Source organism: Dunckerocampus dactyliophorus, chromosome 3 (genome assembly GCF_027744805.1).
Source record: "Dunckerocampus dactyliophorus isolate RoL2022-P2 chromosome 3, RoL_Ddac_1.1, whole genome shotgun sequence".
Lineage (NCBI taxonomy): Eukaryota > Metazoa > Chordata > Actinopteri > Syngnathiformes > Syngnathidae > Dunckerocampus > Dunckerocampus dactyliophorus.
This window is the reverse complement of record NC_072821.1, coordinates 22,771,897-23,002,787: the sequence shown is the minus strand read 5'-3', so window position 1 is coordinate 23,002,787 and position 230,891 is coordinate 22,771,897. Positions and strand designations below refer to the sequence as shown.

The following is a 230,891-nucleotide window of genomic DNA, read 5'->3' as shown; positions in this document are numbered from 1 at the left end:
GATTGTTCTTGAGGCACTTCCTCCCTTTTTCTACGGTCTACGGATGAAGACTGGTTTTAGTGATAAAAAGTGGAAAAAATAGTAAATAAGTCAATATTTGAGCACACATCTAACAAAGACAATGGTAACACTTTACAATAAGGTAAAATGGCAAATCACAAAATGACAGTAGTTAATGAGGAACGAACCTACCTAACGCTAACCCTAACCACTACTCATTAGTTCCTCATTAGTTCTTCATTAGTTCCGCAGTAACTAGTCTAAATGTATGTGCCTTAGTCATTAGTTCCTCATTAGTTCTTCATTAGTTCCTCAGTAACTAGCCTAAATGTATGTGCCTTAGTCATTAGTTCCTCATTAGTTCTTCATTAGTTCCCCAGTAACTAGTCTAAATTTATGTGCCTTTGTCATTAGTTCCTCATTAGTTCTTCATTAGTTCCTCAGTAACTACTCTAAATTTATGTGCCTTAGTCATTAGTTCCTCATCAGTTCTTCATTAGCTCCTCAGTAACTAGTCTAAATTTATGTGCCTTATTCATTAGTTCCTCATTAGTTCTGCATTAGTTCCTCGGAAACTACTGTATTTTTGTGTACCTTATTGTAAAGTATGACGCAGAAAATATGCCTTTCAGTGTTATTTTCCACAGCGAAAATAACAAGATTAACATTTGGTGTAATGAGCTCTTGAAATGGATTGTATTCTCAGCTGCCTGCTTCAGCATCTTTCTATCAATGTTTAGTCTATAATTTTCTTTCAACAGTAATTTTTTAAATGCATTGCAAATGGAGCTGAAAAACCATGATTGGACAACTTCATATGCCACTTTTGATTTTCCACAACTGTGTTTGGGTTACTTTGTGTTATTTCTTCCAGAGAATCTTTCAAATGGAGACAATTATTTTAATACTAGAGCATACAATTACACGTAATTGGTTTCTATAAATAAAATCAATGTCAATGGAGTAGCAACTATTTCTGCTTAACATTGTGCGTGTGCGTGTACGCGTGTGTCTGTGTTTGCGTTGGACAGGAGGGAAGTGAGCCACACTAATGATAACCACTCTTATGTAAAGTGCCGCAAAGTATTTATAGAGTCAGCTGGGCTTCTGAGGGATGTGTATACGGAAAGTTCAGAAACCACCTTTCAGATGACACACGCACACACGCACATGAACAGCTGCTTCACTGAAATCTTCCAAAGCCAAACAGTTATTTAGAAAACCTATCAGCGTTTCAACTTTTCCTCTTAAAGTTTTTTGTCTTCTCTGTAAATCAGATGAAAATGATTGCATTGAGCAGTAAAACCTTAAAGTATACTAACGATAATACTGGTAATATAAACACCGGTCACAAAGCTGAACTAAATAGAACCCATCCGTGGCCCAAATAGAAAGATAGACATGTATAGAATTACAGATTGTTATAGTATTATTGTTATATAGTCTTGTTATGTACTTCAACACTTCAATAAATGCATACATGTGTTAAAAGTGTGTTGGCACAGAGTACAGCACATGCAGCCACTATAATTCATGAGGGTGTTTGACCCAAAAGTGACTTCAAAGTTCAGCAACGTTACATCTGTGTTTGCAGGACGCCCAGAGCAACTACACACACAGATACAAAACATTAGTTTTGAAGCTTCTGTATGTGTTATACACAACCTGCAGGGGTGACAAGACAGTGTAGAAGTTGGGGTTACGAACGAGTTCCATTCCTTGATCGTGAGTAATTTGAGTTTTATTGTACATTGGAACGTATACCTAAAGTCACTCACACGGTACACAGAACACACGAAGGACAAATAAAATACTGTAAGATTAAATACAGGAATTCTTTTATACCAAACAACTCCTTACTTTTATACCTGTGGTTGCCCTGTCTTCTTAAAATATTGTCCCAGGCTGGTCTGGAAGGATAATCTCCTTTTCTCCTCCTCGATCTTGTAACAGCGCACAGAATCCATGACCCCTCTAGCATTCACTGTCATTCAATAAGCTTTATCCTTACCGATGGTTGCGTCAGTCGAGCGACGGGTGGCTGATATTGGTAGGTGTGTCTTGCTGAGCTTTTTATGATGTTCATTTTCACTTCCATGGTAATGTCTTTGGTGCACTGCCACTTGGGAGACATAGTGAAGTCCACAAAGTTCATTCATAAGCAATGTTATTCTTCCTCAGTGTGGCTGCGCAGGCATACACTGTATTCTTCCGCCGGCATATACTGCAACTAGTTCTCCAGCAAGTCTCATGTTTATACACCAAAATTACGTTTTTTATGAATTTAACCAAATGTCGTAACCAAGGTCCAGCTGTATTTGGAAGGTTTTCAACCCCGTCCAGAGGCCATGTTGATGCTGTCAGCTTGGACTACGCAGAGACGTCCTGCTGGAAGGTGTAGCATCACACTACTATGTTTGACAGCTGGCATTTCAGGTTAAGAGTTTGACCTTGCAGTGTGCCATCTTCATGTGAACTATTTGTGCAAAAAAACAAACAATGCTGTAAAATTGGTGCCGATACACTTGGCTATTCCAAGCTATACAGCGGATCAATAACAAATCAGCCACGTTTGAGTTGTGGCCAGTTGCTATAAAAAAAAGCTTCCTAATTAGAGTGTGCTTGCTGTGTGGTTGCAGATTTCTGCAAAAGTGCACATGAAAATTGCTAACTGTACATGTATAATTTTGTGGTTGTTGTCCTCTCTCTGCTCAAAATCATATTTATTGCTCAATCAGGTGTTCTCCCAGAAGCTGTTATTAGAATGTATCTGTATTTTATATACAGTGGTGTGAAAAAGTGTTTACCCCCTTCCTGATTTCTTATTATTTTTTGTATGTTTGTCACACTTAAATGTTTCAGATCATCAAAAAAATGTAAATATTAGTCATTAGTGACAACACAATGTTTTAAATGAAACTTTTTATTATTAAGGGAGAAAAACAATCCAAACCAACATGGCCCTGTGTGAAAAAGTGATTGCCCCCCTGTTAAAACATAACTTAACATATGAGAGCTATTATCCACAAATGGCAAAAACATGGAACAGTGGTGAACCTTTCCAGGATTAGTTGGCCAACCAAAATGACCCCAAGAGTACAGCAACAACTCATCCAAGAGGTCACAAAAGACCCCACAACAACATCCAAAGAACTGCAGGCCTCACTTGCCTCAGTTAAGGACAGTGTTCATGACTCCACCATAAGAAAGGTACTGGGCAAAAACGGCCTACATTGCAAGACGAAAACCACTGCTGAACAAAAAGAACATTAAAGCTTGTCTCAATTTTGCCAGAAAACATCTCGATGCTCTCCAAGACCCTTGGGAAAATACTCTGTGGTCTGATGAGACAAAAGTTGAACTTTTTAGGTGTGTGTTTTATTACATCTGGCGTAAAACTAACACTGCATTTCAGAAAAAGAACATCATACCAACAGTAAAATATGGTGATGGTAGTGTGATGGTCTGGGGCTGTTTTGCTTCTTCAGGACCTGGGAAACTTGCTGTGATAAAAGGAACCATGAATTCTGCTGTCTACCAAAAAATCCTGAAGGAGAATGTCCGGCCATCTGTTCGTGACCTCAAGCTGAAACCAACTTGGGTTCTGCAGCAGGATAATGATCCAAAACACACCAGCAAGTCCACCTTTGAATGGCTGAAGAAAAACAAAATGAGGACTTTGGAGTGGCCTAGTCAAAGTCCTGACCTGAATCCTATTGAGATGCTGTGGTATGACCTTAAAAAGGCGGTTCATGCTGGAACACCTTCCAATGTGGCTGAATTACAACAATTCCGCAAAGATGAGTGGGCCAACCAGTTATTCGGTTCACTTTTTCACACAGGGCCATGTGGGTTTGGATTTTTTTCCATTTTAATAATAAAAAGTTTCATTTAAAAACTGCATTTTGTGTTCAGTTGTGTTGTCATTGACTAATATTAATATAAATTTATTTGATGATCTCAAATATTTAAGTGTGGCACACATACAAAAAAAAAATAGAAATCAGAACGGGGGCAAACACTTTTTCACACCACTGTGCATTATATGGTTTATCTGTTACACATTTGTTCCTTCAAGTATATTGCAGTTAATGACTGCAATTAATTCTAGTCAAATTTTAAACACAACCACATAGATTACATTTCCCTTCCAGCTGCCAGTGTTGCCAAGACAACATCCTCCGCAAGCTACAGAGATACCACAAACAAAAAATAAACATTCATTACACTTCAAAAGATGGAAATGGGAAAGGGACAAATCCTGTCTGAGCATATTTATGACATTCTTAAACTAGAAGGTTTCCAACAATTTCAGTTTTTAAGTGTGCTCACACAAAATACACTGAAGCTGTTTTGGGATTGTCTCCCTGGCTACCCCTCACTCTTTGGCTTAATTTCTTTTGTAGTTTATAAATCTTCTTTCAATGTGCGTCACTCAGCACAGCATGTGTAGAGCTGCAGCGGCTGCAGGACATGGATGGGTCGCTTTGTCCTGGAGACCCACACCTGGGAGGCAGACAGACTCACGCTGCTGGATGTTCAAAGACATTGACACACACACTGACACCCTGAATCACCAGGGCGAACACAAAGATGTTGCAAAGACAGCCTGCCTTTCTCTTTTCCTCTGCCTGTCTGCAGAGTTTAAAGGCAAAACTGCATCAGGTTATCATGCGAGGTTAGCCTTTTGGCCTAAGAAAAACAAAATGATAAAATGGAGTCAGTTCCCACGTCTTTAGCTGACTAACAGATAGTTGGAGAGCTTCAGGCTTTATTTTTAGATGTGTAGCGAAGCCTTTTGTTTGTTTGTTTGTTTGTTTGTTTGTTTTAAACAAGAAACTTCAAAAAGTGACCTCTTGAGCGTCTGTTCTCTCAAAATTGCTGTACACAAGTGAGGGAGATGATTTTTCTCATGTCACACGTGCTCTCTGGACACTTATAATATCACAATGAATTTAACATACGTAAAAAGTCACATTTGCATTCAAGGGGACTTTGAAGCAACCTATCATGTGTTGTGTTTGTGTTGTTTGCAACTGAATCCCTTATCTTTACCTTTTAGGTAAACCCTCACTCGCACATCAGTGCAGTTCCAGCCTATCAGCTCCACTTCAGAGGACACTTAGTAAGGGTACTAAGGACTTATTTTATGCACACGTAGTCTCCGAGGAACTCACACTCTCAGTTATTTGTGTGTGTGAGACACAAAAATGGAGCACCCTGTCAAAACAGTGTGTAGACTGTGGCTTGTTGACATTATCTTAGCGGCCCATTTGGGACAACGTCGCAGTCACTGCTGGCTGACTTGACCACCTCCTGTATCCTATTTCCAAAAGTCTGTGCAGTAGCAGCAGCATGCAAGCCTCCCTAGTGTCTAGTTGGCATCCTCAATAATTCTGCTCTGAGTGTAGGTTGATGATAGCGGAGGTAGCGTACAACCTGTGACTTACAGTGAGAGTTCTCCTCACTCCTTTGGAAGTGTGGTTTTATGTATTCATTCATTTCTGCATTTATTTTGTTCCAGTAAGAAGAAAACCATTCTGATATTTACCTGCCCCCTACTGGAGCAAACAAACAAACAAACAAACAAAAGACAAGATGGTCCGACATCACATACAGTTGAATTTCAATGGCATAAACCATCAACACTGTGATTATAACAAAAACAATAAAAATAATAATAGTAAAATTAGTAATAACCCGTAACCCATACAAATAAACGTTTTCAAGCTCAACAATTGATCATTAATATCCAATTTAAGTTTCAAGTATGCATTGAGCTTCTTTTTTAAGTTAATACAGTTTGCTCATTAAGACGATAAAAAAAAGAAGGGGATAATTCATTTTCATAAAAAAATGTTTTCAAATACCTCTTACTCACATTTATTTATATTCTTTTATTAAATATTTTTTATAAAACTATAAAAATATGAAAATAAAATACCTTTTATTTGTACTGTCTATGAAGTACCCTATCCTTCTCTCCAAAAAGCTGCGTTACTTTCTTGTAAAATTCTGATCACCGGAAGTCCAGTTTGGAGAAGCTTTTGAGCTTGGATATATGATCCTTGGTAGTCAAATTCATTCATTGATTTAGCAGAGCATAAAAATATTTTTATTTCATTTGACTTGTTGCTGACTCTACATTTCTCTGTATTTTATTGCCCAATTAGCAAGAATAATGATGACCGACATTCTGACAAACAGAAATTGCCATGCAACCCAGTGCACTCAGCGTTGCACACTTAGACGGTAGGCTAGGCTCGCACACTAAGCCGAGAGTCGAGACTCGCCGCAGCCTCATCTCAGGTGTCTGCCCTGTATTTGATCAGGAAATGTGCAAATTCAGTGATCTTTACTTAAAAGGTGCTGTCGCTCTGCGGCTCCAAACTACACTTTTTTCAACCGAAAAATGTAAGAACATCACCACTGGCTGGCGATAGCGGTTTAAAGAACAGATCTAAGAAATAAATGTCGATACTTTTCACAATTTGAAGTTGAACTTTGTGAAAATCTTGTTCAACCAGAATAAGAGGCTCAATGGCTCACTGCTCTCATTGACGTAAATGTCCATGCTGTGTGCACATTAACAGCAGCAGGCTCAGTGAAGTGACCGACAATTTGGAGTCATTGTGTGGTTATGATAGGCGCTAGGGTGACCGCATTTTCATTACCGAAAGCGAGATTCAAATGACCTGCTGACCCTGGGTTCGAAGAAACTGCTCTGTATAAAGGTTGCTTGGTGTCTCCAATGTAGCGGCCATTACACTCCTCGCTACACTGCACTGCATAAACAACATTGCTGAGTTTGCTTCTTCGGAGTTTGTCTTTGGGGTGAACCAGCTTGGATCTAAGGATGTTGTGGGGTTTGAAATGCATCGATATGTTATATTTGGAGAAAATCCTTTTGAGTTTCTCTGACAAACCAGCCACGTAAGGGACCACCACATGTTTGTGTCCTCTAGCTGAGGTATGAGTGGCCCTTCTTCTCCTGGCAGACTAGACAAAGGCCAGCTAGGATACCCACAGCCTTCCTGTGTGTCTGTGTTGTCCCGAAATAAGTCTTTTGGATTAAAGAAGAGACGTCTTCAACAAACAAGAATAGTCCAGTTGCCTTGATTGTCGGATGCCTGAGAAGACTGAGGAAATTTGGCATCTAAGATCTACTAAAATCCTGAGTTGCTTCTATGTGTGCACTATCGAAAGTGTCCTTACCGCCTCCATCACTGTTTGGTACGGTAACTGTACAACACGTGATAGGAAGGCACTCCAGCGGGTGATCAAGACCTCACAGAACATTGTTGGGGCAGCCCTCCCCTCACTGCAAGACATTTATAAAAGTAGAGTCCTACGAAGGACACACAACCTCATCAAGGACAGCACACATCCACAACACTCATTATTCACACTCCTGTTGTTGCTTAATTGGTTGGTATTTATGTTTCTGATGTTCTTATTCATTTCCTTGTGTTTTTCTTTCTTTTTTTGGGAGAATGAACAGAACAAGAATTTCACTGCATAGCAGAACTACCTGTTTTAATGTGCATATGACAATAAAACTCTTGAATCTTCAATCTTGAATCTTGATTCATGTGTGCAGATTACCTGGATGTCTGAGAATCTGCATATTTTTCATATTTTTTTTGCTGAACACAATTTCCCAACACATTTTCTGGTGCTGATATCAAACACTTCTACACTGTAGTGTCACACTTGCCATATACAAATGTGTAATCATTTCTTTTACTGTCGTCTTGTCTGGAAGGGAATGTGATATTTTTGATGAATAATTACATACAACGTTTGTATGAGTATGTGAGCGGGTGTGCCTTGATGATGACTGTCTAGTCATAATGTGCAAATGGTGTCATTCAGCGCATAACATGGACGGTACCCCCCCCCCCAGCACAATTTGTCCTTAATAGCTTATTCCCACAACACCATCCATCCCATAATACTTGTCGCCTTTAGTCCCTGTCACACCACGCTGTCTGCGACCGTCCAGCTTCTCATTGTGATGTTGCTGCAGCAGATGGAAGCCCTTTCAGGGGTATCAGCTGAGGCTTTATCCCCTCACCCCCCAACTCACGAAGACATTAGTCATGCCTCTGGGCAACACGAACACAAGAAGGCTAATTGGAAACAGATCACACACACTGGCACTTATGATCGAATTTACATGCACAATCACACACAGGCTGGCGAAACTGCATGCAGGCCATTCCACACACACACACAAACACAATATTGTGCACTTAATTAATCAGACACTCACACTAACACACTCTCACACAATGTCTTGCAAACACTTGTTCTCTGTCTTTCAGAGGCCCTCTCGTCTCTCCAAAGGAATTACCTCAGGGTGAAGGAAAGGGGGTCAGTTTATTGTTTCTTATCAAGGGCGTGAAACAAATGATGGACTCAACAGACGGGTAATGAGAGCGGGACAGAAGGACCAAAGAATCAGTGCTGCTTTTCCTCATGGCAAGTAGCGGACATCCATGTTCACATCGTGCGAGTCTTGCATGAACCCTATAAGGTAGGGTTAACATTCCTGATTACTTTTGTATGTATCATTTGAAGACAAAACAGCTCAACAGCAGTGGTTTATGGGGAATGTTAACCATATTTAAGTATTTTCGTGCCATCTGGAACCCTCTCAGTGGTTTAACAGTGCAGGGTGTTCTAAGTAATTACTGATAAATATACCAGAGCAAATACCAGTTATTGGGGAGGAGAGTCGGGTATTTTTAAAAACCAATACTGATGTGCCAAATTAAATATTTTTCAGCTTTAAATGTTGAAGTCAAACACATGCATGACAAATTTAACATAAAAGATGGAAATGTTAGCAAAATAGTTATAATCAGTGATGGCCTTGGTCGTGACAACATGAACTACTTGTCTGTTTACTTTCATAATCTACATAACGTTGGCATTGTGTGTGCTGACCTTGACTTTCTATTTGTGTGAAATTGAAGGCGGGGAAGACACATCAATCACCTGAACCGTAGCATAGCATCGTAGTACACAGTGTGACACTATACTACACTCTCCAAAAATATAAATGCAACATTTTTGTGTTTGCTCTCATCTTTCATGAGCTGAACTCAACGATCTAAAGTGTTTTCTTTGGACCCAAAATATCAAATAAAATTTAAAAAATAAAATATTTCTGTCAAATATTGTTCACAAATCTGTCTTAAATTTGTGCTAATGAGCATTTTTCTGCCGCTTAATCCTCATTAGGGTCGTGGGAGTATGCTGGAACCTATCCCAGCTGACTTTGGTAGCCAGCCAATTGCAGGGCACATACAACCATTCACACTCACATTCATACCTGTGGACAATTTAGAGTCACCAATTAACCTAACATGCATGTTTTGGAATGTGGGAGGAAGCCGGAGTACCCAGGAAAAACCCACGCACACACGGGGGGAACATGCAAACTCCACACAGAGATTCAAACTCAGATCTCCTGACTGCGTAGCCAACATGCTAGCCACTTGGCCACCGTGTGGCCCACATTTTTTTCGTTTGCCAAGATAAAACCCCAACATTTTAAATCGGTCCCATAACGCATTTCGGTTGAGAAAATTTCATTGCATGAGAGCATAGAAAGCATACTTGCCAAAAGACAGGGAAAAGGTGACGTCATTGCCCAATGAATGCGTTGCTCACACGCAATGCATTATGAGAAACCTTGAAAAAGTTGGCTTTTTCTTTATTTTAAAGTCACATTAGGACATGTTTTGATATTTGTATATACATCTTTTCAGTATAAAGTTGCTGTGCGCTGAAGTTAGTGCAGTTAGTCAAATGTTTGTAAAAGATGGCACCGTGAGTCAGACTGTTATGTTCTTGTATTGGCTATACTGTATATACGTATTTACCTCCACTGTCAACCAATGGGTTGACAAGCTTGTTATGAATGTACCGATAACTCACACTTGCTACTTGCAAGCAGAACAGTTGCAGTAATTGCAAAGTAAAGGAGATGTCACAAGATTAGAATTTAGCCGTAAATTACCCGCACCGCTGTATAACCCACAGGGTTCAAAGTTTAAGAAAAAAGTAGCGACTTATACACCGAAACTTATGGTATACTACCTCTTTTTAAAACTAACTTCGTCAAAGCTTACACACCTAGAAAACTCAATGACCAACAAGCCATAAAACATATCATATCATATCATATCATATCATATCATATCATATCATATCATATCATATCATACATTTCCATATTAAATTTGAATGCAACAAATGCAAATACAGCACTGTAAAATGATTGGGTAATTCGGTTGACGTGAAGAGTATTGTTTGTATGATTTGTTTTTTTCTTTTTTTGCAAAAATGTTGCCCCGGTTTTTGCACACTGTCATTGAAATATCATTTAAAAGCAAAAGTTCCAATTCTTTGTTTCACCAGAAAATGTGCTGTGGTGAAAAAAGTATTCTTACACAGTGATTCTTTCACAGTTGCTCATATGCCATAATCCTTATAATAATGTTTCTGGAGTAATTTCCTTCGTGGCCTTATGAACATAATTCTGTTGAACTGCATTGCTGCATCTGAGAGGTAGCTAAAATTGTATTTCAATCAGTTGTGGTTCTACTGTAGCTACAGGCCACAGGCAGGGGGCGCCGCGAGGATGTGGGGAGAAAAAAAGATTCATTTTTATTTGTGGTCAATACTTATTTGTACATCAGGTCGGTTTGTGTCTGTCGGATGGGCGCCCTCTACCTCTACTGATACCGTTCACATGAAGTGGATAAAACCAAACCGAATAGGGGGCTTCAGGTTAATTAGAAGGTAAAAAAAGTAAATTACAACAGAAGTTGCTTTAAAATAAAACAAATTTCATTTTGATTATTGTATAAAATGGAATATATAGCAGACCAAGAGTCTCTCTCAGGGCGCCACTGATGCTAGAACCATCAGATTCCAACAGTCAATCTACTATGTCATTGAAATATCATTTAAAAGCAAAAGTTACAATCCTTGGTATGTAGTTCACTTCCCAAGTGGATTTTTTACATGACCAAATTTTTTTTTTGATAGAAAAAAAGCCACTGAGTTGGTTTTAGTCAAGTGCAGCGCATGATCGAGAAACAACTCTGCCAAGGTTAGTCTGTTTCCACATTCTGTTTCACCTCCCTCTCTCTTGCTGTCAGATGACACAGAAAGGAAGCTATGGATGTAAGTTTGTGCCAATTAAGTGATGCCCCGGAGCGCGCCTGACTAACACAGCTAATTTGTGTACACTGACATGTGCAGTGTGGTACTTGCACCAGCGCAGTTGGAGGCGGGTGAAGCTACCTATTCTCTGGATGAGTCGAGTCAGCAGTAGAGCCGAATTGATGGACAGCAGCTGATTAGGAGAAGGCTAGGGCAGCTTGAGTTAGCTCACTTGCCCCAAGGCTTTGTCAAGGTATAACACTGCCCTCCCCCCACCACCATTACTTATTTATTCATTCTTGCTGGGTGATGTGTTGACAGCCCGGGGCTCCACATAGCAGTGATGAACAGGATATTGTTCTTGAGAGCTGTTACACCAACGAAATGCTCCACGGTCGACTGGCTCAACCCTTCATGCTGAAGATTGGCCGACAAATGATATTTGTAATGGTAAAGGATGTGATGGAGGAGGTTCATAGACTCTTCTATAGTGACTGTTCACCTGGACAGTTCATGGCCTCTTGGCATTCCAAAAAAGTCGGCTCAAACTACAGATACTTCTCCAAAACCTTAGACAAAGTGAATGTCTTTTAACTTGGCAAGGCAAAGTCCCATTAATTTCACATTATTGGTCACGATTGACTGCATCTGATATTGTCTCTTCGGCAGGGTAAAAAGACTTTTTTAACAGCACTCATTGGAGACAAAGGAAAATTCCAAACATCCAAAAATCCAAGAAGGAAAACTGTAGATTTGAGAAAGTTTGGAAAGTTTTTGGAGCCAATTCTAAACACCAGTGATGTGAAGATCAAAACTTAAATATTGATTCCTTTGATACCAGGTCTTTATGGGATAAAATTCTCAAATTAAAATATCAGTACTTTGATACTTAAGTCATTTGAGGTAATGTCTATCATTAAGAGGAACACAGTGGAAAGTAACTAAATGACTGAGCTACTGTATTATCTAAATCAGGAGTCTCAGACTCAATTTCACTGGGGGCCACTACAGGTAGAGTCTAGGTGAGGCTGGACCGCATCAAATCTTGGGAGTAGGACGGGAATGTTACTTGTGGCCCTAATAAGGACAAGCCGTACAGACAATGGGTGGAATCTTTACAGCATATTTCAACCAGAATACAAGCGGCAATGCTGCAGAAAGAATGACACTGTTTTAGTGCAACATAAGTATAACAGGATTTTACTTTAGGTGTCAAACGGCGACAACTCATGCAGAAAACACAACATCTCATGTCTCTGAAGTAGCTCAACACGATAAAGTAAAAGCAGAACAAAGATGAATATTTAGTATAGTATGGCAGTAGTGATGTATTCACCGGAAAGAGAGCGGATAAGATTGAGCAGCATGACAATTTTGACAATAAACAACGTAAACTAAACACACGTCTCTTCATTGAATAACACAACATTTACAGAACAGAGAGTATCGATAATCCATAGTAGGGTTTAATATTACAGTAGTCTGAGATAAAGATGTTTTGTCACACCCCTACTTGGGCGTGATGCTGGCTCCCAGCATGCATTGTGGTACTTGCTTTGTAAAAAGTTGCTGAAGTTATGCGTTTAGAGTCAACATAGTTGTTTATTATTCCCCATAGTAGTAGTTGCCCAATGTTTGTTTACCCACCTGTTACATGTTGTTACTGTCATTTTGTGTTAGCGCCGTGCTTGTAGGTAGTGTTCTTTCTAGGGACCCCCCCTGTCTCCATATGATAACACAACTGTTGTTTACTTGCCCCTGCAACTAACACTTAACTTACCCGGAAGTCGAAGGCTGCAATTACTCTACCCTTTGATGTCAAGTTGCGGGCCACAAAATATGATTCAGTCTAAATGTGGTCGAAATGATACGCAGTGGTGGGAACTACTTTCTCTTCCGCCTGGGTAAGTGTGTAATTTGTAAGCATGGTGTGATGTTTGCGTGTTGCACAACTGGATTCCAAGATAGCAAAGGCAACAACAGGTGAGTTTAAGTCCTGTGGTGTACAGGAACAAAAATCTACAGTGCCAAGAAAGCAAAAGGCACTGCGAGAACACAGGGGTGTGTGCTGAGTCCGCTCCTCTTCACGCTCCTCTTCACGCTCTTCACCTATGATTGCGTAGCCTCCCAGAACAACACCAGCATCATTAAATTTGCGGATGACACTACAGTCATCGGCCTGATCACTGGAGGTGTTGAAACATCATACAGAAGAGAGGTGGCGGACCTCATAGCTTGGTGTCATGATAACAATCTCCTTCTCAATACAGATAAACCTAAAGAGATGATCATCGACCCAAGAACAAGGGAAAAGGAGCCGCATAGACCCCTGTTTATTGATGAGACTGAGGTGGAGAGGGTGAAAACCTTCAAGTTCCTTGGCACACACATCAGCGAGGACCTCACTTGGTCTCACAACACCCAACAAATTATGAAGAAGTCCCAAAAGAGACTGTACTTCCTGAGAAGACTGAGGAAATTTGGCATGTCCACCAAAATCCTTAGTTGCTTCTATAGAACAGATCGGAAGTGTCCTTACCGCCTCCATCACTGTTTGGTACGGTAACTGTACAACACGTGATAGGAAGGCACTCCAGCGGGTGATCAAGACCTCACAGAACATTGTTGGGGCAGCCCTCCCCTCACTGCAAGACATTTATAAATCTAGAGTCCTACGCAGAACACACAACCTCATCAAGGACAGCACACATCCACAACACTCATTATTCACACTCCTACCGTCAGGCAGACGCCACAGGAGTTTGAAGTCCAGGACCACAAGGCTGGCAAACAGCTTTTACCCACAGGCCATCAGGCTTCTCAACGAAGCACTCACACACGCAACACACGCACACACTCATAACACTATACATTTATTTATTTATTTATTTGTATTAGTGTCTCTTCTGTTGTTGCTTAATTTATTGTTATTAATGTTTCTTTTATTGGTATTAATGTTTCTTCTGTTTTTATTCATTTTCTTGTGTTTTCTTTCTTTTTTGGGAGAATGAACAGAATAACAATTTCATTGCATAGTATAACTAACTACCTGTCTTACTGTGCATATGACAGTAAAACTCTTGAATCTTGAATCTTGAATCTTGAAAAGGGAGCAAAAAGGCAAAATTAAAAATAATACACACCGCACTAGCGGAGTTACCTAACTTTCTGCAGATGGACACGGCTGGACTGGATGGCACGGAGAACGACCAACAGCAGATTAACAAGTATGCAGGAATGGTGGCAGCACGTTGTTGAGAGGATCGAGTTCGGAGTGAGGAGGCTGTGCCATCCAGTTTCTACAGGTGATCTTAAAAGGATAATGAAGATGGGAACGTCCAGTAACTCCGCCCACCTCACGGCGCACGGAGGACTGAACAAGAAACACACAGGTACTCTCTCCAGGTACTCTGTCTTCCTCCCCCATTCCAAAAATGCATGTTAGGTAAGGTTAGGACGCTAAAGGTCCATGGTCCAGGTATGAATCTGAGTGTGATGATTATTGGATTGCACTCGGCACCAATAGCAAACTTCATTTGGCCCAAGTCTTGGATCGGCTCCTCCGGCTCAGGGCTGGTGACATTTTTTTGGGTCTACCACTTTAATTTTTGTTCCATAACCCTCAGGATCTTTTAAGAAGTTTAAAATGACTGTCTTACTGCATCCAACCTCAGCAGAAATGGTGCACTGCAAGAGATGTTTTCGATTTGGTATTTCGTAGCTCCAAAGTGCGCATCATAAAGCGAAACCCATCATTCTCGACAACACTGTACGGCCGCAGATCCTTGCAAATATACACAGATATGCCCTGAGTGATCGACTTTGACCAGGGGGAGTTGAAAGGGAGTTTTGCTTGAAGTAGAGCCCCCACGGTGGTCTGGCCAGGCCCAGGAGGCAGGCTAACAGCTACGGCTTTTTGGCTTACTAGCTCTGGGTGACGGCGCTGCAAGTGGCTGTGCATATTTGTTGTGTTTCCCTTATACGTAACTTTTGTGAAACAGTTCTTGCATGTAGCAAAGTCCTCCAGCTTTGTTCCAACATCAGTACTGTAAAACCTGAAATGCATCCACACTTTTGACTTGTAGGCTGCCGGTGCATCTTTCAACTTCTGTTTTCCGCTCGTGTCCGCCATGTTCTCTCCTGTTGTGTGTTTACTTTGCTTGCCGACTTCATGGGGTGGCCCCAGGCGGGCCGGGCTCCGTTCCCTGGGAGTGAGGGGTGGCCAGGTTGTTATTATGTTGTTGGTTTTATTACAGCAACGGTGGTGTCGGCAATATGATTATAGTTTTTACAATGGTGTACATTACAATTATTGTCATTCTGATCAGTATCATAGTTAATAATTTCATTACTACTATTATGTGTGACTGTGTAAATGCAGCAATGTCATTGTGGTTGTTGATTTTATTTTGCCCCTTCAGTCAGGGTCTTTACAGCCATCACAGACATTTGTTGACGTAGTCCTGTTTGTTTTTGTTGTTCTTTTATTGTTGTCACAATTGTTGTTGCTGTTGTTGTCCTTGTCGCTGTCTTTTTTGTCCCCCTCTTATCCCCGCACCCCCGCCCCTTTTTTTTCTCTTCTTCTCTGTCCCCTCCTGCTCCAGTCCGGCTGCTCCAAATTTGCATAATAACAAAGCACCCACGTCAAATAAATTCTGTATAACAGGGGAAGTGTATCTCACACTTTTCCCTGGCAGAGTAAATCTGCTGAGCACGTGAGGGCATTTAGATCTACAATTCTATCTGCCCTAAAGGCTGGACAGGACAGGGGGGAAAAAAAAACATGTTAAGCACTGATTGAGTCGCATATGAATTTTACATGAGGATTAAATGATGAAGTGTCCCATACATTTATATAAGTTTAGCATCACTTGACGTTTATGTTAACGAGTAAACAGTGTTATGGTAGAGAGATTTAGTAAAGCATTGTAATGATCAATAAAAGCTACCAAAGATTTTGTATATTTGAGTAGGTCAATAACACTAAGCTCGATAGATGGGAATCTTGTCGTGCAGTCAGCTGACATTTGCTTGGCTAGACTCTTGGTGGTCAATGTTGATGCATTGTTGCTATTATTTTGTCTTGCCACAAACATCTCCCATCCTCAACTAGGTTTTATATTTCTGACCACAGAACAATCCATTAATTTATTTGTATGAGTTTGTCTGTTGCCCACAGTTACGGCTGCACAGGATTGATTTTTGCACAGGGTCACATAAGTTTGCCTTTGGACTGTCTCTGAAGCAGATAACCCCTATTTTCCTCTAATTACCCAATCAGACTGCTTCCTGTAGGGCCTGGAAGAATCGTATAATGATAGACACGGGGAGAAGACGAGAGAGAGGCAAGTAAGAGAGAATGAAAGCCTCATAGATGGTGGCATATACTGTACATGGTCACTTGTTCCCATTGTCACTGTATACTGGAGATGAAAAAGCTTTATAAAACAGGACAAAGAATGCATAGCCTTGGGTAACAAAACACGAAACTAGGTCAAATACTGTATCTTCCCGATAGAGATGGGCTGTACTGAGCCAGAATACAGTAAATGGCAATCCAATATTAAGCAGAACAGCATGAAGCCGCCTCAAACATGGAAGAAGGGTAAGAACATAGAGACTGAATTGTTATGGCAGTGGAGGAGAGAGCTGTGAAACAGACTATTTCCCGCTGCCAAACCACTGACTCCTCACATACTAAGTGCTGGCAGATTGCAGTTCACGGTGGATTTTTGACTGGAAGTATTTTGATTACAATGAAGCACACATATAAATGTTGTCAGCCCTGTTAATAATGAGCACAGTGAGTAGAACGGCATGTTTCTATCAATACACATATGATGTACAACTTGGCACTCAGCAGAGTTCAGACCTCCACTAATGTAGAAAAATTGTTTGCATGTCAACACAATCGATTCCTGGAAAATGAGTTTATTTTTATATTTACATGGATACCTTTTTACAAGTGTGAGTATATTCATTACAAGAATCTGCCCATAGGCACACTGCACTGCATATCCACTTCAGCACGTTGGCACCAAGTGTATTCCTGCAACTTTCCTGTACTGTTCATTTCTGTTGTGCAAACAACATTACCAACATTAATGTACCTTACCTGGCCACGGTGCTGTACACTCTGGTTCTCCCGGTCACGATAGCCGTAGGAAGCCAGTACGCCCATTTTACAATCAAAGTGAGTGGGCTTCACGAGCCTCGTACGATGCCACACACGGTACATCCCCAGTGAGTGACACGTACGACAGTCTTACATGAAGCACACCTAGCACGCGCGAGTCGCACGGCGCACCCAGGATCTACAAGCGACCAACGGAGGGCGAACGGCAAGCTTGTGGGTGTCACAAATAACTAGCTCCACAAGTACAACACACTTGCAACCCCTCTGATACCCTAATTCCGCTACGTGCTGGCTACGGCCAACAAATTTCCCCAAAATTGCGTGTAGTAACACGTACATCGGGATGTAAGGCCCCGCTTTAATTAAGACAAAAACATATTTTACTTACTTCTTCAAGAGAACGTACTGTATATCACTAGTGAAACCGACAAACGATGAGACGACTTCTTTAAGGAGACTTTGTGAGAGTGTGAGAGTACTTGGGTTGAGCTTTAGCAGGACTTCCAGAAGAAGGCAGCAAGGCTCCAAGTGAGAGAGCAGTCAGCAAACCTGGTGTCTTCCACCGCTAAGAAAGGCTGCTCATGTAGTCCTGTTAATTCAATTATTTTTAAGGTTGTTTGCTTAGCCTTCTGACTGTCATTCGCATATAGGCGTACAGTATGTCCATTAGCTGCCATTTGACTGATGCTGCACCATGAGCCTCGAAAATTCACCATACTCCGTCAAGTGTTTGTTGTTCAAATGCCATATAAATTAAAGCTTTTTAATGTTCTACCTCCGCAAGATATTTTTTGTTTTTCATTTTATATCACTCCCACAAATGGCAGGTATGTTTGTTTTAGCTTTGGCACACCTGGGCAGTTTGAAAGGAAGTGGGTGGGTGACGACGTTAGAGCAAGACGATGTTGCACACATGGGGTGGCCCGAGGCCACCCCACTGCACACAGGCATCGCGAAAGGCTGCAGTAGTACTAGCCAGAGGTGATTGGTTGGTCACATGCTTTTCCACGGAAATCGGCCGTTATCGATCGGTGGCCAATCGATGGGATAGTGTGTACAATGCACTTAATGTGCTGCTCCAGTCCTGCCTCGCCCACTCCCACTATTCGCATTAGCATTGCCATAGTTCACAGTGATTGGCTTCTGGCTGCCCTGTTCTCATTAGACAGCTTTTATCTTAAACAAGAAATATCATCACGTTTTAATCTCCCCTACTTATTTCTATAGTATTTGTAAAACATTGATCGTAAATTACATGCTACTGCTGTTTGTGCAATTTAACATGGGTTTGATTGACGTGGGCATCGGGCGTTAAAACTAAACCAAACAAATCATGCAAGTGACTTGCTGTGGCCACCCCTGATTAAAATATTACTTATTAAATAATAGTCTACGCTTTGATGTTTCAAAATGCGATTAAAAAAAGACCAAAACGAAGAATCCTGCCTTTGTGTGTGTATGGGAAATTTCATATGAGTCCGGCATACCGTACTCCACTGCTTTTGCAGTAACCGTGTTACCACAGCAACTAATACAAAAACAGACGCATCGGGGCTTGTTCTTGCCCTTGCACGCAGTTCCTACCGCTTTACACAAACACACACACAAGTGCACAGAAGGGATGAATGACAGAGTGCTGTTGACCTTGCCCACATTTGGAGCTGCTCCAAGTGAGGCTGCGGACGGTGTTGAAACCTACGTATAAGCCCAGCAGCAAGTTAAAGGACGGGCGGCTGTTCTGTCACCACCGTGCTGCTCTACTATGCATTCCTTATTTCCCTCCACCAGCAGTGCCTCTCACCATACTACAGTATGCCGGCAGGCCCATACGGACATATTTGTTGCTGCTGCCACTCTAATACTTAACAAAGCGATTGTGTCCATGCCGCCATACTGGCCTCTAAAACAAACACTCACAGTATGTGAGAGAAAGTGCCAACCATAGCTCTTTTATTAAAGAACACACTTTACCTACTGAGTCCCAATTAAAATTCCTGTCATACTCAATGCCCTCTTTTGTGATAACAATGTAAGAGGGGGAGGAAGGGCCCATTATTTATCCAATAATAAAGAAGCAAAGCTGCAATAAATTTGGAAGTGCTAAATATTTAGGACATGGTTTAGCCTTGGAGGGGAAATAACATTTGACAGTACTGAAAGCAAAACACACCAGTGATTTATATGAAGGTGTATAGGTTCCACATGTACTATTGAAAGACTCCTCTAATGAACAGTAACTTACAAGTGCTTTCCATTTTACATGCCTTGAATTTTCCCTCAGGGATTAATAAATTGTTAATGGATCTTACCTCCATGTCAAACAGTAAAAACGTTTACAATCCCTCATCCATAGCAAAATACTGTTCACTGAGGCTGGAACGAAATTGAAGTAGATTGTGAAAGCACTTAATTTGTCCTCCATTTCTGTTTACTAGTGTCATGAAGTTTGCAGTGAACTTTTGAGTATGACTTTGCGCTTTCCTCCTTGCCGTGTTGCTCTTTGTCAGCATGTCAGAATAATGAGGGCAAGAGTGCTGCAGAGTTTGGGCCATAGCAGGGACAGCCTGCTCAGTGACTATGAATATTCAGTCCTGCATATGGCGCTGTGCATTAGGATCTGCTTGCACGCTAATTAAGATGGCAGTTTGGAAAAGTAACTGTCTTCTGCTTAGTTAGTGGGTGGAGTGAGGGCAGGTTATATTTAAATGTAGAATGACCTATAGGAAAACATTGACAAACTGTTTTATTAGCAATAATGTCATCGTGTCACATAATTTCATGGGCCATTGAGTTTTGAGCACCGTTTGAAAGTTGACACTCGAACATTAGAAGTCAATGAAAAGAATCTGAACCTTTACATGTTCATGACCTCAACCGAGCAAAAGAAGTGTTGTTTAGACTGACATTTGGTTGGTTTGTTAAATAGCAGGATTCCACAAAAGCGACACCACCAACTTCTATAACATTTTTAGATGGGTGATTCTTGTGAAAAACTATTAAATGTTGATCTAAATACAGACAAAAGATTCATTATCATCTTCTGACTTACTTTTGTAAGGGTGCACGCTGTTGTTGCACTGTTGTTGCATTTATGCTTGTTGAATAGTTCAACCTGTTCAACGTTCAGCCAAACTGTCTGATCACAAAAAGCTACAGTAACTTTATGTGGTCTCAAATTGCTGTTTGTACTAATTACTATTAATGAATTACTCCCAATTACCAATTAAAGGGATGTTTGCAACAATTAGGTGGCTGCCTATACGGTGCTAATTTTCAAACGTACTGCAATCATTCCATCTGCTTCAAGCATATAAACTACGCCCCATGCACACACGCATTAGTTTTGGTAGGTGACAGCTAATGATAGTCATTTGGCATTGAGTGCATAGCCACAGTGGCGGTTCCGGCTTGAATGATGCCCTGGGCGGACCGACGCTACCTTACTTGCTGTCAACCATAAACATTCTAATTCTGAAGGCCATTTTGTCGCGTCAGTGGATATTGGTTTATTCTCTGGATGTCCTGCTTATTTCTGATAAGAGAAAACCAAAAAAATGATTAGATCCCTGTAGACATGAAATAACACCCCTATAGTCACCTTTACACTTTTATTATTCTTTGTTTACAGCACATTGCTCAGGCCATGGGATGATCACTGCAGGGACACGAGAGACGGCTGCCGCTAGCATAGCAAGCTACTGAGCTAATTAGTTAGCTTCCCCAATTAAATTATTGTAAACTTGAGAAGGTGTTGCCGAAAATTGGAGAACATTTTTTCATTCTATCATGTCGGACATGCCACGGCACCATGCAGTGTGAAGGTAATCTAATGCATCATGTCTCATCAATGTAACATTACTGACGCCTAGTGATCAGAATACTACATATAACTTGTCTTTCAGTATTTTTTGACTAGTAATAGTCTATAGTTAAAACACAAAACATTTAATAATTCATTGATGTAAAAAAAACTCAAGAGCGTGAGAAAGCGATGTTCTAACCACCATGTAGCGAGGACGAATGTACATAAAGTGTTGCTATAGCGCCATACCTTTATCTTTGGCCCATTTCTCCTCTTTCTAAATTGCGCACCCAATGGATTCCGCTTTCTCTTTTCCATGTTTTGTTGACAAAAATGAATGCCACTTAATGGTCGTCCCCCACTGTCTTTGCCTAAACTAGCAGTCGAGGCTCAACCAACTCATATTGACTCACAATTACTCCGTTTTTATTTAACATTCTCTTAGTGAAACAACATTTGTTTCAGACTGCGATTTATTCAATATTATAAAATATTAACAATGAAATATGTTTTATTTTTGAGCAATTACTGTAATAATTTACTTTTTTATGTTGTATTAACCTGAGGGCTGAGGCCCAACGATAAACTCTCACTACTTGTGTTAGTTTGAGCCACTACTACGTATCATAACATCAGTATCGCTTTTCTGGGACTGCATTTGTGTACGACAGCCGCGCGTGACAGCCATGAACGCCAGTCGTTATTGAGGTTGAACATATAATTTGCAATTGTGAAAAATACTGACTTTTTTTTCCATCTGTTCTTTTAACCACTATTTCGGGGTGTCCCAATCCGATATTGATATTGGTCCGATATCAGCAAAAATCGAACAATGCATTATACTGGCCTGCATCTAAAATCTTCGCTATTAAGCACTCCAATACAAGCAGTCCATTCCAGACTCCACACCAGCACTTCTATCCAGTAGCACCCGGAGAGAGCCCACGTGATCACAACAACAGGATCTGCTAATGTGCTAACAACGTTAGCAAGAGGCATCGAAGCCGCATCCCAAACCCACCATGCACGAGTCCCCCACAGTGGCACAGAATCGGGGAGGTTCAACGTAACCACCCTCATCACACATCAAAAGCAGCACTGCAAAAAATAGCAGGAGGATCCTCGAAAAGACCACGGAGAAACAAACCTCCGCCCCCCCCCAAACAACCAATGCTGTCCTAAACATCCACAAACCACGAGAAAGTGAGTTTTTCCTCATACTTACTGTTGCTGACTATTGTTAAGTATTGTCTGAGTAATATCACTTGATGAAGCCTATTCCAACACTCCACACTACAAAAGAAGTCATGAACGTATGTAAAATCTGTGCTGATATCGACTCGAATTGTATTGTATCGGACGATACTCAAGGCGGCAATATTGGTATCATATCGGGAGTGAAAAAGTTGTATCGGGACCCCCAAACACAATTGATAACATATGCTAGACGTTGGTGTACTTATTATAATTTGGGTTAAAAAAAAATAATTTGGAGCGAGCTGCAAACTGTCCCTTTAATTTAGGGACAGTTTCAAAGAAATCAAAGAATGTGGTGGTCACGTTACGTTGTGCCTTTTTGCTCTAGTTTTCCCATTTTTCAGTTTTTTTGTTTAATTTTGTTTCTACAAAGTGCCGCAAGCCACTTTGAACACCCCTTTACTTACTGTCTCCAGTAATTACTGTTCTAAGTAAGGACTGAAAAAAATATCCAAACTGTAAAGGCATACATTTATATTTTTTTTCATCAGTAAGTCCTGTTTTGCCTGAGAGCTGAAAATCGACCCGTTGTTCACAATTCTTCAGAAGGCAGCATCATCCAAAATCAAAGTGTTTGTACCGAAGAGAATTGTGCAGAAATCGGTTTCAGTGGCGTGCCACACTGACAGTGTTTACAGCAAACACTGTGCGGCTTATTGAAAAAAAAAAAAAACAACACCCACACAGTCCTGAAGGGTGATAATAGAGTGTTTGACTGGAGAGGGAGTCACGATTCAATCTTTGTTTGTCTTCCTATCACATTTTCAACATCAGATCATGTATTTTTTTTTATCCCTTTTCCAAACCTCTGTTTCTTCTCTCATCTGATGCTTGTCTTTGTTTGTTCCTCAGAGGAAGAAAGTGACACCAGTGGATGACAAAATAAAGATGCAATTTTTGTGTGGCAGAGGAAAAAGGAAGGGCTATTCAGCTGTTAAATATTTATAGAGGTATTGATTTTGCTTAATGGATACTTCAGATGAAGTAGTCTATAATGGTGTTTAGGATGCATATGGCATTACGCAGAAATTACCTTCAATTATGCAGCTACGCTTAATTCAGGTGGATGAACGGCATGTTCATAGTGTATAGGTTACAATATGTTATGTAGTATTGAGAGGTAGATATCTATCCTTGGATGTTCCCCTGCCTCCTGGTACATTTTAGAGCTGCAACAATGAAGATACAACAAATAAGATAATCAACAAGAACAATTCTGGTATTCAATTAATGATTTTTGATTTAAAATGTAAATATCCTCTGATTTCAGCTTCTCCAATGTGAATATGTTTAAACTTCTTTAGTCATTGATGAAAGCAGACCTGTTATCTTTGTATCAGGCCAGGGCTGAACTACGCAGTCAGACAAGCGTTTGTCACCTAGTCACTGAGCATGAACTGATGAAGCCTGCTTGAATTAGGCGCCAACTATCTTCTAAGACAACCTGAACAGTCCAGTTGCGTACGATTCAATGCCCTGAGAACAAAAAGACGTGGATGAATGAGAATGTTCACAGGTATGATATCTTTGTGTTTTAGGCAAAACAAAATATTCACACATATCAGCTTTGACTTTGGAAAACAATGATCAACGTTTTTGCTTCTTTTCTGATACCTTGTGGACCAAACCACTAACTCTTTGTGTTTGGTTTATGTGGATTTGGTCCATCTAGGCCATTAATCGAAACAACACGCTTCAGATTAATCGACTCAGAAAATAATGGTTAACTGCAGCCCTTGTATATTTGCAAACATATTCACACACACCTTCTTCCTTGTTTGATAACACTGACTGTTACCTTTTAGCCTGCATCGTGGATTATTACTCATGAAGCTCAATGTCTCCATTTGGTCATGGCGCGTTTGATGTGGGCATGCTCTTTTCAAGGCCATGTTTACTTCATTAGTTGATTACCATCCTCCTGGCACCACTTGCCACACACATCTAAGGCTGTACTTGTTTTTGTTTTTGTCGAGCCTGCTAATTAAAAGATTAGTCAAATGTTGAACTTGCAAACCTGAAGAGACTCATGAAGAAGTTGGAGCTGTCAGAAAATGTGTTCATTTCAACAGAACGTCTTTGGATTGAAACAGCTGCATCATTGATTACTTTGTATTATAGGTTTTCATGCTTTGATTGAAAGGTGATCTGTTGAGTCCTGTGTTTTTTTTCCCCCCCTTCATTCACAAATAACCATTTCTGTTGAGAACTTAATACGCACGTATTCTGTTAGCTTTTGACACAGTATCAAGCTCTCTTCTCAGGGACATCCCCAAAACCCCAACCTCTCTCCATCTTTTTCCAGTATAGCATGCCTTCAGTAGCCCCCACACCTGCCTCTACTTTGCTCAATGACACTTGCATTCTTTGCTCACATGCTTTTCTTTAATGATGTGTTGTGTGTTAAGGTGAACAGGTCTCTGCATAGAGATGCATGTGTAGGTAAGACTGACTCCTCCCATCTTGGACGTAATTAGCCCAGGACAAAGATATTATGTAACAAGGACATTTCCTCCCCTCATTTCATTATTGCCAAATACAAATATAAATACCGGTAAATGAACTGACATGAACCATCTTCTTCTCCCATATATCCACCATGATGTACAGGCAGTCCTCGATCTGCATACAAGTTCCAGTCCTATGACAGTGATGTTGAGTTTGTAAAATTGAGTTTTAGTGCAAGTCAGAACTTAAATGCCTAAATTAACACATTTGTCACTCATCCTGAACACAGTAAAAGTGAAATACAGTAATAAAAAGATGAAATACAATGATTAAATGAAAAATTTGTATAAAAGAGAGGATAACCCCTTTGCTTTTATATATTAGTCATCACTGTCCATGTCATAGGAGCAGATCGCTTGACATGTCCAAGGATACACTTAATGATGGTCACGACAGTCAAGCAGTTTTGACCAAAGTTTCTCCACTTTCTGAGCATTTTACAATGTATAATTTCACTTCACTTTTTACTTTCCTTTTGTTTGACACAAAGCATTCAGAGAAGTCCGCCTGGCGCTTGGGAGACATAATGGAGGTTAAAGTTAGCAAGTCAATTAAAAAGAACAAAAGTGAAAATGCCCTTCCCTGTGTGCAGCGGCGCTCAACGGTGTATTTTTCCGCCTACCTATGCTTCCACCGCGCACTGAACTGGTTCTCTTTTTCTATTTTCTTTTATTAATAACTGATGGTAGTGTGTCATGAGCACGAAACAACGTAACACAAGGACTGCCTGTCTTCACAATCCTGTATGGAAAACAAAGTCCCTTGACTATATGAGCACATTTTTTGTGAGCCACATAAAATTAGGCCTGCGGGCCTTGAATTTGACACCTGTAGCGTAGCTCATAACAGTCCACTATGTGAACTTTTATGGTCTAATTTATAATCCACAATTCATAAACCGACAATCTGTATGTTGTCAATATAAGGTTACCTTCATGGCACAATCAATAAAGACACTAAAGATCATAAATTTAATTATACTGTTTCCCACAACTATGACAACTTGCATTAAATTCACTTGCATCAATAAATTGCATTTTATACTTTAATGCTGCTCTGAGGCACTCCTTTGTCCTTCAGGTCAGGGATAATATGTTTTGTTTTTTCACAAACCACTATCATCCCCATTAGCAATGTGTCATCATGTTTACATTCAATTGTCTAAGCTAAACAAATAACTGAGCACCAAGTGGCTTTTTTTAACTGAAGGTCACCCTGACAAATAACGTCAGCCTCTATTTGTTTGACTTTGAGTCATACACACTTCTTCCTTCAATTGGCAGTGGATCTGAGTAGGTGGTCTACGTCTTGATCATTTTATTTTAAAAAAGGGTGGTAAACAAGCATTGAGATTTTACATTATGTAGTCTCTTTCCCCACATAAATACATTGCTAAAATTGGAAGTCAAGATTAAATACTGTAACTGAAACAAAGATATACAGTTATCACGTTATTTCATTTATCATGGTTAATTGGTTCCAGACCTGACCGTGATAAGTGAATTTCCATGAAGTAGGATTCCTTATATCAGGGGTGCCCATTACATCTGAGGTAGTTTGGGTCGGTCGCATAAACGTCACTTCATAGGTGTCACATGACATCAGTCAGCTGTCATTAAGCTCCCCTCCTGATTTGCTCTTCCTCCAACGCGGCAATGGTGAACATCATGTCTGAAACTACACACACCGAGATGCAACATTTGTCTTTATGATTCTGATTATGGATGAACTAACTCAGCGGTAAGATGTCTACAGTATATCTATAACAAAAGTTATCTGTTCACCTGTAGCGACTAGTTATGTAGAAAATAGTGAAATCTTTGAGGGCTTTGCTTTGCGTCATGAACTCCACTTCGGTTTTCTACACTTCCGTTTCTTAAACTATTATTTCATGATGAATTGGAATATCATTTCTTGCATATCGGTAATATTTGATAGCAAATGCTAACTGGATGTAACACATGAACTGTGAGTCTAATGAACGCTAAGTAGCTATTTTGATGGACATATTACCGGTACTCAGGTTCTGTACACAACTATTGAGGAATTATGTGTACTGTAATTATCATATTGAATTGAATTGTGAGTTATTTGTGAATGATACCAGCTACTTTTATTACCTGTAAACTTTGAAACTGTGAATGTGAAATACTGATCCTTAGTATTTAGTATAGTAGTTTAAAAGTGTACCGGATAGATTTATAGATATATTATTATTGTTTATATTATTTTTATATTTAATATTTTATATATTATGTTTATATATATTTATATATGTTTTACAGTAAGAGATACTCATATTTATCAAGGCACACTCACATCCATATCTGTGGACAATTTAGAGTCTCCAATTAACCTAACATGCATATATTTGGAATGTGGGAGGAAACTGGAGTACCCTGAGAAAACCCACGCACGGGGAGAACATGCAAACTCCTCATCTCCTGACTGTGTGCCTCCTGACATGCTAACCAATAGGCCACCACGCGGCCCCGATCCAGATACTAATTTTATAAATATAGTTCATAATAATTGTCCCGGAAATTGATGCCTTTAATTAAATCTACATATCGCCATAGAAACTTAACAACAGTCAAAACTACCAACTCGGCAGTGCAGCAATGTTTAATAATTAAATGTGGACTTCTAAACATCAGATCACTTTCAAACAAAGTTCTCTTAGTGAAGGAATGGATTTCAGACCATAACATTGACCTATTTTGTCTAACAGAGGCCTGGTTAGATGACACACAACTGTACTTATCAATGAAACCTAACCAAACTGGTCAGCTGTCCATACTCTAGTCGTGTATTAACGACTTAAAGAGCCGGATGACCTCAAACTTTTTACTATTAACCTCATACAGTATTACTGCACTAGACGGTCTTGCAAGCCACCACAATACAGTCAGATACCTTGGTGTCATCTTCGATCAGGACCTTTCCTTTCGTTCCCAAATACAGCAAATGTCAAGAACAGCATTTTTCCATTTACGATACGTAAAGAAAATCAGAACATTCCTGCCACTACCAGATGCAGAAGAACTTGTTCATGCTTTTGTGACCTCCAGGTTGGACTATTGTAAATCTATGTTAATAGGTTGCCCTAAGAAATCTTTAAAGACCCTTCAGTTAGTCCAAAATACTGTCTTAACCGGAAGCAGAATCTCACCCGTATTAGCCTCACTGCACTGGTTACCTGTAAAATTTTGAATTGAGTTAAAAATGATCCCTCTTACATATAAAGCATTACACAGCCAGGCGCCATTATATCTTAAAGAGCTCCTTGTACACTATCAACCTAGAAGAACACTGCGCTCCCAGAATTTACAATTACTTTGAATGGCAGGTAGAGCCTTTAGTTATCAGGCTCCTCTGTTATGGAATCATCATCCCTACTCAATCTGGGTAGCAGACACCCTCCCTCTATTTAAAAGTCAACTTAAAACCCACCTTTTTGCTAAAGCATATAGTTAGAACTGACCCCTGATATGCTGATATGTACAGGGTGTCCCAAAAATGTATACATGGAACAGGAAGGGAGTACGTCAGCGTCACTGACACGGTTGCACAAGGTGTAAGATTGTGGCCCTCACACCACATACACCACGCCAAAATGTAAATTCTTGCAATTTTTCAAATCGTCTAAAAATTTTGATGTATTGCATTTTAGTTCATGAACCATTTTATGCGTGAAAATGCTTAACTTAGGTGGAAAATAACAAAAAATTGCTTCTGTATCCATATTTATTGTCTAGTATTTAACCACAAAATAGCATGATTTCTTAATTAATATATTTTTGGAAAACTGTAATAGAGTGAAATTGGAACCGCAACGTGGCGAGAGACGACTGTAGTACTTCAAATAAACAAAATAATCTGCCAATAGAACAAGAAAAGTTGACCAAAGACCACTTTAGAACTCTGCTTGTTTCCTGCAATCGTAGTACACAAAACAGTTGTGGTTTGTCTGAAAAGTGTGAAATGCAATTTATACCAACTGATAACCGTGATTAAATGAGAGACACAACCTGGATGCTTTGTATACCTTGCGAAAGTGAATTCTTTCACCTGAATGTATTCCTTGTTGTTTAGAAACTTGACAGCTGCATTATATTGGCCTCTGCAGAGCCCAACAATCATTTTTAAAACAACCCCCACATCTATATTCAAGTTTCTGTGCCATCTCCAGCATTATGTCAAGCTGACAAGAATAGTAAGTAAGTCAATCCACATTTTTTTCTATAGGAGCCAGCCTATATTGCTGGGCTAATGAACTGTTGATTCGTAACTGGCTAAGTTATGACGTGCTAGGCGGCTAATCTGTTGTAGCGTGCAACAGTAAATCAAAGGGTTGTCTTTGACTGCAGCATCACTGCAAATCTTAGAATAATAATATGGGTTTTCATGCCAAATTGCTAGCTAAGCAACAATCACAGTTACTCGTCCTCAGCTCTGTGCAGTGTGCATACAGTAGAGCTATCAGTGACTGTCACTGCCAGTAAATCATATCATACTCATCACAACACAGTCAATCAAAAAAAACATACTTGTGGCCAATTTAGTGTGTGTTTTATATCACAGTTATCACAACACAATATCAGTGAATGCTATTGTTTTGAATATGTCACTTTCTCAGCTTTGCTGTGAGCTTTGCTGGTTCCTGGAACATGTTCTTGTCTTGATGTCACAGCCAAGATGGCGGCGGTTCAGAAAACTCACTGGACGGGCGTGTTAAAATCACAACTTCATTTCACGGGTATTTTATAGTTGTTTATTTGTCTGTTTTATCAAGTGAGTATTCATTGTTTTTATCTTTTTTTGTTGTTTTGGTGTCATGAGCATTAAAAAGACAAAGCTGGTAAAAAGACTAAATCATATACTATGTTCATCAATGAGTGGGAATTGAACCAACACTACCACCACGGAAGTCAGGCAAGTGAACCACTATGAATGAGTCCATCAGCAACGTTTCATGGAAATAGGCTGTGCATTTTTTTGTGAACAAACAACCAATATGTCTGACTTGAAGAATGAAATTAGTCCATATTAAAAGAAAAATACATGGAATATTTTCGATCCCTCCAATCGCTATCTTTGAAAAGCTGTTCATATTCCAGGGAGAAGAAACCATTTTTATACGTACAAACAAAACATATTTTATTTTTTATGTTGAGAACTTTTCACCTACTCAAAGTTTCAGTTGGATGAATCCTCACATACAGCAGCATACAATATGGTCTTTCTAAATGTCATATGAAAACTACCGAGGTCATTTTCAATACTCGGCGCCAAAGCAGCACTGAGTTATGGTCCACAGGTGCTCCACATGTGTCCTTCTATCTTGTCACTATTTAAATATACATGTATGTACAGTACACACAAAGTTGATGGAGCTATAGTGAGTAGGTCTGTGATGAAAGAAAAAAATAGTGAGCATGGCCCAAAGATTGCGTTGAAGTAAGTACGAGTAATAAAATAATAAACAAAGGCACACTTGAATGAAAGAGAGGGACACATGTGGCCACCAGATTTGGACCAGCTCTGGACCATAATTCATTGCTGTATTTATGCTGACTTTAAGTGGACTGTGTGGCCTGTCACTCGGCCAAACCCATCTTGCTTTGTGGGGAAATAACTGTGGTGTTTGTTTCTCATTTTTATTTATTTATTTTTGATTCAACAATTGATTTTGCAAATGTGATAACTACACATTTGCCATACAAGACCAATTTGCTCAGCAACGACTGAGATGATACAGGCTGCATTGGAATAGTTCATGTTACAATTCACAATTCCACATGTCCGATAAGGAGTAGGAAGAAGCAGAGCTTCTTTAATCCTACCCTCTCTCCGTTTCACAACAATTGCTAATACATTTCCTGTATTCAACATGTACTATTTACATTAGTATTCCATAACATAAAAGCAGTTGTTTGTAAAAAAAAAAAAAAGAAAAACTATTTCTTTTGTTGTTTGTTGTTGATCTATACCATTTTCCAATCAAAACATTTGATGGTCTGGATAGCTAAAGGTTTCCACTTCCAGGTCTTCCTGTCCTACCGTCTTTCGTGTTGTACTGTGAATGTCATTGAATGTTCCTAATGCCAGTACTTCTTGTTAAGCAGGTCCTTGCAACGTGGAAGTGATGTCAAATGTTAGAATCTTCCAACTGCATCATTCTTTGTTTGTGGGTTGTATCCTCCAATTTGCTTGTTGTCATGGTGATGTGATCTTGAATATTTATCCAGACCATTGATATCTTTGACAACAAGCACTCTTGCCTGTTCTCGCCCTCCATTTACCTTAATGCTTAATACTTAATACTTAATACTGTATTTGCCATTTGCACGCCAAGTACCTTCAATCTTTCCCTGCTTCCTCAAGTTGCGTGCTTTCTTGGCGATGTCAGCATTGCATTTTGTCAGATGCTCATTCATGTAGAGGTTTATACCTTTCAGCTTCTTTTCCTGTTTCAGAAGTGCTGTTTTGAATTCCCTATTGGTGAACTTAACGACGATGACGGGTGTGGTGTTGTTTCCGCCGTGCAGTGGGATGCACGTATCAATGGTGTCGATATCTACATCCACCTAATTTGCTTGTAGAAAATTGGTAATTTGTTGCTTCGTTGAATCAGCATCCATTTCATCTTGTTCTCCTCTGTTCTGGACTGCCCTGTCATTTGACCTTGGTATAATTCAGAGCCCCATGAGGATCACATCATTGATTTGTGCATTCTGATCCATCTCATCAATTGTCTTTTTCATTTACTCAATGACTTTTTCCTTTGCTTCTTTCTCTTCCTCGAGTGACACGCAAAGCAGCATTATCATCCAGTAGTACCTTGATGTCATCATGTAGTACCTTGATATCATTGCGTAGTGCTCTATTTTTCTCCATAGGGTTTTTAACCACCTTAAGAGCAACGCGCAAGGCAGAATTATCATCCTGTAGTACCTTGATAGCATCTCGTAGTGCCTTGGTATCATTGCGCAGTGCTCTATTTTCATGAGGAGGTTTATAACCTCATCATGGATCTGCAAGAAGCTCTTCTTCAGGCTCTTGCATCTCCTCTTTCAAGGCTCAATAGAACATCGAAATTTCTTGTTTCTACATCCAATTGTGGACCCGGTTTTACATTCTTCGAGGCGCCGTATAATATCAAATCCTTCTCATTCACCAGCCAGTATGGCACTGTTTCTCATTGTGGACCCGGATTTCCAGGACTGGTATCATTTTGCTTTTTGTTGGCATTGTTGCGAGGCAACCACTTTAAACTTCAGCAATTAGCCGGTTAGCTTGGCTTGCTAGCAGCTGTCAGCACTTATAACTCGTTTATTTCAAATAATCTGTACCTCTTGCCTGTCCGAGTTGAGGTTGTCAGCAAGCTGTTCTGACCTTGTGTTCCCAAAGTGTAGTCACGAATGCACCAAAATAGTTCAAAACTCTAGTAGCGACAGTAAACCTTTTGCTATATACTGTAGATCCTTTCCAGTTAATTCCAGTTAATCGGGGGGGTTTTGTACCAAAAGTGAAGGTGAAATACTGAAAAATTGTTGGAGCTAATATGTGTTGACTTGTACAGTAGATCCCTGCTTTTTGCGGGGGGTTACGTTCCAGGGTCACGAGCGAATGGTGTAAAACTCTGAGTGATTGATACATCTATAATAAGGCGACATGTCCTGTTTTGACGTCCTGTTTTGACCTCAGGTTCCTGTGTCATTCTGTCATTTTCGTTCGTTTTTTAACATTCCTCCTTTGGAATTTGTGTCTTTGATCATAGATAGTATTTTGTAATATAACAATTTTCTGTCCATACAGAGACAGCATACTTTAAATGTATTGAAATTACAAGGCATCTTTAAATAAACTCTGAGTATCTCATTGGCAGGAAAAAACTTGTCCAGAGTGGAGGCAGTGACCAACATGACACGAGTCGTTTTTAACTCTGTCAAATGCACTGTGTACGTAATGAAACAAGTCTACCAACTAACTTTAAATATCATACATCCCGAAAAGGAGCATGTGAGAATGTGAGCATAGAGAATGTGAGCTGGAGTTGAGCCAAGCAAGCAGAGAGTCACTGTGTGTTATTGTGTCTGTGTGTGAAAGAGTGAGAGGCATGGCTCCTCTCTCTGGCTGTAGCGAGTCTGTCAAGTGAGGGGCGGTCGCTTTGTGTGACTGGCCAATCACAGAGCGTGAAGAGTGAATACATAATTAGTTACTCAATGAAGATTTTCCTTCATCACGATTACGGATAATGAGCAATACTCCTTTCATGCTCTTAGTCGGCAAAAATAAATTATCCATAACGGATACTCATTGTAGACGAGTATCTGGCTCATCCGTAGTAAAAATTGTATTTAGAAGTCATAAACAGGTTTTCTATCAATATTGAATCCTACTTCGTGAAAATTCACTTATCGCTGCCGGGTCTGGAACCAATTAACCGCGATAAACGAGGGATGTATATACGTTTCACTTTTGTGTCTCATAGCAACTAAGGTGCGTTGAAGGACTGCCAAACAAAATGCGAAATCTCAATGACTGATGAAAAATCATTATCAGTGAAGCATAAAGACATAAACATGTACAAATTGTAGACTTTTTTCATAGTGGTACATGTATGCTGCATATTTTACCTGTATTATCATGTATTTATGAATTATTACCAACTCATGGTGAATGATGTGTTTTCTGTGGGAAAAACAGCCTATTTTCAGAGAAAACAATTTTATTATATTATTATTGTAATTTATTACACTTACCAAAAATCTGTGAATTTGCAGGGCTGTGAATGCTGAATCACGAGTATGCAGGGATCCCAGTACATAGTCCTAACATAGAATCCAGCCAGTAATAATAAACACAAACATCCACAAAAGTTCTTTTGTGTGTGACTTTGAAGATGATGTTGACATGTGGAATGTCAGGCACAACACATGACTTATGAGGGACAATCCATGAGCTCATGAGTCAGTGTCATTAAAATATCTCATAAAAATGACTGTATTGTTTCCAAGTCCTTGGTGGTTTGTAATAAAAATGTGTGAAAATGAGCATGAAATGTAATGCAGTAAACTTTTCCATTCCAAATCATAGCCTCTTCCCACTCAACTCGCACTCTCTCATTAGTCACAAAGCTGAAATCCTCTTGAAGTGCTCTGCAGCTTAAGTTTATCACTCTCCTGTTATTCAATCCTTCAGTCCTCACGTCCCCCCCACCACTTTGGGGTTAAGGCTTGAAGCTGTAATAAGGCTTGATGGAATTACAGTAACAATATAGATCTGTGGCTGCCTGAAACGTTGAACAGATCCCCTGCTTGGATGCCAGCTTTTCTCAGGTTTCAGTGACTGTTTTTCTTCGTGGAGAGCAGAAGAAGGTGAAAAACCACGTGTAAAGATCTTAGAATAGAGTGACCAAAAAATGTATTATCCAGGTAATAGCATATTTCAGGTACTAGTATATCTTTAAAATAACATTTGGTGCATGTAATTACTTTTTCCCCGTCTTCTTCCTTTCACTATCCTATTTTCCTACTCAGTGGTTCCTGAAACATGCTCAACAGCCACAGCATTATGACCATTTGCAATCTCTAGCCTACCTGAGAGGTGCATAGACACTGCAAGATGGATTTTAATTCAATAACAATTGTATTATTAACTGTGATTGTAGTAATGTAGAAATGCACCACTGCATAAATGATGTAATGTACAGGTCCTCAAAATAAAAGTTTCAGCCTGGAATCAGGTGACTTTTTAATGGTAATGAACAAAGGCGGCCTTAGAAATGTTCAAGCATCTTCTATAAAAAGTGTACTTAGTGAGGCTGTGATAGGATCTGCATTTCAACAGTCCCACGAACACAGATAGCAGAAAGTCAGTAGAGCAGGGATGTCCATTACGTAGATTGCTGCAAACCTCTAGCAAGCTACTGAGTTTCTGCAATGTATTTCTTCTAAACTTAAGAATATATAAAGTTTATACAAATAAAAGGGGTGGTTAGACAATATAAGAAGCCAAAAACCTACCACTTCAATACGGAACACGAGGAAGACTTTTTTTTTTTTTTTTTTACAATGTCAAGTTCCAAAGTTCTGATAAGTTACCCAACATGTGGACATGTGCTCCTTTCTTGACTGCATTCTTCAGCTCCACTTATTTACGTGAGTCAGCCTTTTCCCACATGAAGATTATTATATAAGTCCAAATACCTTTCCACCATGACTGATGATCATTTCAAAGTCTGCTCGGGCCTGGCTATCAGCAGCTACTGCGTGGACAGTGTGTCTCTGGCTGATTCCATTCAGTGCAAGTCATCAGAGTAAAGGCTGGGTTATACTTTCTGCTCGAACGAGCCACGTGATAAATAGCCGTGCGGATATCCGAATTTATACTCCGTGCAGCGTCTGCTCCCAAACTGCAGGTGACAGTGTGTCAAAAACACGCGTCTACCGCAGTACTAAACGAGAGCGGAAGAAGTTTGCCATTGTTTACTTGACTTCCAACATGAGGAATGACACTTGCGCATCTACTTCTTGAAGAAGAGGAATTGTGTTGGATTTATTTGCTCCTGCGACAGAAAAGGAAGAGAAGGTGGTCCACTCGTCCTTTGAATAGGAGTGCTGCAATAGCAGGTCCTCATTCTTCCCAACACAGCGACTTATACCGCGGCAGGAGAAGGCATGCTGAACGCAGCAAAAGAAAATTAAAAAAACAAACAACTTGACTTAAAACACAACTTTTTTCAGTGTTTCTTTATGCTTAAACTACTGCGCGTCAGGGTAGGCTGCCTCATATAAATGCCGGTATTTCTCTACTTCAGCTGCGAGGATCTCCTGCTCCTCTGCCGTTTCTCCATCTGCGTAGTTAGAAAAATGTGGGGGCGCGAAGACCGTGAATTTTCCGCATGAAAAGGGCCGTTCGAGCAGGCGTGGGTGCGAAAATGATGTCATTTGTCCGCACGGAGCCGCACGGACCTTGCGGATGCGGAAAGCATAAAACAGGCTTAAGGCAGTGGGGCGGGCTCCCCTTGAGGGGGCGTGGTGAGATGTCGTTCAATATGGGTTCATGAAGTAATGCGAGGTACACCAACATATACTGTACATAGAAAAAATACTTAATATACAGGGTGTCCTAAAAAATATGACGTCATTTTAAAAGCAATTATCTTGAAAACTACTAAATCTAGCTCAATGAAATTGAACAGTTTAGGTGTCGAACATCATGAGTTTATTATGAGAGCAATTTCATAAGTGTTGAATGCGTGCACCACCTGTGACACGGCTGCACAGTCTTAGGTAGCAAAATAATTGGCCTGCAAAATGATATGTATATTTTAAAAGATATGTCTATTTTAATAAAATATAAAGTATATTTTATATAGTCTTGGAAAGAATTATTAGACCGCCTTGTTTCTTCAGTTTCAAAACAACTATGAAATAGGAGTGAAATAAAGTGGTGACTTTGACACCAAGTTTTCTTGGCTATGACATCACGACCGGAACATGTTCCAGGAACCAGATTCAATCATAGGCAGCCGTGAACTCACAGCAAAGCCAAGAAAATGACATATTCCCAACAATAACGCAATAATAACATCCATTGATATCGTGTTGTGATAACTACTGTATGATATAACACATACAAAAAATGGCCACAAGTATGTTTTTTTGACGGCCAGTAAGGGGCACTGACAGCTCTATGCACACTTCAAAATAAAAGACAAGTGAGTGGTGATCGCTGCTTATTTAGCCATGGAAGGAGTCCCCCATGCTATTGTTCTAAGATACCTAGAATAGATCTAGTGAAAGACAAGTGACAGCAAGCCATGTTTTGCTAACAATTCAGGTCGAGAACACTTATGGGTGACACCTGCAACCAGGTACAAACAAGCACAGCGATGAATGCACATGAAGAAAGTGACATATTCACGACGATAATAACATTCACTAATATTTTGTTGTGAGGAGTATGATATGTTTCACTGGAACAGACAGCCGCTGACAGCTAGCAGCTTGCTCTTTGCACCCTGCACAACAATGTTGTTTAGCAAGCAGTTTGGCATGAAAACCCATATTATTATCCTAAAATTCATAGTGATGCTGCAGTCAAAGACAACCATTTGGTTGGCCGTTTATTTGGTGACAAATACGTCAATACTCAAGAGAGCAAAATTTGTTATTACTTATTACGATTGTGAACAATTATACCTTGACCATTATATTACCACATTGTTACATTACCTTATGACTTTTCTATGTCTTAAAGTGACCACATATGAAACACAGGAAATGAATAAATGTACAGCAACAGATGTGAAATGGATGGGGGGTAGGATTAAATAAGCTTTGCTTTTTCCTACTCCTTTTGGACATGTGGATCTACGAATTTTACGATGTGATGTATTCCACTGTAACTTGTACACATGTTCAAATCAAATTAAACCATTACCATTACCATATTGTTGCACGCTACAACAGATACCACATTAGCCGCCTAGCTAGAGCGTAGATAGAAATTAGCACTGCATTAGCCACTAGGGTGGCTACTATGGAGAATATTAGCAAGAGAAATGTAGATTTACTTACTGCCACTTACTGCTCGGGGGGCCTTTTCCAAGGTGAAATGTCTTGTGGGTTTTTGACTTTTTATTTCCATCTACGAGGCAGAAACATTTGACCCACAAAGTTTGCCAACGTATCTGACGAGGCAAATGGTGTCCTTTAGAAATGTGAACAATCTTACGCCGTCTCCTTGAGTGTTCCAGCAAAAGCCTTCAACACAACGAGTGGGCAAAATACAAACAAAATTCACAGAGAAGTGTGTTGTAGTGGAGCAGAAGCTCCGGGTGGGACTCCGGATCTGACGTCACTCGCTCCCCCTCCTCCCAACACGTAATAAGTGATGGAAATTATAAAAAAAATAAATATTTAAACATTTGAGCACACATCTAACACAGGAAACATGCCTTTCAGTGTTATTGTTCATGGCGCAAATAACATGACTAATGTGTTTTGGTGTCATGAGCACTTTAAGTTCTTACATCAATAGCTATGGCTTTGTACTGCCAAAAAAAATTAACTCTCATGAGCTATTTTTGTTGTCTTCATTATATGTGTCCAAACAAATGTACCTCTAGTTGCACCAGGCATTAAAATGAACAAGAAACTGAAGAAACAAGGACTGTATACAGTAATAATAATTTTTTCCATGACTGTATACAGGTATATATGGTACATGTTTGGTGTCAGGGTTCTGTGGCCAAACGTCCGTGCGGGCAGTTTGGTATCAGTTCCGTCATTGACAGAAATGCAAATGCAAGTGTGAATGTTTTTCTCTACTGTACATTTTGTATGTGCCTGTGATTGACTGGTGACCAGTCCTGGGTGTAGTCTGCCAGAAGTCAGCTGGGATAGGCCCAAGATACTTGCAGCCCTTAACACCTCATAAGCAGTTGAATGGATGGATGACGGTATAGTCTATTTCTGTATGGGGCATTCAGGCTCCCCTCAAAAAACAAAAAACAGCGAGGGCTTCCAACCTCCCCTCTTGATATCACACATTCATATTTTGAAATTTGCTTCTATTGTTATGATACTACGTACATCACATTAATATTATTATACGATTTTATTATTTATCAGGACTGGAATTTGTATTCCAGATTTTTAAATGGGTATCAGAAAACTGTGCATGTGTGTAATGTTGTGACCGCTGAGTGTTTAGGAATTGGAACAGTGGAATGCATGACCTGTTATGTTGGTTGAAGGTGTTTTCTTCTCAGCATGTTCTTTTGGATACATACAGTAGTAACGGAGATACAGACTAAATAAAGGTCAAAAAAGGGAAATGTTCTGTCAGTTCAGCTACATTCTACACATTCATTTGTTGTGCATAAGTGTGCATATTTGTGGTGTCAGTGTGTTGCACCAGGAGCTTCTCTGATCACGTTAGCAGTGACCTGACATCTATCTCTCACCTCAGCTCAGACACGGCGATGATACGCTTGATCCTTCGCTCCTCTCTGCTAAAACACACCAGAGAGAAACATGATCTCCTGCTGCAGCACTGGGGATGAAATACTAGAGTTCATGATTATAAGCTTGCAAACAAACACAGAGAAGCAGGAGGGGAAAGTAAACCAGTAAAAGCTTTATTGAATCCATAAACACTCTGGGCTGCATGACAGAGGAAATCACAGGAACATTTCCTCAGGCACAAGCAAGGCACGAACCATTGAGGCTTTCTGTGCCAAAACACAGACTGGCCCTCAGCACACGTATGTCATAAATTCCTGTCCACAACTTTGACACAAGCTTTCCGCTTTGCTTACATATCACACTTCCTGGGTAGGCTGAGATGTCTGCACTGGAGTCAAAGGCATTCAAATGTTCATCCAAGGAGCCTCTTCACATCTCAGCTTTAGGATTTTTGGATCGAGAAAAGCAAGCCCTAAATCACTGGGAAGAGGAAGGCAATCATCTTCACTGGAGTCTGTTGTTCTTCAAAGGCCGCTCTCCATTTTTAGCGCTATGTTGTTTTTGGATTTCATGATGTCATTCTGGTGTAGGCTTTCAGGCTGCTCCTTTCAATCCATGGTTCCATTTTTAAAACCTGCTATTAGCCAAGAGGGAAGTAGTGGTCTTCCTCTCTTTTCTCTTCTCCCTCATACAAACACATGCATTTACGTTCTGCTGCTTGCAGAGAGATAATACTTCCGAAAGCTCAACTGTGTGTGTTTACAAGGAAGGGGATGGGGGGGACATATACTGGAACTGTTGGAGATGTGGAAATAGGATAAGATCATTCTGTGAGGGGGAAAGGTAGCAAATGACAGCATTAGATCTTCTCTTGCAATAAAAAATCAAACACCCTTTAGAATCTTTTCTATTTATGATTATATATAATATGATAATGATTCCTTCATTAAATTAGGAAAAACCCAAAATACATGTATAGTATACTGCTTAAATTACTGAAATATAGCCAAACAATAGTAAAAATTTCCAATCATGTTTTTCCATAAGTCAGTTATTCACCAATGTAAATCACACAAAACCAGTGGCAGGCAAGGCCTTCTCTGCTGGCCTAAACATTGTCAGAAGCACTGATCTACATTGTCAACCTCAATTCTAGTATTGCATCCATGAAATTGTATTAATGTATTCCCAACAGTGTACCGTATTATCTTCATTTCGTAAAGTGTCTCTTGGCTGCATTGCTTCCAGACAGATTTCAGCTTCTGTGTGTTGCCATGAAAATGTAAGCATTAGGAGCTGTGGCCCGATGTCACTGTTAGCGATGGAGTTGTTTTTTAACCAATCAGATTCCAGATTTGCCTCACAGGGCCAGAGTAACGGCAGCACTTTTCCGTCCCGTGATTGGTTGATCAGAGTAAAACAATAAGGTGGCAGTAATGTTGCTTGCAAACCATCAGTAAAAGACATTTTAAATATCTATCACAATTTGCACACAATAACACCCACTATGACTGACGGCGAAGAAGATATTGACTTGGTGTCGGATATTCTTAAAAATCCTTTTTCAAGGCGTATTTTTCTGGAAAATCTAGACATTGTAAGGAGAGGTCAGTCAACCCATAAGCTAGCTAACTTGTCTATGCCTGAGAAAGGGTTTGGTCACTTCCACATGAAAGTCTTTCAGAGCCGTGCTTATGAGTATTGATTCTGAAATGCTTCAGATTATGTAGTGTAGAGGTTAATAGTTTTGAGTTGTTTAGAGACTATGTATTCAAAGATGAAGGGTTAACTGGGTTTGTTGCATTAGTAATAATGCCATTCATCCCTAACTCTGTAAGGCCATGCATTGTTATGTTGCGTTTTTGTAGTATTGATGGTTCGTATAATTGTGACATGATAGTGGTGCTATTAAGAGGTCGACTAGGTTGCTTAAAGCCCAGGCACGAATCAAACAACAACCAGCTATTTTCTCACTATCTTTGAACCGGGCTAGTCATTTTTTGGAACAACTACTGCCTCACAGTCAGGAGATCTGGGTTCAAATCTCTGTTGAACATCTCCTTTTGGAGTTTGCATGTTTTCCTCCTGCTTGTGTGGATTTTCTCCAGGTATTGCAAATTCCTCCCACATCCCAAAAACATGCAAGACAGGCCAATTGGACATTGTCCATAGGTGTGAATATGAATGTGAATGGTTGTTTGTCTATATTTGTCCTGCGATTGGCTGGCGACCAGTCCAGGGTGTACCCCGCCTGTCTCCCGAAGTTAGCTGGGATAGGCTCCAGCATGCCCCTGTGACCCCAATGAGGATGAAGCGGCATAGAAGATGGATGGATGGATGGATGGATGGATGGATGGATGGATGGATGGATGGATGGATGGATGGATGGTTGTTTGGTTGGTTCGTTGGTTGGTTGGTTGTCTATATGTGTCCTGTGATTGACCGGACTGACCATGTACCCCACTTCTTGCCAAAGTCATCTGGAATAAGCTCCACAATATGCTGATGTGTTGCATGACGTAAGGTATTACAATGGTTCACCCAAATTTGTGTATGACTTGAAAGGCATCTGTTTCCTAAGGCAGAAAAAATAAACATCCAACGAAAGACAAGGGTCCACCAACAGGCTGAAAGCATGTTGCAGAGTAAACAGCTGGCTTAGAGACTAACTGCGGAGAGTGGCAAAGGTGTGATGGAAGGAAATGGCAGGCAGGTGTGGTCAAGATGAGGATAGACGGGGCAGAGATCAGTCCATGACAGCTCAAGCCTACCGAACCAGAAAACAACACAAACGTATCTTGTTAAAAGTGTCTGCAGTGTCAAGACACTCCATATTGGTTTTGTTTTTCATCGACCAAGCAAACAGATAAAACAAGACAGCAAATTCAATCAGCATGGAAGGAAATGACTTTTTAAAAAGCATTATGTTTTTAATTTTGTTAACTTTTGTTTCCTTCAACCCGCCATCTCTGACATCGCCATCTGGTTTAATAACATCTAATTAATTCATGAGTACCGCTTCTTTTTTTTTCTGGCCTGCTCAGCAGCTTAGTCATGCAGTATGAGTGAACTGTATGATTGTTTTGCCAGAACAGCTTCGCTTAACAACAGGAAAGTCTAGTTATTGTCACGTCTTGTTCTTGGCATAGTGGCGATGACCCCAGTATGCAGAAAGCAGGCACTCGTTGCAGGAAAAACTTATCTTTAATGATGGCTGCAGCGCAGCGGCAGGAACTCGATACAGAACGCTTTGCAGTAGCGTGTCAGGCTTACACAGACACCGACACCAAGGAACGAACGAACGAAGGAACGAAATGAACGAAATGCAACAACCCAGAAGGATCCACGCTGTTAGGAACGGAGTGAGCCGCAGGAGGGGATTCCAAGACGCGTGAGTCGACGTGAGGGTTGGAAATGGTTTACTCCAAGCCAAAAAAGGGATAACAAAGGCAGCAAAATACAAACAAGGATGCGGCAACAAAAGGTGACCCGAGTGCAGACGGGAAAAGGCTGAATAACTAAGAGAGCTACCAAAAGGTGTAGAGCAGGAACAAAAAGCGCTGCTGAGTGGTCAAGCAGGATAGTACTACACAATGCTTACGCTGCTGAATAATCCAAGCAGGGAAAAGAAACTAGCAAGGTCACTAGCACAGAGACAAATAGCATCAGAAGGTAGCAGGGAGCGCCTGGGTCGTGGATAGTGGATCAACGATCTGGCAACGGTGTCTGGAGGTCTCGTGTCTTAAGACTGGTCTCGTTAATTATCTCCAGGTGTTGCCAATCCGCTCCTCATGATGGTGTGGCGAGTGCACTGCGAACATGAGCACAGGAGAGGGCAGCAACGCAGCACACAACACACCACAGTATCCCCCCCTCTTATAAAACGCCACCTGGCGGTATACCTGGCTTGGTAGGATGAGACGAGTGGAAGTCCACGAGAAGTTGAGGGTCCAGGACACAGGAGCGGGCGACCCAAGAGCGTTCCTCAGGCCCATAACCCTCCCAGTCAACCAAATACTGCACCCCCCTCCCCCTCTTTCTCGCGTCCAATATGGCTCTCACTGAGTATGCTGGCTGGCCATCGATGATGCGGGGCGGAGGTGGGGCCTTAGCCGGAGGGCACAGGGGGCTGGAGTTGACCGGCTTGAGACGGGAAACATGGAAGACTGGGTGTATCCTCAGTGTGGGGGGTAGCTTTAGTTTGACTGCTGACCTGTTAATTATGGAGTCTACCACGTAGGGGCCCACGAACCTTGGTCTCAACTTCCTGCGCGTGCCTGTGAGTGGCAAGTCCCGAGATGATAACCACACCTCTTGTCCTGGAATAAACGTGGGTGCCGGGATACGGTGCCGGTCCGCCAGTTGCTTGTTCCGAGCCGCTGTTCGACCCAAAGCTGTGCGGGTGTCCCGCCAAACGCGCCGGGCTCGCCTGAGGTGGGACTCCACTGTAGGAATGGCAATCTCCTTCTCCTGTGAGGGAAACAGGGGGGGTTGGTAGCCGTAGACAGTCTTAAAAGGGGACAACCCTGTGGCAGTGCTGGTGAGGGAGTTATGCGCATATTCCACCCATGGAAGGTGTGCGGCCCAGGAGGTGGGATGTAGGTGGCAAACGCAGCGAAGGGCTGCTTCCAGGTCTTGATTGGCCCGCTCTGTCTGGCCGTTGCTCTGGGGGTGATAACCCGACGACAGACTGACCTTGGCGCCCAGGGCTCGACAGAAGGCTCTCCACACCCGTGATGTGAATTGGGGACCCCGGTCCGACACGATATCCATGGGGATCCCATGGATGCGGAAGACATGTTTGACAAGTAAACGTGCCGTTTCAAGAGCTGATGGTAACCTTTGTAATGCGACGAAATGGGTCATCTTTGAGAAACGGTCTACAATGTTCAATATCACAGTATTACCCCGGGATGAAGGTAGTCCCGTGACAAAGTCCAGGGCGATGTGGGACCAGGGTCTGGGTGGGATCGGTAGCGGCTGGAGTAAGCCTGCGGGTGGGCGATGGGATGCCTTGCTCCTGGCGCAGACAGAGCAGGCTGCCACGTACTCCCTGGTGTTGGTAGCCATGGACGGCCACCAAAATCGCTGGGACACCAGGAATAGGGTGCGTCGAACGCCCGGATGACACGAGATCTTGGCTGTGTGGGCCCACTGCAGGACCTCGGACCTGAGGTTGGGAGGAACAAACAGCTTACCCCTGGGGCACCCCTTCGGCGCGTCGACTCCCTTCAATGCTTCGGACACTTGTTTCTCCACCTCCCATATGACCGCCCCCAGCACCTTGGCCCCCGGCACAATGTGCTCCGGACTCCTGGCCTCCTCCACTGTGCTGTGAATCCGGGAGAGTGCATCGGGTTTCGCGCTCCGGGAACCAGGTCTGTAAGTGATGGAAAATTCGAAACGAGTCAGAAACAGAGCCCAACGTGCCTGGCGAGAGTTCAATCTCTGAGCAGAGCGTATGTAGGAGAGGTTCTTGTGGTCCGTCATGACGAGGAACGGCTGGGTGGCGCCCTCCAGCCAGTGCCTCCACTCCCGCAGGGCAAGCACGATGGCCAGCAGCTCCCGATTCCCCACGTCATAATTCCTCTCAGGTGGTGTGAGGCGGCGCGAGAAGAATGCACACGGGTGCAGCCTCTGGTCGACTGGGGACCTCTGGGAGAGAACTGCGCCCACTCCTGTGTCCGAGGCATCAACCTCCACTAAGAACTGTAAAGACGGGTTAGGGTGCGTAAGAACCGGTGCTGAGGTAAACAATGTCTTAAGCTTGCTAAATGCTCTCTCCGCCTCCGGGGTCCATATAAAAGGTAGTTTAGTAGATGTCAGCCTCGTCAGAGGTTCCGCTTTAACACTAAAATCGCGAATGAACCTGCGGTAGAAGTTGGCGAAGCCCAAGAACCTCTGCAAGTGCTTCCTTGATCTAGGAGAGGGCCACTCGACCACCGCCTGTACTTTGGCGGGGTCGGCACGTAGCTTTCCCTTCTCCACTATGTACCCCAGGAAGGTGGTGGAGGCGGAGTGAAACTCGCACTTCTCGGACTTCACAAAAAGCTTATTCTCTAAGAGCCGCTGGAGGACCTCCCTTACATGCCGCACGTGCTCCTGTGGAGAGTTAGAAAAAATTAAAATGTCATCCAAATATACAAAGCAGCTCTGTCCGATCAAGTCACGTAAAACATCATTTATGAGAGATTGAAATACGGCGGGTGCGTTGGTAAGCCCGAACGGCATAACTAGATACTCGTAATGACCCATAGGAGTATTAAAAGCCGTCTTCCACTCGTCTCCCTCCCGAATGCGGACCAGGTGGTAGGCGGAGCGTAAGTCTAATTTAGTGAATATGCTCGCGGTGTGAAGGGAAGAGAACGCCGAGTCCATGAGAGGAAGAGGGTACTTATTCTTAATAGTAATATTGTTCAGACCTCTGTAGTCGATACAGGGGCGAAGGGAGCCGTCCTTCTTAGACACAAAAAAAAACCCGGCCCCCATAGGCGAGGAAGAAGGACGAATGAGCCCTGCGGCGAGAGATGACGAAATGTATTCCCTCAACGCTTGCTGTTCAGGTTGGGACACATGGTATAACCTAGAGCTGGGATAAGGGGCATCAGGAACTAGTGTTATGGCGCAGTCATATGGGCGATGAGGCGGTAAACTCAGTACTGCATCCTTACCGCCTCCATCACTGTTTGGTACGGTAACTGTACAACACGTGATAGGAAGGCACTCCAGCGGGTGATCAAGACCTCACAGAACATTGTTGGGGCAGCCCTCCCCACACTGCAAGACATTTATAAATCTAGAGTCCTACGAAGAACACACAACCTCATCAAGGACAGCACACATCCACAACACTCACTATTCACACTCCTACCGTCAGGCAGACGCTACAGGAGTTTGAAGTCCAGGACCACAAGGCTGGCAAACAGTTTTTACCCACAGGCCATCAGGCTCCTCAACGAAGCACTCGCACACGCCGCACGCAACACACGCACACACTCATAGCACTTTATTTATTTATTTATTTGTATTATTTACTTGTATTAATGTCTCGTCTGTTGTTGTTGCTTAATTTATTGGTATATATGTTTATGTGTTTATGTTTCTTATGTTCTTATTCTTTCATTTGTTTTCTTTCTTTTCTTGGGAGAATGAACAGAATAAGATTTTCATTGCATGGTATAACTGCTGTTTTACCATGCACATGACAATAAAACTCTCTTGAAAACTCTCTTACTGAACACGGCTCTCAGATCATGATAAATAGGGGGAACTCCGACAAGTTTAATCCTTTCAGTGGGCTTCCTGGGTGGCGAATTCTTAGGGAACGCGGAGCATAAACACCGCGCGTAACAATTCCCTCCCCAGTTAATAATTCTACCTGACTCCCAGTTGAAGATAGGGTTGTGAAGTCGCAGCCAAGGGAGGCCCAGGACGACAGGAGCCGACTGAGAAGGCATGATATAAAATCTAATGTTCTCATGGTGATTACCGGAGAGCTGTAAGGATAGAGATTCGGTTTGGTGAGTTATGATTGCTAGTAACCTCCCGTCCAGGGAATGTACCTCCTTGGGGTTAGGCAGCCTAATCTTAACCAACCCGTGCTTCTTAACCAAGTTAGCATCTAAAAAGTTATCGTCGGCACCCGAGTCGACAAGCGCGACTACGGCTATGTGTATGCCCTGTCCTGTTAAAGTCCCAGCCAATTGGAGCCGTCGTTGGCCCGGGGGAGCTGTCCTATTGGACGACTCCCTCGCCGCATACTCACAAGCCGAAGGGTGAGAACGATCCCCTCCGGGGGGTCGATCCTGAAGTGATACCGGTTTCTCGGAAGTCTCTGAACTGGTTGGAGACCTGGGACGTCGTCTGGGCCGGTTGGGACATCTCGACAGCTGATGGCCGGAACCAGCACAGTACAGGCAAAGATGAAGACGCCGCCGGCGAGAGCGTTCCGTGGACGAGAGCCGTCCTCCTCCTAGTTGCATGGGTTCGTCGAGGGATGACGAATCCCAGCCCGAGTCCGCGTTGCTCCGGGTGTGCCCCTCGGAGAGGGACGTCTGGTTCCGACGTGGAGTCTCCCTAGTTGCCCCGCCATGGTTGGCTCGCTCCCGGTGAACGCGATCTCTTTCCCTCAGTCGATCATCCAGGCGGATAGCGAGGTCGATAAGTTGGTCGAGTGTGGTGGTATCGTCACGGACGGTAACCTCATCCATGACACGAACCTGAAGCCCCTTGCGGAAAACGGCTCGGAGGGCGGGTTCGTTGAAACCGCTCGCTGCCGCTAGTACACGGAATTCGACAGAAAAGGTGGCGACGGACTGGTTGCCCTGCCTGAGGTCCAATAGTCGGCTTCCAGCCTCGCGATCCCCCACGGGATGCTCAAAAACCTTGCGTAATTCGGTCAAAAAAAGTGGCAAGGAGGTGCGAATGGCCGGGTTGGATTTACTTAAGGCGATGGCCCAGGCAGCTGCTTTATCGACCAGTAGGCTCATGACAAACGCCACTTTGGCTGAGTCCGAGTCGTACGTGTGGGGCTGCTGGTCAAACACCAACGAGCACTGATGAATAAACTGTTCGCATGAGCTCTCGCTACCCGAGAAGCGGGGTGGAGGCGGTATGCTGGGCTCACGGCGTGTGGTGGGGGGTGAGTGAGAGGCTTGCGACTCACCGGTGGGGCTTCGGTCGGAGGGGGGGTTGGCGCCGGTGGCGCCGCTGGCGGCGAGCACCTGCTCCATCCTTGAGTCCAATGATTGAAAGTTTGTGGACATGGAGGACAGCGCTTCCATGATCTCCCGTAGAGTACGGGAATGTTCGCCAACAAGTGCGCCCTGGTGTGCTAGGGCGGAGCGAACCCGGTCGAACTCCGCGGAATCCATGTCTTTTGGCCAGATCGTTCTGTTAGGAACGGAGTGAGCCGCAGGAGGGGATTCCAAGACGCGTGAGTCGACGTGAGGGTTGGAAATGGTTTACTCCAAGCCAAAAAAGGGATAACAAAGGCAGCAAAATACAAACAAGGATGCGGCAACAAAAGGTGACCCGAGTGCAGACGGGAAAAGGCTGAATAACTAAGAGAGCTACCAAAAGGTGTAGAGCAGGAACAAAAAGCGCTGCTGAGTGGTCAAGCAGGATAGTACTACACAATGCTTACGCTGCTGAATAATCCAAGCAGGGAAAAGAAACTAGCAAGGTCACTAGCACAGAGACAAATAGCATCAGAAGGTAGCAGGGAGCGCCTGGGTCGTGGATAGTGGATCAACGATCTGGCAACGGTGTCTGGAGGTCTCGTGTCTTAAGACTGGTCTCGTTAATTATCTCCAGGTGTTGCCAATCCGCTCCTCATGATGGTGTGGCGAGTGCACTGCGAACATGAGCACAGGAGAGGGCAGCAACGCAGCACACAACACACCACACACGCACCTGAACTAAATAGGAACTCAAATTAGCAACAGGTGCAAGACATAAAGAAGAAAGCAAAGCAGGCGGACACAAACCAGGCAAAACAGGAAGTACTACCAAAATAAGAGCATAGAACAGGAACTAAGGCATAAAAGTGTAAACACACTAAACTGTCACGCAGGCTAACACATAGATCGTGACAGTACCCCCTCCTCAAGGACGGATCCTAGACGTCCGAAAAGTCCAAAGTCACAACAAAAGAAAAAAGGAGGGATGGGTGGTGGGAGGACCGGTGGTGGGTCAGCGGCACGACCCCTCCGGCGGACGGCCAGGATGGTGAGCCTGGCAGAGGAGTTGGGACCCATCCGGTGGTCGGCTGGAACGGCAGGTCCGGCGGAGTGAGTGGCGGAACCTCTCCGGAGGACGGCCAGGATGGTGAGCCTGGCAAAGGAGCTGGCAGGAGAGCTGAGCAGTGGCAGGGACTTCAGCAGAGGACACCTGGCACGTGGGAGATGCCAGAATAGGAACGAGAGTTGGGGCACGGTGGCGTGTTGGAGACACCAGGACAGGAACTCCAGGCGAAGCCGGCTGACGTGTGGGAAACGCCAGGACAGGAACTGAAGGCGGAACATATGCAGGAGTCTCGTCCTCTGGAACTGAAGAAGGAGGAATCGGCGAAGCGGGCTGCTGTTCTTGGCTTGCTGCCACGAGCCCTGCAGCTTGACTTCCAGGTAGAGGACTAAGCAGTGTGTCTTGGCTTGCGGACGGAGGAGCAGCTAGCTGTGCGTCCTGGCTTGCGGACGGAGGAGCAGCTAGCTGTGCGTCCTGGCTTGCGGACGGAGGAGCAGCTAGCTGTGCGTCCTGGCTTGCGGACGGAGGAGCAGCTAGCTGTGCGTCCTGGCTTGCGGACGGAGGAGCAGCTAGCTGTGCGTCCTGGCTTGCGGGCGGAGGAGCAGCTAGCTGTGCGTCCTGGCTTGCGGACGGAGGAGCAGCTAGCTGTGCGTCCTGGCTTGCGGACGGAGGAGCAGCTAGCTGTGCGTCCTGGCTTGCGGACGGAGGAGCAGCTAGCAGCTAGCTGTGCGTCCTGGCTTGCGGGCGGAGGAGCAGCTAGCTGTGCGTCCTGGCTTGCGGACGGAGGAGCAGCTAGCTGTGCGTCCTGGCTTGCGGACGGAGGAGCAGCTAGCTGTGCGTCCTGGCTTGCGGACGGAGGAGCAGCTAGCTGTGCGTCCTGGCTTGCGGACGGAGGAGCAGCTAGCTGTGCGTCCTGGCTTGCGGACGGAGGAGCAGCTAGCTGTGCGTCCTGGCTTGCAGACGGAGGAGCAGCTAGCTGTGCGTCTTGGCTTGCAGACGGAGGAGCAGCTAGCTGTGCATCTTGGCTTGCAGACGGAGGAGCAGCTAGCTGTGCGTCTTGGCTTGCAGACGGAGGAGCAGCTAGCTGTGCGTCTTGGCTTGCAGACGGAGGAGCAGCTAGCTGTGCGTCTTGGCTTGCCGACGGAGGAGCAGCTAGCTGTGCGTCTTGGCTTGCCGACGGAGGAGCAGCTAGCTGTGCGTCTTGGCTTGCCGACGGAGGAGCAGCTAGCTGTGCGTCTTGGCTTGCCGACGGAGGAGCAGCTAGCTGTGCGTCTTGGCTTGCCGACGGAGGAGCAGCTCGCTGTGCGTCTTGGCTTGCAGACGGAGGAGCTAGCTGTGCGTCCAACTCACAGCTGCTAGTACTAGCCCCCCCTTCCGAAGGCGGATCCCAGACGCCGTTCACTGCCATCGGCGGAACCAGGGAAGGGAGGAGGGGGGCTTGGAGGTGGGTCAGGAGTTCCACCTGCTCTGACCTCCCGAACGGAACTGCAGGTGGCCTCAGGCGTGGTCTTGGAATGGGCTTGAAATGCCGCGGGGTGGGCACAGGGGGGTTATGAGGTTTGAGGCAGCCAGGTGTGGCTTCTGGGGAAGTCTGTGACTTCAAGCAACTCGGCACGGACACCGGGAGGGACTGAAGCTTGAAGCTGTGTGGTGTGGGCTCCAGCAGCGTCTGTGACTTCACACCGCGTGGAGTGGGCACAGGGTGAGTCTGACACTTTTTGAGCCGAGGTGCAGGGGTGGGAGGAGAACTGACCTCTTGACGTTGCCTGGGAAGCAACTTGGAAACAACGGAGGGCAGTTGGAGCTCGGAGCTTCGGGACGCGGGAATCTGAGGGAGACTGACCTCCTCTTGGCGTTGCGTGGGAAGCGGAGAAACGGAGGAGGGGGGCAGCCAGAGCTCGTCGTGCTGACGCTGAGCGGGAACCGTAATGGGCTGAGCAATCAGCCGGCACTCAGAAACATTGCAAGGAGGGAATTGCACCTCTGCTTGGCGTGGTGAGGAGGAGTTGCGTGGCTTCACCCTTTTACGCCGTGAACCTCTCGCTGGAGCCGGTCCACACATGCCTTGGCGTCGCGGATGGTCAGACGTGCCTTTGGCGGGTCCCGGGTACACCCACGCCATAGGAACAAGCGTACCGTCCGGCCCCCACACCATGTCCTCCAGCTCCTCTGGAGAGAACATCATGCACTCCTCTTCCATAGCCTTTAGAATCTGCCAGGTCCAGAAATCGCTCTCTGCGAGGTCATCTTCTTCTGGTTGTTGCATTCTGTCACGTCTTGTTCTTGGCATAGTGGCGATGACCCCAGTATGCAGAAAGCAGGCACTCGTTGCAGGAAAAACTTATCTTTAATGATGGCTGCAGCGCAGCGGCAGGAACTCGATACAGAACGCTTTGCAGTAGCGTGTCAGGCTTACACAGACACCGACACCAAGGAACGAACGAACGAAGGAACGAAATGAACGAAATGCAACAACCCAGAAGGATCCACGCACCTGAACTAAATAGGAACTCAAATTAGCAACAGGTGCAAGACATAAAGAAGAAAGCAAAGCAGGCGGACACAAACCAGGCAAAACAGGAAGTACTACCAAAATAAGAGCATAGAACAGGAACTAAGGCATAAAAGTGTAAACACACTAAACTGTCACGCAGGCTAACACATAGATCGTGACAGTTATACTCCTCCTGTTCCAGTTGCAATACGAATTTATTCTTCACACCACCTAACAGAACATGGTTAGAAGGACAACAGACAAAGAAGAAAGAAAAGACAGCATTAGGTCACATCACTGGCTATATGAAAGTGCAGTTGTGAGAACTGATTTGGAAACCCTTGGACTAGATATGGAGCCTAGTTGGACAATATGGGGATGGACAATGAGAGAGAAGAGATGGCAAGACATACAGTAACAGCAAAGACAATAATAACTATTGTAAAAGCATCTTTCTTTACGGTTATTATTACCGCTACAATTACTGTTATTACTATAATAATGATATAATAGTGAAAAAGTGAAAGTTCAGTTTGTGTACAAGTGAGAGTTTGTGAGGCTTTCTATAAGAAGCTAACAATACTAACTTGTAAAGTGCAGTAGCTGACTGGGCAGCAAAAGGTTGATCACCAGTGGAGGTGTGAGAAACGACAGGCGGAAGGAAGAAGGCGACACAGGTGACGAGGGTATGTAAACACAGGAGGAAATCCAGTCTGTTTACCCAAGTGATATTTAGCAGTTCCCTCATTTTTTCCCTCTGCATCCTTTCAGTAGGCCTTTTTTCACCTCCTGAAATAGGGCTAGAGACGTAAGGACAACATTGACTTTGGCTCATGGGCAGCGCCTGGGAAATGAAGGGCTTTCCAAGATGTCTCTTCCCTCCCACACGCTCTAATCAACTCCATGTCACACTTCACACCCACAAGAAATAGACAGGTCTGCTTGTGTCTACTGACGACCTCATGCCACGCCACTGAGGTCACTGATATCGGATCAGTATTGGTATTGGCCAATATTCAAGACAGCTTTATCAGCATCATATTGGAAGTGAAAAAGCTGTATCAAGACAGCCCTACTTTTAACCACGTTATGGTGTGAAAATGATGATGAAAGGTAAAATGATCATACCTCACTCCCTGATGCTTTAAGAGCTGCGCTGGGCAGTGGGTTGACAGCCCGGGGCCTTTGGCTCTCTGGGTAGCGCTGCTCAACTTAACTGTCTGGAACCCAGGTCTCACTTAGTTACGGTTCAAGGCTGGTGAGGCACTTACTCCTTCTGAGTTTTTTTTAATGTTAATACAGGTTGCTCATTATGAAGATAACCCAAAAAAGAGGAAAATAATCCACTTTGGTTAAAACAAATGTTTTCAGATTCTTCTTAGACGAAATTGTTTATTTTTATAAACTGAAAAATATTTGTATTCTTATGGATAGGCTCCAGCATGCCCCCACAACCCTAAAGAGGAGAAGCGGTATAGAAAACGGATGGCTGGATGTTTTACCTGTATATGAAGAACATGCAGCCGTTCCTTCTCCAGGAACATTTTTGATACTTTTTTGTAAAATTCTGACCATTTGACTTTATATAATCTTCCATATTAGCGGTCAAATTCATTTATTCATTCAGCAGAGCACAAAAACATATTGAATGCATTTGATTTTCTGCTCGCTAGTGCGAGCAGAAAGAAAAAAACAAACCAAACAAGAAAACAAACAAACCTCTGTGGAAGGGCGTCAATGACCAGAACCTACCAAGTCATCACATCAAAGTGACCTTTCCTTGTTGTAACAATAAATTTAAATAAAATATATCCACGAAAGTCAAATAAAGCTTCTCCAAATAAAATATCAACTCTCATTTGTATGTTCTCAATATTCCCCTCACTTTTCAAAATGATCTTAGTGTCACTTAAACAAAACAACACCTTTATCAAAAAAAAAATAAATAAATACACAAAATAAAAAATTTGGTGCGGTGTGGCCTTCAAATAAAACATGCGCACAGTAAGGAACAGCAAGGACCCCTTTGGAATAAGCAGTCACTCTCAGATGTTAGCACACTTAGCATGTCTGCATCGCAGCAGACAGCAAGGCAAGGCAATTCAGCAGCTAACACAGAAACAGCAGGGCCCATCCATCAGGAAAGCATCATCTCCTTTAAGCACATAAACTCCTCTGAGTTAGTATACAAGCACTATAATGTTGAATTAGTGTTAGCTATAGGTGGGTACACATCACAATATTACATTATATTATGAACGCCTAATCACACGTGCCATGCAACGCTAACAGCATTACATTTACATCATTTGCAGCAAGTAATTAGAGGTCTTCATGCAAGGCACACGCTTTTTTTCACTTTTCACATATTCACATTTTGCAGTTGACAAGGAGTTAATATCAGGACCAGGTGTAGTCGACCTTCGATGAAGTAAAATATGAAATAAAAAATAAATATGACTACACATGATGCTTCATTGTACACTTTCCAGACATTAGTGTCTCTCTGCTTCCCTCTCAGTCTGTCTAGACGCAAAGCTCTTTCTCTGGCACCCCAAACACTCTGGTTTGGCTGTCATGTTTACAGAGCCCCAATGACAATACAGAAATGAACTGACTGACATTAAACCACTTCTCAAATAGTGGGGTGGGCCCCCCTGGGCGGGGGGTGCTGTGAACTGTCAGGGGAGGACGTGAGAGGCAGGGAGGACTTTCAATATTACTGCAGACCTGCATGTATGGACGTGTATGAATTTGTCGTACTCAGCATGCAATTTGACTCTTGAATACGCTTGAATGCTTCACCAGGGGCGGACCCACCATTAGGCAAACACAGGCAATTGCCTGGGGCCCCTGGATTTCCAGTGGTCCACAAATGAGTCACAAAAACTGATTATTTTTTTTCTTCAATTTAAAGTACATAGTACTGTTTTCGTTGGAATTCACGTGCTGAAAACTACAGCGGAAGACGGGAACGAAGCAAGCAAACTTGTTGTGTTACCCCAGTGGAGCGGAGAAGAGGCGAAATCAAAACTACTGAAGGTGTCAACCTTTTTGACAGTCACAACAAAAATAGACACGAGTCAAGCAGCACCGGTACTGTCAGTGTCAGCCGAGGAGAATGCATAGCGATGAAGCTGAGAGTGGGGCTTTTTGTCACAAAGATGTGAGTATTAAAGCGGTAAACTATGTTAAATGTCGCTTTATGTTCTTGTCAATTGTAGTGAAAGTGTTGAGATGATTGACTTGTTAGGTAATACTAATCTTCTGGGAGGATTTTAAGGACTTTTCTCAGGAAACATTCGAATTTTCTCATATTGATGAGAAATGACTAGATTTCAATGACTAGGTTTGCCTTGGGCCCCCAAGGCCCCTGTGCTTCACTGCTCTCCAGTGTGTTGCATTTCGTTGGTTTTAATTTCAAGTTCAATCTGTACAGTACAGATATATAAATATATATTAGACTGCTACTAAGAAATTTGATTGACACCGAATACATGTTTCACATCAACCACACTTTCAATTAACAAATGTAAATTACCTTCATTTTTTATTTATACCTTTTAACCAATTTTAATATTATGAACTCTCTTTAATCACATTAAGCGAGTGCTTTTATGCACCGTATTCTCAGGTGAACATTTTAAATCTAACCTGTTCATCATGTGCACTACGCCGGGCAGGTTTCTTCAACAACAGAGGAACAAACTCATCATTGACCATTCATTTTACTCCCCCACCGTATTAACAAACTAATACCAGCTCAAGCTCAAATCAACAAGCTTGAAGATCTTCGGACAAGTTTGCTGACCAGACTACAGGAAAGAAAGGGTGAGGCATGGAAATGTGACTTGTTATTGCTGAATTCCTCACTGATGTGACAAATAGAAGGGAGCAGACGCAGGAGGAAAACGGCATTTTCAAAGCTGCCGTCCACTTCAAGTGAATACATGTAAACCTCTAAAATGAAAAAAAAAAACAACCAAAAAGATTGCAATCATTGTGTCAAAGTCCTTTATTAAGTCAAGTACTGTTAAGGTGAGAATTTTTTAAATCAACCTTTATTACAAGTACAGTGGTACAGAATACCTTTGGTATTCTGCAAAAATTATAAATACAGTAAGTAGTACAGTTATAACACAAGTCTCTGCTTTTTCTTTTTGTATTGATTACGGCTACATAATAACCCACCTTGGGGCCAAATAAAGTTGCAAGTACCAGCACATTGATAAGGAAATTGAGAAACACTATTGAATTCAAGCCATAACTCATAGCAAAACAAGAAGGTGGTGTCCGTGTGGCTCTCCCTTCCTCTCCGCCTTCTCTGCTTATCACCATCTTTGCCAACAAGTCTTCTTTCGTTTTTTGTCTCTTACATGTATTTTGCATTGTTTTCATCTATGTATGTTTGCATGTAAAACTATAATTATTCTCGAAATGTGTTTTGTGTTAATATCTGGGTTGATTGGATAAATTGGATTTACATGATTTCTCGCAGGAAAATTTCTTTTTCGACAGACCAGATTAATGGGTGGAATAGATTAATAATGAAAACCGAGGCCCCACTGTATTTGGATTCAAAACCTCTTGTGGTGATATGTGTATAAAAACAGCAGAGGTTTGTGTTAAGTGGCATTATACAGCAATTTGAAGAAGGAAAAGAACATGAAGGCCAATCTGCGATATGTAAACCTCAACCTACATTATGTAGTAAAATTTGTACACTCGGTCCCCAACTAACGAACACAATTGGTTCCAGACGACCGTTCTTAAGTCGAATTGTTCTTAAGTCAGTGAAAAGGTAATATTACCAATGATATAGGTACTACATGTACGTGTATACATATACAGTATATGTGTATGTATGTAAATATGAGTTTGGATGCAGTAGTAATATTAAACGAGGATAATTAATGAAAAAAACAATAATAATAATAAAAATGATATAATAATACGTAATGATAAATGTTATTTACCTTTGAAGAGGAGTGGTCGAGCATGGTGGTAGTTGTGGAGGAGGAGTTATTGAAAAAGGACAAATCGTCGTCGTCGTTAGACTCTTCTAAAAGAGGTAGTGTTCTGTTGGTGGTGTAGAATTGAGCAGGCCTATTAACTCTTCATAAACTTTAATCACACGCTCTGTCCGGGTTGTATCACACAGCTACAACTTAGCTTTCCATTTAGCTTTCTCTGCCCAGCGTCTGTTGGTCCCATTAGCAGTGTCACAGTGCCCCCTACTGGTCAAGCATTAGCAGTATACAGGTAAACACTGATGGAGCGACTTGAAGGCAAAATAAAATGAAATATAGACCACTCGGCTTGTGTTTGTATCCGCAAATGTTCGCAAGTCGGATGTTCGTAAGTTGGGGACCTAGTGTATATTATAAATTTGAAAGAAAAGCAATGTCGTTTTGTCACTTGGGCCTGAGACACAATCATATTGATTCTACTGCCTTATCCAAATGTATGAGAAAAACATAAACCAATTGATGCAGGTGAAAACGTTAAGCTGTGGGGCTGTTATATGACTTTAACTGAACACATTCTGTTGGAATTTATGCTTACAGTAGTTCAATTAATGTTGCCGTTTGTTTAGCTGTTCTTATCTTTTGTGATTATGTGCTTATGTTTATGGATCTGTGTCTGTGCACAGCTCACGTTCTGTCAATAATTTCTCATTCTTCATCTTACCTGTTGTCTTTCATTCATTCATTACCTTGCTTGCCATTGATTTTTCCTCATTTCCTGCTCATGTGTGTATTGTCTTGTCATCAGTACTTTCGTAGTTTTGATCAGAGTTTTCGTGTGTACACTTGCCTCCGCAGTTTCTACCATCAGTGGATTCATCACAGGATGTGGTCAAGTAAACAAAGAGAAAGAGTGTGTATACAGTATAATGTCTAGACCACTTGGAACCTCCCAAAAACAATCAGGCAGGTTTCGAATGTCAGTGTACAGTAAATGATCATTGAATTAAATTAAATCAGTGAAATCGTTTTTTCATAGCCAGTAGAGCATCTCATGTAGTTGCTTTGGATTTTTACTTGCACCATTAAAATAAAGCGACATTATGCAGTACCAGCTGTGGAAATCTGCTGAATGCAAGTTAGCATTCAATGTAATTTGTCCCAGCTGGAAACATACAGGGTAAAATTGAAAAACTATCGTCTTAAAATTCAGATGATGTGGAGGTTTAGCACACATTTACAAACTCAAAACTCATTTGTGGCTTATTTCATATGAAATAGTGAAAACAATTTGAGCACATTACAAGCCATTTTTGTTTGTAAGATAATAATATGCAATTTAAAAACACACTTCAGTGTTTCTCCTATACTAATATCGTCAATATCTGTTATCATGTAAATAACAGTCAATATTATATAGAAGAAGACAGGTCATGTCTTTCTTTACATGGTTGCATTTACAATTCTCCTCTGCTCTCTGTATCGCAGAGCAATTGCATTAATGATATGACATGTCTTTATTTCATGCATGAATACTGTACACTCACGAGTGAGTCTTCTCGTCTAGCCTCAGTGGCGAAGCAACGGTGCACCCGTGGCCACCCGTAGTCACTCTCTGGCCACCCTAGTTGCCACCCCCACGGCTGGGGGACAACTTTGACAAACGCGGCTCTGTGGTGCAGAACATTAGTTCAGCCTAACCACAGTTTCCACTTGGACGCATTTCGCTGCAGCACACAACTTACCGTGGAAGAGCTGTCAATAAAGTGTAGAGCACATAAATCTGTTAATAATGGACGCTCTCTGTAGCAGCATGAGTGGGCATGTAAACCAAGGAGTCTAGAATTAAAATGTATTAGCCCCCCTCCTCCCCATGACGGTGAGCAGAATCCAGAAACTATGCATTGAAAACATGTCGTCAGCTATTAATTGCTCTAATAGACGGTCCAAGAGCAGTGGCGGAGCTACGGGGTTGTCACCTGGTTACTCTCCGGCCACCCCACTGGCCATCTAGACAATTCAGGCATCAACGCCTATGTGAGTAATGGTCTCACCTTGGCCACCCCCCTGTCTAGCCTCCATTAATTTATGCTATGAAATATGGCAGTTATCAACTTGTGAGGAGAGATTAAATTACTGTAATTTTTGTCATTATTATCCATTTCCATTAACACCTTTTAAATGTAAAAAAAAAAGTCCTGGGGGATCTCCTCCCAAATCTGGACCAGGGCATCACTGCGGTACCTGGACGCATGGAGGAGATTCCAGGAGACAGGTAGTTACTCCAGGAGAGCTGGACAGGGCCGTAGAAGGTCCTTCAACCCTCAGCAGGATCGGTATCGGCTCCTTTGTGCAAGGAGGAACAGGATGAGCACTGCCAGAGCCCTACAAAATGACCTCCAGCAGGCCACTGGTGTGAATGTTTCTGACCAAACAATCAGAAACAGGCTCCATGAGGGTGGCCTGAGGGCCCGACGTCCTGTAGTGGGCCCTGTGCTCACTGCCCAGCACCGTAGAGCTCAATTGGCATTTGCCATAGACCACCAGAATTGGCAACTACACCACTGGTGCCCTGTGCTCTTCCCTGATGAGAGCAAGTTCAACCTGAGCACATGCGACAGACGTGAAAGGGTCTGGAGATGCCGTGGAGAACGTTATGCTGCCTGCAACATCATTCAGCATGACCGGTTTGGTGGTGGGTCAGTGATGGTCTGGGGAGGCATATCCCTGGAAGGATGCACAGACCTCTACAGGTTAGATAACGGCACCCTGACTGCTATTAGGTATCAGGATGAAATCCTCGGACCCATTGTCCGAACCTACGCTGGTGCAGTGGGACCTGGGTTCCTCCTGGTCCACGACAATGCCCGACCTCATATGGCTAGTGTATGCAGGTAATTCCTGGAGGATGAAAGAATTGATACCATTGACTGGCCCCCACGTTCACCTGACCTAAACCTAATAGAACACCTCTGGGACATTATGTTTAGGTCCATCCGACGCCGCCAGGTTGCTCCTCAGACTGTCCAGGAGCTCATTGATGCCGATCTGGGAGGAGATCCCCCAGGACACCATCCGTAGTCTCATTAGGAGCATGCCCCGACGTTGTCAGGCATGCGTACAAGCACGTGGGGGCCACACAAACTACTGAGAATCATTTTGAGTTGCGACAATGACATTTTAGCTAAATGGACCAGTGTGCTGCATCATTTTTGGGGTGTCTTTGATTTCCCCCCTCTATAGGGTGATCATTTTCATTTCTATCAAATGATGTGGCATCATTTTGTTACTAATACATCACCCACTTATTATCAGGAAAGATATTCAAGATCATTTTTCCCCCAGTTTAGATCTGATGTGTTTTTGAAGTGTTCCTCTAATTTTTTTGAGCAGTATATTTTCCAGAAAGGTGTCATTTTTTAGTAAACACTTTTGGGAGTAGTGTGTTTGTGTGCTGCCGTCTAGGTCTTATATAGAAGACAAGCTGATGAAACTCTGCTTATTTGTGCTAATCATCTATTTTCAATTTAGAGTGAACTTTATTTAGGTTATTTGTGATAGTGCATGATGAAACAGCCTGCAGCCTGCATTCATCATGAGAGCAGAACATTAATGTTTACACTCTTCAGTTGCTTGCTCGTATCTGGGGATGCTTCTTTGATGGGTGTTGCAACTGTTCCTATTTGCCAACAGCAGCTACTCCTACTATCCCCGCTTTTTGGGAAATGAATGAGGATTTTCTCATGATTTTAAGTTATATTTCCATTCGAACTATTCAAATAACCAGGCTGTCATGTTCATTTTCATGGTCAAGTACCAATTTTAAAGTAAAGTCATCCTTTTAAGCAGCTAAAAACATATTTTTGAACCAACTCAGGCTTCTTCCAATGACCCCAAAACATGCTTGTTAGGTTAATAGCATACTTAAAATTTTCCATCGGGGTGAATGTGAGTGTGAATAGTTGTTTGTACATACAGGTGTCCCTTGTTAATCATTGTTAATTGGTTCCAGACCCAGCCACGATAAGTGAATTTCCGCAAAGTAGGATTCAATATTAATAAATGGAATATTTTCGTAGTTACTGTAGAGCACAGAAAACCCTTTTATGACTTTCTCAATGTGATTTTTACCATTATTAGAGCCCTTTAGACATAACACCCCTATAGTCACCTTTACACCCATAATACACAATATATTATATATAATCAGAGATAATAAGCCATTTGAGACATAAATAAGACATGTGCTGGTGTGTGTTTCAATAAATGTCTTCCGGACGTGTGGACAGGAAGTAATGTCAGGGATTGAGACTTTAGTTTTAGTTGGAGTACAGCCACAACAGTAACCCACGTTATGGTAATGATGATAATGAGTATTATTATTATTATGTTATTGTTATATTGTGAGATAAATAATTATGAAATCATACAAGCCGGGCTGCACGGTGGTCTAGTGGTTGGCATGTTAGCATGTTAGCACACAGTCACAGTCAGGAGATCGGGAAGAACTGGGTTTGAATCTCCGTTGGGCATTTCTGTGTGGAGTTTGCATGTTCTCCCCGTGCATGCGTGGGTTTCCTCCCACATTCCAAAAACATGCATGTTCGGTTAATTGGCGACTCTAAATTGTCCATAGGTGTGAATGTGAGTGGGAATGGTTGTTTGTCTATATGTGCCCTGCGACACCCTGGACTGGCGACCAGTCCAGGGTGTACCCCGCCTGTCGCCCGAAGTCAGCTGGGATAGGCTCCAGCATACCCCTGCGACCCTAATGAGGAGAAGTGGCATAGAAAATGAATGAATGGATAATACAAGCCTGTCCTTGACAATCAAGTCTGGTGCGTGGCTATATAGTGGCTCGTGTAGACCACAGTTCATAAACGTCTTGCATTGCCTTAAACTGTATTTGTATTTTAGTTCATTTAGTACATCTTTATGCTTGAAAATGCTTAATTTAGGCCAAGAATAGTTGCTTAAATGTGTACTTTTTTGACTGATAATACACCACAGTGAACCACGAAACAGCGATCAATTACTAATTAATTATTTTTTGAAATGACAGAGTGAGGGACCGACGTTCGAACCACAATGGAGTGAGGGACAACTGTACAGCAATACCCCCCTACTTTGCACTTTGAATTTCGCATCTTCACTACATCAATGGCAGGGGTGGGGAGTTTTCCCGGTAGGCCAACCAGGAATGGGCCAATAGATGGCCGTTTATTTATTTATTTATTGTTGCATCTTACTGTTACGCTACATATATTGATACATGTCAGGCACTAGAACCAGGTGGAAAGCAGCTACTCAAGTTGAAGCAAAGACCAACTTGAAGCCTGTTTCCCTCTAGACTGTTAACAAGCTCATCAATGGGCTCTTTCTCGCTAACATGTGATTGGCTGTCCCCGCTGACACTCCATGAGCACTTGGACTTGCTCACCGGTGTTTTGCTAGTCGGCCAGGAGTTTGTGTTGAACTCACTCTAACTTGTTAACATGTTGGCCGTTTGTTCTGTCTGGGTCACGTCAACTAAGCTGATTTTCAGAGGTTTTATTTACATTAATATTTGAGTGTGCGTATGTTATTTGGTGCGGAAAACCGAGGTGCCACTCTAAATTGAGTGCTTGTTTAACTGTTTATGAACTTTACTTGACATAATATGTGGCAAACATGGTGTGGTGTGTAAATCTAGTTATCTAAAGTATTGGAGTATGGTTGCGTTGAACGGTTGTTTTTCTCCAGTGTTCCCTGTGTCGGACTGGCGACCAATCCTTGGTGTAGTCTGACTTTCAACCACAGTTAGGGATCGGCTCCAGCTTTGTGAATGGATGGACGCGCAGTTGATTTAACAGTTCTGCTACTGAGCAGACACACTGATCACATTTTAGGCCGGTGAGTGTATACCAATTTTGTTGTTAATGTCAAAATCCCTAGGTTCATATGATTGACAGTGAGGTCTATCTAAATTGGCTCTATTAGATATCGGGGTTTGTGGTGTATTGCAGGATTCTTCTTATCCAGGGTAGCTCATAATGACTCTGTGTCTAAGCCAGGGAGGCCCAGCAAAGGTAGCGTCTGCCATACCCGCAGTCCTCATCAAATCTATGTTTCCATTTTTTGCCTTTATAAATCCCTAAAGCAGTGCCACAGTGGATCCATTTCACACCTGGAAATAGTTTCTCAGCATGAGGGTTCAGGATGGGCTTACGGGCAGGCAGCCAAAAGAGGCAAGGGATGTTTCAACCTCCATCAAACATTCACAGCAAATGTCTGCGTTGAGCCAATCTTCGCCTCTGGCCTTCCCTAATTTCATCTCCTTGCCTGTCCGCTCTCTCTCCTTGTCACCCTGCCTGTTTCTCCCCACAGACATGGTGTCCTTTATTTAAACCTCTGTCAGCTATACATTCTATTAGCTGTGATTGGTTACAGCTCACAGCCATGAAATAATCTACTGGAAACACACACAGAACGGAACAATTCACATTAGCTGCAATGTAAAGCCCACAAATCTGTAATGTAAGCATAGAGTTGAATAAAACAATTTAAACACACATTCAGAAATAATACGCAAGCAATTTGATTTCAAGTAATATCTGCACAATCTCAAAGCTGTCCGTCCAACTGGAAATAATACCCTTCGTTGTGGGATATTTTTAAAGATATTGTTTTTTAAATTTTTTTTAATTCTGTGTGGTGTGGTTGAACAACCTGTGGTTTGTTTTGAGTTTTTTTTTACTATAAGACAAATGCAGTCTGCAGATCATATTCACTCACATTGTTTTGACAGGCTGAAACTCAGAGGAGGCAATCAGACGATCCTGCCAAATTTTCAGAGATGAAGAAGTATTTTTATAAGATTATGATTAAATATTCCATCAAAGTGAATCAATTGATTTGACTAGTTAGTCTTTGTTTTTGTGTGTTATGTGATATTTGTGTGAATATGACAGCCACAAAATATTCAGCAAACTAAAGAAACAGAAAAAAAATATGACAAATAAAAATAAGTTGACCAAAATATTGAGCCTGTGTAAGAAGGAACACTATAGTCAATTATTAGATAAGAATAAAAATAACATTAGAGCAACTATTAATTTTAAATAGCATTATAAGGAACAGCACTAAGAAAGCAGACTACCCTCATTATTTTATGGTTGGAAACACAAATAAGGATGATACAAATGAGGTAGTTGAAATAGTTGACATAATAAGAGGAAACATCAATTTACAAATTACCAACCAGTTTCCTTATTACCCCAATTTTCTAAAATTATCTAGCTATTGGATAGCAGGTTGGACAAATGTATTAATAAGAATGAATTACTAGCAGGTAGTCAATACGGATACAGAGCTAACACTTCAACTTCTATGGCACTGATTGAAATCACGGAGGAAATTACTAATGCTCTCGACCACAGAAAGTGCGGAGCTGCAGTATTTATGGATCTTACAAAAGCCTTCAATACAATTAATCACGCCATCCTAACAGAATTAGAAAGGTACGGACTCAAAGGATTAATTTACATCTACAAGTTTAAATATTATATGTGGACCCAGGCGTCAATACTGGGACCAAAACTGTTCAAGTTGTATATCAGTGACATCTGTAAAGTGACAAAAGACTTAAAGTTGGTATTATTTGCGGATGATACTACTGCATTTGTTTCGTGCCTCCATTGCCGACGCAGCCGATTGCAGCTGCCGCCTCAAGGTAGTTGTGCCAGTCGCAGCGGCAAGCCCCATTCCCGATGGTGGACACCAGAGGTCAGGGCTGCCGTCAAGCTGATGAAGGAGTCCTATCGAGTATGGATGACTTGTGGGACTCCTGAAGCAACTGACAGGTACCGGCAGGCTTCGGTGGTGGTCGAGGCAAAAACTTGGGTGTGGGAGGAGTTCGGTGAGTCCATGAAGCACGCCTTTCGGTCGGCCTCGAAGACGCCGTAGAAAAAGGAAGCAGTGCCCGGTCCAGACTGTTTACAGTGGGGACAGGGGCCTGCTGACCTCAACTGATAATACAGATGGATGGTGTAAGGAATATTTTGAGGGCTTTCTCAATCCCACTGACATAGAGTCATGACACATGACATACATACATCCATAGAGGTAACAGGACACGAGAGGAGGACAAGAGGACACAAACGCGGACAGTTCCATCACCGTGGCAGAGGTATCTGGGGTACTCAAAACGCTCCCCAGTGGCAAAGCTCCAAGGGTGGACAAGTTTCGCCCTGAATTGCTCAAGGCTTTGGGTGTTGAGGGACTGTTGGGGCTGACACGTCTCTTTAACATTGCGTGGAAGTCGGGCACAGTACCTCTGGATTGGCAGACCAAGGTGGTGGTGGTCCCCATTTTCAAGAAGGATGACCGGAGGGTGTGTTCCAACTCTAAGGGGGTTCACACTCCTCAGCCTCCCTAGGAAAGTCTCTTCCAGGGTGCTGGAGAGAAGGGTAAGACCGTTAGTTGAACCTCGGCTACACGAGGTGCAATGTGGTTTTCGTCTTGGTCGCGGAACACTGGACCAGCTCTACACCCTTGCGAGGATATTGGAAGGGTAAATGGGAGTTTGCCCAACTGGTCTACATGTGCTTTGTGGACTTGGAAAAGGCATTCGACTGTGTCCCTCACGGTGTCCTGGGGCGGGTGCTCCAGGAGTACGGGATTGGTGGCGTGCTACTACGTGCCATTTGGTCCTTGTACGACAGGAGCACTTCACACACTTGTACTACACTTGTACTACACTTGTACTACACTTGTACTACACTTCACTTCTGGTGAACGTTGGCCTACGCAAAGGCTGCCCTCACAGATCCTGTTGATAATTTTTCATAATTTTCATGGACAGAATTTCTAGTTGCAGCCAAGGCGTCGATGGAGTCCAGTCCAGGGGCCTTAGGATCTCGTCTCTGCGATTTGCAGATGATGTAGTCCTGATGGCCTCATCGGGCTGTGAACTTCAGCGTTTACTGGACCGGTTTGCATTTGAGTGTGAAGCTTCTGGGATGAGATTCAGCACCTCCAAATCCGAGGCCATGGTTCTCAGTCGGAAAAGGGTGGATTGCTCCCTCCGGGTTGGGAGTGAGGTCCTGCCCCAGGTGGAGGAGTTCAAGTATCTTAGGGTCTTGTTCACGAGTGAGGAAAGGTTGGAGCATGAGGTCGCTAGGCGGATCGGCGTAGCATCTGCAGTACCAGACCGTCGTGGTGAAGAGAGAGCTGAGTCAGAAGGCAAAGCTCTCAATTTACCGGTCGATCTATGTTCCCACGCTCAGCTATGGTCATGAGCTTTGGGTTGTGACCGAAAGAGCGAGATTGCGGATACAAGCGGTTGAAATGAGTTTCCTCTGTAGGGTGGCTGGACTCAACCTAAGAGATAGGGTGAGGAGCTCAGTCATCCGGGAGGGGGCTCAAAGTAGAGCCGCTGCTCCTTTACATCGAGAGGAGCCAGTTGAGGTGGCTCGGGCATCTAGTCCCGATGACTCCCAGATGCCCCCCTGGTGAGGTGTTCCGGGCATGCCCAGCCGGGAGAAGGCCCCCGGGCAGACCTAGGACACGCTGGCGGGATTATGTCTCACAGCTAGCCTGGGAATGCCTTGGTGTCCTCCAGGTGGAGCTGGAGGAGGTGGTCGGGGACTGGGAAGTCTGGGATTCCCTACTGAGACCGCTGCCCACAAGACCCGGGCCCGAATAGGCGGAGGAAAATGGATGGATGGATGGACATATAAATGATATGAATGTAGTGGCGGGCGGTCAGGGCCAGCAAGGCCTTCTCTGCTGACTTAAACACTACCAGAAACACTGACCCACATTTACAACTTACATTCTGGTATTTGTTCCATGAAATTGGATTAATTTATTCCCAGCAGTGTATCATCTTCATTTAGTAGCGTGTCTCTCGACTGCACTGCTTCCAGTATGTACTGTATATGTGTATGTTACATTTTTCCGTTCAATCTGATTTTTTCTTTCTATATACTTTGCCATGTCAAAGTAATGGCCAGAGCCAGAGCCATCAGAATCAGGAGTGCTGGCCCATGTCACTTAAACACTAGTAGCAATGGGGTTGTTTCTTTAATCAATCAGATTTCAGATTCACTTCACACGGCCCACAGTGGCATCGGCATTTTTCTATGCTCTGATTGGTTGATGTCTGAAAGCCTATTTCCTAAAACGTAAAGTTGCCAATGTGTTTGAATGCATCATCACATGAACAGAGCAGCACTTTAAAAGAAAGGAGACAGACACAGTGTTGAACAAATACGTGAGTTTATATATTATGTATATCAGTCTGGGAAAGGGTTTGTTCGCCACTTACACTGGAAGTCTTCCAGACCAGTGCTTTTGAGTGAGCGGTCAGTGTGATGTGTTTTTTATTATCTTTTATGTTCTTGTCATGTTATAGGAAAAAATATTGAGCCGACCGCTCTTTTTTTTATAAAGTTAAGCCAAACTTTTTAGCTGCTTCTTCTTCGCTGGTGCTCGCCGGCTTCTTCATTGGTTTTTGCTGCTAATTCATCTGGTCGTCAAAGTGGGCATCGAAATTAGGAATCAAAATAAAAACATTTGAACAATCCTGAGAGAATTGGAATGTTCCCAGTTCCTCAATGCTCAAGACTTGATGATGCCTAACCCTAGTTGTTATTGTAACGAGCTTACAAAGACGGCAGAAGCATAACAAACAAACGATTGAAAACCAACCCATTGAGTACATAATAAAATAATACAAATCCAAATGAATACATCTATCAACATGTGTTTACCGTTCTTGATGTATAAATTCTGTTCTGTGGTTATCATTATACTTTTCTCTCATTTTAGATGATCTCCATATTGGAAGTTCCATTGTAAAAGATACATTTCAAAGACATTATAATCAATGCTCCCTCTAAGCTGCACGCGTGCACAATCGTGCACTGCTCTCGAGTTTTCTGCATCCCGCAAATCTATGCAGCGCAAAAAATACAATGCAACCAGAACTGTAAATGAAATAAACACATAATTTAATTATGCATTTTGCATTTTGCAATGCAACTCAGTGGGTGACAGAGTAGAAAAAGCAGTAACATATTTGTGGCGTCGCTGGTAACACTTCCCAGCGTGCTTTGTGGCACTGTTGTGTAAATAGCTATTAAGTTGCATGTTTGGAGTTACATAGTTTTTTATTATTGTTCGGCACAAATAGTGGTAGTGTCTTGTTTGTTCTCATCTATCTGTTGCATCGCTGTGTGATGCTTTTAGCTTTTTGTTTTGTGACACCATGACTGAGACTGTTTTGTTGCATGATGACCTTCTGCAATTTCCAATGGGTTTGACAATTTGAATGTGAGCTGTGGCTTTTACTTGGCGTACAAAAATAAATACTTCCTCTTCCTCACTGACTTGTGAGCACCACATTGGTGTCAGAAGTGGGATTGCAGGCAACCACAATTAAAGAGATTGAGGAATTCATCTTGCGCTTGCAGATGGAGGAGGAAGGCTCAGGCAGAGGAAGGAGCTAAAGAGGCTAGATGACCCCAATGGGGCAAGTGAGCTCAGCCCTCAAGATCGAGAGGCAGAGGCGACAACCAACCCTCACCGCCAAGCACACTGTGGGCAAGCAGCCCACAGCATTACCCTTTGCTGCCACCGGGGGTGCCTTAAAGCGGCAACAAGCAACACCCACTGCCAAGAACACTGGGGGAAGCAGCCCACAGAATGACCCCACCGGGGGCGCCTTGATTAGGCAAAACAATCAAACCATGCCGCCAAGAGCGCTGTGTGGAGGTGACCCGCAGCATGACCCACTCCTTCCACCAGGGGCACCCTGAAGAAGCGCCAAGCAGCTTGATTGAGAACACAGTATGGAGAGCACAACTATGCTGATGACACAAGAGACAAGTTGTCCAATCGCCAACGAAGGGTGAACAAGAGTTTGGGCCTATGCAGCAGACCTCTAGCATCATGCACGACAAGGCTACAGCACCTTCAACCCCATGGCACAGGAAGAACTGGCCCTGCAAGCCTTCACATCACCACTGTCACGTGAGAACGAGCCAAGATGCCGTAACCGTGGCTGGCCAGCAGGTGGACCACAAGTTCTGGTTGGCTGAAATCCAAGAACCCTGCATCACTGGCTTGCAAGGCAGTGGTGGACATACCACATTGCATCTGGGCTCTGTGGTGGTCCCCCAGCAAACAGTGTGCACTGCTCTCGAGTTCTCTGCATCCCGCGAATCTATGCGGGATGCAAAAAATGTTTGCTGGGTGGTCCATGCTACCGTCAACCAAAGTTTGCGCTACACTGAAGACCACCACACATCAACCACAGCCACCATCCGGCCTTAGATGCAAGCCTGACCCACAGCCACCGTCCACTGAGGCTAGACAAGCCAGCGCAGCAGAGAGGGTTTGGACACAAACCAGAGAAAGTTGGGAGAGTTGCTTGACCTCTTTGCTGACATCTGTTCCAGTATGAGATCGACACTGGAAGCACAGCCCCCATCCGCCTCTGTCCTCGTCGCCTCCCCTTCGCCAAGCGTGCCACCGCAGAGAAGCAAATCCAAGAGCTGCAGGAAGCAGGAGCAGGCAGCTCCGGTGGTCCCGGTCAAGAAAAAAGACAACACCTGGCGGTTCTGTGTGGACTACTGTCGCCTCAATGAGGTCACTCGTAAGGACTCCTACCCCCTGCCACGTATAAACGACGCCCTCAACTACATTGCTGGGTCCTGCTGGTTCAGCTCCCTCAACATGAAAAGTGGATATTGGCAGGTGGAGCTATCCACAGAGGCGCAACCAAAGACGCATTCTCCCTGGGCCAAGGGTTGTGGTAGTTTAAAGTAATGCCATTCAGACTTTGCAATGCTCCAGCCACCTGTGAATGCTTGCTGGAGAGAGTCCTTGCTGCCATCCCACAAAACCGCTGCGTGGTCTACCTGGACGACCTCCTGGTCCATGCGGCAAGCTTCCAGAACGTGCTGGGCCACCTGCAGGAGGTGTTCAACGTCATCCGACAAGCTGGCCTTCATCTCCATCCCACGAAGTGCCACTTGTTCAAGCGAGAGACGCCATTCTTGGGGTATGTCATCAATGCAGCAGGAGTGGGCACCGACCCAGCAAAGACAACAGCCGTGAGGGACTGGTTGATGCACGGCACCATCAGCGAGCTGCGTAGCTTCTTGGGTCTGGCATCCTACTGCCGCCGATTCATCCGGGACTTTGCCATGCCAGCCCCCTGTACAGACTGACGCAAAAAGGACAGGGGTTTCATTGGAGCGAGGACTGTGGTCGTGCCTTTTCCTAATTCAAGTCAGCGTTAATTGAAGCTCCAGTGTTGCCCTACCCTGACCTCAAACGGCCATTTATAGTGGACACCAACACTAGTGATGTGGGCTTGGTAACGGTGTTGCCCCAAGAAGCAAGTCTTTGTTTAGAATAAAGAAAGCTAAATTGTGGAATTCTCCATGCCGTCTGTTTGAAACCATTCATATACAAAATATGACAGAGTGGAAGTTCTCAGTGTGCACGTCTGATGCCGCTCACAGAGGTCCAAGAAATGCTCAGGCCGTTTTTGTGTATGCTCAGATACTTGAAAAATTAGGGGGGACATTGATTATAATTTATGTGGAAGGCTCTCAGTCTACTAGTTCCATCAGTATCTGGGGAAGAAAATAGACAAACAGAGGAAACATTTAATGAGTGCGGTGCAAAGATGAAGAAGGAACACTTGTGTATGCACACAATGTGTTTCCAACATTTAAAACTACAGTTGTGTAAACCACAATATCATTCACGCACTAAATTGTACACACACTTCAGAGTGCATTTGAGTGCACTTGTTCCTCAAGCCTCATCAAATATAATTTAAAAAATAATAGAAGCACAGTGAAGAGCTGATGCAAACAACCACAGGTTGAGGATGCTCAAGACAAAGTGCATTGCAGCCTCTCACTTTGCATGCAATTATTATTAAACACTAATAGGTACATCGAGCAATCTAAACATAAAGCTCAAAGACAGCACCTATCTTTATCTTTCTGATGCTAATTTAAGACAGGACACACAGACAGTGGAGATTGGCTTGAGACCGCCAGACTGCTTGTTTGAAAGCAGAGCTGACATGCATGGTCTCGCCTCACCATCAACTTGCAGGCGTTCATTTCCTCCAATATGTCAGAGAGGACAGTGGAAGTGTGGGAGTAGAGGTTAAGTAGTGAATGAGACAGGGGGAACGGAGAGGGGAAATTAGCCCGAATGAGACTCTTGGGATTTAGAGGCCACAGAGTGAGTAACGCTGCGTCCAGCATTACAGCGCTGTGTTCCATGAGTCTACTTCTGCTGTTTCCTAAAATCAGGCTAAAATAGAGATGATATCAGCAACAAAAACAAAGCAATCGATTTGTCTTCTTCTCTCTCCGTTTGCATCATGGACCGAGTTTTTGTGTAGCAGACTTGTTTCCTTGATGTGTGGTGCATTCGGGTCCTCAATTGTCTAGTTCCTTGTTTTAGCCTTATTGCTTATGCATCACTGCTGCAAATCATCAGCCCATTTTAATAACAACACATGTTTTCTAAAGATTGCAATGACTTGTTTTATGTTTTCTTTTATACTGTGGCCGTCGATCTTTAATTTAGAATGTGTGTGTTGTGTTATACTGACTTTGTGGTTTCAATAATGACATGTTTAGTACGATGATGGTGCCAGACCCTCTTTTGTTTGAGTTGAAAAACATAATTGTTTGGTCAGACATTTTCAGCACAAAGCAGCCATATGAAAGGATAATAAATGCTTTGTATCCAGAATTCAGCTGAATAATTTCAATATGTTTTTAAGCTCTTCCTTGTGAGAGGTTGCCACAGCAAGTCAACTGCACAAATGATTATGCTTTAGTTTTTATGCCAGATACCCTCCCTGACACAACCCTGGCCAAGAATCGAACCCATGTCATTTGCTGTGAAAGGCAGAAGAATGTACCATTACACTACCAGGGATTTAGTGTGGGTATTGTGTAATATTTTAAAATTTATGTCTATGGAAATACAGACTGAGACAATGCAGAAGTAGACATAATTCATCAACATGATGATATTCACCAAGGATGAAAATGACAACATACAAAATAATCTTTTGTAATGTAAGAAGTGTTCATTGGTTCTCTCAAGACCCTCACCGACTAGCATGACAATCCCTGGTGTCATTATGCACATGTATGTACCGCAAGGCTAAATAGGATGAGACAATCGAGGAGTTGAGGTCATCCTCATCCCTCAATAGCTGAATACTGGAATGGACTTTACATAGCTATAATCATTAGGGATGAGAGAGTGCACGACTATCTGTATCTGTATGTGTTCACCCATCTATATTATCTGTATCTGTACTTGGAATGGGCGGGGCATAAACCGGAAGTGGGTGTGGTTTAGATATAGGTGGGGCTTAAATATGTCCATTATTTGAAGTCTGAAATTGACATGGGTTGATCAGAAGTTGCTGTATTTGTTGTTTATTATTCACCTATATGTGTACTGTGTATGTGTGTAAGTGATCTGTAAGAGTTATTAGTTTTACAACTTTCTACAACTTACTTTTTTTTTTTAGTTACTTTATGCTTTTTTGTTTTATTTTTGCCGGTTTTATTTTATATTTTGTTTCTGCCATGTGCCGTTCACAGGCCCATAAAAAATGCTGTCCACAAATGGCCTGCGGGCCGCACTTTGGATATTTCTGGTTTACATATTTCACGGGGGGGGGAGTGTTAACAAATCATTGTGTCCATGCTGTGTTTTCATAGCACTATCATTAAATGACCCCTGCTAGAGGCAAAGGCTGGATGCATGCTTCCACAGCGGTGCACACACACCAGGTTGAGGAGGCGTGCTCCAGCAGCAAGCTCTTGTGAGCGCTTGTTGATTACACAGTAAATGCATGACGAAAGAAACACTTCATCGCTTTCTCTTTTAATGCGCGGCGCGCGGGAATTCAGAGCGCAGTTACGATGCGTACAAATGAAAGAAAAGTATTTTTAGCACATGAGTGGGACATCACTTACATCACAAAGAGCAGTCATCTTTCCTGCAGTGTTCCAGTATACATCTGATAACATACTGTTCGCTACGTCAGTTGTACAGCTGAGACGTCATCGCGCGTCAACGCGAGAGTTGCCGATGTGAACAAAGAAAAGTTGTAGGAGATGTGTAGATTTATATACAGATATGTGAAAATTTTACTGTAGTTTGATTCACTTTGTATGGACTTATTTCAGGACCAAAAGTGCGAATGAAAGGGTTGAAAAACATACTTGCACGAGTGCTCCCTTTTCATTTTCTCTACTCTCACACATGTGAGTCAAATGCTTGCACTGTGAAGCCCAGGCACACAGACACAATACAGACAGTGACGCTGGCTAGCGTGCCAGCCAGTCTTTTTAGGGAGGGGCGGTCGCTGTGTGTGACTGACCTATCACAGAGGATTTTCCGTCATCACGATTACGGATAATGATGAGCTGTACTTGTTTCATGCTCGTACTCGGCAAAAATGCATTATATGTAATGGAGACTCGTCTAATCGTCAGACTTTGCTTTATAGCAAAAAGGTGGTACTTTTTATTGATAGGTTGAATTCTGCTTGGCGATACAGTACAGTATTTGCATAGCTCTCACACCTGACTATAAATACAAGAGATCCTCTGTTTACGGTGTACCATGTAACGATGATTTGTGGTTATGAACGTGCTCCTATTAATAAATAAAAAAATGTATTTACGTCTGTAAACATGAGACTTGGTTAAAAACAAGTTAGATCGCACAATAACAATTACTGTTCTCTTTACTTGTCTTGCTTGCTTGCTGCTGTAACAAGTAAATTTCCCCGCTGTGGGATCAATAAAGTACATACACTACAATACAATGCTAAATATTGGCAGCACTTGTCTCAATCGTGTGACTGTTGCGACCATCGTTACGGATAAGGGTGATTCTCCTGAATGCGGTGCCGGAGAGGGTGCCATCACTTCAAGGAGCATAACACACACACACTACAGTGATTTGCAGCTATAACCAAATATAAATATACTGCTAACACATTGAATAAATGGGGAAACAGTGTCAAATATTTTCTTTGGGTCTGTTGTGTTTAAAACACAATCTGATGCCAAATTGAGCCCGTTTGTGCATTGCAATTTTGTGACAGGCAAAAGTGTGTCACAAACACGTTAAAATAAATAAGTGATAAGTGAATTTCCACAAAATAGGATTCGATACTAATAAATGGAATATTTTCATAGTTAGAGTAACCTGTTTATGACTTTCTAAATACATGGTTTAACATTATTAGAGCCCCGTAGACATTAAATCACACCGCAATAGAGCTTTTACACTCCTCTTGCTCTTTGTTTACATCACATTGCGCAGGCTACTGCAGGGACAAAAGAGGGCTGCTGCTAGCATAGCAAGCTACGGAGCTAACTAGTTAGCCTCTCCAATTTACTTATTCTAAACTTAAGAAAGTGTTTCAAACGAGTGGGGAAGAAGACAAAGAAGCCAAAAACGTACCACTTCCACACAGAATGAGAGGAGAACCTTTTTTTACTCAATCTTAGCCATGGCATGTCAGCTCGGCTCTGCTGGCTCAGTAGCCAGTCTCCATGCAGTGTGAAATGTAATCTAATCTAATGTCATGTCTTATAACATGTCTGATTCCTAGTGACCAGAATACTACATCTTTTACTACAACTTGTCTTTCAGTATTTTTGACTAAAATTATGCCATAGTCAACCACAAAACAGTAATCATTCATTAATTAACTATTTAAAAAAAAAAACGCCATGCAGTGAGAGAGCGATATTCAAACCACGAAACAGCGAGGGACCACTGTATAACACCTCAATGTGCACCAAACACATTTTGCTGCATCCAAAACATGTACTTTGAACAAACTCCGACAAAACGTGTACGAGTCGCAAATGTAACCAGTGGGGGCCACCCACAATTTAAATAAAATTGAACCATATAAGACTATATGCAAAAGGGGCTGACCTCTGCATTGACACCCAATGTAAACTTCAGAGTATTTGCATGTTATGTCTCTGTTTTTTCATCAAAATTCAGACAATAATGAAGGAGCCTGATTCAAAATCTAAAATGTGGCATGGTGTCCATGATACGTGTTACATTCATGATTTCTACTGATTTGTTTTTTCTAATCACACTTTGGGGAACTATTTTTTTACATCATGCTTCTGCAGAAGGTGAAAGTGTGTGCTAACTAAAAATGCTTTGAAGAACACGATGTTGAGTCTTGCAGGGTCCATCCACTAGGTCTATATCAGGGGTCACCAACGTTTTTCCTTGTGAGAGCTACTTTTACAAAATGAAAATGGCCAAGAGCTACTCATTTTTGTAACATTTATTTTCAGAGCTTATTTTAAACCCAAACAAAGCAAATATGCTTGTTTTACCAGAACATTAACAAAAGGCTGGTGTCCACAACTCACATTTTGTATTTCAGAATGCATTTCTTTCTACTGTTCTTTCATTATTAACTGAAAACCTGAATGAAAAGCAGACTTGCGGGCACCTCATGTGGTCGTGCGGGGCTACCTGGTGCCCGCGGGCACCACGTTGGTGACCCCTGGTCTATGTTATATTCAAGATACGTCGCTATTTTGTACCGGTAAGTTTAAAACATTTATAGTGATACATATAGATGGTATAGTGATATATAGTGGTTTGAAAAAGTGTTTGCCCCTTTCTGATTTCCTTGGGGGGGCGTTTGTACGTTTGTCACACTTACATGTTTCAGATCATCAATATATTGTTTAATTACAACGCAATTGAACACAAAATGCAGTCCTTAAATGAAACTTTGTATTATTAAGGGAGAAAAAAAATCCAAACCTACATGGCCCTGTGTGAAAAAGTGATTGCCCCCCTGTTAAAACAACTTAAGTGAGATTAATTGAGTTCTATCAGTCTTGAAACGGTTATAAAGCCATTTCTAAAGCTTTGGGACTCCAACAAACTACAGTGAGAGCTATTATCCGGAAATGGCGAAAACATGGAGCAGTGGTGAACCTTCCAATGAGTGTCTGGCCTGCTGTCATAGAATATAGAAAAATGTGATATTTTCTTGCAAAAATTTCTTCATAAACTGAAACAGAACAAGTGGTGCTTTGTTTTTATATGCACATTGGTTGGAAAATAACAACTTTAAATTTTTAATTTTTGCTTGCTATGTCATACTTTTGGTACTCCTCTCAGAAAAATGACCCATAAATATCTTATTGTAATGCCTACCTGGATGTTGTAAGGATAACAAGGAGGTGGTCAATCAACAATCTCTTTATTGCAAAAATAAAACAGGCTACTGTCAGCCGAACCGTGGCAAAACAACATCAGCAAACTCAACTGCACAGGGCTGTCCTACTCGGCCCGCATCCACACGCACACAGGCAGGACTCATGTCACGTTCACGGCTTCACTGTGTGTCAGAAATCACAAAACTCTTGTCGCTCCAGTATCCGTGAGCATGTTTAACGATCTGCTCCTATGAAAGCGACAGTAATAACTATTTACAATTGTAATGTTTTAAAACTAAATCCATCTATCCCTTTGTGATACTACTTGTTCTGTTTAAGGTCACTAGGAAATGCTGAAGCCTACCACATCTGATTGGGCAGTTTAAATGAATCAGTTAACACAGTTTATGGGATTGTGGGAGGAAACCAGATCACCTGGAGAAAACCAGTACAGGGAGACATGCACATACACACACAGAAAGGCCAGAAAATTCAAATTCAGGGTTTGCATCCCAGCCCTAATCTCCTTGTGGTGAGGCACACCATAAGCACCACTTTGTTGCCACCATGATCGTGATTGATCGTTTGAATCTTGGCTCAGATCTCTCTATTTGCTTGTTTTTGCCATGCTTGTGTTGGTTTACACTAGAAACTCCACTTTCCTCCCACAGTCCAAAACCATTAATTGAAGACTGCCCTAGGTGTGAGTGGTATGCAGGGTGTATCCTGCCTCTTGCCCGAAGTAAGGTGTGTTTGGCTCCAGTTGACCTCTGATGCAGAACAGGAAGTCTTACATTTGACACTGCGGATGTGTCAATGTGTTGCCAGCATGTTAGAGGTAAGAAAGTTCACCAGGTCCTTTTTCGTAACAGGTGCTGCTGTCATTCAACAGGTACACAAACGCACACAACTGTCACCCACAAGCACAGGTGTATGATTTTTACAAAGAAAAAAGTGTAAACAGCCGGGCCTTATAGCCAGATGGCCAACATAAAAGGGAGTTTGCAGGATTTTGAGGGTGCTTTAGGTTTGCTTGGTAGCCTATTGACACAGCTGCAGGCCCCAACTTACGCCCATATTGCTTGGAGAAAAAAAGCTTCCATAGAAACTTGCAAACACCACAGTCTGTTATTTTGAACGTTAAAAGAAAGCAGGCAAAAACATTCAGAAGACAAAAATTCAAAAATACTTTATAAGCCATGGGAGCCTGTGTACACATACCTGTCTGCATATACGCCATATAATGAAAGGAGGATTTTTAAGGGTTTGATGTCGACTGCCACCCTCCTGCCTTAAAAAGATGTAATGCAAACTTACTGTACAACTTGATAGCAGCATATAGTTTGATAGGATAGATTTATCCAATATGTGGGGGGAGAGCTAATACACCATGTTACCTTTAAGCACACACTTTCTAAAACATTGGTTACATCAACACAAAAACAATTTAATTATATAATGGCTGACCAGCAGGTACAACACTGAACCTTTCATCATGTTTTGGACTGGGAGAAAGCCAGAGTACCTGTAGAGAACCCACACAAGCACAGGGTAGAGATGTTTACATTGTAACGCAGTTATTTATTTTACATTGTAAGCTATTCACAGTAAGGTCAGCGCTGATATTTTAACCTATAAAGTTGGTGCTGTGAGGCCGCAGTGCTTGCGCTCTCCTGTCCAAAACTTTGAACTGTATAAACAAATTACATTTTTTTTTAAACTGTGGAACTGTAGAACAGACTTTAGAACATTTACAACTACACCTGTGGACTTAAAGGGAAATTTGAATGTAAGGATATTCATTTAGTTGCAGTTGGCTCCAGGCCACTACATCTGAACACACAAAGTGATCCAACAATGTGAACATGTTGGCACAGGTACAGTTGAGAAAGCAAAACAAGATCCAAGTCGTCCAGCATTAGAGATTCAAGTGTTTGACAGAAAACAGTGCAAGTTATTTTCCAACTGTTGTTTTTGCATGTAGCCTTGTTTGACCCACAATCTAGTTATTCAGTAAGGGGACAGACTGCTTTGTTTGTGTTTACATTTTTTGTGCTAATGTTATATTTAGAAAATAAATGGAAGCTACAGGATGAACTATGTGGCTTGCATGAGCAATGTGTTCAGTGATAATCAGAACAGCATTAGTCTGAAAAGAATCTGATCTTTTCACCACATGTGTTTGTATGTATTAAAGGGTGTCACAAGGTCTTGTGTCAAGGTTTCTCGTTTGGAGAACAACTGTCTCAGGGCACAGCAAGGCAGCCAGAAGCCAATCAGACTGTGAACTATGGCATTGTTACTATGTATGATAATACACGTGATATGGAAGTTGTTATTGTATTATTGGAACTGCACATGAAGTGCTTTATGCACACTTTGCAATTCAGCGTACCTCGGTGTTCCCAGCATCAGCAAGAGACGCGTGGCTGTTTTGTCCATCAGAGCTGAATACCTCCATCCGCGTTTAATGTCCAAACAGAAGCTGAAGTAATCCTACATTTGATCAAACTTACCTCAGATTTGTCAGTTCAAAACATGTACAGTAGATGTTTGGACTTGTCTGCACATTCTACATATTTACGCTGGTTACGTTTGGCTGAGCGCCAACTTCATAACACAGCTCATATGTAGAAGAGATCCATGTTGACAATTTAGCGATATGGTCGCTATATTTAGCGAATAGTGGTGCGCATTAAAAATGACAGACAGGAAGTGTTTCTTGCGTCATGCATTTTATTCACTACTTAAACACAAGCGGTCAACAAAGTTGAAGTATTTGGAGTGGAGCGCCACCTTCGTACCGCCGTCCAATGCGGGTCTGAAAGCTGCATAAACCCCTCAACAATGCAATCCAACCCCTGACCAGCGACATAGCCAAGAAGGCAGAGCTTGGACACACTCCTTCGTTGCCTGGCAACACGTGGCTCTCCTGGCAAAACACGCAAGTGTGGCGTAGGGGCCATCTGTAGGATAATAAACAAAAACCCAAAACGGCATAATTTAACTAGAAAAGTTCAAATGTTGATACTAATAACTAATAAAAACACAAAGATTGTTTTTTGAAATATATGTACGTTTTTTTTATTATATATATATTTTTTTATTATAAATATCAAAGGACAGCTGAACAGCCTGGATGTACAAAGACAAAGGCAAGTAGATAAGCCAAAAACAATGAATTGGCATTCTTCAACTACAAGCTGGAACTATTAATGCTGACACCTAAACGTTTGACAGACAGGACAAATTGTCTGTGAGGAAATATGTCACAAATGCCCAATTCCACAACTTTACAGATTAAAAGATGACTTATTAAAGGTAATTGTGCATTATTATGATATATTATTATGTATTATTATTATTATTATTACATATTATCATAGCAGTGGTTTATTTGGTCCCATAAAATATTAAAAATAGCATTATTTAGTGCCAATTTGTTTGGTTTGGTTTAGTTTGGTTTAGTTTATTTGAACATGAAGGTTACAATGGAATACATCTCATGAATCATTTTTTCACAGTTCCACATGTCCAAAAGGAGTAGGAAGAAGCAAAGCTTATTTAATCCTACCCCCCTTCCAATCTACATCTTGTACAGTACATGTTGTTCACTTCCTGCATTCCATGTCATGTTTTCAGTGATAGTCAGGATAACACATAATAGATAACGGTGAGATAGCCCTCCCCCCCAAAAAAAGAAAGAAGAAAAAAAATTATATATATATATATATATATATATATATATATATATATATATATATATATATATATATATATATATACACATACATACACATACATTAATAATAATAATAATAATGATGACAATACTAAATAAATAAATAAATAGAACAAAGCTTTTTTTTAAACACAACAAAGAAAATTATAAAAAAAAAAATAAAATAAAAATTAAAAAATAAAATAAAATAAAATAAAAAAAAAATAAAATAACAAACCTGACAGAACAATCAGGACTCTTCTGCCTTGTATTTAGCAAACATCAACTGCTTGTATTGTTTTTTGAATTTGCTCATCTCTGTACATTGTTTGAGTTCTTTACTCAATCCGTTCCATAATTTAATTCCACACACGGAAATGCTGTGGGTTTTCAGCGTTGTTCTCGCATATAAATGTTTTAGGTTTAATTTTCCTCTAAGATCATATTTCTCCTCTCTGATTGAGAAATACTTAATTCGATTTTTGGGTAACGAGTTATTATTAACTTTATACATTATTCTAGCGGTTTGAAAGTGTACTAAATCTGCGAATTTTAATATCTGTGATTTTAAAAATAAAGGGTTTGTATGTTCTCTATACTTGGCATTATGAATTATCCTCACAGATCTTTTTGCAGTACAGTGAGTGAGTGAAGATTGCTTTTGTAATTATTTCCCCATATCTCCACACAATACGTTAGATATGGTAATACTAGGGAACAGTACAGAGTGTGGAGTGATTTTTGATCAAGAACATATTTTGCTTTATTCAATATAGAGATATTTCTCGCCACCTTTTGCTGTATATATTTAATATGAGATTTCCAACTCATTTTTTCATCTATTACAACCCCAAGGAATTTATATTCTTCCACTTTTTCAATATCCACTCCATTAATTTGTATTTGGTCGTACGTATCCTTTCTACTATTACCAAATAGCATTATTTTAGTTTTACTTAAATTCAGAGATAATCTATTCTTGTCAAACCATGATTTTGATATGACCATTTCATCCTTGACCTTTTTAATGAGTTCTTGTGTGCTTTCACCAGAACAGAAAGCGGTGGTATCATCAGCGAATAAGACCAATTTTAAGTTGTTTGTTACTTTACAAATGTCGTTAATGTACAAGTTAAACAGTTTTGGTCCCAGTATGGACCCCTGGGGTACTCCACTCGTGGTATGTAAACTCCCAGATGTATATTCTCCTAGCTTTACAAATTGTTTCCTCTTTGCTAGGTAGCTTTTAACCCAATTTAAGACTGAACCTCTAATTCCGTACCTTTCTAATTTTGAAATTAAAATAGTGTGATTAATTGTATCGAAAGCTTTTGTCAGATCCATGAATACTGCTGCTGCGCATCTTCTGTTGTCTATGGCAGTAGTGATTTCCTCCGTGATTTCCATCAGTGCCATAGAAGTTGAAATGTTGGCTCTGTAACCATATTGACTGCTTGCCAATAATTCATTCTTATTAATAAATTTGTCCAACCTATTATTAAATAGCTTCTCCACAATTTTCGAGAATTGGTCGATAATTTGTAAATTGGTGTTTGTCTCCTTTTTTGAAAATTGGAACCACCTTGGCTGTTTTCATTTTGCTTGGAAATATTCCAGTCTGAAATGATAAGTTACTAATATATGTTAACGGGTTTGCGATCTCATTGATGACCCTTTTAATTGTTTCCATTTCGATTCCATGACAATCAGTTGATGTTTTTGCCTTAAAATGGTTAACAATGTCAGTGATCTCCTTTTTGGTTACAGCAGTGAGAAACATAGAATTAAGATTCCTATCAATAATATCATTCCCTTCATCAATTGGGTCTTGTTTTGGAATTTCTTCTTCCAGTTTTTGTCCAATATTTACAAAAATAATCATTAAACATTTCAGCTACCGCATTCATGTCATTCCTGTAAGTGTTTCCAACCATGAAATAGGGAGGATAGTCTGCTTTCTTAACGTTGTTCTTTATAATACTATTTAAGATGCCCCAAGTTGCTCTCATGTTATTTGTATTCTTATCTAGTAAATGACTATAATATTCCCTCTTGCACACTCTCAAGATAGTTGTCAACTTGTTTTTGTAAGTCTTATACTTTTGTTCTGCTTCTTTAGTCTGTTGAATGATAAATGTCCTGTATAATGTGTTCTTCTTCTTACAGGCGTTTTTTAGTCCTTTTGTCATCCATGGCTGCTGGTTTTTCTTTTGCGTCTCCATATAAGTACCAAGGAAGCTGTCATATGCCTCGTCCACATCTGTTGCACTGTAGACACTCTCCCAACTTTGTTCTTCTAGTCCTATCTTGAAGGCACGGATGTTATCCTCTGTACGCAATCTTTGAAAAGTCTTTTTTGCCTCCGCCTGTTTTTTCTTATAATGTTCATTGTAAATTAGGAACACTGGAAGATGATCACTGATGTCACTAATTAGCAGGCCACTGATGGTGTTGTTATCAAAGTCATTGGTGAATATATTATCGATGAGGGTGGCACAGTGGTCTGTTATTCTACTTGGTCTAATGATTTTAGGATATAAACTCAAACTGTACATTGTATCTGTGAAGTCGTCTATTTCCTTGCACTTGTGTGAGTTCAAGAGGTCAATATTGAAGTCTCCACATACGTATGAAAATAGTTTTTTGACCTATGTCTGTAAACGTTGTCTTAATCCAATCCTCAAACATTCCAATCTTTGACTTTGGAGTTCTGTACACACAACTTATTAACACATTTTTGCTTTTTTCTTTACAGATTTTGATTGTTATACATTCTAAAATGTTATCAATGACAAATGACATATTCTTTACCATTTTGTAGTTCAGATGTTTGTCCACGTATACGGCCACACCTCCTCCATTTGCATTGTTCCTGTTTGCACACGTCATTTCATATCCTTCCAGCTCGAAGTCCATTCCTTTGTTAGCATTAATCCAAGTTTCTGAGATTACTATAACTTTGAAAGGTTCTTTGAATTGATTCAAATATTGTTTAATATTAGTAAAGTTTGCGTTCAAGCTTCTGCTGTTTATGTGTATGATGGATAACTTGTCGTCGTTGATGAAACTGTTGTTGTATTGCTACTCCGTATAATAACGGCAGTCGTTTGTAATGTGAGAGAAAAAATTTGAGTCTGGATCAATGTCTTTTTCCATATCCAATTGTTTGTGATCTGTAAAGTGAAAAGTGTCCAATTGTAGATCTTCTTGTAGCATATTAAAGCTATTTTCCTCCATGTGGAACAATAAAAATGAACAAAGTGCACCTGCATTGTTTTGTGACATGGTTAAATAAAGATTGTTTGTCCAGTTATATTTTTTATTGTACTTTTTTTTAAAATTAATGTTAAAATTGTGTCTCATCTCGTTCTCGTGGAATCAATCTTGTGCATCGTCTCATCATGTGAGTTCGGTGTCTCGTGACACCCCAGTATGTAACCATGCCTAAAGTGTTTCTTGTCATAACCAACAGTTGTGTGTACGTCTTGCAGCATGCTGAACTAATGGAATTCTTTCAAACAGACAAAATGCATGCGTTGTGCATATATTGTTATGTATATATATATATATATATATATATATATATATATATATATATATATATACAGTCAAGCTTGTCAATAGCGGCCACTAGAGGGAGTCTGCAAAAGTGGCCGCTATAGACAGGTGGCCTCTATAGACAGGTTGGCGTCCAGTTTGAATGTTGACCAGTAGAGGAAAAAAAAAGAAAAAAAAAGAGGAAATAATAATAATAATAATAATAATGTTGACCAGTAGAGGGCACTGTGGGACTGCGGATAAAAGTTGTACAGCACTACTAGGCTTGTTATTATCCATGACCCACAGAACAAAGCTGTGCTAGTAATGTCTTACGCTTGTTTTTAATATTTTACTTTTTATACGGCAGTGTCATTACAGCTTTAGTTCATCAGGAAGTGACGGAAAGTGACGGCAGGCGTCCCGAGCAGGAGAGCTATGCTCAGTGCTAGCTGTGAGTGTTGAGAGAGTTGGGAAGTGTGTTTATGTTGGCGTGGATGTAAAGTCCTGCAGTGTTCTCCTCTGTTAATAAAGCGATTAAAGCGCATCGGCGACGTGAGTCTCTCCTTCCCCACAACAGGCAGCATTACAGTATTGACCAGTGCACATTGTCTCACACCAGGAAATAAATGGTGTCACTTGTTACAGGCATTGCCTGGACAGCTATGTAGTGGGGCTTGTTTAACCTTTGCCTTGTGGGCAAACAGGAAGGAGAGACGATGCTGAGAGATGTGTGTGTTCTGAACTGCTGAAGCAAAAGGAGAAAGTTTCCTTCTTTGCTTCGGAGCTGAATAACAATGACAAGTTAACAGACTAGTAGCGAACGGAAAAGAAGACTGCTTTTTTTGTGTCGAATACAGAAGATGAGGACTTTGATGGATTTGTGGATGAGGATTGATGAAAAATAACGTGAGTACATTCTAAAATACTTCAATTAAGTACAACCAAACTCAGTTTTGTTTCCGCTGCCGCATGCATGCTAGCGTTTTTTTTTTTTTTTATTGTAGCGTCGCTGGGAGCACGTCCTGTTCCCAGCCTACTTTGCGGTAATGTTTTGATGCAAATGCTCTTAAATTTACATGTTTGACCAGGAAATAGCAAGCTCAAAAGAAGATGGCTTTTTTGTGTGGAACAACTGACACTTTGTGTGGATCTTGTGAATGATTGTGACTGAGCTAGGACTCAGTAATTAAAGTCTACACACGACGGCTTCACTGATTGAAAAACAAAACTTTTTTGTGCATGAAGCTTCTACTTGAGTTGGTAATTTGGCCGCTATATGCGGTCAGATATTGACCAAGGGAGACAAAATGGGTGGCCGCTGGCCGCGTTGGACAGGTGACTGCTATACACAGGGTGTATAACATTTAAATTTTCTGCGGGGGATTTGTCAATGGCCGCTATAGGCAGGTGGCCGTTCTATAAAGGTGGCCGCTAAGACAGGTTTGACTGTATGTGTATATATATATATATATATATATATATATATATATATATATATATATATATGTATATATATATATATAGAAAGAGATATATATATATATATATATATATATATATATATATATATATATATATATATATATACTGTATATATAAAGTCAAGCTGTTGGGTTTATTTGGGTGTTGGGTTTATTTTGAGCATGGAAACATTTTTCTTGAGAATTGGCTTGGTTTGGTTTGACCATACTAAGAAGATGAACTATGTATGACGCAGCAGGCAGACCCCCATAGATGCAAGCCCTCTGGGAGTAAACCACTAAACGATTCACAGTGAATATGATGTAGCAGTTCTGGTTTTTAGACCGTGATGTCAATATTTGTTACTAGTTCTTGCGGCTCAACTGCATTCTGGCAGAGTGAAATTTGTGCTTTAGTACACACTGCTGTGCCAGCAGCGAACAAACAAGCTGTTCTTCATTGAGCAAATGTTCAATAAAATTAGAAATACACAATACAAATGGTTTATTGCCCTCAACTACAAGGTTATGATAAACACTATTGTATTAGACCTCACTGGGGGCAGAAAGAGTTTATACAATGAAGGAATGGGTTTTTAAATTGAAACTCTCTCTTCAATTTATTGTATCTTGCATTTGTTTTTATCTTGTAAAAACGGACTCCTTGAAAATAGCCAACGCAGTTGACTAAAAAAGGGAGACGAACCATCTGTTACTTATCTGCTTATCCCAGTAGTGATGGGTCATTCGCGAACAAAGCAGCTCTTGGAGCCGGCTCTTTGAAGTGATGACTGGAGCCGTTCTTTGAAGTGAACGTCTTTTTTTCTGTTAAACTGGTCAAAATGTGTGGTGCTGTATGTGCCGACACTAAGCAGAAGAGGGAGTAAGGGATTACACATACAAGCAAGCTGGAAAGGTGAGGAAAACAAACACTGAGACATTTTATTTTTCCAAATGCCAATCTTTGCTAAAGACGAGCAAAAACTGTTAACCTGGATACTGCTTTTTCTTTTAGTTTTCCACGTATATTTGATTGTAAATAGTTGGAAATGTACATAAAAGTAATACACACAATTAGATCTAGACCTTTTTGTCTATTTGAGATGGGCCTTGGCTTTTGTGTTGTACAATTATTTTTGGTTGGAATCTATTCAGTTTTGAGCATATAAATGAATGTTTAATGTATTTTTGTGTTATTATTATGTATTTTACTAAGAAATCAATTTCAGCAACAAAAAATCTCAGGATTTGGGAGACGAGCCAAAAGAACTCTTCTCTATGATGACTATATCCCAGTGGTTCGCAATTATTTTCTGTCATGCCCCTCCCAAGGCACAGAAATTAATACATAATAGTAGTAATTAGTCAGTTGCAGATGGAAGTAATCAATGCATTACAACAGTCATTCATTAATTTTGTCTGCTGCTTGTCCTCACTAGGATCGTGGGGGTATGCTGGACTTTGGGCGAGAGGCGGGGTACACCCTGGATTTGTCGCCAGCCAATCGCAGAACAAGTCGCAGGCAACATTGTAAAAGTACCTTGATAATTGAAAGTTAGTTTTTTTAAATAAATACGGTCCAATTTATCATTTTCCTCTTTCATCTCTTGCCTTGAGTTTGGTCTTTCCAAAACTGAGTGGCAACACTCAATTTTGGCTTTTGACATGGTAAGTCCGAAAATAATACTAATAATGCTGTATACAATCAAAACCTTAACTTAGTGCAGAGGTGTCTATGCATAGAAAGTGTGCATTGCACCACTGTGTCCAAGTTAGCGTGATGATTATCAGCACTGAAATGCTACTTCAAAACCTAATCTTGCCCAAAGAGATACTGCCCACCAAATCTTATGCAAAGAGTTTCCATTTCAGCAGCCTTAATGGCGGTCTTAACAGTCCTTTGCCCCACCTAGAGCCTCCAGAGTTCCTTCTACTTCAGCTCAAGCCAGACCTCAATAGGTTGCTTGAAGTCACTGAGCCTCAAAGGTTGGGATTCTTTTATATTACCGGCGCCCATGGCACTGTGGGTTATGAGAGATCAGATGGCTACCTAATGAGGTTTTAAGATCTGATGCCAAAGGACCAGGTTGAACCTATACAGATGGTATTTGTAAAGCATGCACGATACGCTGTGTTGAAATGCACAGCTGTTTGCTCACATGTGAGTGCATTCACATTAAGTACATTGGCAGGATCAGGTGTGTGTTTGCTTTTTGTAGGTGTTGAGTATGTACATTTGTGTCTAAATCTTTTGTGCATGCTGTTACTTTTAATGTTGGATCACACATGTTGACAGGTAGCACTCCTTTATTTGCTCTTTTCTTTTTTATCATGAGCCAACCACATGCACAGTGATAAGTGATCAAAAGATGAAAGTGGAAGTGCACAGAAATCAGGCTTTCAAGTTACTCTTATATTGCTTTATCTTTATTCAATTACAAAAGGAATCACTGTAGAAAAATCCAGAACTAAGCAATAGATACGTTTAAAATGAGTCCAAAATACAAGCGCAAACACGGAGAGACGCGTATCCACAAAATAAATATTACACAGAAAAGCCTTGTAGTTAAACAGACCACAGAACAGGGCATACAGATCCAAACCAATTGAGGTGAACCCTGCTCTGACGTCGCTGAACACAGCTGCAAACTGTGGCTGGAAATTAAGAGCAAAGAATAAAACTGGAAACAGAAAGTGGGACAAAATAAGCAATGGATTTGAACATACAGGTATAGTGTAGATGTATTCTCTGGACATTGTGTCTTAGAACATTGGTATGGTCATTTAAGACAGAATTCTAATCCTGGTATACAAAATGCAATACAGACCTGATCAAAATCTTAGACCAGTTGAAAAATTGCTATAATTTCCATTTTGCACATTTGGAACTTAATGAGGTTTTAAGTAGAGCTACAATATGCAAAAGCAAGAAGGTAAAAACAAAAAAACATTTGGAACTTATAATTAAAAAAAAAAAAAACTGAAATAGGATCAAAAGTTTAAGACCACAGGCTATAAAAGCCTAACTCTGCTCAAAATGTTCATTTTCTGTCAGGCATTCACACTGTCATGCCCTTCTGATGGCTAAAGCTAAGAAGCTTTCTCTTTTTGAACACGGTCGGATTGTCGAGCTGCATAAGCAAGGCCTCTCGCAGCGTGCCATTGCTGCTGAAGTTGGCCGCAGTCAGACAGTCATTCTACATTTTTTGAAAGATCCTGAGCATTATGGAACAAAAAAGTCAAGTGGTAGACCCAAAAAAATCACACCTGCGCTGAGCCGGAGCATCCAATTGGCTGTCCATCAAGACACAGGGCGGTCTTCGACCCAAATTAAGGCCCTTACTGGTGCCGACTGCAGCGCAATAACCATCAGACGGCATCTGTGGGAAAAGGGTTTAAAAAACAAAAAACAAATTCAAAGACCTTGTCTCCTTCAATGCCACAAAACTGCCCGTTTAGACATTTCCAGGGTGCATCAAACATGGGACATTGAAAGGTGGAAAAAAGTTTTATTCTCTGATGAAAAAAATGTAACCTTGACGGTCCAGATGGCTTCCAACGTTACTGGCATGACAAGGAGATCCCACTTGAAATGTTTTCTACCCGGCACAGTGGAGGGGCGTCCATCATGATCTGGGGTGCTTTTTCATTTAGTGGAACACTGGAGCTTCAGGTGGTGCAGGGTCGTCAAACGCCGGCTGCTTACGTGCAGATGTTGCAGCGGGCATCCCTCATAACTGACGGTCCCTTCTGTGTGGTAACAGCTGGGTTTTTCAACAGGACAACGCTGCAGTTCACAATGCTCGCTTGACCAAGGACTTCTTCAGGGAGAATAACATCACTCTTTTGGACCATCCTGCATGTTCTCCTCATTTAAATCCAATAGAGAACATTCGGGGATGGATGGCAAGCGAAGTTTATAAAAATGGCCATCAGTTCCAGACAGTTGATGCCCTTTGTGAAGCCATCTTCACCACTTGGAGCAATGTTCCCACTAGCCTCCTGGAAACACTCGCATCAAGCATGCCCAAAACAATTTTTGAAGTGATTAACAAAAACGGTGGAGCTACTCATTGCTGAGTCCTACTGAGAAATTTTTTTTGTTCTGGTTTGGAGAGTTGTTTGTTATTTTTTGAGCGATGGTGTTAAACTTTTGATCATCTGATAAACAGCCTATTTCAGCCTATTGTTGTTTTCAATAAATTACTTTTTCAAAGTGCTTTTTGTCTCACTCCCCCTTCTTGCTTTTGCATATTTGTCTTTGTATTTGTATTTGTACTTTATTTATCCCATGGCGGGGAAATTCACTTGTTACAGCAGCAAGCAAGATACGCAAGAATGCATATTGACTACAACATGGTTCAGGTGGTGCAGGTGTTGTAGAGCCTGACAGTCGGTATGAAGGACCTGCGGAACCTTTCCTTCTTACACCGTGGGTGTAACAGTCTGCTGCTGAAGGAGCTTGTTGACGGACCAGTCCAGTTTGTTTTTAAGGTGAACACCCAGGAATATTGTAGCTCTACTTAAAACCTCATTAAGATCCAAATGTGCAAAATGCAAATTCTAGACATTTTTCAACTGGTCTTAAGATTTTGATCAGGAGTGTATATACAAGTAAGTACTGTAATGCCTGATGTCTGCAATTGTCCCTCCAGCACACCCATTCACTGCCACTGGAGGGTGCCAAATTTGTCATCCAAAAATGCCATACATCCATCTTCTATGTCGGTTTTTCACACTGGGGTCCCAGGTATGCTGAAGCCTATCCCAGCTGACTTTGGGCGAGAGGCCGGGTACACCCTTGACTGGTCATTCGGTAAATTATGTATTATTATTTTATTATGTTTATGTATTAAATGATAGGTGTATGACTTGACTTGATGAATTAACTTAAAAGCAATCTTAAAATATGTGAACCTTCAAATATTGAAAATTATTTCCTTGAGGGTAAAATATCTCACAAGATGGTTGGTATGGTATGGTTTATTTGTTTCAGACATGTAAGTTACATTAAGGAACAGCACAATTTGCAGTTACATTTGCACAATTCAACATGTCTCAAAGGAAGAAGGAAGAAGTGGCGCTTATTTAACCCTTTGTACAAGCCTAATGCTAATGGGTAAATTTATTTGAACATGCATACAAGTTACATTGGAATACATCACCTATTACAATTCACAGTTCCACATGTCCAAAAGGAGTAGGAAGAAGCAAAGTTTATTTAATCCTACCCACCATCCGTTTTACATCAATTGCAATACATTTGTCCACTTCCTGTATTCCAAATGCACTAATGTGGTAAAATAGTAGTCAAAGGTCTTGTCACCGTAACTACTTCATATGACAATCATAATAAATAATATGTGTAAGATAGACATAACAGAACATAGTTGGATACTGGGTGAGTACTGACAATGAACTCACAAGAATGAAGAGTTACCATAAGTGTAGTAGTGATTAGGCATAGCATTGACAAATAAAATAGAACAGAACATAATTATCACGTTAACATAAGTTTCCTTTAAGGCACCTTTTATTTTGACGCACGACTAACATGCGCACGTCCTTTTTGACCCTCGGCCGACGTCTTTGTCACTGTGTAGCTGCAAGCTGTAGCAAATATTGAGCAGAAATGGAGTAAGAAACGGGTATTTTGATGGTTAAATTTAGCTTTAAAGCCGTTGCAGATGGCTCTCTCAACAAGACCAAAGTTATTTATACCTATACTGTTGCTCTGTTTGAAATTGTCACGGACTACATCATCTTCGACTTGCCAGAGAGAAGTGGGAAGGTACTTAAGCACTGTCGGTGTTTTTTTAATTGATACTTGGATACAGTGGTACGGCATACAAGTGTTTTTTTTTCCTTCCTTTTTTTACTTCGAAGACCTCCCCAATGCCACCGACACGTCTTCCTATGAGGAAGTAGAGCCTGGGGTCTCCACTGTGGGCTCTCCTATCTCTGGGGATGAGGTTGCTGAGGTTATCAAAAAGCTCCTTGGTGGCAGGGCCCCAGGGGTGGAAGAGATCTGCCCGGAGCTCCTTAAGGCCATGCATGCTGTGGGCGTGTCTTGGTTGACTTGACTCTGCAGCATCACGTGGACATCGGGGGCAGTACCTCTGGATTGACAGACCGGGGTGGTGGTCCCCCTTTTTAACAAGGGAGACCAGAAGGTGTTTCTATCGTGGGATCACACTCCTCAGCCTCCCTGGTTAGGTCTATTCAGGGGTTCTGGATAGGAGGAGCCACCGGATAGTTGAAGCTCGGATTCAGAAGGAGTAGTGTGGTTTTCGTCCTGGTTGTGGAACTGTGGACTAGCAGGGTCCTTGAGAGTGCATGGGAGTTTGCCCAGTCTACATGTAATTTGTGGACTTGGAGGAGGCATTCAACCATGTTCTTCGAGGAATTCTGTGGAGAGTACTCTGGGAGTACAGGGTATCGGACCAGCTAATTCAGGCTGTTCGTTCCCTGTATGGCCGGTGTCAGAGTTTGGTTCTCATTGCCGGAAATAAGTCGGACCCGTTTCCAGTGAGGGTTGAACTCCGCCAGGGCTGCCCTTTGTCACAGATTCTGTTTTCTAGGCACAGCCAGGACGTTGAGGGGTTCCGGTTTGGTGGCTGCAGGATTGAGTCTCTGCTTTTTGCAGATAATGTGGTCCTGCTGGCTTCATGGAGTCACGACCTTCAACTCTTACCCGATCGGTTTGCAGCTGTGCACTGTGTCCATGTCCATGGTTCTCGCCCGGAAAAGGGTGGAGTGCCATCTCCAGGCACTGCCCCAAGTGGAGGAGTTTAGGTACCTCGGGTTCTTGTTCACGAGTGAGGGAAGGATGGAACGGATTGACAAGCGAATTGGTGCAGCGTCTGCAGTGATGCAGACTCTACATCGGTCCGTTGTGGTGAAGAGAGCGCTGAGCCTAAAGGCAAAGCTCTGAATTTACCGCTTGGTCTACGTTCCTACCCTCATCTATGTTCATGTGCTTTGGGTAGTGACCGAAAGGACAAGATCGCGGGTACAAGCGGCCGAAATGAGTTTTGTTCGTAGGGTGGCTAAGCTCTCCCTTAGAGATAAGTTGAGAAGCACTATCATCCAGGTTACTCGCAGTAGAACCGATAGCTTTCCACATTGAGAGGGGCTTGGGCATTTGGTCAGGATGCTTCTCGAACGCGTCCCTGAGGAGGTGTTCAGGGCAAGTCCAACCGGTAGAAGACCCTGGACACGTTGGGCCTTCCTGTTTAGGCTGCTGCCCCCGTGACCCGATCTCGGATGAATGGTAGAAAGTGGATGGATGGTTTGGTTTGGATTAATTTTATTTGAACATGCATGCAGGTTACAATGGAATACATCTCATGAATCATTTCACAGTTCCACATGTCCAAAAGGAGTAGGAGGAAGCAAAGCTTATTTAATCCTACCCCCCATCCGTTCCACATTTTGTGCAGTACATATTATTCACTTCCTGCATTCCATGTAATATTATTCCATGTAATTGTCAGTGTAATAATAAATAAATAATAAAAAATGAAAACCAGCATGACAGAACAATAAATACAATAATCAAGACTCTTCTGCCTTATATTTAGCAAACATCAAGTGCATGTATTGTTTTTTGAATTTGAGTTCCTTACTCAATCTGTTCCATAATTTAATTCCACATACTGAAATGCTGTGGGTTTTCAGCGTTGCTCTCGCATATAAGTGTTTTAAGTTTAATTTTCCTCTAAGATCATATTTCTCTCTCTTATAGAGAAATACTGTATGACCTTTTTGGGCAACAAGTTATTATTAACTTCATGCATTATTTTAGCAGTTAGAAAATTTACTAAATCAGCAAATTTTAATATCTGTGATTTTAAAAATAAAGTGTTTGTATGTTCTCTATACGTGGCATTATGAATTATCCTCACAGATCTTTTTTGCAATACATTAAGTGAGTGAAGATTACTTTTATAATTAAAAAAATAAAAAAAATTGCCCCATATCTCCACACAATAAGTTAGATATGGTAATACCAAAGAACAGTAAAGAGTGTAGAGTGATTTTTGATCAAGAACAAATTTTGCTTTATTCAATATTGAAGTATTTCTCACCACCTTCTGCTGTGTATTTTTGATTTGAGATTTCCAACTCATTTTTTCGTCTTATGATCCCCAGAAATTTATTTTCTTTCACTCTTTCAATATCCACTCTGTCTATTTGTATTTGATCATACGTATCAATGCATATGACATATCTCTATAATTTCACATTTAAACATAAATCACACTTAAACATTAAAGGCATTACACGGACTGTAGAAAGTCACAATGTACAATAAATATTCCTGCAACATTATACTATTGACGTCATGCTAACAAAAAGAAACTGGCAGGCGCCATGGTCCAACTCACTGTGCACTCAGATGGTAAGCCGGGCTTGCGCGCTAAGCCAAGAAGAGAGGCTCACAGCAGCTCCGTCTTGGGTTTTTACCATGTATTTGATCAGGAATGTGCAAATTCAGCCATTTTTACATAATAATACAGAAAATACATTTATAATACAATTCAATGGGCAAATCTTAAAATGTATTTTATGTTATCATTATTTGTTTTTTTTATTTTTCATCATGACAGTTGAGGCTCTGCCTCCCCTCACTGCACGTCATTGCTTTTTATGCAGATAAGTACAGTACTATAAGCAGAACTAGATATGCTCTTGTGGGAGTGTGAGGGGGAGCATGCCGGAAATAAATTAGATCCTGTGTTAATCTCTGGGAAGAATGCAGGAGAGAAAATGTCATACCAACATCTCACCTTACATACTATTTATATAATATGCAGTATGAACAGAATAAATTAGGAATGTCCCATAATATTGGCCCACCAATATTATCGGCCTTATATTGGCATTAAAATGTAATATCGGTCAATATCAGTATTGGGATTTTTCCCTATAATGAAAGCCAATAATAAACATAATACTGTATCATAGGCCTGTCAGTACGCAATAAGTACCAGAAACACAATCGGTTCTACACGTGCAGAAAGCGTCTACATCCGGTTGACTTATCTTTTGGCAGTAACACGCTAGGCATGTGTAGTCTACACCATCCAGCGATCAATTTTACGGCAGCAATACACGTCACCCCCCCCACTTCCAAACTAACTTACTTAAGATTTGAGAAATTACAACACAATCAATCTTTTTTTTGCCACACACAAACACACATACATACACACAAAAGCATTTTCTAGGAAGATATGTTTGGAAGAATGGTATTTCCCCATTTAGAAAAAAAACCCTCCAGCTGAATCCTCTCGATTAATCCATCATTGCACTCTGCTTATGGTTACATACACTAAAATATAACTGCATTGTATGTGTTTTATTGTATTTATTTACGTATGTTACACGTAACTGGATATGATGTTTACGTCTGCCACACGTGCCTGCATAAGTTTTTTTTACGTAGCTGTCGTGGATGTCGTAAGACAATAGAAACATCCGCATGCTTATGAAGTCTTTTAATAAGAGTCATTAATAAAATAACCCCCCAATATATTACATATAGGAAGTATGATTATTGACCATTTATGTTTATACATTTAAAAAATAATAACTACCACAGCATGTGACGTCTAAAGGAGGAAGGGACGTAAGTCCCGTGCATGCGCAGAACCATCTGCGTTTACGGTATTCATTGCGTAGTGACTAGGCCTATGGGCTATTTTCCGGCTCACATGTGATGACCTCATCAAACCGCCTCTCAAGCGTGTAAGCAACCGTGGGTGGCTAGTAGCAAACTAGCTCGCTCCTTCCATTCCATCCATCCATTGTTTATGCCGCTTATCCTCAATACTAGGAATGTTACAATTCCCGGGAGTAAGCAATGGTAAAATCTGACACTGTCTGTGCGCGCTCGATTAGGAGAGTCTGTGGGGATGTCTGTGAAAATGCTGCTTTTTCATATAATATCGGGTGTATTTTCATTTGTATACTGTACATGTCTGTTAGGTAGATTACTTCTTTCTCTTCAATTTTGTATACAGTGTTGGACAACGTCGACTCATACCACTAAGTCCAACTTCAAGCCTTTCAAATTAATGGTCCGGAGCTTCAGGACAAGATAAAAGGTATGTAGGATATAAATTCATTTTCATATCTATCTGCAGATGAAATTTCATTAAAATCTGATGGTGCCGAATATGTTAATTTTGGCCCGGAATTACTGTGTACATGCAATTTAGTAGTGTGGCGTGGAAACCAATACAGTGCGCTGCTGCACTAAGAGTGCTAGGCCTTACATGAAAATTATGACACTTGATTTTCTTCCCTGGACTTTTTGATGATCAAAAAAATGTAAATGGCTACTCTGTTGACTTTTAAAACAAATGTCACAGCCTGAGTCAAATCGCAAGTATTTCTCAGATGTTTTACAATGTTGTACAATGTTGTTTAGAGCCATGTCAAGAAGCTAACTGCTACAACATATAACAAATACGTGTTCATTCTACGACAGGAGATATGGGATGTGGCACATATCGGTATCGGCTGATATCGGTATCGGAAATTGAGAGTTGGACAATATCGGCATATCGGATATTGGCAAAAAAGCCATTATCAGACATCCCTAGACTAAATACATGTGGTTTCCTAAAATAAGAGAAAATCAGCAAACCATCGGTGTGAGTTTTTGGAGCTTTAATGTTTTTTCTACATGTGCATGCAAATTCATTGTTTGTCTGAAAGTTGGACAGAAGCCCTTGGTGCCAACTACTTGGCAGGCTGTGGACACATTAATCACAGGTGTTAATGAAACATCTCCATCTCTTCTCTCAGTGACAGGAGGGAAGTATGAAAGAAGCTTGCATGGTAATCTGCAGGTTGGCTGCTTAGGATCCCAACTAGTCCAGGTTGGGATCCATAATCACTTCTCCTAGACACTAAAACCAACAAGGTATCTCACTGAGAAGAAGTGTATTAACCTCATCTGGATTTAACAAATAAACATATAACTTACTAGGGGTGTTGGAAGATCTTGGTGTCAGAAGATCTCGCAAGTTTAAAACGTGACAAAATTTCTTGTTCTACAAAAAAAGTCTTGTAGTCTTGTAGGCACTAGGACTGGGACGATAATCAATATATTATTTTATTATTTTGGTCATACAGTCTCTTTGTTTTGGTGGGTGGAGACGGGGAGACTTTAACATTCACACAAAGTGCACTTTTCTTAAAAGTAATGTTAAAATCTCATCTTGCGTCGTTCTCGTCGACCCAAATACTGTGTATCGTTTCGTCAAATGAAATGAGTGTCTCGTGACATCCTCATAAGTTACTCATAAGTAACAGTCATGTACTTTACTGTTTGTATTTCCCTGTGACACCCTAAAAGTTGCAATCATTGAGTGTAAAAAATTATAAACACTCAACATACGGTTTTAAAATGATAGGGCTGTCATTAAAATGATGCTGTACCAAATCATGAATAGGTGATAGCGCATACCAGTTTAACTGGGAAGAGATGTAAAACTGTAATGGATTCTACGGAGAGGAAGTGTGTGCTGAATGAAGATATTCTCTTTAAGAATATGGCAGCGCACACATTCTGAGTACAGCTGCTGCAAAACTAGTACATTGTCTAAAGGCTTCTTTCCAGAGAAGGACAATGAATATGTATTAGCTGATCATTCAGTCATTTAATAAGGACATTGAAGACGAATAAAGTTAGAATCATAATAAGACTGCAATAATGCAGTATAATAGTCCTCTAAGAGAACAGACCTCTGTTTTGCTAATTAAATTACACTCACCGAATATAATATAATTGTAAACACTTTAAAAACGTTTTGCTCCCATTTTGCAGTGGCCTTTTTAATGGGGCCAATTTAGGTAACCTGTGCAACAATCATGCTGTCTAATCAGCATCTTGATATGCCACACCTGTGAGGTGGCTGAATTATGAATGCTAGCTAACACAGATACTGAACAACATTTGAGAGTAATAGGCCTTTTGTGTTCGTAGAAAATGTTTTATATCTTTGAGTTCAGCTCATGAATAATCGGAGCAAAAACAAAAGTGTTGCATTTATTTTTGTTGACTGTGCATACCAAACATGTACTGTATATGTATATTGAGGCATTAGGTGTCTTCTGAATGCAAAAACTGTAAACTTTTTCAATTGAGAACAGTTTTACCTTGTGATTGAATGCATGCATGCTCTCCCTAAAGGTTTTCTTAGACTAAATGGATACTTTAAATTGCCCAGGTGTGAATGTTGTGAATGGTTGTTTGTCTATATGTGCCCTGTGATTGACCTGAGACCAGCCCAGGGTGTACTCCACCTCTGGCCAGCTGGGATAGGCTCCAGCTCATCCATGGACAAGCGGTAATGAACATGGATGGGTGGATATAATTTAATGGATATCATTTAAACCACTGAGCCACAGTCATCCTTGCCACTAAAAGGGAGTTCAAGACGGATTCCAGATGACTAAGACTCTGCAAAAAATTAAAAGGAAAAGATGGCCATTGGAGCCTTTAGAAATGCCTCCATTTGTAGTGGGAAAGCTGCTACCATGGTGACCTGTCTTTGTGACAGTCACATCCACCTCTTCTTTCTCTTCAGGTGCAACTATTCATACAGTATGTGCGCTTCTTGTCCGTATGAGTGGATGGTGCAATAGTGGTTTCATCCACTCCTAAGCTTATGGATACTGTTTGTTATATATACAGCTGTATATATACATATAAATATGTATTTACATTTATACATGTACTGGTAAATATATAGTGTATATACAGAGTTTTGCATTATGTAGTTCATATTGTAACAACAGCAAATTTTCTAAATCAACTATGTGGTGTATTGGTGTCATTATAATGATAACTAACATTTGAATATAGGCAAACTTTATCTAATTAATGGTTATCATTTGACCACTTGCTTCCTCTGAGAGGAATAGACATTTTTTTTGTATATCATAAATATACAGTTAAGATAAGTCCTGAAAGTGTGGTAACTTTATAAATTTAGATATAATTAACAACTTCCACATGGGTACTCATTTTTTTTGCTTCTCACAAGCACCTTTTATTTTTAATATTGTTATAGGGGCTATAAGGATCTCAAATGGGGGTATTTTATCCTGTATTTGAGTCTGATTATAATATACGATCAACAAATTAAAGGGAAAAATACAAAATTATTAAAGGCTTTTAAAAAAAAGTTTAAACGTATCTCAGAGTAAGTATTTTACCTCTATTTACTTGGTATCGTGTACTTAGTATACCAAAATTTGTCAACCAGAGCAGAGACTGAGGAGCAGTCCACTTCCTGTCGGATAGGGGAGTAAGTGGAGACACGGGAAAGTAAAGGCGACTCAAATAAGAAAATAACAACATTTTCTCTCCTATTCTTTTTTATTTATGAGTGTAGATAAATGTTTGTCTGAATTACATGTATTCGAAGGGTCGAATTTTAATAGAACGCGGAAAACTCTTCCAGTGTCCCCTCCGCTTGCTTTTGGTACAGTCCACAGCGCCTTTTGCTAACTCCTGCGAACGCGAGTGGACCACAACATGCTGGAGACCCTGGCTCAGCTGTCCGTGTCTAAGTTAACTTTTTAATCCCGCTTTAATCCTGTCTTTTTGAGGAGGCGGCGGAGGGTGGGTGAGAAAAAAGGGGCGACAAAAATCAGTCATGGTTTTAAATTAACGTGAATGCCGGAGCGTCTTCTGTACTACCAGCCCGCTGATATTGAAGACAGAAGAGGCGCAAGGGGAAGGAGAAGAGACAGCCAAGCGGCGTCCAAGATGCTGTGGGGTGTACTGATAAGTTTGCTGGTCAGCCTAAGTGCAGGTAGGAAAACGCTTGTGCTAAAGTGCTGCAAAAATGAATGTGCTTGCGAGCGTTTGTAAGACAAGGTGAGGTATTTTTGTTGCGCCAATATTAGTCTGTAATGCAGTATGCTTAAACTGCATGCTGGAGTGAGTTAAAGAGATGACCCGGGGCGCACCTTTTCATCGCTTCCACACCACTCAATTTCACTGTGTGACTTATTGAGACTTAGAGACTTTTGTTTTGGACTTAATGATTTATGTGCCATGATTGGCATGTGCAGTGTAATGATGTACTGTTTTGTTTGAAAATACTTTTTAATTCATTTTAAGCTTATCAGTGGTGCTAGTGGTTATGAGTGGACTAGTTGTTGTGAGACTATAACACTGAATCTTAATTATTGTGCTGCACAGTTGTTTAGAAATTGGATTTAACTTGGTTATCTGCAATTGAAAGTACAGCCTTTAGTTTCAGATACAGATAAAAAAAAAGTGTTTCTACTGATTGCAGGTGAACTGGCTTGTTTATCCATGATAGCCTACATCCTGTCCCCTTCCCCTCCCTCAGCCGGTCGTCTTGTAATAGTGATTTCCACCACCCCCTTCCTATGTTTTCTCTAACACCTTGTATTTACAACATGTCAGAACAGCCGCTGGAATGCACGGACCCTACTGAAGCTGTTTCTAAGCGCACACAACAGGCTTAGCGTGATGCATTGACACATGAACGCGCACACACACATGCCTGCCCTCTGACATGACCTTAAAAATATACCAGACGGGAAGGCAAAAATTACACCTGTAATTGGCTACTTGGACTTCAAATAGAGGTTCCTGTGATTGTTTCTGTTGCTAAATGTCACCACAAGACAGTCTTCAAAATGTCAACCAGATAGATCCAACATCCAATTGAAAATAAAAGGTCCCTTGGATGATCCTCATTCTCTGTGTTGGTGCGTTCGTCATCCCCTCAGATGTAGTTATCCATGTTTCCCTGCCTCTGTGCCCTTTTTATCAGCCGCATGTCTTTATTACAGGGTTGTTCTGTCATAAAGCAATTAAGAGTGCTGAACCTTTTTATCTTTTATTCTGTTGTTGTCTGTCGCACATAAATGCAATTTTCTCCTATCATGTATTTTCCTTTGTCAGATGACGTAGTTTAAATGCAGTGGGTTTTAAATAGTCTGTTTCTGGATGGTGCTGCATTGTACTTTCCAGTTTGGGATCCTTACACCAGCAATTCCGAATGTATCCTTTCCCTCCTCCAAAGTTATATTTTTGTTAAGATGCAAGCTGGGAAAATACTCTACGGCACACCGGTAACATGATAAAAACGAATTGACATCAAAGGTCAAATGAAAGCAGTACAAGACTTGTAACCTTTATTCATATTGCCTAGAAATACTGATCGCTGGTACTGCGTATTGATCCCTGACGTTCCTTCTGTTCATTGTCTTCAGTCTTCACTGAAAATCTAGCTATCGATTCTCTAAAACGAGAGACTGTTCCAGTTTGTGATGTGTGCACTGCAGTTGACAGCATAAAGGCTGCCAGTTCCATCTTACTGGTGATGATCCAACAATGTATTATTCTGTGTGTGTGTGTTTGTGTATCTCATAATCCATGTGAGGTCATAATGCCTTCCTTGATGCATCTAGTGGCCTTACAGTAATTGGCGGAGTTTGACTAATGGCATTTTGGAGAGTCGAGTATACACTTTAATGAGGCTCTCTGGGACAAGGTGATCATCTCAACCTCTGCTTCCGCCCCCAAAGTCTCTTTTGCTTATCAAGTGTTAATTGGACTCACAGGTTGACTCAGAATATGTGTTCCTATTCCTCTGAAGGCATATTTGCGCTGAATCATAGAATGTAAAGTAAATTAGAATTGACAAACACTTGATTGGGAAAAGGGAGCAGATTTCAACAAAGAGAGTGCTTCAGTACCAATCTGACAACCAGGCAGTGTTCCAAAATGTCTCTGCTTGGGTGGATTTTGTTTGGTTTTAATCAGCCAAGCAACGAGGAAGAAAGTACATCGTGTGGTGGCAGAAGAATACAAAGACTATTTTCCCTTATTTTCTGGAAAATGCCCCTTATTTTCAAATGCAAATGGTGACCACTGGTTTTGTCATTATGTTGCTTGTCTTCTTGGTATGATATATGTTCTTCATTTTCACCTTATGCGATCCAATTTGTTAATTTGTTTTGTTTATTGTTTTAATTTATTCAAGCTTCTTGATGACTGTTAAGGATGAAAGCACTACCTGTTGAATGGAAATGTATGTGGTAAATTTATTTAATTTCCATTATGCAAATGTCATTTTAGATAGAAAGAGGAGGTTAGCGATGACTAGGTGGGATTAATGTCTGCTCTCCAGTTCTGCTTAGCCCTTCTCTGCTGGCTAAATCCTATAATCACATTGATCAGTTTCTTCGCCCTCTCATCAGGACCAGACACTGCCACCACTGTCTCACTCGTGGTTTAAAAAAAAACAAAAAAACTTGCAGATGTAGATTTGCCTACCCAGCAGTCCTTAAAATGTAAATTTATAACTTTGTTTTGCAAAATAGCTCCAGCACCCCATTAGATTAAGTGCCCCAGTTATTTAATTGGCATTAATGGCCTTGCAATGTTGATGTCTACTTATAAAAGACAGACAGATTTATTACTCGCCACAAGTTGATTTTGGTCCAGATTCCACTCTGCAAGTCATATTTTCTTTAAGAAGGAAAAGGTTGTTTTGGAGGATGTGGCCCTCACTCATGTCTATGCATCACGGTTCCTTTTTCATCTGGCAGCATTTGCATATGACTTTCTTGTTGATGCTTAACCTCTTCAGGGCCTTGAGGATCCCGAGGTGGGTAAATTCTTCATTAGCTATTTCTGCAGTGTTGCAATTATGAAGACTTCAATTTTACACCACTGAGCTAATAAACAGTGTGCTAAATGAAGACAAGGAAATGACACCCATGTGTAGTATTTTACAAAGTGTGCTGCCCGTCTGCAATCCCAGGCTCGGATGTGCAATGCAACCATGTTTGTCTTTGTTGGATTTTTCTGAAAATGTAGTTTTAGCTCTGTGACCTTCTTCGGCTTTTTACTCATGGGTAATTGCAATGGCACCTTGAACAAGTTGTGCAAAAGTGTAAAATAGACATGTGATCTTTCTTGTGATTTATTTTCATTTTAGCCTGAGGTTTGGTTAGGTTTGTGTCAGGCAGGCTTTTGCATTCACACAGGGAGACAGACTTAGCCACCTGATACCCCCACGGTGGTATGTTTGTCCCAGCATTGGAGGTAACCTGTGATTACTGAATTCACCCCCAATATTCTCTTATGCACAAATGTCATGTTTCAAACAGTATCCCCCATCCACATTCCTCTGCTCATGTTCCTTTATTTTCCTATAAATCACAAAGCTCACTCCTGCTAGTAGGCCGGCGTCCTCTGCAGAAGACCTTTGGGCTATCTTTTTGGGGCCGTTTCTGATTTCAGAACATGATGCTATGGCTGTAGGGCCAATTTCAATTATGTTCACTGGGATGATATATGTCACAGATGTCAGGTTTAAGAGCATGCGAGCAAAAATCAAAGTAAACCCCTGGCAACCCTCTGGTAAGTCGCTGTGTAACAGCAGAACACATCATGTCTTTGTCCAGGTTTTAAATTTGGTGCTTTGAAGAATTTTGATTACAATTGAATCAACTGCTTTCTTTGGCGTCACTCAACAGTCTTTTTTCCTGCCCAAATAATTATATGTCGTAGGGGTGCTCATACTTTTTCAGCCTGTGGGCTACTTTTAATATGACCACGTCCCCGACATCTGCAAAGTGACGATTATGATGTGGGTGACACGCCACCAACACTACCTTCGCGATCGCCGTAATGGGCACCGCTGATATCGCCTATGTATGTCCATTCATACAATATTATTTAACATTGTTTTCATGTAAAAAAAACCAACTAATTTCCAAGGTGAGTGCTATTGACCAGGGGCGCCCCATTGGCAGGAAAAGTTAGGACAATTCCAAGGGCCTTAGACTATCAGGGGTCCCGGAAAATAGGTACTTATTAAAAAATGAAAAGAGTGGCACCATGATTTTTTAGTATTTTTTTTCATCGGGCCCAGAATTCCTGGCTGAATCCCTGCTATATGATCTGGAAAAAAAGCACCATAAAGTCACCTTTTTACAAGGTGCTGTTTTTGTTTTATATGTTGATATGTAATTTCTACGTATGCACAGCAGAAAATGAGGCAGGTATAGCTGCACCAGATACTTTTCATTGAAAAACTGCTTTTGAGTTGAAGCAAATGTTGGTACAGTCGTACCTCGCATAACGTAAACGTCCTTTTAAGTAAATTCCACTGAATGTAAAGAATTTATGTTAAGTTTTTGCATCGTATTACGCAAGAAATTCCATATAACGGAAAGCGTCTTTTTCTTTTTTTTTCAATCAACTTTATTAATGCCTTACAAATTACACTAACAGTGCATCAAACCATGGGCATTGAAAAATAACAGTTGGATAACAAAAACACATAAAATAAATCACACAGAAATCGAGATTAAAGCAATAAAAACGTAACAGAAAAGTGATAAATAAATAAATACAAAATAAATAAATAAAGATAATAATAATAATTAAAGTAAGTTACACCAGGGGACATGAGCAATGGAAATTAAATTGAATGAAGGATATTGAAGTGGGAGCACAGATTTATAGTCTTGATAGCTTTCTTGTTATTAGCAGAGGATATTGATTTGAAGTACAGCTTCAGTTCTTTCATGAAAACATAAAAAAGGGGCTTCACTTTGGCAAATTTAAAGTCGGTGCAAGTTTTTTTTTTGTCGGTGCAAGTTCAGACTAACAGTACTGTACACTTGGTGACGCCTTTCAGTTTTATTCATTTACAGTAATCTTATTTATTACCTTATTTTATATTGGAATGTTACTCTACTATGTTTATGCTAACGTTTTCTTATATTTTCCCACCATATTTGGTGGACTTGGGCCAAAGGGGTGAGTTTGGGCATGAAAAGGTCTTTTTTTTTTGTATTGAAAAAATTATCAAACAGAATGGTGACTTTTCTGAATCGTTACACCTCTATTATGTAGGTACAAAAGCTTGGGTTGCTAGTGTGTTTCATTGTGTTGCTTGTTGACTACTTGAAACAGCGAGCTACAGTACCAACTTACTCATTCAGCTTGAATGTAAGCAGGATTGCAGCTATGATCCCTGATTCTTATGCAAGACAGTGAAACCCAAATTGCCTTATCTTTGGCTGTGTTGTGTTTATAATTTATTTATTTTTTTATCGTCCCAGACTTCCTGTCTGAACCCCTGCTATTGGCTATATGATCTGAAAAAAGGAACCATAAAGTCAACTTAATTTAGACTAAAAACAATTTCACATACTTTTTCAAGAGAACCTATTTCACTGACAAAGCCTACAGAGGATGAGATACCTTGACTGGAGGAGCTCTGGCAGGGCTGCGTCTGTGAAATATCTCCTTCCAGGTAGCAGTAGCTGTATGCTGTATCGAATTAAAGTTTTTTAACATGTTACACCCGCAAGATGTTTTTCGAGGCATGTGTTGCAGGATGCAAAATTTACATCACTCTCACAAATCACATATAAGTTCCACATGGCAGACATGTTGGGTCTGCAGCCACACGCCTGCCCGGTGTGAAAGGAAGGGGGAGGGGTACACTACCCAAGACATAAGAGCAGTACACTACACTGCACACACGGGTCTTTGCAGGCTGCAGACCGCAATAGTACGAGCCAAAGGTGATGCTTTGTGATCGGCACTGAAGGCTTTGATCGGCATTTGCCGATCACGTACTTTCCCACAGGAGTCAGCTGATATTGATTGGTGGCCAATCGGTCGAAGCACCCCAAATGTAATTATCTTTATTGCTATATTGAAGTGAATTGTGAATTTTCCATATATTTTATTGTTTTTACAAGGTGCTGTTTTTGTTTTATATGTTTATATGTAATTTCTACGTATGCACAGCATAAAATGAGGCAGGTATAGCTGCACCAGGTACAGTACATTTCATTGAAAAACTGTGCTCTTGAGTTGAAGCAAATGTTGGTAATTTCAATAAAATACAAGTTAAAATGGCATGAAAATTTCGGTTCAGTTTCTTGAAGTGCTGGGTTCGGTTAACTTTCGGTACAAAAGAGGAAGGAAAAAATGACTTAAAATGGGTTTATTTTTAAAAATGCAAACTGAACTTTGTTTTAAATAAATAAAGGTGACCCATTTGCATGATATTTCAAATAAATTAGACTGACTTTTTTTTTTTTTATTCAAATATAATAATAAAATAAACCCTTGTATGTGTTTCTGCTTTTGGTCTGGTCAGATTTGCTTGCTAGCGGTTGTTTGTATACTGAAGTTGTCGGTGTTCACATTAAGCTGGTTTTCTTTCTTAGATGTAACATTCACTGCCTGAACATGCAGTTCTAAGTGCGCCAACATGTTAGATAGATCAGGTATGCTGAAGGAAACACATCTATCTGTGGAACAATGTCGACACACAACTTTGGATTCATCCACTTGCCTTTGTCCATCCGTAATTTGAACAGGGAAGCAATAGTGTTCTCAAACAGGAGACCGTAGTGAGATGGGAGGGTTTTCCATCTCAGGCTTTTCGCTTGCATTTGCCGTGATGCCATTTGTCACGTCTGCGAGCTACTAGCGCTCTTCCCCCTCAGTCAGTAGTGTCCGACACTCAGAGGCGTCCGTGCGGAAACTCGCCAAGGACTTAATTTCCACATGAAGATCTTAGCTCACTATAGTCATAAATTTAATGAGAAAAATAGCATAACATATAACCAAAACGGTACGCAAGTGGACCGAACTGAACACGCAGAACCGAAACGGTTCAATACATCCATGTGAACCATTACACCCCTAGTAGGTACAAAAGCTTGGGTTGCCAGTGTGCTTCATCGTTTTGCTTGTTGGCTACTTGAAACAGCGAGCTACGGTACCAACTTACTCATTCAGCTTTAATGTAAGCAGGATTGCAGCTAGGATCCCTGATTCTTATGCAAAACGGTGAAACCCAAATTGCTTTAGTTTTGGCTGTGTTATGTTTATAATGAATTGTGACATTGCACAAGCGAATGGAATTGTTTGTATACAACCATCATATCCAAAATTATAAGAAATTATAGTTTACGCTTTTGATTGGATTTGTGAAATGAGGTCCAGTGGACACAGCAGACATTGTGCTTGGATGCAGGTACAACAGGCATACTGTAATATTATGTTTCTTTAAATATGTTTGGATGGTATGCTTTAGGACCAACAACAGTGTTGTTTTGCTATCAAAAGGGGCATTTGTAATGTGTTGGCCATGTAATGTGTGGTTGACTTCCTAGGGGGTGGCAGATTATTACAGGCTGTAATAAACTCTGCTTTTCTGTCTCTGCGGGGGGCTGCTGTAGAGGACAGAATGATAAGCAGTGCTGGAGACTCACTGTCTGAGTACAACCAGGGAATGGGGGCAGGGACGCAAAGACATTTTGAAGGGCGCACGTGTACAGATCCATTGTAACTTAATTCTTAATTCTTCAGTTTTGCTCTTGCTTGGAAAAACATCTGTGGGGACTTGAGAAGAAAATTTTGAAGACTTGTTAAGAAAAAAAAGTGAAACACTTTGTCCCCTGTGTATGTTCAGCCATGCATTATAAATAAGCCACTTATGTGGTGTGTCTCCGGGATCACTAACACACCGTGGGAGCCTCTGCTGATAAGTAGAGGACAGTTTTTTAATGCCGTTGTAGTTTTTAGTCACTATGATTGTGACATTCAGCAGCCATATTTTCAACATTTCTAAAGAATGAAATGATACAGTTGACCACACACATATACATATAAATACATGTGGTTTGAAAATGTCTTTTGTTTCCGGGCAAACGATCAATTCCTTCAGTGCAGAATAGTTTGTTTTTTTAAGGTGGTGAGTCAAAATGAATGGCTGGTTGAAAGTTTATTTGAATTGGTGACATTTAATAACATTACTTAGTTTATAAAGAGTCTCGCCTTCTGACAATTGGAAGGCAGCCTGTTTCAGCTCAGTATTTTTATTCAGTGACTTTTCATGAGTGACATGAACGAGAAAAAACAAGTTTATGGTTAGTAATAAAAATATTTATACCTAATTTCTCATTCTGAAGCTCCTCATTCTGTTGCCAACATTAAGGGTGGTTTATAATACATTTTTATTTTATACAATGGAACCTTGTGGTGGTACAGTTTTGACTTTTGCTTGTGTGTTTTTGGTTTTTCTTGTTATTAGTGTTTTCTTATATTAAGTGTCAACAAGTTGCTAAGGGAAGGAGAAAAACAAGAATAAACATCATGGGGCCTCATTGAAAGCACTAACAGTCCAGCGTCACTGTATGTGTCATCACTTGTTTTATTGTTAATTATTACTATTAACATTGGTTAACTTATTTTTACCCTTGTATGACAAGAAGTGCAAGGATCAACATGATATAAAAAATATTGACAAGTTTATGATGGCTACACTTTGACCCCTGGAGCACATTAGTTCATTTTCCTATGTTCAATGTTATTTCCAAATAGGTGAAAGTCTGAATCCGCTCTATAATATTATGATTTAACATAGTGTCATTACATTTAAAACAAAACTACGGAAACAGTATTTGGTAAAATGTTAATGTTATTGAAAGATCTGTTATTGTTGTCAGGAGTTTTATCAGATGTTTTTTTTTTTTAATTCTTGTAATGAAGCTTTTTTAATGACCACCCACTCTCATGAGGTTGTCAACAGTTCTCATGAAAACTCTCAAACTTACAAATAGACTTATCTGTGAACCCAGAGCAGCTTGATAGAGCAACATGAGTCATTTAGTGTGAGAAAATACCACAGACACCTTTCTGTTGCTGTAAATGCTCAACAAATGTGTTTGAGGTTCAAAATAGTCCCCACGAAGTGTGCAAGTTGTCCTGTTGTCTGCTGGCCAGCTGTTTGAGCTTATTAGTTCTCTCTTTTTGTAATGGATATATTTACATTTCCCCTCAGAACAAATGGGGTTGTGGCACAGGGAGGGTATGTCGCTCGGAGCCACACGAGGCCAGTTGCTTACTGGCTTGTGTCTATTGATGGGATTTGCAGACAATAGCAAAGTAAGCTGTATTCTTTTTAAAGAAGCCAAAATTCCAACCTAAATACGTGATGTTAGCTCAGTTAGCTTTGTCCTTCTCCCTCACAGTAGACAAAAATGGATTGGGTGAGAGTGCAGTGTATAAATAAACACAGAGAAAGAAGGCTCCTTTACTAACTGGACAAAGCCTCTATAGCCTCTATATAAAAACAGCCACAAGTTTGTTATTAATTGGCATCAGTTTAAGCATGCTTGCATTTTTTGAAAGTATTCCAAGTAGCTAGACTGTTACTTGGCAGAGCACAGACCTGAAGCTGAACAATACCGATTTAAACCAAAGTGTACATGTTTGTCTGTACTCACCTCCTTTATATCCCCAATTTGTCATTCTAATGAATGCATCATTTACTGCAAAATTAAGGAAAAAATGGTAACAAAGGTGCAAAAAAATTCTGGATCTCAATATTTTTTCTTCGCCATGCTGCACCCCTGAAATCACAACCTCCTTGGTGGTAAGAAATAAAATTTGTTTGATTGTATGTTGGTTGTTTTTACTTGTATTTCACCTGCACCAATTACAATTTTCTGGCTGATCACTGATATTTAAAAAGCCTGACCTGCCGATTCTGATTTAATTTTTTTTTTTAAGAACTTTTTTAATAACGGCATACACCATCAATGTTCCAATTTTATTTTGTTGAAAAACATTGAAAAAGACCCGTGACACAATACAAACCTGTTGTTTTAATTGTACATTAACTGTTCTCTCAAATATAAATGAAAGTAAAAAAAAAAATTGCATTCCAAACTACTAAATTATATATTTTGTTTTTTATTTTTCACAATTTTAAAGTAAAAATGCACAACAGGTTACACTGCAGAGCTGATTTGAGCCTCTTACCAACATTAAAGTGCACAGCGGGCAAAAATGGCTGGTTGTCCAAAGCCATGAAGTCCATTTTCCTTGTAGTAGCTTTGCCCTTTTCACTGCTCATAAGCGGCAACAGCGGGCCGCTGCCTGGCTCTTTGCTCTGGCTAGCTTTGGCTTTAGTCTTAGCTTGAATGCAAGCTGTCGGTCTGGCAGAGCAAAAGTGGACAGTAGCTGACCTTTGTGGTGGTGGATAAGATCGGTTTCATATGTAAGGATTGACGGATCACCCAAAGTTAAGGAAATTTTATTCAAATTTGTACAGTTGCCATTTATTTATTTTTACAAATCCTATAGTATTATAGTATAGTATATCCTATAGTACTTATTTTTTTGCTTCCCACTGTAAGTTTTCTTTTTAGCACATGGTCACCACCTTCAACCATTTAGCCTACCCGCTCTGTTAAGCAGTAGGGGTTTTAGAGATGGGGGGCCCGCAGCTGCGTGATCACTTCCAACAGCCCTTGCATGAAGGCTTCCAATCGCCCTCAATGCCTGCATGCGCATACAGCGTGTTTGAGCATATGTTCCGGAAGTCACACTTCCATTTCAAGCCTCAGATTAGACCTGAGTGTGATATGATTTTCACTGATAGAAACCCATGGAGTTCATGCTGTAAGAATGCAGTGGAAAGTCATCTATAAATGGCATTAGGAGGCCCATTTTTACATACCTACTTCTTATTTTAACAGTATAAATTCAGCATTTTTAAATGCACAAGTGAACAAAGACTGCTTTGTAAATGTGTAGCATTTAATAAAGTAGGCTAGATGGCATCAGATCATCAGATGACTGGACCGGAGGATTTAAAAAAAATCATGCTGCTTACAGTATGTAAGCTTACAGTATGTAAGCAGCAGTAGCATGTGGCATTGTAGTGTCACTTTCCCTTCCCATACCTTCCTGAGACAACTGTAGGGAAGCACCTGCTAAGTATCTGGTGTCCTTCTAGCTGTGGAAACCAGTAGGAGGAATGCTGAGCCATTTGTGTAATCAGAAACGTGTTCAATAAAACACAAGTGCCTGTCCATAAATCGGATTTGTCTTAACAGCTCTTAATAGCTATACAGTCATTTTAAAGTAATGCAATATTTAAACAGAACATTCATTTGTAGCGGAATTGTGGACTGCATTGTGGAATTGGCCAATAAAAACGGAATCTACTGTTAAACGCAGAATCCTGTGGAAATTGATATAATGTGAATGAAATGCTGTCATCGTGAGGAGAAGAGACATTTGTGGAAGTATTTCTCCGGTGGACTGCCCAATCCTGGCAGAATCTCATCACAAACACTAGCCCGCCCCCTCCCGAACTAAACATGATGAAACAGCAACCTGAAACACTGGAAAAAGTTGGCGAAAAAACTTAAATTCCTGTCTTATGGCGCGTGAAGGGAAGTTATCTGGGTTAGCATGCTAATGTGGCTGTGTGTTTGCGGCTCATGCTGTAATTTAAAACATGAAAACGGAAAAAAATGAATTTGGGAAAAAAAATAAAACAAATTTCCAACATTTTATCGGGAAATAATCTTTTAGACAATCAAATATCATACATATTATTGAATATATTAAGTTTAATATCTAATATTAGTTATAGATAACTTAGTATTGACGTAGTCTACAATACCAAGTTCATGTTTTTAGCTTTGCAAAATCTCGTTCGCGCACAACAAAAAAACAAAAACATTTAACAGACAATTTAAAGTACAGGAGTTCCTCAATCTGTGTATGAGTTTTGTTCCTGCAAGGGCGTAAATCGGAATTATATCCTAATTATAAATAAATTAACACCGCAGTCAGTCATGCTGTACATAAAAACCCAGGAAATACAGTAAGAAGAAAATAGAGTGTCTGTACACTTTTTCATAGATTAAATACAATAAATAAATGAAACAGTTAACATAGTTAACATAAAAAAGGAAAGAACAACTCCTTACTTTTATCCGTGTGGTTGACTTGTACACTGGAATGGGCGTTGCAAAGGAGGGAGAGACAGTCTTATTGACAGTAGGAAGTGTCTATAATGAGATCACTATGCTGCTTAGACTGTTGATGTCATGTGAGCAGATCCTTTCACATATTCAAGGACACCATTTTTATCCTTGATGATATGGTCACAACTGTCAAATAGCTTAGATCAGTGGTCGACAACCTCCGGCTCAGGAGCCCCCTTGTTGCGGATCCCACGTTGAACTCTGTGATTTTTTTTTTTTAACACCAAAGCAGAGGAAATGTGCATTTTTTTTTTTTTTTTAAAGAGTATGAAATATCAGACTCACCGCATTTCACACAAACACGTGAACAAGTATTTGTTCAGTGTTTAAATTATTTCAAAGTAGGCCTACACATGCACTCTGTTAGTTGAATTCTGTTGTTGTAACAGGTCAAATTTAAAAAAGATTACAACTTTTAAAAGTTTATAAATTGTGTCATATTTTGCGGCTGCACATCGTTTTTCTTTACTGGAAGAGGAGGCAAAATGGCTCTTTTGATGCCAAAGGTTGCCGACCCCTAGCTTGTTTCTACACTTTCTGAGCATTTTACATCTAATTTCACTTCCATGGTGATAGCATTGCTTTTATTCCGTCAGAAGAGTAAACGTTATGCATGGGAGACATAATGAACAACAAAAAGTTAACTAAAAAAAGAACAAAGTGACGTCCTTCCCAAGGGTAACGATGCACGACTACGTATTATTCCATCTCTGCTATCTTCCACCGTGCACATGTAACTTGTTTCTTTTTCTTTGTGTACAGTATTCGTAATGTATGGGAGTGCGTCTTAACATGAAACGTCGTAAACGGAGGACCGCCTGTACCACATTATGATATTGGTTCCAGGATTTTATGTGGGGACCACTGAGACTGTGCTTCATTATGGCTGAGGATGCCAGAGGAAATCAGTGGCAAGCTAGTTTAATTTGGGGTATCGGTCATTTCACTTTCCTCGAGGAAGTTCATGTGCACATTGAGACATGCACTTGCACAGAAACAGCGGAAACATCCGCAGGGTGAGTATGTTCTCAAAATGCCTTTGACCTTCTAAAGTGACATCTTTCACTTTTGTTCCCTCGATACTGGTGTGGAGTGATGTCATCAAAATGTGTGAGAGCAGAAACCTGAGACTGGACACAACAAACAGACAACACACACACGCATCCACAAAAACAATGCTTGACACGAAAGAGTGTAGTTATCTCACAGCTAGCAGGTGATGGGTGATGTAACTGTGTTGTTTTGGTGTATATTGGTGTGTTCTTGTTCAGTTGTTATCCTGTTGCAAATAGTTCAGCCAAGCCTGTGATGAGGGAAATAGAGGTGCTTGTTGTGAAGGTGGTGGAGGACTTCATTAAACAAACAGTGAAGGGCTCTGGAGGCCCCATTGAAGCCTGGAACTGGAATGGGGACACAAGTGAAAGCGCTGCACTCCCTAATGAACTCGAGTGGCCCTTAGAAGTGGGGCTTTTTTACAGAAGCTAAGGAGGACAAAGTGTCAAAACAAGCCCAGCCCCTTGCTGTTCACAGGGGCTAAACACCACCTTTTGACTCTTAGGAGTGTGGGCATCTGAAGGGGAGGCCACAAGGGGAAAGGAAAGGGAGGTAGAAAGTACTTGCTAAAACAATGGCCTCTTAAATCAAGCACCCCTCCTTGCCTCTTTCTCCCTACTTTGCTCCTGTGCTGGTGCCTCCCAAAGCCCCTCCTTGTATCACTGCAACATCCAATTAGTCTACTCTTGCACAAGCAGTTGGAAGCCCCATATATTGGAGGGGCCTCAGAGGAGGAGGCTTAAAAGTTGTGGCTGTGTAGCTGTTCCTCAATGAAAGATCTTAGTAGTCACAGGAGAGTCTTGGACTCCTCAAAGCCCTCAACTCTGCTACTGAGGGGACATGCGTATCATCATGTCCTCTGCCAACAGTACCCTATTTTCCCCTTTGTCCTCTTCCTCTCATGTGCCAAAATTTCACCAGTTTGCAACCCCTTCATTGCTCCGTCACACTTGGCTGCTCCAAGTGCTTGGGCAAGGCCCTGTGCTCTTGTTGCCTCCCCACTTCAGTAATTTACCATAGTTGAAGACCAGAAAGAGGTTTGTCTGTGATTCAAAGTCTGTTCCAGCAATTACTATGAATGATTAGAGAGTTGGTCTGCACAGCAAGTCATGTACAATAATGCAACTCCTTCTCAGTTTCATAATAGCACCTTCTGGACATGACTGAGCTCAGCTGTGCATAAGCACACAAGATAGGTTGCGCAAACTGTTGCCAAAAATGCTTTGGAAAGACCTAATTGTAGTCCTGGCAAAATGAAGAAATCTTTTTTTTTTTTTTACTTTCTTAGCAATTATCAACCAGTCCTCTTCACATTCTCATGAATTGTTTCACAATGTACAATTCAAGAGGCATAATCATTTTAAGGGGTAGTTCACGCTAAATAGTATTTTAGGTTCATCTTCAAATGTGTTGCACACAATCGTCAAAGCTATTGATAGAATCAAGCTGGCCCTGTACACAAAGGTGTTTGGGGAACACAATTTGCTAACTTTTCAAATGATGTGGAACGTTTGCATTGTCACTCTCATCTAAGCATGAGAAAAACATGTAGTGTGCAAAAGAACATCACATTCCAAACTACAGTGGGGTGTTGTTGCACATGTGATGGTCTGAACTTGATAACATAAAGTATATGTATGTTATCAACGGAGATATATCGTTCCCATAACTAATATTCTCAACTCAAATATATATACTAAAATACCATCATTTTCAAGTGTTTTTGCAAATCTGTGTGAATAGGGATTGTTTTGACAACACTGTCATCTCCACTTCAAACTTTCGAATAAACAATTTATGAAATCATTCTTGTGTCAATGTGCTCTAAATGATTTAGAATGTAACCCATATCCAGATGGCCAATGGCTCTGATAAAACGATAGATGAATGTTTCTTTTCACCATTGCTGCTCACCATTTTTTTTTCTTTTTTTTGTCCAGCCATTAGGGCAGATAGTATTGTTGACCTAAATATCTTTACGTGCTCAACAGATTTGCTCTGCCAGGGAAAAGTGTGAGATACACTTCCCCTGTTATACAGAATTTATTTGACTTTGATGTTTTGTTGTTATGCAAATTTGGAGCGGCCGGGCCGGAGCAGGAGGGGATGGAGAAGAAGAGAAAAGTAAACAGAGGGGGGAATGCGGGGATAAGAGGGGGACAAAAAAGAGAGAGACAAGGACAACAACAGCAACAACAAATGCGACAAGAATAACAAAACAACAGAAACTAACAGGACTACATCAGCATATAAAGACCACGGCGAAAGGACAAAATAATATCAACAACCACAATGATAATACTGCATTGAAACAGTCATACATATTAGTAGTTATTAACTATGATAGTGATCAGAATGAAAATAACTGTAATGCACACAATTGTAAAAACTATAAAAACTATACAAACTATTGCTGACATCACCGTCACTGTAATAAAACCAGCAACATAATAACACCCTGGTTAACTCAGTGAGTAATGTGGGGAAGTACGTATGTACTGCGAGTGTGTGTATATATACGTGTGTACAGGTATCTCTGTACGTGTGCAAGTCTTCATGTATATAAAGGTACACAAATTTGTGAATGTGTAATTGTCACTGAAAATGCATGAAAGGAGAGGGACTGCCTCCCACCACCAGAAAACCACAGGGCTCACAGGGGCGGGCAGCACAAAGACCAGGCCCACGGCCCACACGAGCCAGGACCAAGCCTCACCCCACCAGACAGCCCGACCCCAAACCACCACTGCGGCATGCAGACCACCAGTAGCACAGGCACCGCCCTCCGGAGACTGCCAAATCCCCCCCAAGCGCGCAGAAGTGCCCAGGTCAGTCCAAGGGAAGCACCGCAAGCTGTCCCCGTCATCAATGGGCCACCCCAGGGAAGGGCAGGCGAACCAGTCAAAAACACCCCACAAGCCAAGTCAAGCCACCCCGGGCGAGCCACTGCACCACGATGGACAGCGGACAAGTCCACAGCCACATCCCCGACCCCGCCTGGTGGACAGGTGCCGCGGAATAGGCAGGAGGTACCCCAATCCAGCCTGGTCCACCCGTGTATGTGATAAAATGGGATTATGTGTATTATGAAATGAAAATATAAATAAATAAAAGAGGACAGCTCTGAAGTGCTGGTCTATGTGTGTGCATGTATATGATAGGGGTGTACCTGTATGTGGATGACAGCTAACGATGCAATTAAAATTGGGGGACAGCTGAATTCCGGTGGGCTCCTCACCTAACCCGGCCACCCCAAACCCTAAGTGTCTGCTGCTCACAATTTTAAAAATGTCTTCTTCAGACTTCTAGATATTATCACACCATCAGAGTTAACACACTGTTTAGAAATACAACAGCAAAGTGGATTCACAGGTCATATCACTACCTTACCATACCTTATCACTACCCTATCAGTGATAAATAATTAATCTCTGTGTTGAATTAAATAATTACATTACTTGTTTCTTGGTCCACAAGAGCTGTTTGTATTCAACAAGTTATATGTTGTTTGATGTTTTATATATGCAGGTTTTCTAGTATGATGTGCTGTTTACTGGATTGTCCAAGCTGAAGTGAATATATGCTTCGGAATTTGCACAATGGAAATGCAGATGCAGAAATGATTTATTGTGCTATTTTGTAGTACCTAAATCAGTAATATAGGATGTGCTAATGTAATTTCTGCCTTTCCCCGCTTTCTTCCCTTCACCTTGGCATTTTTTTGATATATCAAGCCAAAAAAAATTCCTATCATGATGAATGATTTGTAAAACAAAGGTGCTGAGCTCATGAAGGTAAGGTAACAACATTTCTGAAAGTCTTACATGACTAAAAGGCAGTAAATGTGCTGATTAGCAGAAAGTAGTTTTTTTTTTTTTTAATTTATGATGAGTGCTGTTGGCCTGGTGTGCCGTATAAAGGGGAAAAGTCAGGACAATCCCAAGGGGGAAACATTATTTTTTTCATGGGACCCAGAATTCCTGGCTGCACCCCTGCTATATGATATGAAAAAAGGAACCATAACTCACTTTAATTTAGACAAAAACATATTTTACTTACTTTTTCAAGAGAACATATGTCACTCGTGAAACGTACAGAAGATGAGAGGCCTTCTTGAAGGAGAATTTAGATATGGGAGTACATTGGTGGAGCTCCAGGAAAGTGAGAGCACTCGGCGAACCCGGTGTCTCCCACCACTTAGAAAGGCTGGTCGTTTCGTCCAAAGAATTCAGTTATTTTTCAGGTTATTTGCTTAGCCTTTTGACTGTACGTTAGCTGCCGTTTGATGATCACACCGTGAGCCTTGAAAACTCACCATACTCAAGTGTTTGTTCTTCAAATGCCGTGTTAAATTAAAGCTTTTTAATGTGCTACGCCCGCAAGATAGTTTTCATGGCATGTTTTGGCAGTAAACAGCACACAGCAGACATGATTGTTTTTGTTTTGGCACGCTTGCGCAATGTGAAGGAAAGTGGGTGGAGGACGCTGCCCAAGACTTCAGTTAGGGCAAGACACTAAACTGCACGCATGGATCGCTACGAGTTGCAATAGTACCAGCCACAGGTGACTGGCGTTGAAAGGCATTTATTGGCATATGTTGATCACATGATTTTTTTTTTTTACGGAAATCAGACGATACTGATTGATGGACGATCAATCGGAGCATCCCTACTGAAAAATTACATAATTGCCCTTCCATAAATTAATTTTTGCTTTGATACAAATTTCGGTAAAGATAATAAGTGTAAACAAAAATGGCTCCAACAGAACCAGGGGAGTCATCTCAATTTGAATTAAACTTGGAGGCCTTCAACAATACTCTGATGTCTCAGTGGTTGCTAATTACAGCTGCCTTTGGTGTCGTTTTCGCCCCCAAAAGAAAAACACATCTTTGTTTAGTAGTCTCATGGTCTTCATTTTCATATAGCTTACAATGTAAGAACTCCATTGATGTTTTTATTTTTTTATTTTTTATGTTTGTATAATGAAATAACCTGTAAGACTGTCATACGGTATCAGGCTAGAGGCTCTGTGCTGTCCCTGAATTTGTAGAGAATGTCTGTATAGGAGAAAAGTTGTGGTTTGAGTTGATGTGATCCTGAACTTAAAACTGCCATATTTGATACTCGAGGTCAGTACATCTCCTGTTTGGATCTTAAAGACTCTCACTTAGCTGTGCATTGCTAACTTTTGAGGTCACATCTACTGCCATAGTCATGAGCATGGCAAAGCATTGTAAAGAATATTTCCGCTGTGAGGCAAGTGCATGCAGGACCGGCAATTCACATGCTGGCTTCTGAGCATTCGTCTGGGAGAAATGTTCTTTTAATTTCACTCTCTAAATTTAATTTTCACCTTCAAAACCGAAAAATCTGATTATGAATACATGTGCTGTTACATTGCTAGAGTGTACAATGCTTCTTTTGTAAAAATGTCAAACAGTGTGAAGGGCTGACATGTGAGTGGTTAGTTGGCAATTTTTAACCAGTCTTGACCTTACAAATCCTGCACAGGTGTAGTTTGGGAGGTAAAGGAAATGTTTCTGACACTTTGATGGCTTCATTAAGAACAAACAGAATGTGAATATAACAGAACCTTTCAAAATCTCGTCCAGAGTATGATATCTTTGATATTGACTGGCACAAATGAGGTCAAAGCTTCATTAAACCTATGAGATTTACCTTAGCCTTTGTGTTACCCTTATTCCCTTGTAGATTGGTAAGGGTGTAGATAGTACTTTATGCCCACCATGTGAGAACAGTTTGTATTGACCGAGTAAAACTGATCACCAAAGCCACTTGTTGTCCTGTACACACTGTTCATAGTACTGCATTTAGGGGACACATATGCCGCCTGACAATGAGAGGCAGTGGCCTTTCTGATTATCTCTCGTACTGTAAGCAACTTGAGATGCCGGTGATTTGACGTAACCTTGGCAGGAAGAAGGCGGTGTTGCTCATAAGACACTTATTTCTGACTTTGCGTATGCTCCTGCTTACTTGAGAGGGCAGTAAACAGTCTCTATAAGCACACTACTGAAGCCTTGTCCCTACTGTCCATTAAAGATACATGGTATCCAAGTACCTTTTAGAATGCTGCCTCATTCAAGCATTTATGACTAAGCATCAGGAACAGTGGGGGAGAGGGCTAAAGAGTGTATACAGTATGGTCAATGCTAGTTAGTTAGCTAGTTTCTAGAACCCTGAGTCATAATTCAAGCCGTGCTGTGAAAGAAATAGAGAACATGTCTCGACGTGGATACTTCCCTCCTCTAATTTTACAGTCACCCAAACCCTTGACAGGTGCAGGGGCTTGCAATGCATCATCCACATTACACACATTTATCTCTGCTGTGTTTTTATGTTGCGATTGTGTGCTTGTATATTAGACAGGTGCAAGGCACAGTCAAGTTGCGGTGTGCTGTTGCAGCAGCCGTCTGAAATTAAAAGGTTTAACTGCCACTCGTAGTGCCCCACTCAGTTATGTGCTTCTGGCTGCTTGCCACCGCACACACACGCGAGCACACACATTCACTTTCTTCCTCTCTGCTGCCATGGCTAAAGCTGGCACCCTCAGCTTTATGTCACCCAGGAGGCTCAGGTAGACATTGTCATCAGACTGAGTGTTGCTAGCCTGTGTTATAATTGGATTTAGTGTTGGCACGTTTCCTTCCCACCCTCAGCCAGATAGTATTGCTTTATGAGCGAGGCCTTGGAGACTGTGACCAAGTCCATGCATTGCGCCACACTGCATTCTTTGTTTCTACTGTTAGTGTCTCTGCTGGAGGTTCTGTGAATGTCTGGAAATACAAGTACAAACAATATAATGAATTGTGGGTGGGCCAGTGATAAGGTATTTACAAGTTGGTTATATTTGGTTTAATGAATGAAAGCAGGATGAATCTAGCATCAAACCCACTGTCAACTCCTTATCCACATGGAATGAACAAAATAATAGGGACAGTCTTAATCATTGTAGAATGTGGGAGGAAGCCAGAGTGTCCGGAGAAAACGCAGCACGGTGAGAGCATGCAAACTCCATAGAGAGACGTTCCAACGGAGCTACGAACTCACAATCTCCTGACTGTGAGGCCAACATGCTAACCACTAGGCCACTGTGCAAAAAATCCTATGGGTAACCCTGTATTATTATGATGATGATTATTATTATTATCATTAGTAGTAATATTAACAGTGGTTTGTTTACAATAATATTTGTTTGCGTAAATTTGTGGAAAATAAACATTTAAAAACATTTGTGACTTGGGTAAAAAGTGTATTTGTCGAGTCGTCATATTTTTGCATTTGACTTCAAATTAATGTTAAAATCTAGTCTCATCCTGTTCTTGTGGTCTCGTGCATCGGACAGTCACATGAGTTGGGGCTGTCATGACACCCCTACTACTTACACACTCTTCTATAGCCATGTCGTAACGACGGGAGCCCAACGCTTGTCACCATTCCAGTACAATTGCAAGTTGAAGATGGGGTGTCAGAAGAGACAACAGTTCTCCTCAAAGTTTTTGATGACGGCTATTCATAGAGTAGGCGTGTGCTCGTTCACTTTCAGGAACCCTCGGCATCCTAACTCCTTCCCCCTGCATCAGATGACGTTTTGCCCTTAAGGGGAGGACCAGAAGGCGATATGCCCCCAGAACTCTCAAACAGTGACCTCTTAAGCAGCATTAAAGCAACATGGAATGCAAACAAACGATCCCCTTACCCTTGAACTGCCATTGGCCTTCCTTTTTCTCTTCAGAGAGCCAAAGACTGTTCAGGAAGATGCCCCAGTCCTCCATCTTCTACAGCAAACATGGTGTGAACTATCTTTTCATTGCAGTCATTGCAGTTTGTTACATTTTACTTTTAACTGCTGACATTTACATAAAGTTATTATACAGTATTTGGAACTTGTAAAGGTGACCGTGGTTAACATGCGTAGCCTTGTATTAGATTCAGTTTACCCAGCAGCTTTAGACAATATTTTACATTCATAATAACTTTTTATCAAAATTGAACAGTCCCTGAGCAAAAGGGATTGAGAGTTTCACGCTGGCAAGTCACAAGACTATGCTTCGTGTTTTATCACTTCAGATAAGTGTTTTTTAAACGAATGACCCCAGCACGACACTTGCCCTTGCACGTGCAGTGGCGATTCTCATGGTGGGAAGAAACTGGGAAATAAAACAATGTTCAGGCAAGTGCTGACCTCGTGTACTTGATCAGGCATCTCAAGGCTTGATATTTTGCAACAAAGCCACTATTCACTGCAGCAACACACAGCAACTAAATCATCACAAACTCATGATTATACTCTCAACCATCCTAATGTATTTAGTTCCACTAAAAAAGTGTGCTACCACGCATTAGGGTCCTCAGGAGTTCCAGATATTTTCTCTTTTCTTTTCCTGTATTTTGAATTGCAATTATTATAGTAAACTGACATTTACTCTTCACTTTCTGCACTCAAATTCTTGTTACATTTAGGCATAATTTATGTGTTGCTATTGAGAAGCAGTAGTTGAAGATATTCACTGATGTTTCCATTGCTCTGTGAGTGAGAAAGAAATTCAGGAAGGCGGGGATGGAGAACATCAAAAGCAAAGGATGCTAAATATACTCATCCCACATTTGGCTCTGCGTGTTCTCACTGTGTGGGCTGCACAAGAAACTGAATTGTAGCTCATTCACTGTGCTGTCATAGAGATGGCCCCTCTGTGTGAGGCCTTTGTCCTAGAATTGATTCATAATTCTGGGTGAGAATAAACCCATTGATGACATCAGTGACACATTGTATGAACTTAAGCAGGCCTGGTTGTACTAGTCCCTTTGGTTAATTTTCCTCCATATTATATTAGAAAAGTCACTAAGGATACATTGCTGATGAAGGTCTTCTTTGAGAATACTTTATCTGTCAAAGATATAATATTCACTGATTATAAAGTGGCACAAATCCGTCCTTTGTTTGTTTTGTGGCATCATGACATCTCTGGAAACAATTATGTATACCAAAATAGCGTATCATCACATAACATGTAATGATCCTAATACCAGCATGTCCGGTTACTTTCTTGAAAACAGAGAAGTGTATATTTTTTCATATAGACACTTGTATATAATATTATTGCCTTTTGTGGCTGTGGAAGCTTGTCTGCTCCCTCCCTCCTCAGAATTTAAGGCTGGATATGCTGCTTGCTGTGGGGATCTCAACCCTAAAGGGTTTGACCTTTCCAAATCACTGGGCTGGACTTGGACACAGTTGTGATCATTGTGTTGGTAGTTAATAATTCTGCCCCTTCATTTTTGCCCTCAGCCTCCTTCAGTTCCGCTGTCTTCTTTATAGAGTGAGGAAATTGCTGCCCCGAATGCACTTAACTTTCAGGTCAGTGGACATGGGATGAGAGGGTCACAGTTGGGTTTTAGAGACCAGCAAGTTGGATAACCGGATAACTTTCAGTTTTTGAGGAACCTTTGGGGGCTTATTACCACACGGAGATAAGAAAACTTATTTTTTTTATTGATCCTTCAAGGTTTTTGGTCCTCTACCATCCTCTCATCCATGTGTTCTTTCGCATTTCTTTCATCACTTTCTGTCCCTCTGTTTGCATCAATGCTAAGCAACAATGGCAGCCGTGACAGATCTGCACTTCGGCTCAAACAACTGACTTTAGCCAACCCCCTCCTGCATAAACTGACACACACACACACACACACACACACACGCACGCACGCACACACACACACACACACACACACACACATATGTGTGTGTGTGTATATATATATACACACACATATACACAAATATACGTGTGTGTGTGTGTGTGTACATAAACACACACACGCGATGCAACGGATTACCCTTATGGCTTGTAGTTTATGATACTATAGTCCCTCCCCCAAAATAAGTGCTCTCTGGTCAGGACCCCTCCCTGAGGTGACAAGAGGGAAGTGTCCAGCTGGATGAAGCTGTTGTGTTTCTCTCCTATGGGCCTTGAGCCTTTGCCCCTTCATCTCCCAGATCATTCCCTTTTCAACTAACCTGGAGAGGGGGTTCGATTGTTCTTTGATTTAGATGCCTCTGCTGAAGCGAATGGAGACAGAAGTGAGAATGAGATGGATGATGTGTACTTGTGTGAGATCGTATGACAGCTGGGGCAAGGTGGAGCCCCCCCCCGTGCCCCAACAGTCTTCTACTGGTTGTAACTTACCCCTAGCCAGCATTGACACTTAGCTTTCCTCAACTCCACAGCCCAGCTTTTTTGTGTGTAAGCCCCTGCTTGTCCTTTGGGAGAAGAGGGAGAAGGCATGAGGCACCCTCCCTCTCCTGTCCCTCAGAACCCCCTGATCCCGGCCCCATTTTTTAAAGCTTTAAGACTGACCTGTCAGCCTCGCTCTCTTCCCTAGAGTCAATGTGGGACAGCCCCCTCAAAGACCAGTCTGCATCAGCCTTCTGTTAGAACAGGCCCCACCAAAAGCCCCCTTGTGCTGCCCTTTGTGTGCTCACACATAAGATCAGAGTTAAAGTCCCTTTGCACTTGGGTCCGTAGATGGGCCTCGTGGGCCGAGGGACCAATGGCACTTGACAGGCCTATTGATCATGTAGCTCCTCCCAGAACGTTGATCATCTTTGCAAACGCCCCAATGCTGCTTTGCTATTTTGGGCTTAAATATTTGCACTTTCTGCACCTGAAGATTGGGGATTTAATTTTGTTAGCTAGGACATTTTTTATTTAATTTAACATGTTGGTGCATCAAGTCTTCATTGCATTGGTAAGTTGGCAAGAAAGCCCAATATATTATTAGTAATCACTTGGCCCTTGCCTACAGTACAATACTAGACTAATTGCCTTATTTTCTCATCTGTTTCCTCATCTAAAATTAAAATCCAAGCATCAGTGAACTGTAACTTGGAATCTAAATAAACACAGATTTGTTAAGTGTTAAACAGTGTTAAAAGTGAAGTTCTGCTTGAACAATTCTCTGCATTTATATTTAACCTCCTAAACTCTGGGATGCATATCAAAAACAAATGTTTTTCTTTGCATTTACAAGGTCTACAAGGTTGATCTTGGTATCAAAACAAAGATGAGACAAAACAATACTGTTACTGTCGCTGTGAAAATGTGTACAGTAGTGTAAATGAAGCTGCTCGCTCAGTCGTTTTAGCAGGGGGAATGACACTTGTACTGTTGAGTGCTATTGCTAGCTTTCAAATGATGCCACGTTTGTGTCATTAGTTTTTTGTTTAATGAAATTAGTCATGACATATGCTAGTTGTGGACTGCTTACTTGTCTTCGACATTTGCCTACCTAAGGGTTGGTTTGAATTGTCTTGTTTTTAGCTGATGTTCTTCTGGTTATAAGGATGTATAGGATGTGTATATTGATAAAGGAGTCGTCAAGCAATTATCCTGCACCAAACACAGACTGAACCCACCTACCGCCAGGACTGGGGCCCAGCGGTTTTTAAAAGCTAAGAAGCAGATAAAAATGACACTATCTTCTACCCTTGTGCCTAGACCACATATACTCCTGATTAAAAATTTTAAGAGCAGTTGAAAAGTTACAAGAATATACATTTCGCACTGTTGGATCTTAAGGAGGTTCTAAGTAGAGCTTCAAAGTGCAATTTATTTATTTTTTGAATAAGCAAGCGACTATTAAACTGAAATTGGCTGTACATCAGCTGATCAAAAGTGATCAAAACACCATAACTCATAAAAATAAATGAAATGAAACGAAATGAAAAATAGAAATAAAATGTTCAAAAAAGGACTCTGTAATGAGTAATGAATTCTTGTTAATCACCTCAAAAATTTGTTTAGGCATGCTTGATGCCAATGTTTCCAGGAGGTTTGTGCTGAAGATGGTTTCATGGAGGGCATTTACTGTCTGGAACTGATTTACATATTTGTAACGTTTTCTTTTTGCCATCCATCCCCAAATGTTCTCAATTGGATTTAGATCAGGAGAACGCGCAGGTTTGTACAAAAGAAGAAATCCTTTGTCAGGCGAGCGTTGTGAACAGCAGCGTTGTCCTGCTAAAAAAGCCATTACCACACAGATGAGGGCCTTCAGTCATGAGCGATGCCCCCTGCAACATCTCCACATAGCCATCTTCCGTTTGACGACCCTGCACATTCTGAAGCTCCATTGTTTTGTTGAAGAAAAAAGCATCTCAGGTCATGATGGCGCCCCTCCACTATGCCATGTGGAATACATCTCAGGTGGGATCTCCTTGTCATGCCAGTAATGTTGGAAGCCATCAGGCCTGTCAAGGTTGCATTTTTTTCTCATCGGAGAATGAAACTTTTTTCTCATCGGAGAATGAAACTTTTTTTTTCCCCACCGTTCAGTTTCCCATGTTTGGTGCTCTCATGCAAATTCCAAATGGTCAGTTTTGTGGCGTTGAAGGAGACGACGCCTTTGAATATGTTTTTTGTTATTAAAACCATTCTCTCGCAGATGTCGTCTGATGGTTATTAACAACTTTAATTTGGGTCGAGGGTTGTCCCGTGTCTTGACAGACAGCCGAGCAGATGCTCCAGCTCAGGGACTGTGAAATTTTTTTGGGGGCTACTACTTGACTTTCTTGTTTCATAATCTTTAGGATCTTTTAAGAAGTTTAAAAAGCGACTGTCTTATTACGCTCTGCGCGCTGCGAGAGGCCTTTCTTATGCAGCTCAGCAATCCAACGGCATTCAAAGACAGTACACTTTTTTTGTCTTTGCCATCAAGAGATCATGACAGTGTGAATACCAGACAGAAAACAACATTGAATCAACAAGAATTGGGTTTTTAAAGGCTGTGGTCTGAAACTTTTGATCGCTGATTTTCGCAAACTTAATTTTTAATTTTTTTTCCCCCACTCCCTTTTTGCATTTTCAAGCTGTACTTCCTTAAAGGAAAACTGCACTTTTTTGGAATTTTGTGAGACATGAACACACATCTTTCTCTTTTCTGTGCTTTCTGAAGATATAAAAACAGATAAAAAGAGACAGCTCATCAATGCACGTAATGGGACAGACCTATTCCTCCTAGAAAGCCTGCTATTAAACACCTCCAAAAAACTCCAAAAACGTTTTATAATTTTATAGCCATGCTGTAGCTATGTAGCAACAGGCACATTCAAGATAACAAGTAATACTTCCTTCCTGGGTGCATTGATTTCACATAGCAACATATAAACGAACGCTACACCTAGCGTTAACTTTTCCAAACGCAAAAACAAAAGCACAGCAGCAGTGGCTGTGTTTATGAGGCATTAAAACAAGAAACTGAAGAAACAAGGGTGGTGTAATAATTTTTTCCATGACTGTAGATAGTGTATTCCTTTTTACTTTCCAGAGGTCAAAAAGGCAAATAATTTAAAAGCTATGAGGCAAAAATCACACGGAGACAATCTGTTACTTATGTTCATGCACATGTACAGAACGAGATCAATTTCCCAAGGGTATGGAACTGTATCTCCTTTATCCATATCCTTCTGTTATGATGATCCACAGGTCCGCCTGCTGTAATTTCTTCATCATCGAAGTAAGAGTGGCTTACCCTTGGTGTGTAGCAAGTGGATCTCGGGGACCGTCAGTCTTCTGCATTATAAACTTGCAACATCACACATAAGTTTCACCTTCTGTTCCAACTTGCCATTGCTTTATTACAATAGGAGCAATGATTCTCTGTGAATGTCTGCCACAAAACAAAACAATAAAACCCATTTCAAAACAAGGTAATCTAAAGTGTACACATAAAAACATATGACAAAAAACAAGACTGAGGTTTGTTGCAGCAAATTGCTATATTTAGTTCATAAAGTAATAAGCAATTGGGTAATAATTTGGGAAAACCCGGTATTGTTTCCATATATATTGCAGTAGTAGAAATTGTTTATAACACTCTATTTTTGGAATTGTCTTGCAGGTGTCAAGTTGGCTAGATTTATTCTTCTCTATGGAGCTCAGACAACACTTGTTTCACTCTCACAGAGTGCCTTTAAGTGCAGGATTCAGTCTATTTCTATTTGTGTGTGGGGCGAGCGCCTTTGGAAACTGGTCTTTAATGACTGTGAATAGAGTCATCTGTAACTGCTTCAGTGTTTCATGTGAGACGCCACCATTTTTCCCCTCTTGCCTCTAATCAATCACTGTGCCTCACACTGACTGCATTTGCTGTTTTTCTTCTCTATTTTCTCTTGAATAGGAGTCTCTTCTCCCCCTTCAGAGGAAGATGGTGGCGGAGGGAAGTGAGTCAGAGAAAATGGGGTTTAAAATCCAAAGAGAAAGGGTTCCTCCAGTGTTTCTTTGACATGTGTTACTTTGGTATCCAACCAAGCATTGAGTGAACAGCTCATGGCTGCAAAGGATTCTGGGAAAATCAATGGACTAGATAGTGATTCATGGAACAGATGTAAAGCCTCATTCTTACCATCCATTGCTTTTAACCTGTGAAAATTATTCCGAAAACTGAGATTTATGTTTTTACAACCTTTGCAATGAGGAAAATACATTTTATATTTTTGGCAATTGTAATTAGCTAAGATTGTGTGTGAAAGATGGATGCAGTGCTGGCAGACAGAAATTCTTCATTACGCCACTGCATTGAAAAACATTTTTTGACACAACAAATACTAATACCTTGGTTTATTTTATTTTTTTTTATAATACAGCTAAAATATAATACAGGTTTGAGTGCTAATCCTTGGTTTGTATTGCTATCATGTATGCTCATTGTTTAAGCTATCAGTAGATGCAGAATGTTGTTTAAGCACATATAGTGAATAATGTAGGTCATCCGTTGCAGCAAAACAAACCAAGTAACAAACATTTTTTGACTGAAAACCAACTAATCAGAAGAAACTGACTCACTAACAGTTAGGTAAAGCCTAGGTCACAACAGGTCGCACGGGCTCCTACGGCTGGTCTACGTGCAAAAAAAGGCAAGAAACGCACGTAGTGACTTGGTGATTTCCGAGTCGTAGACTGGCTGCAGACAGGCCGCAGAGTTTCTTTGTCTTGTCAAAGAAACTGTACGGGCACTTACGTTTTTTTCAGGTTGCAAGACAAACTTACGCACTTTGCACGTCTTTGTGCGTTGTCTGTACGGCCAATGTGTGTCGTTTCTACGTTTTGCTAGTGTCAGGTTTGGGCAAAATGTCAATTTTTTTGTTCATCGCACTTGCGGACTCCAAGTGTGTCGTGTGCCACACGTGCACCCCGCATACATAATTAGTGCAGTCAACACACGTTCAGATATTTTGTACGTCCTCCATGCGTGTCATGATCACCACAACTACATTGTCCATGGAAAAAAAAACAGCGTGGCCAAAAAATTGTACGTGTGGTTGTGATTTAGGCTTTAGGTGGGTTGTATTGTCCCCAGTAAATCCACTCATTGTTTTAGAGCCGGAGGAAATGTGACATCAAGTGCAAAAATAACTTTGTGTCAGTTTTACTGCAGGTGTGCCACAGGTGAGTTTATCAGATAGGATATTGTTGGTTTCGCCGCAGTTCACTGCTGCATGTTGGCCTCCTGTGAGTTTGTAACGCTTTGATAGGAGGCGAAAAAGGAGTAGGGGTGAAATGGGGGGATGGGTGTTTGGCTAAGTGATCTATTTCTTCCTCACTCTTTGCCTATATATCTCTGTCACACGCACATGCACACACACGCACACACATTCTGTGCAGTTAGCTCAAGTTCATTGCAGCTGAGTTCCGGGAGGCGGTTTTGTGAGGAGGGTGGTGGGGGAAGAGGAGGAGCAGTAATTAAAGAGCTTTGAAAGGGGGCCCCTGCTCTCTGTTAGATGCATTTCATTCCTCCTCCTCCTCCTCATAATCCCCACAGGAGTAAACAAATTGGGGTTTTCAGCCCTCAATCTGGACCTGGGGGCTCCTGTAATAGGATAGACAGGAGGTGCATGCGCGTGTGTCCATCAGACAGACTGTTTGCGTGTTTGGATGTGAATGGGAGGTTTGAGAGCGATTTGGGAGCATTTCTTATTTGTATGTGTTTCCACATGTGCAGTAAGTAGCTAATTGCTCCTACAAGTAGTTCTGTGCTGATGGACTGAGGCCACAGCTTTGTTTGCTTAATTCATGGGTTTGATATCAAAACCAGATTATACTTAACACCTCGACATCTTGTGTTTTGTGAAGAACAGAACTCTACTTCATTAATTTTTCCATTATCTTACTGCATCTGTGCTATGGTAACTTCGAGGGTCGCCCCCCTTGTGAATCTTTTAATTTTTAATTATGGAGTATTGGGACACCTGGCTATCAGATCCCACTTTATCTCAGATAGAATTTCTACAAGATTTTGTAGCAAATCTGTATTAACTTTCTCCATTCATCCCAGCAAAGCATTTTTATTAAGTTATTGACGTTTGAGACTTGTTTATAATTGATCCCAAAAGTGTTTTGATGGAAATGCTGTGAAGGGTTTTAAGTTCTTCAGTACTAAACTATTCAAACTCTTTGGGCCTATACACAAATTGTCCTCAGAATGAAGAATAGAGTTGGTTCCAGACCCGACTGTGCTAAGTGAATTTCCACAAAGTAGGATTTCATATTAATAAATTGAATATTTTTGTAGTTAGAACATAGAAAACTATTCTAAAAACGGGGTTTACCATTATTAGAGCCCTGTAGACATGAAATAACACCCCAATAGTCACTTTTACACGCATATTATTTGCGCATATTATCACATTGCGCAGGCTACGGGATCACTGCAGGTACAGACCTGATCAAAATCTTAAGACCTGTTGAAAAATTGCTAGAATTTTCATTTTGGGTGGGAACATTGCTCCAAGTGGAGAAGATGGCTTCACGAAGGGCATCAACTGTCTGGAACCATTTTTATAAACTTCCCTTGCCATCCATCCCCAAATGTTCTCTATGGGATTTAAATGAGGGAACATGCAGGATGGTCCAAAAGAGTGATGTTATTCTCCCTGAAGAAGTCCTTGGTCAAGTGAGCATTGTGAACTGCAGCGTTGTCCTGTTGAAAATGCCGGTCATTACCACACAGAGGGGGCCCTCAGTCATGAGGGATGCCCGCTGCAACATCTGCACGTAAGCATCTACCGTTTGATGACCCTGCACCACCTGAAGCTCCAATGTTCCACTGAATGAAAAAGCACCCCAGATTATGATGGATATGGATGATTGAGCAGATTTTGGCTTTTATAGCCTGTGGTCTTAAACTTTTGATCAGGTGATAAACAACGTATTTCAATTTTTTTTTGTTTTTTTTTTAATTCCATGTTCCAAATGTTTTTTGTCTCAGGCCCCCTTCTTGCTTTTGCTTATTGTAGCTCGGCTTAAAACCTCATTAAGATCCAAATGTGCAAAATGAAAATTCTAGCAATTTTTCAACTGGTCTTCAGATTTTGATCAGCAGTTTATATTACAGATGGCTGCCATTAGCGTAGAAAGCTGCTGAACTAACTAGTTGGCCTCTCCAAGTATTTATTCTAAACTTCCCCACAAATGTAGTGGGGAAGAACAAAGAAGCCAAAAACCTACCAATTCTACATGGAATGAGAGGAGAACCGTTTTTTTCACTCTATCTCAGCCATGGCATGTCCGTCTCAGCTATGGCATGTTGACTTGGCTCTGCCGGCTCAGTAGCTCGTCTCCATGCAATGTGAAAAGTAATGTAATACGTCATGTCTCATAACATTACTGATGCCTAGTGACCAGAATACGACATAACTTCTCTTTCAATTTTTCTTGACTAATAATAGGCCATAGTCAACCACGAAGCAGCAATCATTTATTAATTATTTTTTGTAATATAGTGAGGGAGCGATATTCGAACTGTGATATAGCGAAGCACGACTGTCGTGTGTATGTCTCTGACTCTTAATGAATTTTCACAACATTCAGCCTAACCAAACTGTCACATCAGTGTCCAGCTCCATTTTTTTCATAAAGCAGTCAAATGAAAGCGGAAGATAAATTTGTCTGAAACCTGAGGTAAACATACTGTAGCTCACACACCTGCCTGAGTTAGAATAACGTGCAGATTTGGCGTATTTGTTCTGTGTTGCCTGTGTTCAGAAGGAAGTTCAATCACCTCAGTCCTCATCCTATTCGTAAGTCTTAAAAATGTCTCATTTCACTCACTGTTGCACTTGGAAAAGACCTCCTCCCATGCACTGCTACAAGAGTACACAAGAGTGCACATGCTCATCTCCTGGTCTATTAACTGAATGAAAAGTAGTCAATGATTTACTAAAAAGTCTTTTAATCATTACAAGTTTTAATCCCGCATTCTGTCTGGAGGTCAGTCGTCGTTTTACTTCCCTTAACACACAAAGAGCTCTGTTTTTCATCTTGCTGTTGACATCCTAAAGAGGAGGGTGTTGGGAAGTTTCAGGTTGTCTTTCTCTTGCAGGTTTGATGTGGGTCATCAGGTTTTTCATTAAACATGTCTTGAAATCTTAGCCCTTTAGCATGTTCCTCTCTATCAAACATAATGATGCGGATTTTAGTCCCAGAAAAAGAAAACAAGGTAAAGGCCGCAATAACACATGCGTCATGAGGAAGAAAGCATGAAGAAAGCTATCTCCTCTTAAATATTTCTGGAAAGCAATAATGGACAACAAGTTACTTTTCTCTGCTTCCTCCTTCCCCTCCTCTCTTTATCAACATCATTCTCCATCTGGGTGCCCACAGATTCTGTAACACAATTTAAATCTCATGTCTGCTCTCATCAGTGAGTAAGAAACATACAGTAGCTTGCTTTGGCACCTGATACAGGCACTTATCTGTTGTACAAGACAAAAAGTAGAGAAAGAGGTGGATGGGTCTCAAACCAAACATAAACAGAAGACCAACTACCCCCACGTATGTTAAAGTTGATTGCGACTGGCTTTGTTTAATTTGGGTATGTCTCAGTGCTCACACTAAGGCCTGTGCTGTGTTGGCATCATTACAGATGTCACGTTTACCCATTTATAATGAGACGTTTGGTAGTGAAGTTGTGAGGATAATTAGGTGTTTCTAAAAAGTGTTACAGCTTGCCTTTCCTGAGGAACACAACACTGATATTGTTTGATTTTTGTTCATCAGCCACAGTTCTTTGCGAATTGGATGCAGTTGCTGGAAAATAACCTGCATGCTGATTTTATTTCAATTATCATCTGCAATTACAACATTGGAAACATTTCAGTGGACAGATAACATCCTCTCCAACAGATACAACACAGCGAGCTTGATCGTGGCATTTAACGTAATACACTAATCTCAAGTTGATTTAAAGCTGAGTATTTTCATTCCACGCAGTTGAGTTAAGTTGAGAGCATATTATTTTAACATTCATTACAAACTCGGACAGTTTTTCCAGTAAGTCCTAAAATATGCTGTTTTGTACTAATTGAGGTGCTTTACTATTTTAGGATAAACTAATTGAGGAATATAGATTCATAGTCACTCGTCTGTGTCTGCCGTAGAATTTTTTTGTGTGGAAAGAACACAGGTCGCAGTTTCATTTCATTGCATTCAACCAAGGCAATATTGTGTGGTTACTTCATTTTGACGCTTGAGATGAAAAAATATTGGAAACAACTCTGAGTATGACCCAGTGCAGTTGTACACCACCGCAAACTATAACCGCAATAATAAACTATGTTAAATCAATGCCTTTCTGATAGTGTCAGTCAAAACTAGGCATCGTTATTATTATTATTATTATTATTATTATTATTATTATTGTAAAGACAGAAGCTTTGATGATGTTTATGTTGTGCAGGTTAAGAAAGCCCATTTGCTGGCCTCAGATAATTTTTGTTAGCCCACAGCAAATTTTAAAAATAAAATTAAACACCGCTTCGCTTCAAAACAATGCAAAGGAAGTTTAGGGTCATCCAAAAATATAATATAAAATATAAAAATACAATATTATATAGACATAGAAACGTTTATGATAAGAAAAATGTTTAAAATTGATTGGATAAGAAGCTATCATACTAATTAAAATAACAGCTTTTATATATCTGCAATTTAACTATTTAGCATGTTTTGTGAAGTCTTTTTGTTTTGTGGCCTGTCAGTGTATATGTAAGAAGAAAGAAAATCTATTGATGAACAACTATTACTATACATGTGTTTTTCATTTAGTACTAGGACAGTAACAATTGGAGGATGCCCAGTGGGATACAGTGTGCTCATCGGTCACCATGAATTTCTAGTTATCCAGCATCCTGCTCACTTGAGGGGGAGACTCACGTGAGGACAGGCTTGTGTGGATTTCGAATGTTTTATTTATTATTTATTTCAACACAATCGTCACAATGACTTTTTGACTCGCAACTCATCTGAGAAAAGGGCAGCCATACATGGTGCCGTCATCCAATAATAACAGTCATCACTCGCTTATTCTCAAATTAATGTGGTGCCACACTTATATGACTGATGGAGGTTAAACTGCTGTTTGTCTTTGTCTACAATTGTGTGTTTTAACAGTTGTCCACAGGCCTACAGGCGTCTGAGCCAGCAGGCAAGCCTGAGCAGGCCTGATGCTTAGACGTCAGACGGCACGTCCAGTGTCTTCTCTCAGTCTGAGCCATATCACGCTGCCCTCATGGTTTTTGTGTTGAAATTCCCTGTAGAGGTACACAGATGGATGATCTTAGCATCAGTTGTGCCAAGGGAAGACCGGTGAATTTGGTCTAGCAAGCACAGCCAACAAAGAGGGTGTAGGTGAAAATAGGACTGGAGGGCATATGGGATGCAAGATTAGAGAGAAGAGCAGCATGGACAGTGGAGGTGTGTGTTAAAGTAGTAATCAGCATTACCCAGTAACAACTGTCATTACCTTTTGTTTTAAGGCAGATGTCCCCTCAGGCGCCGGATTTTAATAGATGAACCCGTAATACAATTATCTGAAGGAACAGTGCACTCACATTGCGAGACACTCTTGTATTGTTGATATCTGATCAACAAATCAACTGTTTCATGCTCTAAGTGACACAAAAGAGTACAGACCTCCTCCAAGTCTAAACTGCTTCTGATATGGACCACCTTTTTATTTATACACAACTGTATGTGCTCTTCATTGTCCCATACCATGCCCCTGTACAGTGGTGTTGAAAACTGTAAATAGGTTTTACCCTTAGAGAAAGACTGCTAATATTGCACTACCCCCATTTTTCATTTGCTCTCTCCAGCTATTTCTTTCCTTAATAATATTGACACTTTTGGTGTGCAATCATTTGCTCGTCTCCTGTGTTGCCACTCAATGATTTATTACTATATATCCCAAAATGCTTTGGGGCATATTAAACCTCTCAAATGTCTTTTTATGAAAACCAAATAGGTACTAGATACAGTATAATGACTTGGGATTAAAAAATTCACACACTTTGTTTAATTGGTGATTAAGCTCAACCCGAATAATTGGAAGACCTAATCGTTATGTTATTGCTGAATGTTATGAAACTATGTTCCCACTTTTATATGACTGAGTAATTCATTAACTGTTGTCACAACACTGAAGTATAATATCTCTGGTCCAAGGGGAGCCACATAAATCAAATGTAATATGACTGGTGCAATGTGATGGGTAACAGAATGACAAAGCAAACTGTTTGTTCAAAGCAATTTGTACACCAGGGAGGTCTATTAGGGCAGCAGACTGTGAAGACTATCCTATATGGTGTTCTCAGTTTTCTTCTTGTGTCAATGTAAGCTGCAGTTTAGAGCAACATAAAGCCAAGCTTGTATACTGGTGATTAGAATTTTAATACTCATTGAAAAATTGCCAGAGTTTACCTTTTGCACTGTTGGATCTTAAGGAATGCAAAAGTACGAAATGGGAGTGAGACAAAAAAAGTTGAGTAAGTAATTTATTGCAAACAACCATTAAACTGACATAGGCTGTTCATCAGCTGATCAAAAGTTTAAGACGGAAGCGTTTAAAAGCCCAAATCTTGGCAAAAATGTAGATTGAATGTCATTTTCTGTCAGGTTCACACTGTCATGATCTCTTGATGCCAAACACAAAGACAAAAACGGCTCTCTTTGAACGCGGCCGGATTGTTGATCTGCCAAAGCAAGGGCTCTTGCAGTGTGCCATTGCTACTGAGGTTGCACGCAGTAAGACAGTCATTTTACGCTTCTTAGAAGATCCTTAGGGTTATAGAACAAAAAGGTCAAGTGGTACACCCCAAAAAAATGTCATCGGCCCTGAGCCAGAGAATCCGATTGACTGTCTGTCAAAACACGGGATAATCCTCGACACAAGTGAAGGTTGCTACTGTTGACGAGTGCAGTCCAAAAACCATCAGACGGCATCTGCCAAAGAAGGGTAACCTTGATGGTCCTCATGGCTTCCAACATTACTAGCATGACAAGAAGATCCCACCTGAGATGTTTCCACACGGCACAGTAGAGGAGCGCCATCATGATCTGGGGTGCTTTTTCCTTCAATGGAACAAAGGAGCTTCAGATTGTGCAGGGGCGTCAAACAAAAGCTGGCTCTGTGGAGATTTTGCAGGGGACATCCCTCATGACTGAAGACCCTCGTCTGTGTGGTAATGACTGGCTTTTTCAACACTGCATTTCACAATGTCTGCCTGACAAAGGATGTCTCCAAAGGAAAAATGTCACTCTTTTGGACCATCCTGTGTGTTCCCCTGATGTAAATGCAGTTGAGAACATTTGTGGGTGGATGGCAAGGTAGGTTTACAAAAATGGACATCAGTTCCAGACTGTGGATGGCCTTCTGTGAAGCCATCTTCACCACGTGGAACAACATTCCCACTAGCCTCCTGGAAACACTTTAATCAAACATGCCCAAACCAATTTTTGAGGTGATTAACAAGAATAGTGCAGCCACTCATTACTGAGTCTTTTTTTATTTATTTATTTATTTATTTTTACAATTTTTTGGGGGGTGGGCGTTTAGGTATGGTTCTAAATTTTTGATCAGCTGATGAACAGCTTATTTCAGTTAATGGTTGTTTACAATAAATTGGTTACTCAAAAGTTTTTTGTTTCACTCCGATTTCTTCTTTTAGTATTTTGAAGCTCTACTTTGAACCTTCTTAAAATTCAATAGTGCAAAATGTAAATTGTTGCAATTTTTCAACTGATTTTAAAATTTTGATCAGGAGTGTAAAGCGTGTGTGGTGTTTGCAGAAATTTGTTGTAGTAGCTCAGATGAAAAATCCACAGCATCTTTTCAGCTATTTTTAAATTTTTACATCTCCAGTAAAGGGAATGACTGAAAAATGATTATGTGCACCATGGCAACACAAGTAGTTGGTGAGGACTTATTATTAGGCCAAGTGAAACTGTGCCTCTCCATCCTACGCACAGTATTTCACTGAAAAACGTAGTGGGAGTATCATGGCCTGTTTAAATGAAATCTGCAGCAACTTTTAAAAGAAGGGAGCGAGTAACGAATCACTTAGTATTTTTTAGAATATTAGACCTGTTGATTACTTTAATGACAGAGAACCAAGACCAAGTGGAAATTTTGCACAGAACTATTGCATTTCTGACATTTGACATTTTTTCCAAAAAATAAAACCTACCTAGAGATTTGTAGAAAGCTTAATTTGATTAAGTAATCTACAGAACGTACTGTATGTACTGTATTATAGTTAGTGTGAATCAAATAAAACGTAAACCCTTACATCCACTACTAAGGGACTTTTCTCTCTCATACATCATGAAAAGATATTTGACAATGCTATATCAGAACATCACTGGTCTACAGACTTGATCAAGTCAGAATTATAGAACAAATGGTCGAGTCAATGTCCTGGGAAGTTGCTCTTTCTGTCTTGCGCTCGATTTTGACAATCTATGTGGGACCTTGACATCTCTGGAGTTTACTCAGATGATCGATCCATCAGACAAGGTTCTGACTTTGCAGGTGCCTCCTAATTTTCTACAGCAACTGATTTCCTGCTGTGCCCTTTCTTTGCTTTTTCTCTCATCTCCTTCCTCAAACAGACAATTGGTTTTTATTGATTTCCTGTGCATCATTCTGAGATGACTCATCTCTTGGTTCTTGGAGACTGGTTCCAAGAGGAATAGCTGTCTTCAGTTTTCTTGCTCATTTTTAGGTGGGGTTTGTTTAGGTGTAAGGTCTTTTTTGGCCCTTGCAGCGCCGAACAGTTGAATCTCAAGATAGTAGGTGGGAAGATTTATAGTGTAGTCTTTCTTCAAGAGGAATAATGTATTTAGTGGGGCTGAGGCTGGCAAGAGGTGTGCTGTGGCACCCCTTAGGAGCATTTGGCCCTCCCTGGGTGTTTTGTAAGCATTTGACAGGTGAAATAGTGTGGGAACTGTGGGGGGTGTTGCTTTAAAATGCTTTTTGTTGCGCTTGTCTGCCATGTGGAGGTGCCTGGTGAATGCTCAATAGCTCTGTAGGAGACGATGGTGAATGGTTGTGTACTGCGAGCAAAAATGGCTTCCCGCAAGAGCTGTGCCGATTGTCAGCGGCTCCTTCTGTAGGGAAACATCCCCTCCTCCCCGACTCTAGTCACCTACAGATAAGTGCAAGAATCATGTCTTTGTTTTTGATTGATCAGACTTTTGACATAATTGTCTCAGTTGGAGGGCTGCCACATGAACTGATGAACCTCATGTTCTGCACCAACATGCTCATACGGCTAAAGAAGCACGAGGGCTGTTGTAATGGCACAAAGCAATCTTTCTGTCTACTTTAATATTCATTGCCATGATTATGTTCCATGTGCTGTGGAGATCTTCCACTGGGCATGATAAATGAAGCTCAGATGTTATTTCATCCCTGACAAATATGCTATTAATTGTACAAAAAGCAGCTTTGTTCACTCATTTCTCTGAGCTTGGTCCAAACGCCTATAGGCAGTGCAGATCCAATAGGGCTTCCTCTAAGATGGAAAAGATAGTGGTTTCGACATGCCGATTGGGGGTCAAATAAAAGTAAGTAATAAGAGGGTCAAATGGGGTCTTGCCAAATAAGCTTCAGCTCTTTCAGTTTTAGCCCAGAAATATAGAAAAGGAAAATAACACGTTAAGAGGACAATGTGACGACGACACACAAGTCAAGAGTTTAACCTAAAAAAATGCATGAATGTAAAACAAATGAGAGAAACCAGTTTCAGAAATGGCTTCTGATGAATGATGTTGAACAGTTGAAGGAATGTGGGTTTTTTAGTAATATCTTGTGTTTCAGTGATGGATAAAGTTAGGCCGAGAGAAAAGCTGTGAGGTTGATTGTTTCGAGCCAGTGCCTGGCGAGGATCATTGTTCATCCTTCTCTTTTGAGCTGAACTAGACAGGAGAGTTTCACACGCCACTTGCAGGCATCCTGCTGGGCAGCCCCGGAAGGGGGCTATTGCAGCCGGCAAACAAGGCTTGGCCATAGGGATAAATTACTCTGAATGGAGGGGTCTGTGTTTGCCTCTTATTCTAAAAGGAGGCAGAAAGGGAAAGAATTCAACCCTAACCACAGGTTGTCCGCTTCAATTCTGGAAAAGCTCTGCCTTCCAAGTCACCAATTTAACATCCCTCCACCCCTGACGCCCTGCAAACTCTCCACACCCACCTCTGCTGGAATGCTCTGGAGTTTTGTTGTCCTGCCGAGACTTGGTGGTTTCATAACCTTAAAATGTTTCTGCATTGATGGAGAGAAGTACAACAAGAACGTTACATACCTATATTTTCAAGAATATATACTTGTATATAGAATGTGTGACTGATAATATAGAACTGATCAAAATCTTAAGACCAGTTGAAAATTGCTAGAATTTTCATTTTGCACATTTGGATCTTAATGAGGTTTTAAGTAGAGCTACAATATGCAAAAGCAAGAAGGGGGAGTGAGACAAAAAACATCTGGAACAACAAATAGGTTGTTTATCACCTGATCAGAAGTTTAAGGCCACAGGCTATAAAAGCCAAAATCTGTTAAAATTTTTCATTTTCTGTCAGGCATTCACAATGTCATGCCCTCCTGATGGCTAAAGCTAAGTTCTCTTTTTGAACGCGGTCGGATTGTCGAGCTGCATAAGCAAGGCCTCTCGCAGTGTGCCATTGCTGCTGAGGTTGGGCGCAGTAAGACAGTCATTCTACATTTTTTGAAAGATCCTGAGCATTATGGAACAAAAAAGTCAAGTGGTAGACCCAAAAAAATCACACCTGCGCTGAGCCGGAGGATCCGATTGGCTGTCCATCAAGACACAGGGCGGTCTTCCACCCAAATTAAGGCCCTTACTGGTGCCGATTGCAGCGCAATAACCATCAGACGGCATCTGCAGGAAAAGGGTTTAAAAAAACAGAAAACTAATTCAGAGACCTTGTCTCCTTCAACGCCACAAAACTGCCCGTTTAGACTTTTCCAGGGAGCATCAAACATAGGACATTGAAAGGCGGAAAAAGTTTTATTCTCTGATGAGAAAAAATGTAAACTTGACGGTCCAGATGGCTTCCAACGTTACTGGTATGACAAGGAGATCCCACCTGAGATGTTTTCTACCCGGCACAGTGGAGGGGGGGGGGTCCATCATGATCTGGGGTGCTTTTTCATTTAGTGGAACACTGGAGCTTCAGGTGGTGCAGGGTCGTCAAACGGCGGTGCTTATGTGCAGCGGGGCCCTCATGAGGGCCCTCGTCTGTGTAGTAACAGCTGGGTTTTTCAACGCTTGACCATATTCTTCTTCAGGGAGAATAACATCACTCTTTTGGATCAACCTGCATGTTCCCCTGATTTACTGTAAATCCCATAGAGAACATTTGGGGCTGGATGGAAAGGGAAGTTTATAAAAAAAAGTAAAAAAAAAATGTTCCCACAAGCCCCGTGGAAACACTCGCATCAAGCATGCCCAAACGTATTTTTGAGGTGATTAAGAACGATGGATATACTAATTACTTCTCAGTCCTACTGAGAAGTTTTTTTTGTTCTGGTTTGGAGAGGTTTTGGTTATTTTTTGAGCGATGGTCTTAAAATTTTGATCAGCTGATAAACAGCCTATTTCAGTTTAATTGTGGTTGTCAATAAATTCCTTTTCAAAGTGCTTTTTGTCTCACTCCCCCTTCTTGCTTTTGCATATTGTAGCTCTACTTAAAACCTCATAAGATCCAAATGTGCAAAATGCAAATTCTAGCAATTTTTCAACTGGCCTTAAGATTCTGATCAGGTCTGCATTGTCAGCAATATCCGCCTTGGGTGCATATTTCTGATTACGCACTGATATTTCTGAGCCACATACGGTCTACATTCTTTAAATGCAACATGATTGGTTAGTTCATTTTATACACATGATGCCTTTTCTAATCCAATTTAGTTAGTACCCGATGCCAGTACCCAGACTGGATAGACCGAGTGGTTTGGTTTTTTTGGGCGTGGCCGGGAATCGAACCCGCCCCAGCTCCACCTTCATACTTGACACTTGCACAAATTTTGTTCCTGCAGTGGTAAATTTGCCAAATAGGTGTGAAGTATGTGTATGTCGCATTTTGTGCCAATGCGCACCATTTTTGGTCACAAATTGTGTGCCTTATGCACAACTTATGCACAAACGGAACACAAAACTTACGCCAACAAGTCTTCATGCTTTTCAGGCATTGCATCTAAATGACACGTATTGCCGTGGCGAATTGCGTGACATTGCAGAGGGAAATTCGTGGAGGTTTCAATGTGGCATAGCACTTCTAGAGGTTGTCTCGAAGTCTGTTTCACTTATTCTTATTAGTTGATATTGATTAGCAAAGTGCCATGTCTATGACCCAGTCAAACTTCTTGACAGATTTACTTGGAAAAAGGTACACATTCGTTGTTAGCTTTGCTTATAATCCTATCACTATTGGCTTATTTTAAGGAGGGTTACACAAAACATATTCAACTGGACCACTAAACTTTGTGGAGGAATGGGGATTGGGTAACCCATTTAGTGGCCTCTTCAGGAACAAAGTGGTGGATTTTTACAATTTGGTGCTGTTCCAAAATTGGAATATTCTGCCTTGGTGGAAGTCTGCACCATTCTCATTTGTGTCTGTGCCTTGAAGCCAAAATGATTGTTATGGCCAACTATTGGACTAATGTGGAAAACAGTGGCCTCCTTATACTGACACTGGCAGCTCCTACTCAAATTTAATAGTTCAGTTTTTGCCCCAAAACCCACATTTTAACATCCTGAAGAAGCTCGTGCCAACATGGTAGAGGTTACAATTGCCTAGTGAATCCTGTCATACTGTGTCATTTTATAACTGAATATTGATTGCAGAGCTGGCCCTGCTCTCCTTATCCAACTAAAGCCTGTAAAGTGAGTTACAGATTGCCCTTATGGAATAATCTCTTCATATTGCAGTTTTACCCCCATATTGGGTTCACATTCACAGACGTGGACCAAAAGGAGACACCAATACTTATCTGTCTTTTGCAGCTCTCCCAGTGTCTTTTAAAAGAACAAAATTGCTCATGTGCAAAATCCATCCTTGCTTTGTAGGCGGCAAAAAAGACAAGCAATTTAGGTATTTTATTTAGTGACCCCCTTTTTAGGCAATGGTGCATAAGTGAGGAACATTTTTTTTTAGATTTTATAACGACAGGACCAAATATGGAATCTTAATTTATCCTAGGCCAGTGCCATCATTTGTACTTTGGATGTGAATTAAACGGGAATATGTCTCTGTCAAAGCTGAATACATTTTTGGGGAGCACACAGCAATGCAAAAACTCATAGATACAAAATAGACTCAAAGTGAATAAAAATGATGCTTCCCTCCTAATTAATCCATATAAAAGAGGAACGTTATGTTTTTAGAGGTCTGCATCCATCAAGGCTGGTTTTCTGTTCTTTTGTTGTGTAGGTCTCATAAGTAGTTGATATCTTCACCAGATGGACTTCAGTCTTTCAGCATCCGGCCACAGAGCAAGCGATCAAATAAATCCCAAGGAGAAGAGGGGAAGGTGGATGTTTTGACATGGACGGGTGACTCGTGTAGCGCTTACCGTCTGACTCAACTGTTCTGCATCTGAGCCATCCAAACATCCAACAGAAACACACAAAGCATAAAAACCCATCAATCAGCAGACTGTGTTCACTGTGGAGAAGTACTACTGGAAACGGTGACTTGTCCCACTGACAGAGGTTTAAAATTCCATCAGACAACCTCTATTCAACCTGGACTCCGGGCTAAGCAGCCTGGTGTTGATATTTGTGTTGGTTCAGCTAACATTTAAACCAGGGATGTCACCCACATTTACAAGCCTGAAACATGGAGTTTGTTTGCAAACATCACAAAAAAAAGACTTGTTTCTTTGGTGGACTAGTAACTTGGTGTGCATTAACGGGCTATTTTTGTGGTTGCAATCCCAAGTTTTTGACGCTTAGTTTAGACTAGCTTTATATTGTCCATTCCACTAATGGTGACACTTTAAAAACAAAATTCTTTTATTTGATGACATGGTTTATTTAAATTAAGTGTCAAGTGCGGATAATACAAAAGGTTTGATTTAAAAAACAAAACAAAACAAAAAACAAAAAAACAGTTTGACACGTTAGACTGTTGGATTGCAATTATTATCTGACAGTCTTTATTATTCTGTGGCTGCTTTATTCCTTCATGCTTTCATTACAAAACTGACGATTGTGTGGAGATACAAAGGACGTGGAAAAACATGAGAACAACTTTGAGTAAGGTATGCAATGTGCTATGCCTCCTCAAATTTCAGCTATTGGACAGCCTTTTGAGTGTGTGTTCTCCCAAACTAGTATGATGGCTCCTTTGGAGGGATTGCGACACTGGTGAACATTGATGTCCTGGGCCTAGTTGTAGCTCTGACACTTGTGTGGCTAAGAGAGGCCCCCGTTTGGGGGTGATGTAGGTGTGTTTTGGGGGATTTCTGTTTGGTGGGATGAGGGTGACTGGTCACATGGCTAAAAAGACAATCTATGGATTAGGGTGAGCGTGAACACCAAGTGCTCTCTCAGCACATTACCCATGAAGTATGGTGTTTACAGTCAGAGGCAAAGCTCAGAGCCCTGCTGTGTTTAGACTGCCAGGCCTCACAAATGTACATCATACATCCATTTAACAATGTACTTAATACAGAAGTAACAGTTGTTCAGTATTTTTCTGCTTCTTCCTACAATCAGTCTCCCTAAAAAGTTATTAAAAAACACATTCAGTCTTCAATTTGAAAAAAGATGGATAAAGATACATGAAAATTTATTGGTTGGCATACACAAACTATACAATTTCAAACTGTTGTTTGAGTTTATAACTCACCCGTCTTCCAGGCATTACGCTGTGTATGGTCCCGGCTTTCACCTACAGCTTTACGTTGTCCGTTGCTACTATTGTTTTACAAGTTAGAGTTGCGTCACACAATATGTCACAAATATCCAGTTACATTGTGACTTTTATCTAAATGCGTTTTTCCTGGGCAATCTGTGTACGATGATGACAATGCCAGTGTGAATGTTCAGTGCACCAGGACCAAATGTATGACAAAAAAATATTTTCTTTTAGACAAGAGTATAAAATTAAAAATGTGAAGTGGTTCCAAGGGATGGTAGCTGCTATGAAACTGCTTTGAAACATTTCTCCAACTTATGTTATGTTGTTTTATCTGAGCGATGACAGTCGGCCTTTCAGCAGCCCTTGAAAAAATACACAACTTTCACTCTCTTTTTCAGTCTTTATCCTGCTCTATGGTTCCATGCTTGGTTTTTCACCCACATCTCATAAAAACACCACAAGAGTCTCTGCAGTTCTTGATCTGTATATTTTAGTGTTTTTCCCTAATGTATGCTTCTATCATTTCTTAGGGCCAATGTAGCATCCGTATATTCATTGCCCCGCAGTGTCCCCTTAACATGTTTGCTGCCACAGCAGCTTCCCATCAGGTCATTAACTCATTACAGTTGTGATGTAGCTTTCATGTGTTTTTGCCTTTGATGTAAATACAGGCTTTCCTCCACAAGTGCACACACACATTAATGCACAGGCAGTCACACACATTGAGTCACAAAGCCACATAAGTGCCGTGTGAGAAGGCCAGAGTCATCACAAAAGGCTGACAGTGGTGGAAAATGAAATGTAGTATGACAGGCTCGCCCCTCTCCCTCTTTAACCCGTTCATCGCCCTGTGACCTGGCCCAGCACACACACAGTACAACACACCCAGGAGGAGGCAGCCATCACAACACTGACTTCATCCGCCACATATTTTTGATATCACAAAGTGACAGGATGAGTGAAAGATGAGCCAAACTTTTCGTATGACGTATGCACGTATCATGTCATATTTACAGTATTTAGAACAGACTTGTTGCTGCATGTATGCCGTTCAAGTTAATGTGATTAATAATACTTCTTCAGCAAAGCGTACATTTACCGGCAGCGGTAAGTCAAATTGTTGCGTACAGTTGTCCCTCGCCACATCGCTCCCTTACTCTGTTTTAAAAAATTAATTGATTAATAAATGATCACTATTTTGTGGGTGACTATGGCCTGTTATTAGTAAAAAAATATCGAAAGATAAGTCATATGAAGTATTCTGGTCACAAGGCGTCACTAATGCTACATAGATGAGACATGACATATAGGTATGTCTGATAATATCGGTCCGATATTGGTATAAAAATGTGATATCGCGAGATATCGGTATAGGGATTTTTCCCGATAATGAAAACCGATTTTTACAAAATGCTATATAGATGGACATTTTAATGTTCACATGGCCAGGATGACACCACAGTTTGTTCACTTACAGTGCGAGCCAACCTCTTTTGTTCCTGTCTTCTTTGACTGCCCTGAATTCTGCTAGCTCCACGTTAGCATCTGGGATGCTAGCTGTTAGCCATTCAGTGAAGGCTTGACTCTCCACTTCCTCGCTACTGCTTGACTGCTTGGCTCTGCCGCCTCAATATCAATGGGTACACAGGGAATCACACCGATGAGGGACGGCGCTCTCATGGCGCGTAAAAATGTGTTTGAATAAACAAACAGACCTGCTTGAAAGGCAGCCACTCGTGGCAGCGGTGTTAATTCCGCAACAGGTGATATGTGATGTCATGTTACACATATTTGTAAGTGAGAGTTGACGATATCAACAAAAAACTAGACAGACCTATAGATAGATACTTTATTAATCTCCAACAGAAATTCACAGTTCCAGCAGCACTGCAGACATGTCATAATTGACTTCATCACGTAATCACAAAATAAAACAACCAAGGCAATACATGAGAGAGAAAAAAAAATAAGAAAATATAGTAAGAATAAATAAATACGGAACAGATCATGTCAAATTTGTAGTGAAATAATACATCATAAATAATAATACATAACAATAATAAATAATAAGGTAATAAGTTCAGTCCAGTCCTTTCATGACAGGGGATGTTACACATATCGGTATCGGTTGATATCGGAATCGGAAATTGAGATTTGGACAATATTGGCATGTCCGTTATCGGCAAAAAAGCGAATAACGGACATCCCTAATGATGTTACATTACATTACCTTCACACTCCATGGAGTCAACCATGGCATGAACGACATGACATGACAAGTTCTCCACCTATTCCGTTTGGAAGTGGTACATTTTTGGCTTCTTACTTTGTCCTTCTTCCCCACTCTGTTTGAAACCCTTTCTTAAGTTTAAAATAAATCATTTGGAGGTAGCATGCTTGGTAGCATGCTATGCTTAATGCAGCGTCCGTCTCTTGTGTCTCTGCAGTGATCTTGTAGCTTGCGCATAAGAGTTGTGCAATGTGGTGTAAACAAAGAATAATAACAGTGTAAAGGTGACTATAGGGGTGTTATGTCATGTCTACAGGGCTCTAGTAATGGTAAAAACAATATTTAGAAAGTCATAAACTTTATCTATGCTGTAATGATTAATATATTCCATTTGTTAATTTGAATTCTCCTGTGCGAAATTCACTTATTGCGGTTGAGTCTGCAACCAATTAACTGCAATAAATGAGGGATGACTGCATAACATTAAAAAACACTTTTATATAAGACTATGAGGACAAGCAGTTGGTGTGCAGAAGTGATACAGTGCTTGCATGATTTACAAATTACAATATTTTCAGACGTTTTTGCATCTCATTGTGAATGGGAATTGTGTATTTGATCATTATTGTGTAAACATGCCCTAATGGACAATTTTGAACTATATTTTTATTTAGACCAGCCTTGCCGGGCTACATACTATACTTATAACTCATATAGTCAAAGATTGATCAATTAAGCTCTATGACTGCGCCTGGTAAATCAGGACATCGTTCTTAGAAGATGCACTTGGCTCTAAAAGCCTTTTCTAATGACTGGTCACTGTGTCAGTTCCAGGTCATTACAGTACATATGATGAGTATGACATTAATTATCAAATGCATTGCAAGGGGGCTACAAAACAGATACCCTTTTGTCATTTTTTATTCACATATATTTGTTGGTAATTTCATCCTTGAGTAAGAACACTATCTAGTCCGTTGTTCACAGTTTAGTCATCGTTGTTCTTATTTGCCGTCAGGACCTGGACAACTTTCCCATAAATGTTTTGAGTATTTTATTATTGACAGTATATATGTTCTGGCTTTTTCTTTTCTGTATCTGTCTCATTCTGTATTGCTCTCCCCTCCCCCATACAGTGCCAGCCAGAATGACTAGTCCGGCAGCCGTTCACTCATCCCTGGCCAAGTCAGTGTTATCTTTGAACTGAATTCAGAGACGGCTGGCGAGATATGGATGATGTGTGTGTGCGTGTGTATGTGTGCAGTTACAGTTGTACACAATTCCAGAGCATCACTATCATTTCATTGCACTCCTTGTTTCACACCAAAAGGTTTATTGCACCAGGGCAATATATCACCGAGCTTCTAATTATGATGCTCTCACTTCTTTCAAGGGGAAAAAAAGGAGGTACCCACCTACATACTTCTCAGTTGCACTTAGTTAATTGGCAATATGTTTGCTCTGTGTTTGTCTATGTACCATCTATTATGTGCTTGAATGACTCACTGCCCATGAGTAACATGTGGCAGTGAGTCTCTGCATTAAAGTCAGACAGTAGATGCAGTGGCATACAAGTAAAAGGCCGGCCAGCAACAGTCCCAAAAAACACACCCTCTTGCTCAGCTATAAGAAAGTTATTGAATGCTGCTGGGTGATACGACTTCATGATAAAGACTTTAATGAAAACCGTGATGAGCAGGCGTGAAATGAAACCTGTGTTCTGTGTGCGAGTGAGCAAGCCAGGGAGATGAGCTTGTGATGATGAGCCTGTCCAGAAAGATTTTTAGTTATGCTTTTGAAGATTTGGCATCAACTCAGCGCTTATTTGTCAAACCAAATATTTTGGAGGGTTTTTTTTTTTTTTTTTTTTTTTTTGAAAAACTTCTGCATCTCTTCCACACACTTTATCCAGCCAGGCTCAGCGTGTTCTGTTGTGGTTAGCAGTTGGCTGCACCAAGACAGTCTGACCTATGATGGGCAAATTAGTAGGTGCAGATGAGCCAGTGGAGCAGAAGAACCGGCCAGTAGGATGAGCTGTTTGGCATCTTGAAGTCATGTCAGCGTGGCAGAGCCCACAGAACCACAGGGAATTTGGTCAATGTGTTCTTTGTGGGTTGGAGAAACTTAAAAGTACCCATATGTTGTCATGGAGTGTAATATGGAGTTAAAATAGGACCAAGGCCCATGGGAAATGGAATGTTCAGTCATTTTAGTTGAATTGAATTCAGATTTTCCTTCTATCACTGTGTCTCATGATGTGTAAAGTGAATTAGTTCTGTCTTGGTGGTTTCCCATACAATTATCATCATTAACTGTACAACTGAAACTGTCAGCCCTTCTTTGTGATTTGTGTTTTCACTGTATGAGGCATTTACCCTGCAAATCAGATTAGCTCACATTTGACCTTCAACTACAAAATTGGCAACATGGTAGTTTATTTAAACAGCTGCTACTTTAGCGTCCAGTTCGATAGTTTTGTTTCCTTTTGTATTGCATGTGACATAGTTCGTAATCAGTGTTTTTTTTATGCCCCATTCATCGAAGTCGTATTAAATGGAGTAATTTATGGGGCACGTTAACGGCGGTAACCAATTTATTTTGCTAAATACGTTCAAAGTTGTAGTATAATTAACGCATGTGCGTCTTGTCAAGCCACACCTCTCTGTTATGACGGCAGATGAAGGCACAATAGTGTCCCCACACAGTCACAAAGATGCTCTTTTATAACTTTATTCTGATCTGAACACATCAACAGCAGTGTAATTCCAACACTGTACAGTATATCTATCTTTAGTCCGCTCGTCGGAAAGACACTTCCTCATTGTAACTATAGACGACACGAGGTGCATTCATGGACACTCCGAACATCACAACATCTTTATTATGCATGTATGTGTGGTCTAAATAAACAGAAAGACAAAGAAAAACAGTAAGTGGATATTCTCATCACTCACTAACATAACTCTTATTGCGGAAGTACAATTTGCTGCATTTAAGTGTGCTTGGAAATCCCAGAAAACACATCAACACTCATAATTAAAGAGGCTATTTTTAGGCAAATGCATTTTCAGGTATGTGTGGTATCTTTTAGTTTGATTTAGATTTTCAGTTCATTTGGAGCTGTTAATATGTTCTGTCATTTATCCTTCTGTTCCTAAAATACACTAAAAATGGGCATATTTCACACACAGTTGCAAATGGTGATTAATCATGAATAATTAATCTGAAAACTGTGATTGATTAATTTAAAATGTTTAATCATTTGACAGCCCTAATAATTTAATGAACTCTCTAAATGGCAGCAGGCAAAAAATAGGTTAGGTATCTTTTAATGCCGACTGTTATACAAATGTTTACCCTTTAAGGATGGTAATTAATTAGTCCTATTGCCGCAAAGCAATAAATAATTTGGTTGAATATGTATTATGTAAAGGTTAGACCACATTCCATATTGTTTTAACCTTACTGTCAAACAGGGTTCGCAATCTTGTCTGTTCCCCTCTGAATCTCGGTATGTTATTATATACAGTAGTTGTTTAGTTCAGTCGGGGTCATCGCCTCTTGCTGTGTCAGCAGTTTAGCAAAGTGAAAAGTGACAAAGCATGAACACCGTTGGCTGACACCGAGGTGGGACACCAGTTGGATCCATTGTCATGGTGCAACACTGCTGGACGCCGTGTGGTGCAGTTGAATGCAAGCTGCTCTGGAATGGTTTAGGCTCAACTGTTGCTTGGATGCAGCTGGCCTTCTGCAGCTACGCCATTACAGCTGACTACCAGCAGCAGAAAGGTGGCAGGAAGACGGGACAGAAAAAAAGGCTTTACTCATTCACTCAGCATTCCTATCTTGTCTATCACCTTGACAGATGGCTCAATCACCCCCATGTGTATTTCTTCCTTATCATTTTTTAAAGCACGACACTAGAAACGCTGCTGTTGCGACCCACCAGGTAGTCTCCTAGGCGGTCTGTGGCTAATTAACTGGCAACCTTTTCACGTTGCTAAAAAGCCTGTGGCCACCCGCTCTCTAGGCTGGGTTACTATTGTGTGTCTTCGCTCTGTTATTCTCTTGTCCGTTCTACACACTTGTCAATTATAACAACTGCAAATTACAAAATGGAGGTTAAATGCCACCTGGTTAGATCTAAGACTCCATGCTACAGCTACCTCTGGCTCACTATAGTTAGTACATCTAGATTTTGATGGCCAGCAAGTCGGCTAAAGGAGTGTTCATTCAGTTTGTGGGCTCGTTTGTGTTTACTTGGGACCTGAGACCACCTGTGCTGTTCCACAGCAGGCCTGTTTTGACAGTTTGTAGTTGTAGCGGTGGTGGATCTTTGGTGGTCTTTGTTTTCTTTTTCTTCTCTGGCAGTTCCCTGTTACAACACACACACACAGCAGCTTCTGGCAGCAGCAGGTGAAACGAGAGTTGATTCTTGTGTCTGCCACACTGTTGCCTGAGGACCTAGTTCAACAATTCATCTTAGAAATGTGTTATGGGATTGAAAGAAGCATCTTTTTTTTCTCTGCATGTGTGATTTCTGCCAATCTTGTCAAAAAAAACAATATTGTTTTTAATATTGAGTTGATATTTATGTGCCGAAATCAAGCACAAAGAAGTCGGTGTATGCCAACTGCACCATAACTCTTGAGATCCACAGCAGATTTTAATCGAGGTGCGTGGCTAATGATGAGGCATATTAAAAAAATAATACTGTAAACTGCTTCATTGTCTTTGTCTACTTGATTGGCAGGACGATGTAGACTTTGGCTGTGTCTGAGAGGTCTTTTGTTAGCACTGTACATGTTGTAATTCTTGGCCTGCTTTAAACTTTCAGGAATTTGTAAATGTTGAATCAGGATGTTTTGACGTTGAAGGCCAAACATTGGACATCTTTATTATTGCTGAATTCAAACAAGTACAAGTTACCAGTCACCTGCCAGTCGCAGTTTTTAGCCCCCCTTAGTTAGAATGCAAAGGAAAAAACACTTGCACACGTGTGTGCATGAGCCTTATAACATGCGCGGGTGACTAAAAAAACATTTGTGATGGTTCCTGGGCTCTGTGTAAGCAAGTGATTTTAAAGCTCATGTTCATCTATTACAGTGGTGCCTTGGTTAATGTCATTAATCCTTTTCAGAAGGTCCAGCTCAAACCAAAACGGACTCTAACCAAAGCAAATTTTCCCATAGAAACTAACTTCGACACCCAAAAATGTTAACACAAACACATTTTATAGACAATAATTATAGTCTTACATGCTGGAAATTATGCAAAAATAATAAAAAATGCCAACTGAACATTTAACATAACTTTTACCTAGTATTGTTGGAAAAAACACGCTAAACAAGTGGGCGAACGTAAGCCAAGGCCAAATGTTTGCAATTTTTTTTTGTTGCCCAAAAAATGCTTTAACCGGGAGGAACGTTAACCAAGGTACCACTGTATCTCACTCCATTGATGAACAGAGGCAGAATAATTTGCGACCAAGTAAGCTTTGCTTTTTCAGGCTTATGATTGGCCAAAATGCGCATAACAGCTGGTGAATTTTTATTATGTAGACAGATATTTTTTAAGAACTCCACCATGTGGATAAATTTTTTAAAAACATTTTTTTAGTGGGAAATGTGCATTTTTGAATTGAAGTGGGGACATAGCCTTAAACCGAATGACGAATGAATTACAACACACTTATAACTCTGATTGTCTCTTCAAAACATGCCAGCATGTGATCTGCTATCTGTGCAGTGCATCAAAAGTTAGTCACGCTGGTACCCTTCAAAGCGCCAGACTGCCGTGCCTGGCAGCTGCATGTTCAGTCTGATACCCTTCCAAATATGTGCCTTCAATCAAGGAACCCACTGGTGGGTTGTGGGTCTTTGCCTTGGCAAAAAAATAATGTAATGATTGGATGTCCGTGAATGGTGCAGCCTTGGCAGCCGTGTAACCATTACAAACAGCCCCTTTGAATATAAGATACTGTATTTGAGAAGTTTCAGTCGAAATATTTTCACAGTTTGCGGGGATATGGCATCCAAAGCCGTTGAGCACCACTGCCTTAAATAAATGCTCACATTACACAAACACCTATTTTCTGGACAGTTGAGTGTCTATTTTAATCAATTTTAAGCCACACTGGAAAATAAATACTTTTGTGTGAACTAAATTATATTTTATAACAACATAATTTCTAGATCATAAAATCAGGATTCCGTGTTTAGTAAGATTTGTTATTTAAGATTCTGTCTTAATATGTGAGTTAATCATATAAAATAAAGAATTGTATAGTAACTGTAACAACTACTACAATTGTACTATTAATTAGTTTTTTTCCATATGGTATCCCAAAAATGTGAGTACATTTTATTCCAAAAAAGTCAAAAAATATAAAGCTTGCTTCCCAGCATGTTTTGCTGGACTGCTCTGAAAACTGACTTCGGGTGGAGGTGGGGTACACCCTGCACTGGTCGCCAGTCAATTGCAGGGCACATATAGACAAATAATCATTCACACTCACATTCTTCCCTATGGTCTATATATGGTAATGGTTTAATTTTATTTGAACATGCATACAAGTTACAATGGAATACATCACATAGTTCAACATTTTGAGTCGGCAATTAACCAAACATGCAGATTTTGGGAATGTGGGAGGAAACGGGAGTAGCCGGTTGTTTTGTTGTTGTTTTATCGTTAAAATAAAATGAAACGTAGTGTGTATCAATTCGATATGATAAAGAGTAGATGCACATAAGAGTTAATCAGTATTTCGAATCACTAAAATTCAATATTGCAAAAAATTAAACCTTACTTCATTTTTTTTTTTTTTTTTTTTACATAAAACACATTTGTAATATAACTTTTAATTACCAATCCTGTTTAGCTTTTAGAGATTACTTGATTTACAGTGGTAAAGTTTATTTAGAATTAGGGATGTCCCGATCCAATCTTCAGGATTGGTATCAGCTGCAGATCGGATAATATCAGCTTCCGCCACAAGATCAGGCCAATCCGGTTGCCGTATAGAGTTGGGCCACACTCCGACATGGTAGGTGCAGTAATGCGCCTCAAAGCTGGTTGCCACTCGACTTCCGCCACCCGCATGAAGAAGAAAATGTGACACCACCACGCAGACATGTCCGCGGTGTGCCGTGGTGAAGTTAGTTTCACATTGGATGTTGAATGTCCGGCTTCGCAGTTACAGCGGTAGTTCCCCCTTACTGTGCCCGGCCTGCTGTGTCATTGTACGGACGGGAAGTGCTGCTCTAACCGCTGGTTGTTTATACTCGGGACAAAAATAAAAAATGATAAATAAATTATTATTGTGATGAAAAGAGTTTGTAAAAAAAAAAAAAACAAAAAAACACAAATTGATCTATAATCATGTCAAGTGATTAGTCCTACCTTAAAAGTATTTTGCACGCCCATTTTTTTTTTTCCAATTTCATCTTTTATTGGATCTTTTACAGTATTGGATTAGGGACCTGACTCACAGAGGTTTGTTACAAAAGCCAAACAATATTGTTGGTCATGCTGTGTAATAAAGTAAAAAACAGCAATAGTTAGGTTGCATTATTTTTAATGCTTTCAAGAGCTATTTTCAAAATTCAAGATTCAAGAGTTTTATTGTCATATGCACAGTAAAACAGGTAGTTATACTACGCAATGGAATTCTTGTTCTGTTCATTCTCCCAAAAAAGAAAGAAAACACAAGAACACGAATAAGAACAAAAGAAACATTAATACCAATAAATTAAGCAACAAGAACAGAAGAGACATTAATACCAATAGATAAATAAATAAATAAATATCATAACCATATTCACTTGCACATATTCATGTTTGTAATAAAGGATTGGATTGGCAAAAGTATTTAAAAAAAAATCGGATCAGAAGCCAAAAAATGTGGATCGGGACATCTCTAATTCAAATATCATTATACAAACAGTTACGAGGATTTTTCTAAGTGGATGCTAATAGGTTTTTGTTCAGTGCAAGGTGGTACATACGAGTCCGAAGCTATAAAGCGAACAGATTTCAGAAAGTAAAAGGGGAAGGCCAGTAAACGTACTGCTCAATGCAAACAATATTAATTTGTGTTGTAATATAATTTCTCGAAATAATTCATTGATATTATTTAATTAATACATTTATTTTAGCATATGCAACAGTAATGTCGGTGGCAACCAACGCGAGAAGTGTCCAGTCTACTAAAGATAGGTGGAAAAGGAGCAAAAACCAAAAACTGCACACTATGCATGTGTGTTGTGTGTGTGTGTGTGTGTGTGCGTGTGTGCGTTTGTCGCTTAAGTGTTTTTTTTGCACTGGTCATAGCCACTAGTCTCTGCTTTTTAAAGCATGTTTGACAAATACGCAGCCTGTGATGTGGCTTCCCCTGACACTGTTTCTGCCGCAGCTGAAAGACTAATTTAGCCCGCCACACACACTAGAAGGAAGTGAAAAGTGAAGTACAACTTGTCTTAGTATTCCAACTTAATGATGGCTCAGGAATCTGTCTATTGTGAATGTTTTGCTCTGCCTGATTATGACCCATCACCAAGGTAAAAAAAAACAAAAACAAGTGCACAGTGTCCAAGAACGGCAAAATTATAGATAAGTTTAATCAAGAGGGAATAGGTGACTAAAGAAGATCTAGATTGGTGTACTTTTGCCCTCAAGAAGAGAGGTTTGCAAATAAGGTGAGGAGAGGAAAAAGGTGGGCAAGGGCTGAAAATAAGAGGGACAGCTTTAGGGGAAGTGTGATGAAGGGATGTTGAAAAGAAAGGAATGGGGGGAAAGAATAGGGGGGACTAAAAAAGAAAGAAGCCATTAATTTAGTGCGGTGGGAGGGATCTGAAGGTTACTGAGCTCTCTCTGCCAGGCCCTCCTGGGTTGACTGATGCCTTTGTGAAGGGGCCAGAAACCACACACGCACGCACAGGCACACACACACACACACACACACACACACACACACACACACACCCACATAAGCGTTCCAAGGAGGTTGTTGCAGTAGGCTAGTTTCATCAAACAAGGTGGTCATTAATGTGCTTTAAAGTAAAAACAGCTTTATTTATACCTTTTCCTGAATAAGTGTATTTGGCAATCTGTTGTGGTGTGAAATTTTATTTTACTGCTTTTCTCTGTGCATCTTGTGTGTGAAAATGGAGAGAAGTGTGACGAACACAATGCAATCACAAGAAATGGTGTGTTATGGACAAAGTGGAAATACAACAGGACTGTATTTAAGTTGGATTTCATTTTACCGTTAACAGTGCAGTTGTTCACTTTCTATGTTTCGGTTTAGTATTATTTCTGGTCTTTCCAAACAGAGAAAAATATGTTTTGTGTCACCATTATACAGTATGTTAAGTCTGATTATCAGTTGAGTTTTCTATGAAATAAATCATTTGATAATAGTAGTAACAGTAGTAACAAAACATATGTTAATGGAAACCGTATATTTTCACCTTTTTGGTATTAGGGTATAACTTCATTCTTAACATCCAATGACGGGAGCTACATACAGTGTAGTACAAAGATCCCCAACCACCGGGCCACGGCCTGATACCGGTCCATGGGTGAGGTGGAATCGGGCCGCGGGAAGCTTTCAGGTGCAATGATTTAAAAAAAAACCAACAAAAAACACTTGTAAATAACTACATTGACTTTCATGTAAATGCATATCCATTTTGGAATTATGGACCATTATTTTATTTTAAAATAATATACATTTTCAAATCCCATAGTTTTTACATGTACAGTATATGTTATTTGTTCTGAGCGGTGACCCGTCCAACTTTGTTCAACGCTCCTTGAACGCACCATTGTGTGTGTGTGCTAACGTTCTCCCACGCTGCACAGATAGACTACTATACTGTATTTTTCCCGTTTTTCCTTTCACCTCATATTTGGTCCCAAATGCTGATATATGTAGGAATGCATAAAGATGAAGTTTTGATGATGTTATTGAGTACTAATGTGCAGGCTGAACCTGATGTGCGCAGGGTTCTAAACAAAACAAACCCACGAAAAGCAGCAGGGCCAGACAACATCTCAGGACGTGCACTTCGGGTTTGCTCATCAGAGCTAGCTGATGTGCTTGCTGACATATTTAACCTGTCGCTTGCACAAGCATCTGTACCGACCTGCTTTAAGTCCACCACCATAGTGCCCGTACCCAAGAAGAGCAACGTGACCTGCTTGAATGACTATCGCCCTATAGCACTCACTCCTATTGTTATGAAGTGCTTTGAAAGATTAGTCATGACCCACATCAAAAAGAGCATCCCGGCGGCAACTGTGGACCCTCTACAGTTTGCATATCGCCAGAACCGGTCCACGGATGATGCAGTCAACACTGCCATCCACACAGCCCTTTCTCACCTACAGGGCCAGGACACATACGTCAGAATGCTATTTATAGACTATAGCTCTGCTTTTAATACAGTCAGCCCCCACAAACTCACAAATAAGCTCCTCACACTTGGCCTGTCTCCCTCCCTCTGTAACTGGGTGTTTAACTTTCTAACAGGCAGGCCCCAGTCAGTCAGAGTCCACAATCGCACATCCAGCTCAAGAATTGTGAGCACTGGGACCCCACAGGGGTGTGTGCTGAGTCCACTCCTCTACACGCTCTTCACCTACGATTGCGTGGCCTCCCAGAACAACACCAGCATCATTAAATTTGCGGATGACACTACAGTCATCGGACTGATCACTGGTGGTGTTGAAACATCATACAGAAGAGAGGTGGCGGACCTCATAGCTTGGTGTCGTGATAACAATCTCCTTCTCAATACAGATAAGACTAAAGAGATGATCATCGACCCAAGAACAAGGGAAAAGGAGCCACATAGTCCCCTGTTTATTGATGAGACTGAGGTGGAGAGGGTGAAAACCTTCAAGTTCCTTGGCACACACATCAGCGAGGACCTCACCTGGTCTCACAACACCCAACAAATTCTGAAGAAGTCCCAAAGGAGACTGTACTTCCTGAGAAGACTGAGGAAATTTGGCATGTCCACCACAATCCTGAGTTGCTTCTACAGATGCACTATCGAAAGTGTCCTTACCGCCTCCATCACTGTTTGGTACGGTAACTGTACAACACGTGATAGGAAGGCACTCCAGCGGGTGATCAAGACCTCACAGAACATTGTTGGGGCAGCCCTCCCCTCACTGCAAGACATTTATAAAACCAGAGTCCTACGCAGAACACACAACCTCATCAAGGACAGCACACATCCACAACACTCATTATTCACACTCCTACCGTCAGGCAGACGCTACAGGAGTTTGAAGTCCAGGACCACAAGGCTGGCAAACAGCTTTTACCCACAGGCCATCAGGCTTCTCAACGAAGCACTCGCACACGCCGCACGCAACACACGCACACACTCATAGCACTTTATTTATTTATTTATTTATTTATATCTGTATTAATGTCTCTTCTGTTGTTGTTGCTTAATTTATTGGTATGTATGTTTATGTGTTTGTTTCTTATGTTCTTATTCTTTCTTGTGTTTTCTTTCTTTTCTTGGGAGAATGAACAGAATAAGATTTTCATTGCATGGTATAACTGCTGTTTTACCATGCACATGACAATAAAACTCTCTTGAATCTTGAATCTTGAATATTAGTTGTTGCACAACATCAAGTTAATTCATGCTCGCGTACTGCCTTTTACCGCACACATCAAACATCAAACAAATAATCTTCTCTCTGAAAAACAAACTCCAGGCTCATACTGGTGGATGGTGCGTCTGTATTCATTTTGTGCTTTTAATTTGATGCTGTTAACGTTTTAGTTTTACACAATACATAAAATAAGAGAAATTAGATTGCTTCAAATTAGATCTACTTCAAATTACTTCTTGTAGATATTGTTGTTGTAATATTATAACTTTAATCCCATAATATTATAACTTTTTCCTCAACATAATTTTTTCAAAAATCACATTTTGTTTCTCATAATATTATGACTTAAAAAAAAAAAAAAACTTCAATATTTGAACTTTATGCAACCAAAATTGTGTGAAAACATTATTCAAGTAAACTCTGACTTTTTCTGGTTAAATTACATCTTTTTTCTTTTCATATTTTGACTTTATTCTTGTAAAAAATACAGCAAATGTTTCTGTTTTTGCTGTTTTTTTTTAATTTTCTTGTTAAATTAGACTTTTAGAATGTGCCACACGGCAGTGTAAAAAAAAAAAAAAAAAACAGTCGTGAACTACAAATGGCCTTTTTGTACACTCCTTGTGTACAAAGTGTTCATGCAACCCCACATACTATATTTTGGGCTATACATGAATGAAAGGAATATTGAATTTTGATTCTAATTCGTTTATTTCATACTGTATATTCATCTAAAGATTACTTCAGGAATATTTGTACAGTAAATGTGTGCATACCATTGCTCTTAGACACATTTGTGTGAATGTACAAAGTCTCTGAGGTGCTGCAAAAACATAAGCCATATTGGCACTCATGATTGTATTTTCTTTAAATAACTCAAACAGACGCCAATAAATCAACTGTGCTGCTGCAGAAAGTTGCATGCATTACCTCAAAGGAGTCTAACATGGAACATGACAGTGCTTGTTCACACATGCAGACATGGGTAGGATTATAAATCCTCCTCACTCTGAGGACACACACTACCTGAGGCTTGATACTCTGTGTTACACTTGAATATTCCATCAGACATTAAATCATAGCCATTCATAGTAAATTGATATGTGTGTTTTTTATTCTCTTTGAACAAGTTGTGCAGCTTAGCCCGTGCTACTACACACACACACACACACACACACACACACACGGCCTGCAGTGTACTTGTTGGTCTCAGTCCTTACTTTTTTTTTATGAATGCTTGTCTCAAACAGTGAACATTTATTGCATCCTAACCAATCCTTTTATTTTTGTGTGTGCAGGCGTTCAGGGCAACGCTGAGTGTTCTTGTGGGAGGAACCACTTCACATGTGCGGTCAGTGCGTTTGGTGAGTGCACCTGTATCCCGGCTCAGTGGCAGTGCGATGGAGACAACGACTGCGGGGACCATAGTGATGAGGATGGGTGCAGTGAGTTTACAATTTTATCACCTTTTCTGGTTCTTTGTTTTACCAGTATTCCCATAATTTCTTGACTTAACATACGGTTTGCAAAACACTCCGTTGACCTAGCTAGAGTACATGGTCTCTGTTCACTATTCATATAACTATAGGTCAACTGCATAGACTAAAAGTTTCAAATAATGTAAGCCATTGCTACTTTCATACTAGGCATGCTGGTTGTTCCATACTAAATGTTTGTCATCTGTTTGTTGGTCTTAACGTGAGGTGTGGTTCACCATTGACTCTGCTCAGCTGCACACACAGTCAGAGACATTGTCCAGTGACATTGCAATGAGTGATATTAAATATTATGTTTTATTTTCACTGGTACAAATTTCTCTATATTATGTTTTATATTCATTGTTAATAATTTCACGTGGGAGAAGTTTGGGAACATTTGTAAGCATTACCAAGTGGGTGCTTGTTTGCCATCCAGTGACAGAGGAAGGACAGAGGATAAAAGAAAAATACCCAGTATCACTCAAAATATAATCGTCGTTTGTGGAAATTGGACTGTTTCTGCTGCTGAAATACAGTGGAACCTCGGTTAATGTCATTAATCCGTTCCAGGACGTCCGTCTCTAACCAAATTCATTTTTACCATAAGAAATCGTGTAAATCTAATTAATCCATTCGAGAAAGCCAAAATGGTAACATCGAGCAAGTTTTTCTTGTTTCACAATTTTCACAGTTTCACATTTTTCGATTCTGATTCTGAACATCTACCGAGACCAATACCAATATGTGTAACATCACATATCTCCTGTCATGGAATTAACACATTTTGGTGACCCACAATATTGTTTTAGACTTTCTAGATATTTCTCTTCGAGATTAATAAATTATATATCCATGTATCCATCCATCTGTTATATAGTGTATTTGTCATGTTGTTACCCTGTTACACACTGATGACATCATAGACGAGCGACGGAGCTGGCTTCCGGTTCCTGTTTCCACGTGGTAGCAAACTAATAGAAAGCTAACAAGGATGTTCTGTGAAAATCTTACATTAAGAACATAGTTGGACTCACACAGTGTATTAATAATATGACAAGACGCGTGCCGTATTGTACGCTAACCGGAAATGTACGCAAACCGAGGCAAAATTTTAGCGTAAATGTTTTACATTAAACGAAAAACACGCTAACTGCGGTTCCACTGTAATTCTGTTTCTACTTTGATAATTTGTCACTAACATTTGATCAATTGTTTGATCAGGTGTTTCTGTTGTATCTGATCACAGTGTTTAAAAAAGTGTTTGTTTTTGAAGCTGTGGTGGTGGCCTGCATGGGAGGGCGGACTGCCAGCGCTGTGTTGTGCCGCTGCTACGTCTGCAGCTTTAAACTTTTTTTTTTTTTAACAAATAGCAATTTTTATGACTTATTTATTAACTTATTTGTTAAACTTTTTTCAACAATTAGCAGAACATGAACCAAGAGCCTCGCAAAACTGTTAATTTAATGGCAAAGTTGCTGAGAGCACTGCCAACATTTAAAATTGCACTTTATTTACAAAGCTCATCTCCACTCAGTGCTCATTTGCCATTAAATACAGGTGTCATGTTTGAATGGCCTCTTATAAAACTACTGAGAGGTGAAGCAAATATCTTTAGTGAACTACTCAACATCAGCTGGTGAGCTACTGCTAGCTTATGAGCTACCTGTTGGAGGCCCCTGTGATAGCGTTACTATCCAAGATTGTAAAGTGACACTTTAAAAAGTAGGTTGTGATGATGATTGTAGCTCGTAGCTCGCCCGTGGCACAAAAAGGAGCTAGCTAGATGCCACCAGCCAGGCATGTAGACAAAAGTGCCAGAAAGTGGAATGAGATTGAAACATGAGCGATCACACATGCTGGCATCGTGCTGTGTCGTCAGTTGACTACACATTTTACGGGCTATACAGTAGTTCATTCTGTGCGTGTCGTGACTCGCGTTCTGATCACACACAGAAGTGCCAGCAAGGCAGACCGGCGATTCCGGTGCATGCTTATCAAAATAAAGCGCAGTGAAATATTTTTATAATATTTGAAATCATTGTCACAATAATTGTGGTCAATATGTACGTAAATAATAAGCTATGTATGTGTCTACATAGCATATATGTCCTTTCTTCCAATATATTACCTAAAAAATAGTTTTCACGTAAAAAAAAACAACAACAAATTTTTAAGGAATGGCGGCTTTTATTTTGTTGTGGCGTACCGCCACGATCAATTACATTTACCGGAAACCCTGTATGTAGTATTCTGGTCACTAGGCGTCAGCAATGTTACATTGATGAGACAGGACATTATATTACATTACCTTCACACTGCATCAAGACAGCCATGGCATATAAAACATGATGGAGTGAAAAAAAGTTCCCCTCCCATTCCATGTGGAAGTGGTAAGTTGTTTGGCTTCTTACTTTGTCCTTCTTCCCCACTTTGTTTGAAACACTTTCTAAAGTTTAGAATAAATAAATTGGAGAGGCTAACTGGTTCGCTCGATAGCTTGCTAGGCTAGCGGTGGCCATCTCTTATGACGCTGGGTTATTGATATCGTTGCCTGTGTAAAGAAAGAATAATGGGAGTCTAAAGATGACTGTAGGGGTGTTATTGCATGTCTACACGGCTCTAATAATGTTCAAAACCATATTTAGGAAGTCCTAAACAGGTTTATGCACTAACTACGAAAATATTCAATTTATTCATATTGAATCCTATTTTGTGAAAATTCACTCATCACTGCCGGGTCTGGAACCAATTAACCGCGATAAACCGAGGACGACTGTACTGCACAACACAAATTTGTATTTCCTCTTCAACAGTTACAAAATGTCCGAAAAATTAAACAAATAAAATATTGAGGAAATCTAATTCAAAATCTGTAAAAGTGTTCATAAGGTAACTACTGTAGATAAGAAAGGTCACATGGTAAAGGCAGCTGCAACTGTTTCTATTTTCCTGTTTTGTCTTGTCAGCAGTACTTTTCAGATCATCTTTTGACTTAGGGATTTGGAGCAAAGGCAGTTTTCTCTCCTTTAAAGCAAGAAGCCTATTGCACTTATATTACTTGTGACATTGTGGTTTGGGTTAGGGTTAGAGTGAATGGCTGCGTTCAAGGGTCAAATTGGTGTATGGTTTGTTCCTGCTCACAATAACCATGTTTTAAGGTGGTACAGTTTGGTTTGCAATGGCAAACGTGATTGTGGCTTGTGTTTCCACTGTGAGGCTGTATGCTGGATGGTGATACTGTAGCTACAGTATGTCGCCTCTGTAAATCTCATGACATCATACCAGCCAGACAGCATGTCAACTTACCAATGAAGTATAACAGAACACGCTACAGTGATGTGTGCTGACATGATCTCTAAACATTCAAGGTCTGTTGTTTTTAAATACCGCTTTTTTTCTTTTTCCATCATCAACACAACCATGACAGTTCCCTGTTGACTAATCAACAGTGTGTTGAGTTCCACCCGACACTGTAGAACCATGGCTGAACATGTTGCATGTACACTACCATACAAATTCTGGCCCAAATTAGAGCAGAAACCGTGAACATTTTGGTTACATGTTTTTTGGACCGCGTTCCACCAGTTGTAATTTTAAGCAATTTTTCCTCTTAGCCGTTTTCTGCTTGCTTTTCATCTGTGACAGTTTTCTCGTTCACCTTTTGAGTATCGCCTTGGACCTTTGAGCTGGCTGTTAAATTCATACAGTCTGCAGTTTGTAGTGTCCCTAGTGATAATTTGGATAACAGCGGGGCTTCTGAATAATTCCAGAAAGGAGCGTATATACTCAGGCAGCCATTTCCTGCATAAATAAGGTCTACAATAAGAAAATATATAATTGGACCCATATGGATCCCATCATCACCAAGGGAGGAACTAAATGGTTCACTGGTCCAGGCAGTGTTGTATTTCTTGTGCGGAAGCAGGTCGAGGCTGTCTGTCTTGGTGAATGTGACCTTGCTGTATAAATGCATGAATGACATTCGGTACCAGATAGTGTTTGACTTGAGAAGTCTTGGCAGCAAAACCAGACAGAAGTATTTTTCTGAAGTACGGTACATGTCAGTTGTCAGGAGGAGGATGCCTTCTACACTTTTACATTTTAAGGTCAGTGTGAGAGCGCTGGAGTAGAAGCTGCGCTCCTTAGAGATGTATGATGATACTCATCTCCGTCAATCTACATTTGTCACATCAAACTAGTTAGAAATTGGGAGATAGGATGCTAAGTGTTATTGATCTGTGGCCAATTAAATGTTCACCCAGTCTTACAACTGCGTATTGATCTATTGTGTGAAACTTATTGAAGAAGACACATGGAAGCAGTTGATTGATTGGAGAGCATATGGCTGGATCGTTGGAACACACTAGTGCAGTTTGATCAGTCCTTTGCCCTGTTGAGCTACACTTGTAGTTTGAATAGTACAGCTTTGAATAATACAGCAACAAACCTTCAGTGGTAAAAAAACAACAACCCAAAAACAAGTACAGTTACCCCTCGTTCATCGCGGTTAATTGGTTTTAGACCCGAACCCGATAACTGAATTTCCACAAAGTAGTATTCAACATTAATAAACTGAATATTTTTGTAGTTAGAGCATAGAAAACCCGTTTATGACTTTCTAAATAAGTTTTTTTTTTTTTTTTTTTTTTACCATTATTAGATCACTGTAGACATGAAATAACACCACTGTAGTCACCTTAACACTCCTATTATTCATTGTTTACACCACATTGTGCAACAGTAATGCACAGGCTACGGGATCACTGTAGGGACATAAGAGACTGCCGCCGCTCATGGCATATAGCATGCTAACGGGTTAGCCTCCAATTTATTTGTTCTAAACTTAAGTAAATTGGAGAAGTAAGAAGCCCCCAAAATACCACTTCCACTTTTTTTCAGGTGTGGCGAAAGTGCGGGCCAGGGCCATTTACGGTACCCACGGCACATTCTAAAAACATAATTTAACAAGAAAATGGAAACCACAAAAAACAACAACGAAAATGAAAAAAATCAGCAATAATTTTACAACAATAAAGTCATATATTAAGATGTTAAGAAAAAAATGTAATCTAACAAGAAAAAGTTATAAGTTTACGAGAATAATGTAATATTATGAGGAAGAATAACATCATTTTAGTAGCATCAAGTTCAAATGTTAGACATTTTTTAAAGTTGGAATATTATGAGAAACAAAGAGAACAAAATAATTTAATTTTTAGAAAATTAGGTAGGGGAAAGAGTTGTAATATTATTCAAATAAAGTCAAAATAATATGGAAATAAGGCCATTATATTACAACAAGAACATTTAAGAAGATTATTTGAGAAGAAAGTTGAACAAAAAAACCCCCAGTAAAAATGGTAAGAAAAGAGCAGACTGAAGTTAATATTAATAATACGCTTTTTTACCGATATCACAAAGCTGACATGCAGTTTTGTCTTAAAATATATATAACTTCTTAGCATATATACATGTGTTTGTTTACAAAATATGAAAGAAGTGGCCCTTGCATCCTTTCATTTTTCTGTATGTACCCCTCGGGGGAAAAGGTTTGGACACCCCTGGTCTACCTGTTTGACATCTTTTGCTTAGTATACCAGTGGTTTCTTTCTTCTTCAAGACATTCCAAATGGTTGCAGTGGCTATGACTAATGTTTTTACATTGGTTCTGATTGATTTTCCATCCTCTCTCATATTCACAATTGCTTGTTTTTCCACTCATAGACAAATCTCTGGTTTTCATGTTGTTTTCACCTCTAAATGCAGTCTTCACAGGCAAAACCTATCATACCCAATCAGAAACTGAGCGTAGACATTCAGTGCTATTTATTGATTGAATAAGTAATACAATAGAAAACACCTGGGCAACAAAATACACCTGTCAGTCACATGTTCCAATAGTTTTGCTCACATGAAAAATGGGTAAATTCAGACACAAAGTGCTATCTTCTACATTTTGCATCCGATCCAGATGTAACTGTAGATGTATAAGTTCTCTAGCAGCGGGGAAAGAGACTTGTCTGCCAGTTCTATTGTATCGTAAAGTACAGTGCTGTACGCTTAGCTTTTGCACTAGGAGAACAGGTGCTCGTAAATGAAAAAGTTTAGGAGCACAGAAAAAAATTAGGAGCAATGTGAAATTTCTTAAATAGCACAGTGTTATTATTAACACTCAAACAACGTACACAGTAAGACAAATGTGCACTCGTACATATAAACACAGTGCCAACATAAGGCCTACATCTCCTTGAGACAGCGGTCCACAAATATGAATTTACCATACATACCCTGGTATACTACTGTACATGCCGTACACACATGTACTACGCTACACATACAGTCACATAACATGACTGACATCGCATCACATGCAATTACATTACTTCAGGAGCAAATTGCAAATGAAAGGTTTGAAAAACGTACTCGGAGAAGTGCTTCCTTTTAATTTAATTTATTTCTTATTTCTAGGCGCATGTGCAAGTGAAATGCCCGCACTGTATAGCCCTGCTGTAGATAAAAAAAAATGCAGTGTTTTTTTTTTTTTTTTATGTTTTAAATGTAATTTGTGGAGGCATTTTTAAGAGAGCGCAGATTCAGCAGAAACAATAGACCTGTGTGACCGTGAGAGTGTAAAAGCAAAATGGATCTCACACACACAACATGCACGGACTAAGAGAGATATACACACTGATAAACATGCAGATAGCTCTTCTCAGCAAATTTTGCATAGTGCAATTCTGTGGCATCCAGGCTTTGTTTGAACTTGCACACCATTTATGTCAATTAATCAATTTTCTGAGAAAGCATCTGTTGTTCTGCATAACACTGGAAGAATGTAGAGAAATAAGAAGTCTGTGAAGCCCCCCCCCTTGTAAACTGTGGATCTAATTACGATGTGGGAATCATGTGGAAATTCTCTAGTGCAGATGTGCCTTTTGTCTGTGTGTTTGTCTTGTGTTTGTGTGTGTTCATGTGGAACCGAAGGTTTATGCTCTTGTTCCTCCAGATAAAGTTTTATCTCTGCAGTGGGACCCCGAAGAGGAAGAGGAGAGTTGATGAGGGACTTTGAAGAACATTAAGCTCCCTTTTTACAGGCGTATGAGTGTGCTGAAGTGAAGGTGGTGTAAAAGAAGGTCTATGAGCACTAAAATAGTTGGACGTTCAAGCTGGAGTAGGAAATGGGCTTTGCAGCTGGTAGTTCTCCTGCTTTGCCTTCTGAATGACGACGCATGTTGACAGTCACTAGGTGGTGATTCTTGTCTAAAGCAGCATAAACCTGCTAATTTTTAGGAAGCAGGGGCCAATTATTGAAATGATTTAAAACACATGGTCAAAAGCACATGGTGGCAATACTTAGGGGTGTGTTCATTCTTATATGTGTTGGAGTGTGTGATGCACAAACGGGGCACAATATAGTCAAAATGAATCTGTTGTTTTTGGTGTGGCATGAATGCAACTTCAAGCACCTAAAAAGACACAAAGGATTAACATAGACGTTGCTACCTCACTTGTGTAAAAATGTAAACTGGGAACCACATCTCAAGGACAGAGCACTAATACAAAAATATAAAAAGCCGAACATTGATGTTTTTTATTGATAAATCTGTCTGAGGTGGGTGGCACATGGTCAGAACAACACACTTTTGTGCATGAGAGCTTGTGACATGAAACTCTTCTCCATTATCAATTGATAATGTATGCAGCCAGCACATCTATGAACTTGTATGAGGGTAAGGACGGTTACAGCCAAGAGTTGTGCATTTGTTCTTCCTTTTTAGTCTTGATTGTGTTGAAGGCTGTGTTGTATGATTAAGCAAATTGAAATGGAAAGGTAATAGTAAGGGAAAAGGACAGAGGAGGCATGTAATGGGAGATGAGAGCATCACGTCGTACCCCTTCCTCAAACCGGAAAGACGTTTGTGGATTTGGTTGCGTGTGTACTGTGTGCATATAGCTGAGATATACAGTATATGATATTTCAAACAAATGGGTATTCAAGAGTTGGCAGTAATCTGATGAATTACCATTCCAAACATTACAATGCCTTTTCTGTTACCGGTGTGAAATGTGGTGCATTATTATACTGACATCTAACAGCTGTTATCACTCGCCGGGTCGCTCATGGAGATGCAATGTTCACGAGTCGAGTCTTGACTTTTGAATGGCTCTTTTAAGTGAACAATGACAACTAATATGCAGATATAACAACATAAGATAGAATCCTTCTGTGAATCTGTTGTCATCGTTCACTTGTTGTTTAAAATACAGAACAAGATTAAAAACAGAATAAGAATTTCATTGCATAGTATAACGGCTGTTTTACCATGCACATGACAATAAAACTCTCTTGAATCTTGAATCTTAAAAGACTCGACTCGTTCGCGAATCCACACAAAAGAATTTGATGCAACTATGGCGAGCTGGAGCGGTCAGTTGAATTAGAACTGTTGTTTTCAGGATGAAGGTTTTAAAATGCAATAATTACTTTCCGTGGTAACAATTACAATTATTTTAATTTATTTATTTATTTTAATAAATTTAATTTTGTTACTAATTCAATTATTTTTTTGGGAAAGTAGTTGTAATTCAGTAATTTCCCCCAAATGATGTCAAAGGTAAAATTGAGACACATTTGTGAATTGTCACTTATGTATTTATTTTTTTCAGGGAGAATGCTATGTATATACACCATATCCACTACAATGTGTGGGTCTGTGGATCGTTTGCATGTTCTTCCTGTATGTGTGGGTTTTTTCCAGGTACCCCAGCTTCCTCCAACATCCCAAAAACATGCATGATAGGCTGGAGACTCCAAATTGTCTGTTGTGAATGTGTGTGCGTTTGTCTATTGGTGCCCTATGATTGACTGGCGAGCAATCCAGGGTGTACCTTGCCTCTCGCCCGAAGTCAACTGGGATAGGCTCCAGCTCACTCGTGACCCTACCTAGAACAAACGGTGTAGAAAATGAATGACTGCTTTTCATCTCGTATCTGATTTAGCTGTCGTGAACTCTCTTCCGAGTTGAAGATAATAAAACCCAAACTGGTTCAGGATGTTCAGAACAGATGATGAGACAGAAAACCCCTTAAAGATTTATACATGTTCCTCTAGTTTACCATTTGTCTCCTCCCGTCCTATGTTCTGCACATACTTCAAATTTATTTCAATTTATGTTGCTACAATGAAGTATGCAGGACATGATCCACAGTGATTCCTGCTGAGTTCAAAGGAAGCTGAGCAGGTTAGAGTGGAAATGCTTTCAGCTAGCATGAGGTGACATGAAAGCAGATATGAAATTTTGGTGTGTGGTCTTTTTTTTCACACACAATTTGTCGAAGATTGCATAAATGTGAGTCCACCATGATGCAGTTGCTTGTTTATAAAGAGCTTATCAACACCAGCAATATACCACCCATGTACAGTATGTTTGAATGTACTGATCCGGCATTCTGTAATGCTGGTGTTTTGAATCGCTGCTGGAGTCAAATCCCAAGCATGAAGAGGTTGTATGCAGGGTGTGTGCGCGCGTGCGTGTGCGTGTGTGCGTGTGTGCGCCCGTGCATGCGCAAACTTTGGCTTCCTCTGCTGTGGGCTCACAAAACTTGACTTGCACCCAAGTTCGGACACACAAACACACATACACACATACACACACTGTGCACATTAAGCTACACAAACTTAGATTTCTGCATGCGGATTACACGTGTTTTGAAAGTTGTTTTATGGTATATAGGTAGTAGGTTGAAACCAATGTGATGTTTACAGTATTGTTTTAAAAAACTTATTAAATAAATAATGTCAGTATAGAATACAAAATCTAAACAAACAAAAAGACAATGTTAAGAATCGAGAAAGAGTCCATTGCAGTATTGAAACTTAAAATAAATAAACCGTTAGGGTCAGGCATCTTTTTAAAATTCAAGCTACGTAAATATGCTTTCAGTGCCATTCTTGACGTGAATGACCACATTTGCATTAGACACAAGATTAGAACAAATTGGACTGTTATGTTCTTTACAAACACTACATTCATGTAGTGTTTCTCTAGTGTCTCTTTGTCTGGGTGGGTGGAGGCAGGGTCGGTAGCATACACACACAGTGCAGAAGAGTGTAATGTAGTAGAAATGATATAAGTAGATATATTGCCATATTTTTTAGGGCTGCCAAATAATTAAAATTTTTAATCAGATTAATCATGGTTTTCAAATTAACTAATCATTAATTAATTAATTAATCAGACTGTGTTACCTTATATTACCTTATCATATTATGTTATCATTTTCTTATGTATTTTAAACTAGGAAAGTGTACATTTGGAATACAGGAAGTGAACAAATGTATTGCAATTGGATGGGGGGGTTAAATAAGCTTTGGTTCTTTGTACTCCTTTTTGGACATGTAGAACAGTGAATTGTACTATGTGATGTTTTCCAGTGTAACTTCTATGCATGTTCAAAATAAATTAAACCATTACCATTATCATGTCTGAAATATGCCCATTTTGACTGCATTTTATTGAAAGAAAGTTCAGGATTATAAACACGTTTTCATACGCTTTTGGGAATGAATGAGTTAATTTGTAGGCAATATTAGGATCACATTTTCAAAGGATTGAAAGTAACTCTCACCTCAGTGTCACATCCATGCACACACAGTTTATATATACCAAAAAATAAGAAATACCACCTCCATCTTTTAATCCACCTCTGTGCAGTTGTAACCAATCAGAAAGGAGCTGTGCCGGCAGGAGAACAACTGGCCCAAAAGCAGGAACCGAGAAGATTAGGACCCCGTTCCCTCCTTCTCTGTCATGTCAATTTCTCACTCCAGACCTTCATCAGCTCATCTCAGCGTCCTGTCCTCCATCCCCTTATCATGCTTCTCACCTTATTTTAATCCAAGACTTTGTCATTTATTTCTTACAAGGTGGAATTTTTTTTCTTGCTTCACTCAGCACGTTTGCCTTCTAGTCCATCTTTTCATGCCTTGTATTTTTTTCTTATGTCTTTCTGTCATGTGCTTTGATCTGAGCTGTTTGGACACATTAGCATAATCCTCCTCCTCTCCTTCGTCCTCTGCTTGCCTCCCTCTGTTTTCCTAAAACCCATGCCCAGTACAGGCTTTTTCCCTGTTCTCCGCCTCCTCCTTCAGTATTTACTGCCTCTTTCAGTAACTGAAGCGGGCACAGACAAGACATGTTTAGAGGTTGATGAGGGCAGAGAAAGGGACACCAATGACAAGGACTTAATTTAACCTTCTTTGTACAGTAGGTCTTTTTCAAGCTGGTTTGATGAGATTTCAAATGGGCTCCTGTTTTCCCAAATGTGTGGGACACTGTTTAATATGTAAACGAGACAAAGTTGATTAATGTTCATGTGTTTAAAATGGAAAACTACAGTACAGTTACTATACCTGTATGACAAACATGGCATTGACAAATGAGTGTTTGAAAAATTCTGCATTTGCAAACTGCATCTAACAGCATAAATACAATACAATACAACTGTACTGTAATGATGCTTTGTTTTGATCGTGACTGTCAGAATAATACTCATGGTACTAATTCTACACTGTAAAACCATTAGTTAACCTTACTTAAAAAAAAATACATGCAAACCAATTGTCTTGGAAAAACCTAGTGAATAGTACTTAATAGTTATAGTTGACCACAATAGATGTTTACGTTTTACTTGGTACACTCAAGTGACATGATTTTAAAACATTTTTTTTAATTACTGCAGCCGTGAGTATCGGTCGATACCGATGTCTATATCAGCGCGAATCATACATACTTTTATTACTTATTTTGTATTGTGGAATGTTAGAAAAGGCTTGATCAAGTGATATTACTCCAACATAGTACAATAGTCATCAACAGTAGTTATGAGGATAAACTGAACCATTTACTGCATCTGGAGTATAGTTTTATGGCCAATAAAGTGGCAGCTAGGCATAACGTAGCAAGGGTTCAGTTGCTCAATTAAGTGTTTAAACCCAGCATTACTCACCACCGGCTGGGGCCGGCTCTTTTCTTTTATAGCTATATATATATTTGTTAGAAAAGTAATAGCTTAGGCAATACAGTATGGAAGCATTTTTTGCCTAATGTTCACCCTTTTGTGTGCAGCGGTTCAGGAGAATTCAGTTGAAGAGTTTAAAATATATATATATATATATATATATTATTGTTTTTTTTTTTTTTTGCATGACTATAATATATTATAGTATAAATGCTGATGGATCCTGAACAAATTGAGACATGCGGAAGCAATTTTATTTCTTCATTTGATTCATCTCCCTGTGATTATGATGTATATCAACCTATCAAAAGGAATTAAGAAAAGATGGGATACAGCATTCATTTGCAGCAAGCATGATCCGGGTGGAGAAGATGGTTTTGCTCTTGGCATCGTACAAGAGGATTTTTGTACTCTTGCCATCATGCAGCATCAGCACAGCACAGAGTTTCACTGCTTTGGCTTTTTGCTGTCGAAGAACGCTCTCATTTATCATGCTGGTGTTACCAGCTCACAAATGTAGGTCAAATTCAGACTTGAGCCATATTTTTCAAAACAACAAATGACATATGTCACAATCTTTTGTGGCCAGCATGAACCCCAAATCACAGAAACATACACTCACCGGCGACATTAGGTTTACTTGCACAGTATTTAAAAACTTAGCAAAATTATCCTTGCAAATGCTGAATTGCTTGCTCAGTTATTGGACCTCGTTATGGTTGGCCTGGGTGTATTCAAATTAGGGTCGGATATCATTACCATACTGTATTATCCAATATGCATACTATATGTCAAATTGGTGTTTTTGAAGTGTCGGTACTTAAATGGTGTCTAAAGCGGTGGTTTGGTTTTGATGGCGGGTGAGGGACTGATTACTTTGGAGTTTGGAATTTGATCATCTTCTGTTGAGCTTGGATATATAGTGTAATCCTCCATCTTTCTATTCAGATTCATCAATTTTGACTTGAGGAAATGTTCAAATTGATTGGAATAATACAGAAAATACATAAGGGCTCTGCCTCACCTGCCTCCCCTGACAGCACGTCACCACTGGTGTAAAAAAAAAAAGAAAGAAAAAAAGCATACAAATTATGTCCAAAAACAATGTCTTTATATTTTTATGGAATTTTGTGACATGCAAGTTGAACAGAATAGCAATTTACGTACTTCAGTAATATAAATAAAATTATAACTATGTAATAATTTGAAATAAAATACTCGACAAATTGCCACAGAATGTGCAAGAAACGACCTGCTTGTGTTGCAATGTTGATGTTCAAAATTGCACCTCGCTCGCCGTGAGTGTTTTTGGTGCATAATGAGGAAGTGTTGTGTTGCTGTAGAGGGTAGAGAGTGACTGTGAAACATTTGTGCGGTGTTTGAAGTGAGCACTGCTGTTGGTGTGTTAGGTTGGCAATAAAGTTTCAAAATAGCATCAGACTCTGCGTACCTCTGTCAGGACACCGCATTACTGTGGATTACATCAGTGGTGTGTCGTCAGGGCCAGCAAAGCCTTCTCTGCTGACTTACATTTCAAGCTTAAATTGTAATATTTCTTCCATTAAGTTATGTTCATTTAGTCCCAATAGTCTATTATCTTCATTTTATAGTGGTTTTCTTGGCTGCAGTGGTTCCAGTCGTTTTTTTTGTCCAATCAGATTTTAGCTTTTGTGTGTTGCCATAGCAATGCAATACCAAGGCCTTCAGAATCAGGAGTGCTGGCCCGTCACATGAGCACTTTTAGCAATGGGGCAGTTTTTTTTTGTAGCCAATCAGACTTCTGAGTCGCCTGCTACGGCATTTATATTTATTATTATTATTGCTTTGTTTTTTTCATAGCGGCTCTCAGAGTGTCTGGCGAGAAAAAAATATGGCCGGCCCACTGAAGACCCAGGTACCAAATTCACTGCACGCCACTGGATTACACAATATCACTTTCAAGTGATACACGCAGGTGGCTGAGTCTGCATTAGTTTAGAACCGAAATTGGGCACTGATAGCTACTCAGTTTTTCGGCACCGGTGCCATTATGAGACTGAATTTTGGTACGCATCCCTCCTAAATTTTTAAAAGTTGTTGCAGAAATTAAACAGGCTATTGCAGCTGTAAGAATCTCTTAAAGTAAAGACAAAAACCCTGCACGACGTGGTGTGCTAATACCTTGAATTTTGCATTATGGCTGTTTCCATTGTTTCTTTTTTACATCTTGGTTTCACCCTCCTGTGACCATATTTGGGTGTAGTTGTGAAGCTGTCCTGATTAAGCTACACTGAAGTTGAAACTTGCCTGTCACAAAACAGTCCTGCCCCAATGCATATTCTAATTCAGCCCTCATTTGACTTTAAGTTGTACCATATATCAGTCAGTCTGTATTGCAATAGACAGCTGGCATTTACGAGTACATAAACTCATTGGCAAATCTTTGACTGAGGTCTGTCCAGGTCTTCTACACCGTGAGTACTGGTAGTTAAATTGTAGTCAACATCATAAGTAAAGTTGTAAAACAAAAATCTAGCTGACTTTGCTTAAATATGACCTGCTGGCAAACTTAGACTTGCATTTTATCTCAGCTCGTTGGTGCTTTTATTTGAACATACTGTAGACACAGCAATTGGAACATCGTCATTCCTGATACTTCAGCTTACACCATAAATTCACATTGTGCATTAGTCAATGTGAATGAAGCTGTGTAGAGAACATACACACTTCAAACTGTTTCTTCACAGAAAAGTGGAAGGTGTTAACGAAAGGTGGTACCAATGCCATATTTTCTTCTATTTTTGTTTCCTGCTATCATCATAACCATGTTTTGTTATATTTTTCTCCATTGAATATGTAAATATCTAAATGATTAAAGTTCCTCTCATTCAGTCTCCTAAGGGCCCTGTCACACCTTGACGATTTAGCCAGCTTACGCCAACGTATGAAAAAATTGGCCAATACGCTGGCGTACGTCCAATAAGTTATGGGTAAGTTTTGTATAAGTTAAGAGCACGCTGAAGCACGCCAGCATACGTCATAGTACGTCCAAGTCGTCCCAAAATTTTGTGCATGCACAAAACATTTCAACGTATGTCAGCATATGATTCATACATCCCCCATCCGCGGGCAATACGTTATGCGATCGTTGACGCCCGTTCACACCCGTTATTTGTAAGTTACGTACAAGTCGTAATACGTCAACATACCTTGAGACAGAACTGTCTTCTTGGCGAGTGAAGATGAAGGCTGTTGTTATTGTATTTGCAGGTAAGATTGCAGCTTGACCCGTAGAGGGCACTGTGACACTGGGAATGGAACCAACTGATTTTTTTTATCAACTTTATTAATGCATTAGCGAGTCACAAATCCATGAGTGGTATGCAGCCTACACCAGGGGTCTCAGACTCGCGGCCCCCGGGACGATAGTTTGCGGCACCCGATTTAAAATGTAAAATTAATATTCGTGTGGCCCACAACTTTGATATGAATGACACTTGTCGTGTGCGGAGCTGAACGAACCAATCACGGTGAGGTATATGGCTCGAGGGTGGGACCTCGGCCGAATGAACCAATCACGGTGAGGTATATGTCTCGAGGGCGGGACCTCGGCCGGGCAGCATGTCCAACGCCTCAACGCCTTAACTCGTTGGGCGTTGGGCATAAATTGTGAACACCGGCAACACGCTACGCATTCATTGATATAAGTTGTCTATAAGTTAGAGAAACGTTCTATATAAGTTACTAACACGTCATGTTTACGTCGACCTCGTTACGAATACGCTATGTATAAGCCCAAAATTGAAAAAAAAAAACTGTCGGCAGTTCAACGTATGCCATCAAAATGATCACGTCAGTAATCGTCAAGGTGTGACAGGGCCCTAAAGATTTGTGGGTTGTCAAGAATGTTGCATATTATTCACTTGTGACAAGCACATGGTTGAAATTTTGTCATGGCAACAAGGCTTCTGCTGTGATGGAGGTAACGCATCTCAACAACTCTTGCCTCAACCACATTACATGTATTGATAAGTTGATACTCCATTCCATTCATAGTTTTTGTTGTTTACAAGGGTTAGTGTAAACAATCAAAATAAAAATATAAGACTTTTCATCAGTCAAATGTTTACATACTAACATGAACTACAATGTAGATAGAAATATGAGCCTTGACGTTTTGATGAATTCATAAATGCTGTTGTGGCCGGTTTGCACAGTGAGGTGGAGCAGGGCTGATAAAATGCATCACCCAAGCCACTGCTGGATACTCAGCCAAGGAAAACTCAGCTGGCAGCTCTGCTCTGCTGCCAGTGTCAAATTTTCTCTGGCTGCTGACCAGTGCGGTATAGAATCAGATAAGCCGCCTGTGTCAAATAAACCAAAGCACAGGAGGAGACAGATCAGAGTGACAAAGGGGAGGCATTTTCAGGCCTCTCAAAAGCAGCTATCATTCCCATAGGATTATTTTCTGTTGAGGTTTAGGCAACCTTAAATGACCCAACATTATTTTTTCCACTATAATTCACCTATAACTTGCTATTTCTAATAGTAAGTACATGTGTACAGTGCTGTTTTATATACAACTGTGCTATTACTTTTCAGCAATCACGCATCATTCAACTATGGTGATATCATCAAAGAAAAAGTTGAAGGTTGATTAAAGCCTTTCAAATCACATTCACAGCATTTTTTTGACTTTTGTATGCTAATGCCACAGCACACCAAGGGGTTAGTGACTGACAGCACATTTGAGATGCTAATTTACATTATAAAAACAGCTACAAAACCTCTGCTACCTTAAGCATCTATAATCGGATAGAATTAAAACTCAAGCGGGAGAAATGTAAAATTCCTGAAAGTTTTAAAATGATGCCCAGCAGAGCACGCACGCCCTTCTGATTTAAAATACCTCAAAGCGTGGATGTCATTGAAAATCATTTGGGCTGTTGCGTAAGTAGATAAATAATCATTGAACTTTTGAACAATCTCATTTTCCAAGCTACAAAAGTAGAGTGGTATGGTGGACCATAACAAAGTTTCTAGCTTTGTAGGGATGACAATACAGTGTAACCTTGGTTAGCATTCATCCGTTACAAAAGGTCTGACTCAAACCCAAATGTATGCTAACCGAATCAATTTTTCCCATAAGAAATACTGGAAATACAATTCATGCATCCTGGACATCCAAAAATGTTAACAAAAAACATTTTTGTATAGATTTACAGGCAGAAAACAATTTAAACTGCATACATGACGAATGAACATTTAATATCATTTTAAACTCCATTGGAGGCTTAATTGTTGACAAAGAGGCAGCGGCTGAGGGTCGAACACCCAGCCACACTGACACCACCTTTGCGTTATTTCTTGAATCTTCACTTTAGCACTACTGGCGCTTGCGACTTTTTTGTGGGTTATTATGCAGCCGTGATCAATAAGAAAAGCAGACTTGTGACGTAACACAGTGGTCCCCAACCTTTTTTGACCCACGGACCGGCTTGTGTTCCCACAAATCTCCCGTGGACCGGGGGGGGGGGTCGTACATTATAGCGATCTAATTTATCTTATTTATTATGTATTGTGTAAAACTAAGACATGAATAACATCAAATTAAAAGTACAAAATGAATGCCGACCCACCATCCACCAGTTCAAGTTCCAGCCAAGTTTTTCCAGAGAGATTATTACATCGCTGTTTGACGTGTGTGGTAAAAGGCAGTGTGCTAGCATGAATTAATTTGAGACAAATGTGCATATTAGCCCTCAATAAGTCATCAAAACTTACCTTTATGCATTCCCACATAGTATCAGCATCAGACCAAATATGAGGTGAAAGAAAAATGGTAAAAATACAGTAGTAGTCTATCTGTGCGGCATGACATAAAGTTAGCACACGCACAATGGACATGCGTCAAGTGAGACGAATGTAACAGAGAGAATCCGGCCACTTTTCAAAATAAAACATAAAAAAAAATAATGGAAATTATGCGGCCCGGTCCCCAAATGACCCGGGGGTTGGGGACCACTGACCTAACTGAACTACCTAGTCAACCGCTGATGACATCATAGACGGGCGATGGAGCTGGGGGACGATGACTTCCAGTTCTTGTTTCCATGTTAACACGCTGCTAACAGGGACATTTTGTAATACAACTACGTTATGAGGACAGTTGGACTCATGCAGTGTATTAATAAGACGACAAGACATGCGTCTTATTGTAAACTACTCGGGAAATGTATGCGAACCGAGGCAACATTTTTGCGGAAAACCAAAAAAATGTGTTACCCAGGATGTACACCAACCAAGGTTCTACTGTGCAATGTTATGTAAATGTTTTATGAACACATATATCCACTTTAGTTTGACAAATAGATTTTTCTTCTGACGTAAATATTTTCATTATATTGTAATTAAGTTCATCTGTTTTAATTGTGAAATAAGCTAGGCCATCGCTTCAAAAATGACCATCGCCTTAATGATATTCTCCATATTGTTGGATGTCCTACTGTATCTGTGTGCAGTAATAAAACTCCACTGTGATTAAGTGTTTTCCTGGGAAATGACAGTAATCTGGAGAGGAAATGGCATGTGTTTGACACAAAGACCAAACCTTTACTGAAGTTCCTAAGTCTCTTTAGATGTGCAGAGTCCTCTATCGTTCTCTGGGGTCCACATCTGTTTTTCAGACAGCCGTCTCTTTCTAAGCTGTTCATCCCTTCATCTGTTGAGCCCCTGTGATAAGCGGCGTTTAGACAGATATATTGGTCCCATTAGAGGCACTTGATTCCGTTGCAATACAGGAAAGAGTGGGCCATTAACTTGCTGCTCAAGGCCACTTAAAGATGCACACATACATCTACTTAAAGACATGCAGCACACACACACTTCACAGGGTGCACATCCGCACCAAAATGTGGCCAACAATTCAAATTTTTTGTGGCGGAGTTAGGCCGCGATCCAAACCCCATCTTTCTTCTTACATTTGGGCAAGTATAGTCCAAGAAGTCTTGGGCAAAAAAATGAAATGAAGTACAGAGTAAATGGATTCCTGGAATGCGCCAAACAACCACATGAGGAAAACATTAAAGGTCCGAAACAATTTGTGAGTGTGTGTGTGTGTGTGTGTGTGTGTGTGCGTGCACATGCCTGTGTGTGTGTGTTTGTCAGTCTCAGAGGAAAGGATTCATTGGTAGCAATGCTGAGGTGAGCAGAATCTATCTGATGAGGATCAAAGCAGCAAGAGAGCTCATCAACCTTCCTAGGATGTCCCTGTAGATCCACCTGATACAAAAAAAAAGCAAGGTGTGTGTATGAGTGCGTGCGTGAGGGAGAGAGAGAGAGAGAGAGAAATATTTGCATAGATTTTCCCCTCCTGATGTGCTGTATTTATTTAGCATGTGGTATGTGTCAGTGTATTTGCATGTTAACTTTGCTCTGTCGTCCAATTTAGGAAAACTGAATTATTTATTGAAAAGACGAGGGAAGGCAGTTCTGCTGACGACTGTGCTTCATCACATGAAAACATTTTTGTTGCCATCATGCAATTCCTGCCAAAATTCTTCAGACAAACTTGTTTTCTTTACACATCATAGCTAAATCTACTTTCTATTAAATTCTACTTGCACACAGGTTTTGAACTTAATTTGTGCCTCTGGAATTAGACATATTAAAGCGATGCCCATGCGAATACGAATATCTTAAAAACGCATGTTTTATTTTCTATGCGTTTTGACTTGTCCTTAGGTAGTCTTTTTTTGTCTTAATAACGGAGCTTTCGGAAAACTCTGGCCAAAATGGAGATTTAACATTGTAGGTAAAACTGAGCTTTTTGGCTTGTGTCATAAGAAACAATGTCATAAGAAATGTGTGACATTATCTCGTTTTTAAACCTTATTTAACGACAGAACATGAAGATGATCCTAAACAGGATTTTTTTTTGAAACGCATACTGGGGATGTGTACCTCCCCACATGTATGTAAACAGGTTCCAAAATGCTGTATGCCTTTAGGAACTTAAGGAAAACTGCACTTTTTTTGGACTTTCGCCCATCATCCATAATCTTGATGTGAGACTTGAATGCACGTCGTTCTCTTTTCTATGCATTCTAAAGATATGAAAACAGCTAAACAGCTAAATAGAGACAGCTAAGAATGCACGTAATGGGATGCAACTAGTCCGCCTATAAAGCCTTCTGACAAAACCTCCAAAATCTGCCAACAACTCTCCATTTACATAATGTTATCTGCTTATTAACCAAGCTACAGCGACATTGTTGTTATTATTGTTATTAACATTGTTACGCCAAAGAACTACTTTACTGGCGGAGTGACACCACGCCACACCACACCGGCTAGCGAGCGGCTTCACCACACACTCGCTCATAGCGCGCTAGCGTCGCGCTCACAACCTTCCTGCCGAAGAAAGTCCTCACTGACTTGCGAGCGGCACAGTGTTTAAACGATTAGTAGTAGTTCAGAAGGAAAGGAGATGTCACGATATTGGAACTTAGCTGTAAATTAGCTGCACCGTTGTATAAGCCGCAGGGTTCAAAGTTTATGAAAAAAGTAGCAGTATACACCGGAAATTACAGCTTTTTTTTTTTTACCTGCCAGTTTATACAATGGTTTACATATCAAAGTATGACACTTTGCCAAAAAAACAACTCCTTCTTATGTGAAAGTTAATTCAGTATTTTACATGTCCTTTCAGATGATATCTGGATCACACTGATAGACTGTTCTCAAATGTCGAATAAACACACCGTACTGTAGCCCATCTGCTGTATAATACATGAGCCAGATGAACACGATGGTTGTTAAATCAGTACAAAAAGCGAGTTCATCAGACGTGAAGAGAATGTGGAGGGACTGGGCAAGCAGTTTCTGTTTGATTATGTCTCCCTGTCTTTGTCTTTGTCTTGAATAATGTAATATCCAAGCAAGGGTATGTGGGTCAGTGGGGCTTTACTTTTACCCAAGAGACCAGCGCCACACCCACCACACACACTTAATTCACTCACTGAGTTGTCTGCCTGTCTGCTACGGTGGTTAACTCACTGTGTGACGTCATGCATTTTTCATAAAGTCTGGGTAGCCCAGTCAATATTTAATATCTGGTATTGACAGGCAAGTCCAGTGGCAGGACTACTAGCTCCCCTCCTCCTGCTTTCATCCATCTCTGGGCCGTAATTAAATTAGCTCTGTCTGCGGATGACAAAGAGCCAGTCATTAGACAGCGAATAGCTGCACTTACAGCGGATATGAAGTTAAGAAGGAATGCGCTGAGCTGAGCGGGGCCCACAACTGCTTTTTTGGCCGTAGTGTAAGAAGGTGGGACAGACATGGACCAAGTACACATCAGATAAATAAAGAGAATAACTGACTTCCATTTTAATCTTGTCCCATTTTTTCTTTACATTTTTGGCAAGGACTACTATAAATGCATTTCCATTCCTCGCTTTTTCTCTCATTTCCACTGCTTAACACCCTGTTTACCTTTTTATGTGTTCACACTGACTTCTTTGTTTGCAGTGCTTCCCACCTGCTCACCGCTGGACTTCCACTGTGACAACGGCAAATGTATCCGCCGCTCGTGGGTATGTGACGGAGACAATGATTGTGAGGACGACTCCGATGAGCAGGACTGCCGTAAGTGTGTGGTAGCTCTTGTTGTGATAGTAGTTGGTGATAGTTAACATTTACAAACACTCCACTGGCCAATCAGTCATTCATACAGCCGTTAATAAAGAGCAGCACACAAGGAACTGTAAGGCATGTAGTTTAGACTAGAACATGTTCAGAGTTTTCAGTCCAAAATACCCCAGTTCTGCATGCATGGTGTTTTTATGCAGGCTTTTCTTGTTTGAAAACAAGGGCTTCATATTGCATCACTGCACAATAAATGTACATATAATGCATTGCAACAATGTGATATGATATGTAACAATGAGACATGTGAACAATGCTTGCATTTTCAATGACTGGCTTTACAGTTATTATGTTACCGCTGTCTACACCAAGGCCACTGTTTTTTAATAATAATTTTGGCTTGAAGGATTTGACTATGTGGCAGCAATGCATAAAGAGCTTCTGTAAAGTCTATAAAGTAAGCCAGTACTGTCATTTCCAGTAAGTGCGTAATGACAGTAATAGATTTGGCACAGCGCTACCCTGACAAAATTGGCACCTTCATGAACTAGGTACACAGTGTACATTCAGTAGTGTACATGTTGAATTGTAAATACGGAAGCGGGCAAATTCTCACTTCTGAATCTCAGTAGGGGTGTCCCGATTCAATATAGTTATCAGTCTGATATCAGCAAAAAAAGTCAAAACAAGTGTCTGCATTTAAAATCTCCGATATTAAGCACTCCGATACAAGCAGTCCATTTGCGGACCCGCTCGAGCACTTCTATCCAGCAACGGCCAAATAGAGTCTATGTGATCTCAACAACAGCGTGTGCTAACTTGCTAACAAAGAAGCAGGGGCGATGGCAAAATTGCAGTCGAGTGCAAACCCCACCATGCACGAGTCCCCCATGGCGGCACAGTGCAAGGGAGGTTCAACACGACCAACAACATAACACATCCAAAGCAGCACCACAAAAAAAAACAAACCTCTGCCCCCCCGAACAACCTGTGCTGCTGGAAACATAAGAAAGTGAGTTTTTGTCATCCCTACTGTTGCTGAAAATTGTTCTCTGGTTGAGTAAAATCACTTGAACAAGACATATCCACACTATATAAGTAATACAAGTATGGATGATTTGTACTGATATTGGATTCGATTGATATTGGTATTAGTTGATACTCAAAACTGAAATATCAGTATCATATTGGAAGTGAAAAAGTTGTAGTAGGACACCCCTAAATCTCACTCTGCGTGTGCCCACATTTACACCTTTTCCAGCTAAAACCACAAGGCTGGTAGTCTGTGTAGAGGTTAAGCTCTTGGCCTAACTGCTTTTACTGTCTGTCTTTAGCATTCTTTTTTTTTCTGAAACAAGGCAGTTAAATATTTCACTCAGGTAAAACACGTTATCAATGATTCTCTGCCATCACAAATTACCATAAATTACCGATACTTTTTTCTCATGCATTGAACCCTACGGCTTATACAGTGATGCGGCTCATTTACTGTATAGCTAAAAACAACAGCTCGCATGATGCTTAGAATGCAGCTTCAGGAAGTAGTGAATTTGACCAGTGAAGTGGACGCTAATATCAGGTTTTGAAGTCTTACGCACGGAGCGTGTTTTGATCTGACAAATCTTAAGTAAATTTCGTCAAGTGTAGAATTACTAAAGATTCTGTTTAGACTGCTTGGACCGCGGCAGATGTTGAGCTCAAATGGGGAAAAAAAGGATCTCACGTCTCATTAACGGAGTTAACGAGCAAGACTGGGAACATCGAGTGTAGGTAGGATTGCAAGGATTATAGTGTGTCAAAAAATCCACTATCGCCATCGGGTTTCGAAATCCTGGACTGCTGGGTGATAAAGAGGACAGCTCAAGCTAAAGGGCTAATTTGCCTCAAGACGAAAGTGACACTGAGAGCGACAATGAAAGAGCGCGAGAGACTGACAAAGTGTGTGACTGAGGTATTATGAGGCTGTTCAATTCTGATGCTGAAAAAGACGACTTCTGTGGTTTTAGTTCCCAGGAGGAGGATGAAGACGGGGATGAATGACTTTTCTGCTAGGCTAATATTTAACTAGTTGTATTACACACACATTTTGGCACTGTTAATCAAAAGTTTAAAAACAAAATTCTGTGTAGCATCTTTGGGGCTAGGGTTGGGCATCGAATCTCGAGCATCGATGGGGCCGAGACTAACATGCTGATTATCCTGGGATAGTTCAAATGTTTTTATTTAGATTCCTAGTTTTGATGCTCACGTCGCCGAAAGAAATAGATGCAAACACCAACAAAGAGGAGACCGGAGAGCACCAGCCAAGAAGAAGTGGATAAAAGTTTGGCTTTGTAAAAAACTCACATTTGCAACACTATGATGTCATGCAAAGGAAGGTGCACAATCAACATGATTGATGTTCACACATTCATGGTGTACAAATAACACAGTACCTGTTCTTTGATGTGTTACGTCGGACTTCTTCCAAGTGGTCAGAATCTGGGAAGTCCAACAATAAATGACGTCTATCTCATGCCAATGTAAACCAGGCTTTCAGGATGATGTGGAAGTTCCGTGTAAATAAAGGACGGGAGCCATGGCTAGGCAAGTTTATTTTTTTGCACAGTACGTCTCTGTCAGCAATAGTCAATGGACTTCTACCACACAACACACTTCCGGCCTTCAAAATAAGAGCGTTTTGGGTTTTGTTAACAAAATGTCGTGAAAAATAGCTTACACCAACATTGAGGCAGCAAACTATACTTCTTTTCAAGAGTAAACATATTTTGTGAAAATTTACCCCTGTAAAAAGAAACTTAATAACATTTATATTCAAGATGAATGCTTTGATATTTATATACTGGTTGAAAATATTCCTGTAAGAAATTCATAGTGAAGTTGATAAAAAAAAAAAGTAATATAATTAAACAGTTAATGGAAAACGTCAGACATTTCAAAATAATTCTGGTTAGCACCCTCATTTATGCCGTGCAAACTTTTATGACCCTGCCTTTTAAAAGCATCGAAATTCAAAACAAGGAATCACAACCGGAATCGTTCAAATTCAAACAATCCCCAAACATAGGTGCGGCTTATATACCGGTGCATTCGGAAATTACGATAATGCTCGATTGATTAACAAAATATCATCAAATGAAGATACCTGTAACATTTAGCAACAAAACAACAAATGTAGTTGCGGAAGGTGAATCGCAGTTCTGAAGGACACATTGACAAAGCGTGAAAAAAAAACTTGATTGCATTCTCTCAGATTATCTGACTTTGACATATAAGACGACAGAAGGATCTGTGTGAATCTATAAAGATTCAGTTTAATCACTTTCTTGTTTAGAATGGCTCGCTCAGAAAGGGACACACACACATCTAATTTCATCACATTATCAATACAGATCAATACAAAGTGCCCATCTTATCAACATCAACATTTTTTTCCACTCCTCTCCAACCCTAGAGCATCAATTGTGTCAAGAACAAAAAAAGGAGAGACTATAGAATCTTTTCCCCCCCACACCTCTTTTTCTTTGTGCATAATGAGTAAGGCTTTACTCTGCGCTCTATTTATATTTTAATATTGAAGGTGATGAAGGGCATGATTGGGGATGAATGATGTAAATCAGCTGCAGCGCACATGCAACTATACAATAACATAACCTAAACAACAACATAACATAATCTTTTTTATTGGTTGAGTTGAGTTGGTTATTGAACCAAAACAATATGCCATGTTGTGGCATACTGTGAATAAGAATATGACTCCGGCTTCAACCGCCACTGTATTTGTGCAGATAAATTATTTACCAAGTTGAATTCTGCAGGAGACAGACCATGAAATCAGCAAAGGAAAATGACAAGCTACCACCCATCAAAAACACTGGCGACAGACATTGTTGTCGTCTTTCATTTTTATCTGGGGTGGGAGGCTTTTGTGAAGCGGCTATTAATTTTTTAGTTTCATACAGAGTAAATGTTCATTCCTACCCTTTTTCCCCAAACTGCTTATTATTTAATGCATTTCCTAGTCCCTTTTCACCCACCCTGAATGTTTTTCCATATACTGTCTTCCACCCTTTGGTACAGTGCTTTTATTTTATTATTTAGCGACACTGACCCGAAGAGTCGCAATCACACACACACACACACACACACACACACACACACACACAGACATTTCATTGTGATTTCTTCTGTGGATGTATATTTGAGGGTTTGATTGGATTTTTTTAATTTTTGTTTTGATTTTCTATAAGAAAAAAACAAAAAAAGTAAACCACCCACAAATTGAGGAAGTCTGGTAATGACTCAGACACCCTTTGCCCTTTGCCGTTTGGCAGCTGGGTGACTGATCAGGGTCTTGAGGGCTTGTCAACCTTTGACCTTCCTTTGTTTACCCCGCTGATGGCAGCAAATACAACAAGCCTAGGAGATTGGGGGAGAAACTCAGGTTAGTGTATTCATTAAATGCAAGTTAAATTGGATTTTTATTTAGATTTTACTGACATTTTACTAGAGGAAAAAAGATCTGATCAGTAGTTATGCTACCTGTGCACCACAGGTATTGTATGTTGACTGGCGACAAATATGAAGAGGATGAATTGAAATAACAAATGTATTGAAATGAAACACACTCAGGCAACCCACAACCCACAAAAAACAAAGTGTTATCTTTTAAGATCTTTGTCCAATTTCCATGAATGCTGAGTTGAAAATGAATTCAATGTATTCCTTACATCAATAAAAAATACAACATGAAAAAAAAAACATAAACTTACATCCATACCTGTTGGCCATTTCTGTTCCAATTTCTTTTTTAGCATGTTTAAGGCGTTGCTTTGTGGTTTTGACTGCTCGTTTCCACAACAAAAATGCAAGCTTTTAAAAACAAGTCTCTAAGTGGACGTTTTTGAAAATACGTTGAAAACATCTAAACCAGGGGTCACCAACACAGTGCCCGCGGGCACCAGGTAGCCCCCCACGACCACATGAGGCGCCCGCAGGCCTGCTTTTCATTCAGGTTTTCAGTTAATAATGTGAGAACACTAGAAAGAAAAGTATTCTGAAACATAAAATGTGAGTTGTGGATACCAACATTTTGTGAATGTTTTGGTAAAACAAGCATATTTGATCTGATGGGGTTGAAATAAGGTATGAAAATCATTTCTACAAAAATGAGTAGCTCGTGGCCATTTTCATTTTCTAAAAGTAGCTCTCACAAGAAAAAACGTTGGTGACCCCTGATCTAAACAATGAATAATGCGTCTTCTAAAATGGAGGATGTGCTCATGTGTGATACAGTTGTCCCTCACCACTACACAGTTAGAATTTTACGCCTTCACTCTGTCACGGTTCTTCATAAATATGGTAATTAATTTATCACGCTGTCAAAAATATGCATATTAAAGCAAATTTGATATATTTTGTTGCCTAAATGAAGTATTTTCAACCATAAAAATGTCTAAATTAACTAAAGTAAATACATAAGGTATTCAGAATACACATTCAAAGATGCTGTGAATGATATGTAGTATTCTACACTGGTCACTAGGTGTCAGTAATGTTCAGTGAGAGCGCCAGACTTAATCCCCAGAACAACAGGTCTTTTTTTTTGCAAATTTGAATTATTTCAGGCACAGTAATCCTAACTAAAAATCCCTTATAAAAACACAGGCTACTGTTGCGTGCGGCCGTAACCCACGCCAAGCTAAATCTCAACTCTGAACCTTGACGTCACTTCCTGTCCACCCACCAATTAGCTCCCCAAGGAAACACATTTATAGCAACCCACACGAACGTGAGTCTTATTTATGTCTTAAATGTCTTATTTTCTTGTATTATGTCTATATTGCGTAATACGAGTGTAAAGGTGACTATAGAGGTGTCAGTTCATGTCTCGAGGGCTCTAATAATGTTTTAAAACCGTATTTAGAAGGTGGTAAACTGGTTTTCTTTGTTCTAAGTATGAAAATATACAATTTATAAATAAGGACTCCTACTTGGCAGAAATTCACTTATCACGGCCGGGCCTGGAACTAATTAACCGTGATAAACGAGGGATTACTAAATGTCCTATCCATTAATGAATGGCTGAAGACAGGGTTGAAGATAATGAGCTTCATACATCACTTCTCTAGTAAAGTGTACATTTACTATGAACAGCAGAATCCCTACCAATTCCCAACATAAATATATAACCAGCTACAAAAAGATGCTTTTGGATAAGACTAGGAGAGCAAGCGAGTATGCAAATTACAGTGTCCAGGCTCCACTGGGCTGTACTTTCAAATAACATTTGATCTTAAACAGCAGTTCAAGGCAGTTAAATAAATTCTGTTCAGTTACGGGATTCAGATCTGTGATGTATGATTCACGTGTACACATTCCAGGAGTGGTATCATGTCATTCCTGTCCCCAGTTGACTCATGCTTTGAAGCAGCGACACGCCTTGAAAGAGCTCAAACATCAAACTGAAATCTCTGCTCTGTTGACATGCTGTGTTTCTGCCTCTCTTTATCTCTTTCTGTTTGTCTCGGCCGTCTAACACACACACACGCACACACACACACGCACACACAACATGGTAAATTATAGATTGCTACCTGCCTTGGGCCATCAGTCATTTGTTCCCCTTGACTAACGTGTTTACTCTGCCCTGGGCTAGTAGTGGTAGGGATTTGCCATTGATTCGGGGCAGTGACTGGAGAAGACTGGTTTTGAAAATCCATTCAGTGCTTTAATCGATGGGAGTGTGATTAATTAAAAAAAAGAAGGTTGAGGAGTTAGGCTGAGAGAAAAGGGTTTGGAGAGAAAGAGTGTCAATGTCACGGTGCTAAAAGTTTACTTGAGGCAGTGACTTGTCTAACTACCTCATGTGGACAGAGGCCATGGATGACTAATATGTCTTTTATGTCCAGTCTCAAGGTTAACTGTCTTGTGAAATAGCATTTCCTTTTATATTGTAGCCGGGGTTCTCAATTAAGGCATAAATCAAGCTGCGGGGAGTCTAGGAAGAGCAGCTGTAAATTTAAACTGGTTTTGCATATAAAGCAAGTGGGATTTTATTTAGCTTATTGATTTCTTGAAAATGAATTCCCTCAGCAATAACTTTCATCAAATGTCAATGTGGCTATAAACCTGCTGTGAGGGCCTCTGTAGAATTCAGTCTTTAATACACTCAAATGTATTTGTCTAGCTCAGCCCGCTATACTCATTCAAACATTGTTTTGGATGGCAACAATCTGTAACACACCCCCATAGAATAGCAATGTTTATTTTACAATAGAACCATAACCTGGCAGATAGGAGCAACCTGAAAAAGTCAATGTATCTTTACAGTCTATTGATAATTATGGTGGAGTAAAAGGTGAAGAAAAAACTTGTATTTCTCTGCAGGAGGTTCTGCTGCAAATTAGCTGTACAGGATTGCCTGGAATATTTAACATGTATTCAAGATGCGTAGATGCTTTGTATGTATTAGAATTATGATGACAACAATGATGATGATTCAGTGTTTCCTGCAGGATTGCAATTTATAGCATTGTTGTATAATTTGCATGAGCCATGATGCAAAAATGATTTTCAAAAAACTCGGACTCGGTGTTTATGTGTAAATGAGTAAAATTGAGCTTTTTGGTTTGGGTCGTAAGAAATGTGCAACATTAGTTCATGTTTTTAAACCTTATTTAACAACAGAACATAATTGGTTTCATTTAGTGCATCAGTAGATGTGAGTGCGTGTGCCTTTTAACACGCACGTGAGATTAAAAGATTTAAAACAGGATGTTTTCTGCGCTCCATTTAAGTGTGCTCTGATTTTAAAGATAATGTAAACGTCTTTGCACAGCTAATCTCTAACTATATTGATGAATAGATGCGTTATAATGCACGACCAGGCCAATTGTGCTATGTGCGTATGACGTGTGTTAACAATCAGAGTTATGATGCCATCTACCAGAGGTTTGGACACGAGTTGGACTCGAGACACAATTTTGCTGACTGTGTGCTTGACTTGAAAATATCATCAAAGACTTGCGACTCGACTTGAACTTGGACATCAACGACTCAGGACTTGACTTGCACTTCAGTCTGTTGAATTTAAAATACTTGAGCTTTTCAGTGAGTGTAACGTGTAAAATGTGTCCCCATTCAAAGTATTCAAATAATGTGACCATTATTATGTAATTTCTAGCAAAACATCACATTTTCCGACAGAATCTGCCTTATTGAATGCATCTATTAATGTCCAATCAGGTTTAGGAACAAGCAAAGAGGATGTGGCTTAAATTTCTTTGAGCATCAGACTGCTGAAGAGTGGCCGTGATCAACATCGGGATGTATCAACATGCTACCGAGGAGAATGTATTTCATAACCACTTAACAGTGTTTAGAGACCTGTCTCGTCTTAACTTGACACTCGAGTTTGACTTGCATGTCTTTACCTGAGGTTGACTTTAGACTTGGGATTAAAGATTTGAGACATACTTGAGACTTGCAAAACACTGACTTTCTCTTACCTCTGCCATCTACTGTATGGAGTTGTACCGACAAGCTGCAGAGACAGTCCCGTTATAATGTGTTTATGAGAGAGGGCGAACAGCCAAATCTATATGCGGTGGTCCAAATTTATTTGTGGCGGGCCACAATAAATGAATGTAGGAGAAACACTGTGATTTTTGTCTAAGTGCTAAGAATACTATTCAATAAGACGCTAAGCACTTATATAGCACAATATGGTGCTTTTGTTGCTAAATTTAGCGTTTCCAGCCCTGCCATGGTTGTGAGGTATGTAGCAACGGATGCCTGTCTTCAGTGTCTACGGGAGATGTTTCCAGTGAGATGGACTGAGTTGTTGAGCTGTGGCCCGAGGGAGCGCTTACTTGCTGCTCAGTGGCTTACAAATAAATTGACTTACACCATTGAGGAATCACTTCCTCTGTGTATGTTTGTTTCTCCAGCACCCAGAGAGTGCGAGGAAGATGAGTTTCAATGCCAAAACGGCTACTGTATTCGTAGCCTCTGGCACTGTGATGGAGACAATGACTGCGGGGACAACAGCGATGAGCAGTGCGGTGGGTACAAACATACGGCACATGTACTTGTGCTTACATGCACATGCATTCATTGTCGCCTTATACGATTGATTTGGCTTCTTCCAGACATGCGTAAGTGTTCCGACAAGGAGTTCCGCTGCACAGATGGCAGCTGCATCGCTGAGCATTGGTACTGTGATGGAGACACGGACTGTAAAGACGGATCTGATGAGGAAAACTGCCGTAAGTGTGCATATGATGTAGTAATTCAACTGAAAACATAAATGCATTAACTTTGGGGGAATCGCCTCTAGAAGAATGCATGTAAATGGTTCAAAGGTTGTTCCCTGAAGGTAGAGACACTGAGAGTCAGTGGAGCCAGTAAATAAAATAAAAGCGAGGTACAAGTACATCCTGGACCGGTTTCCAGTCAATCACAATCACACAACCATACCTATGGACAATTTAGAGTTGCCAATTAACCTAACATGCATGTTTTTCTATATTTTTTATAATTTAAAATATGTTTAGTAAGTGTGTGAGGCATATTTAGGGCTTAAACCTGGATTTTACATACAGATTTAACATCTCACTTGTTTGTTTCTGTTTCAAGTGAACAATGGCAATTGAAGAGAAAGGGTTATGTAGCTGAATCTAATCTATATCCAACAGTCACTTTTATTGCAAATATTGATCCAAAATCAGAGGAACGTAAACATCAAGCTAGCGGGAGGGTTTGGAGGGGTAGGAACAAGTTACAGTATGTATTAAAAATAGAGGTTTTTATGGGTGTATCAATTATTCACAGATTGCCGACAATTGTTGGTAGACATGGAATGTAACCTCCGCAAAAAACAGGCATCTACTGTATGTGGCCATGAGTAATGTATGGGATGGCATCAGAGCAATCTGATTGGATGTGTAATTGCTACCATTTATGCATCGTTGCTGTTTTGTACATGATTGACAAATGTGACAACTCACATATCCTGAAGGAGCCACATAGCTTGTTCCCTGACTGACGTTCTGTTTAAGGCCATGATGCTACATTGTTTGTCTCTTAGCTTCAAGACTCCTGTCGTGATGCTGCTACTATTTTTCATCCTGAACATTTTTGCAGCTGCAAGAGGAAATAATGCACATGATCATCTTAAGTCATCTTTTCCTTCGTTTTATCTTTGACAGAACTTCAAAGTACTTCTGAGAGTAAACTGCTGAACCATTTTTCTCAGTGCAGTCATCTGTTGACCGTGTGTCTTTGTGATTGTGCGTTTGTGCGTGTGTATGCGCAGCCTCAGATGTAATGGCAGCCACCTGCAGCGTTGAGGAGTTCCAGTGTGCATATGGCCGCTGTATCCTGGACATCTATCACTGTGATGGAGACGACGACTGCGGAGACTGGTCGGATGAGTCGGACTGCTGTAAGATCTCCCACACTGACATACAAACCCACTTCCCACATGAGCAAGGCTTGTTTACCATCTTCTTTGGCATTGCCGTTGGCATAGTCAACTGACTGGTTCCTTAATTTTTACAAGAGCATCGGCTTGTCATCTTGCTTGACTGCAGGGCATCATTCAAAAGAAATTGAAAAATATTTTGCACACATGTACATGCGCACACACGAGCACGTCGTGGTCCTGATTTAAAAGAGTATCATGTTTCACTTGACCTGCTATCAGTATCCTTCCTCCTTCACCTCTCTTCTCTAATTTATTACATCTTTGTTTCACTTACTCATTGACAATACAGTATAACCACTGGTTTGCGCGCACACACACGCACAGGTCTCCGTCTTTGATGTGTTTATCTGCAGTGTGATAAGCACAGCTTCAAGGTTTTCTGTCATCATTTGAGTGTCACAAAGCTCACATTAGTCGGTATGTCCACATTTTTAAATAGCAACCTTGTGTTTAACTTGTTAAGTCGAACACAGACAGACATTGGCTACTTTATACACATTCACATAAAGAAACAAGATGTATTTAACCATTTCACTTAGCAGTGAGAAAATAGTGTGAACTGTGCTGATCTCTGCATCTCGAGACACATGAAGGGTGCTTTGTTGGAAAAAAAAAGTGTCTTCTCCTTCTTATGTTAACATGCTAAATACACACACATCCACATTACAATGTACATGAAAGAGGGGACTAAAAACATAAGGAGGCAACAATTTGTGTGTGTGTATCACTGTGATGGCATCCGACACAAACTTTTGTTGCCTGTAATTCTCTCTTTCTCTCTTTGGGAAAGCCACCTGATGTTTTGATCATCTCTGTATTCTCTCAGCCAGCTGATAAGCCTGCAGAGGCAGGCGTGAAGCGCCTTCCATGTCGCTCTTTTTCTTTTGTTTTCCTTCCCCGGCTTGTCGTTTTCTTCATCTTTGGCCCACTCTTCAAGGAGAGCCGGCATGTGCTGTCTGGAGGAAATATGTCAAGCAAATGCACATACCCGATTTAGGATGCTTGTGTTTGATTTGTCTTTGATTTGTCTCTCTGCCTGTCCACCTCCACCCTCGTCTTTTGCAAGTTGCAGCATCTCTGTAATCTTAAATCAAATGTCGTGATAAAGAGTAAGCTATGTAAAGGGACGACAGTTGTAGAGTCAAATACACAATGTGAGCATAAGTATTGAGGCACCTCCACATTTTTTTCCACTTTCACATGAGTGATGTCCAAGTGCCCTATTACTTTTGTCCGTTTGTTTTTGCTAAATGGGGGGGACTTTACCTTGAACTTTGTTTTCCAAACAGAATTATGAATATATACAGTCTTACAATCATACGAGTATAATATAATATAGCTTTTAATTTTGATGTGATTTTGTTTATCATGGTTCTAATAGCGAAATGTGTGTTTGTGTGCAGCATCCCATCAGCCATGCAGGTCTGTTGAGTTCATGTGCAGCAGTGGGATGTGCATCAACGCTGGCTGGAGATGTGACGGCGAGTTTGACTGCGATGATCAGTCCGACGAGAAGAATTGCAGTGAGTACCCACCTTTGTCAGTTTTGCATGCTAGCTTGTGTATCTGTTGTCACTGTGGTTTCTTGTGATGCAACTAACCAAATGCTGAAATTGTTTTGCAGCTACGTCCATGTGCACAGCTGACCAGTTTCGGTGTGCAACAGGACGCTGTGTCCGGTTGTCGTGGCGATGCGATGGTGAAGATGATTGTTCAGATCGCAGTGATGAAGAGGGCTGTGAGAAAACTGGTGAGACTGCACTTATCATTCCTTCAGAGGCAAATATAACACAAATTTAAGTTGTAGTCATGACAACAGTGGAGCTCCCAACAAAGTGACATCTTGTTTTCAGTTGAGCATCAGTCGCTTTTTTTAACAGCAGCCATGTAATCTGACCATTTGATGGTGAAAAGATTTTGACTCTTTGTTATGTCCTCTAATGTTCAGAAATAGAACGGTAAATCAACTATTCTATCTACTAGGGATGCTCCGATTGATCAGCCAACGATCAATATCGGCCGATTTTTGTAAAAAACCTGATTGGCGCATGCCAATAAACAGCTTTCAAAGTCGATCACAAAAAACAATCGCCGTGCGGCGGCAAATCCTACATGTTTGCTGTGTCACTTAGGGTTGCCAACAAAATGACGTGTCACGTATTGAGCCAGCAAGGGACACACTTTGTCCCGTATTGCAGCGAGAATCCAAACTAGTCTGTAAAACCTCAGTGGCTTCAGTCTGACAGCTTGACACAGGCCACACCAATCGATGGCGGCGTGTTTGATCACTTCCTTACCAAACATATTGCCGTTCGACTAGTCTTGCATCTTTGTTTACATGCTTCGTCTGTCTGTCACTGGCTGTACTTTACATTGGCAGCATTGCCAAGCCAGCGTTGCCAAGCCATGCAGATAGATATTGAGTTTTTCTGCTGCACTGAGTGGCATACTATGTTGCCATCGATGGAAAGGAGGAAGACATTTCTCTAACAGATTGCATCACAACGAACATAGAATTGTTAGCGCAAACAAACAACAACTAACAAACTTTTTCCACCTACTCAAAATCAAATGAAAATGGCGCTCCAGGCCCGCTGGACTAGACGGACAACGATCCATCAATTAAGTCACCATTATACTGATACATGGAGAACATAGTGCTTGATATCATACACGGTCCATCAAAAACAAAACATGGAAGGTGGGCCAATGCTTTAATACAGATTGCTGTCCTATCGCATTGTTTTGGAGTGGGCCATTACCTTTTGGTAGTGGTGTAAGGCGCTGCGTCACTACGCCAGAAAAATAGTTCTTCATGTTAGCTGATACAAAAACATTGTCGCTGTAGCTTGGTTTATATTCAAGTCAGTTATGTAAATAGAACACTGTTGGGATTTTTTGGGGGGCTTTATAGTCGAAATAGGCGTGTCCCATTGCATGCATTGTTAGCTCTCACATACTAGCTGTTTTTCTCTCTTTAGAACACACAGACAAGGGAAAGACATATGTGGTCATGTTTTACATATAAGGATTGTGGGGCTGATGGGCAAAATTAAAATGGGCAAAATAAAAAAAACAGTGCAGTTTTCCTCTAAGCATAGCATGCTAGGGAGCTAACTAGTTAGCCTCCAATTTATTTATTCTAAACTTAAGAAGGGGTTTCAAACGGAGTGGGGAAGAATGACAAAGGAAGAAGCGAAAAACTTACCACTTCCGCACAGAATGGGAGGAGAACTTTTTTCCACTGTATCATGTTGGACATGACATGGCTGACTACAGGCAGTGTGAAGATAATGTAATGTAATGCCAAGTCTCATCAGTGTTTTATTTATGTATGTATAGTACTTTATTAATCCCACAGCAGGGAAATTCATCTGTTACAGCAGCAAGCAAGATACGCAAGTAAAGAATGCATAGTGACATAGTGGCTACAACATGGTTCAGGCGGTGCAGGTGTTGTAGAGCCTGACAGCGGTCGGTATGAAGGACCTGCGGCACCTCTCCTTCTTACACCGTGGGTGTAACAGTCTGCTGCTGAAGGAGCTGCCCAGGGAAACAACAGTGTCATGTAGCGGGTGAGAGGTGTTGTCCATGATGGATGTCAGCTTAGCCAACATCCTTCTCTCCCCCACTTCCTCCACGGAGCCCAAAGGATCGTCAAGGACAGAGCTCGCTCTCCTGATCAGCCTATTGATCCTGCTCCTGTCCCTTTCCGTGCTGCACCCTCTCCAGCAGCCCACAGCATAGAAGATGGCTGAGGCCTAGAGTCATAAAAGGTCCGTAAAAGAGTCCTGCACACACCAAAGGACCTCAGTCTTCGCAGGTGGAAGCGACTCTGGCCCTTCTTGTAGAGGGCGTGGGTGTTGACGGACCAGTCCAGTTTGTTGTTAAGGTGACCACCCAGGAATTTGTAGCTGTCTACCAACTCTATGTCCGCTCCCTGGATGTTCACCGGTGTAAAGTGAGATGTTTTCCTCTGGAAGTTAATGATCATCTCCTTTGTCTTGCTGGTGTTGAGTTGTAGCTGGTTAAGCTCACTCCAGCTGACAAAGTCCCTGATGACCGTCCTGTATTCCAGATCATTCCCCTCTGAAACACGGAGAACTTCTGGATGTGACACTGTGTAGAGTTGTGTGTGAAGTCCGAAGTGTAGAGGGTGAAGAGGAAAAGGGAGAGCACCGTACCCTGAGGGGCACCTGTGCTGCAGAGTACCATGTCAGATACACAGTGACGGAGCCTCACATACTGTGGTCTGTTCGTGAGGTAGTCTATAATCCATGCAGTCACTTGTTGGTCTACTCCCACAATCTCCATCTTCACTCTGCGTTTTGTGTCATTACAGATGCTTAGCAACCAGAATACTACAAATGACTTGTCTTTCAATATTTTTTAACTATTAATGGGTCATAGTCAACCACAAATGAGCGATAATTTATTAATTAATTTTTGAAAAAGCGTGATAGAGTGAGGGAGCGATGTTGGAACCGCGATGTAGTGAGGGACGATTGCAGATTTGTTTTCTGCTGAAAATGTCTCAACACAGCCATTATTGTCTAAAAAGGTGGCAACACAAGTGAGTACCAAGATAATTGTCTGGTTGGGTGTAGCATCATGGTCTTGTGCTGCATGAGTGCTGCCGGCACTGGAGAGCTGTGGTTCATTGAAAAGAATTCTAACATTAACCATGACATTCTGAAGCAGAGGCCCCCTTCTGAAACTGGGCCACATAGCATTTTTTTTTTTTTTTGCATTTTTTTAAAATAATAATGACTCCAAACACACCCTCAAGATGACTAGTGCCTTGCTGAGAGAGGTGAAGGTGACTGAGTGGCCAAATATGTCACCAGACCTGAGTCCACTTGAGCACCTGTGGGGTATTCTCAAGCATAATGTGGAGGAGCACATCCACCTGCTCAGTGATGCAATCAGGGAGGAGTGGAAGAGGATTCCAGTGACAACCTGCGCAGCTCTAGTGAATTCCATGCCCAAGAGGATTAAGGCATCATTTGATAACAATAGTGCTCACAGAAAATATCAACACTTTGAACACAATTTGGACACTATCACTGTGAGGTGTACTCACAAGCTGTACACTGACTGCTCTAAAGTCTCTGTAGCAGTGATTCTCTGTGTCAGCTGTTTTCAGTGGGTTGTGGGGCACAAAATTAATAATGTAGCAACCTAATGTCCATGAATGCACCTCGCCTTCTTGTCTGTTCTCTTTGCTTGCTATGCCGCCACGAAGTGTGTGCCATGTTTATGGGTGACTTTGTCAAGCTTGAGCAGGAGGGGAAGGAAGGACATTGAGTGGGGGATTACATGCCTTCTGTCTGACACACAGCTGCAGATATCTGCTGGGGAAGAGTGCGCCATACAGAGAGAGACAAAATCTCACGGATATAGCTCATGTTGTGTTGCAAACAGTCCCTTTTAAATATAAGACATTTGAGAATTCCTCAATTTTGGTCACCAGTTGTCATTTGTGGTAATGGTGGGTCCCGCAGCCAAACTAGTTGAAACCAAACCAGGAATACACTGATTTTTATATTTGGGAAACCACGGGAGTGAGCAGACAGTTGAGAAACCAGGTCTGAAGACAGGGGGTGGTCTGTGGCACCATCTGCCCCCCACATACAATGCTGTCCTTCCATCCCTTCTTAAAAGATTAAACCATTTAACCTTAAACAAATAAACAAGGCACAGCCACCTTGGTTTCAGGTATGTCCATGACCATCATTACATCTGAATGGAATGCTAATCAGGGTGATATCATCCAAACGGCTGTCGTTGGCTGGCAGAGGCCCCACTCCATTGTAACCTAACGACTGTCATTTGACACCACAAGAGAGCCAAACCCTCCTCCTCTAAAGGATAAATACTTTGTAAATACCCAGTCATTGAGCATTAACTGATGAAGCCTGCTCAGATGAGAGGCGAACGTTTTCTAAGACAGCCTGAACGGTCCGGTTGCGATCGATCCAATGCCCTGAGAATACAATAACCTGGATGAATGGGAATTTTCACAGGCATAACCAGTTGAGAACCACCGTTCTATAGTATTGTCCCTTGAGGTGATATAATAAAATGGTTGTGGAAATGTGAGGGGTGTGCTCACTATTGCGAGATACTTCATATATAAGCCTATTGAGGATAAGTGGCCTAGAAAATAAATGAATTAAGGTATCAGAATGTGTCAGAAGCATTTCTTGAATGATTAATATTCAACTCTGTTACTTTTCTAATTTAAGTTTGTCATTTCAATTGTTGTCTGTACCACCGTTTGAGTCTCACTGCTCATATTGTGTCATTTCAGGCATCTACTTGTTTGACAGCAAACACTCACAGGGTGTGACTTGCTGTTTAAGATAGCAGTGCCTTTAGCAGCTTTATAGTCTTGATTTTGTATATCTGTCAGAGACCCGTAAATATCAAAAACACCCTAAAAAAGTAATTTTTGTACTTTTATAAGTAAAACAAAATATAGGAAACTATCACAAAGTGCTCTAAATAAGCAGCAAATCTCATCATTTTGTAATATGTTTGATTGTTTTCTCATAGTAATCAAAACCTAAACCAATCTATTTACGACATTATCTTGTTTAGTTTTATTTACTGTTTAATCTAATATGCATGTTTTTTGATTAGCATATGCAGTCAAAGTCCAGTGAAACCTTGGTTGGCATCATTAATTCGTTCCAGAAGGACCGCCTCCAATCGAAACGTTAACTGAATAAATAAAGAAATAATGTAAATCCAATTAATCTCTTCCAGAAAGCCAAAAATGTTGACACATTTTTATAGTTTTACAATTATCGTTTTACAAGCAGAAAACTATTCGCAATTTTCTGTTCCGCTTGTCCTCATTCGAGTCACCGGTCTTATCCCAGCTGACTTCAGGCCAGAGGCTAGGCACACCCTGGACTGGTCCCCGGCCAATCACAGACCATATTTCCTCCCTACCTTCATATCTAGATTCCTGTCTGTCAATATTTCTGTCTGATTTGCATTTAATGAAATAATCAGATTCATTATGCCACCTGAAAGGACACTACCTTTTCCAATCAGTGTGTCATGCCTCTCTTAGTGTTCCAATGTAGTTCAACTTGCCATAATTAGAAGTCCCTGAGTATCTTCTCATAGACAATCATGTAAGCTGCTAATTAACATCCCATGTAGTAATTAACCCATAGGTGGTTCAACTCGACTTGTGTGGAGAAAATAGTTAATGCCCTTAAGCACTAATATAATACGTAAGCCATTTAGTGCACTAAAAGTCCTTTTGAGGTCACTGAGAAGTAATCATAAGGGATGTAAAGAAGTTCAAATACAGAAAGACATACAGGAAAATGCCCAGTGTTTAACTTGAATCTTCTGTATCCGATACCCTCCATTGTGCTTCCTGCAAATTTAGAAGAAAGACACCACAACAAGCACAGAAACAAAACGGGTTGTCTCACTGGAAACATCTTTAACAACTTTTAGGCGTCTCACGGTATCCGACCGCATTGTTTTGTCAACACTAAACTGAACGTGGTTTTCGTTGGTGTCTTTGCAGAGACATCCCCTTGTGCTCCGGACCAGTTCCAATGTGGGAATGGACGCTGTATTGGTCAGAGGAAGGTGTGCAATGAGGTCAACGACTGTGAAGACGGCACTGATGAACTCCCACACCATGAATGTCGTGAGTGGACATTTAACACATGACTGAAACTGTCTCTAAAAAAATAAACAACACGAGTGCAAACATCCATAGTAATACTCAAGGCAATGCGGAATGTTGCTGTTGAACTTTTGCATAGTATTCAAGTCATCCACAACATGTGTTTACCTGGAATGTTTCCATGTAGGTCCACGCTCCAGTGATGGTAACTGTAATCAAAATAACGGAGGTTGCTCCCAGAAGTGTCAGATGGTTCGAGGACTGGTCCAGTGCACCTGTCACACTGGATACCGACTGATGGATGACGGCAGATCCTGCCAAGGTATGTGTCTCTGTGTGTGTGCTTAGCTGTGTAGTTAGGCTGTGTATCGTTACACATCTTTGAAGCCTGAGAGCTCAGTTGTTGCTCAGAAAGTTAAAACTACCATTGTTACACAATATAGTATGCACGGTTAATGATTCAAAAATGTATTTTAAAAAATTTTGAAACATTTTATGGAAAATGACAAAAAAGTACAAATACAGTAAATATAAGCCACATTAACCAAAGAGCAGTTCTTATTTCAAGGTTTCTTTCTGTAAAAAGATGATTATCACAGTCAACAAAAACTTACATTAACAGCATACTTCGCTGTAGGTTTTTAATTAGTAAAATAGTGAACCCTCTAGCAGTTAATTCATACATCTCCCTCTCTTTTGTGGCCTCTGTGGTGTGTTCCAGATGTGGACGAGTGTGCTGAGGAAGGCTACTGCAGCCAGGGTTGCACCAATATAGAAGGCGGCTTCCATTGCTGGTGTGTTCAAGGCTATGAGCTGCGGCCCGACAAGCGGAGTTGCAAGGCTCTGGGTAAAGACCAACTGCACTATGTTTCAACTTTGACATTACACCGCAAAGAATTGGAAAGGTTTGGCCTCTAATGAAAATGTGGTTGCATATTGTTTATGTTTTCTTCGTAATTGTATCCATTTGCTGGCTCCAAAGTATTGGACGAATTGTGAAGGTCTGGATTAGATTTAGATACTGTGAGGGTAGAGTTCTGGTACATCAGCCCATCAATCTGTTACAGAGTGGAGTTAAACCCAAATCCCAACTGGCTGTCAGATGCAATGAACCCTGCATTTCAATGAAATAAATGCCCTGTGTTATTAAAAGAAATTCATCCCTACAGGAAATATAATATTCTTCATTTTGTTGGTTATCTCCCAACTTTTTCTTTCATTAATGTTTTCATTGACATCTTGCCATTTTTACTACCATAGTTTCCGCCATTTTTTTTTTTCCCACAGGTCCAGAGCCAGTGCTGTTGTTTGCCAATCGAATCGATATTCGTCAGGTTCTGCCACACCGCTCTGAATACACGTTGCTGCTCAACAACCTTGAAAACGCCATCGCCCTCGACTTCCATCATAGCCTTGAGCTGGTTTTCTGGTCAGATGTGACACTGGACCGCATCATGAAGGCCAACCTCAATGGGTCCAACGTGGAAGAGGTTGTGTCTACCGGCCTGGAGAGCCCAGGTGTGTACAGCCTCATTGGATGCTGACTTAGATGTAGGACAGTTCAAATCAGCCAAAATAAAATGATTTATCGCACTGTTTCCCAAAGCAGGTTAATTTTTATATACAGCATTTAGAACATACATCCATCCATCCGTCAATTTTCTATGCCGCTTGTCCTAACTCGGTTCGCAGGGGTATGCTGGAGCCTATCCCAGCAGACTTTGGGCGAGAGGCAGGGTACACCCTGGACTGGTCGCCAACCAATCACAGGCATTTAGAACATTTCTCTCTCAATCAGGTGGGCTGGCTATTGACTGGATCCATGATAAACTGTACTGGACAGACTCTGGGACCTCCCGCATTGAGGTGGCCAACTTGGATGGGACCCATCGCAAGGTGCTGCTGTGGCAGAACATGGAGAAGCCCCGGGCCATCGCGCTGCACCCTATAGAGGGGTATGAGCTCAAACACACAGGCACTAACTGATTCGGAGCAGATGGTTTCAAATGTGCACACTATCCTCTCTGGATGTGTCCCAGTTGTAGCGCAGTTCCAGAGCTGGGATTAGAGTTTGGCAGAACTGCTGTGCCCACAGGCGTGCATCTGTGTGGAGCAAAGATTTTCTAAAAGAAACAGTGGCTAAGACTCCCTGACTTCTTGTTGCAGTGGCAGGACAGATGCATTTAATATGTTAAGGTAGTTAAACAAGTAGTTAGATTTGACAAATATCTGCTCTTTGAGTTGGTGCCACAATGAGAATCCACCAGTTCTTCATCTTTATCACCAGTGGTGTAAACTAGAAACCTAATATGTTGGTTACGTTGTCCTCCTCAGTAAGATCTATTGGACTGACTGGGGCAACACACCTCGCATTGAGTATGCCAACATGGATGGCTCTAATCGGCGGGTCATCGCAGACACACACTTGTTCTGGCCCAATGGCTTAACCATCGACTATGCAGGCCACCGCATGTATTGGGTAGACGCCAAGCACCATGTCATTGAAAGGGCCGACCTGGATGGGCGCAATCGCAAAGCTGTCATCAACCAAGGTAAATGTGTTTCACATATGGTCGCTACTGGAATGATGAAATAAACCTGGATGAGCACATGACGCCTGGAACTTAATCTATTCAGTGCATGTCTTTTCCTCCTCTTGCAGTAGATGTTGTAGTCTGTAGTAAAAGATCAAAATGTGTCTTTGTGCATGAGTGCTGGTACTTAAAATAAAGGGCTCTTTTATGCATATCTCAATTATACATGCGCACACACGCTCATCATTATACCATATAATCAGTGCAATATTTCTGTGAAAAACCATATGAATGCGCCTTTTACTGACATAAACACACTTTGCAGCATAAGGTTTATGTGCCTTACTTAGTTTGTTGCTTTGTGTGTACTCAAATTAGGGATCTGGAAATGAGATGTATGCAGGCCAAGTATTGATCTGTTTTGTTGTGCCTACTTCATCTTTCTTGATATTTCCGCCTACACTGTAGGATGGCAATGTGACAATTTTACGCTGTAACAATGCCGTGCTATGCTACAATGCAGTACACTGCCAGCAGCCTGTGTAGCTCAGCCGGGGAGAAAAACAATAAATATATTTAAAACTTATTGAAGCAATATAATCATTCATTGTGTTTGCCTCATTTTTCATAGTATATCACATTCGTCAACAAATGCGTCATGAAGAGAAAAAAAAAACATAGAAATCACACTGGACTACAAGTCGGTATTTATAATCCAGCAATCATCAGAGCAGGCTGCTTTTTGGGAGTGTCTTGGCGCCACACCTAATGACATTAAATTCGTTACAAAAGAAGAGGAAGTCAGAGTGAATGGGCAATGTTTCCACCAACAAAGAGACAAACTAAAGCTACAGATGAAGAAGTATATGGATACAATAAAAACCTACCTGTTTAATAAATGTAGAATATAGAATGTTCTAGAAGACACTTTAAATGCGTAACATGATGCCTGGAAGCATTCTGGTGTGTAGAAACGTATCGAACACCAGTATTTTAATACCAAAATTTGTATTTTGTATTCACAAATGAATTAAAATAGACTGAAAATCATACATGTGTATTTAGTTAGTCAGTGTCTGACACAGCAGCTACAATCTCCAAACTAGACATAATTTGTGTCCCAATTAAACATCAATCCACACAGGTAAAAAGTTACAAATTATCCAATAACTATAGTTGCACATACCTTAAAAAAAGTGAAACTTCTACTCCGAAAAATACGGGATATAGCACTTTTAAAAGACTCAAAGACACTTTACAACAAAAGTAAAGGTGCCGTGTGAATATAAAGTGGGTGTTATCTTATAGAAATATTACCTAAAAGTGTTTTTAGATCGAAATTGGATGTTGAGTTTGCAATTGAAAGTATTTGTTTAGTGTTCATTTTTTATCAGCCATAAAGCACGAGTGACAGTTTGTGTGTGTGCATGTGTGTGTGTATGTTGGGGGGTGGGGGGCTTGTGCGTTCGTGTGTGAGTACATTGTCCATGTGAGCACTCCTTAATGATGTGTGCTCTCAGGATAAAAGGCTGTAATTGGCCCTGTCCTTTCTCCAAAGCCTCTGTTTGCTCAGACAACACAGGACAACTGGAACGTGCGTGTGTCTGTGTGCACATTTCTGCTGCCTGGGCTGCTGAGCCAAGGAATGTTAACGAGTGTCTACTTCCCTACACCTATAGTTGTGTTGTGTGTGTGTGTGCGTGTGTGTGTGTTTGCAAGCTGGATGTGTGCCAAATTCCTAGAGCTGGACAGTGGACGGGCGTGGCAGTTGAATCCCCTACCAGCTTACACCTGTGCACCCTAGGGTGGGGGGTCGAACTAGATGAGGGGGGTGCATGAACTTGATCTTAGAGTACATGGAGTAGATGTGCCTGAAAATACTCTATACTACCAATGTCTCTTTTACAAGGAGTTGTCTTTTGCATGGGACAGTCGCTCCTCAGGGAGTAATAGAGCAAGAGAACAGTACCCCCTTGTGGAATGTTCTGCCTGACCTGTATGGCAAGAGTGTGACATTAGTTTGCATAAAGTTCATCTTTTTGAGTTACTATATCCATTGTGCTTTAACTGAGCACACTGTCACTTGACACTTCATTAGGTACTTCTAATAAGGCACATCCCCATTAGCTTTTATTACAAACTTGTATTTTTTTAAAGACGATAATGATCACTTTATCTGTCAGAGTGGAATATTGCAGTGTTGTTTCATGTACAGTATGTGTATTATTTATGCATTGTTATGTTTTGCTAAGCAGCTCTACACCATTGCAACCACAACTTACATCATGAACATATTCAACAAATTATTAAACATATACAACACAGCTCTTTCATTGGATCTCTTTAGATTGTGCGGCTGTGCCTAACTTGCCTTTGAGTATATCTTAGCTACATTTATACTTTTCGGGTTTCATGGACATGATAAAAGCATCAATGCTCTGTGGTTGTACAATAAAATAAAATAATTTATGTTGTCAACCATTAAGTGCCATGAACTGCTGCCAAGTACAAAGAGAAATGCAGTTAGAGAAAAAGCCCTAAGAGAGACCACCAGCAGTCTGACATATTGTTGCATGCACTATAACCCAAGCTGATTTATGTCCATCTGGAAGCAGTGCTGCATTACTTACATCAGCGATCAACAGAGAGGGTGACAGATTCAATTGTGGTGCGAAAGCAGCGAGAGGTGCCACATGTAGGTTAAAGGGGACATTACTGTGAAGGCTTGGTGTGGCGCTTGATGCCCCGTCAGCCTGCAGCTGCTCGCCCAGCTGTCCCGGAAAGAACGAGAGCAGAGGGGATGAAGCGCGTGTGTTGATGACATGGAAGAAGGTGACCATGTCAAAGCTATCTGCCTCTATGGCTGTAAGTGATTCGAGGTGTGTGTTATTTGTCTCCCTCATGTTAAGATAAGATCATAAAACACACACAGACAGCCAGTATCACCTCAAGCACACCTGGACCAAGGTGGAAGGATCAAAAGACAGTTTTTGTTCTTTTCATGTTTTCTAGTTGCTTCGATGGATGGGTGATTGAAATTTCTCTCACCTCCAATGTCAGTCTGAGAAAACACTCACTCACCATATTACAAACAAGCACCTGTTTGATACAAAAGATCTAAAAAAACAAGTAATGTTCCGTTAAATTACAGTACATTTGTGCATTCAGGGACAGTATGGGAAATCTTATATTGCATATGAAAAGGAATCAAATTTGCCATATAATGTAATATACGTCTCCATTGTTGATCCTGATTTTTTTGATCCTGCAATTTGGATTGCAGATTAAGCCTCGGTCACAACCAACCGGATGTACGATTTTTGACTTTCCACAAATCACTGCGTTATTTTTTTTTGTCCGTGGAGAACGAAGCTGTAGTGATCACGAAGGAGTAAGATCTTCACGCTTCAAGCGTGGGGGACGTACGAAATATCCGAAGGTGATTTGGTCGCACTAATTACGTATGTGGGATGCACGTGAGGTGCACAACACACATGGGAGTCCCCAAGTGCAACATTTGAAAACATTTGACATTTTGCCCCAACCTGACATCAGCAAAATGTAAAAAAGACACACGTTGGCCATACGGACGACGCACGAAGACATACAAAGTGCGTACGTTTTTGTCCTGCAACCTGAAAGAAAATTAAGCGCCCGTAGACAAACCTCTTGTGTTTTTTTGCACATGGACCGGCCATTGTAGGCTTTAGATATCTGCTTTTGGTAACTCTGGCAACAACAGGCCTTTGCGCAGTGACATCCTCATACAGCACAGTTCTGAATGGTTGTGAAGTCATGGGGGAACAAGTCACAGATTACATCCCTTATGAGTGTGCTTTAATAAGTAACTGCTGTTCTGTTAAATGTTCCAATTACGTTTTTTGTCTTTCCCTTAGGTCTTCCTCACCCATTTGCCATCACAGTGTTTGAGGACAGCCTCTACTGGACAGACTGGCACACTAAGAGCATCAACAGTGCCAATAAATTCACTGGCAAGAACCAAGAGATCATCCGTAACAAGCTGCACTTTCCCATGGACATCCACACCTTGCACCCCCAGAGGCAACCTGAAGGTCAGGTCTAGGTTGATTCAAGATTAGAAGTCTGTTTAGATCCAAGAGAAATACACAAGTCGGTTTATTATTGTCCCACTCACCTTATTAGTCATAGACAATGCACACGTTTATATACTGAGGAGCTTCCAATAAGAATTTAAGAACAAGTAAGCAAGTAAACTGTTTAACATTAGTTGTGTTAAAGAGAAAGTTGGGCTGCCTCTTAAGTGAGCAAAAATCAACATTCTCCTGTAGTGTTTCTTCTCTGTAAGTAGTGTGATATTTTTAACAGATTTTAATTTTCATCATGCATGTTTGTTAAACTAGCTAAGATCATTCAGAACTGTACTTAAGCAGTGACGGGCAACTTCCTGTTGACCCAGTGATGCAGATGTACAGTACATGTGAAATATACATTCACAGAATTTTCATATACTGTGTAGATACAGAAATACCACTGACATTTTGGAAAGCATGTTTGAAGTCATTTGTTTTCCTGCTGTCTGTGTTTGACTTCCCTGTAGGAGGCAAGAACCGCTGTGGCGCCAACAACGGAGGCTGCAGCCACCTGTGTCTCCCTAGCAACAAGACCTACACCTGTGCTTGTCCAACTGGCTTTAAGAAGGTGGACCACTACAACTGTGCCAACAGTGAGTTTATGTTTTCCTTATTTCCTCAAATTGTGTATTTGTGTGTGTACTGTATGTATACTGTATGTATGAAGTGATTAATGAATGAATGTTCAGGAGGTTTTTGCAGTTCATTTGAAGTTTAGTTCCACCATTAGTTTACAAAACTACAAACTACAAAACTTATTGACAATTTTTCTGAATGTGTTTTTTTTTTCCTCTAAGCTATCATCATCAAAATAATAAATACATTCTTGAATTTGTTCACTCTGTGTAGTCAATCTGTAGACTATAAGAGCCAGTTTTTAAAAATAAATTATTGAATTATGTATGTACGTATACTGAGATTCATGATTAGTTGTGTAAATTTGTAAAATTTCTGTATGTCAGTGTTTTGTGTTGTTTTCATTGTTGACCCATTGTTAAAAATAGAAGACTGACAAAAGACCTTTGGTCTTTAATTAGGTCTTGACAAGTTCCTGCTTTTTGCCCGAAGGACGGACATCCGACGAATCAGCTTCGACACAGAGGATATGTCAGATGATGTCATCCCTCTGGCTGATGTGCGCAACGCTGTGGCACTGGACTGGGATGCCAGAGACGGCTACATCTACTGGACTGATGTCACCACTGACTCCATCAACAGAGCCCTGTGGAATGGCAGCAAACAGGAGGTCAGTGACATCCAAAGAATGGCCCCATGTAATATTTTGAAGGTCTCATCCAGACTACATTGGCGTTACAAGACTGAAAGAAATTGTCTGGTGCAAGAGTGCCATCTACAGTTGTAGGTCCAGAAGTGCGCTTTTTTATTGTTACTGGGTTCTTAACGATTTACAAGTTCAGCCCAGTAAGCAGCTGGCAAACTATGCTACCTTATAAATTAAGGGGTGAAACAGTCTGTAAAGAATTTCACATTCATTTTAGAACCAACAGAAACACAAAGGGTTTGAAATAATTCAGCTGTTACTCTCGGTGAGACGATGGAATCATCTATCCATCCATCCATTTTCTGTGCCGCTTACCCTACCATCACTATAACTTAATAGATGTGGCAGAAAAAAAGACCTGATTCTATTCACAAGCTGAGTGCAAAGCCTTCCTTTGTTACTGTGACAGCTTAGAAGTTGTATTTACTTTGCTTCTGCTTTTTCAGTTGGTGGTGGACACCAGTCTGGAAAGTCCAGCAGGTTTAGCTATTGACTGGGTGACCAACAAACTCTACTGGACTGATGCTGGTAACCGGCCTAATTTTGTGATATTAATGCTCATAGGATACATATTCTTCTTTCTCTGTAAAGTAAAACATGTGACATTATTTACTCTGTGAGATTAATCATGTCATGTGTTTGGTGGCCCAGGTACAGATCGCATTGAGGTCTCTAATGCAGATGGGAGTATGCGGACTGTGCTTATATGGGAGAATCTTGACAGGCCCAGAGACATTGTTGTCGACCCAGTTGGAGGGTGAGATTATTGAAAGGATATGTTTAATAACTTTTCAGGATATTTCTCACATATCCTTCCTTTCTCTATAGCTTCATGTATTGGACTGACTGGGGTGCCAACCCCAAGATTGAACGTGCTGGGATGGACTCTTCCAATCGGATAGTCATCATATCTTCCAACTTGACATGGCCCAATGGACTTGCCATTGACTATGACACTAAACGCTTGTACTGGGCAGATGCTGGCATGAAGACGATTGAATACGGGAACTTTGATGGTTCTAACCGACAGGTAAGGGGGGCTTTTATAGAAGATTTTTCAAGCAGTGGTTACACAGAAATGTCTAGTAGTTGTGAAATGTCACGACTCCTATATACTGTACTATGCTGTCCAGGTTTTGATTGGCAGCCAGCTGCCTCACCCCTTTGGCCTCACTGTGCATGAAGACATGCTGTACTGGACAGACTGGCAGTCTAAGAGCATCCAGAGCGCAAACAAGCTCACCGGCTTGGGACGGCATACGCTTGCCGAAAACCTGGAGAACCTCATGGATATTCACATGTTCCAGAGGCACCGCCAGACAGGTGTGTGTATGGGTGATTCTCCTGAAAGGGGTACCAGCGAGGGTGCCGTCACTTTGAGGGGCATGACGTACAGACTACATGCAGTGATTTGAAGCTATAACTATATAAAATTGTACTGCAAAAACATTGAATAAACATCTTCTTGTCTGTTGTGTGTAAAACACAAACTGATGTCAATTTCAGGCCATGCATAAGTTTGTCACATAGATGATGAAAGAAATAATACAGGGTCAGGCAAAATGATCTGACACGTTTGTAGGTTAAATAAAAGGCAAATAAAGTAAAGAAACAAGAAAGTGTTTTTATTTTTGAAAAGCACATATAATGCCATTCTGTTTCATTATCTTTTAAAAATTAAATCAGTCAAATGGGGTCCATTATTGTCCACACACTCAATGCAGATCCAGTAGCTCTGAAGTTGGTAACCCATAACAAGATCATGTGTCCAGCTGGTACGGGATCATGTCTACCAAGGTTGAAGTGCAAAAGGAACGCTCGTTGTGTTGCAGTTACAGATTCGTTTGTTTTGATAAACGTTTCCACAATGAAAGCGCGATGCTCACCAGTCCAATTCATGGCAGCAACTGAAAAAGAAACGAAAAACAATGGTATTACAAAACAAAATGGCATTATATGAAAAAAATGGCATTATATGTACTTTTCGAAAATAAAAACACTTTCTTGTTTCTTTACTTTATTTGCCTTTTATTTAACCTACAAATGTGTCAGATCATTTTGCCTGACCCTGTACAAAACGGTGGAACCTACGTTTCAGCTGCTGTGATTTCCGAATTATATATAACACCAAACGGATTTAGCTGTATGCAAATACTTTGACTAAACTCCGACAAAACGTTATGCCTTCTTAACGTAAACAGTGTAGTCCGCACACAACGTAAGAGGATATGCAAATGATCTGACAACTACAATTGACAACCATTGTGAATTTCACAGTATTTGCGAGTTATTTATCTTTTTTTTCTATCACAATTCAGACAATAACAAAAGTGACACTGGTTCAAAATCAGGAATATGGCATAGTGTCCATGATACTTGTCCAATTTTCTACTGATCTATTTTTTCAAATCAATATGACGTATTTTTAAAAACACAAGCTATTGTTTTACATCATGAACACAGTGTTGAGTCTCGCACAGAGTTTGAAGCATGGTCCATCCACTGACTTTGTGTTACAGAACGTCAAATACTGCATACGTTGTCTTTATGTCACGTCCTGTTCGGCCCAATAATACTAAAAATGGTAAGCTGTGAAAAAAAACTTCACTGAAAGAGTCCCACCATCATAAATTGTAATAATTAGAATGGACAATAGTGCACAATATCATTTCCCATGACTGTTTATGTGTATGCAGAAAAACTAAAGAAACAATGAGGCACTTGTTAATCACACTGAAAATTTGAGGTGCATGTAAAAAACACACATAAAACTTTATTTACTCATACAAAGTGCAAATCAAGGATTTATAAAAATAAATCTTAATGATAAGTAAATAAACTGGCACATTTTTATATAAATGTTACAATTGAGATTTAAACAGTGCACTGTTGCCATAAAATATACCAAAATGTGATATTTTCTTGCAAGTTTTTCTTCATATATTGAAACAGAACAAGTGATAACTTTATTTTATAGTGTGTACTTTTTATTGATGTGTTTAAAATAGTATGTGTATTAAAAAATATTTGAAAAAGCATACTAAAGCTGCATTTAGCAATGTATTTGTGTCATGGACGCTCAACAAAGGAAAACTAAATCCTTGAGTTCAGTTGAGTGTGTGAGGCTGAGAGCTATGGTAAATTACAGGAAAACGGTGCCTTGATCAGTAGCTGGGGAAGCACAACCTCAAGGTTCATATTTATCTTATATGTCAGGTTTTTCTGTATTCCCTGAAGGCTGGCTGTCTTTATCAACAAATTGTTTCTGTTTGCCCTAAAACCAACCACTACCGCTACTATGGATTTGTCTACGATGACCTAGAAATGAGTCTGTTTTTATATTCCTCTACCTGTAGTACACAACTCGTGTGCAGTGAATAACGGAGGCTGTAGCCACCTGTGTCTTCTGGCTCCTGCTCCCAAAGCTTACAGCTGTTCTTGTCCCACCGGGATCAACCTTCAGTCAGATGGAAAGACCTGCACACCTGGTATGAAACATATTTTTGCATTTCAGAGACACACATCCAAACAACCGATATTTCTAACAAGAGTTGTTACAATACTGTAAATAAATCACGTTTTTCCATGTGCAGGGATGAGCAGCTTCCTTATCTTTGCACGGAGGACAGACATTAGAATGGTTTCTCTGGATATCCCGTACTTTGCCGATGTGGTTCTTGCTGTCAACAGTTCCATGAAAAACACTATTGCTATTGGCGTTGACCCAAAAGATGGTTTGTGTGTCCTTTCAAGAAGAAATTTTGAGCTAAGCTCCCGTTCAAAAATGTGTGGGTTAAATCTTAACATTGTCATTGTTGCAACTTCTGCAGGAAAGGTGTATTGGTCTGACAGTACACTGAAAAAAATCAGCAGAGCCAACATCAATGGAACAGCTGATGAAGACATAATATCTACAGGTAAGGAAGAGAGCTGCTTGTAACTTAAACTCTTCCTTAGTGACAGTGACAGTGACAAGAGCCTTCTTTTTCTCCCTCTGAAGGATTGATGACGACAGATGGCTTGGCAGTCGATGCTGTAGGCCGAAAGATTTACTGGACAGACACAGGAACTAACCGGATAGAAGTTGCCAATCTGGATGGCTCCATGAGGAAGGTTCTCGTGTGGCAAAACCTGGACAGCCCTCGAGCCATTGCCCTCTACAATGAGATGGGGTGAGAAAACAAGTTACACAAAAAGATTAAGATCAACTTCATGGTCATTACAAGCAGCAAGTACCAAAATCTGATATTGTCCATCACTTAATTACCAATATTGATATCAACTGATATTGGCAGAAGGTCTTCCTTCAAACTAATATCATGTAATGAACACATTATGCTTCGTTTACTGTGATGTCACTGGATGCATTTCACAAATAAACACTGCACAAACTAAGATAAATAGTACAAATACTGCAATATGCAACACGTGTCATTTATTTTTAACATTTTGGCTCCTCAAAAGTCATGACCAATAGTCAACTAAAATAACATGTTCTCCTACGACTGCTACTAACAAGTAAGACAGGTTAGTCTTAATAAATTCACAAATGGTCCATTTTACCATTTACCATTTTACCAATTTACCATTTAAATTCACAAATAACAATCCAATTAAATAACGCTAGCGACGATAAAGTTTGGAAAGCTTCACATTTCTATGTGTCTCAAACAACCTCATAAGAACAAGTGAAGTGCAAAGCAAGAAACTCTGGACTAATACATTCAGTGAAGTTATAAACTGAGCTCATTCGGCACTTCTCCATTGGCTTTATTATTTTGCTGCCATTACGCTAGCTGTGTGCGACTCAACGTGATTCTTCCTGAGGTGTGCTATTAGATTAGAAGCATTAAAGAAAGACGCCTTACCACGCCCTTGCAGCACTTTTCAGTCTTTGTAAATTTAAAATCTGAAGTCAATCAAGACAGACAGACATACTGAGCTTGTCATCACTCTCGTGCCAATATCAGTATTGGCAGAAAAAACTATACCGATATGAATATCTTATTTTTATGTCAATGTCGACCGATCAGACATCCCTAATTATAAGGCTTATTAAATCATTAAATTGTCTGTTTCTCTGTGTTTCTTTCTCTAAATAACCCCGCTGTGGGTATCTTACAGTTACATGTACTGGACTGACTGGGGAGAACATGCTAAGCTGGAACGCTCTGCGATGGATGGGTCAGACCGAGTGGTCCTTATCAATAACAACCTGGGCTGGCCCAATGGTCTTGCAATAGACATGGCTGGCTCACAATTGCTGTGGGCTGATGCTCATACTGAGGTCAGTAGTAGCTCTGGGCAAGGTGTTTTTTTTTTTTTTCAATAGACAAATCCGATAAAAGATTGTTTAAATACTTGATGAGGCAGAAAGAAAGTCTAAAATAATTTCAAGATGTAATGTTTATACAGTACATCAATAGGCTAAACTGAAAGCATCATGTCCAACCTGTGATCCTTCCTAGCGTATCGAGGCGGCTGACCTTAATGGCCAAAACCGCCGGACCCTTGTGACTCCAGTCCAGCACCCATACGGTTTAACCCTTTTAGGGTCCCACATCTATTGGACTGACTGGCAGAGCCGCAGCATCCAACGGGCAGACAAGAATACCGGTGCCAATACCATTACTGTACGTGCCAACCTACCTGGCTTAATGGACATTCAGGCTGTGGATAGGGAGAGACCTCTGGGTGAGTCTGAGTTATGCGGCAATTTTTATGTTCCCAAGTTGTCTTCATTGACCTTTGCTCTTCTCAGTGCAGCAGTTGTGGTCATTAGGCCGTTTTCACTAGTGTAATCATTGCAGTGAAAACACATTTTTGGTAACTAATCCATGTTTTAAAATTATTGGGACACCTGACCATTATACTTACAAACAATTATAACAGAGGAAAGCATTTTAAGTTATTTCTCTGCGCGAACAGCCTTCACTCTTTGGCAAAGACTTTCTACAAGATTTAACTAAAGACTTAATTACTGTATGTAAATATGTTCCTATACCTGTATTTAATATGCAGCTTAAGCACTAGCTGCTTCATTCTGACAATCAAGATCTAGTCTAGTAGTCTATAAAAAATTTGGAGTGTATCACTGAAATTTTTGGTCACTTTTTTTTCTTGATATAACATGATCCTCAGGATTTAATAAGTGTGGCAGAAAGAACAGTGGCTGCACTCACCTGTGCCTGCCTCGTCCCAACGGTACGTCCTGTGCTTGTCCCACTGGCATCCTGCTCAAGGGCGATGGAAGATCATGTGACAACTCCCCAGAGACCTACCTTGTTTTCTCCAACCGAGTCAGTGTCCGGAGAATCTCCTTGGACACAAACGATCACACAGATGTGCACGTACCCGTGCCTGAGCTTCACAACGTCATTTCGCTAGATTACGACAGCGTTGATGGAAAACTGTACTACACTGATGTCACCTTGGATGTGATAAGGTAGTTGCCTCACTGCGAATATGAATTACATATGTTGTATAGATTATTTACTCTTTTACTTGTTGTTTCTAGGCGGGCCAGCCTGGACGGCACTGGCATGGAGACTGTAATCAGCCAGGGCCTAAAGACCACAGATGGGCTGGCTGTGGACTGGGTGGCCAGGAACATGTACTGGACTGACACCGGCAGAAACACCATCGAGGTGGCACGTCTTGATGGAACAAGCCGCAAAGTCTTGGTCAACAATAGCTTAGATGAACCCAGAGCCATTGCGGTGTTCCCGAGCAAAGGGTAAGCAAGGATTGAAGTGAATTATAAGTTAAACAATTCTATATGTTAAACACGTCTTCTGTATTCTCAGTTACACCAAGATAAATGATGAACATGCCATGGCCCAATTTACTTTTGTAGCTCAACAATTATGCCTTTTTCTCTGTAGATTCCTGTTCTGGACCGATTGGGGTCATATTGCAAAAATTGAGCGGTCTCACCTGGATGGTACAGACCGGAAAGTTCTGATCAACACTGACCTGGGCTGGCCTAATGGACTCACATTAGACTATGACACAAGGAGGTCAGAAACTAGATTGTCTTCATAAAATTACATTTTTGCCTCTTTATGTCCACAATAAAATGGCAGTTTATAAGCATCAACATGAAGAAAAAAATTACTTACTATATGTATGTGCTTGATGAATAGTTTTTATGTTTATATTCCCATGCAAGTTCAAATTAAAGTCATTAGAAAATAGTCATTTTTCCTAATTATGGCAGATTATTTCATGATCCCAAAAGAAGAATCCAAGATGGCCACATCAGTTAAGGACAACGATAATCACTTGCAGAGATTATTTGTCTATGCCTGAACTATAACTTTTCTGCCTTTGTTCTTTAAACCGTGCAGTTTTGTTGTATTATACTTTGTACATCACACGGCCCTCTGAGTATACTACTTTCACTTAAGTGTTTATAATATTTAAGGTTTTGACATTTTCTGCAGGATCTTTTGGGTTGATGCCCACTTGGACAGGATAGAGAGCTCCGACCTGAGTGGGAAGCTGCGTCAGATCCTTGTTAGCCCAGTGTCCCACCCCTTCGCCCTAACACAGGTAGCCCTGGCTTTTTCAACCTCAGTTGTCAATCACTGGGCTGACCCTTCCTCCTGGCTGCCTCCGCCACTCACCTGCTCTCTCACGTATCAGTTCACCGTGTAACTCTGGTCACTGGTCATCTGCTCGTCCTCCAGCTCATACTTGGCTCATTTGACTTAACCATTTCTTCTACTTCTCTTCCACTCTGACCTTCATTTTCTTCCTCCTTCTTCCGGCCCCTCCCTTATTCCTCCCATCCCCCTCTCCTTGTCTGTGTTTTTCCTCTCCTCTCTTCTTCTCCCTTCGTTTCCCCAGTTGAAGCCGGTGTCCTCCCCTCTAACTCCTTTCTCCCGACTCTCGCAGCAAGACCGTTGGATCTACTGGACTGATTGGCAGACTAAGTCTATCCAGCGGGTGGACAAACACAATGGCCGTAACAAGGAAACTGTGCTGGCCAATGTTGAGGGCCTCATGGACATTATTGTGGTATCACCTAACAGGCAGACAGGTAAGGGTTGCGTTGAGCTGGCAGAGTTTGTTCTGTCAAGTACTGAAACAGCAGTGGTGGACAGTATGTTCTACTAGATGTACCCCAACTGATCCAGAGATACAGTATGATCTTAAGGGAAACATTGGCCAGAATTTGAAATTGGTTCGTGTTTGAAAGCTCCTTTTTTTTTTCTTCAGGGACCAATCTCTGTGGGGTGAACAATGGAGGCTGCACTCACCTCTGCTTTGCCAAGACCAACAGTTTTGTCTGTGCGTGTCCTGACGAACCAGACGGACGACCATGCTCCACCAGTGAGTGACACAATCATTTCAGAAAACAAGCTTGACAAATAATGGACCAACGTCCCCTGAGTTGCTCATATTTAAGAACTATTTAAATGCTTTTCTGGTTACCTTAACTATTTTTTTATTATGTTTATATTATTTACTTCTACCCTAACTGCAGCCGCTAGAAATTATTCCATTCCTTTGGAGTACTTCACTGCAGAGTTTGCGTAGGCGCAGTAATGCTCATATTCTGAAAAATAGTTCAGTTCAAATGTAAAGCTGTGTAGGTAGCAAACAACTTCACCAAGAATGAGGGCATAGCTCACCCAAGCTCTGCTCTACACGTCTTCCTTCATCAGTTGCAGGCTACGTCCCTACTTCTCCTACCAGAGAGACTAGCAGCACGCCTGTCCCGAATAAAATCCCCAAAGCTCCAACAGAACCCTCCCAAAGAGGACCCACAGTGGTCAAGTAGGTCCAGTCTGTTTGACTCCCAAGTATTTTAAAACTGTATTCAATTCTTTAGAGGTTGCCAGATAATGTGAAATTAACTGTCAACTATTAATAAGCAGAATGTCTCGAATGTTCTGTGTTCATGAAACTGCATTCATCTTGTTTATTCATAGTTGCACTGACAAGAACCTGAATGTGGAAGAGTGCTTACAGAGTAATGTGGTGACAGCTCCCCATGGTTGGTATTCAGCATATATTTAGTCCAATCATGTGATACACAACTAGAGTACTTAACATGTGCTTTATGTTACAGGAGAAGGACTTCATATCAGCTATGTGATAGGTGGAGTTTTGACCATTCTGGCTATTCTGATTCTCATTGCTGCTTTAATTATTTATAGGTGAGTTCCCAGTTGTACAGCACTGTTATATAATAAAAGCCTTGCTACATTGACGAGTAAGTAACATACTGAATATTTGTGTCATATTTTGTACACCAGTAAGATCTATATGTTTTCTTCTAAATCAACAGACATAAAAAGTTGAAGTTTGCTGACCCAGGAGTTAGCAACCTGACCTACAGTAACCCTTCATACCGTACATCCACGCAAGAGGTCAAGATCGAGGCCTCTCAAAAGCCTCCAATTTACAACCAACTGCGGTATAAGAAAGAGGTAACCTCTTTTAGATGATGGAGTTTAGCTTGGGTCCATGATATTCATGATCAGTGTGTAGGTGTATATCTTAGTTAAAATCCAGCTTGGAGAGCTGGTTCCTAACATCAGCACACTCATCTTTCACCCACTCTCTTTGCCTCCTTGCAGCTCTCCCATCCCTACAACTCCCTGTCCCCTTTTATCTTTTGACCCTGCCCCGTGCTGTGGAGAGGTAGTTACACCGCATGGAGAAGCTGTGTCTTTTCCACTTGTGTGCACTTTTACTTTCCTTCTTTTCTACTCGATTTTTTTGCACAGAACCTGCAGTGTCAAGAGTTATTGTGGGCATGTCAGTGTCTGCATTTGTTTTAAAAGTTTGGTACCAATGAGTGGGACTAACAAAGTGCATTAACATTGTTTCATAATAACAATAAACAGATAAGGTAGAAAGAAAATGCTGCTAAATATTTTAAAATAAAGACTGTATTTACAGTAGTAATTTGACAGGGTTATACACTACATGCTGCATTTAGTAGGTTCATGCTGCAACAATTTAGTTTACTAATAATAATAACTAAAGAATATTGGCCAACACAACCTACAAATGTCATCATTTGTTGAATGTCTCTAAAACTGTTTAATAAGCAAGAAGAGGAAAATCTGCACTACCTGCTGCATGGGTTGCATCTGCCTGGGTGACATCTTTTTGTGTGGTGCTGTGCCCTTGTTCACCTTATTGTCAGGGGTTTACACTCTGTTGTTTCTCTGATTGGCCTGTTGGCTTAAATGTAAAGATTATCGGTGAACCAAACATACCGTAGGTGTGCACCAGGATCGGACGAAAACGGCTTGAATTGTGGGTCTGTTTGCAAATGAACTCTGGTGTTGCTTCAAGTCGGTTCAACTGAAATATGAACAGGCGTTAAGTTGGTGTTCTTTCATGTAAAGCAGGGCTGTCCAAACTTTTCGCACCTGTTAGATATAGGCCTGTCTTGGCACATGTTAGATAGCTCTTTTGCTTTTGGCCTTCATCTTATCCTTATCACAACCTTTGGCACACTGAAGATCGAGGGGCTCCAACCAGCTAAAACCACTGTGTCACATATACAGACATAAGATAGGATGGCCTCCCTCCCCCCGCGAGGGGTGTCTAAGCTAGGTAAAAGCACATCTGACCTGAAGTGCCTCGGACTTGCTCCTGCACTCGTGTAGAAGACGAGTCCCCGCAGCTGTGTATCATTGTTCCTGGTACATGAAACTGTCAAAATTGAGCTATCATTTCTGAGACTTATTTGGAAGGATTAAAGATAACGAACCAAAAGCGATAAAAAACTTTAAATTGGTCCTTCGAACCGGATCTTGTGCTTCTTGCTCGATCTGCCTTCGACACGCGACACTTCCAGCAATTTAAGTGGGCCCAAAATAATAAGGTAAGCAGCCCTAGTGGGGCAGATTGCTGGAATTGACGAGAAAACAAACAATTTTTGCCTTTTTAAATTGTAATAATGACAATTGAGAGTCCTCCCTTGTTCTCTTTTTTGGTAAGAAAACAGGAAAAGAATAAGAAATGTTGATATTGCGAGTTGGCAAGGATCCTACAAGAGGTAGAGCGCCATTAGTTTGCGCTTAGTTAAATACAGGAAATGCTGTGTCTGCCTAGTTTTAAGACTGATCTGTCTAGGATTTTTCTTAGAAAACCTGTATTTTTGGGGTAAGTGAATACTTACAAAGAGACTGTGGTCTGCTGAGGAGTGTCATTGCAACTGCCTGAACTGTTGAAGATTAGGAAGGTAGAAAATTGTCTATTATGGACATTTTGGAAAGTTTGCTGAAGTTCAAGGCTTTGGGGAAATAATAGATATCTCACATTTGTGTGTCTGTGTTTCTTTGTGTCGTGTCTTGTGTGAGTTTTTGAAAACTTTGTCCTGTGTGTTTGTGTTCCTGTTTTGTGCCGTGTCTTGTGTGAATTTTTGAAAAACTCTGTTCTGTGTGTTTGTAGTAGTTTGTAGTAGGAGAGGATTTGGAAATCTAGTTTTAAACAAGGAAGTTGTGGTAGTGAGATCCAAAAGGCGCTTAGAAAAGTTGTTGAAAGACAGTCTGCTGCTTTGCAGGAGGGATATGATAAGAAATGTGATGATTGGCTTAAACAAGTGCCACCAAGGGCCATCTATTGAAAAATCAAAGGATCCAAGGGCCACTTTGATATTTTTTAAGCCAACTCATGTTGACATGCTAAGAAGTTATACTGTATATATTTCAAGAAAAAACTGCATTTCAGCTTTGTCATGTATACAGTAGGTGAAATGCTACTAAAATGATGTTATTTTTCCCCATAATATTCCAAGTTTATTCTCATAAAATTGTGACTTTTCCCCCTTATTTGATGATAATTTTTTTATTGTAATATTTTGATTATTATTCTCATAAAATTACACTTGCTCCTTCCATTCCGGCTATTGTTTTTTTTTTTTTTTCAACTATTTCCCGTAATCATGACTTTAGTCCCATAATATTTTGACTTTATTTTTATTATAAATTTTCAGGCTCAGGCTTGATCACCCTGTAGTTGGCTGCCTTTGATGAGGTTGTCTAGTGTTAAAAGCCAAAACACTCACTGATTCAAAGGTACACTACTGATGATGTGTCCCAAAATTGACATCCTTCCCATGGCTGAGATAAAGTTCCCACGCCACTCTCAACATCCATGCCTCATGTGATCACCTATCTATTGGCACAAAGGACATTTCCATCATGTCCTGTATATTTACAAACTTCCCTAACCTAATTTTTCAAAAGTTCCAACTTTATTCTTTTGTTTTGTTTTCTTTAATATTTCAACTCTTTGCAACTAAAATGAGATGTTTTTCCTCATATCATGTGTTTATTCTTGTAAAATTGCAACTTTTTTTGTTAGCATACAACTTTTTTGTCTTCATATTTTGACTTTATTCTAACAAACTGTCTGATGTTTTTATTTTTTTAATAATTTTACAAATAGTTCAACTTTCTTCTTTGTTTTGTTAGTTCCTCATAGTATTACAACTTAAAAGAACATATTTTTTTCTTTTAATGATTCAACTTTAAGCTAATAAAATGATATTTTTTTTCCTCATAATATTACTTTATTCTCCTGAAATTGTGCATTTTCTTGTTAAATTATATTTTTTAAAAGGTGCCATGGGCCAATAAAAAAAAAAAAAAAAAAAAAAAAAAACAGCTGCATCTGCACATGGCCTCCAGGCCACAGTTTGAACACCCCTGATGTCAGGGTGGGTCCTGGACCCTTGTTGTGAATCATGACTAAATTTATTTTGATTTGACTCTTTCATTCATATTGCTGGCACAAAGACCATCTTGAACTAATTGTATTTCATTGTCCAGGGTGGTGTGGATGGAGGCTACACAAAGGAGAAGATCCGCATCGTGGAGGGCGTGTGTCTCCTGTCAACAGAGGAGCTTTACTGGGACGACTTAAAACAGATCAAGCCCTCCCGAGGGGGCCTGCACACCTGCATGCGCACAGACACCGTCTCATTACAGGCAAGCAGTGCTTCGTTGGATGATGGAGAGACAGAGCAGCTCCTCCAGGAGGAAGCGTCTGAATGTTCCTCCATAACAACACTGACCCCTTCAGCCATTACCCCACAGCGTCATGCCCAGCACAGCCTGCCCGACACCGGCTGGGCGTCAATGCGCAAGCCCTCCACTGAGAGTGAAGTGTGAGGACAGCCTTTGCTCTTTATCTCCTTTGCAAAAACACGCATATACACGCCTGTATTTATAGCTGGTGCAAACAGGATGCAAAGTACTAGCACAGTTACATATTTAGAGTCGGAGTCAAATAAACAAGTTCTGATAAACTCAACTCTTTTTCTGAAACTGGGACTCCGTCCTACTTGTACAGGCATAAGCACACAAACCCCTTAGTGCTCTGTGCTAAAATGCCTTCTGGCAAAATTATAAACTAATTAGCATGCTGGAGTAAGAAAGCAAAGGACTCCTGGGAGGAAGTGACCAGAGACGCAAATACTAAAGGATGCAGACCGTCATCGCGACACATGTCTCGCTGTGTACAACTTTTTTTCTCCCGGGGAAACAACTGAAACAACGTTCTCCCAGGACCACGATGCCCTACAACCACTCATCTCTTTATGAACTCTATTTATGAACAATTTTTGAACTATAAAGTGGGCTTTCAGACTTAAACAGAACAGCGAGTGTTGTGTTGAGCTTTGTGCAGCAGGTATTCAAGTGTTGTGTTTATGACCGTGCCAAAGGGTGGGGCTTCACCAAGTCCCCATGCTTCTTCTTGCATTTACTCATCAATAAAACGTCCTGATTACAACAGATGGCCAAATCAAGCAGTTCAAGCAAACATTTAGCTCAAAACTCTTCAATACTCAAGTATATTGTTGCAAATGCTGCCTGAAAGATTGTATAATTTAACCATTGCTAATCCTGGGACTAAACTAAGGAAGTTGCAGGCTAAATGGCAGATTTCATTTTTAATTCACCTTCTATTACATTTTATTAAATGATTGGTATAGCCCTATGATAAGAAACCTGTTCACACATCTATCCATGTAGGTTGTGTTATTTTATTTTGTATAAATAGATGACACATTAAAGGAAAGGGACACATACAGTAATTATATTGAAGGAAGGGTAAACTATACCACATGATGCTAGTTTTTCTGATTATTTATACGCTGCATCTTTGTGGGGTTTTCTTGTTTTGTTTTGTCTCCTCCACCTTGTAGTGGACAAACTTTTGCATTGACGCTGGCCAAATGTAATTTTATTAGAACAATTCTGTAATTTATCCCTGCAATTTTCAACACACATTCACAGCACTTACAATTAGAATGTGAAGCACTTTAAAAAAGGTACAATTTAGATTGAAAAATGTCACTATTTTTTGGGGAGGGGTGTATAAAGGTGCATTTCTTTGTGAGATTTTACTAACCATTTACCCCGGTCTAATCAATAATCTATCAATAATCAGCTCTATAGCACACTATTTAAACCCACATTTTAATATTTAAGGCTGCTACAAAAGAAAAATATCTGACGAGTTTTCATGGGTTTCAAAATGAAATGAAAGCTACCAGCCGTGTCTTAGCACCTGTGGCGTACACTCAACTTGCAAACTGAATTATTATTATTTTTTTTTTTTGGGGGGGGGGGGGCCTATGTTAAAAGGGTTGGTATTGACATAACTTAAAGTCTGTGCAATTGTTGATTAAGTTAACTGGCAGAGATCTCGATACCGATGTCACAGACTGCTTTGCTAAACAGTACAGTAGTCGCGTTCTTTTGTATCGTTTGTTAAACTTCATATCTGATGCAACAGTGCACGTGCAGTATCTGCCACGGTGGACGGAGCATAGTGATTTAGGAACAAGAGGGATGGCATCAGTCAGTGAGGGTTGTAGTTTAGTAATACATCAGTAACAGCTGTTATACATTGCTTTACCGTTTAAAGTTGTGTTCTCATATGGTGCAAGGAAATACTATATTGCTATTCAGACGAATATGTCAGCCTTATTTATAGAACCCTGTATTTTGAAGAATCTGCTAAGAGCTCAGCAACTTGCTGTTTTGCTGCTAGACAAAGCACTGAAGCCAATGAAAGAGGGTCTTGGCAGCTACAGAACTAGAGTCTCTGGCAGTTGGTTACCAGTACGCCTATACAGAGCATCATAGTGACCCAATAACCTGTCATCATCCCGACTCATGTCCCACCAACTCTGCTGCAGGAATTGCTAAAACTGTATAAAAAATGTAAAAAGCTATCATGCAGCTGAAGATACTGTTTTGATTGAGCTGTATAGTCTTTTGTACAAAGGGATTTCGTGGCTGTAATTAGACTTGTATTAATTTTACTCACTGGAGAAGAATTTTGCTCAACTTTTTTGCTGGATTATTTTAACCACTGTGTTTCCAAGTTTTGTAAATGATAGGGAAGATGCCATTTATTTAATAGTCCTCTTTTATGTTATGAAATACTGGTCGTATATAGCTGTTGTAAAGTTAACAAAAAGAGGTATTTATGATTTGTTTGGTTGCCATTTTATGTGTAAATACGAACAGACTGTATATGTATTTCCATGGCAGTACTAACAAGCTGTGTTGTGTGATATAGTGAATCATCCCTTTGCTATCTTTTAATATAAAATTGCATTTCAATGAAACTATGACTCGCTCATCATTTCTAAGTCTTATGGACATTTTCCAATTACAAATGTATTTAGTTATATATATTTAGTTTTTTTCCCCCTTCGCCAAATAGCAGAAACAGATGGATTGTACAACTCCAAGAGAAAATGTGTACTATTGTATTTCCTTTGTGTGACTTTAATTAGTCAAAGGGTTATCTTGATTTAACTAAAAGTTACTTCTTTTTTAACTAAAAGTTTACATAGTGTAAATATGCCGCCTCGAATGACGCTTTATCAGAACAACCAGTCGTAGTTTGCGTTTAGATCACGTGAAAGCGATTGGCCAATAAACAGGCAATCACGTGAGCTCAGCATTACAAAATGGACGGGAGTAACTCTGTAGAAGTGGATGACTTGAGGCGACAGTGCAGCTTAAATTCAAATATGGAGTGTTGGACTTAGGTAAGTTTTTATCATGCCTTTTTGTCCTCAACATTTATTTTGCAAGAACTACACTAAGGAGGTTACTGCGAGGAATTACAGTACTTGTCTACAGCTGAAGCTAGCTAGATGCTTTGTTAGCTAATGTCGGTTGTTTTCTTTGACTCGTTTGTATGGTGTCATGTTTCTAATATGGATTCAATATTGTTAGGCTCGTTGTATCGTTAATTTGTGATACTTACCAAGCTATCGCTGTTTTCGTATTTCGTGAAGCGATGTCCAACCACTGGGCTCCGGCACAAGTAAAGTGATAGACCATCAGGTGTGGAAATTACTGAGTAACCACAAGTGTCCCTTTTTTTATTTTCTTTTTTTTTTTTTTTAAAGTAAGAAGCATTCACTATGAAGACGGCACAAATGGCCACTCCAAGTGGTTGCGCCTGACTTTTCGCAACACATTGAAACCAAGTGGAACAGGATGGAGAGCTAAAACTCCATGACTAGATAAGGTAAGGGAATTGTTGAATGGAGCACATGCTTTGTTCGAGTAATTGACGAAAAAGTTTCGTATTTAGGTGTGGTATGTATTTTTACCTGAAATTGATATTGTAATGACGAACATGAACTGACAAAGTCCCAAAGCTCTATCTCCGACTATAATCATGGAAAATATTTAATTGCTATATTTATAAATGTAAGTATTTATGGATGTTTTAAAACATGATGATGATGTATCTCGTACTATTAAACATAACGTGTGTGTTTTACATATAAAGATAACCGGTACACTTTGAAACCACTATACAAAATACTAATGTAGTATTGTGCATTCAGTTTCAATGTTTACAGGAAATCCAAGTAGTTGGTGTCAATCAATAATTCCCAATTCAGTTCAATATGGCAATAAAGTTAATTACACATAATTGCCCGATAGTTGTTCACATAAATAGTTTGTCAGTCAAAATTGCCATGTAGCGTTCATTAGACGTCCAGTTAGCATTTGCTATCAAACATTACGGGTATACAAGAAATTGAAATGATTATGCAAAAGACAATGCAACCAAAGGCAACATTAAAAAGGTTTCAGTAAGGGGCACACTTTCCAGTTAACATGAATTAATAGTTTAACAAATCAAAGTGTACAAAACACACATTTCTTTCCTTCTGAAGCAAAGCCATCAAACAATTGAACAATTTTTTTTTTCTACATAACTATTCACTATAAGTGGACAGATAACTTTTGTTTGGGCATCTTACCCCTGAGTTATCTTATCCATAATCAGAATAATAAAGTTGAAAGTTGCATCTCCGTGTGTAGCTTGAGATGTCTGTTAATCTTTGCCACGGGGGAGCAACAGCGAATCAGAAGGAGAACTTAATGTCAGCTGACTCATGCCGTATGACATCTACAAAGTGACGTTTGTGATCCACCCACGCTACCTTCGTGATCGACATAATGGGCACCCCTGTTTTAAAATAGTGGGAGTGGGTGTGAGAGTGATGAGTTGCACGCTTCAGTTGGGGTGTGGTGCAGTGACATCAGCACTCCAATCTGACATACCCTGATGAGGCACACTGTGCACAGGGGCCATCTGACTCAAGCCTGCTCCCACATTTCTCAAACTGCAGTAGCGCTCATTTTAGCAGCCATTTTTATTACAGTATGCACAAGAGGTTTAAGGCAGTGCTAATACAATGGTGTTTAAAGAAAATATTGACACTTTGGGCACAATTTGGACATGTTGATTTGAGATGTAGTCACAATAATGGCTGTATTTCTTATATTAGACATAAAACCATTGTAATTGCAGACGTGTGTTTCTATTCCCCTTTTTTTCATACAGTGAAGCATCTGGGGATGGCAGAAAGATGTTGATTGTCCTGAGGAAGAATATTAACTGACTGTCCAGATACTTGGTTTGTGAGATTTGTTGTAATGGAGAAATTTTCAGTGCATGCATAAATCCTGCGAATGTTGCCGTAGCTTAAAGGCATATAAAGTTTCACAGGAGTACAGTCTTCCCTTGCCACTACGCGGTTCGAATTTCACAGCTTCACACTGTCACGTTTTCAAAATTAATGAATTATCGCGGTTTTGTGGTTAAATATGGCCTGTTAGTCAAAAATATGAATATTTAGACCAATTTTATGTATTCTTGGCCTAAATTGGGCATTTTAAAACCTAAAACCGGCTAAATGAAAGAAAATGCAAATGGCATTCAGAAGACTCATTTGAAGGGATTGTTTGGATTTTTTGACATGAAATTGTACGATATCCCCATCAGCAGTGTAGTCCATCAACAGTGGCTTCCCCCACACTTGAACCTGGAAGCCCAGTTGTGGTCAGATTTTGGTGATGAGAAACGTAGTTCCGGTTAGTTGCTGGGGTTACTTAAAGGGATATTTTGGATTTTTTGACATGAAGTTGGATGGCATCCCCATCGGCAGTGTTTTACAGCAGCAGTGACTTAGCCCCCGCTTAGTTGCTGGGGCCTGCAACCAATTAACCGCGATAAACAAGGGATTACTGTAATAGTCGCCACTGAAACATTTTGTACCTTTTTGTAATGTATTCACGTTTGCTTTTTAAAAAAAAAAATGTTTTCGTTTTAATGAATATTTTGCAGTGGTGTCTCTGCCAGAGAATGTTACCCTGTGGATCAACAGCCTTGTGGTTTACACTGAAGAGGTAACAATCGCTTGACTTGTATCATATTACATAGCTACTTGACTAAGGAATTGAAGAAATTACAATATCGGATATTTCTTCTCCTGAGGGACCCAAGCTGTCCTAATATTACTGAAAAGGTGTAACTGGCACTTTCCTGACAACCACCATTTGTGCATGAAATGCCCACTCAAAGTGGTTGCACCTGATTATGGGCACATTGAAGCAAACTGCAACATAATGAAGAGCTTAAGTCATGGCAATGTAAAGTCTCATCGGGAAATAGTTAAATGGGGCTCTGATAGTGTGGCGGACTGAAGACATCAACTTGCAAATAAGAAACGTGTGTATTTTTTTTTTCTTCACATTTTAGTAGGGGTGTCACGAGATGATGCACGAGACTGTCCACATGAAGGAGACGGGATTTTAACATACATTTTAAGAAAAGTACAATAAAAAAAAAGACTGGACAAACAAATGTTTTTCCGAGTCGCAAAACAATGCAGGTACTTTTTTTTTTTTAACATTTTATTTTATTTTTTTTTTGTATGATTGGCAACATTTTTTGAGAACAAATACATCACTAATGTGATATTGGGGATGTCAATTGATTACATTTTAAAAAAAATAAAATTAACCATGATTAATCAAAATTTTTAACTGAAATATGCCCATTTTCACTGTATTTTTGCATGGCAGGACATGCCATATATGTATTAACGGCTCCAAATGAACTGAATTTAAATCAAGCTAAAAGATATGCATCTAAAAATCTATTTGCCGAACAACTAGTCTCTTCCATAGTAGCAGAACATTTGACACAGTATTATGAACAATGTTTGGGTAGAGTTCAAAGACAGCATGTAATTTATGTTAAATTCATGTTGTTGGTGTACCGTACTATTGGATGCAGAAGTACAATGTGGCAAATTGTACTTATGCCGTAAAACCATACATACATGCATAATAAAGATGTGATGTTCGGAGTGTCCTTGAACACATCTCGTGGTTGTCTAGTGACAATCAGGGAGTGTCGTTCCGAGGCTGAATGGACTATAGAGGCATGTTTGAGTTGGAAATGCATATATGGCGTTGCAATTGCATTGCTGTTGGTGTTCAGGTCAGAGTAAAGTTTTAAGAGCGGTGTAGCGATGTACATGCGTTTTAATTACAATAAATATTTTAACGTAATTCATGAATAAATTGGTTAGCGCAGTTAAATTTTGGCAACCCTAGATGATAAGTAATTTATATACTATAATGCAATATTCCCTTTTTTAATATGTTACTCTGTAAAGTTGTGGAATTGCGCATTCACTTTTCTGTGAACGCACATTATTTTGTGCAGCTCCGTTTAACTGTCGACCCAACGTTGACTGTCAGGACGAAGGAACTGCATCTTGATTTGTAGTTTTTTTTTGTTGTTTTTGTTGTTGTTGTTTTTTGTTTTGTTTTTCCCCCAGATGTAAAAACTGGGTTGGGTGGATGTGTTTGAGGTGATCAAGTTCATTATGTTGCCTTTTATGACGCTACCACTTTCGAACAAATTTGCATACTAGGTCCTTTTGTGGTGATTGGCTCACCATGCTCGTTCTTAATATTCTCATATGGGGGCTGCAGCATTTGGCTTTGCAATCTTTTTTTCCCCTCCTAATTTCTACTACATTGTGTGTGTGTGTACGGCCCAGAGGCAAAGCGACTGAATGACTGACGAGGTCTCACTCTGTTGCAAGATCTCATGTCACCCCTACATTTTAGCTATGACCTTTTTTTTTCTCCCATGCATATTAAACAATAGTGGGAGTGGGTGTGAGAGTGATGAGTTGCACGCTTCAGTTGGGGTGTGGTGCAGTGACATCAACACTCCAGTCTGACATAACCTGATGAGACACACTGTGCACAGGGGCCATCTGACTCAAGCCTGCTCCCACATTTTTATAATTCGCTACTTGATAAACTCCATTGATTTTGTTAATTATTTTTAGAATTTCATAAATAAGCAAACCATTGTATTTACTGACTTACTTTTTTTTGTTCCCTTTTTATAAAAAAAAAAAAAAAACACATACTGTTTAGCATCCGGGGATGGCAGAAAGTTTTTGATTCTTCGAAGACTCGGCCTACTGTCCTGATGACAAACTACTTGGTTTGAGGTTTGTAATATTGTTGGAGCAATTGTCAATGTTATTAAATCCTGCAAATGCTAACGTTGCTATGTAAGAAATAAGTGCTGACATGTTTGAAGTACTTGATTCATTTTTGTGTTGCAACTGAACTTTAACTTTAGCTTTAGACTACTTCACAAAAACGTCTTTATAAATCATATTCCTTGGGTCTGACTGAAGATTTGCACTCAGACTGATGTGCAGTCACAGTAGACCCATCCTGATGACCTGTGATGACACTTAACTGTGCACAGGGGCCATCTGAATTAGGGGTGTCCTGATCTGATACTGATATCGAGCCGATATCGGCAAAAAAAAACAAACCCTGATTATATCAGCCTGCATCTAAGCAGTCGATTCCGGACTCTGCCCCAGCACATCTACTGTATGTAGCAGCGGCCAGATAGAAGCTGTGTGATGGCATGTGCCAATGTAGCAAGGAGCAGGAGTGTGTATTTTTCGTTAGTATGAAAAAGACGTTGCAGCTGAGTGCAAAACTTGTTATGCATAAATTTCCCATGGATGCACAGAACCGAGGAAGTTTAATATGACCAAACTCACTGCGCACTTGAAGCAGCATCACATGGGAAAGTTCCCTGGGACGACAAGAAGTAATTGGCAATGTCAGCAAAGATGACCAGTGCCTGTGGGAGGTGTGTAAAGTCGGGTTTAATGCTTAGTTGAGCTCCTCGAACCTCATTTTATTATGCCCAGCTGCCACTGTACTGTTGATAAAACTATACTCCACATGCATAGAGAAGTAAATGGGTCAGTTTTTCCTCATACCTACTGTTGCTGGTTATTCTCTTTGGGTAATATCACTTGGTCAAGACTTTGCTAACATGCCACACTACAAAATAAGTAATAATGATTGGTGCTGATAACAGATTGATATTGGTACTTCTGATATTCAAAGATGCAATATCTGTATCGGATTGGAAGTGAAAAAGTTGTATCAGGACACCCCCAATCTGAATCCCCACCCCACACCTGGCAGAAGAGTTGTGCACAGTTAGTTGGTATAGTTGGAATTACTGACCATGCTTTTGTAGTTCTCTGCAATAAAGGTTTTGACAAACTTGCCTTGTTTTGTCATCAATAAGATGAAATTCTAAACTGCTTGGACTCTTTCAAGTTCTGGGTAATGATGGGCTATAGCGGTGGTTCTCAATTATTTTCTGTCATATCCACAGGGGACAAATGTTTTCATGCCCTCTGATTTGAAATACTATTGAGAAACTAATATCTATTTATCTGTACAGTACAGACTGAACTGAAACCAGGAAAATGCAACATAATGGAGAGCTGTGACGTACAAGTATGATCAATTTGTGCATTTGGCAGGCCCACTATTCGACAAGCACTGGGCTTTAGACATGCCGTAGGTGTAGTACTATGGCTGACCACTGGGTGTCAGTTAGGCATCGTCTGTTTTAGGGCATTGTCATGCTGGAAGACCACCCTTCAGTGTTCTAGTCAAATCCAAGAGGGTCTAATACATGATTGTAGGGTACATGGCCCCCGTTCACATTCACTTTTCTCTCAGTCTTCTGTCAATCATTCATGTGTTCACTGGCAAGCTTCAAACAGCCTGTACACTTGCTTGAGCAGGGGAACCTGGCACTGCAGGATCTCCATTACAGCAAAGTGTCATGTACAGCAAACCAAAGGTTTTCTCGGTGACTGTAGTCCCCCGCTCCCTTAAGATCAATGACAAACTCCTCTTGTAATTCTGGCTGGTAAGTCACCTTTCTCAGTCAATCTGACTCCACGTGGAAATATCGTGCATGGCACTTCAAAAATCCATTTATAAGCTTTCTTATCAAAATCATGTATTTGTACATGTAAGTAGCATACTGGAAATGACATTTGGGTGAGGTATTTAGTACAATCGTTACTACTGGTTAAATACTTAATTCCCAGTGTTTTACCATACTCTACTACCGGAGAAGAATAAGAACTTTATTGATATGTTTCCATTTTAGGATCCTGTAAGCACTCTGAATTTGATATTGAAAGTGAGCAGATGTATTGACTTGCTAATTCATTTCCACTGACGCAATACACTGATAATGGTTTCTCAAAGGTTAGTCTGTCCGGGTGCACTTTCAAGATTGCGGTCGCCAAGGAAGCCTCGTTTTCGTGGTTGATTTTCCAGCTCTATGTCAGTCCAGCCTTCATTTTTCACCCAGAGCCATCAGCTCTGCTGTCTGTCACATGGTTGCAACAGTGCAGCACTTCCAGGGATTTTTCTTTCTGTCACACTGACCCGAAGAATGAGGTTAAGCCGACCACAGTGTCAGCTTCTACCGTGTGAGTCAAGCATGGCGTGCTGTGGTGTCAGCTTGCTTTTCATCAAGAAGATGTCTCCTCCCACTCTACACTTGTTTTTGTTGTTCAAGCATGATTTAGAGGAGAACTTATTCTGGTGCACCTCCTAAAAAATCTAACTGCAAAGCAAACCATAAAGGCTTTTACTGAGCAGATGTTACACATGACTTGTTAAGGGAGCATACGGCCCAGCTTTACGAACACCTTGTCCTCCGGTTTTAGATCAAAAGGTCATGTCATGATTAGGTACTGCAGTGGGAGCACTAGCATTTGAAGTACTACAGTAATCTCGCCACTTCCTGGTTAGAATATCGTGGCTTCACCCTCACGGTTCTTCAGAAATATATTAACTAATAAATCATGCTGTGTTGTTGTTCAATAATAGCATTTTTTTTTTTTTGCCTCAAGCATTTTCAAGCATAACAATGGCTACAGAAAAGGCATTTTGGTCACTAGATGTCAGTAAGCTACGGTAATGTTCAGTGAGACACACAAATGGGGTCAGTAATGTGAAGTCCATGCACAGAAAAATCTTGCAGATTTTCAGTTTGCAAGCAACTAACGCTCTCCACGCGCACGTTTTAGTGATGTAAAAGTGATAGACCATTCAAGTCGAATCTAGATATATAGGTCACGATGCGATTCAATTCTACAGTTAATGTTTGTTGATGTAGATTTTAATCTTACATTATGAAATAAAGATGCAAATTTCATGGAAGTGGCATTTTTACAGTATGTTCTAATGTGCAAAAGAGCACATCATATCCCCAAGCATGCACTGGCAAAATCAAGTCAGTAGAATAACTTGTCAAATGTTTCTATTGTTTAGACAATAGAAACAAGACAAAAAAAAAGCTGAATGAACATCTTTTTCTTTAATGGGATCAATATTTTATATCTATATTTTCATATCTGTTGCTTATACCAGTTACATTAGGAACATTTAAGTTGTAACATGTCTTAATGTTGCTAGAAATGGAAGTGGAGCCACCAAACTACAAGCTTTGTTGTATACTGTGTGCAATGACAATAAACATCTATCCATCTATATCAAATATAACAAAAAAAACAAGTCTTAACCTTCAGTCCATTTAATAATACAAAATAAAAAGTGCAAAGCCCCTTAAAAATGACGTCTATTCCAAGCACAGATAAGTAAATACACTAGGTACCCACCTTACGAACACCCGACTAGCGAACACTCGCCGATACGAACACAAGCCGACTGGTTTATATTTTATTTTATTTTGCCTTTTAGTGCTTAGGAATCCGTATGTATGCTGCTACTGTACATGCTTGACCAGTAGAGGGCACTGTGACACTGCTAATGGGACCAAGAGGCAGCCTTCGAGCTAATGAGACCAACAGATGCTGGGCAGAGGAAGCTTCCGGTAAAGCTAGGAATGGTAGGTTTTAGCTGGATGATACAACCCGGAGACAGCATGTGATTAAAGTTTATGAAGAGTTAATAGGCCTGCTTAATTCTACACCACCCACAACGGTTGTCTGGAACCAATTGTGTTTGTTAGTTGGGGACCTAGTGTATAACAATTTGTCACATGAGTGCAATGAAAATGATGTTTTAGCTTGGAAAAGTAAATCCCATACTCAAAATGTCATAACAATGGTAATCGCACAACATTTCAGACTGAGCATCGTGATCACACTCCAGCAACATTTCAAAGTAATCAAGTTACAAAGCAGAAAATATACCCGCCTCTGTTGGTCTGGCTGGTTCTATGTTCCCTATTAATAGGTGAACAATCCACCGCTTGCTGAATTCTGCTTGCACCCTTCTTGAAGATAATACAAAGACGTACCGAACTACGGCGTTCAAGCTAGCTATAGGTTGACAGTGCCTTTATAAACAAATCGTAAGCCCGGGCTTCCGTCGAAACATGCCGGCCGGCTAGCTAGCTGGCACCACGGCGTGTTTTGTCGGCAGCCCACTCAACCGATTGCTTCTCTCGCGATACCCGATGCATGTCTCCACAATCGATTAATCTAAAGATTTATGGCTAATTATTGCCAGTCAATCGGAATCATTTGCTCCCCAAACCGGATACCCGGTCGCATCGGTTTATTGTTCACATCCCTAGCACTTTGTATGTCCTAGGCACAGAGATTTAATGACCACAGTCTCTACCTAGTGCCCCATAGTACACGTCACACTTGGATTTTCTCTGCCCCATTTTCTCTCCTGTTCATGGATGTCTTTCTGTGCGTGGCTGTCCAATTCTGCTCACATCTCATAAATGACTTTTCGAGGTAGGACCCACTAGGAAGCACAGAGGTGCATAGGCAAAATCACAGCTGTGATTGGTTGCTTTCCCGGAAACCCCGCCCCTGTGACCTCTTCTCTTACCTGGGGTACGTTGGGCATTGTTTGAATTTGAACGGTTCCGATTTCTCGTTTCGATTCCGGTTCCTAACGATTCTCGACCCCCATGCTTTTAAAAGGCAGTGTCATAAGTGCCATATAGTCTTAATGAATACTCATTTTGGATAAAACGTTTGTGTCTTCATAAGTTAAATGACAAATGTGTTTTCTTTGTGAGTGTGTCTTTTAAAGTATCTTTTTCTGTTCATGGCTACAAAGCTTTCTAATGTTTATTCTTTGTGATAAAAGCTACTGGATGCTTGAATTGGGGATGATTTAGGTATAACGAAATTAATAAAAAATTATGTATAAGTATAAAACATAGCTACAAATATAACAGTATATTATTAGGGATGTCCGATAATATCGGCCCGCCGATAATATCGTCGTGCTATCGCATAAAAATGTGATATTGGTAGACAGCGGCATTGAATTTGTTCCCGATAATGAAAACCGATATTAAAAAACTGCTGTATTGATGGACATTTTAATGTTCAAATGGCCAGGATGACATGACAGTTTATTCACATACACTGCAAGCCCACCTCCTTTGCGTTTTCCACAGGCTCTTGTTCCTGGCCGCTTTGGCTGTACTGAAGTTGGCTAGCTCCTCACGTTAGCTTCTGTGACGCTAGCTCTTAGCCATTCAGTGAAACACAAATTTGAAGGTCTTGCCGTTCTTGCCAGCTCGTTGATCTTGCTTGGTAGTGAATTCACGTTTCCCATGATAATAGAAGGTACTGAAGGCTTGAATCTCCACTTCCTCTCTCGCCGCTTGACTTTCATCTTAGCTCTGGCATGGCCGCCTCGATATCAACGGGTAGACAGGGAATCACACCGATGCTGGACGTCGTACTCATGGCACATAAAAATGTGCTTGAATAAACAAACAGAGCTGCTTGAAAGGCAGCCACTTGTGGCGGCGGTGTTAATCCCACGACATAGATACAGAGAGAGACAGACAGATAGATAGATAGAGACTTCATTACTCTCC

The 230,891-nt window shown here is 40.6% G+C and overlaps 1 protein-coding gene, 1 long non-coding RNA gene and 3 other non-coding genes across 8 annotated transcripts; all 5 read left to right on the top strand.

The window, feature by feature from the left end:
* Window positions 1-97,626: 97,626 nt before the first annotated feature.
* lrp4 (low density lipoprotein receptor-related protein 4) lies at window positions 97,627-219,969 on the top strand. Of its 4 annotated transcripts, XM_054770591.1 has the most exons (39): window positions 97,627-97,895; window positions 156,425-156,571; window positions 178,136-178,252; window positions 187,204-187,317; window positions 187,405-187,521; window positions 188,571-188,699; window positions 190,145-190,264; window positions 190,366-190,491; window positions 196,297-196,422; window positions 196,589-196,723; window positions 197,123-197,248; window positions 197,689-197,919; window positions 198,200-198,356; window positions 198,736-198,953; window positions 202,832-203,008; window positions 203,515-203,640; window positions 204,085-204,293; window positions 204,776-204,857; window positions 204,981-205,086; window positions 205,158-205,359; window positions 205,463-205,652; window positions 207,686-207,817; window positions 207,923-208,063; window positions 208,160-208,246; window positions 208,330-208,501; window positions 209,454-209,616; window positions 209,798-210,023; window positions 210,471-210,774; window positions 210,847-211,065; window positions 211,214-211,348; window positions 211,775-211,883; window positions 212,181-212,373; window positions 212,553-212,666; window positions 213,002-213,113; window positions 213,269-213,333; window positions 213,409-213,496; window positions 213,628-213,769; window positions 213,920-213,983; window positions 217,133-217,232. In XM_054770591.1, exons 1-38 carry the CDS (start codon window positions 97,757-97,759, stop codon window positions 213,959-213,961), a joined length of 5,538 nt encoding a protein of 1,845 aa, XP_054626566.1. In that variant the 5' UTR covers window positions 97,627-97,756; the 3' UTR covers window positions 213,962-213,983; window positions 217,133-217,232. The 4 variants fall into 4 exon arrangements, with proteins under 4 accessions (XP_054626566.1, XP_054626565.1, XP_054626564.1 ...); XM_054770590.1 differs by lacking the exon at window positions 213,920-213,983 and having other exon boundaries at window positions 212,229-212,373; window positions 217,133-219,969; XM_054770589.1 differs by lacking the exon at window positions 213,920-213,983 and having other exon boundaries at window positions 217,133-219,969.
* Window positions 219,970-220,256: 287 nt separating this feature from the next.
* LOC129178395 (uncharacterized) lies at window positions 220,257-226,264 on the top strand. The gene is made up of 5 exons (XR_008569781.1): window positions 220,257-220,374; window positions 220,741-220,862; window positions 222,198-222,270; window positions 222,981-223,042; window positions 225,098-226,264. It is a non-coding gene; the product is annotated as an uncharacterized LOC129178395 (long non-coding RNA).
* On the top strand, window positions 221,844-221,955 carry LOC129179175 (small nucleolar RNA SNORD67). Its single transcript, XR_008569913.1, has one exon. It is a non-coding gene; the product is annotated as a small nucleolar RNA SNORD67 (small nucleolar RNA).
* On the top strand, window positions 224,830-224,941 carry LOC129179174 (small nucleolar RNA SNORD67). The gene has a single exon (XR_008569912.1). It is a non-coding gene; the product is annotated as a small nucleolar RNA SNORD67 (small nucleolar RNA).
* On the top strand, window positions 225,354-225,457 carry LOC129179176 (small nucleolar RNA SNORD67). The gene has a single exon (XR_008569914.1). It is a non-coding gene; the product is annotated as a small nucleolar RNA SNORD67 (small nucleolar RNA).
* Window positions 226,265-230,891: the final 4,627 nt, after the last annotated feature.

Excerpts from the sequence above, each read along its gene's own strand:
- lrp4 (XM_054770589.1), top strand. The coding sequence starts at position 97,757 with ATGCCGGAGCGTCTTCTGTACTACCAGCCCGCTGATATTGAAGACAGA. Across the intron at positions 190,492-196,296 it reads AGAGGGCTGTGAGAAAACTG|AGACATCCCCTTGTGCTCCG; the intron begins GTGAGACTGCAC and ends GTGTCTTTGCAG. Across the intron at positions 213,770-217,132 it reads AACTGCGGTATAAGAAAGAG|GGTGGTGTGGATGGAGGCTA; the intron begins GTAACCTCTTTT and ends TTCATTGTCCAG.